At 41.9% G+C, this 288,358-nt stretch overlaps 16 protein-coding genes and 2 long non-coding RNA genes across 21 annotated transcripts in view; 12 read left to right on the top strand and 6 right to left on the bottom strand.

The window, feature by feature from the left end:
- Positions 1–24,930: 24,930 nt before the first annotated feature.
- On the top strand, positions 24,931–64,836 carry arhgef40 (Rho guanine nucleotide exchange factor (GEF) 40). Its single transcript, XM_085760257.1, has 27 exons — positions 24,931–25,190; positions 34,204–34,293; positions 35,123–35,230; positions 37,317–37,602; positions 38,057–39,209; positions 39,491–39,726; positions 39,810–40,001; positions 40,849–40,966; positions 41,477–41,570; positions 41,694–41,780; positions 42,653–42,769; positions 43,562–43,660; positions 43,824–43,975; positions 44,935–45,073; positions 45,223–45,342; positions 46,772–46,963; positions 47,085–47,591; positions 48,949–49,346; positions 49,706–49,955; positions 50,636–50,725; positions 52,384–52,590; positions 54,793–54,972; positions 55,133–55,313; positions 57,173–57,283; positions 59,924–60,033; positions 61,838–61,881; positions 62,113–64,836. The coding sequence occupies exons 1-26, from the start codon at positions 25,188–25,190 to the stop codon at positions 61,862–61,864; spliced, it is 5,247 nt and encodes a 1,748-aa protein (XP_085616383.1). The 5' UTR covers positions 24,931–25,187; the 3' UTR covers positions 61,865–61,881; positions 62,113–64,836.
- A 6,922-nt stretch (positions 64,837–71,758) lies between these two features.
- Positions 71,759–91,146, top strand: znf219 (zinc finger protein 219). Its single transcript, XM_085760515.1, has 5 exons — positions 71,759–71,996; positions 81,826–81,910; positions 82,188–84,540; positions 84,731–84,877; positions 86,735–91,146. Exons 3-5 carry the CDS (start codon positions 82,191–82,193, stop codon positions 87,916–87,918), a joined length of 3,681 nt encoding a protein of 1,226 aa, XP_085616641.1. The 5' UTR covers positions 71,759–71,996; positions 81,826–81,910; positions 82,188–82,190; the 3' UTR covers positions 87,919–91,146.
- Positions 91,147–114,164: 23,018 nt separating this feature from the next.
- On the top strand, positions 114,165–119,563 carry LOC146968979 (uncharacterized). The gene is made up of 2 exons (XR_015034183.1): positions 114,165–115,674; positions 115,750–119,563. It is a non-coding gene; the product is annotated as an uncharacterized LOC146968979 (long non-coding RNA).
- A 10,718-nt stretch (positions 119,564–130,281) lies between these two features.
- Positions 130,282–139,703, top strand: LOC146968978 (E3 ubiquitin-protein ligase TRIM39-like). The gene is made up of 8 exons (XM_085759192.1): positions 130,282–130,358; positions 131,691–132,166; positions 132,947–133,138; positions 133,243–133,338; positions 134,598–134,831; positions 136,647–136,794; positions 137,634–137,660; positions 138,462–139,703. The coding sequence occupies exons 1-8, from the start codon at positions 130,352–130,354 to the stop codon at positions 138,998–139,000; spliced, it is 1,719 nt and encodes a 572-aa protein (XP_085615318.1). The 5' UTR covers positions 130,282–130,351; the 3' UTR covers positions 139,001–139,703.
- Positions 139,704–140,333: 630 nt separating this feature from the next.
- On the top strand, positions 140,334–145,265 carry LOC146968977 (zinc finger protein RFP). Its single transcript, XM_085759191.1, has 7 exons — positions 140,334–140,400; positions 141,396–142,434; positions 142,752–142,847; positions 142,942–143,172; positions 143,570–143,717; positions 143,843–143,869; positions 143,953–145,265. Exons 2-7 carry the CDS (start codon positions 141,442–141,444, stop codon positions 144,504–144,506), a joined length of 2,049 nt encoding a protein of 682 aa, XP_085615317.1. The 5' UTR covers positions 140,334–140,400; positions 141,396–141,441; the 3' UTR covers positions 144,507–145,265.
- Positions 145,266–145,387: 122 nt separating this feature from the next.
- LOC146968976 (E3 ubiquitin-protein ligase TRIM39-like) lies at positions 145,388–148,033 on the top strand. Of its 2 annotated transcripts, none has more exons than XM_085759195.1 (7): positions 145,388–145,505; positions 145,768–146,356; positions 146,462–146,548; positions 146,641–146,874; positions 147,133–147,280; positions 147,359–147,385; positions 147,492–148,033. In XM_085759195.1, exons 2-7 carry the CDS (start codon positions 145,778–145,780, stop codon positions 148,007–148,009), a joined length of 1,593 nt encoding a protein of 530 aa, XP_085615321.1. In that variant the 5' UTR covers positions 145,388–145,505; positions 145,768–145,777; the 3' UTR covers positions 148,010–148,033. The 2 variants fall into 2 exon arrangements, with proteins under 2 accessions (XP_085615321.1, XP_085615320.1); XM_085759194.1 differs by having other exon boundaries at positions 146,462–146,557.
- A 1,123-nt stretch (positions 148,034–149,156) lies between these two features.
- On the top strand, positions 149,157–152,373 carry LOC146968975 (E3 ubiquitin-protein ligase TRIM47-like). Its single transcript, XM_085759196.1, has 3 exons — positions 149,157–149,252; positions 150,434–151,048; positions 151,787–152,373. The coding sequence occupies exons 2-3, from the start codon at positions 150,503–150,505 to the stop codon at positions 152,048–152,050; spliced, it is 810 nt and encodes a 269-aa protein (XP_085615322.1). The 5' UTR covers positions 149,157–149,252; positions 150,434–150,502; the 3' UTR covers positions 152,051–152,373.
- Positions 152,374–153,353: 980 nt separating this feature from the next.
- On the top strand, positions 153,354–157,449 carry LOC146968974 (E3 ubiquitin-protein ligase TRIM39-like). Its single transcript, XM_085759193.1, has 7 exons — positions 153,354–153,471; positions 154,805–155,406; positions 155,531–155,626; positions 155,939–156,172; positions 156,260–156,407; positions 156,494–156,520; positions 156,607–157,449. Exons 2-7 carry the CDS (start codon positions 154,807–154,809, stop codon positions 157,170–157,172), a joined length of 1,671 nt encoding a protein of 556 aa, XP_085615319.1. The 5' UTR covers positions 153,354–153,471; positions 154,805–154,806; the 3' UTR covers positions 157,173–157,449.
- A 4,542-nt stretch (positions 157,450–161,991) lies between these two features.
- Positions 161,992–167,263, top strand: LOC146968973 (uncharacterized). The gene is made up of 13 exons (XM_085759197.1): positions 161,992–162,023; positions 162,359–162,442; positions 162,667–162,739; positions 162,822–162,862; positions 163,309–163,392; positions 163,544–163,642; positions 164,632–164,707; positions 164,792–164,829; positions 164,950–165,033; positions 165,216–165,284; positions 165,443–165,521; positions 166,088–166,131; positions 166,263–167,263. Exons 4-13 carry the CDS (start codon positions 162,857–162,859, stop codon positions 166,332–166,334), a joined length of 651 nt encoding a protein of 216 aa, XP_085615323.1. The 5' UTR covers positions 161,992–162,023; positions 162,359–162,442; positions 162,667–162,739; positions 162,822–162,856; the 3' UTR covers positions 166,335–167,263.
- Positions 167,264–167,536: 273 nt separating this feature from the next.
- On the top strand, positions 167,537–192,051 carry LOC146968972 (uncharacterized). 2 transcript variants are annotated; one of them, XM_085759189.1, is made up of 14 exons: positions 167,537–167,558; positions 169,669–169,888; positions 170,013–170,122; positions 170,302–170,470; positions 170,586–170,671; positions 170,926–170,998; positions 171,096–171,256; positions 171,336–171,665; positions 171,854–171,949; positions 172,034–172,137; positions 172,231–172,339; positions 172,452–172,584; positions 172,679–172,705; positions 173,434–174,706. In XM_085759189.1, the coding sequence occupies exons 2-14, from the start codon at positions 169,687–169,689 to the stop codon at positions 173,985–173,987; spliced, it is 2,154 nt and encodes a 717-aa protein (XP_085615315.1). In that variant the 5' UTR covers positions 167,537–167,558; positions 169,669–169,686; the 3' UTR covers positions 173,988–174,706. The 2 variants fall into 2 exon arrangements, with proteins under 2 accessions (XP_085615315.1, XP_085615316.1); XM_085759190.1 differs by lacking the exons at positions 172,231–172,339; positions 172,452–172,584; positions 172,679–172,705; positions 173,434–174,706 and adding exons at positions 190,424–190,532; positions 190,681–190,804; positions 190,899–190,925; positions 191,465–192,051 and having other exon boundaries at positions 167,541–167,558.
- A 9,718-nt stretch (positions 192,052–201,769) lies between these two features.
- Positions 201,770–202,601, bottom strand: LOC146968971 (cerebellin-1-like). The gene is made up of 3 exons (XM_085759333.1): positions 202,379–202,601; positions 202,154–202,285; positions 201,770–202,050 (listed from the first exon to the last, which is right to left on the bottom strand). The coding sequence occupies exons 1-3, from the start codon at positions 202,599–202,601 to the stop codon at positions 201,770–201,772; spliced, it is 636 nt and encodes a 211-aa protein (XP_085615459.1).
- A 2,265-nt stretch (positions 202,602–204,866) lies between these two features.
- On the top strand, positions 204,867–207,944 carry LOC146968970 (uncharacterized). Its single transcript, XR_015034191.1, has 3 exons — positions 204,867–205,004; positions 205,280–205,462; positions 206,277–207,944. It is a non-coding gene; the product is annotated as an uncharacterized LOC146968970 (long non-coding RNA).
- Positions 207,945–208,658: 714 nt separating this feature from the next.
- On the bottom strand, positions 208,659–210,262 carry LOC146968969 (complement C1q subcomponent subunit B-like). Its single transcript, XM_085759871.1, has 3 exons — positions 209,995–210,262; positions 209,774–209,911; positions 208,659–209,181 (listed from the first exon to the last, which is right to left on the bottom strand). Exons 1-3 carry the CDS (start codon positions 210,218–210,220, stop codon positions 208,898–208,900), a joined length of 648 nt encoding a protein of 215 aa, XP_085615997.1. The 5' UTR covers positions 210,221–210,262; the 3' UTR covers positions 208,659–208,897.
- Positions 210,263–222,115: 11,853 nt separating this feature from the next.
- LOC146968968 (uncharacterized) lies at positions 222,116–223,504 on the bottom strand. Its single transcript, XM_085759332.1, has one exon. It carries the CDS (start codon positions 223,502–223,504, stop codon positions 222,116–222,118), a length of 1,389 nt encoding a protein of 462 aa, XP_085615458.1.
- Positions 223,505–229,702: 6,198 nt separating this feature from the next.
- LOC146968967 (complement C1q subcomponent subunit B-like) lies at positions 229,703–230,919 on the bottom strand. Its single transcript, XM_085759028.1, has 3 exons — positions 230,674–230,919; positions 230,453–230,590; positions 229,703–229,989 (listed from the first exon to the last, which is right to left on the bottom strand). The coding sequence occupies exons 1-3, from the start codon at positions 230,897–230,899 to the stop codon at positions 229,706–229,708; spliced, it is 648 nt and encodes a 215-aa protein (XP_085615154.1). The 5' UTR covers positions 230,900–230,919; the 3' UTR covers positions 229,703–229,705.
- A 379-nt stretch (positions 230,920–231,298) lies between these two features.
- Positions 231,299–232,448, bottom strand: LOC146968966 (complement C1q-like protein 3; the record flags this gene model as incomplete). The annotated part of the gene is made up of 3 exons (XM_085759331.1): positions 231,299–231,823; positions 232,150–232,278; positions 232,382–232,448. Coding segments are annotated over 3 exons (477 nt in total), but the record flags the coding sequence as incomplete, so codon positions are not given.
- Positions 232,449–233,379: 931 nt separating this feature from the next.
- casq1b (calsequestrin 1b) lies at positions 233,380–253,653 on the bottom strand. 2 transcript variants are annotated; one of them, XM_085806207.1, is made up of 12 exons: positions 253,247–253,653; positions 238,833–238,865; positions 236,818–236,911; positions 235,785–235,885; positions 235,586–235,697; positions 235,395–235,468; positions 235,140–235,270; positions 234,950–234,995; positions 234,792–234,846; positions 234,569–234,669; positions 234,369–234,443; positions 233,380–234,180 (listed from the first exon to the last, which is right to left on the bottom strand). In XM_085806207.1, the coding sequence occupies exons 1-12, from the start codon at positions 253,481–253,483 to the stop codon at positions 233,869–233,871; spliced, it is 1,371 nt and encodes a 456-aa protein (XP_085662333.1). In that variant the 5' UTR covers positions 253,484–253,653; the 3' UTR covers positions 233,380–233,868. The 2 variants fall into 2 exon arrangements, with proteins under 2 accessions (XP_085662333.1, XP_085662334.1); XM_085806208.1 differs by lacking the exon at positions 238,833–238,865.
- Positions 253,654–269,013: 15,360 nt separating this feature from the next.
- The window catches only part of pea15 (proliferation and apoptosis adaptor protein 15), a 51,032-nt gene continuing 31,687 nt past the window's right edge, over positions 269,014–288,358 (top strand). Inside the window, exon 1 of the mRNA XM_085759198.1 lies at positions 269,014–269,461. The gene's annotated coding sequence lies outside the window, so the exon portion shown is untranslated. The remainder of the gene's footprint in view (positions 269,462–288,358) is intronic.

The following is a 288,358-nucleotide window of genomic DNA, read 5'->3' as shown; positions in this document are numbered from 1 at the left end:
CGCCGCCGCGGTTCATGAAGCCTGGTTGTCCCGACATGATTCACTCACAACACTGCGGCTGTAACGTTATGTTGTGTGTGTTGTAGCCTACTTTTCGGCTACAACACACACAACATAACGTTACAGCCGCAGTGTTGTGAGTGAATCATGTCGGGACCAGAGCGATTGCTGGTCTGGACAACCAGGCTTCATGAACCCGCTTCACAGACCCCGGTGCCCGGCCGTAGGTGGCTCACACACCCGGGGAAGGACATCCTGGCAGTGAGGGTGTGTGAGCCCGGCCGTCGCCGCTGCTGCTGCTGCTACGGCGGGGGCGGCCGGGCTCACACACCCAGGGAAGGCCATACTGGCAGCATTAAGAGGATAAACATTCTGCGTCTAGTTTAGGAGCAGCGCAGCGGCTCGCGGCTGCAGCTCTGTTCACTTCATACACTGACTCCATTCTCAGTGTATGAAGTGAACAGAGCTGCAGCCGCGAGCCGCTGCGCTGCTCCTAAACTTAACAACAACTTAGAAGCAGAAAGTTTATCCTCTTAACTGCCAGGATGTCCTTCCCCGGGTGTGTGAGCCACCTACGGCCGGGCACCGGGGTCTGTGAAGCGGGTAGAGCCACTAGAGCGGCGGCGGCGGCGGCGGCCAAGCACCGGCTTCCGTAGTTATCGCGAGATTTCGAAGTAGAGAAAAAATTACTCAAAAAAACAGGGAAAAAAATTACTCAGAAAAACAAGGGGAAAAAATTACTCAGAAAAACAGGGGGAAAAAAATTACTCAGAAAAACAGGAAAAAAAAATTACTCAGAAAAACAGAAATAATTACTCAGAAAAACTGATCCAAAAAAAATTACTCAGAAAAACAGGAAAAAAATTACTCAGAAAAACTGATCCAAAAAAAATTACTCAGAAAAACAGGAAAAAAATTACTCAGAAAAACTGATCCAAAAAAATTACTCAGAAAAACAGAAAAAATTACTCAGAAAAACTGATTTTTAAAAAAATTACTCAGAAAAACAGAAAAAATTACTCAGAAAAACAGGATCTGTATTTTTTTTTATTGAATGAATGCAATAAGCTTCCGTAACATTCCATGTCCCTAAAGCCAGAGTCGTTGTCCGGGGATTGGGTCGCCGGGGCCCCCGCCCACGGCTGCCACCCAAAACACATGGCACCGGCCCCTCATGGTCCTTCCTGCGGGTGGTGGGCCTACTGGAAGGCGGGCCCACGTCGCTCCTTCGGGCTGGGCCCGGCCGGGTCCCATGGGCGGAGACCCGGCCACCAGGCACTCGCCTGCAAGCCCCAACCCCAGGCCTGGCTCCAGGGTGGGGCCCCGGTGACGCCGATCCGGGCGACGTGAACGTCCTTGATATTTTGTCACTCATGAGGGGTTTTGGAACCACTCTTAGTCTGACCCGTCACCTAGGACCTGTTTGCCTTGGGAGACCCTACCAGGGGCATTAAGCCCCGGACAACATAGCTCCCAGGATCATTCGGGTGCTCAAACCCCTCCACCACGGTAAGGTGGCGGTTCAAGGAAGGGGGTCATAAAACTAGTAAAACAAATAGCTAGAAGAATTGCTGCTCTTGGGCTAGCATATTTAAGATGTTCTGCTGAAATTTTATCTGACCCACATGTCTTGTTATCAGCTAAGTGCAATAGCTTGTAGTACTTCGTTGACTGTGATTTGCACAGTATCACCACTGGAAATCTTGCCTAAGATGTAGGGGTCACTTTTAACACAATTAAAAAGCTCTGAGTAGTGTTGCCTCCACAGTTCAGCTATGTTGCCACCACCAGAAACCCCCTCTATGGTACAAGGTAATGATGTATTATCCCTAATTAATAGTATCGAATTAATAGTATCAAACAAGATTTTTGGGTTTCTCTTACTGCAAGATATTAACTGAGAGAAATACTGTTTTCTAGCACTCTTCAGTAATTCATTCAGAGAAGCCCTTAGTTCCTTAAGGTGAACTCTATGAACCTCATGTTTAGAGGACTTCCATAGACGCTCCACCTTACGGATATTTCTTTTAAATCTCTGGATCTATTCACTTATCCAGAGACAGGGCTTGGTATGGGAGACAAGGTTGGATTTTTTAGGAGCCACTTTATCTAAAATTTCTAAACATTGACTATTAAAAGCTTGAATAAAAGCATCTGAATCATGATACCCAATCAGTTTGGCTGGGTCAAATAGGGCAGAGAACCTCTCCTGGCATCACAGCTTATGATCTGCCGTTCAACCTTAATTTTGGGGGGTCGAGGGTCGACAGAACAATCCAACTTAAAGAAAACACAGTAGCGATCACTAATATGGACATTCTCCACATGCACATGTTCAACATTCAGGCCAATTGAAAAGACCAGGTCCAGGGTGTGTCCCTTAACATGTGTGGGCTCAGAGACATGCTGAGTGAAGTTAAAAGAGTCTGTGATAGATAAAAGATCAGCAGCCATTTTACAGCTGCCATCATCAATATGGAGGTAAAAATCCCCAATGATAAGAACTTTCTCAAGTTTAATGATGGATGTTAAAAAGTCGGTAAAATCGGGCGATGAATTAACACACAGTAGGACATGTTGGAGGATCCAATCTTAATCATCTGAGATTCAAATGAGGGAAAACTTTCAGAATTTAACAGACTACACAGATAACTCAGCAGCAGTAAGTCATCGTATTAAAAGATAAACATTCTCACCACATTTTTTTCACAGAGAATGTATCAATATTTTGTCAAGGGATAAAAACTCATCAGCCATTTTTCTGTCTTGTGCTTGTTCTTACAGCATCTGGTACTCTGGGAACCCCAGTCGCCCAGTTGAGGACTGGTGTTGTAGATCTGACAGATCCTACCCAAACTGTCACCAATCAACTCCCCACTGCCCCCACTACTGCTCATGGCATCACATTCCAGCAATCAATGACCCAGGGTACGTGTAATAGAAAAGATGTTTTTTGGCTGGACCACCACAGTCGGGGATAGCCCATTGTGGAGGTTTTTTGGTCTAATCTTTATAAATGGATATCTGAAACACCAGTGACTTCTTTGGAAGTTCATACAGTATTAATTGTTTTTCTGTTCTCCTATCTCCCCCTACAGTTCTGCTGATCACTGTGGGTGTGCTGAGCCTGGCCATGCTATGAGAAAAATGAGTCAAGACAAGAAAATCATATATTTTCTATCCACGTGTGTGCTATTCAATACCAGCATCTCACGACACTATACATAGTTTATCCCAGATTATTAAGATCACTCTAATTTTTCAATCAACTCACTGGAGATGAATGCAGAGGATGTTACAGTACCGGGAAGGGGGATCACTCTTCTACTACACTCTGTCTCTCTTCATGTCTGTTAAAAATCTGAAACAAATCATTTTTAAGATTTTAACTGAATGTTTCTTTTATAAGAGTAGGACTGCTGGATTTCTGCCCTATTCGTTATTTAATTGCACGTTAAGTACCATTAAAATTTGACTTGTTAGTTAGTTAGAACTGTATAATTAAACACCCAAATCAAGTTAACAAGAGGCTTTTTAACAACAGGCGTCATGCTTTATACAAATTTGGAGTTCGGGGTCTGGTTACCTGATAGGCACACGTCACTACTGTCAAAAGCAGTAAATGAAAAAAGTTCAAACTTGATAACAGATGAAGCCATATAATTATTTTGTTACTTTTCTTATGACAACCAACCAGCACAAGCAAAACAACATTGTCTCCCATAATGATGCCTGCAAATGGCAGATGTGTACTTATGTTATTATAATTTTTTAATATTTTATCATTGTGTTTTACTCTTTGATGTTTATGTAGTGTTGATTATTCAGAAAAGCTTTTAAAATGAAGCCTTCCCTGGCTGATCTTCTCATACACACAAACCTATTTTGCACATTGCATTATGTAACAGTTTAGTTTTTATTAAAATGTTGTAAAATAAAGATTTTACTTTAACTTATTATCCAGTTGTACTGTTGTTGTTGTTGTTGTTGTTGTTGTTGTTGTTGTTGTTGTTGTTGTTGTTGTTGTTGTTGTTGTTGATGGACAGAAAAACACTGCACAGTTGTTTGACTCTAAGCTCCATATTTTCCATTTTCATACATTCAGTTGGCAATTTCCTAGGAATACCAGCTAAAACTAATGCGCCTGACACACCGGCCCAGCAATAAATCCTGTATTCATTGTTTTAATACAAAATAAAAATGTCTTGAAGATAGCACTGTTGTACAAAACAGAGTCAAGATCTGTTTACAACAAGGAAGTGTCCAAATTCTTATAACAAAACAGTTCCATTTCCACATGATGTCTTCCTCAGTTGTGGCAACTCATCACTCAATGATACACTGGCACCCATTTTCCAGAAAGGAACTCTGAAGCACTTGTTATACAGTATGTGCAACTACATGCACTAAAAGCAACACATACCATATTAAGGTATGTCTTAATTAGATGTTTGTAGATTCCAGAGGCACATTAGCTGTATAGACAGGTGCCAACAAATAATTGTTTTGTTTTCACTTTAGAAAAAAAAAACTCCCCTGACAACTTATGCTTCAGGAGCCCATTTCAGAAATATGTTTTGTCCATTTCACTGAGTGTAAATGAGGCCAACAGGAAAATTGACAAAAATAAATTTCACCTCCTCCTAGTGCTAGTAAGTGGCAATGCCCTGCTCTGTTATGTCACAGCTCTGCATGTCTGTTATGCTTCTAGCCTTTGAGGAGCACAGCGAGCCTGGCTGGGATTGTGCACCGGCCAGGATTGACACTATTTTTTGGAGATGTTGTATGCATGATCAGGTGGTAGCCTACAAGTTCCTATTGATAGCTTTCAGTGACGTCACTTCCCAGGGACCTGGCGGTCAAAAGCAACATTCCAAAGTGGCCCCGCAATGGACTTTCTATGGACAAACAACCGAGTAATGACTTAAATCATCTGCCAGCAGCCGAGAAAGAAAGATATAAAAACAGTTTTGAAGTTTTGGGCACTTGTGACCCATATTCAACACCAGCTGCTGTATACCAGCTGTTTAAAATGACCAGTTCCCTGCCGAAGCTCCAGTTGGGCGATGTTTACATTTACCTGGTGCCTCCACCGCTTGCAATCAATATTTCCGGTGTTATGGCTCAACTGGTGTCTGATTAAAAGCCCCATTTTGTAGTTTTTTGATCTTAAAATAATGTTTCTGAACTCGTTGAAGTGGTAGAAATGTACCTTACGTAAGTTTCCTGTGTGGGAACACCGTCCTGGTACCGCAGCTCCGCTGAGCTCTGAGTTCCAGCTCACTGAGCCCAGGCTCCCTGCTCCTCTCACCCACAAACCAGAGCCCTTAGCTGGGCTGCACGGTGACCAGCTGCCCCCCCTTTACCCCCCGGAGCTTTGCTACGCACCGCTACCGACGGCAACGATGACGGCGGTCCGATAGCAGCGGGACCGGCGGCGGCGGCGGCGATGGTAACCCGGCGGGACCGTCCGCCACCGGACACGGCAACAGCACCGCCCGCGGCGGCAGCGACACGGTAACGGGGGTCGGGACCGACCGCGGCGCGGCGAGGACGATGTTGTTATTGTATTTTCAGAGTGTTTTCCATTAGTTCGTAACTTTAACATGACAGGCTTTGTCATACTGTGCAGTGTTGTGCAGAGTGAGGGTAGTGTGGCGCTGACTGACTGTAGATTGCCTGAACAGGTTCACTCACAGAAGCATATTGGTTGCAGTAACATGTGAACTGCGGCTTGATTTGTGAATTTGTGACAAATCTGCGGACGGAAGTGCAGCACAGCTGTTGTTCGGTGCGGTAACCAGTTAAATCAGACACCAGTTGGGCCATAACACCGGTATTTTTGAAGCAGCAGGGAGCAGTGTGTGTTTTTCTGCCTTGTCCTAAGCCGCAGACAGCGGGGAAGTGGATTGTTTTGACCGCCAGGGGGGCGTTCCACACGGGCCGTGACGTCACATGAAAGCTATCAATAGCACAACATTTTGCATTTCTGTTGTGGTACTACGTTTATCTTCTGATTACTCTCATATACACAGGCTCACAAGTGATTTAAACTTAAAATATACTCAAGACTTAACCACACTTTCTTGGTCTTGATTTTGACTCTTTGCAGTGCAAAAGTATGGACCTGTGGTGCTTTATGTATCCCTCAATATTATATAATGTCTTCATTTGGTAATTTCATATGAAATACATAGGTTCACTGTTTAAAGACTTCATTAGCTTGCTCTGTAATGTGCGAAATGACCCTGAACCTGAAGATGTGAAATGCACAACTGAACAATAATCAGCAGCAATGTTCACTTCATTAAAAGTAATCAGGTTAGCAGAACAGCAAGTGTGATACAGTTACACATTAAGTTTGTAATTGCCTGACTAACCTTGAATCAGTCTCTTATAGGCCCTGTAAGTTAAGGTGTTTAGGTTAACTGAGTACAGCTTATTAAAAATAATAAAACAGAGCAATTAACCATTATGAAAATAAACACACTATTATCACACCAGCTAGGTGTGAAATTAATGAACCCATGGAGTAGTACTTTCAGTGCATCACAGTCCAGGGTATTATTGTAATCACAATACTGTAAACTGAAGTAAGAATGCGTTACAAGTGGACACACCCAGACACAGGGCTGGGTGGAAATGTTGTCAGTCTTTGTTGTCTCCATCTTGCCAGGTAACTTTTCCAGGTGTGTAGCTAAAGGCTTTATTAAATCATGCAATAGTCAAATCCAGTTTCTCAGATATAATATAATAATATAATATAATAAGATATAATATTTGCCTTTTTCCTTTAGAAAAAAAAATCAAGTTCTCTGCTAGTGGAATACCTCAGTTTTCCTCTGTTTTTGTTTTATATCACACAAGAAACACAGGGAGGCACTGTTGTACTGTTGCATGAGATGTGATCTGAACTGACTCCATTTCTTCACTTAGAGCCTTCTGCACACAAACCATAAAGGTTAAATTTAGCAATGCTATAGCAACGCTGCACCATTATGGGGCAATAAAGCTATAAAAGAAAATGTGAGTCATTGCAACAGAAAGCTGAAATGTGAAATGAATCCTATTTATTTTCATGTTTAATCTGAATTCAAAAGAACAAAAATGAAAAAAAAAAAAAATCATTTTATAAGCAGTTGTGTTTCATTTTATATGACCACTTTTGGAAACTGATCAATATGTAGGACAAATAGTCTCAGGGGGTACACTACACAAGACAAAAAAGGTAACCCTAACCCTCACTTCCACATCGTGGTGACAGTGGATGGTCTGCGAATGTCTCACTGATCCCTTCAATACGATGTGATGGTCGTCTAAAAGGTGCTGTAAAATTTGCCCGACCCATTCGGAGCTCAGGTAATTTTGACCCTCAATCAAAGACCTGTAATTGCAGTTTTTCTGGACATCGGAGGCCAGGCGATCAATAAAATATTCTTGAATACCTAAAACAAAACACATACTGATTAAAGGTGTACAGAAATGGCCGTTTGTCCTGTTTGTCGCGCCAAGTTGTCACGAGTTGCTGCACAAGTTTACCTGAGTAAGGAAAACAAATTTGATTGGTCGTTATCGAGCGGGCGGGATATTCAAAGCTTGGGGCGAGCCCGAGCTCCGTGTGTGTGTGTGTTGTCTCAAATGTTTGATTGACGGATGACGGATCCAATATCAGTGGTTGGTGAATCGTGTACAGGCTGACGTATAATCTGTGCGCTTGCCCTGCATTATCCAATGCAGAAAAAGAAATACCCCACTTTCATCCCGGATTTAATCAAAAATAGAATTTTGCACAAAGTTTGGCCTACATCGTCTGATAGATGAGTTATTACACTAATTTTATGACCCAGAGTGGGCTCAAATTCAATTTTCTTTTCTGTATAGCTTTAAATGTCACGCTGCTAGCTTGCTCAAGTCTGCACACGTAACGTAGCCTAACCGTTATGCTATTACACAGTGTTTAATCATAGTCTCTTATCTCCCTATTACTCTAATCTTATATCACTCAAACAAATGATTATTTTTAAATTAATATTGGTAGGCTATTCAAATAAGATACCTTCATCAGCTACCGGAGGCCACTGTCTAACATCATCAACCCAGGTATGATGCTGTCAGTGTCAGACAGCTGACAAAACTTTCATTCGAGGCCATCCATTCCTTAGGTCTGGTACCCAACACTACTCGGAGGACTGGGAGATCCGCAGGGCCGTCCAGACTATCAGCTTAGTTGACTCACCTGTGATGCGAGCAACCGAGGTAACAGATGAAGCTGTAGCGTCAGTACAAGGACTCTTCAAAGGCATGGACCGGTACTTCATCAAAGATTCCCGGGAGCTGAAGAAAAGCTGCAAGAAAGAGATGGTGAGTAAAATCAAGGAGCTGGCAAATAGACTGAATGAAGCAATAGTGGAGCTCAACGCCATCAGAGAGGAGCTACAGGAATCTACAGGAAACGTATGAGCAAAACCCTGCATGATGTCACTTTGAACATAGTTATGTCTCAAAGATCACCAACACCCCCTCCTGGCTAAATAGGGGAACTGTCAATACAGAAGAATTCATATTCCTAACAGAATTTCCTTAAAGCAGAAGTAAGCGATCCGGTCGTTTTCGCTAATGCTGCGTTCCAGGCAGGCTTTTGAAATCATAAATTACAGCTTCAAGTCACAACTTACGACTTTGTAGCGTTCCAGGCAACCCACTTGTGTTTTTCCGACCTGTTTTATAAGTCACTATAACGGCCACTCGTAACTTCCGACCCGTGAAATCGTACCAGTACGTCTTTTTGTACAGTCTATGTACCAGATCGAACTGGTACGACTTCACAGGTCGGGAAAAAAAGAGTTTCCTTGAACGCACCATAACAGTCCTCGTCCCTACGTCGCCACATTCACGGCGTCCCTTGGCTGCACACACAGCCCTGCATGCCGTTCTCTCTCCTCATTGGATAAAAACTGTAGGATACGATAAATGTTTTCTCCTCGACTCAGAGCAGAGCAGAGGGACTGAGAGACCCGTGATTCAGTCCAAACACTCTATGTAAGTGATTGCTGTCGGAAGATATAACTATTTAAGACTTATATTAACACAAATATATCACTTACTTCTGCTTTAACATCAGTGATGACAGCAGAACCTGGTTATGTACAGAATAGAGTATATTCTTATAATTCTAGTCCACTGCAGTAATATGAAGATTGTTGTTGTATTTGTATTATATTTTAATATTTGTGTGCACTATATGAATTAATCTGTAATTCAGAGCATTGTTTAATTTTAATAAGGCATTTTATGACTTAAATGTGTAGCTAATATTGGCATTTTGATTGAGTTCATTTGTTGAATGAAAATTACTGTCAGTTTATTACAGGTTATATATATTACTGTATGAATAGTAGTCTTCTTTAAATGTAATAATTTCATATATTTAAAATAAAATTAATGTTGTAGATAAGATAATTTATTTGTATTAAATCACTGTATGGGATTTCTTGTCAGAGTTAATTATTATTAATGTTTCGTGCAATATTTTGACAAAATAAAAAATGTTTTGTACAGTCCCATTGTCCCGCAGCACCATCTTACTGACTGTGCCAGTGCTAAATTAATTTGCAGTATCAGTCGAGGCTTCCAAAGTAACACAGCTATTTGTTGCCAATCTGCTGGTAACATTTCCGTTCGGTGTAACATGTCACCATCTAAAATAACTGTTCACATCTAGTCTGTACATCTTCATACTTCTCAAATGTCTCCCCAGGATAACCAGCCTCTAAACAATGACCTTTCCTCCAGCACTGGAAGCTTGGCAGACAATAACAACTTACCAGAGAAGCAGGTAGCCTAGGTCTGTGTAATTAAGTACTTGGTCAAGAAGACGATGCAGAACAGAACAGAACATTAAAGGGTTGGGCAACACTTAAAGCAGAAGTAAGTGGTCCGGTCGTTTTCGCTAATGCTGCGTTCCAGGCAGGCTTTTGAAATCGTAAATTACAGCTTCAAGTCACAACTTACGACTTTGTAGCGTTTCAGGCAACCCACTCGTGTTTTTCCGACCTGTTTTACCGGTGAAAGTCACTATAACGGCCACTCGTAACTTCCGACCGGTGAACTCGTACCAGATCGAACTGGTACGACTTCACGGTCGGCTTTGATGCAGGTGAAGCTTTACTTCCTAAAAAGGTGTGGTCATGTTTTGCAATGCTGATTTGGAAGGTCAGAAAGCATCACTTAATGTATTACTGAATCTGTCTTGAATCCCGAACATTGCATTATCTTAGACCGTGGGACCTGCCTGAAGTGCTGCTGCTCAATTTGTCTGGTATTTGTAAAACTGCATAAATCCTCCCTGCTACCACCAGATGGCAGTAGTTTACTTAATAGTAAATAAAGATTTCAGGCATCGACCTTTCTTGATTTTGTGACATGAAGCGCACAGTGATTTTGCTTATTTTTTCCAATTCATAAATGAACCTAGATAAAAGTTTTTGCCCTTGATGACATAAACCAAATATGATCTCTACAGTAGACAGTGCTATACAGTAATTTACAGTGGCTGACCCTTAATTCATTGTGTTTTCACTTTCACTGCTGCACAAAAGGAAGACTGACGGAAAAACATTCTGTCTAACCAAAAGAATGCAAAGCATGTGACAATGTGCGTAACTCACAAACATCTCACAATAACTGGTTGATCATTGTATTCAGAAAATACAACAGTCACAAATGTAATAAATCTCTAAGGCCAGTAATAAGGTACAGCTACACCTATGTTGTCGTCACATAATATGGCATGCTTTGTTTGAGCATTTTAAACTGTGAGCCTGATGTCAAAGTGTGGTGAGAACTAACCCCCCTCCCTTTCCAGTCTGTTTGGTATACTGATGGTGACGTCAGCTCTGAGGTGAAAAATCAACCAGTAGCGCCACCAAAGAAACAAACTATGGTACGTATGTTACACAAGATGAAGTGAAGTCAAAAGCTTTAATCAAAGTAGTTTAAGTTAAGTAAAACTGATACTGAAAATCATCTGCGTAGAGTGTTTTTTTTTCTCTCATTCAAGCACTACCTGCTCATCGACTGACTGAAAGAAGCTCTAAAGGGAATAACATTTGTTTTTTACTTATTCAGACATTCAGAATAAAGAGGATTCTGCCCAGTGCACTGTTTGGATCTGAAACAAAGGTACTTGACTAAATGGCACTGCTGTGACTTGAAAACATTAAATTACATTTTCTGCACTAGATGATTCATTATAAGTCATTATGTGTTTTATCAATATTATCATTTTTTTGTGGATCTACAGGACTCAACAACATCATCATCTGAGGAATTACCTCAGGTTGGTACTGTATACAGTAAAGGGCTGATTGATGCTTTTATGCAGCACCTCTTTGAATACAAGCAATTCTAGTGCTTTACACTGGTATGGGTGCACAGATACACAGCTAAATCTGATGTAGAAAATAGTATAGAAAATGAACCCCAACTTTGTATGCGACCGGGGAACATAGAACCCTTTTTCTAAAAAAGGGTCCTACTGTATGTTCCCCGCTTTTCTCCAAAAGGACCCGGGGAACATGCAATTTTTGTACCCATACCTGGAAGTGGAGTTGTGACTTTGCAGATTTTTGCCTATTTCTGAGTGAGAAGTTGAGTTGTGACTTTGAGTGAGAAGTGGAATTTTCCCATTGGTTGGGTTTAGGCAATGAAGAAAGGAGTTGGTTAAGTTTAGTAAAAAGACCAGGTAGAGGCTAGACAGGCCAGATAAGTAGAGAGAGTCCATTGACCGGCAACAGTGGGGACAACAGAAAAAGGGTCCTATGTTCCCCAGTATGTATTGCGACCGGGGAACATAGGACCCTTTTTGGGGAAAACGGGGAACACAGGACCCTTTTTCAAAAACACATTGAAGAACATACGCTCCCCATAGATTCAGTACAGCTTTCCCCCGCATTGCATGCAGATTTTAAGTGATCTCACATGCAAAATCTGTTTGTAGAGTGGTATTATCGAACTAACCAAACATGATATACAGCTGCTTAAAGCTGACAGACCCCACCTGAGATGAATCCTTAAGTGTCCTTGTTTGCAGTGTTGCATTTACTACCATATTGTTTTGTTTTTAATCTGTTTGATTTATCACTGCTTACTGCGTATGGATACTGATATGACTGTGACTACATTAATGGGTGAAATGTGTGTACACGGAGCAATATGGGGAGGGGCACCTATATGTGCTGTGAGGGTGTATAGGGGGCGGTCGGCTGGAAGAATTGATGGATGGCAATACTGTATTTTATTTTATTTTATTTTATTTTATCTATTTCTGTAACTGACATGATGGCAAATTGTATGTTCTGTGTCTTTGTTGAAAAACAATAAAAAAATGTGTTCAAAAAAAAAAAAAAGAAAAAGCTGACAGACGTGTATAAGAGGTTAGCCTGTGCCCATAAAGCTACTATTTCAGTTATTTCATTGGAGTATATTTAGGGGAGATTAGCACCGTCCAAGGTCCTCAGTGTCGCCCAGGTGATGTCCGTCACCACTGGAGTCATGTCTGGTCTGTTCCTGGCTCTCGATGTCTTTTTTCCGGCGAAAGACTCCATGGAGCTGAGGAAGGGTGCAAAGACAGAGTTTGCTGCTAAAATCCAAGGACCTGCAGGATGGGCTGCTGGAGCTGAACCGCATCAAGGAAGAGCTGCAGAAAACCATGGATGGGATAGAGGTGGAGGTAGAGGAGGAAGAAAATGGAGAACATTGGAAGTCTGACCTGAAGAAACTTGTTGAGCTTGAAGAATGAAGAAACAGTGGTCAATACCCAAACCAAAGCCACACTGACTTAATCCTAACACCACTAAAACCAAGAGACCACATGCTGTGAACAGGCAAATAGTTTGTGCCCACTTAAAATGATATTTTTAGCGGATGAGGTAGTTTTGGTAGTTACAGTAGTAGAAGTCCTGGACTATAACTCCTATGTTGCAAGTGCACTTTCATCTGTTTTGTAGTAATATATTTTACGTATTTATATTATATAAAGTAGTAATTTTAATTAGGCTATGTGTTACATAAAACGGTTGTATTGTCTTTGGGATTGTTACTTTCTTTGCAATAAACGTATTTCTCTCTCATTTTATTTGTCCATGGTCCGTGTACGAAGTATAATTCAATTGCGTTGTTCACTTCGAACCATGAGAAATGTCGTTTTTAGGGGTATTTCCTATTTCATTGACGTAAGACGTACAACGCAATTCAGCGCACCGAAGTGCCCGCTTGTTCCTTTCTCCAACTTGTACTACAATGAAAATTGAAAAAGGAAGTCGAGAGCCGGAACCAGCCTTCAAAATAAAAGCTCCGCGTTTTGAACATGGTTTTGAAGCATGTTGGCTACAGCGCCGGACAATTTAAAATAAAATAAAAACCCGAAACGAATTAAATACAAACTCACAACAAATCGCCTAAACGATTACCATTTCATAAATGATATAAAGCGATATTTCGGCTACTTCCCCCACACAACTGTCAGGATCCCTGGGGATTTTCACAATAAGGGCACCGGATCGCACTGAGATGCTGTCAACGACGTGAGGTGAGTGAGTCAAACTCTGTTGTGGTTGATGACTTCATCACTGCTTCACTCATTAAGTAGGTCACACGTTATGTTGTTTTTAATTTTTTCGACCTAACTTCTCCAGCCAGTGTTTAAATTGTTGACCTGTAGCTAACGGTTAGCTCCAGAAGATAATCAACGCTAGCAATGCTAATTGTTTACAGGTAAACTAGCTAGCGGTTGTAGCTAATAAACAGCTGTTGGATGCTAACGTAACGTTACGTCTTTTATTATTATCAGCTCTTCAGCTCTTCAGCTCATTTGAATATTTTCTTCTCTAAGTCTGTGAGAAATGTCCTCATTTATGGTAGAAGTGAATAAATACGGGTTTTTTATTTATTAAACGCTAGTTGTGTTCACAAATGTGTAATTTATTACCAGCATCATGTTTGTCCACGCAGACTACAGAGCAGTCTAAACTACGTCTAAATGAAATATGAAATGTCATGTGTGTCTCTATTTGGCAGATGTGGGTCCACCGTGAGCTGATGCATGAACTCATCCTATGACAGCACCAGGATCAGCTTGAAACAGCCAGAGCTGGTAAGTTGAGAGTTACCAGTGAGTAGACTCCATCATTTAGACACATTTAGGGCATTTTGATCATCACATTTCCACGGACACGACTCCCTGTCATCATTTCATCGATTTATAATGTTTAAAGTTTGAATTCAGTGGGGAAGCTTTTTGTCTTCTTCTTTGATGTGGTGCATTTGTGTGGCAGCGTTATAGCGCCACGCCAGCTCCACACAGGCCTGGCACAATACTACAGTATTTTGAGTCGTGTATACACAGTCTGAAAGACCTCATCATTCCTTACTGTCCAACCAGAGCACTCCGCTCCCAGAACGCAGGTCTGTTAGTGACTCCCAGTATCTCTAAAACAGACTGGGAGGTAGAGCCTTCAGTTACCGGGCTCCTTTACTGTGGAACCAGCTCTCTCCATGGGTCAAAGAGGCAGACACTCTAACTACATTTAAGTCTAGACTTAAGACCTTCCTTTATGACAGGGCTTTTAGTTAGGGCTGGTTCAGGTAGCTCTGAACCATTTTATAGCTACACAGCTATATAGGCTTAGACTGCTGGGGGACATCATCACGTTACATGAAGCCCTCTCCTCTCCTCTCTTTTTGTGTTGTCATTTGGCCTTGGTCTTACACCCTCTCTGTGTTTTCCACAGATTTCTCTAGAGCTCCACCAGCAGCGCCTGCTTTCCTCTGCCCCTACACCAACCAGCCTGCCCATCAGTACTCCTGCTCTCCTGTGGATGGAGTGTCACTCACCTCAGATGCTTTTGAAGGAGCTTCAACATGTCTGCTTTCTGAGTCCCAAACTGTACCTACTAAGAATGGCTTTCACAGCGAAACACAGCCTGCTTTCTAGTGCAAAGGATAGTACTAAGACACAGACATGCTGGGTGCTAGGTTTTTACAAATGTTGAACAATTAATAAATTAATTTGGAATGTATATTACCTCCAGAACCTCCATTGGCTCACAACTCCTTATCACATTCAGTTCAAAGTCCTTCTCCTCACCTTCAAAGCCCTCCAGAACCAGGCCCCATCCTACCTCACTGACCTTGTTGGACCATCACACCCCTCCCACTGCCTCCGCTCCTCCTCCCAGTACCAAGCACAAAACCTGGGGTTACAAAGCCTTCTCCATCGCTGCCCCCTCCCTTTTGAACTCTCTCCCCCAATACATCCGTGACTGTACAGACTGAAATGCTCTCAAATATTTGCTCAAAACCCACTTTTTCAAACTTGCTTTTAATCCCCAAGTGTAATAAGCTTCTGTGTTTCATTGTTCATGTGTTGATCATCTTTGTTGTACTTATTTCATGTATTCTTTTATCTTGTTTGTTTTACTATGTAAAGGCGACTAAATAAATAGAATGTATTATTATTTTTATTAATCAGTGATTGACACAGTGCTTCAGACAAGAAGGTCATGAGGTCAACATAAACAATCATAGGGTCACACTACCCATCTACTTCAGAGTTGGCACAACAATGCTGTTTGTCAAGTGCAGAAGCATCATTAGAGACTCCTCTGACCTTTTGAACAGCCTCTCCCAACTCCCTCCATCTGATCAGAGATATTGCAGTTGGAGACGCAGTACTGTAAGACTCAAGTCACAGTATGTAAAGTGTCTGATGACAATAAAGAGAACCTTGACTTTAACCATAACACATCCAAACTTAATTCTTCTGTAGCAAAAGAGTTCCAGACACACACCACACAGTTGACAGCATGACAAGATATCTGATACAGTATGTGTGGACAATTGTAAAAAAAAAAAAAAAAGAAGAAGTAAGAAATCCAATGCATTTTGAGTGTACAGCAATATGAACAAAGGCTCCCGCACACTGTCTTCACTGGCATAGGTTTATTAAACAATATTTCGGTCCTGAGACCATCAGGTTCACAAGAACGGTCTCAGGACCGAAATATTGTTTAATAAACCTATACCAGTGAAGACAGTGTGCGGGAGCCTTTGTTCATGTTTCTCGACCACACAGGTCTTCTCCGACGCACCTGTCCCGGTGTGCACGAGTTTCAGCTCAGCTTTGAGTGTACAGCAATAAAGTTAAACTTAAGTTGTAAGTTGTAGTAGGGTGCATTGATTCATTTTCATATGTAAACACTGCATTTTAATTTACTGGATGATGATAAGAGAAGATATGGTTATTCTTTGTCCAGTGCCCAGATGAAACATGCACAGTAGCTCATACGGGTCATAAAAATCAAAGTCATCATAAATCATTGTGGTATTTTTGTTGTTTGTATTCATCAGTGACGGTGTACACAACATGGCCTAATTCTGTCAGTAAAACAATGCAACAGTTCTCGAAGATGAGATCATTTTACTTCCAATCCAATCCAATTTTATTTATATAGCACGATTTAAACAAACACAAGGGTTTCCAAAGTGCTGCACAGCAAGATAAAATATAATAGGTAACACAACAGAAGCACTGGAGACATTAATGCTAAATGTCTCCAATAATTGGAGGGTGCTATAAAATATCCACTAACCTAAAGAAATGGTGTGTTGTAGGATGGGTACATACTGCTATGAATCATGGGTGGTAATTAAATGAAATAAATTGATGTATAAATGTATTACAATAAGTGACAAGATGCTAAGAAATTTGAATAAGTCTGTTATACAGCCTCTCCAGTGCAGGTCAGTGAGGTTAGGACTGAGCAAAGTTTCATTAAAAAAAAAAAAAAAAAAACCCGTCAGTACAGTGCAGTTAACAAACACATCAGAGTCAGGTTCTGAGTTCCATTTAATTCATGAACACAATGCATCAAAACAATAGAAAGTAACTCATTTCCAAAAACAAGAAGAAGAAGAAAAAAAGAAAGATTCAGAAAGTTCCCCTGATGACTTACATCGCTTCTGACAGCCAGGAGGGGTGTGATGGTCCAACAAGGTCAGTGAGGTAGGATGGGGCCTGGTTCTGGAGGGCTTTGAAGGTGAGGAGAAGGACTTTGAACTGAATGTGATAAGGAGTTGTGAGCCAATGGAGGTTCTGGAGGTAATATACATTCCAAATTAATTTATTAATTGTTCAACATTTGTAAAAACCTAGCACCCAGCATGTCTGTGTCTTAGTACTATCCTTTGCACTAGAAAGCAGGCTGTGTTTCGCTGTGAAAGCCATTCTTAGTAGGTACAGTTTGGGACTCAGAAAGCAGACATGTTGAAGCTCCTTCAAAAGCATCTGAGGTGAGTGACACTCCATCCACAGGAGAGCAGGAGTACTGATGGGCAGGCTGGTTGGTGTAGGGGCAGAGGAAAGCAGGCGCTGCTGGTGGAGCTCTAGAGAAATCTGTGGAAAACACAGAGAGGGTGTAAGACCAAGGCCAAATGACAACACAAAAAGAGAGGAGAGGAGAGGGCTTCATGTAACGTGATGATGTCCCCCAGCAGTCTAAGCCTATATAGCTGTGTAGCTATAAAATGGTTCAGAGCTACCTGAACCAGCCCTAACTAAAAGCCCTGTCATAAAGGAAGGTCTTAAGTCTAGACTTAAATGTAGTTAGAGTGTCTGCCTCTTTGACCCATGGAGAGAGCTGGTTCCACAGTAAAGGAGCCCGGTAACTGAAGGCTCTACCTCCCAGTCTGTTTTAGAGATACTGGAAGTCACTAACAGACCTGCGTTCTGGGAGCAGAGTGCTCTGGTTGGACAGTAAGGAATGATGTCTTTCAGACTGTGTATACAAGACTCAAAATACTGTAGTATTGTGCCAGGCCTGTGTGGAGCTGGCGTGGCGCTATAACGCTGCCACACAAATGCACCACATCAAAGAAGAAGACAAAAAGCTTCCCCACTGAATTCAAACTTTAAACATTATAAATCGATGAAATGATGACAGGGAGTCGTGTCCGTGGAAATGTGATGATCAAAATGCCCTAAATGTGTCTAAATGATGGAGTCTACTCACTGGTAACTCTCAACTTACCAGCTCTGGCTGTTTCAAGCTGATCCTGGTGCTGTCATAGGATGAGTTCATGCATCAGCTCACGGTGGACCCACATCTGCCAAATAGAGACACACATGACATTTCATATTTCATTTAGACGTAGTTTAGACTGCTCTGTAGTCTGCGTGGACAAACATGATGCTGGTAATAAATTACACATTTGTGAACACAACTAGCGTTTAATAAATAAAAAACCCGTATTTATTCACTTCTACCATAAATGAGGACATTTCTCACAGACTTAGAGAAGAAAATATTCAAATGAGCTGAAGAGCTGAAGAGCTGATAATAATAAAAGACGTAACGTTACGTTAGCATCCAACAGCTGTTTATTAGCTACAACCGCTAGCTAGTTTACCTGTAAACAATTAGCATTGCTAGCGTTGATTATCTTCTGGAGCTAACCGTTAGCTACAGGTCAACAATTTAAACACTGGCTGGAGAAGTTAGGTCGAAAAAATTAAAAACAACATAACGTGTGACCTACTTAATGAGTGAAGCAGTGATGAAGTCATCAACCACAACAGAGTTTGACTCACTCACCTCACGTCGTTGACAGCATCTCAGTGCGATCCGGTGCCCTTATTGTGAAAATCCCCAGGGATCCTGACAGTTGTGTGGGGGAAGTAGCCGAAATATCGCTTTATATCATTTATGAAATGGTAATCGTTTAGGCGATTTGTTGTGAGTTTGTATTTAATTCGTTTCGGGTTTTTATTTTATTTTAAATTGTCCGGCGCTGTAGCCAACATGCTTCAAAACCATGTTCAAAACGCGGAGCTTTTATTTTGAAGGCTGGTTCCGGCTCTCGACTTCCTTTTTCAATTTTCATTGTACAAGTTGGAGAAAGGAACAAGCGGGCACTTCGGTGCGCTGAATTGCGTTGTACGTCTTACGTCAATGAAATAGGAAATACCCCTAAAAACGACATTTCTCATGGTTCGAAGTGAACAACGCAATTGAATTATACTTCGTACACGGACCGTCCATTCTGTATTACACTCGTTGTGAAACATAAAATAGATGAGGAGGAAGAAAACACTTTATTTTTCAGAGGTTGAAGACATCTGATCATTGACAGGTTGTCTTTCAACACTGTTTCATTTATCACTTCCCGAGTACACAAACTTCTCTGGGTTTCAAATTTCCATTGCATGAATTCCTGTGAACCCAGTCTTTGTCCTCAACCATTTCAGATGAACATTATCGCACATTATTAAAATAGAAGCCGTGACCGCTGTCCAACAATAAACAACCCCCTATTATGAAGTACTATTTTAAAAAACAAAAACAAACCTAACTGACAAAACACAATGACTTTCTGGTGACTAATGCACGTCACACAGATCCCACCTTCACTGGAATCAAGTGAGAGAAACACAGGTGTGGCTTTGCATGATTGAAAATATGACTGCTATTTTTTTTTGATAGATAGAGATAGAGAATACTTTATTCATCCCTAGCAGGGAAATTCAAGTTAGTCCAGTAGCTCACACAACAATGACAAAAAAGATGAACACAAAAAACATTTTAACAAGTGTTCATTTAAAGGGAGTGAAAGCTGCAACCAGTGTTTTCTAACAAAATAGAGATGACATGCAGTGGTTCTTTGATTCATCAAGTCAAATACTGACCACAAACTGAACACATTGAAAGTGCTACTCATGGAATATCGAGGTGCACATTAATTCAACATCACCTTTTGTGTGGTATATTAATCTTACAGTAATATTAACTACCTTCTCATCATGTGTCTTTTCTCAGCAACTGAATGTGAACAATGTGAGGGGTAGGGTCAATGGGACAACAATCCAGTGCACATTTTCTGCTACTGTACAAGCCCCAGAAACTAGAACAACAAATTTTGCACTCGCCATCATCACTGGAACTTTCAGCAGCAGTAAGTCATAGTATAAACATTCACACCGCAGTTTTTTCACAGAGAATGTATCAATATTTTATCAAGGGATAAAAACTCATCAGCCATTTTTCTGTCTTGTGCTTGTTCTTACAGCATCTGGTGCTCTGGGAACCCCAGTCGTCCAGTTGAGGACTGCTGTTGTAGATCTGACAAATTCTACCCAAACTGTCACCAATGAACTTGCCACTGGCACCACCACCGCTGCCCCCACTACTGCTCATGGCATCACATTCCAGCAATCAATGACCCAGGGTACGTGTAATAGAAAAGATGTTTTTTGGCTGGACCACCACAGTGGGGGATAGCCCATTGTGGAGTGCAAATGTCGCTGACTGACTGAAAGATCAAGCTACACCAGTAGCCAGCAACAGAAATAGGACAGATGAAAACGGCTCTAGTGGGAAATGAGCTGAATTAAAATACTGTATGTGAACACAGATGATGGGAGAAAAGCAAATGGATTACAAACTTTGTTGACCTCAGACACTGTCCAGACAGATGTTGGTCTAGTCTTTATTTGGAAGTTCATACAGTATGTATTAATTGTTTTTCTGTTCTCCTATCTCCCCCTACAGTTCTGCTGATCACTGTGGGTGTGCTGAGCCTGGCCATGCTATGAGAGAAATGAGTCAAGACAAGAAAATCACATCTTTTCTATCCACGTGTGTGCTATTCAATACCAGCATCTCACGACACTGGCTATACATAGTTTATCCCAGATTATTAAGATCACTCTAATTTTTGTATCAACTCACTGGAGATGAATGCAGAGGATGTTACAGTACCGGGATGCAGGATCACTCTTCTACTACACTCTTCATGTCTGTTAAAAACTGATGAACAATTTTTAAGATTTTAACTGAATGTTTCTTTTATAAGAGTAGGACTGCTGGGTTTCTGTCCTATTCATTATTTAATTGCATGTTAAGTATCATTAAAATTGAACTTGTTAGTTAGAACTGTATAATTAAACACCCAAATCAAGTTAACAAGTGGCTTTTAACAACAGGCGTCATGCTTTATACAAATTTGGAGTTTGGGGTCTGATTACCTGATAGGCACACATCACTACTGTCAAAAGCAGTAAAAGAAAAATGTTCTGACTTTGTAACTTGATAACAGATGAAGCCATAAAATTATTTTGTTACGTTTCTTACGACAACCAACCAGCACAAGCAAAAGAACAATGTCACTCATTATGAATAATATGTTTATGTTTTGTCCATGAGGCCAACAGGAAATTTGATAAAAATGTTTTCACCTCCTCCCAGTGAGTGGCAATGCCCTGCTCTGTTATGTCACAGCTCTGTTATGTCTGTTATGCTTCTAGCCTTTGAGGAGCACAGCGAACCTGGCTGGGATTGTGCACTGGCCAGGATTGACACTATTTTTTTGGAGATGTTGTATGCATGATCAGGTGGTAGCCTACAAGTCCAGTATATCATTCAAGCACAACTTAACATATAAAATATTGCATTTCTGTTGTGATACTATAGGTTTATCTTCTAATTACTCTCATATACACAGGCTCACAAGTGATTTAAACTTAAAATATACTCAAGACTTAACCACACTAGTTTCTTCGTCTTGATTTTGACTCGTCTTAAAATGTATACATTCTAATTCATATTTTTTTTTATTCCTGCAATGCAAAAGTATGGACCTGTGGTACTTTATGTATCCCTCAATATTATATGTTCTTCATTTGGTAATTTCATATGAAATACATACATAGGTTCACTGTTTAAAGACTTCATTAGCTTGCTCTGTAATGTGCGAAATGGCCCTGAACCTGAAGATGTGAAATGCACAACTGAACAATAATCAGCAGCAATGTTCACTTCATAAAAGTAATCAGGTTAGCAGTTAAACAGCAAGTGTGATACATTTACACATTAAGTTTGTAATTGCCTGACTAACCTTGAATCAGTCTCTTATAGGCCCTGTAAGTTAAGGTGTTTAGGTTAACTGAGTACAGCCTCTTAGAAATAATCAAACAGAGCAATTAATCATTATGAAAATAAACACACTATTATCACACCAGCTAGGTGTGAAAATAATGAACCCATGGAGTAGTACTTTCAGTGCATCACAGTCCAGGGTATTATTGTAATCACAATACTGTAAACTGAAGTAAGAATGCGTTACAAGTGGACACACACAGACACAGGGCTGGTTGGGAATGTTGTCAGTCTTTGTTGTCTCCATCTTGCCAGGTAACTTTTCCAGGTGTGTAGCTAATGGCTTTATCAAATCATGCAATAGTCAAATCCAGTTTCTCAGATATAATATAATAATATAATATAATAAGATATAATATTTGCCTTTTTCCTTTAGAAAAAAAAATCATTTATTATCTAAATTCACTTACAACTTCACGAGGAAGTTATCTGCTAGTGGAATACCTCAGTTTTCCTCTGTTTTTTAATATCACACAATAAACACAGGGAGGCACTGTTGTACTGTTGCATGAGATGTGATCTGAACTGACTCCATTTCTTCACTTAGAGCCTTCTGCACACAAACCATAAAGGTTAAATTTAGCAATGCTATAGCAACCAATGTTGCACCATTATGGGGCAATAAAGCTATAAAAGAAAATGTGAGTCATTGCAACAGAAAACTGAAAAGTGGCTTAAAGTGTCATCAACATTCACTGCAAGTATAGTTAATGCCATTAATGCACGGCATTGCTAGCAGTGTAAATATTTTTTTTAATATATACTGTATTATATTAGATAGACGGATAAGAAATAAATGGATAATATTCCTTAAGAAGTGACTCACATCCCATTCTCCCCCTCCAAAAAAGATTCCATAACTACATCCTATACTTAATTCACATTCTGCATCGTGTAAATGAGTGATTCCCAACTAAGGAACACATTGCAGGGGGGTACATTGATACATTTATTAATTTATTTCCAAGATATTACTGGTCATTTTATAAGCTAGTTACTAAAATGGTACGAGCACGCCCCAGACGACAATAACCTGTGGCACAACTCTGTGAAGACACGTGCCAAGGCCATGCCAAAAAACAAAACAGTAAAACTGTCATGGCCCTGAGCCTGCCGCCATTAGTGGCTCGGTTTTCTGTTGTTTTGGACTCTTGTTTTCTTCAGTTGCTGTTTTATTTTGTAGTTCTGTTCTTGTGCATTTGGTTCAGTGTTACTTCCTGTGTTTTCCCTCCTCACTCTCCTTGCACACCTGTCCTGTGTTTCACCTCGTCAGCCCTGCCCTGCTCCTTGTGCGTCTCCACCAATCAGGTTTCTTTGCCCTCCTGTGTCCTCACCTGTTGCTTGTTACTTTGATTAGTTCTGTTGTATTTAGGCTTGTGTGTCTTTCAGTTCCTTGTCGGATTATTGTTTGTGTCGGGTGTTCTGTTCTGTTCTGTTAGTGATTAAACTTAAAGTCCTGTTATAAGAGTTACCAATGTTATAAAGGTTAAATATAACAACAACATTATTAATTATTTATTTTATTTGGAAGGCAGATGGAATCCTATTTATTTTCATGTTTAATCTGAATTCAGAGGAACAAAAATTTAAAAAACAAAAAACAAATTCATTTTAAAACCAGTTGTGTTTCATATGTGACCACTTTTGGAGACTGATCAATATGTAGGACAAATAGTCTCAGGGGGTACACAAGACAAAAAAGGTTGGGAACCACTGATGTAAATCATACTGTACATTCTCAGACATTTTCTGTCTTAGATAAGAACACTGGCAGTTAACATAAGAGGATTCTTATATGGACCCATCGAGCCTGGAGGACATATTTTCAGGGAGACACTCCACACAACATTCAGGTTATTTGTCATGGAGAGTGGGTAAAACTTAGCAAATGAAACTGAAAACAGAGGCTTAATTTTTCATTTGAATCTTGTTGGGCTTCCTGAGGTCTAACCAAACAACTCTGATGATGTAATCAGAGTAATCCTGGGTTTTGGATGGTACCACATGTGTGTAAAAACTGGGGTGAAAGACACAGATGCACCGGGTTGGATCTATTTACCTCAGAAGGCGGAGGTGGGAATGATGTAACACTGTAAAATAAATTTAGAGGTTGTTATTGTTAGAGATATCAGTTTGTAACAGTGTGTTAGGCTGTGTTACCACAACTTTCACTTCCATTGATGTTAAGGAGCAGGCATCTTGGATTGTAAGGTCAGATTGTGTAAATTCTTGTGATTTACCAAGTTAGAAATCTGATTTTAGGAGGCACTTGAGTGGAATTATTAAACTGGAAACTTGGAAATTTCATCTTTCCAGATCGAAATGAAATGTGCTCAGGTGGCATTGTGGGAAATGTAGGATCCAGAGTTTTTGGAGGTTGACTTTGGAGACTAAAAGTGGGAATATACCACTGCTGCTTCAACACTCACCTTTTTAATAAGCCATTTGCAGATCTTTCAATGTTGAGGAAGTGTAGTTCTAAATCTAAACCATGGGTGGCCATAGGGCAATTAAAGTGATCCAGGATAAAGCACACCTTTGAGGCTGCTAATTTGTGAATGCAGTTTAGCATGCATTTGTATGGTTTGTATGCCATTAAAAGAAATTCTTGAAACATGTATGTTGAAACGCTGAGTATTTTTGCAGATTGTCCTGACCCCTTTCATCTAAATGAGTTAAATTATAAAAGTCTTAATGATCTCCCACTGAGAATAAAGAACATGTAATTTCACCAACAGCCCTACAATAAAACATCAGAGATTTCTTCGCAATTAGGCCAGGGTGGGGCGACGGCGCTTCATTGTCTATTCATTTAAGTTACTCTTGGGGGAAAAATGGAAAGTTTGAGTGCAGAGAGGGACTGTAGTGCTCTTGTTAGGTGAGAGGAGGAGAGGGGAGGAGAGGGGGGTGGGAGTGCGTGGGACCGCCGGATAAGGGAGGGAAAAAAGCTTGGACATTCCCAGGCTGGGAAACATAGCGGAGAGTGAGGAGAAGGGAAAGAGAGGGGGACTGTTTGTACCCGCTGATAGCCCAGAAAAAGAGCTGTCTGAACGGGGGGAAAAGTAGCTAACACAGAGAGGAGGTCATGGAGGCTGCTCGGCTCTGAGAGAGGAGAGAAAGTTTTTTAGCGGAGAATGCCGAGAGGAAGCGAAGTCAGGAAAGGAGCCGAGGACTATGTAGGAATTCCTGACTGAAGTCATGGTAAGTCCCCACTTTATTTGGCACTGGTAAAAACAACAACAACAACGGAATATAGAAAACGCTTAAAGTTACTGAACTTTGCAAATAAGGAAGAGACACTGTAACTGTTCAGACTTCAACCATGTGACATGAAACGTTTCCAAACTTACTTAGCACATCAAAAATGGCTGTGCACTGAAGTTATTCTTTTTCCATGCCATATAATTGGCTGATATCATTTAGCTTGTTCTGTTTTTGACTTTTTTTCTGTCTTAATTTTACTCTATAAGATTTGCACAGGGATCCTGTGACATCTTACTTTCTCAAGAGCTTCAAAAAGTCAAAGCATCATTTTTTAAAATGCATTTTTGCTTTAATCATTCGATTCTCATTAAGGCATGCATTTGATTTGAGCAGATCTTAAGTCAGCAGTTACAACTATGGGTTTATGGCTTACAAAGTTGACAAATCCCATTGGCAGCAAATTATAATGACATGATTTAAGTTGTGTGACGTTAGTGATGTTTGTGGTTGATATGTAGAGAGGAGATCAGCAGCTAAAGAGCTCTCTGTTACATCTCCTGGGAGTTTGTTTACCATCCCCACCCACTTATGGTCTGATCAGTGACACACAGAGGCAGGGAGACTGGCAGATGGCAAACACATGCACACATGTAAGAACTAAGAATATAAATTAAATGAAGAAAGGAACAACAAAGAAAGATTTAGGTTATAGTCCCATTCCTGCGAGTTGGGCAGGGTGGAGCAGTTTGGCAGAGAAAAAGAAGAGAGAAATGGAGAGCTGGAGTGGGAAAGAGCGGAATAAAAGAGGAGGGTAGGGTTACTTTTTATTTTAGGAGACTTGGACGGCAGCAACAGTGGTTTTGGTGATGCCGCATTTTCCACATTGGACCTGGGAGAAAAGGGAAGAAAAAAAGAGAAAGAAAGGCAGGAACAAGGGATGGCATGAACTTCAGGGAAGGAAGAACATGTGCAGTATAGTTTCGTCTTCCTCAGTTCCCAACAGTTGAATGTTTGGGAACTGAAAAGAGTAACAGATGTACAAAAAAGAGCACATGTAGTCACAGCAAAGTCACAAGTGCAAAGAAACAGAGCTTTTTCCATAACACCAGGCTCACAAAAGTGTATGTAACACTTAATAACAGAGCCATGTAAGTTGTACAAGCCAACTAACAACCATCCAAACAACATGTTTGTGTGCATATGCATTTGCTAAGAGACAAATAAAACTGCTAACACATGCACTTAGGTGTTAAAATGCATTAGCAAACAGTTATGCACACACTCAGAGTCCTACAGTCACACACACACAACAGTGCTCCATAGTGGCAGAGTGTATTTCCATCTCCCTCTGCCTGGCATGCTGTGTTTTTGAAACTCTAATGGGATGTAGCTACCAGGCCCTGACAAAAAAAGGGACTGATGAAAGTTGGAGTAGCCTACTGTTTGTTTTTAACTGCTTGGACTACGAAGTGGGTGGAGATAACAGCACTAGAACAATCCAGACATGGAGCAGTGATGCTGTCAATCACAGAATCTATCCTACATGGAGTTTCCTGTGATTGTCAGGACTCCCTGGCATACAGTGCAAGCAGACCAAGGATGGCAGGTTTTTAAAGGAGACATACTGTGCCCCCTTTCCACAAATTAAAATAGTTCCCATGTGTATTAAAGACATATCTGTGACATACTTTGGTCAAAATTCCCCAAGGATCAAACATCACAGCACTGTTTTCATTCTCTCAAAACAGCCCTGTTCAGAACGGCTGGTTTCAGTGCCTGCCCCTTTAAATGCAAACGAACCACTGCTTGCCCCGCCCCTTCTACCGGTCCCAGGTAGGGGTGAGATTATGCAAATTCGAATATTAGTTACATCACTGGAAGACAACTGAGGGAACAGCTCGTAAAACCACGTGAATTTCAACATAGGGAGCCTGCATATTACAGATTTTTTGTCAATTCTCACATTTGGGGGGCCGGAAGGCAAGACAAACACCTAAATATCTGTTAAAGATCCTTCAAAAGTGATATTTCCATAATATGTCCTCTTTAATGTGGTGTTATGTCGCCCACTGCTGTTTCATTGGTACCTTTTCAATGCATCCGAGGAATTGTTTTTGTTTTAGTTTGCTTTTCATCATCATTTTCTTTATCTTGTTTTGACCTCCAGGATTTTGCTATCTGCTGTGGTATGAAAGGTGACACTCGTAGCGACTACTCAATAGTGAGCTCCTTGGTATCCGTCAGAGCATTTTAACTTCTTTCAGTTGATTGTATTGGTAAGTTAGCCAATGTTAGCATCGTAGCTCTTTATCTGCCTAGAAACATTATGAGCATGAAACTTCAATCTATAAAAGAATAGCTTGCATCTGCTAGCCAGATAAACGGCTCCAAATGAATGCTAATGTTGCTTTGTGTCTTCTGGATGTTCACAACACCAGTTTTATAAGGTGATAAGTGTCGTATAATTGTGTGGTTGCAGCTTGGTGTAGCCAAAAACAAAAGACAGAGAGGAAATCAATTTGAACGAATTTAAAGGATAGTAATTGTGGTTTATTGCATCATGGTCTCGGACATTGTTCCCAACGTTTAAGATGGCATGATCATAAAATGTGGACAAATACTTTCACACAGGTTCTAGGCGTGCAAGCTCAACTTGGCTAAAATTGTCAGGGAAACCGAACACTAAAATTATGACGGTGGGAGTTTAAAAACAAGTTCCTAAAACTTTGATCGATTGTTTTTTTTTTCTGTACGCTCATGTGATGAGACACCTATCTAGAAGCTAACATTTGGTCTAGCCGACACAAAGTTGATTATTTTAGGAAATGTCAACCTAGGAAAGCCAAAAACAGCAAAGGTCTTCGCATCAAACATCAAAATCCATAAACCGAGTTCCTAAAATTTTGATCTGTCTTACCTACTTGGGTGTTTACGGCTATTTTGTATTAGGCCTACGCCGCCTACACCGTTTTACTTCCAAACTCAGGATTTTTACTACTCCTCTATGTTGTTGGCAGCCAGTGTTGGGTTGCCCAAAATGTTAAGTTAAGATTCCTTTATTTGTCCCACAGTGGGGAAATTTATGGGCGTACGTATGTACGAAGGCTGATGAGATTGGACGACAAAGCTTGCAAGCTATAGTCCACCGAACATACACAAAGAAAAAGAATACCAAAAAATACCTTATTTGCAAATGGGAACATTATTTGTGCTAATTTGTGTAATTTCCCAGTGTCACAGTTCACATAGAGCCAATAGACAATTTATAGGCTAGCTGCTGCTGTGAAATTTGCCTCAGGGACTGTATGAACTGAACTTGCATTCAGTGACAGACTGTAGCACTTTATAGTCTAAAACAATCGCAGTGAACTGTTTGACCCACTGTAGGTCTAGGTTACATTATACAGGGAGATTTAGAAAAGGAAATCAGTCACAGGCCTCTCCCCTTGCTTCCTCTTCATCCTCCTTTTCTCCCTTTGTCTGTCTGCCTCTTTTTTTCTCTCCCTCTGTCTCTTCTCCTCTCCTTCTGCATCTTTCACATGTTTTCACCCTAATCATGCCATCTCCTATCACTCCCTCCCTTCTCCGCACTCGTTTCTGCTCTATCGCTCTTCCTTTCTTTCTCTGTCCGTCATGTACTGTAGGGGGTTCTACATCTGGTTTCTATCATGGTTACTGCTGCTCTTGTTTCCCATCGATCTCTCCCTCTGGTCAGCCTCCTCCTCCTCCTCCTTTTCTTTTTCCCTCTTTTTGTCTGAACCCCTCTGTCTCTATAGGGTATAGGGTTGTCTGGCTTTCTGTCAGTCTGTCTCCGTCTCAATCTGTTTCCTCAATCACTCAGAACTCAACCAGATGACAGTTTTGATGCTGTATATCTGAGATGACCTTTATTTTACTTTTGCTCTATCCTCCAGCTCTTTCCCACACCTCTCCTTCATACCTTTCTGTTTTTCCTCCCTGTGTCAGGCATCTGTTCGGTGGTCAACCACTGCCTCTCACTGGAGAGAAAGACAGGAAGTATGACACAAGAATGACACCCCCCCTCCGTCTCTGTACTGTGTCCATTTTCTGACACAAACATGAGGATGCCCTCTCATGCTCCACTGTACTGAACTTCCTCACTGACGCACCGTGAACACACACACCCTCTCACACACACATACAAACACAGACTTTTCTGGTGACTCAACAACCTTGGGCTGTAACGTCGGACAGAGTGAGTAAGATGCCACCCATTGGTTGTTTTGAAGACAGGACGTTTGTGTTTGCCGTTGCTCTTGCTGCTCTTGTAATTATACTTAACCAGAAAACCAGAACCATAACGTCGTCTGTGAATTAGTAGGCAGGAGCTAAAAGAGACACAACCGTTTGTTATGGCGTTATGGTGTTTTGTAACATTCTATGGTTTGACAAAAAAATATTCTGTTGATAGTTTTTTCTTGCTAAATCCTTTCTCTTTGGAAGAAGTTTATAAGTTACCATCACACGATTTTTGAATTTTGAATATTTGTTGACAGTTACACAATTGTCCTGTATAAATCATGCATCTGCACATTTTCATTGTCATAGGAAAAAAAAGTCTTGTTTTCAACTTTTGAACAAAGCATCTCTAGCTAATCTAATGGATTTTTAATGGCTCAAGAATTTAATTGTATTATGACATGGTTCAATTTTCTCAGAGTCAAAGAAACATATAATCCCATGCACATTCAGACACATTTAAAATTAAAGAAGTTTGGTATGTTTACTCAGTCACTGTGCTCAAGTACAGTTTTTAGACATATTTGAGTATTTCTTTGTAACTCGTATTTTCTTTCTCCTCCACGACAGCATTACCATTCAAATATTGTACAGATTTAGATCATTAATTCAAGAAAATGGTGTGTTATAATAGTTTAAAATGGATCTTTATTGATTGATTCCCAGTGCAAATAATGACAACATTTAAGCTGCAACACTTTGCAGATATACATGTAAGTGATGCACATCACACATCATTTTTTTTCACAACTAGGATTAAGCAGATTCGATCAACAATGTATTGAAAGACTGAACAGTACTTTCCCACAATGATTGCAGTTTCACAATATTTTTTAAAGAACAAGTCTATTAATGGATTAATTAAATAGAAGTAGCCTAGTCACATGCACCTCTTGGTTGAAGGCTATTCTTAGTCTGTCTAAAATAAACAGTTGTGTTTCCTGTCGAGCTCTTAACTCAGATCTGTTCCTCATCATCTTCCTAATTTGGTTTTATGTAGTGATAATGTGTGTACAGCTACTTCAGCTACGACAATCCAATCGAGATAGTGCCAGTAGCGTTTGCTGGAAGCCTCTAGTCCAGAGGCTTTACATTGCACTTTTTTTGTGTCTGAAGCAACTTGTGGTACCTGCGTGCATTAGCACCAAGTTTCAGAATGAAGAGTAATAGAATTACACCTATAGTTCCTTAAAGAGGAGCCTCCAGGTTTGACATGAGAGGCTCCATTTGTCTCAGAGTCTGTAAAGAAATCCAATTTACAAATTTCATTAGGGCCGTTTTGTTTCATGTGTAGGCTATGCATCAGCCTGTGATCATGAAGGACTAATTGCTTCGATGCACTGGAACCATAAGCTACAGGTTAGAGACAGGAGCAGGAGTATGTGAATCATTTTGACCCTTAACCGGCACATATGGCATCACTGCGTTGCTAAAAACATTCAGTCGGTTTTACTGGAAAATAAATAATGTTCACATTTTTACAGGGGATTTTGTGGTTTGGTGGAAAAGCAGCATCACTCTTCTCTCTCTCTCTCTCTCTCTCTCTAACCATCATTCCCAGTGTGTTCAAGTGATCGCACTTCCAGACTGAAATTCCTTTCTTTGGATGTTAGCAGTGGTGTATCCTGTTGGAGGTTGTGTGTTCACAGGCATGCAAACACAACACAAGAGAGATTCAATGTTGAGTAAAAATGAGGAGGAGGAAGGGGGGAGCTGGTGCCATACAATTGTGCATGACACATCCAAGCTAAATATTGTTGCAGGCTAGCTAGCCTGTCACTGAGTTTAGCTACAGTGAGGTTTAGCTATAGCCGGCTGGTTTGCAGAGTGCGCTCTCCAAACCTGAGAGGCCTGTTTGTACCAACACTTGAGTAATGAAGCTCTATGAGTGGCGCATTGTTCACTGTGCTGTGGCTGCCTCTCTGGCTGCATAATATTTCATCCAAAGGGTTAAGAGTTGTTCCCATTCAGACTGTTGGAGGCGTGGACGCTAACCCAGCACACACTGTGTATTATGTGGTTTCATCAAGGACCCCTAAACTGACACATATTTGACCATGGATCCGCCATTGGGCAGAATTTTCAAACAAACACCAGAAATACACAAATATTTGTTCTGAGACTGAATAACATCACTTTTTTTAGTCAATGTATGTTCAAATTACTGCCAATGGCATTAAATTTCAAGAAATTTTGGAGAAATTTCGGGGGGGAAAATGTGGTCACAATCAAATTCTGAGAAAAAGTTGGGGAGCCCCTTGAACTGCCTCAAGGACCCCTAAGGGTCCCCGGACCCCACTTTGAGAACCACTGTTATATCCAGTATACTGGCATTTACAGTCAATCTAATGACCACATCAGAAAGCGTCCACTGTCAGGTGAGTGGACACTTTCCCATCTCCACTTTAACTTCATGTCGTGTTGAAGTAACTCAAGTCCTGTGGGATGCTTTTTTTTTCTCCGAAAAAAAGGCCTCTACTCCAGGAGGAAGTTCCTGCTGGCTCACATTGCTACCCCCTGAACCCCCACCCGCCCCCTCCACCCTGCTGAGCTTTTACTAGACTCAATATGTTCAGTCAGTGAGCCAGAGGGCTGCTTTACGACCACTACACCTATTACAACATGCTCCCTGACAGACTGCTGTTTACCATCGTCTACGACACCTCCCCTTCTATAAATGATGTATGCGTCGTCCTCCTAACACAGACTTCATTAGAACTTATTTAACTATGTTATAGTTAAAACAGTGAAGAGGATGTGGCACATATGTTAAAGTATTTATTCTGCAAGTTTAATATGGTACGATAGTAGAGGGTTAGCCTGCTGTAACTCTTTGTGTTATTTTCTTGTCGCATGTGCTTTTCAGGAAACCTCTCTCAGTTTATCAGAGCTTAATTTAAATGTAGGAAAATATTATTTAATCTAGTTGTGTCAATCAAGTTTTATTTTTTGCACCATTGCTTTTTTTCTGCCTTGTTTCAACTTAATGAGTTTTAAAGTGCAAAATTACCTGGAAACTTGTATGTGCCAACCATAGAGTTTATGTGCCAACCAAGAGGCCCAGCTTCAGGTCGTTTTAATACAAATGGTGGGCTGGGTGGGTTATTTCCTTTGGGATAGGTGCTTTATGTGTGGATACTCTGTGACTTAGTGGCCATGTTTTGCTGAAAGCCAACGTGACCTTTGAGCTGCATTCAGCAGCATTCGTGGAAGCGTCGTCGTTTGTGTATCAGTCCCGTCCAAAAATCTTCTGTTACTACGGAAAATTAAAGCTGCGTGAATTTGAGCCCGTTGCCACTTTGCTAAAGGGCTGAGGTCACGGTTGAAAAATCCGCTCTGCAGCCAAACGAGCTGGTAGGAAACATAACTGAACATCTCCTGTGCACGACCAGGTCTCCAGATCTGACGCGACTCTTCCGCACTGTACTGCTTTGCCTTCAACCGTCTCCTCATTAGTTTTCTGTCCCCTTGTGATCGGCCTCTTTTTCTCTGTTCCACCCTGCAACCACTAGCTCTCTTGTGCAAATAAATTTCCATTTTTCTCCACCTTATTTTTTTCTTTTTTTTCCCCCGGACATGCACCAAGAAACAAGCCCTGACATTTGTTTGAGCCTGATTTGTTGAATTTTGTTTGGTCAGAGCATTTCACACCAAGTTACGTAAGTTGTTAGTCACAGGAAAACTTCAGTTGGTCTCAGATGCTTTCTTGTTGTTGATACTCATTCTGTCCTCCTCTGTGGCTAACCCCCGACCCCGCTCTATACACAAAAGCAAAACCCAAAAAATAACTTTCAAACACTGCTGGACCTGGGTCATCTTCCATAATAAAAAAACCCTGCAATACCACCACCAGCTCATTCCCTCCTGGCTCCCTCTCTCGCTCGCCGCTCTTCTCTTTTTCCGTACACTCTGTTCTCCCGTTCTGGTTTTTCTCCCATGGCTTTCTATCCATCCCCTCGGTTATTGTAGTTAGTCAGCACAATATGCCGTCTGTTGAAGAGAATCCCGGCGTAATTGTTGTCAGATGACATTCAGAGAGTCGGATGGAGGTGATATAAAGAAGGTTGGCTTAGAAAAAAAAATAGTTGGAGATGAGGGGTAAAACAAAAAAAAAAGAGAGAGAGAGTGGGTGAGTGGGTTTGGTGGGAGGTGGAGGAGGTGGGAGGTGGTGTTGGGGCTGAGGAAAAAGAGGCAGAGGAGCAGATGGGAGGTTGGAGAGGAAATGTAAAAGGGAGGGAGAGCACAAGAGAGAAGTTGGAAAAGAAAGAAAGAGAGAGAGGGGGGGAGAGGGGAGAAAAAAAGTTGCAGGTTGCCACGGAAACTGTCAGGGCAGAAAAATAAACACTGTACGGTTTGTTGCGTGCTCTGCTCTGTCACCCTCCACCTCACGGACCAGCCAAGTGTTATGATGTGTGTTAATGTGCATACAGCTGTGAATGTATGTATAGTGTGTGTTTGTGTGTGTGTGTGTGTGTGGGAGTGAACATGCTGCAGCGGTTTCTCGACCCTTTTGTTCTGGGGGTTCTTACACTTATGGGTCTTGGAGGAAATGTTTGACACTCCCCAGACCATACAACAGGAAGCTGAAAGTGGAGTATGTGTGTGTATATTTGTCTCAGAAAAAAAAGAAAAAAGCGAGACATGCCGGCTGTTAAACACAAACACAGACATTCAAGTTGATTCAGTGTCCGGTTATGGATTAACCCTTTCTGACCCTCTCTGTGTATGTGTATGTGTGTGTGTGTTACAGGGTTCGGAGGCCATGGAGGACTGTGTGCAGGGGGCGCTCTCGTCGCTCTATCCTCCATTCGAGAGCACGGCACCACCCCTCCTCTCCCAGGTAGACCCCAATAACACACGCCTTCCATCCCAGCTCATGTAAATAAACAGGGGTGGGGAGGGGGAAGAAGAAGAGGAGGAGGAGGAAGAAGAGAAGGAGGGGGGGTTATAAATAATGCAGATTCAATTAAATGATAAGTGGATGTAGGGCGACATGGGGAAGGCGATGCTATGTGCGGATAAACCCCCTCCCCCCCAAATATAAACTGTTGCTATTGGCCAACACAAACAGAATGCATCCAGCTGGTCAGTTAAAGTGAAACCCTCTTCCTCTAACCAGCGGCCCGACATGGCGTACTTCACCGAGAGCTACACACCACTTCTGCTTTTCAGTCATAACATTTATTGTTTAAAAAAAACAAAAAAAAACAGCTGCATTGTGGGAACTCTGAGCGCCAAAGTCATATTTGTTTTTTAAAGTGCTTTTAGCTTAATTTCCCTAAAAGCCAGTAGACTCGCTTATGGGGGATTTGGTAATTGCGTAGTTCCAAGTTGCTGTGTAGCTTCCAATCAAATTTAGTTTTTGTTACTATGGAAATAGCTGCTCGATGACAAGACAAGAATTTTAAAAAAAAATGGATAAATGCAGCAGCCCTGTCATGGTGATTTTCTTGTTTTAATTTCTGATTACATGCCGTCTGGGCTGAGGAAATTCTTCCACTCTTGAGCAATTGAAACTCTTTCAGAGCCCATTGGATACACTCAGCCGAGGCTCCCAGCTCTAGTTTAAAGAAGAAGCTGCTCTTAATTCATTAAAGCTGATGTTTCCGCCCAGTCGGATTCACTTAAGTGTTGTATTTTTTAAATTTTTTTTTAAATTTTATGTCCAGGTCTTCTCGGTCCTGGAGTCGACCTATCAACATGACAGTCTTCGCTACCTGCTGGACTACTTTGTTCCCGCCAAGCACCTCCTGCACAAACTGCAGCAGCACGCCTGTGTGAGTTCCACACTGCAAACACACAACACACCTTGGCCGAGAACACACAACATAGCTGTTGAATCAGAAGCAGGTATAATCTGATTGATAAGACGGTAAGTACATCATGAGGAACCTGTCAGCTGTTAGCTTTTTTTTGGAAGGTGTGCTGCTGGACGGTAAAGGAAGACTCCAAGATAAAGAGAAAGTTCAAGGCGTGCAAAAATGTGACACATGCGTGACCCTTTTACCAGCGACTAACCGCACTGTGGAGGGTCGGCTCGGCTCATACGCTGGAGCCAACCAGAGAAAGTGCTGGTGAAATCTGAGATTCTCCTCAGAGGTAAAGAGGGGGTCTCTGAGCAGACATTAAGATGAATGAAGCGCAGTGAAACCAAGAAATGCACAACAGGGGACTTGTGTCCTCTCGTCACTCCCGGGAACTTTCTACCTCACGAGCAACAGAAAAAATGAGAAACGGAGGTTTATCCTTGAAGTTTCCTTTCCAGGACACACACGCTCACCAAAAGATAAACAATGCACACTGTTTAGCACTAAGCTTTGAGGCCAGGAACTTTCTCATATTACCCTCTACAGTTTTCCTAGACTTGCACACACACACACTCACATGCACAGGCATTGTGAGCAAACTGTGTTTTCATTGTCGCTGAGTGGAGCTGCCTGGGACGGGAGTTGAGACTGTGAGTCATGACAATAATTCCTTCCATATGTGAGTGTGCTGCTGCTGCAAGAGAGAGAGAGAGCGAAAGAAAGAAAGACAGAAAGAGCGAGTAGCAGAGAAAGCAGTGGGAGTTGAGGGAGAGAATGAACATGGCTTTCATTCACTGCGCCCGCATGCACGCGCACGTGTCCGAGGAAAAAAAAAAAAAGAAGAAGAAGAGGAAGGGAAGATGTTGGAAGGTTGTGGATTATAGTGGACTGATTGAGGAATTTAGCAGAAATGGGAGGTCGGGGAGGTGGGAGCAAACACTGGGGTGCATTGAAGGAGAAGTGGGCAGAGGGAGGAGGGCCGGGAGGAGGACATAGAGAGTTACAGAATGTGGGCTGACGCTAAACAGACAAAAAACTTTTTAAGGGACGAAAAAAAGTCACACGTGCCCTATCCAGCCTGAGAGATATCAGAAAGTTGGCTTTCTGGAAAGAGAGAGGAGTGGGGGGAAAAAAAAGAAACAGACAGGAAGGAGGTTTAAAGAGAAGAAATTGAATAAAGGGCAGAGAGGTAGAAAAGGGAAGATGGAGGAGAGGTCGAGTGAGGAATATAATTTGATCACGTCTCGTGAGTCTGAAGGGCACGGAGGGAGGGGGGAGGGGAGCAGCCCCGTGTCAGTCGATTAGATGTGACTGGGAACAGCAGAGAGAGGTTCTGGATGGGTTTTATACCTCAGACAGCGAGAGACGGGATATAAATCTGGCACAGCATTGATTAAGGTGGGAATAGTGTTTGGATTAAGGTGGGGGTTTTTTTCCTAATTAGAAGAGTTGATTAATGGTGCGTGGGATCCCACTCGGGGCCTTCTCTCCTTCACCTGAATTCACAGAGTTCCTGAGTAAACGCTTCTATAATTTGTGGAGGGATTTTCTATCTTTAGAGCCCCGTTGTTCACTGTCTTTTTCCTCACCGATGAAACACTGGACTGTTGTTTTGACAGCGGCCTGGCTTGTTGTGAAGAGCCGGTCGTCTGCATGTTCCCGACTTGACTCACGCTGATGCTCTCTGCAGCTATCTAGAGTCTTCTCGCTCTGTCATGCCAGCTAAGCGTTTTTTGCACCGTGTGAGTCACATGTCTGACATTTGTATGTGGCGCTGGCTTTACGCCCGTGGAGCTTCTGAATAGTGTGGACTGGCGTGGTATTAGTTCTAGAAATTCAGCTCATCTGAGTAGCCAAAGCCTAACACAACCGTGCAGGGAGTTTCCAGTTGGTTCCTGTGGGCTGGGCTTTGTGAGTGGGAGAGAAAGATCATGCATGAGCATCTGGCATCTAGTTTTGAGTGAACTCAAAAGGTGAGATTTCTTAAAGGTTGTGAGTGCACTACTTACCAAGACATGTAACAAACTGTCCTCCTCTGTGTCTCCTCTTGTCTCAGTCTCAGTACCTGGGTTGCCTGTTCCTTCACTCCGGCTGGCCTCTGTGCCTTGGCGAGAAGGTGGTCGTCCAGCTCTCCACCCTGGACTGGAGGCTCCTGCGTAGTAATGACTTCTACCTGCAGGTGGTGCCCTTCTCTACACGCTGTCCCAGACTGGCCCTGAAATGTCTGGCCCCTGGGGGGCGCACTGTTCAGGAAATCTTGGTGCCCGAGTCCCAGCACCCCCTTGTGTTCACCACTGAGTGGCTGCACAGTGTCAACAAAGAACGGGGCCACAAGAGAGAAGGTAAGGAGAGGATGTCCTGTATGAGAAAAAGTGGACAACGACTTCTAAAACAGGTTTAAATTTCTGATAATGAATTATTTGGTATTGTGAATTAGGGGTTAGAATGAGGTTTTTCTCGGGTTTAAGTCAGAATTAGGTTGAGTTAAAAGAAAAACCTCCATTCACATTTGGCAGTGAGTAATGACTGTGAAGAAAACTGCAGTCAGAACAGGGAGAAGGGAAACAGATGTGTGGCGAGAAGAGACCAGTCTATGACTAAGGGATGGCACGTGGAGGGACAAAATAGAGGAAAGAGAAATATGGTTGTCAGCGGGCGGTCAGTGGTGAGAAGAACCCAACAACTAAGCTAAAAAAAAGGCCTCAAAATTTAAATGTTTTTCAACAGAATTGATGTTGGCCTCTTAGTACATATATGAGTTTCACGAAAGCTTTGTACCTTCTCATTCCACCACAGTTGGAGGAGGGCTGGACACCTGCCTGGTCAGCACTTGTGATGGTGTGGTGCGACTCCCGTGGAAGGAGGTTGTCTACCCAAAATTCATCCACGACCCTTCCGAGGAGCTGGGCCTGATGTCCAACCACGAGGGCTCCATATCCAACCGCCTGCCCAGCGAGGGGGGCAGCAGCCTCGGAGGCTGGGGCGGTTCATCCTCTGGAGAGCTGGACTCCTGGTCCTGGGATGAGGAGGAAGACGAAGATTTACGGCCGGATGGTCTGGACTCCGGGTCCGGACTGCCACGGCGAAGACGCAGCGAAGACGGGCTTGGGCGGACGGTGAGGCACCCTCAGCTCGACGGGGACTATGTGGAGCTGTTGGAGCCCAGGGGGGGTCCGGACGGAGGGGTGGACCCAAGGCAAAGGTACCTGGAGATGCATGGGATCTGTAAGACCAAGACGTTGCCCCTGTGCCGGAGAGGTAAAGCCATCAAACTCCGCAAGGGAAAAGCTTGGGGATATGGGAGAATGGAGAGGTCCGGAAGCTTTCGGGCCGTTCTTGGTGCCAGAGGAGACGTTGTGGCCGCTAAGGGTGACCAGTTACCACCCCGGCCTGTACCAGAACCGGCCAGGGGGAGGAGGTCTTATTCCTCTTCTGTCCATGACTCTGATGAGGGAGATAAAACAAGCAGAGACTCTGAGGGCCTTGAAGGCCGCCAGCTTTATTTTGACGGCCCATTCAAAGAGAGGAGGCCGGGCGTGGGCAGGGAGAGAGATAGCAATGGCCTCAAGCAGCCATGCAGAGACGAACACAGAGGTAAAGACTCAGAGAGCGGAGACAGTTCAGTCACAAATGAAATCCACACCTTGACGAACCACAAAGTCGGACACGTTGTAGAGGGCCACTCGGATCACGGGTCTCATTCCGACTCGGTTTTTGAGGATACTGATAAACCACTGAGCGGAGACAGTGATGCCACCACCCCAACATCAGAAGCACCAGAGAGACCTTTCGCTGGAGTTTTGGAAAGTGAAGACGTTACTAACAGCAGGTCTAAAATAAAGAGTTCGTCCAGCCCAAAGCCGGCAGAGGAAAAGGATGACGGAAAGACGGAGGACAGAATGTGTCCCAGAGGGAAGGAAGTCAAAACTGCAGGGTTCAGAGCACCAAGGTAGAGGTTCATTCCTTCTGATACACTAATCTCTTTCATCCTATTTGTTTTCTTCTTTCACACCTCCATACTGAAGTACAGATCCGTAACCTTTCGGGAAGCACTTAGGTGCAACTTCTGTGCACAAGGTATTGATTGTCCTAACACTGACACACATAGAGGCGAGGTGGATGATACCAAAAACACCTCCCGAGCACGTTCTGAGGAACATGATGTACAAACAGAGTCATTATTAACTCTCTGTGCTACCTCATTAAGACCTTCCTGTGCTTTGTCTTTAGGAGGAAAAGGAAGGGAAAGGGGGCCAAAGGGAGGGCTAGGTCTGGCGGTCGTGCACACCAGCGGAAGCCCCAAGGTAAAGCTCCTCAACAAAGTCCCACCACCTGCTCCACCTCAACAAAGCCGCCCATCACAGAGGAGAACAAGTCTGAACCGACAGAACAGGCTGACCAACCTGATGGAGCTCCGACCACGACTGCAGCGAGCACCGAGGACGCGTCGAAAGGAAGCAGCACAGGTCCGGAGAAATCGTAAAAGCTTCTAACAGATCTCAAAATATCACCCTTGAATGTTTTCTCTAACCTTTGTAACTCTCAACAGAGACAGAAGCTGAACCTTTACCGGTCTGTAATGGCCAATCGGGTACATCCTTATTTAACCACTCTAATGAGGAGGCGGGGCCAGGAGAGACTTGTCCTGACCAACTGGCCAATGGTGTCACATCTAAAGAACCTCCCCTGCTCAGAGAGTTGGACACAGAACTTCTCCAGTCAGGGAAACTGCAGTTAACAGGCAAGTTTCTTCCAGACCTTTTGTGTTTCTGATCATACCAGTGAGCAGAGTCATGGCCGTCAGAGGAAGTGGCTCCGTGGCGCAATGGACAGCGCGTTGGACTTCTAGGCATATCAAGAAATTCAAAGGTTGCGGGTTTGACCCACCGGAGTCGCAGTCTGAAGTTCAGAGTTGCTTTGGATTTAATTGGACAAATAAAAGACTCTAAATCAGTGGTTCAAAATTTCAAATTTACAAATTTCTGGCGACCTGTCATTCAAGATGTGCCAGCTCAGATATTTTTATATGCTGCATTTTATTTGATTTATATTTGAGAAAGTGAAAGTAAAGAATACAGTTGTTTAAGACTGTGTGTGGTGTCTTTAACCATAATTTAAAAAATAATAATAATAATTTGTTAAAAAAAAATGTTTATCAGTAATTTTTTATCAATTTCAGGCGACCCCATTTGAATTCCAGGCGACCCCACGTGGGGTCCCGACCCAAAGGTTGAAAAACACTGCTCTATATGTTTGGCTTGAAGCGGTTCACTGAAAAGAATATTGCACCATAGAGCAGTAAAATCTGAAAACCTAAATAAAAAGCACCCTAACCCATCTGATTTTGTCTCAAAATCACCACATCGGGAATCTTCCTCCCTTTAAAAAAGGAGTCTTTTACTTTTTGCCTGTATATCCTTGTTTTTATTGCAAACAGGAACTGCTAAGAGCTCTTTTCAGCGGAACTTTATGCTTTTTATTTGCCCAAAAGTGGAAGACAATAACAAGCCAAATCAATGGATCGGCCTCATGTTCGTCATGGCCCTCCGCACTTAATGCTTATTCTGGCGCTTCTGGTTCCCCCACAGGTACCGTGGACCGGCTGGGGCGTGCTCTGGTTGTCATGGTAACGGACGGATCAGAGGAGGAGGGTTTCAGCGAGGAGGAGATGGCCCGGGTGCTGGCCTGCTACCACAGCATCACTCGGTAATGCTGCCTTCCTCTTCATCCCTCCTCTAATCAGAAAAAGTGATTCAGAGATACATTTCGGTGGTTTATTTTAGTCGTCCCTGTAGGATAGGTCTGCATGTATCATCACAGCATCAAGGCTTTTAAATTTAGCAGACCTTACTGCGCACATTACCCACTTTCAAACCATAAAATCCCTCTTGGCTCTGATTCACCCTCTGTTCATCAAAACCTGTATATCTTAAAATTTAAGATTAGCCTCTCTCCCCTGATGTTGAGTCATTTGTTTCTTGTTAAACCACTTATTTGCAAACTTGTTCAAGCAGAAAGTGCTTCACAATCACATTTGACTTGCTTTTTGCTGATTGTGTCACATACCACATAAGGTGGGGTTAGGAGAGAGTCACGATGGGCATCAATCATCTTCGTTAATTAAATTGCAGGTGTCACAAACTCCTGTTTGTTATAATAACTACTGCTCCTGTTTTAATCCCACACCCATCTCCTCTCTCCATCCGCCCTCATCAGGCCTGCAGCCAAAGAAAAAGGTCTCACGGTGTTAATGGACAGCAGACGCTCTCCGCCCTCCACTCTCTGCCTCTCTGCGCTTAAAGCCTTCCAGGTGAGAAAAAAACAAAACAAAAACAAAAACATGTGCTAAATGTTTACCCCTGTGCTTTAATTATCCTGCAGATGTGATCAAGTAGCTCAAACACATGTGCTTGCGTGTGTGTGTGTGTGCCAGGTGCTGGTTCCTGGCGGTCTTGGATCTGTTCTGGTTTTGGTGGAGGAGCAGCAGGAGTCCCTTTCTCATAATCTAGAAGGAGCAGAGGTGACCTCATACAAGTCACATGTTTACAATTGAACAGACCAACACACGCACGGAGTGAAACTTTGAACATTTATTTTTGGTTTAGCTTTTTTTTCTTTTTAAATCTGTTGTCAAGCCTAAATCAATAAAACCCACATTAAACTTTTCAAAGCATATCAAAACCACTCTGATAAAGTGTGAGAGAAAACATTAGCAAAAGTAACTATTCATATATGAAATGCACATGCGCTCAAGAGGAAATTTGATTTGTTTAATGTCGCCTGTTAAAACCTGATGAGTATCAGATGCTCATGCACTTTCACTTTGTGCATGAAATCTAAAATAAGCCTGATTTGGCTCATCAAGAGTTTGCAAATAGCTCCAATTTTATTTTTACCAGCAATTCAGCTCATTGCTTTGCATTTAGCAGTGAAGATGTGTCTCTCTCACACACACTAACACACACATGAGAAAAACCATCCCACCATGTGGTTTGTATTTGAACCTGGCAGCGTTAAAACCTCGCATGTCAAAGGGAAATCCCACCCAAAAGATGTTAACACTGTTAGAAAAAAAAATTCCTCCGCCTATTTTGTTGTTTGGTGGCAACTCTTTTTGCTTCCTCAGCCTTTTCTGTTCAAGAAACTAAAAACAATATGTAAGACTCTCAGTAGAAAGGAGGAAGTGTCTCTCTGTAGCCATGAGTGCAAATATTATCAGCTATATTAAGTCTATTATAAACATAGACACGGGCTCATGTTAAAGCAGATAAGAGTCTATATTCTCAAGGCTACAGCACAATCTCCTCATATCTTGTTTTTTTTTGCCTAATTTTCTATTATCTCTACTTATTTTTTTCCCCCATTGTGTAATTTCCTGTCTGTAATTTCCAGATCCACACGGTGCGAGGGACAGGGGTCCTGCAGCAGTACGTAGACAAGCAGCAGCTGCCCATAGACATGGATGGAGACTTCACCCACTGTCACTCAGACTGGCTGGCCTTCAGACTAGTGAGCGTCTACTGTTTCATCTTCCCCCATTCCCATCGTAAATTTCTACACCCCATATAGTTATTTTTGTTCATTTTCATGGTGGAGATTTACTCACTTCAAGTCTCGGGGAAACTGAGCAGCAGGAAACGATCACCGGAGGCGTTTAAGATCGGCCGATAGCCGCGCTTTTGCTAAATTAACCAGATTTATTTTATTTGCGTGAATCACGTCCAAGCCAATCCCTCATCTCACAGCGTAGTTGTTGCAGCCTGAGACCTGCATGAACACGTAACTTACAAGTGGGGTGTTAAATCTAAAATATCAGAGCTGGAGAATTTAGACCAGTGTGAGGCTGTGTGTGAAAATCTGCCATCTGTTTCATTTCTCTGTTTTAGTTCTTGTTATTTTAGGGAGGGTGGGAGGAAGGAGGAGACCGCACTGTGTTCATGTATATACAGTATATATTTAAAAAAAAAAACCTGATGTTTGACCAGTTTACTTCAAACATTACATTAAAAGTGAACTTAGAGTGTGAGAAAGCAAATTTTTGAGAGGAAGGAGCGCTTGACTGGAGGGGGGTGTCAGCGTCTCGGTGATTTTAGAGATTGATACTGAGGAAGGAAGAAAAAAAAGAAATTTAAAGACTCTTAATGGGTTTTCCCAGACAGTTTATGTTGCTTTATCCAAACAGATTAGACTATTTTCCTGTCCCCTGTACTTTCTGTGACCTCTCTGTGTCTGCTTTGATTGAATACTTAGGACACTAATCTTAAATCATTAATTTCACTTCTACTTTTTTGTCCCTTTCAGAGCCTGGAGAGTCTGACTGAGCGTTGTGAGAGCGCCCTCTCACTGCTGGGAGAAGCACTGCAGTCTATGGACACCGAGCCCATGCCAGACAACATCAAGGTCCTCTACTGTTTTTTTGTGTGTTTTTTTGTTTTTACACTGATGTGATGAGTCAAAATGTGATGTGTCTCGTTTGTGGAAGCAAAGTGCAAACTTCTTTTTGACACTTGTTGCCACACAACGGCCTCTATGGAAACATAATAACTATGTTGGTGTTCTTCAGGCGGTACCTCTGAGCATCGACAAACACAGGCAGCTCATGGCGAGCGTCCTGGCCGACCAACGCTTAACTGAGCTGCAGCAAAGGGGCGGGGCCTGGCTGGCGGGGTTGAACAATAGTGTGTCGGGGCTAGCGCAAAAATCTCCAGACTGCAGGTAACAGAATACATTTTTATACAATACAAAGAATATTATTATTATTACCACTAAAGTAACTTTATTTATACTTATATATATATATATATATATGATATATTATTATACTTTAAGTATGACACTGTAAATTACTACATCCAGTGAATGCATCTCCACGTAATGAACTCATCAATGTAATGAAAAGAAGTGGAAGAAGTTGTGTGATAATTTTCAGAACTCTACAATCATTATTTATAGCAGCTTGGTTAATCATAGGGTTTTTCTTTTTTTGTTCTGATGCTAATGAGACTGCAGACTGCTTGGATGTACATTACACACAGGCCGATTGAAGTCGGACTATTTTAGATATGATGAAGCCATGACGAACAGAACAACAAGTAATTAGGCAAATATGCCGAAAACCGCCGTGCACAAGCAGCGTGGTCTCCAGGGGGCAGGGGAGGGATGTGCAGGTCCTCTCTCTCTCTGCGCACAAAAGCCTTTTGTGTTTGATTGAAGGATTATTTTGTCAAGATGGAGCTATAGGTTAAAAATATTCCTCATCATGAAAACAAAGTTGTTTGTTTTTAGCCAGAAAAAAAAAAGGAAAGCAAAAAAGATGAACATCAAACAGAGGACAGAGCGATGTAGCTTGTTTGTTTGCGCCCGACTGCAGCTTAAAGATGATCTGAAGACTGATGTATTTGTAGCTGTTCCTCTCCAGTAATGAGTTTTGGCTCAGTCTGTACAAGAATGAGGCCAAAGACAAGCACAGGCTCAGTGCTGATTTGATTCCTTTAGCCTGACAGTTGGTCTACAGGAGTTTTTGTTTTTTTCCATAATCACATCTTTCCTAGCAGTGATCTGTCTGACATCTTGAATTTAAAAAATAAATCAAACAAAAAGGAACATTTCTCCCTCGTTCTTCGGTGACAGCCTGGTAAATTCTGGCTTTCTTTTGTTTTGTTTCGTAATGTCAGGGCCGCTCTCGCCGCGACCTCCAAACTCTACGACAGCGTGGATGACGCCCTCCATAAGCTTGTCCGAGAGTCCAACCAGAGAGGTCGCGACCTGGAAGCTCTGGGACGACTGGCGGGGCTGGTGCACAGACTGGAAAAGGTGAGGAGTGAGGAGGGAAAGAGATGATCACATGACCTTATATATTTAAATTTCTATTTCTTGCTTCATATATACTCCCTTAACCTCGTGACTCGGTGTGTCTGCCGTGTACTCACCCTCCTCTCTCCCTCTGTGGCTTTATTTCACAGTGTGATAAGGAGATTGAGCAAGTCCAGTCACAGCTGGATGATTACAAGGACCCTCCTCTGTCCCTCAGCAGACTCTCCCTCAAGCAACAGAAGTTCAAGACCTTCAGGGAAACAGCAAATGTGAGTGGCCTATGTGTCACTCGTTTCTCGCAAGAGTAGGCTATCAGTTAAAAACTCCCAGAATTGACTAGGCTACTGTATCATGACAAAATTAGTAGGCTATAATGTTTATGTTGTGTTTAGTTAAGATCAAGAACAATCAAGACATGGAGACCAGTTGACTCCTTGGTCATGTTAAATCAACTAAAAATAACTTTTAACTGATGCAAAAGTCTCTCATTTCTGTTGATGTCTCTGTGTGACCTACAACAGCAAATGAGGCCATGGGTGGAAAGATAAGCTATTTCTTAATATTGTAACTCGATACCTTCGGGAGGCAGTGGTTGGGTCAGTCCACCGGACAAAACGATTTATGGCACTTCATGGCACTTTATGCAGTATCATGCTGGCAAAACACTACCACTTCTGTCCACAGGGGTCGCCAAAATCAACACAAGATGAAAGTTTTAAAAAGCAAAACCTTTAAAATAGCAAAAAACCTATGCCATCAGAATAAGAATTTTAAAGATTATATAATTTCATGAAACTTGCAAACATAAAGGTTTTAATGACATGGCAAAACAACAAATTCTTTCTCTAATGTTAGCATGCTAACATGTCAGCTATAACTAAATTGTAGGTAGATACAGATATTATTGCGTCACTTTACTGACACGATAAGTCTTCTTAGCTACACTTTTGTGCACGTATCCTTCTTAGTAATAATTACCATTGCGGAAGCAGTCCTGTTGCAACAATTATTACCATTTACGGCTAAAGTGGCTGCTGTGTAGCAATGTTGGCTTAAGAATCATTTTGGTAACAGGACAAAAATGAAATGGCACTGCTAGAGAGCTGTGGTAGCTGCTATAGGCTACTAGCTGCTACTGTATAACAGTTGTGCTAGCCAGTATCCACTATGCTAACAGCTGCAGGCTACAAGCTGCTATGCTAACTATCTGTGAATTAGTGCAGTATGTCATAGAGTTTCTTTAGATTCATTTTCCCTGGTTTCTTTCAAAGTGATTTTTGACTTTCTGACTCTCGAATAAAAAAACCCAACAATAATCATGCTCCAACCTCCCAGCCCTGTTTTTGTCAGCCACAGCTGCTGTCAAGCTGGGCCGGTCTGAGTGACCCACAAAGATCAGGGGAGAAATTCCTTGGTTCCTGTTAAAAACCACTCAAAGACTTTGAATCTACCTATTAGCCTTTGCAGGACCTGTAAGCCACACATGTTATCAGTAAAAGTTAAAAATGTAAACAGATTTTGGAGCTCACTGTGGTGCAGTACTATATTTGTGTCATTCTTCTGGATGCTGGCGAGTTACCATTAATCCAGTCATGAATTCCCCTAGTTTATCTTGTGCAGCCTCCACAATAAACACTTGAGGGTTTTTTTTTTTTGCCGGGGCAAAGACTTGACAGAGGATCTTCCTGAATCCTTTAGGAGCTGCACAGTGAGACTCTGTCAGTGCTCAATGAGCTGGAGGGCTGGTGCGAGCTGGACTGGGCAGGCCTGAGCCAAGTCCAGATCCGACTTCCTCCAGTGAGGGAGAAGCTGAGAGACATGTCCCACTGTCTGTCCGACTGCTGGACCACGCTGGACAACACACAGAGGCTGCTGTCCACGCTGACTGAGGTAGGGCATGCAGCGACAGGAAGACATCTGTTAAACACACAGGAAGCGATGAGCGCATGCACACTGGTGGTTGAAAATCTTCCTAAAGGGCAAGTACGAGTCACCTTTCCTCTCTCTGCAGGCCACCCAGTGGTGTGATGCAGTTTCCTCCACCTCCTCCTCGTCTTCCACTTGCCCTCTTGCCTCCCTCCCTCCCATCCCCCCGTCACGTTTCCAGGACGCCCGGTCCTTAGCGATAGAGCTCGGCGGCGGGGCGCTCCTGGACCTCTGGACGCAGACCGTAGAGCGCTACCAGAGGACCGTGGCGCAGGTCAAACCCCGCTTCCTACAGTCCGACAGGAGCCAGAATCAGGGGCAGGGGAGGCCCAAGATGCCCTCGGCGAGCAGCCTGTGGGACCTGATGGGACCGGAGGGGGAGGGCGACTGGGGGCTGGGAGCTGGAGGAGGCGAGGGCGGGATGCAGTCCTGGGGATCCCTGGCATCGCTGTTCAGGCCGCAAACCTGCTCCACGCTGAAGATAGGAGAGGAGAAAGGGAATAAAAAGGAGGGAGCGGGCGGAGGAGGAGGAGCAGGAGGAGCTGGAGGTGGGAAGTTCCTGCAGAACCTCTTGAACCCTGCAAAGAAGAGCGTGAGTGGACTTTTTTTTTTGAACAATGTTTTTATTAATTTCCAATAAGAACATACAAAGCACATTGACATATGCCTCACAAGTTGCACAATGAGATGCAGGTGAACCTCGCTGCATACACATACATACAGAAAAGATAAACACGCACACAAACATACATACCCACGTAAAATAATAACAATAATAAATAAAATAGAATAAGATAAAATAAAATAAAATTGTCACACACAGAATAGCTCTACAGATAAATATAATCTATTGTGATTTTTGTTATGATTTAACGTTCTTTTCTGTTTCTTCAACCACACACCGATAGGAAGGAGAAAGTGTAGCTTTACAATCAACAACATTGTACCTCAATTGTTATTCACTCTGGTCGTGATCTGAAATTAATTAGTCTAATAATTTGAACGCCTTCAGGTTAGCACAACTGTTTAATTGTTTGTTTGTTTGTTTGTTTGTTTGTCTTCAAATTTAGGATCAAGTTTTTTAAACCGCCATGGGGAAATTTCCCTCAGGAGGGTTGCTGAGTTTTTAAAAACACTGTCTTGGTAACCTGAAAACAAAACACAACAAATAACCTCTTGTGCGTCCGGTCGACATCTCAAACGTCCTTGATTCCACTCACATTACCACACTACAATTAAAAAATTACTGTTTTATATTGTTGATCTGTACAATGTATTGAATTTAAGGGGAATACTTCATAGTCGTATCAGATATTGAATGATATTTTAAACAATGTTAAGATTTACATTCCTGTCTGCTCCTATTTTTGTCCTCAGCAGTTTCTCTATTGACTTTCACAATATACATCTTGCACCACATGTGATATAAAATGACATAACATAAAGAATATTATATCAATATTGACGACGCTCAGAAGAAATTTACTCTGGCCTTCGCAAAGAGACGCATCTGTTTTTCTAACTGAACATGATACGTATCCATGTCCATGAATATTTCAAAGTAGAAATATGGATCTTTTGGTTCGGTATAAAATGATTAAAAGAAAGAAAATTAATTCCAGTTTTGATTTGTTTTTGCGCAACTTCAAAAAGGAATAAAATCGCTTATAAGGAGAGGAGGATTTTTGAAATGATCATACAAGTTGCCGTTATCAGTATTTTTTAATTAATAATGGATCGAGGCTGCTCTTTTTTGGTTCAGGTTTGTTCCCCCAGCGCTTTTGAAAAAAAATATGAATGAGTATGATGTGAAATATTAACCGCCGGGCAGCAGACGGGTGGAGACGGTGGAGGGTCCGATATCTCCCTCAGGACTATGAATGAAGAATGTCTAATATTAGTCAAACCTCATTGTTTCTAATGTCATGTTCACGTCTGCCTCCTTCCAGCCCACCGAGGCCCCGCTGCCTCCCAAGCCTCCCAGGAAGCGCCACCCCAGCTTCGACCTGCAGGCCCTCCTGGCCCCCCGCAGAGGCGCCGCCACCCCGAAGCCCGCCGAGTCCCCGGTGGGCGGGGCGAGCCGCAACTCCCCCATGTCGTGGCTGGGGAGGCGGGCGTTGGCCGACCCCGTTATCACCACCAGCATGGCTGCAGCCATCCCTGGATGGGGCACTGCTGGAGGAGGAGGAGGAGGAGGAGGAGGAGGAGGTGGAGGGGTGTTGATCCGAGGAGTGGAGGTCAGCAGCAAGGAGGTGGTGGACCACACGGGGTCGCCGCGGCAACACGTGCTGCTGGGGAGGACGGAGAGGGAGACGGGCACGGACAGAGGCGGCTCAACGGCTCAGAGGTTTGTTTTTTGTGTCGTTTGTTTACTTCTTTTTCTCCTTCCTTTCTCTTTTTACAGCGTCTGACTCGGCTCAGATCTACAAAACAAGAGCGACATTATCAGTAGGAGGAGGCCAAGCTGAGATGAAAGGGAGACGTGATTCATCCTTTTATGGATAATTTAAGCAACAACTGAAGTCGGTTTTAGAGCGATTTTATCAGCCAGCGTGCAATCTTAAATCATTTTTATCATCGCTTACTGTTTGATCTCTGTCCATCCCTTTCTGATATCTCCACTCCTACGTTTGTGTTCAAACAAACGCACTCATCCTGTTTGTTTTCTGTTTTGTTTTTTTCCCTCCCCTCTTCTTCCCTTCTCAGTAAGCTCTACCTGCTGTGGTGCAGGATGCTGAGCTCGGAGCGGCAGTACGTGGCCGTGCTCAGAGGCGTGGAGGAGACGTACCTGCCTCTGCTGGAGCTCTCCGACACGCCGGCCTCCATCAGGGGGAAGGCCGACGCTCTCTTCCCCAGATGGGCCAGCCTCAGCTCCTTCCACTCGCAGAACCTTCTCCCCTCCATGGAGGGCGCTCTCGTGCAGAGCTTGTTGCAACAGGACTGCTTCAGCAAATACGTGAGTCTGGCTCTACAGGCTGAAAGTAAAGCAAAACACAAGAGTTATTACATACTGATCTTTGAATGATAGGATTTCTTGCTTCTGATTTGATGCGACTTGTTTTTCCATTCTCAGATTATTCCTTATTTTTATTGACCTGAGGATGTTAATCTATCAATATTTGAGAGATAAAAGGAATAATAAAGGAATACACATATATATTTGTACTAACATGTACTTGGTATATCAGGTATATCCTCAGATGCTCCTGTTACAATTCAGCAAAAATAAGACTCATGTAGTTTTACTTTGAAAGGCCATTTCCTGTGACACAATTTTAACTTCATTAGGGAGTTAATTGTGCTTTATTAAGAAGAAGAAAATTCTGAATTGATCTGAATCTGACAAATAATGAATGAAGTTAAAGTTTTTGCATTTACTTATGAGCAAGAAAACAGAATCTAAGAATAAATCTAAATATGTCTTTTCTTCAAAGAAAAAAAAAAGATGCATCTCTTCCTGTGCATGAGAGGATTTTGGCACCAGTCAGATTATTGTGGCTTTGACTTGAACTTTTAACAAGGCACAGCAACAGGAGGGAAATAAGACAGAAATAAAAGACATATGGATTAAAAATATAGATTTTTTTCTATGTAAAAACATCAATGACAAGGGGTTTGTGTTTGTTCTCCACACAGCGGGAGCAGTTTCTGCAGTATTCCCACTACATCAGAGCCAAACCAGAACTGGACTCTCCTCTGGTCACACAGGCCACCGACTTCTTTAAGGTGAGATTCATCATTAATTAAAAGACCTGAAACAACATGGCTGTGTGTTTTCAACCTTAGAGCTGCAGTAAATCAGTGACAGTCTCATAAAAATAAAAAAAACAAGTTCAGAAGGGGATTCATACGCCATGTGGGAAAACTACGTTCAACTAAATATTAATCATAGCAGAGGATTTGTAAGGAATGATTGAAAAATATGTCTGGAGAGGAACTTTAAGCCTCTCAGTCTCCAAAACATCAGCTGCAGTTTAACCAGTTTTTTCCTTAAGTGTCATAAAAAAACAACATCATTTCAATTAGAGAAAAGATCCCATTGTTCCCATTGGTGGTCGCACATTCCTCAATCCATACACGTAATATTAAACCCATGGTGGTAAAAAATTAGATTTGGTTATTGTCTTTTTCAGAGAATCTGTTAAACCACAGTGTGAGATCGTCATTATGAGTAAAAAAGAAAAAACACACACACATCACAAGCACAAACCAATTAAAGTTGCTTTACTCAACAGTGGCAGCAATTAAAAATGAGCTGTGTGCAGTAAAGCTAATTATATGTTTAATATATACTAGAAAAGCCAATTAAAGCCGGATTATAGAGAGAGTAATTTGAGCTTGTAAGCTACAATTAACTAAAACTAATATAATCGACAGCATCGTGAGATTACTGAGAGGACTTTGTGCAAGGAGGTGTCACCCAGCTGAGGAGCAGTTCTGAGGTGCGGCCACCGGGGGGCGGTGTGGGCTCACGGTGCAGCAGCAGAGAGCGGCTTTAAAAACAGCTTGAGCTCACTGTGGGTTACGGCTGCAGGCTGGGTTTATGGTTTATGGTTATCATGATGGTGATGAATGCAAAGCTGGTGCTCCGGCTAAATGACGCCGGTGATCACACTCAGCTGAGGTGGTGGCGATGATCGATCGTCACGGCGACAAGCACAGGAGCAGCAGCACTACACCGCTCCCGCACAATTTTTACACTGTAAAAATGAAGTTTTTGGTTCTTTTTTTCAATTTAAGATTTAATGGAAAAAACAAAAATAGATCTGAAATAGATTAAAACAAACTTTTTTTTTCACAGCCCTCTCTCCCCCTCCCTTCAAGAAGTTTGTGCTTTTTGTCAGGCCATCATTGCAAATAAGAACTTGTTCTTAATGATTTTTGCCTGGTTAAATAAAGGTTAAATTAAAAAAAACAAAAAACAAACATTGTGTCATCATACTTGAACTAAATGAGAGATAATAACATTTGTAAATCATATGAAGTCACAGGTTTGTGGAAGTCTGAGTTTGATTTAAATGTAAAATATCAAACTAATGGTTATTTTTGGGTAAATAATGTAATTTCTAATATATAATAATGATGATTTCTCTTTTTTTTCTACAATACACATTAAGAAAATGAGTAAAAAATGCATAAACACTTCTGGGTTTCTGGTCACTGCACCTTCATTGTGTGTCTGATGTTGAACTTGAGACATTTGAAGTCTTTCCTTTAAATGTTTCCCTATTTGTGCAATACATGATGCTTAATAAATCTTGCCACAACTGCCTTTTATGTTGCAATGTGTGGTACTGTAATTTTAGGGTAATTTTGGAGCCTGAAGTTTGTGATGCTTTTGGACTTTACCAACAGGTGTTTCTATTATTTTTGTCTTCCCACAGTCCAAACTCCCGGCAGCCTCCCCCCTCTCCCCCCTGTCCTTCCCTCACTGCCTCCAGGCCCCCACTCAGCGGCTGGAGCAGTACTGCGAGGCCCTGGAGGAGCTGGGAGGGTTGAACCCCGCCTCCGACTCCGCCCTCTCCACCCTCAGACACGCCCAGCGGCACGGCGAGGACCTCAGGGCCAGTGACCTCATCGCCGGATGTCCGGTGAGAACGCCTGTCCCAGTTTATGACTCTGCAACTGTGAATCAAGTCCCACTTTCTTTTCTTAGAGGGAAGGAAAACTAAGTCATCTTGATGATGAGGTCAGGCCAGAGGAAGACACAAAATCATTATCACCACTGTGGCTTTTTATCTACGGCTCATTATTTACAGGTTTTAACAGTGTGACGGTATTTATTTTACATGGAGAAAAAATGTCGACTTCAGTTTAACCAAGTTTTAAATTCTTTAAAGGGATAGTTCACCCAAAATTCAAATTGCACTCATTATCTACTCACCCTCATGTCGACTAAGGGCTGGGAGAAGTTTCAGAGTTATCCGTGGCTTCTCTGAGTTACAGGGGGTCTCGGCGTAGCAGTGCATGTCAATATAACGGTTGCAAATGGATACCACTTTTCTTCGTAACAAAAAGACACACCAAAAAACATCCAAATACCTCCATGCTGCTCGTATGTAGTCGACATGAGGGTGAGTAGATAATGAGTGCAATTTGAATTTTGGGTGAACTATCCCTTTAAATAAAGATATAAAGCGCATAATCAGAAACTTATTTACATTTCCTCTAAATTTTTCCAAATACATAATCAAAATCAGCTATTTCAAGTCTTAATCCTAACAACAGTTTTCAGTTTGGGACACGACATAAGATCCAGGTGAAAATACCACAACTTAATAAACAGCTGCTTTGCATCTGTCTTTGATTTGAACTAAAAAACAGCGAGAGTTTTCTTTTATCCTGCTCAGATCACAGATGGAGGAGGAGAGTGGCGGATAAAGGACAAAAGAAGTAGGAGGAAAGGTGGCGTTTTCTGAGACAGACCGCGAGGAATAAAACACTTTGGTACCACGAAATTAAAAAAAAAACAAAAAACAGCTATAACCAATATTTTTAAAAAAACGTCAGAGAACATGGTATCTACTTGCCCCATATTGTGCTCCTCTGACACAGCAGTATCATTCAGAGCTGGTCGTGACAGACAAATGTTCAACTCCCACACACACTCACAACAACACACACACACACACACACTATCTTCTCCTCCCCCTTGCGAGTGAGGGGAGAGATTACGGCAGCACAAACACTATTGAGCTACTTCAAATCACGCTGCAACAGCTCTCCAAGTAAAACGCCTGTAAGTGCAGGTGTGTGTGTGTGTGTTATGTGTGTGTGTATGGGTGGGTGTGGATGTGGGTGTTCATAATGTGTGTGAAGCATCACTTATATCATGACCCACACATCTCTAGAGGTTTAAAAATAAAGTCCCGTGTCACCACTCGCTGGTAAATGATCGGCCTTTTTAATTTTATTGTCGGAGGTTGTTGTTTTTTTTTTCCCGTCTTCTTCTCCTCTGGAGCAAACGTTTGTTGACCTGTTTGCTGTTTGGTTTTCACGTCTAGCATTAAGTCCTTCAGGAGCATTACATAACGTTTGACTTTTATCAACCCTTCTCCGCCTCTGTAGGAAGCCGCAACGGCAGCAGCGCCGCAAAGTCTTTTACCCTGTAATTGACATGAACAATAAAGCCACGTTTTTCTTTTTTCTTTTTTTTTTTTTTTTACAAAAGGCATGAGTCAGCCGACCAATTAGAGCGAAGATCCAGCAGAAAGAAGCATCCTTGTGAAGAGGGAATATGTCACCACGCGAGGCACCGTCATAATAATGCTCCTTTGTCCTTTCTTTTATTGAACTGAGAATAAAGCTTTTCAGTCTTTGTGAGTTTAAATGTCTCGCAAATCCAGACTGAACCGAAAACAAAAAAAAAAGTCCAAAAAATAAAAACATTGTAGCTCATGACAGGTGATAAAAAATACCAGCGACCTTGTAAAAGATAATAAAATGTCTGATATTTTACGTACTAACCCTTTAAAATGTTTTTTTTTTTTCTTAGAATATTTTACCTGCTCTTGTTTTGTTTTTCATTATAATCCGCTTCATTTTCAAGGTATCGTTATTTGCTTCGATGTAATTAATGAATCCACAACAACTTATTTGAAACAAGTTAAATTGCTTCAATCTGCTGCCAAAGAAAACAAGGTTTTAACTCGGTTCAAGGCTAAATGGCCTCTTAAGATAGAAATTAAGATAGAAATGCCAATAAAGGCCTCGAGCCTGGGCCTAGGGCCAAGATGAGCGAATCCTAATGTGTCTATGTGTGTGTGTGTGTGTGTGTGTGTGTGTGATGTCAGATCCCGGTGGCGGAGCGCGGCGAGCTGGTGCGGCAGGGCGCACTGACGGTGTGCGGAGGAGCCCGGAGGAAACGTGCAGGCGTGAGGAACGTGTTCCTCTACCAGCACGTCGTCATCTTCACCAAGCAGAAGAGCCCCAGCCCGGGACGCATCGCCTACAGCTACAAACACAGCATCAAGGTGCACGGGCCACACACACTAATACATACAACATCGCACAATCTGCTCTGGTAACTGTCATTCTCTCTCTTTCAATCGTGTTTTATCACCTTGTTTCCTTCCATTCCCTCTCCTCCTGTTGATCGATTGACTCTAACACCTCCGCGTTCCCTTCACACAGACGGGCGAGATGGGTCTGACTCAGAGCGTCGGCGAGGACGGACTCAAGTTTGAACTCTGGGTCCGTCAGGCGCCGCGGACCAAAGACTGCATCACGCTGCAGGCGCACGACAGGGAGGGCAGGCAGGTCTGGACTCATGACATCGCCCATCTGCTGTGGACGCACGCCATCAACAACACAGGTAGGGGTGTGACCCTCGACCCCCCCCGTCCCCGTCCCACCTCCGGGGATCCTCAACTTTAGACTCCCTCTTAGAAGAATCTCGCTCCAGATGAGCGGTGTAGCAGAGATTACAGAGGGAGTGTGGACAGATTAGAAGAGGAGGAAGCTGCTGAGAGTCTGATAAATAAGCGACATGAATGGTAAATGGACTGCACTTATATAGCGCTTTTACTGGCCCTGTCACTCAGAGAGCTTTACACTACACACCACACTAACATATTGGAAAAAAGCACTTTTATACCACACACACACTCACTCACATTCACACAAAACATCAAGGGTAGTTGTGTGCAGTTCAATTTCTTGCCCAAGGACACTCCAGCATGTAGACTGGTGAAGCCGGGAATCGAGCCACTGTCTTTGTGATGAGTGGACGACCTCGACAACTACACACTATCAAGTATAAGTGATAGCAGCCACTAATATACAGTAACACCTAAATTTCCCCAGTGAACTGCTGCCCTTTGGGTTGCATTGTGGATAATATAGGCACAGAGAAGGAGATCTTCTATATTGATTTTAATTATGAACTGAACCTACTCTTTAAAAGCTCCATACAGTTTAAAGGTAGACAATTATATTAAAGCTCCATACAGTATAAAGGTATGTTTGTGTTAAAGCTCCATACGGTATAAAGGTAGATGTTTGTATTAAAGCTCCATACAGTATAAAGGTATGTTTGTGTTAAAGCTCCATACAGTATAAAGGTAGATGTTTGTATTAAAGCTCCATACAGTATAAAGGTAGATGTTTCTATTAAAGCTCCATACGGTATAAAGGTAGATGTCCATGTGTAGTGTGATTATAAAGCAGCTCTAGGTTCTATATTAATACTGTGAAAGTATCAAAGCCTCAGTCCACAGAGAAATGCACACAGCCTGTATTCAGAAAGTGAGCCCTGAAAAACCCAGCCTCAGGACTTCCTGTCACTTTGTGATGTCACAACAAAGCAGTCACCCTAAGCCCCGCCCACCACCTGGACCCATCATTCAACACTTTGCAGGATTTGATTTCTCTGAGTGTTGTAACCTGAAATCTACATTTTTAAATAAATCGCTTGGAAAACAGGCAGCCAATCAGAAGAGAGGATCACAGCCTCCTCTCTTCTGATTGGCTGAAGTCGATCTGTTGTCACTAGAGCTCCAGGGAGAAGCTGGTTTTTGGTTCTTAAAACTGCAAATGTATCTTCAAAGACTCTTCAAAATAAAACACAGGAAAAGCGTGAAATATGGACCTTTAAGGAAGTCATGTGCAGCAAAAGTAATAACAAAGTTGTCACCTAATTTTTTTTGCACCGGTTGTAAAGCAGGAAGTTTATAGTAAAGGACACTTGTTCCAGCTTTCAGCCTGAATCTCACCAATGGAATGCGGCCTAAAAACACAGTGGAGGTTAGTCAGTGGTTTACCTGTCCTATGAGTGCAGGACAGATAAAAGATATCAGCATCAGTCCAGTCTGCTGTTTGATTTTTGTTCATTTATTTATGCCCAGATTTCCTCTGCACAAAGAGCTGCTGGCTATCGCATGTCATAGCCATAAACCGCTGCATCTCAGTGTTGCTTCCTGTAGCTGGCTTAGATTACAGTATCACCCAGGACAAGATGCACCGCGGCTGGCATCAAAAATGAAAACCGTCACATTTTTTTTTGGCAGCAGTTACCTAGAGCTCGAATGGTGCTGTTCTCACCCGCCCAGACAATAAACAAACAGTGTTTTCATCACCCTCTGCCGACCTGTCTTCCTGTATTGCCTCAAAACTCTGAAAACAAACAACCTAAAAAACATTTTTTTTGATGATTTCTCCTGTTTCCTCTCCCAGAGTTGTGTTTGAAGGAGTCACTCTGCATGGGAATTTCCAGTAAGCTGCTGCTGGACGCGACAGGAACTCCCAACTCAGAGCTGGACTCCATCTACAGTCTCAATGACAGAGGTAAGATCGAGACGGCTGCAACACTTCTATTACAGTATGTGTGGGACACCTCAGGTACCAGAGGCACTGAGAAGAGAAGATAAAGCATTTGCATGAAATATTTGAAACGGAAAAGTTTTTTTTTTTCCAAGGGAAAACTGTTCGAAAGTTGAAATTCTTTAAGGATTTAAGCATTTGATCTATTTAGAGATGCATCGTTAGCATAATTGAACTTCTTATCTTATAGTTGCTGTTGTCATGTTTTGGGAGGAGGAAAAAAAAAGAGCTCTCTCCTTACGCGTACAGAAAGTCTGAACCTTTTTTCAGCTGGGAGGAAGTCGGTGGGTTTTATGTGACCAGATTGGATTACTGGATTGTTCAGATGTGCTCTCTGAGCTGAGAGCGATGTGGCCCTGAGATTAGGGACAGGAAACAAAACGGGTCCTGGGTGTATCTCCCCATGTGACAAGGTAATAATGTGGTACATGTTTTTTTTCCCCCTGTTTTTTTTTTGTTTTTTTATCTTGCGCCCCCGAGCTACTCTATGAATGTTTGATATTCGTCTCACACTGAGAAATTCTGAAGAGCTGTGACGTGCCTGCAGAGAATATGGAGCGCAGTCAAGAAGCCTGACTATGGAAACACATTTTACTTGTGCCACCATCAAATCCCATCACAACCTTCACTCCCATGTCTCAGTTTAACTGTGGCTTTATCTGGGCTCTTCTACTGAATCCACAAGTAAAGATCACTGGGACTCTGCTGTGATGTTTAAACAGCCAACGCAGATTTATTTTATTTATCTTAATCCTGTGACGGCTCTCAACTGAACCGAGATGATAAAACTTAATGATATTAATCTGAGCAGCATGCAACTGAGGTGAATTTGTTGTTTGAAGTTTTTTGTTTTTCATGTGATAAGGCTTTATAGCTTTGACTTTTTAGCTTTTACCATATATTAGATATTGGTATTAGAAAATATCCATCACGCTATATCAATTGATTCTCTTGGCCAGTAGTGGCAGGGGCGCTGACTTGAAACGCAACACGCACTTATATACAAACCAAGCAAACACTAATATGTTAATTTTGAGAGGTTTTTTTAATGTCTACGTGAAGACATGAAGTCTAGTTTTCACTTTTCTTTTAGCTCTTGTTTTGGTCTCGATAAATTCATGACTAAAATTTGGGGCTTTTTTGGCGAACCGTTCCAGTATTATCTAGCACTGCACAATTTAATCGCAATATAATTGGAAAAATCCAAAACTGCAAGAGCTGCAAATTTGTTTGTTGAACAGAAAAAGTGTCGCAAACTTTGTCTGTCCGGTGTTTGTTTGGTGTGAAAATGGGATAGTAGTAGGTAAAACCTAAACAATTAACTGAAACAAGCTAAAACGTGATAATTCCTGCAAGTTTGTCATTCATGTAATTAAACGTCAATATTACAAAGTAAATAATATGGTATTATAAATATCTATCTATCTATCTATCTATCTATCTATCTATCTATCTATCTATCTATCTATCTATCTATCTATCTATCTATCTATCTATCTATCTATCTATCTATCTATCTATCTATCTATCTCTCTCATTAAATAAAGTTCAGTTCATCTTTAATGTCGGGGGCAGAGATATGTTGTCGGGCAGCAACATGAAATGAGAGAACTCACTCAATTACATTAAAGTCCATGAGGAACAAGCATCCAAAGAAAAGAGAGCAAGAGACTGTCATTATCTTGCTTTTACTTAATGCTATCAGCAACATTAGCGCTCCCTGTCTCTCTCTCTCTCTCTCCCTCTCTCCACCTACACATATAATCAGCAACAGGTTCAAACAGTTCCCTGTCGAACACTCGGAGCGAAGACATTATCCTGCCGGAAAAAATGCAGAAAATGACTCAACTTGATAAAAAAAAAAAAAAAAAAAAACCCATCAGAGGCAGGTTGGAGAAAAAGTTATGATCTCTGTCACAGAGCAGACTGATAGTATAGGCTATGACCGTATAAATTAGATCAGAGCCTCCGCTTCGAGACGAGGGATCGGACCACGGGGTTAAAATATGAGCGATTGAAATAAAAAGCACTCAATTTAAAACACCACCCAAGTCTCCAAAGGCCCGTGCTTGCCCTCACAGCCACGGTGATTTCCCATGCATAGCTGAGTGTAATGCACATACTGCTCACCAGGTGTCTCATTGAGTGCAGCAGCTCAGGATTTCAATGCATGAATTGTCCTCTGGGACGGAGCACGGTGTTAGAAATTCATTGAACAGGATGAGAAAAATGCCTTCTCACTCTGACTCCTCTCCCTTTGTCTTCCCCCCGATGGCTGCTCGGGCCTCCATTTTTAATTCCAGGAAAACATTACAACTGGATGGTTTTTTTTTTTACATTAGGGAAAGTAAATAGATGCACTGCCTTAGGGTAAATGTGGAAAACAATCCACGGCTCTTTACATCATGCAAAGACGGTGTCATTATTTGGACTTGTCGTTCATCTACCTGACGTTTAAAGAGTATAATAATCTGTTTTATAAGTGTGTTTACAGCCGGCTAGGTAGTGTGTGTTAACGCACAACCATTACTCTCTCTCTCTCACACACACACACACACACACACACACACAAACACTTACTCTCTCTCTCTGTCTCTCTCTTAGTTCACAGTAGCTGCTCAGACTCCTCCTCTGTCGGCAGCCAGAAGGAGGGGGGATCCCCGGCGTCTGGGAGGGACCCCAGGAGAAGCTCTGGATCAACAGGTTACTCACAGGTGGGTTCACTGTGCCTCCACCCAACGTCACACACACACACACACACACACACACACAATCAGACAAATACACCTCCGAGTTTGAATATAGAGAAACAACTCCCCAACCCTTCTCCACGCTTAAATATAGATCTGAAATGTGAGGAATGTGAGATGAGGAGTTGAGGGTTAGCTGGGCTTTTCTTTCTCTCTCCCACTGGAACCACAAACTCTTTCACAAGGTTAAGATATCTTTCTTTCTCTTTCTCTCTCTTTTTTTTTTAAAGAACGTGGGAACTTTACCTGTATTTCACAGAACACCCTAACAGGATGAATGGATTAGTTCTATTAGTGTAATGTTAGATGGCTTTAAACTGAGTTCTGGGGGGAAAATTGATACGGCAGAGTATTGCAATATTTTGTGTGGTAATTTTGCATTGACGCAAAGTGTCACTCTTTTATTATATAAAGTGCAAATACAAACTGAAGTTTTAGGTACTAGAATACTTGGATAAAACAGATGTTTTCCCTTTGGGACAAAAGGAAATAAACCACAACGTATCACGAAATGTGCGCAAAAACCGTAGCACAAAAAGCAATAATATCGTATTGTGTCGTTAAACATGAACAGTTAGATGTTCCTCAGCTCCATCACCATCAAACCCTTTAATCTCTTTTCTGTTTCTATTACCTAAGGGCAAAAGAATGGTCCATTATTATGTTTATTAATAATAATCATAATCATAATAATAAAGCACTTGTTTCTGCACAGTAGTGGACTGCACAGATGAGAAATGAGGGCAAAGGAATCAGAGATGGCATGCAACAAAGGTTTTCAAACTGAAGACATTGTCTCAGACGCCTGAAATTTGTCATTTTCTAATCTGCAGTAATTTGCCAGATTTCCAGCCGCAAATCTTTTTTGGGCAGGATTTGCCCATTTTGGTTTTTATCCTTTGTCTCTCTGCTGATGTATTATACATTATACATAAGAGGCGATATTTTTTTCTTTTTTTTTTGCTCAAGTGTTTTGTTATCCGTGCAAAATAGAAAATTAATCCTAAATGTTCTTCAGCTGCCGTGGATTTGCAAAACAGGATTTCACAAAAGACACTTTTCATCACTGATTCAGCTCCCGAGGCTCCTCGTTTCCCAGGACTTTCCCCCACGTGTCGGCTAAAAATGTACGTTCAGGGCCTAGTGTATGTGAAAACATCAGCTGCCACTGTATGTAACCTCTGTCTGAGATGATTGGAGTCATCAGGCGTCTGGAGCTGAAACTGTTTCACTGAGGTGATTAAAATAAAAAGTGTCCTTCAAACAGCCAAAGCTTTTTTTCCCCCCACCTTTTCCTTTTTCTACATGTTGGTAAAGTGAAGTCAGAGTGTGTGCATCTTCTCAGCCGTAGGTAAACACAAATACCTGACTTGCATCTCCATGGTAGAGTTTAAATGAATTTACTCTGCCCACACACACATACACACACACACACACACACAAACACACTTGCACGCACACATGCACGTACACAAACACATCCTCTCAATCTCCTTATCTAGCAAACAGAATATGACAGATTGGCAAACAGACTGCGCTGGGAACAGATTGACAGACAGACGGACACACGCAGCCAAAACAGATAGGGCAAACACACAGACAGCGATATGCACATATTCAACAACAGAGGGAGGATTGCCGCTCGCCGTGCACGCGCGCACACACAAACGCGCGCGCACGCATGCACGTGAGCATCGGGTACGCACGCACACTTTAGCGCAGAATATGAAATGTGACTGTTTCTGTGTTTTCTTTTCTTCCTCCTCAGAGTCAGTCTCCCTCTACAGCTGTGTAGCTGTCATCACAATAAGAGTAAGTTACTGTTAAGTCCGTGTTTCTTTCATCTCCCCCCCCTTCCTTTCTGTTACTGCTCACTTCACGTCAGCTGCTCATGTCACTGCGTTGCTCACTTTGTGATTTTACACCTTCCTTACTTTTTTTTAAATAATTTCTCCTGAAAGAAGGATTTGTGTAGACTTTGCGGGAAATATTAATATTTCAATGTATATTAATCTCTTCTGCTTCCTCCTTCTCTTTCCTCAGAAACTGGACTTTTTAAGCATCTCTACTCCACCTGTGGGCGAGACGAACTGGAACTTTGGGAGCAAGAAGACAAAAAAAGAGAGAGAGAGAGAGACTCTCGGACTCTATTTGAACTTCTCCCACATGCTTGCTCTCCTTCCCCCTCTTCACCCCCTTAAAACAAATAAAATGCCAGCAGATTAGCTGGAGCAGCTCTGCTCTGCTCTGCTCTGCTTTGCCTTCTCCCGTTTTTAAACCTCCCAGCTCTGATACGAAGCCCCCCGAGAAAGAAAAGCTGCGTCCAAAAAGGATCAAAACTGCCCTGTTTAAAAGCATGACAAGCACCAGCAGGGCTCTCTGCACTCCGCCATTTTGGATCTGCCAGTCTCAGTTGCTGGCAGAGTCATTGACACCAAAGGCACTTCAGCCACACAGTGCGGCCATTGTCTGCCCCGCAGCTCCCCACTAGGCCAAACCACTTGGTCTGAACCACTGACTGCCTGGCTGGCTGACTGTACGCATCACATGCTCCAGCATCTGATAATAAACAGGAAGTAATATGCAGGGCGTAAATCCACCGTAGGATTGCAGATTTGGAATGTATTATGTACTTTGTCATTTTCACAACGCTGAATGGACTACTGTAGACTTTCTCTCTCTCCCTGCCTGTGTAAAAATGCGTGGCATAGGCTAGGTGTGATTGCATCTATGTAAATGAGGCAGGGGTGGTGTGAGCACACACACACACACACACACAAATACAGACACACACAGTGTCCCTCAACACATGCAGTCATTCTTATTGTTATGAGACAGTGGAGCACTGTTCACATTCACATGCTCACACATACTCACTGTGGCCATTTTAGAGCCTGGCACAGTGGCTAAATCAACGACAGGCAAGGTTGCATCTCAACACGTACAGTGAGCATTGCCTTGATGATGATGAATGGAAACATCTAACGGTATCATATCTTACTGCTATACGTCCTGTTAAGCTAATGGTATTGTTTTTATTAACAGATCTGAAGGCGACATTGTATTTAGTCTTCTCTAAAGTGTAACTTATGTTAGCAAACATGGTGCCTTAAACTGTTCCTCAGTGTACCGATGAGAACTGATAATGAATTTAACGTCATACCTTTTAATAGAAGATGCCATACTCTATATTCCAAAGTATAAAATGGGTGTATGTGCAATGTTGCTTTGTGTACAAAGAAGTATCGTCGTTACATGTAGTCTAAGCTTTCCCGATTGGAAGGCACTCTCCATATAATGGAGACATGTGGGTCTCGATGTGCTATATACTCTGGTTTTACTGGTTTTGTGCTTGCAGCCAAAATAGATGAACTACATCTGACTGGAATTGAATCAAATATGCCTTCATATAAAAACCCCAAAAGTAGAGTAGACTGCTTTACTGCTAAAACTTTAAAGACTTTATATAAGCTAATGCAGGGTGAGAGTAAAAGATTAATACCATTCCTTTGACTGTTTGGCTAGAGGAAACAGCAGGTTAGCTAAGCTTAGCTTGGCACAAAGACTGGAAGCAGAGGGAAACCGCAAGCCTGGCTTCACGAGAAGGTCACAAAAAAACCTGCCATCGACTAAATCTCACCAATTAAAACATATCTTGTTTGATCAATCCGTACAAACGATAAGGGTATTGGCTAATGTTTACGCCATCTGCTGTCCGCTTGAAAAAACGTTTAAAAAAATTAATAAATAAAGGCTCTAATATGTCATTTGGATTAATTTGTTTCTGCCTTTGCAACTTTGAAATTTTAGGAAGTACGCTTTAATCCATAGCTATGTAATGCCAAAACTAAAGTCTGTGGTGCAAAAGTACAGCTAAATCGTTATCTTAAATTAGCATAAACACTGTAAGCAATGGTAAAACCACAGTGTTTCATTTTAACACGACACAGTCTAGTGAACAACAGATGTGTTCACCAGTAAACTTTCAAGTTAAACTTTGGTAAGTTCAGACAGTTATATTGCTGTTTCCCCCTGTTTCCCACTTGCAGCGCTAAGCTAAACTAAACTAAGCCAACTGCCTGTTGCCTGTAGTATTCATGTTGTCCTGAGGCGGGAGAATGGTATCAGTCTACTTATCTAACTCTTGACAGGAAAATGAGCAAACACGACGTGGAAGCATTCCTTTTGAATATCGTGTCTCAAAACGAATGGAACAAAAGATAAAAATAACTTCTGTAGAACAGCGACTGAATCACTCTGCCAAACTTACTAATGGGTCCATTAATAGAAAAACATGTGACACTGTTGTTCAGATCCTTCAAAAACTGAAAACTCCCATGTATACACGACAGCGCTGGATACGTACTTAATAATGCACAGTGTTACCTGGAACCTGTTATTTTATATTTCGATGCATACTTCACACAGTGATGTAAATTCATATTTCATTGCCAGCAAGGATGGAGCCGGTAAAACCAATCAACATCCACTCACTTGTTTTGATTGTGCAGTGGGTTTATCAAATGGTATCATGCTTAAGGTACAATATGAAACCATCAGGTAGCGAGTGATGGGGAGGAGTGCGTGTGTGTGTTGGGGAGGGGGTGGGGGTGGGGGTGGGTGGGGGTCACGCCTGTGTCTGCAGACAGCGGTGGCCGTTTTTGTCGCCGTTATCAGATTTAGCACGTTTCATATCTGCATCCAAATTCAGAAATTGCAAATGGCTATTGAGCCGTTTCTGAATCAATATGTAATTTGTTGGCTTGGGAAGAAAAAAAAAAACCCTCCCCGTATACTTCATAGCCTTTAGCTGTTTGGTACATTGCGTTATATTGGAAGCAATGTAATGAACACCATCTTTCATTCTTACTGCGGTATAGATTGTCATATGCAGAATCCCTTCACTTTTTGTACACCGCAGAAAGAAGGCAGTATTAATGTATAGGAACTTTTCCGCCTGCTACTTTTTCTACTACGACACACTCCGCCTGATGTTTACAATTTTTTTTTTTGAAGGACTGTTTGGAAATGCATGTTATGCTTACTTGATAATTTTACATTTTTTTTTGTTTTTTTCTACTGTTCTGTGTTGAATTAAAACTGGATGGAAGCTCCAAATCTCTTGTGTCTTTTAAGATTTACGAAGCCGGTAGGTTAAAGGTTGCGCTCGAAACCATGTAGCAGGTCTAACCTCAAAAAAACGAGGCCTCGCAACCTCGTAACCTCGAAACAGGGTGTAATGAGTGGGGTCTCGTCTCTGAAAGCCAGCTGTGCTGCTGCTGCCGCTGCCTCCGCTGCTGCTGCTGCTGCTGCTGCCTCCACCAGGCCTCACAAAAAAAAAAAGAAAACCCTCAAATGATTAGATAACTACAGTGCAGCGCCATATCAAATAGTTCCAGGGATCAAATTCTCTAAAGAAGGGGAGGGCAGTTTGAGAGCATGAGTGTGTGTGTCCATCTGTGCATGTGAGGGACATGGAGAGAGGAATGAGAGATAAAGGGTGGGCAAGAGAGGGAGGGAGGGAAGGGGGGGGGCAACAGGAAGGGGCAGAACTGAAGGGAGAGAGCGAGGGAGCGACAGAGGAGAAGGACAGGAGACAGTAGGTGGGAATGATGGGAAATGAGCGAGGGCGAAGGGGCAGACAGACAGAGAGGCACAGTCAAGGGGAGAGCAGGAGCACGAGGGGGAGAGGAGGAGGAGGAGGAGGAGAGAAAAAAAAGAAGAAGAATAGAGAGGGGGGCTTATAGAAAGAGGGAGACACAAAGTAGAGTTAGAACTTTTTTTTTTTTCTAATGGAGAGAACTAAGAGAGGGGCCGAGAGAGCTGCAGAATGGATGAAGGAGAGAGAGCGAGCGGGGTAAAAGGGGGGATGTTGACAAAGCAGCGAGACTGTGGCGAACAAAGAGAACGTGAAGAGAATGAGTCGGGGGAAACATCAAAGGGATTTTTCAGGCCCGGTTACCGGGACAACAGACATTTGCATGCGATTAGCTTTTTACATCATATTAAGAAGGGTTAGGGTGAGGGAGGGGAAAGGAGGGGAGAGAGAGAAGGGGAGGGGGGTGATGGAAGGAGGGAGGCAGGGAACTATAGATCATACACACACACACACTGTATGAGATAGTGTGAGGGAAGGAGGGAGGGAGGGAGGGAAGGAGGGGGGGAGGAAAAAAAAGAGAGAGAAAGAAAAAGAGGGACGTTGGTCATCTCACGCGGATAAACTGACTTATAGGCAGCCAGCCAAGCGTTTCTTTTGTAAATGAGAGTGCATGTTGGGGGGAGATACAGTAATATGCCGGCGCAGACATTTTAGCAAACGGAGGTCAGAGCTGCCACAGACTGTGTGTGTTTGTATTTGTGTTTTTTTTTTCTTCTTTTATTCTATTTTCTAAGCTTTTCAAATCCAAGTTTGACACCAAAGATGTAACACGTTTAAAAAAAAACAACACCACCCCCACCACCAAAATGACCTTTATAACAAGTCCGCAAATGCAGATTATCAGCTTTTTTACGCGAGATTTCTGTGAATTTCATTGCAATTGCGTTATATCAGATTCATCAATACGCTTTTTTTTTCCTCCGCCACTTTATTTAACATTTAAAAAAAGCTTTTTTCAGAAGCAAAACCCACATTATATTATATTATTTAAGTAAAATAGAAAAAATAACGACGTAAAATTGATTTAAATCATGATTATTGATGATGTATAGCCTCAAATTCCAGCACAATAATCGTATACAGGTGCACTCATGTGTGACAGTGTGTATACCACACACACACACACACACACACACACACACACACACACACACTGTCTAGACTCAGGTGTGTACAGTATAAATATAAATACATGTGGATCATCATATAGTATTTGATATCCAACATGGATTCACATAAACACCTGGTTGTTTGCACACATGCAGAGCATACATCACTCTGTCGTAAAACACACACACACACACACACACACACACACACACACAGAAACACACACACCTTCCCTGCAATCATAAAAGCCATTAAACATGTTTCTATGGGCACACACCCTCCAGCGTTTTACACATGTAATATTATCCCACCATATCTCCTCCTCCTCCTCCTCTACCTCCCTCCCTCTCTCCTCCCCCTTTCCTTCCTTCCTTCCCTTCCTCCCTCGCTCCTGTCTCTCCATCAATCCACGTCCCCTTCCCCTCCCTCTTTCCTCTCCATCTCCATCTCTCTCTATCCATCCATCTTCCTCCCTCCCTCTTAATCTCCACCTCTCCCTCCTTATATTTCTCCTCCCCCTTTTTTTTTCTTTCATTCCCTCCTTCTCTTTTTTTTCCTTCTTTCTCTCTGGCCTGCTCTGCTCTCTCTCTCTCCGTCTCTCTCTCTGACTATGTGTGTGTGTGTGTGTGTGATGCTTCAGTGCCCTCAGTATTGTGGCTGCATTGTGCCAGTAGGCGTCGCCGCGACAGCCGTTGTCACGGCAGCATTGTGATGGGGGTGTGAGGGGTGGTGGGGGGTGATGGTGTGTGCATGTGTGCGTGTGTGTGTGTGTGTGTGTGTCGGGGGGTGGGAGTGTATTACAGTATCAATACCCTGACACTGCGACAAAAAGGACAGCAGCCGTAGCCACATATCACTCCACCTCTGCACTCCTCCTCCTCCTCCTCCGCCGTCTCCTTCCTCCCTCCATCCCTCTCTCCCTCCCTCCTTCCCTGTGACCCCCACATCTCCACCTCTCCCTCCCCTCCTCCCCGAATCAATTCCTCCTCCCCTCCTCTCAATTGATTTCCCACCATATCTCACTGAATATGTACATATTGATCCCCCTTCTCCTCCTCCTTCTCCCTCCTTCTCTTTCTTCTCCTCCTCTTCACCTCAGCCTCATCCCTCACTCTTTTCTTTCTCTCCTTCTCTTGTTTTTACTCAAACATCTATCAGATTTCAGCCCCTCCATCTACGCCCTCCCCTCCTACCCTCGCCCCTTATCTCACTCCATCTCTCTCTCCCTCTATTCCTCTCTCTCTCGCACACACACACTTTCCCTCATCTTTCATTTCATCTCCCCTATTCTTTCCCCCTCTCTGTGCCATCTCTTCTGCTTCCCCCCCTCACTTCTTCTCCCTCCATCACACCTCCCTCCTCGTCTCCCTCCCTCACGGCTGTTTTTTTGGGTTTTTTTTTTTGTTTAGTGTGTGTGTGTGTGTGTGTGTGTGTGTGTGTGTGTGTGTGTGTGTGTGTGTGTGTCTCTGTCTCACTCACTCTCTGCATATTAATTGGTGCATTTCTGCTGCGGCGGAGAAAACAATCAAAGCGTCGGGGCGGGTGATGATGCCACTGTGGCAGCCGCAAACACGTACACATATGTACCGTGAGCATACACACACAAACACAAACAGACAGAAAAAGGGGGGAGACACACACACACACACACACACACACACACACATAGAGTACAGTGGCAGGGACACACCATCAGACAGCATGCATTCATATATGCACTTGCATTCACATCTATCTATAAGCTGCTGACATGCAAAACGTGCAAACACACACACACTCACACACACATTGATTTACTATGTACACACACCGAGACGAGCATGCACCGCACATATGCCACAGACTTAGTCAGTCACTCTCAGATACACAATAGCAGGCTTACAATGGCTGATCCAGGAGATATGTTCTGCGTCAGCAAAGACATTTGAATTTCCCAGCCAACATTTACCTTCACACAGAACGGCAACACGTCACATTTAAATGTTAAACCCGAGGCCTCCTGGTGAGGAAATGTTCACACTTAGAATCTTTTCTATACGTCGGGACCAAATGCACATGTATGCACAAAACAAGCCTGGAGGTTTGGAGCTAAACTGAGTGAAATCAAAGCATCTAAAAAGTGAGAGAGTGAGATAAACAGAACACAAAGGAGAGCGTTTTTTGCATAAAACTATCAGACTGGATTTTTGTTGTTGTGATTCGTTTTTTTTTTGTATATGACTCTCTATAACTCTCTTTGATCAAGGCTGAGAGGAGGAGGTGGTGGTGGTGGTGGTGGTGGAAGAGGAGCGTGGGTTGGGCTCCTCCACTCCACTCTGCATCCTGGCCCACGTATTGTAGATTTGACTCTCTTGCTTTTTTCCGCTGTTGTCGTTTTTTTGCCCTTGTGCTGCTGTTGCTCTCGCTCTCGCTCATGCGAACCTCTCACATAGCAAAATGAAATGCAGGAACGATTCACAGGGAGAAAAAAAACACAAAACAAAAACAAAGCCTGTGTGTTTTTAAAAAAAAAAAATGCTTGTGGTGGTGGAGCTGATAAGGCCGGTGGCAAAAGGTCTGATCGGGAGCCAACTTGTTGAAATAACTTGTTTTCCGGACCGACGGTAAAAAGCTGTAAACACAGTGTGTTACTGAGGCGATGTTTTGTCCCGGATCGAGAATCAATCAACGAGGTGGATACACGCTGTCAACCAGATCGCCATCGAATCAGATAGGTAAAAGATTAGAGTCATCTGTCAGCAACAGGATCCTGATAGGGAAGAATGAAACGGCCCTCTCTGATTGGTCGGTCAGTGTGCAGCAGCAACTTCCTGTCCCCGTGTCGAATTTAAACATCATGGCAGAGTGAAGAATAAAGTCCAACATGCACAGACACACAGACACACACACAGCAGATGGGCTGCAGCATCAGTCGTTCATCTTTCACCCACTTTTCTCTCATTGTTTTGCTTTCACGGTAGAAAGACATGTTTCACTTCTTGTTACTTCACTCGGGAGTTTGACCTTCGCCGCGCAGAACGCTGACGTACATGCCAGGTTTGACATTCATCTGCTGAACACATCTCTGCACAGATCCTTAGTTTATGGATGTTTTCACACACACACAAACACACACACACACACATCTCTCCGTTTGGACCTGACACACTCACTGTCTCGCTTCGGTCCGGACCAAAATAGCAGGTGTGAAAGGGCAGGTGTGCCTGGTCAAAGTGGTTAAAGTTCAGTCAGAACAAAAGAGGTGGTGACCTCAGTTCAACTTTTCTTTTTTTTTTTTTTTGGTAGGACCAACCACAGGAAGTTAAGGCAAGCTTGCAACTCATTAAATAATACAGGAAGAAAAATAACCACAAGCAAGTGAAGTAAAACTGAGCGGTGGAAGCAAATGGAGAGAAAAGATGAAATATTTAAGTGTAAATTCATCCAATGACTGAAAAAAATAGAAAAAAAGGTTGAAACTTATTGAGTTAAACTCTGAATTCTGCCAAACTGAAATCAGGTCCATGCCTGTTTTAAACAATAGTAGTAGAGGGGGGACGCAGCACAAGCAGGTGGTGACAACAGGAAGTACAGTAGGTGCATCGTGCCAAGAGCTGTGGTTTGCTCACAGTGCTTCATTGTTAGACCCTGGATCAGACTCTCAGGTGTGAGAATGCCCCGAAGACGACGTCATCCAAGTTTAGAAGCTAAAAACACGACTTGAACAGAAACTTCTCTGCATGGCGAACACACACACACACACAGACAGACACACACATGAGGATTCAGTGAACTTTAAAAATGAAGAGTGTTTGCATATTCATAGACTTTTTACAACCAGGGAGGGAAAAAAAAAAGTTGACGACTTGGTAAAAATGTTTAACTTGTCACTTTTTTTCTATCTCTCTCCAGTTGAAGAACCATTTTAGACACTGATAATTATTCGCTGAGGAGTTTTTTTAAATATATTTTTTTATAACATCTTTAACAGGAGCGCTTTCTTGTAGATTTCTCTTCTGTTTGGTCCAGTTTGGCAGACAGATACATAACAGATCAGCTGGTAGAGAAAATCTATGAAGTTGGTGGATAATAAAAAAAGTTTTTAATTCATGAGACATCGCAAAGCAGATGTGTGTGCAGCTTCTTCAGCCAAAATGTCTTAAATTACCTTAAATATGACCTTATTATGACAGGACGTCTCATGGCGGGACAGGTTTTACATCAGGAGGACGTGCACCTGCTTCAACTAAACCAATGAGGACTGAACTTGAGCCAATGTGTGTTTTATAAACTCGCAGGACGACGTGCAACAAGTCATTTAGAACAAATAATTCAAACCCTCGACTGATGAATTTACTTTTAAATCCTTTGGTCTTAATTGTCTCCACAGGTTCTCTCTAGACTTCCTTGTGTGGCTTATTTAAGCGCCCGGGGGGCCCCGCCTCCTAAAGGGACCCCCACTGGTCCCTGGACCTTATGTTGGGAACCCCATGCTCCTCCTAAAAATGTGCACTTAGTAATATCCCTGGTCCTCGTGCGGCCATGTGCTTCCGGGGTGGCTCACCACAACACTACAGCTCCAGCTCCCTCCTGCCCCTGTCATCACTTTAAACACACTTCAATTGGTGTGAAACTTTTTTATTCTCCTCCTCCCTCCCTCTCCTCCTCCTCCTTCTTCTTTTTCCTCTTCTCCTTTCCCCCCCGTCCAAAAAAATGTCTCTCTAAAGTGTCAGCTACCCGCCACCCCAGATGCCATATTTAGGATACAAATGTGAAGAGATGACAGCGTTGTAAAATGGTGCCCGTGCTGAGATTATAATTAACATTTCCAACCTACATCACTCTCCCTCCCACTTCTCCTCTGCTTCTCCTCTATTCACTCACTCCTGTACAATAAATGGGAGAAGAGGAGAAAAAAAAATGCAAGAAGAAAGGAGAGAAAGGGAGAAGGGAAAGAAAGGGAGATGGAGGAGGAGAAGGAGGAGGAGAGAGAGAGGGAGAGAGAGAGAGAGAGAGAGAGAAGAGGGTGACCAAACGGAGTGAGGGAGGAGGGAGGGGGAAACGGCGTATGCTTGTATACAACCCTGATTTCCATTTTTTTCCCAACTCGTAATGTATTTAATTCAAGTGAAACGTAATCATGACGTGTCGTGTCATTAATCTCCTCGCCGCCTCTCCCGTAAGTACACTGAGTCTTTACTTTCAACATATATCCTATATCTTCATTTATCTAGTTTAATTTTTACCCACCACTATGTTTACATGGAGGCGACACTTTTATGCGTGGTGCTGCGAAAACACCGCTGATGAAACATTTTTTTTAGGATTTTTTTTTTTTTTTTTTTTTGAATTTATTGCGACTGTTGTTGCTTCTTTTATTTTTTGGTATTTTTGAATCATTTTAACCCACGGGCAACACACGGGATGTCGGTCAAATGTAGTTGTTGTAGTGTTTTTATTTCCACAGTTTGGATTCGTGCGAGTGTGTATACTGTGTATGTGTAGCCTATGTATGTGTGAGTGTGTGTGTAAGACTGGCATGAGGCATGTATGTTCGTATGTAGCTAGTATGTTATGTATGCATGCATGTGTATGTGTGTGTGTGTGGAAGTAACCGCGCGCTCCGGACCACTTTACTGTGTGTGTGTGTGTGTGTGTGTGTATGTGTGTGAGTGTGTGTGTGAGTGAGAGAGAGAGTGTGTCATGTATGTAAAGCCGGTGTTATGTGCGCGCGTGGCCGACATGCATGTAGCCGTCGTATCGCCGTGACATGACAAAAAAAAAAGAAAGAAGAGAGAGAACAGAGAAATGCCGTTTTCCTGCCTAATAAATCCCATAATACTCGGTGTAACGTTTACAATAAGTCGACGGGGTAAGTCAACTCGAAACCAAATGCGACTTTAAAATGGTTGCAAGTGCACGAAAAGTCACTCGGAGGAGGTTAAAGATGTATTTGTCTTTTTTTAAATCGCTCGTAACTTTAACCAAGTTGTGTTTCGCTCGCGCCCACACACGCGAGCGAAGCAGTTTTATATATAAAAATATATATAAATACACGAGGCAGCAGTTATGACCTCCTCCTCCTCCTCCTCCTCCTCCTCTTCTTCCTCCTTTATCCCCCCGTTTAACCTCTCTGGAAAGACGTTTGGCCATTAACAAAAAAACAAAAAAAAGTAGCTTTCAGCCCCCTCTCTAAAAAAAGAAGAAACGGAGGCACAAGTTCGTGGTGCGTAACGGGAGCATTTCGATAAGCCGTCGACATATTGTCCAGGCGTAAAAGTGGATTGTTGCGTGTTAGCAAGTTGATTTACAAAGCGTAAATTTGTAGGTAGATGCGATTAGCTTGACTAATTCTTTTGTTGGACGCACATTAGGGGCATTGTGTTGTGTGTGTGTAGCTAGTGCATTGTTTTCCAGATAAGCACCGTCACTTTCGTGTTTGTGCGGGATGATGTGCGCAAAAACGCACCCACAGGGCTGTAAATAATGCTCGAGGTTTTTTTTTGTGTGTGTGTGTGTGTGTGTGTTTTTAAAGCCTCTACTTTCCCCCACCTTTTACTACTGTGTTTACTACAGCCCCGTTTACTTGTCCTAACATCACCTCCAGTGTCTACAAGCTCAGAAAGTAGCATAGCAAGTCTGGCATGCAACGCTGCTGTAGCTCTCTCTATCTCTCTCTATGTGTGTGTGAGTGCAAAACGTGTGTTGCCAAATTGTGTTCCGTTATGATAAGTTACCGGTTTTGCAACCCCCGGTTTTTAAAAATGTGCGTTTTTGAAGGGGGGAAGATACGACGTCGGAGAGGAGAGGAGAGGAGGTGAGCTGGTGGTGGATGGGTGAGGGGTGAGGAGGAGGAGAGGGAAGGGGGGGGGGGGAGGACGACTGATGTCGGTTTGGGAGATTGGCAGAGGATTCAAGATGAAATCCATGATGGCACTTTTTCTCCTCCCGTCCTCTCCCTCGCTCGCTCACTCACTCGTCTTTCCCCCTCCCTTAATCTTTTGTATAGAAAATTTAAGAACAAAATGGAGCAGGGGAGAGAAGCAGAGCGATAGATAGGCTGACATGACACTCACATACACACACACACACAAAACGCCACCCCCCGACTTCTCCAAACTATATCCCACTGTTTATCATTTTTAATCGCGTTTCTTTTTTGGGGAACAGAGAGCGAGAGAGAAAAGGGGGGAGGAGGAGGCGTGCGTGCGGACACCGGGCAGGGTTAATCTCATTTTAACGTAGAGGAGGTGGGGGTTGGGGTGGGTGTTTATTAGTGCATTGTTTGTTGATGGTTATTTATTTCATTAATGTGCCTCTAATTGAGATGGCCGCGAGAGAGAAGAGGGGAAAAGAGCGACTGAAAATGGTTGCACGTTATTGACGCACATCACAGGGGCGAGGAGGAAATTCCTCTTGAGATAAGGCGCAGACGTGTCATCTGGGTTGACCAAAGACACTCCCGTCGCCTTTTCTATATCCAGTGGAAGATGTTTAGGGATCCTGAAATGCCCTATTTTTTTTTTCTTTTTCATATCCACCCAAAATGTCACACTTTTTTTTTCAGAGCACAGTGTGCACAGTGGAAGTAGGTTGACATTGCTGGCTTGTCCTATAATCAGGGGGGCTGTCTTCTTAGGGTCCTTAAAGTCACTTTACTTCTTTCTTTCTATCTCTTTTTTTCTTTTTTTTGGTTTTTGGTTTTTATTTACAATCTTTGACGTGTTAACTCTGGATTTTTGAACACATAACCCCGTATATTATCTTTTAAAAGGACGACTGTGTAAGTTAAAAGCAGATGTGAGCTCGTGAAAACCGTGCACAGTTTTGTTGAAATGTATGTTTTTCTTTCGATTATTACCCACCACAGGGGCTTTTTCTGATCAGTTACTACACATCTTAATGAAACAAGCCGGCTACATCTTTTTTTTTCATATTACACTTGAAAAAAGAAGGAGAAAAAAAAGAAACTACAGCGCTCTGCTAGAAAAGTAAACCCCTACAGGTTGATACAAGTTGATTTCACAGTAAAACGGCTGCACTAATGAATATAAAACACTGGCCCCACGTTTAAAAAAAAAGTGTCTAATCGTTTTGCTTCATTCAGACCTTTTCTCTGCTTGTTGTGTTCAAGTAGTATCCTCCTCCTCCTCCTCCTCCTCCTCCTCCTCCTCCATCCACCACCATCAACACCACCACCTCCTCCTCCTCCCCATCTTTGTACATACTGTACTGTACTTGAGGGGGCACACATACCCCATCCAGGTGGCTCTTGGGGTGGGGGGGGTGAGGGGAGGAGAGAGATTGTATATGAGGGAGAAAGAGACAGAGAGACGGAGGGAGAGAGAGAAAGAGAGAGTAAAAAGGAGAGGAGTGTAGCACCAATCAAGGCTTCTGATTGATATAATTGGGTCATTAGTGCGCTGTGGGAGAGGCACCTGCTTGCCCTCAGTTAGGGAGAATCTACTGCATTGTGACATTTTGAGACTGTTGAGAGTTTCTGCTGGCTGCTCGGGATTAGTGTGTATTTAGAGCATTAGGGTCTTACTTAAATAGTACGCCACTTGTGCCGCTCGCATTCGGCTTTTCAGACTGGGTTTTAGAGCAGTTTTGTACAGTAGAGACGAACAGGTAGACGCTCCGCTTTCTCCCTTCTCTCTCTGTTTAGGTGTATCAAGGCTTCATTTTTAGGAAACAAGAGTAGCAGCAGCAGGAGGAAGAGGTGAGCAGAGGAAGCCCCTAAAGGTTAGAGAGAGAGAGGCCGAACATATGAAGACGTCAGGGGAAGGAAGTATCAGTCAGGTGGCCGTCCTCACACCTGCCACATCTGATCTGCATCCAATCATTTCTACAACTTCGGTCCAAAACGTTCACCATGTGCAAAGACTTTCAAACTGATCTGGCGCTGCTCTGGCTCAACTAAACACTGAACCTGTGCTCCATTCTGCACCAATCTGCTCATATTTAATATATTATAACAAACACACACACCTCTCGTCTTTATGACCCAGCTATAAACACTCTTGTGCCCTGCAGTGCACCGTCCGCCGACAACACAACGATACAAACTTGTTCTTTTTTTTTTACCCGAGCACAAACCCACCTTTAGGCTGAGTGTGAGAAAACAAAGTTAACGCGTAGACAAACTGCGAAGATGCCGCTGCTGCCGGCTGCATTACCCCGAATTACACCAGGAGCTGTCGGTTTACGTATCAACGCTCCATATGTATCAGTTATTAGTTAGTTATATTTATAACTGCGGAGCGGCGTGTTACTAAGAAAGAAAGAAGAGCACATGCTCTGCATATTTCCCCCGGGGGGGATAAAGACTCAACCTGTGTGAACAGTTACTATTTTTCTCTGTAGTGAGGCTCAGGTAGGTGCTGATATAACTGATGCACATATTCCACAAGGAGGTCACGGTGTAAGGTCAGAGTCCCCTGGGGGCTTGTGGGTAGTGTAGTATAGTAGCGGGGCTGCCTTGCCCAAGGACGCGTCAGAGGAGAGGACTTCATATCGTGATATTCATCTTTTGATCGACAGTTTTTATCACAAGCGTCGATTTGTGATGAGGAAAGGTGGTGGGTGTTTGTGTGCGTCACCTGTGGGCTGCGTGATGATGGCTGCCCTCCTCCCCTCCCCTCTCAGCCCCTGCAGGTGATCTCCTCTCCACTCTGCACAGATAAGCCTTTTAGGAAGAACACATCCAGCGATTTGCCGCCATCATTTGCATGCTCCCTAACGCCATTCTCCTTTTGAGGCTTCAGTCTTGTAATCCTGAATCAGACGAGTCAGCCGGCGCCTCCTCCTCCTCCTCCTCCTCCTCCTCCTCTCATTGGTTTAGATGCGGCGCGGCCTGTACGACTTGGAGCGTGAGCATCGTCTTCCTTTTTTGATGCTGTGATGTTTCAAGATTCACTCCGCTCAGATCTGGCACCACCGTCAGCAGCAGCCGTCGTCGCCGCCATCATCATCATCGCCGTCGCTCCCGGTTCTGCGCTTCCGCAAACCGTGGGGGAAAAGTGCCGGCTCATGTTCTCCCCCGCTGGAGGAAGAGGAGGAGGAGGAGGAGGGATTCATTCAGAAAGAGCAGGAGCAACAGCTTGAGAGGAGATAGAGAGAGTACACAGAGAGAGAGAGGGAGAAATGAAGTGGTGAGAAAAAAGAAGAAGAAAAAAAAGGCAGAAAGTGTCAGATAAAGAACATGACTGCAGCCGGAAATGTTGTGCTTTTTTTACTTTTACTAAATTCTGCCTGGTGGCCGTCCCGGATCTGGTAAAAAAAAAGAAAAAGAAAAGATGAAGAGCTGAGGACAGATTTTGAGTCGCACAACTGTCAAAAAGGTCAACAACATATCAATCCTCCACCACTGGAGTGACATATTTTTCCCAGCAGCAGCAGCAGCGCCATGAACAAGTCCGGCCTTGAGTCTTATCAGAGCGGCGTTACCTTCTAACCACAATGACACATAGAAACTTAGCATTTCCTGTACAAGGAATTCACCAGTCACATCTTTACAGTAAGTGTTGGGCACACACAGTGGGAGGCTTTTCCCCCTTATCACTGCTGGAGCTGGAGATGAAGGAGAGGAGGAGGAGGAGGAGGAGGAGGAGGTGGTGGTGGTGGGAGAGAGAGCGCGAGCCAGACAAAGTTGAAGTGAAGCAGGGGGGTTCAGGGAAAGGTGAAGTAAAGGAAATGAATACCGTCTGTGGGGAAGTTGCCACGTGACCACGCGATAAAAAAAACCACAGGCCCAAATTATACTGTACCGCACAGAGAGCGGACCCCCCACCTCACCTCCCCTACCCTTCCCCTCGGCTCACCTCCCCTTCCTCTCCTGCTCATCCTCTCTTTCACTCACATTTTTTTTTCCTTTTCTTTTTTTTTGTGGTCAGTCTCTCTCTTACACCCACTTATCCCCAAAGGACACCTCACCTCGCACACTCCATCACATGAGAGTTCAAGTAATACAGCAGGAAGGAAGATACACACACTCACACACACTCTCACACACACACAACCTCCAGACACACACACTTTAGCCTATGGCTCGGGCCTGAGACCTTGGAGACGACTATTTTTAGGCGCGTGGAAGAGGATGCGCACCGCAAACGCACACAAATACAGATACAGACGGGAACAACAGAAGTAGTCATGACCTTGAGTTCAGGCCCCCCTCCACCTCCACCTCCACCTCACTAAAGGGTCACGAGATAAGTTTAGAGGAGTCACAGTGCGATTACGAAAGAGACAAAGAGAAAAAAAAACACACAATGCACTATTTATCTCCTATATTTTCTTCATAGTTTGGCAGAAATACAGCAGACTTTTATTTCCTCGGGTCTATAATCATCATTAAAATGAAACAATCTAAAGATATCACACTGCTAAGAGCTCATTATGCAAACTGTAATGATGGGTTGCGAGTAGACTTTGCTTGGCCGTAAAGGCAACAGACACAAAATAAAGGAAGAAAAAGTTGCAGGCAAAAAAAAAAAAATAAGGCAGAAAGGTTGCACTCCAGTACTACAGGCAATGGATATATACACACTAAAGCCACTTAATATGCGACCCATAACACACATTAACACACGTATTGTTAATGTAAAGCTGAGCAGATACAGAGCTTCCTTCTGCCCACACTGGTTTTTATAATAAAAAAAAAAAACACAAGTGTGTGGAAGATGCTCACACCCGCACATTTACAATTATGATGTGTAGTGTGGCGGCATGTACGAACCTGCGCCGAGCGCCTTCACAATAAAGCTCGTACCACTCAGTGGATACTTACACAACGACTCCGAAACCCCCCCAAAAAATAAACTTGTCTGAACATATTGTGCTCCTACTCCCTTGACAACCATTTATCAGGGATGCAATGTATGACTCAGCAAAGCAAGCCCTACCCCCCCCTGCTACTCCTCCTCCCCACCCCCCCGACAACTTTCTTTACTCACACACCTTGTGACACAAGCACACAGGAGGTTATCAGTGCTTAAATATTATTTTTCTCTTTCTAGAGCCCCCCCAAAAAAAGAAAGCAGCTAGCACACTGACCTCTGTCATGAAAACTAATTTCCAGTTGAGATAATTCAGTGCTTGAAAATCAGGTATCTCTGTGCCCACAAAGTTACACTGCAATTACTGTAATGACAACATCATGGCAATGCTTAACACAACAACAATATGCTTTTAAGCTGTCATTACTGTGCGAATTGCTATGTTGTTACACCGCTGCACGTAGACGGCAAATTTCAGGGTGAAGAGGAGGAAAAACCAGGAAATAGAAACGAAAGTGCAGAAACACACACACGGCTCTCGTCACGTTTCACGTGTCCGGCATCAACATGCATTTCACGTCAAGACTGACAGTGTGATTTAAGTGGATCACATTAAAAATGCATTTCCATGATGCACTTTTCAAAAATCAGATTTCTCCTCCGTCTCTCTCGCTGAACCGCCGCCATTCAACGTCCTTTTAAAATGTGATAGTTAACACCTGGTTGAGTACCTGCGCCATCAATCTGTGTGCAATTTGCGAGAGCGCAATTTGCAGATGAATTGCGTTTGTTGGTGGTTGTTTTGTGGACAAAAGTGTCTCCAACCACATCCTGAGGTGGTGTGTGTGTATTTGTGTGTGTGTGTGGCTTTATCTGTCTGGTTCTTCTCCTTCTTCTACCTTTCTTTCTTTCTTGGTTCATTTACACCTGGGTTTTATGTGCTTCTGCTCCACCTGATTCCAATCTGTTGTCTGTCCCTCAATCACCCCCCCTCCCCTCCAACCCCGCAACCCCCCAACCCCCTTTTATTTTTTCCCTGCATCCTTTGCTGCACCTTATCTCCCTCTTTCCATCTATCCAAATTTTCTTTATTGGCATGACAGGGCTGGTGGTTGGCGACAGCCATCGTCACGGTGGAACAATGCATTGTGATGGTGATATTCATATGATAATGCCATCAGACTTAACACGGCTGCAGATACATTTAGATAGCCAGTCTCCTTTTTTTCCCCCTTCTCTCTCTCTCTCTCTCTCTCTCTCTCTCTCCCTCTCCTCTCGGTCTGTTTGGTTGTATATTTCTGTGTGTTGACTTTTCAAATGGTTTTTAAATCTGTTGTTCTCTGTTCATGTTAAGCCCCAGCCTGCCACTCCACCACTCTGATTCCTCTCCTATTCTCTGTTCCAGCATGTCTGTCTCTTTACCCTCTCTATTTTTCTCCCCTCCGTTCTCCCCCCTTCAACACCATGTTGGCAATCACATTAAATCATTTTCATTCACATGGCTTCTGACAATGTTTTTTTTTTTTTTTTAATGCTGCCCAGTTTGTAACTGCACTGTATGTTTCTCTCTGTCTCTCTCTTTCTTTCTCTCTGTCTGCCGCCTTTCTCATTTTTGCTCTTCGCCATGTTGGCAGGGCCCAATCTACCAGCTGATATCAGCATTCCCTGGCACTCTGCCAACTGGCAACACTGCAGGAGAGAAAGAAAGAGAGAGGGAGAGAATGAAAGAAAATTAGTGAATAATAGACGGAGGGAGGGAGCGAGAGAATGAGAGGGGGATGGGAGGAGTATGAATCAAGGAGAGAAAGACAGAAGGGAAAGGAAGACAGGGAGAGAAAGAACAATAATGGTGGATTAAGAAAGGACTCAGTGTGTGTGTGTGTGAGCGTGTGTGTGTCTGTGGTTGTGTGTGAGTGTGTGTGTTTATGTGATTGATATGGTGTGATATCCCTGTGAGTCATAGCTGAGCTAAAATGTCAACTGGCTACATGAGAATCTCTTTGTCATCCAGGCTCAGTGACACGCACACACACACATACACACACACATAGACATGCACACACATGGATACACAAATCCAACAGATCATATAAACACATATGTGACCATACCGCCGCTTGAACACAAATATGGGCGACACACCTGCGAACACAGATGTTCCATTGTTTTGCCACAATGATTGATGACCTTTTGTTTTGTTGTGGACGCCTCTGCTGCTTCTCAACTCCACCAAATGATGGACAAAAACAGCCTATGTGCATAAATCCAGTCGGAACAGATGCAAACTGCTGTGCACTCAAAATATTTGGATGTGCGAGCGTGCTTGCCAAAATGCTTGTGTGTTGAATATGCTGTATATCAACGCCTTACATTTTAGCTGACTCTGTTATCTAGGGTGACGGTTGCAGTGCAGTAAACACAACACTGGAATAAGCTTACATTTGTATATTACTTAAACAAGTAATGACTAAGCAATGTATGGGTCAAAGCACCACACCCAGACAGTAGATTAAGGAATACTGATGTGTGTGCATACTGTATGTGAGTGTGTGCGTGCATGTGTGTAGTTCTGATTTAAGCAAAAAGCTGCTACTGTATGAGTGTACAGGAAGGGCGTGTGGGGAAGTCAAAACATCGCGCGCCCATCCTGTTTGGGACAGTCCATGTCCTGTGCTGGTGCCCTTAACTCCTAAACACACACATGGACACCCACGCAGATACATGCTGATGCACATTCACACTCTGACTAATCATCCCATATGTGCTAACAGTATGCCTGAGAGCACCACGAGCACACGCAGGACGCAGAACAGGTGTACACCTGTTACACGTCCGACAGCGCGTGCATACACTTTTGCAGACTATAAAGAATAAATGAAGATCAAAAATCAAATTTGCTTTGTAGTTAACATTTACATGCATTAAAACACAATCAGTGCTATAATTAGTTTGTATTTGATTCTGTGCTCTTAGCATTTACGACATTCAAAGAGTTTCAGGACAAATTGCTGTTAATTCTGTTTGACAAAAATCTGCTACCTGCAGTTCACCGCTCAATATTTCACAAGCATTTACGCCTACATTGACACCGATATTGTTAATTTACTCAAGTCTTTCGTTGATAAGAACTGCAATAATGTGATAAAATGTGTGTTTTTAAAACAAAATTGCAAAGTTTAGTTAATCATCTGTCTTCATGGTGCTCTTGGTTTGTTTTTCATCCCACAGAAAATCAAAGGAGGAGGCTGCCACAGAAGTGTGTCCCCCATCAGCCGAGACACTAAAGAATGGCATAATATCACACACACTGCTGGTAAATACTGTTTGCATAGACACTCACAAATGCATACAATAGACCACATGCTCTCATTTCCAGGCATAAGAACCTGCCAGGCTAATGGTAAACAATAAACGCTCTATTTTTTTTGGCTGTTTTCCATAACTGGTCAAGGTCAAATTGCAGTTAAAGATAATTATGCAAAACATGCAAATTTAACCTTTCCTCTAGGTTTTTAAATTGTAACTCCTCTTAAGTCTCCAGTCCCACTCACTATCTGTCTGTCTACTTTCTCTCTGTTTTGTACTGATAGAGGATGGATTCTCCGCCAGAATGTGTGTTGTCTCTTTCTTGTGAGCAGCCCCAGTCTCCCCCAACATTGCCGTCACTGGACCACAGCCCCCAGGCGTCATCGCCTCACACCCAGGTCTCTCTACCCGACAGCCCCGTTGTCCTGCCCATTAACAGCCCCGAACCTTCTCCTCAGAGCCCGGACACCACGCCTTATTTCCCCCTCTCTCCTTTCCCCCTCCAGGAGGACAACAACAACAATCACGACGATGTTGATGACGAAGAAGATGAGGAGGAAGGGCTGGATGGAGTTCCTCCATCCCCGACCCCAGCAGTGGCTCTGTTCCCAGGAGGAGGGGGACAGGAGGCTGGATGCAGCCCTTGTTTGGACACCTCTCCCCCTGCTACGCCATCAGCACCAGTCCTTGGGTTTGGGGCCCTCGAGCTGGCTCTCTCTTCGGGACAGAGTGGAAACTGCAACGACGAGCTAGACCTCCAGCTGTTCCAGAAGGATACCGTTACCAGGGCGATACCTGGAGTGGGAGGAGCCTCATCAGGACCTGCGCTCAGGTTTCCCTGCCATGTATGTGGGAAGAGATTCAGATTCCAAAGTATTTTGTCTCTTCACGCCCGAGCTCACAGTCTGGACCGTGACCGCCGGGCTTCAGCCCTCTACCGGACCGGACTCCCGTCAGCACCTCTAAAGCAGCACCTCAAGGTCCAACAGAACCACAAAGACATAATCCAGAATCACAGAAGTCACACAAACCAGCGTTTACTGCCAGGGACTCTTATCCAGCATCTCACAGAGGAAGAGGATGTTGATGGTGAGGTCAAAGGTCTAGACGAAGGCCTACAGACTGACCACAATCCAAACTTTTTACTGGATGACAGCACACCTTTGACCCCTCCACTTACAGAGGACCCAGTTTCTGTGACCTCTCCCTATTCTTCTACCACTGGAGAGGGCGCATCTACTCCCACGGCGCCCACATTTCGCTGCCATGCTTGCAAAGGAAAATTCCGCACAGCTTCTGAGTTGGCGCGACATGTCCGCATTCTCCACAACCCGTATAAATGCACTCTTTGTCCTTTCTCTGCCAGTCAAGAGGAGAGTCTCGCATCTCACTTGCAGGAGTGCCACCCTTCCCCCGAGGTACCTGCTCTGCCACCGACCTTCAATTCCAGGCCAATTATTGCAACCCCTGACACTCCTGTGCCCACACCAACCCACACCCCAGCCCCAACCCCAAGTACCCCACAGGTGACAGCAGCTGCCACAGGGACTGCGTCCCCCGCACTGCCAGCATTTCGCTGTGATACTTGTGGACAACGGTTTACCCAGTCTTGGTTCCTCAAAGGACACATGCGAAAGCACAAGGACTCCTTGGACCATAAGTGCCAGGTCTGCGGCCGTGGCTTCAAGGAGCCTTGGTTCCTCAAAAACCACATGAAAGTTCATCTCAACAAGCTTGGGCTGAAAGCTGGACTGGGAACTCTTGGGGGACCAGGAGGGGCCGAACAGGCCAAAGGCTCCGCAACTAATCAGTCTCTGAATGCCCTCTACTCCAGCCTCCTTTTGGCCCAGCGAGGAGGAGGCAGAGGTGGACCAGGCCGAGCAGACAGAGACAGTGGAGGCCGAATGGGAATGGGCTCGAGCAAATCAGCCATCCTGGGCTACCTCGGGCTGCCCAGTGATGGCAGCGGGGCCAGCTGCATGGAGAGACTTCAAGCTGTGGCTCAGGTGGCAGAGATGGGAAACGGTGGGATTGGTGGTTCTGGAGCAGGGGACCAAGGAAGAGGAGCAGCAAGAGGTGACGCTGCTGCATCAGTATCTGAAGGAGGGGAACAGGCAACTTGGTGGCAACTGGTGGCCCGCAGCCTGGCAGTTGCTCAGCAGCAGCAGCAGCAGCAACAGCAGCAGCAGCAGCAGCAACAGAGATCCCACCAGCGAGGCCAGCAACAAGGTCAGCGAGGCCCAAATCGGAGCTCTGTGATCACCGAGGCTGACCAAGTCAGAGCCTACCTAGGAGGCCTGGATCCGAGAGAGGAGTCTGGAGGAGCAGGAGGGCCATGGGAATGCCCAGACTGTGGAAAGCTCTTCCGCAGTTTGCAGCAGGTGGTGGTTCATGCTCGCGTTCACACTCAGAGGCCCCAGAAAGGAGGTGGTGGCGGCGAGGAGGAGGGAAGTGGTAGTCGTAGAGGAGTGGGGCTAGGAAGAGGAGGCAGCGGTGAAGTGAGACAGGAATCTCAGCTACACAGCAGTGGATCCCAACAATCGGGAGAAGTGAGACAGGAATCAAAACTGCACAGTGGTGGATCACAACAAGCAGGAGCAGCTACGGGGTTTCACTCAGTCATCTCAAGTTTCAAAGGTACAATCACATCCGCTTTTATCTATTTAGTCTTTCGGGTTGTGTTTGTTTGCTCACAGGTAATGGTTTTATTATCACAAGAGTACATTATTTTCATACTGCTTTCTACTTGTAAATATAAGCTCTCATGGGGCCCTTCACACCACCTATTATCTTTACATTTTTTCCCCACCTTTTCCTCCACTTGCAGGAGAAAACGGCTTGACAGGAGTCTCCTCCTTACCTTCAGTCCCCATCAGGGAGCGCGTGCGCGGTAGAGGGATAAAAGACTGCCCCTACTGCGGTAAAGCCTTCCGCTCTTCACACCATCTCAAAGTGCACCTGAGAGTTCACACAGGTGAGAAACTGCTGAGAGTTTAACAAACCACATTTACTTTTTTTAACCTTTATAAATCCCTGGAAAGGGTTCAGTGAGCAGCGCTACCTTTCTTCTTTTTTACACATCACCTCAGAGAGCTGGCCAGTGCTAATCATAGCCCTCTACTGCAGGCAACTGAGCAGCTCCAGTGGAGCAACTCTTGCATAAAGTGCCTTGCTCGAGGGTATTTTAACAATGGTTTCTGAGGGAGGGGGGAGAAAGAAAGAAATCAAGCAACTCCAGGTAGTAAAACTGGCAAAATCTCTAATCTCAAATTCTTTAACCTTGTCCTTAAGAAATGTAGAAGTGATAAGGTTTTTTTCCTTTGTCTCTGACTTGATTTATCCAAATCCAAATTGTGTTAAGTGGAAATGATTTGGCTTGGTGTTTTGTGGAGAACGTTATTCTTAGATTTGATCATGACGTTAAGGTTATGTTCACAGATTTCTCCACGACAGAATTTTTTGCCTTTAATCTTCCTGGGATTCACATTCTCTGACCTGGTCTTTGAAGCAAGCCAATCTATACTGACAGCAGAGCAGAGACACGGGGGCACTGAGACAGACTGAGACAGACTGAGACAGACGCTTTCTTGCATTTCTAAGATTGAAGACATAGAACCAAAAATTTAAAAACACTGAATTTCTGGTGAGAATTGAATAGGACTTTAATGAAAACTGAGAACTCTCACAGCACTCACTCACACTCCTAATTAATGATCCATATTCATAAGACTTTATCAGCATGAGTCATTGTCGTGTTTTATTATTTGCCTTTGCTGGATGTATTTGATCAAAATCAAGACCATTTTTTGAGAAGCCACAAATCTCCAGCAACTGGTATCTGGAGCTCATCCAAGTCTTTCCAGCAACACAGGGCCCCAAAGTGCATTAAATGAAATCTATTTAGTATTGCCATCATGAGTGCTCATCTACAGCTGACAGGACGCATCACACCACAGCTATTTTATTCATGATAGTGTACAGCTCTTTTTCTCATGCACTATTGCTTCCTTTTGCCATCAAGTGATTACCACATGGTCAGTAATTTGAATGAAGGCATCAAATTATAATAGTCTCTTAATATTACTGTCCTCTTGAGAACATCATTGCCCCTTAAGACTTTTATCCCATCACTATATTTTGCTCCAGTAATAAAACCGAATCATTCATACCTCTGCATGTGATTCTCCATTCATCAATGGCACTGTGTCTTTCTTGTGTGATCAGTTTTTTTGTTCCTGTGAATAATATCATTTACGCTTTTCAAATGTAATACATATCCTGCTGTTGATATGCCTCCAGCATGATGCCCCCTCCACTTTGTGGTTTTCATTTTGTCATTTTTAATCAGTGATGGAATACTGCCATCTCCCTTTACAATGTGAAACTACAATCTCCCACTCGACACTGCCTTACCACGGTGCATGTGTGAATATGCAAAACAAAGCCCCTAAAATAACACTGCTGGCCATTTTGTCATATAATTGAATGTCTTTTTCCCAGGCAGCCATTGTCTTTTCTATTTGAATATAGTAAGAAAACCATTAGGAGACTCTTGATATTTCCCTGTGTAATCCATCACAGTGAACTTCAGATCTCCATTTAATTTTGCAAAATGGCTAGCTCTAATTTTAAGTGTCTATGATTTGTGGGAAATTAGTTAAACAGTCTAATTCAATGGCAAATCAACTTTACCTGGGAGATTGTGGTGGACATTTTTTTCATGTGACATTGCATGTTTCTTTAAGCAGCCTGCTTTTCTTTTATTCTGTCTTTTCCATTCATTTTTATCTGGGTTTTCCCTGTCTCATTTCCCTAATCCTATTTTCTCTAGGTGAGAGACCCTACAAATGTCCCCACTGTGATTATGCGGGTACCCAGTCAGGCTCGCTGAAGTACCACCTCCAGCGGCATCACAGGGAGCAACGCAATGCCTTGTCAGCCTCCTCCAATTCCTCCTCTGCTGGTCTAACCTCCACTATCAACAGTCTGACCTCTGGAACCTCTGGGCAAGGCAAGCAACGCCGATCCCAAACCAACCACTGCCCAGTCAATCGAGGCCCAACAGACACTCCCTCCCCTCGGCCGAGCCAACAGTCCTGGCTTCTTGGACTTCCAGACCAGCGGGAGCATCGAAAGGCCTTGGCGGCACTTAGAGATGTTGATTTGGAGACCCAGTACAGGTATCTGTCTGGAGTGATGGGAGCGCTTTACCAAGGAGGAATGGAAGGAGGATGGATTAGGGAGTCTCCTCCACTGAAGGCCCCTAAAGTGTCCCGACGTAAGCCCCTCACTACGAGCCGAATGGTGCAACCATCAAATGACAAGGAAGGGCCTGCCTCTTCAACTCATGAGGGTGGGTTTGAACCGCTGGATCTGTCCCGTCGTCCATCACCCGGCCTTGGGGGACTGGAAGAAGATGGAGTGATGAGCGTAGGGGAAGGAGGCGGTGTCGATGGAGGTGATAGTTCAGGGGTCAAACTGAGCCAGTGTTTGTTCTGCCCTTTCCGTACGTCCTCAGCAGAGCTGATGGCCATGCATCTCCAGGTCAATCACACCAGTAAGTCCAGGCGCAAAAGGGGCTCTTCAACAGCCTTAGATGATGAGGGAGCTCCAAAGGCCACCAAGCCCCGAGCAGATCACTCCGAACTGGATTCCTTGGGGATATGGAGGCATGTAAGTGAGGCTGAGTCCCAGGCACCCATGTTGGAATGGTCCTCAACCCAAGCCCATACCCTCAATGGGCTCTCTGAGGATAAAACAGAACATCTGGATGATGGTCTGGACCACCCAGACTCCAACATGGCCTCAGTGTCCAAGAATGTAAGAGACGGTCTGGGATTTAAGGAGAAGTTGGAGATGGAGGAAGAAGAGCAAGAAGACGAATTGGAGGAAAATTTGGAAAACAGCAGTCTGGAGGATTCACAGGACCAAGATCTGAGGATGTCCCTTGTGCTCTCACCAACCCCAAGCTCCAACTACATGGTAGGAGAGGAGGATAGAGTCTTAGCAGATTAAAGCTATTTTGGATGACACCATTTAAATTGGAGAGTTGGGTACCATGTTTTCAACTACATTCGCCACAAAAGAAGAAGAATGGGGGTGGGAAGCTTTGCAGAAAGAAAAGGGTTTAATGGGTAAATGAAGAATTATACTTTAATTTCTTGGAGATGTGAGGAGTCTGGAAAACTGATATTTCAGAGGGGTTTGAAAAGAATTGTGAGAAAGATCACAGCTGTTATGTTCCCTCTGAAATTATTTATCTTCTTCATTTCTGACAGTGTGGTCCACCACAAAATACAGTGAACTTCCTGTTAAAGAGAGCATGGATGCATCTTTTCAGGATTTCGTAGGCCACGTTTTCTTTTCTTTTTTTTCAGAGCTTACCTTCAAGATGGATGATTTTTAAGATGATCTCCTATTTGATAAATGAAAGAAACAGATCTCGGGCAGAGCCTGCATCATTCCAGAGTGCATTGCAATGCATTTAATCCACACTTAAAAAATGGACTGTATCTCCCAGACTACTACAGTATACTGACCAAGGTTAAGATGGCGCTGAAGGAACGCTTTCTTGATTGACCATTGAACAGTTTGAAACCTTAAGCTTCGAGTTCCTCCTCAACCCATAGAGACATGGAGGAAAGATTAGTGTAGAAACGTTTCAAGCTGTGAACCTCAGCTAAGCTATTTGGTATTAAATTAAGGCATGAGGTAACTGTTGCAGGCCATGTGCTTTCTCTCAACTGTATATCACTGCCTTGTTTGTCTGAAAAGTGTTTCTAGATGATTGTCCTAAAGAAAAACAGAGAGAAAAGTTTGTAATATTTTTTTTTCTTTTTCAGTTAGTGCCTGTTCATGTACTGTATGTTATCAAGAGAGTCTCTGGTATTCCTGCTCATCGAGGCTCTGATAGGTCATTCATTTTATCTGAATATACAGTTTAAAACAATTTAAGTACAGTATATTTGTTAAAAGTGGTTCTAGGTTGTTGTGAATAGTTAAGTTGTAAAAGAAATGCTACGTTGTAGCGTGATGTCCTTGACACAGACGGCAGCCGTTTGCGGCTCAGCCTGAAAACAAAAAAAAAGTAGGTGATACTCGATGTATAATGCAATGACAGAGGTCAAAGGGTAAACAATGTAAAAAAAAAAAAAGGGGGTGGGTAGGGAGGGTCTTGGTTTAAAATTCAGTGTTTACAGTGGTGCTGGATGTGGGTTGGGGTTGCTAAGGCGACTCAAGGTTGTCGTAGACTTATGGAAGAGAACAAACCACAAAGCGGGGTCCGTTTGAGGGCTGTAGGGACGTCGCTCGAGCCCCCGAACACAATCAAGTGACACATGGTTTTAAAGAGACTGAGACTTAGCAACTGTGTCAAAAAGAAAAAAACAATTACATTTTTTCTCCACAGGAGAGAAGATACAAGGTAGAGAACGAAAAAGAAAGCAGTATCCCTGACAAACAGGACTAAAATCTGAGAAACTGTACTTGTGGGGTACGGTGTCTTTTAGATGAGTAGATTCCCTCTCTTCTTCTTTTTTTTTATAAGAAAAGAAAAGACAATGGTAGGAGTAATTATTAAAACACTAACAAATGCATAGACATCCCAGTAGAATATGTGTAGCTTTTGTAAAAACAAGAAAAAAAAGCAGACTTTTGTTTATTTTCATTTCAAGATGCTTACAGAAAAAGGTTATCAATATAGGTAATATTGATTATAATGTTTGTGAGCTAAGACTAGTCGGAATGTCTATACAGAGCACTGTGCAAGGTTTGAGTTCCCAAAGTAGTTGTTTTTATTTTGACTTTATGGATAGACCAAACATTTTTTCAATGGAAGGTGTCACTTTCTGTTGTCTTTTTAAATGTGTGAAGCTGTGGTTTCATTAGATCTACCCCATCGATTAGCACGATCTGTCGATCAGTTGATCAGTGTGTCAAACATTCAACCCCTGAACTGGTTGTTAAAGAAAGTTCAAAATCATTTCTGTGGAAACATAAACACACCAACTGCTATAGATGGAAAAAAAAAAAAATCAATATATCATTCTTGTGGCTTGAAGGCATATTTATGGAAAAAAAAAAACACTAAGGTAGAAATACCCCCTACGCTGGTTAACAACCATTATTTATCTACGTAGACTACTTTTTGATGGGGTATCCTTTGATTGCAACCACACCTTAATGTGCATTAATGTGTCTAAGTTCTTTTTTAGAGCACCTTATGAGTTTTGTAGTGAAAGTCCCTTAGTGGTGTCTCCTTAACAACTACTGTCAATGCCACCGTGCCTTCTGTTTCAAGCACTTCCTGGTGTATTTTGTAAAACTCACCAAAAGCACTTAGCCTATATCTACACACTCTTTCTTCCTCCCTGTCTCTGTCCCTTCCACCGTCCTCCTTTCCCCCTATTCTTCTCTTCCGCTTCTCCTTCATCACCTCAGCCCATTTTCTTAATCTTTTTCTCGTGTCTTTACCTCCTGACCCCTGTCTCCAGGGGGAAGGTGTTTTCATGCCATGTTTCTCTCCTACGGTTCAGGCCCGTTCGGCCTTAAACAAGGTCACTAGGCCTTAATTACAATCTAGCATGGCTAGACTCTTGAAAGAAAGGACTACCTAACCCTTAGACAAGTTTTAAAAAAATCATTATAGATGTAGGGTAAGTCTACTTTCAGTTTTAATACTAACCCTTGGAAAACCAAAGCCCAAGTCTAAGACTAATATTGTATTTAATCTCATGAGGTGCCAAAACATGTCCGATGTGACACTAAAGCATGTATCTTCTCGAGAAAACACAATAATTCACCTCTTCTCTCTCTCCCCCCTTTTTCATTCATCCCCTACTCTTTCCTTTTCTCACTGTCACGCTTGCTCTTCCTCCGTGTCCCTCTCTCGTCCGTAAACTGTCTATCTCTAGCACCACTTGAAGGTGACGTGTACTATCTGGTATTGAGGCCTTTATTAGATTTTTATTTCAGTTTGTGTGGTGTTTGTTCAATGCCGTTGAGATGGAAAAATGCTCTTCTTATAATGATAATTATTATTGTTTTGGCATTATGGTTACAAAAAAAAACAAGCAAAAAAAAAAGAGAAATGTGTTGTTGAATGTTGTACAGATAGCACTAGAGATGTTGTGTTTTTTTAAAGAGAGCACAAACCCGAGTGATGGTCCCTTCCTCTCCTCCCACCGGCAGATGGGAATAAAAATGGCTGCCAATCATCTTAGATGTCCAACCATAAAAAAATACCCCAATGTGGGGACAGATTTTCAAAATAAAGGGTTTGTCTATATCACATTACTTTTGGAAATTTGAATGTAGACGCAGGACAGCCTTTGACACCAAACTCCACTCCCAAATTTCTTGCACAGAAAAACTGAAGCAGCACTTGAGCCAATTATATATTCTACTGAAGGTGTAATGTAATTTAATTTAATACAAGTCTTTTGTCTTATAATGTCTATTTTAGCTCATCTATGGAATCAGTAGAAGCTCCTCTTGAAAACAGTTGACACACTTAATAACATATCTTCAATATAAATGAAAATGTATTTATAAAGTTACTAATGTCTCTTTAAAATCAGATTACACATCTGCCATGTTGGATTTTCTAGATTAAATGCTTCCTAATTGTCACATAATTATCATCTTGTGCTCTTACGAAAGCTTTTAAGAAAATCTCTCAACAAATGTTTCTCCGTTTGTTTCTTTTGAGAGGAGCTTCCATATGAGACATCTGACACTGACATCCATTAAGTGAGCAAAACAAAAGGTGAACTCACTTCATTCAGTTAATGAAAATACACAAAAGGCATCCTTGATATTAATCTAAGTCTGAGTTGATTTGGAAGAAATGTAAAAAAAGAAAAAAAAAAGAAAAAGAGAGAGCGAGAGAAAGAAATACATCTCCACAAAAAGAACTCTCTCTCTCTTCACATTTGCACATTCTCTCACCTGAATACGACGTGGCACCCTCGTGTGAAAATGTGAAAATTGCACCTTATCTGCTGATTCTGAATCAGAAAATCTCACCAAAAGGATACCATTAGGACTTAATGGTCTCAGAGAAGCCACTCCTAAACACAGTGTTTATTAGGTCATCATTTTGAGGAAGGTTTTTTTCTTTTCTTTTTTTCTTTTTTGGAAAAATGACAAATCTCTGTGAGGTGAGGGGGCCATGCTGGGTTTGAGCTCTTGTGTAGTTGACTGCCATTGCAGTGAGGGAAAACTGATCTAACATAGTAGTGACTAATATGACTTTGTGGACAGATAAAAAAAAAATAAAAATAAAACACATTAGAAATAAATAAACACAAACAAACAAAAGTCTCTCTTTCTTATGTCTTTTGCCTTTTTTCTCTCTCTTTTAAGCTTTAAACACTCTGATATTTTAAGACGGTAAAAAAAAAACATCATGTGACTGCATGAAACACCAGACGTCTTGTTTATGTTGAGGGAAGTTTGGGATGCTGCAGTACATTCCTGAGTCTTGAATCGAGCTGCTTCACACTGCACTGCTTGTTTGAGAGGCCACCACTTTTAGAGAAGGGCTGTGAAGCCCCCTTGTGGCTAAAAGCAGAACTGCAGGTAGAAGGAGGACTTTGAGGGACTCTACTATTCCCCACTGCAGCTTGATCACTCCAAAAACATGTTTCCAGAGCTTCAGGACTCCCTCCCACAACCCTCAGCGCCACCTAGTGAGTCGGTGAGGGGTAGGGTTAGCGTCAATCTATGCAAATGTTTTGAACTGATTTGGTTTGGAAGTGTCAGGAAGGACTAAGCAGCGAGTTCTGCGTCTGGTTGACAGCGTAATGGTGGGTGACTTAATTTTCTAGCAGAGTGAGAACAAAGGGAGTGAGTCAACACACATTACAGTCCGGATTAAACAGAGTTTTTGTTCCGTTTATCCCAGACAATTTAACGTTTCTTTACCTTGACACGTTTGACGGCTGTCATCCGTCTTCGGATGAATACGCATGACGGCCGTCGGAACATGCCAAGGTATTTCAGTATAAGTAAGGATTAAAGTTTAAGTGGAAGGACTGAATGTCATGGTTGTGTGTATTGTTAGGTCTAATCACCATTTAATTTGTATTCTACTGCAAAGGTCTCCAACCCTTATGGCTTAATCATGGCCCTTTACAAGAAGAACAACAGCAACTTGTGACTTGCAATACGTCTACTAGCTGTAGTGCAATCTGAAGACGGGTTTTCCTTGCTAATGTTTTATCTAAGTGAAGTCCTTCAACAAAGAAAGGACAGTAAGTCTGGTAGAAGTATTTCCTCACCACTTTCTTCATGTATTCTGGATCACAAGAATACATGAAGGACCTGGTGGTCTTTGAGAAGGACCCCAGGTAGGGAGACACTACGTTTAGGTACGAAACAGTTTGGGGATTTACTCAAGGGGTTCATGTTTTAAACTATATCACCTGGTCAATTTCAGGAGGATAGTTTTTGGCCTTAGCTGGAGGTGGGAAAACCTGTGATAAGATCCAGATCCAAGTGGTAGAAGGTACCAAGGTACCTCGGTATAGGACATCCCAGATGTTATAGTCCACACAGCGTGGGTTACATTTTGTTCAAGTAATATCAACAACAATATCCAAGACTAAGGTAATGGTAAAGGTCTGACTCAGAGGTCCTCTGACTTCTGGAGGCCCTGGGTTCATGTGGTCATCCATCATCCCTGCAGCATGTACCTCAGCCATTCCTCCTAGGTGCAATACACACATCTTTAACTGCGAAGACTAAAAACATCCTCAGGCATCATCTAATTAATTACTGCATAATTATCTCTGCCTGGAGCAGGTTGAGACTGCACCATTAGATTTAATTAGGTGGTGAAATGGCGCCCTCCAGTGGAAACACTGCTTTAACATAACCAACACCTCCTCTGGATTATTAGAGCTTCAAATGAGGTCATTTTGAAGTGGCTCCAATAAAATAAGATTAGATTAATCAGAGTCACGCCATAGGCTGATATTATATGTTTACGTTATGACTAATGTGATTTTAGTTGCCCTCGAGACACGCAGCTCAACCTGAGTAAAGTCAGACGGCGGCGTGCACGAAACCGGATGTCTTTCATTTTGCCTTCAAAATAAAATCCCATGGTTGTGCCTTTCCAAATTAGAAATTCTACTTTATATCTACACAGTTTGTATGAACATGCCTTGATAAGTTTAAACAACAACATAATATATAATTTTATACTATTCCGACTTTAAAGTAGTGATATTTGTTTTTTTGATGTCACAAATGAACTTTAGTGTGAAAGTCATAAGAGGAAGTGGTACATTAAACGAGTGGCTTTTCACAAAGGTGGATGTTGAAATTAAATCATTGTTGTTCAGAAATGTGAACTCTGTTGGGGTGGGTTTTAGTGAAAGGTGCAAAATTAGACCAATAAGCTCTTAATATGTTACAGGACACACATGTGTCCATGACGACACCAAGCCAAAGGGACAATAAATAAACATGCTAAATATAAAACGTCAATTAATATCAGTGAGTGAAAGGCAGAGTTAAACGCTCCAGGGTTGCCTCTCTTATTATGTTCCTATTAGCCTACATCCCTGTACTAGGGCAATAGTCTGCTCCCTGGTGACTGGTTGAGACTGAGTGGGCGAGACAGACAGAGGAGAGAGAGAGAGAGAGAGAGGGAGAGAGAGAGAGAGAGATCCTGTTCCTGTTGCCCATAAACCGCACCGCTCCGAGCACCGACGCTTCCTTCCATCATCTGGACCGGAGGAGAAAACTGAGCATCACTTCACTTCCGTCAGCCTCGCGCCGCCGCTGCTGCTGCCTGCGTCCCCCCCTCGGTCTCTGTCTCTGTCTCAGTCTCGGAGCATCCACATCCACATCCACATCCACACAGACACCAGGAGCTTCTCCTCCTCCTCCACCACCACCACCACCTCTTCTTCCTCCTCCAACTCACTGCGGTTTGGCTTCGGTTCTGACACTGAGGGCTGAGCTCGGAGACCAGACAAGACTCAAGTCCACTTCTGCTGCAGAACTCCCTCCCGCGCACGTTTACCAAGATGAGCGAGGTGAGTGCGTGTGCATGTGTGTGTGTGTGAATGTGTGTGTGTCAGTCATGTTCGCAGCTGTTTCAGTGTTTTATTTAAAAACACACAGGCTGTCAGGCTACAAGTTCTTGGAGTTAACATGTCATTTCTATGCGCGCTGCGGCGGTTCCCACTCACACTCACATCCATATATATATATATATATATATATAACCCCCTCCTGTCACCACCGTGTGCACCTGTACGGAATTAACCGAGTCATTTCACTCCAGCGTGCACGCGAAGGGCTTTGAACCTGCTGCTCTTTCTTTCTCCCTCCCTCCCTCCTCCCTATAATAAAAAAACTGAAAGAAAAAAAAAAAAAAAAGCCGCATCCAGAGGTGCGGCGGCTGCAGAATGTGGACAAAATGTTTTAGCGCAGCGCTCCCTCCACTCTCTGGCTTTGATCCCAAGTCTGACAGCAGCGCCGCAATGAGAGGAGGCGAAACAGCAGCAGTGACACCAGCTCGCATCGCCAGTGGGCACTGTGAACATCTGGTGGAGCATGAGGGTTTCCCCCCAGAGTGGGGGTCCGGGTACCTCCAAAGAGGGGAGAGAGAGGGGGTATAGAGGGGGTTTATGGAGGCTCCAATGCATCAACAACAACAATCACATTTAAATTCAGTATCAAACATCTGGAGGATGATGATTCACCACTAAGCTGCTGTGCTGTCTTTGGGGGGGAGGGAGAGGGGGGAGAGAAGAAGGAGGGAGGGAGAGGGAGAGGGAGAGGGAGAGGGGGTTCCCCTGCAGAGTGATGGAGCTCCTTTACATTCATCTCACAGTATAGAGTGGTTTATTTACTGCAGAAGCCCAAACTTGCTGCATATGCATCACTTGCATAATAAAGTAGCTGGTTTTTTTCTTTTTTATGATGGAAACATGGTTTAATGCTGCAGGAGACTCTGCTAATGGAGCATGTGTATAGAAGAAGTACAGCAGCTTTTATAAAGCATTGATAATGATTTTTTTTTTAGTTTTTTTCTTTTTTTTTAAACATTGCCCTGCTGCAGGTTTAGAGCGGCTGTGTTGAGATTGTCCCGACGACTCACTGGATTAACTTGTATTTCTTGACCTGCCAGTTTGACCCCGGAAGTGTCTCTGGTTACATCTCGTGGAAAATCTCTCGGTATACGCTGGCGTTCTCGGCAGCACGCTCTTCTCGGCAGCACGCTCTTCCATGAAGGGAACGACTATTATCGGGCTGATAAAAAAAAAGATAGCTGTATTATGTAACCTGTGTTATCAGGAGACGGCCGCTCAGATGATCAATTCCACATCGATAACATCACGGCCGTGGTGGAAGTCCCCGCGGGGCGATTAAATCACTTCCCTGTCAGAAGTAGAGCATTGCTCCGATGGGACCTTTCACACTAATACTGTATGTGTTTCCATTGCTTATGCTCCCTCCCCAGATGTGGGCAGATGGGAGGTGTCAATGTCTTTTGATACCGACCAGATGATGCCACTGTTAGAACACATGAAATGATGATGGATGGAAAGCACAGAAGGACAGACGGAGCTACACAACGCTGCACTTTAGAGGCCCGTCTCCCACACTGTGCATTACAATGAGTCATGAGCTCTTATTTTGAAAATTTCAAGTCTAAAGCTGGTGTCAGGGGAAGTTATGATGCCCTTAAATTCAAACCAGTGTCCAATGGATAATGGATAATAAGAAAAAATATCTAATTTGTGAGAATTTGCTCTTTTTTTACTCTTAAGTGATAATAAACTCATCATTTAGGGGCTTAACAAGACTATTTCTTTCTTAATTTTCACTATTTTCAACCAAACATTCAAAATCAATCCATCAAGATAGAAAGTGTTGATGAATTTACTTTGCTCCCAATGGCAGAAACTAAGTTTGACATCAGTCTTCACACTTGTCTCGTACATTTCCGCTGACTTCCTGTACAGACCGACGTTAAGTTTGAAAACCAAGAGGAACCAAGAGTGCTTCCTCCTTTGCACAGCGTCTGTATCTGCCCTTAAATGTTGAATTTTTCATAGACGTGCAGCTGTGGTTAGCGGCCTGCAGTGCACGCGGCGGTCCCAGGACGTCTCCGTCCGCCTGACTCGCTCCATTTGGACGGACACAAGTTGAACCGGTGACCTCGTCCATTAGACTGAACCGCGGTCCAAAGGGACGGGGCAACTAAACAGAGTGGAAAAATCAAACGTTTCTTCTTTTTCCTTTCAGTTAGAAATGCACACACACACACACACGCACACACAATCATGTATAAACTCACATACCATGGACACACACAGTCACACACGAGGAGTCCAGTTGTTCAACGACCGATAACGACATTAAGGAAGTCATTAATTATTGCAAGAACATCCCTCAATAGGAGATCTTGGTGTGCGTTTCCTCCTGTTTTAATTTGCGGTACAAGATTGTGTGTGTGTGCGCATATGTGTGTTCAGTCTGCCAGCTCCATACACTTCCATTGAAGTAATGGCGATGAGCACTACACTGCACCTTCCCACTGCTTTGACAGACTCCTCAGCTGAAATCTTGTCACCCACTGCCTCATTTCCACCTCTTTCTTTTCAGCAGCTACTCTTCTATTCATCCCCCACCTCATCTCTCTCTCTCTCTCTCTCTCTCTTTCTCTCCTCTTCTCTTTCTCTGTTTGCCTTTACCCCCCCTCCTCTCTAAAGGCTTGACTGTATTCTCCTTAGCAACAGTGAGAGGACTCAGGCAGGGTATTAACACTTGCATGCGCACATCCGGGAGCTAACATCTGCACAGCGTGAGGCGTAGAAAAAGTCAAAAACAAAAAAAGAAGAAGAAAAAAGAAGAAGAGGAAGAGAGAGAACGGGGGAGGAAATGGGGTCAACGCTTTTAATTTGTAGGAATATGAATGGAATATGCGGGGATTGAAATGAGTTTGGGGAGGTTGGAGGATGGGGGGGGTGGGGAGGGGAGGGGAGGGGGTGTTATGTAATTCATCGTTGGCAGTGGCTCCACTTTTGACAGCTGTTTGGTGGATTTTCCTTTTATCCCTGCTAGCGCTCAAAAGCAGGACGGCATTAGGAAGAAAAATAAGAAGTCAGAGCCATTTTTAATACTTTTAAAATAAGGCCAGTAATCCAGAGGTACCTCAATGTACAGCAGAGCCCCCTCTCACACACACACACACACACACACACACAAGGTAGCTTTCTCATTATGCTAGTAATTAACACTTAGCAAGCTCCCCCACTCTCACAAAAAGCCACCCTATTCCTAGCAAGCTGGCAGGGGATAATTACCAAGGTCTGATGTGGCTCCGAGGCCAATCTGAAGCTAGTCAAGTAAAACTGAGAAAGCAGCGGTCCATGTTTCTTCTTTGTCAGTTTGTCTCTCTCCATCTGTCAGTCCCTTCTCTTCTCTCCTACACTTCTTTACTTCCCCCCTCTCCTCCCCTCTCCCTCTTTCTCTCTTCGCGTCTTCCTTCCCGCCCCCGCTTCTTCCCCTCCAACTGAGATTCTACAGCATCTGGCATGTCTGGAAATCACTGGCTTTCCCCCCCTTTACTCCTTCATGGAGGTATAATCCTTTTATTTCTGTCTATAAATACATTTCTGCTGAGCTTTTAGAGGCTTTCTGCTGCCTCTTTTTCCTTCTACCCCCCCCTCCCCACTTCTGACAGCAAGTGCAGCATTAAGCCTATGTGTGTGTGTATGTGTGAGTGTATGGCTTTAGAAATGTCATGTGTGTGTGTGTTTTCAACGAAGACACCGTTGAGAGTTGGACGGAGACAAGCTCAAGCTGAGAGAAGGGGACCAGTGCAGGATGTGTTTTTCTATTAAGGGAAAGCTGAAGAAGTGCTGTCAGTCCCCTGGTTGTTGCACCTGCTTTTTAGCCACTGTGTTGTTTTTTTCCTTCTACTTCTTTCTCCATCTCACCACTCGTCTTGTCCCCTCCTTTAGTCCTCTACCCAATCACTTGCTTCTATTTCCCAAAGGGGCGAAGCTGCGAGTGTTTATCCGATATCAAACGCTGAAATGTGAATACGCATGTTTGATAACGGACGCGTGCTCTGAATATCAATTGCAAATTACGTTTGAATATGTCAAAGCTACCACTGGATTTCCTCCTTATCAGCAGCACTTACACATAATCATGTATGGAAAAAAAAAATGAACATGAATATTTAGTGTCTTTCCGCTCCGTAAAAGTAGGACCTTGGATATGCTCAGCCAGGACTCCATTCTGTATGTGGATTCTGTTTATTTATTCTCAAATAGACTGAACATCATCATAAAAAAAAAGAAAGTCCCAAAGCCAAAAGACATTTACTGTATAATCCTATAAAACAGAAAAGAAGCAAATCCTCACATCTCAGAAACTGTGACCAGAAAATGTTTGATGTTTTCAGCCACGCTCCAGGAGCCGCTCTAAGGATGCCGATGTCTCGTTATCAGTTGGTTTGGTCCAGACTATAATAACGCCTCTGGAGACGTTCATGGTCTCTGGAGAATTAAGCTTCCCGACTTCACTGATTTCTTCACCAGTAGTCTGACACTTTTGGTTTGTACTGAAACACCTCGACACCTATTCGACAGATTCCCATCAAGTTTGTATCGACAGTCATGGTTCCCAATAGGGATGCAGGATAACTGTTGGTACAGATAATTATCGGCCCGATATTGGCTGATTGGCCAATACACAGATAAATCTGATAATTACATTTTCTGCTGATTACTAGAGCCAATAATTCGCCAACATTGCCTTGATTTTGCTCATTTTCAGTCAGTTTGACCCCTGTCAACTGTTTTTGTTGTGATTACAACAGTAGTGATGTCAGCTACATTATTGTCTATTATCTTTACTCACTACATCTTAGCCTTTCCTAACTTCAGGTGTGTATAAACTACTGAGAATGTTTTTGGCAATCGGTATCGGCATCGATTATGAGAAGCAGGAAATTATCGGTTATTGTGCATTCCTAGTTCACAGAGGATGTATCCTGATAACTTTGGTGATTCCCGGGCTTCTACTCCACCAGGTCGTTTAGTTTTTTTTTGTAAGAGTGAAATACCTCAACATTTATTCGATGGATTGCCATCAGAGTTGTACATTTGTATATGCGTGGTTTTCAGAGGATATACCATACTTAACCGAACCTTAACCTAACTTTGGCGATTCCCTGACTTCATTTCCAGCACGTTGGGTTAGGGTTGAGATATAGGGTTTGTAGTGAAATACCTCAACATCTATTAGAGTGCCATCAAATTTCTAAAGACTGTCATGGTTCCCAGAGGATATCTCCTCATTATGTTGGCGATTCCCTGGCTTCTTCTCTGATTCCATCAGCAAGTTTTTGGCTGATAGTGACATGCCTCAACACCAATTGGATGGATTACTATCCAGGTTGTACATTTGAATTATCATGGTTTCCAGAGGAAGTATCCTAATAATTCAAGTGATTCCTGAACTTTTCTTTATCACTCTTACTGGTTATTGTGCCAATGATTACAATATAAAGCTTTGTTAATGCTATACCAATTGAAATGCTACATCGTTAATAACACAACTAAGATTGTCATGAATATACATCTCAAAATTAAGTGATATTTTAAGTTACATAATAATATAATACATGAACAACTTCTGTACTCTGTACTGTCGCCTGTATACCTTCTGGTGCCCTCTCTTTATGCTCGTTCATTGTTACCTATTCTATACCATGTCCTCGCACATAGCACCAGCCATTATCCCCATCTACCCCCCAGGAATCACAACTATTTCTGAATCGCTCTCGCCACACAGACCCACACCCACTGACTTATATAAAGCCATTAACCAACATTGTGCTATTTTTAGTGGGCAGGTACAGTGTGTTTCAGCATGAGAAGATTGTTATGGCTTGAGAACGGAGGCTGAGGCTGAGGCGAGCTGAGCTGTGCTGCACAATTTGACAGATGGCGGAACAGGCTCCAGTTTTAAAAATAAAAAGTGATCACAAAGTCAAAGGCAAACACATGGGCATGGCAAATGCTAAAGCAGCTAAATGCACCAAAACCAAAAGGATTAAATCCGAACATAATTGTTAATGTTTGATCATGTCATCCTCCTACTTGGATGTAAATGTAGACTTTGAGGGAACAGATTAGACATTATGTAAGTGGACCTACAACACAGCTCCACACAGGTTAATCTCTTAAATTCGGGGTCGTCCCGCTGCAGCTAAAAAGAACATTTAATAATAAAATACATCCATGATGAAAGCATAATCTTGTGGACTTTTGTGTCCATTAAAGCTCTGTTATTTACCAGACTGGATCTTATAGACAATCAGTGTCCATTACAGCTCAAAGTCCAGCTCTAATTCTAATAATATTAGAGTTAAAAGATCATTAGAACCTAGAGCTCATCTCAGTCCATTACAATTTGTGATCCTGGTCTAAAAGCAGAGGTTTGGATGAACACAGAGCATCCAGAGCTTAACAGCTTGATCCACTTAATAGTACAGTAAAGAGCAGCTCTGAGCAGATGTTCAGCTCGTACAGTAGCGCACACTCGGCAGCACCGATGCACATCTGGCTGGCCGGGCCAAACACAGACCGCTGGCTGAGTGTCCTCAGAGGACTGATGGAGAGGGGAGGAGGAGGAGGAAGAGGAAGAGGAGGAGGTGGGTGGTGGTGGAGGACAGTGAAAGGGGATGGGGGGGTTGGTGGTGGTGGTACAGCCTAGATGAGATGGAAACAACAACTGGGTGGGTGTAAAATGGAAGGGTAGAGTGCAGAAGAGGACACGAGGAGATGAAAAGAGAGAAGAGCATGAGCCCACCCGGGCTAAAAATGTACGCACTTGTGAAGACTATGTGGTGGATAAGGTGGATGAGAACAGCCCCGCAAATGGCATCCGTTATGTAAGAGGAGAGGAGAAAAGAGGCAGAGAGATGGATGGATGCTGACAAAGAAACCCCAGCTAAAGCCTTCTTCCCCCTTTTCTTTGCTCAGATAAGACAAAAACAGCGGTGCCTCTTCATCAAATGATGAATCCTCCCTCTTAACCAAGCGGTGGCGTCACTGGCACGTCACTTTAAACTCAAAGAAAATCAGTTCAACCCCCCCCCCCCCCCGTCTCATCGTCTTTTGTCCCACTGATGGGACACCATCACTTTCCCTATGGAGACATTCTCCTTCATGGTTAAAAATAGAGCCCAACCGATTAATCAGTCAGGAATCAATGTGAAGACTTTTTTGTGCCTTCAAACTTTGCAAGTGAACTACAAACTGGTTTAATGTAGAAATAAATGATGTCCTTACATCGGTTGATCCACTGGAGAAAAATGATGTTAGTGTTGTGTTCATTGAGTTTTATAGGTTTGCTCAACACAACACTGTAGAACTTAAGAACAAAGTCAAGAGGCTTTCAATCTTTTTTTAGTTAGCTTGTTTTTATTGATTTTATTTACATTTTCCAAGATTTTATAGAGGCCATTATGAATAAGAAAAGTTAAGTGTGTGTTTATATAATCAGTAGAAACTGATAAATCGGTTATCAGAACGTTTTACTCCCTAATATTGGCATTGGGCCCTATATATCCATAATGATTGTCTACAGTAATATTGGATTAAAGATGAATATAAATTTGATTTCTTTTAATTTTTTTTATGTAAGGCAAATTTTTGGTCAGTTTATATCTCTTTTGTCATCTTTTTTTTCTTTAAGACTGTTTTATGTCTCTTTAGGAACTTTTTTGTGTCAATTTGTGTCTAAACTGACTAAAAAGAGGTAAAATAAATAAATAAATAAAATAAAAACAGGTAAAAAAAGAAAGAAAAAAAAAAGCACTGCACGACTGTAATTTAAAAGTTAGCACTTAGGAAAGAAAAGTGAAGCACCATACTTTTATCCATTAGGAACAGATTCTCTCCATTTCCGGTTACATAAAGCTTTTGTTCCCGCTGAGGTTAAATAAGCACGTATGGTTGCCTTGGACGAGGCAAATCAATGTGATGTAATGAGGTAATTAATTTGTGAGACCACAGCTGCTTATTGAGGTATTCCAAATCAGATAAGTAGCTGAATCTCAAATGTCACACGCAGCAGATGAACAGATGAGCAAACTAGGAAATGCACTCAGCCAGAGCAGCAGAGTCTCTGTTGAGGCCAGAACAACATCCACCAGAGGAAAAAAAAAGTAATCCGGATCTGCCCTAAAAATATATATGTCCTTCCATGACCTTTGACCCCTCCCCCCTCTGAGTTCTGTACAAATCATTCCACTAGTTTTTCTGTCAAAAAACAAACAGACAGGAGTTAAAACACAGCTTCTTGCTGGGGGTGAGGATCCTGGGAAAATCAATTAACAAGTAGATTAACAGATTAATTGATTAGTTGATTGACAGCCTATTAATCACCTACAGTATCACTAATCAAATGTATGTCCAGGTTTTAGACTGTTGGTCTGGAAAACTTCATTTCTCACTCCTTTCTCACATTTTATAGATCAAATAATTGTTTGAGCAGCAGCCAAATGTTATTTTTTTTTATTATTGTTGATTGATTTCTTGATCAGACACCTCCCCCATGACTACTAAGTTTGGACTGTGCAAGAGAGGAGCAAGGGGGTGTGGGGGTCTGCTTTTGATTTGAATCATCTTTGACAATTGCAGGCAGCTCTCTAGGTCCTTATATAAGTAATTTAATATTTATTCTGTTTACTCCACAAAGACTGGGCTCTAAGATGAACAGAGAGAGGGAGAGGGGGACAGCTGCGAACAGATAAAGAAATGTGACAGAAGTGTGAGGAAAACAGCTCGGAGAGGTGTATTCCCCAAAGGAAAACCTTGTTGTAAATGAAGCGCATCGCACTGTGAGAGGAGGAGTGAGCTGGGAAAAGAGGGATGGAGGGATGAAGAGGAGGAGGAGGAGGGAAGGCTGCTGCTGCTGCATGTGTTTCTTGGTTGTATGTGTGTGTGTCGCTACAGTACGAGTGTGTGCGCGCGTGCTCGTCCATCTGGACTCCATTTACGCCAGCCGAGTCTTCTCTGAATAGGCTGTGTACGTTCCAATCTCTCTCACTGAGCCAGTCTGCGAGCATTTTGTTTTTCTTTTTTTTTTCACTCCCTCTCTCTCTCTCTCTCCCTCCATCACCCTCTGCTACAGTGAATGTCTCTTTTTTCTCTACCTTGCCTCCCTCTCCCTCCATATGTGTCTTTCTCTCTCTCTATCACCTTCAGCGACTCCCCAGGGCAGCCTGTTAAATGCTGCAATCTGTCTCTGTCTCCCGTCCTCACCCTCCCTCCCTCCCTCCCTCTCTCCCTCCCTCCCTTTCTCTCAGCCTTTCTCCGAGGCTCTCCACTCATGAATCACAGCGCTAACTACTACATGTAAAAGAGGGAAATCCCTGACTAAAAGCAGAAAGTGGAGGGAGGAGGGGGGGTGATAAGGACATATCTCAAGGGGGGGTTAAAGCCGGCTAGTCATTTGTGATTAAGAGGGAGGGAAGAAAGAGTGGGACAAAAGGATGGGCAGATGATAGGAGGATTATTATATGAGGATATCGGGGTCGGAGGTCAGTTTTTAATTTCATTTTTAGCCAATTCAGAAAGTTAATTTGCGACACCATTAGCGGGAAAAATCTCAGCGAGGGAGGGGGGGGGGAGTGGTGAATTATGGGCGAGTGAGAGTGAGATCGCTCCACTTCGCATTAACACAGTGACTTTCTTACAGGAAGCTGCTCCACACAGTAACATTAATCTTCTGTCGATCACACAGCGGCTTCACTGGAGCAAAAGGGGGTTAAGTGCCCTTCAAAAGTAATGGCAGGGGGAGATGAGGGGTGTGGGGTGTGAGGGGGAGAAAAGTGTCTCTCGCACTCTATTTTCAAGCTGAATTTCCCAGCAGGTCCGAGGCGCAGACGGACGACCTTCCCTGCAGAAACATGACGGTTTTCTTTAACCCCGCAGAGAGTTGGTTTGGTGTTTTGTAGAGCGGGAGGGAAGTGAGTGTCGTCCTCTCACTAGAAAAGACCAGACAGAGGGTGTGAGGACGGAGGAGACGGCTCAGAGGGAGCAGAGACAGAGAGGGATAAAAAGATCAGAGACATCTTCAGGTCAGCTGCAAAACCAAGGTTGAATATTTACCGTTAGAGGATGAGGCTTTCACACATTAAGATGGATGTTAGATGTTTCTTTTTGAGTTGTCTACTAGTGATGGACAACAATTTTCGAATATTCAGAAGTCATTCAATTATATTTAGAAAAACCAATAGCTTATGAGACGATGGTCTTGTCTGAAGAAATGTAAATGTCCCCTTAGAGACTTCGTCCCCATTCAGATCTGCTCTCATTTCATGACCAGGACTTAACAGAACGGTACAGTTATAATATTTTCCGGCTTCTCATCAGCCTGTAATTTCATTTTTAGTTTTTCCAGTCAGTCATGACGGAAAGCCCGTCATTTTAAACAACAGGCTGTAATAAGAGGTGGTACCAGTAATTTTTGAATATGGAAAAAAATGTGGAAAAATCTAACTGTGTACACGACTGTGATTCACAAAATGTAATTTCCCACAATTATTTCCTGGCACCCAGTAGGTGAACAGTCTCATATCCCAACGTAGAACACCACAATTGAACTATTGGCCCTTTTGAACTACACAGTAGCAGCTCTACTCAGCTTTACTCAACTTGGTTTAGGTCATCTTCCATTACAACTAATTACTTCATAGCAAGGCTGCTATGGTTGCTCTGTCCAGCTCTCTTTTTTGGATCCTCTCATCAGACAAACACACTCATCTACATATTAGCAGCCATTTAACTTGCGTGAAAGAATATCAACAGTCACAGTCCAGACCAGTGGCCACTGTGTTTTTAAAAATAGCAGGTTTGATGCTAGTGTCAGACGGCTGTCAGTTGACGTGACGTTTCTCAGCTCGCTTAGAACCTCAACTGAGGCGTTACCTAAAAAAAGTACCAGGTACTATAGTGGAAAAGGAAAAAACAAGTCAGGCTGAGTAGCACTAGTGGAAAAGGGTCATAAATCAGTGAAGAGTTAGATTGGCCACAAAACATCCAGCCCAACCCAAACCAAAAAATAATTGATTAGTTGGAAAAGCTTGGTCGCTAAAGTGATTGATGCCATGCGGACGAAGGATTTAAGTCATCTCATACGTTTACATAGTAGACATAGTTTAGTGTGAGTAATGCAGAGACTTTCTAAACTAACCATCCCACAGGATGAAAATCATTTTGTAGCAGGAGAGGATAAAACATTTAACACAATAAAAAACTAACTCAACTGCAGGTGTTAACAAATTTTTGGTAAAATATCTGCAGCACATAATACAATGAAAGCTCCATGTGATGAAGCAAAGTCAGGGTCAAGCCAAGGTCACATCACAGTGAGGATGTTGGACTCCTCCTCTACACTATCACCACTTCTCTTCTTTCCCTTATCTTTCCTACTCTCTCTTCCTCTGTTCAAGTGTCTCTACATTGTCCCTCTTTCTAATCCTCTCCCTATCTCTTATTGGCTCTTCACTCACATGTCATCCAGGCCTATCACACTGCCACCGATATGCTCACTCACCACCTTTTTTCTTCTACGTCTCTTCTGAATGAACACGAAACGCTTTACGGACACTATAAAGAAAAAAGACTGAAGGAGGGAATTAGAGGAGAGAGAGCCGAGACGGAAATGTGCTCTGATAACCGTGATGGCTGAGAAACATCCTCTAAACTGTCAGTCGTCTTTAGGCATTTTTCCTCTCTCTCTGTCCTCTCTTTGGGACCTTTTACTTCAGAGTTATAATTTTTCCTCATCCTCATGTTTGCAGAGGCCAAATTTACGTTTCCGAATTTTCCACGGTTTAGCTTATGGAACCCACTGTGCAGAATGGATCCCCTCGTTTTTAAAGCTTCGGCACTTCTCGCTGTGTGATGTGTGCTAATGCTGAACATACAGCCTCCCTCTTTCTCTCTGCAGTGTTTCTCCCTCTTGCTGCAGACACACTCACTCATCTCTGCAGTCCTTCTCTCCTTCTCCCTCGGCGTGTCTCACCATCTCTCTTTTGTTTTAGCCCCTTTCTTCTTGGTGTCTCTCTCTCGCTCTCTCTCTGTCTCTGTTGCACCTTTGTTATTCATTTTCTCTTTTGTAGTGCGTCGCCTTGATGTTTCACCATGATTGCAGCAGTGCAGAAGAAGAGTGCGCCTCTTTCTCTCGCCATCTTCCTCCAGTAGAGCTGAATCATTTGAGGAAAACTGTTTATTATTCAAACGAATTGAAAGAAGCTATTTTCTATAAGTTGAAAACAAAGGACATAGTTGTGGTTGTGCAGTTTTAAATAAGATGCTATCCTATAATAACAAATCTAATCTTAATAGGCTATATAACAACTTCCTTGGCCGATAACTCCTTATTAATCATGCTAGTCCTAATATAATTCACCATTTAGCCTATTACATGCAGCTTTTCTTTGTTAGATAGTTTTATTATTGATAGCATCATGGTTTTAAAAAAGGTGTAATATTTGTCCTTAATAGTACTATATGTCGCTGTGTGATTGATTAACGCTAATGCTAACATTGCTACACTGTAGCTGCCTTAGCTAAAAATAGAGACTTTTCTCTTATTGCAGCATAGTTGTGGTTGGCTAAAGATGGTTTGAAGAGAAAGAAGCAAAGCATCTATATTCAATTCAATGTCATGTGTACAGCACCAGAGTCATAATACAGAAGATAGGACTCTAGAAGTATCTAGCTAACCATTAGCTACCACTTTGTGTTTCCTCTTCTTTCCAACATCAAAATATAAACCACCAAATGTTCACTATTTGTAGGAGCTGTTGGTTTAATTAATAAACTGAGGTCTTAACCTCACCCTGTAAAGTGCCTGGCTTCAGATATTACCATTTTGGCACTGTACAAATAAAATTGAATCAAATAAAGATGCTAGCTTCTTTCTCTCCAAAACCACCGCCAACCACCGCCAATTGCAACTACTGTATAAGACATTAAAATTAAAGTCTCTATATTGTTGTTTTAGTGACAGTGATGATAACAGTCATCATGGTCCTTTTCCACTGAAAACACTTTGACATGTCACATTCTCGGGACTCTGTTGGTGTTGTTCTTGCTAACTCACTTAAATGCTAACGTTATGTACAACATTTGTACTTCTCTCACTATTACATCTCTTAGTGTCGCCTAGTGAAGCCTTCACAGTCAACAACCTCAAACTTGTTTGTTAAGCGTCGCTGTGAATCAAAACTTGAACCGTGTGAAGTTTTGGTTGTGGTATAAAAGCTTCCATCAACGCTCAGCCTTTGTGCTCTTTGTTTTTTTTTCCGTCCTACTCTGTAACGACGTGTCTCTACCTCCGTCTCCTTGCCTGTCATTTGAATTTCTTCTCTCCTAGCTCTTCGTCTCTCCATCCCCTCGCATCTTCTTTGTCCTCTTCCTCTCTCTTGATATCTCTTACCCCCATTGTTTCTCCCCCTCCCTGTCTTGCGACCAGACACATACTCTATACCCTTGCAGTCTCTGAACCATCGTCTCTTCCCTGTCTGGCTTTGAACCGGGGCCCGGGATTGGCTGTAGACCCGATGGGTCCCTTTTGCACGTGTGCACACACACACATAAATCACACACATCATGCCCACACACTCTATGAGCGGAGAAAACCTCCCACACAAATCAGCACATCAGCATACACATGCACTCACCCATGCTTGCAGACATAGGTACACAAACACACACAGGCACGCACAAACACACAGTGTCACGCACAGTAAAGGCTCTGAGTTATTGGCAGGGCTGGAGTGACAGGCCTCTCTTCACCAACTCATTCATGCTCTGCTGGAGATTGTGTTATGCATGGTCCATTTGCTGCATGGATCATAAAGTGCAATAAGGACAGAGTTAAGCAGGGATACACACACACACACACACTTAAGCTCACACTCACATGAATACGCATGGAAACACACACTTGGACACGCGCCGACTTCTTTTTTTTTCTCCTCCTGAGTCTGACACGATATTGCATAATCGCAGAATCTGTCTAAACCCCCCAACAACCCCTCTTTCCCTCTCTGTCCATGTTCCTCTATGTCAGTTTTCTTCTCTCTCTCTTTTTCTCTCTCCCCCTCTCTTTTCTCTCCTGTATCTCCGACTCACATGTCCACATGAGTAACACTAATTGTGTGGTGGCAGAAGGGAAAGTAAAGCTTGGAGTTGAATAAAAAGAGAAGAGAAGCTGTTAGAAGTTTCACAGCTAATGGCTGTGTGGGTAAAAATAACATTTTAACAAGGGAAACGAGTGAACCGAAGAAGAAGGAGAAGAAGACGCCGAGTTAACAGCAAAACAAACCAAAACCGCAGCGGAGGAGAGCGTGAACTGGGATTCACATTATCTACAGATCAAAAACGCTGATAGAGCTGAGGCTAAAGAGTCGTAGAAGTCTGGACACACTCGGTTGGTTTCTTGTTTGCAAGAAAATAAACAGAAATACCAGACTTTTCTGGATGTTCTCCTGTATTTTGTGGCAGTGGCTCTAAATCTCCCAACTCGAGTTGTTTTCGAGGCAAATGCAGAGACTGCTTGCCGAAAAACTGCCCCCAATGGAAACGCGCATCAGCGGTTTTGCCTGAATTTACCTCTAAAACAAACTATGTCTCGTAATGTTCCATTATTATCTCATAGCGTGGTGAATGTGCAGGTCACAACTTGTCCACGAGAGCGTTTTGGAGTTGTTGGATTGTGTATTTGATGAGTTTAAGTGAGGGAAACCAAGAAATCCCATTAGCCTCCGTAGCGTAGCTCTGAGCAGCTCACTGCTCTGCTCCGCCGTTCTAAAAATAGCTTGCACCGACAATTAAAAGTAACAAACCTATTCCTAAAACTATAGGTATTATGGCAATGGGCCAATTTGGCAAAATATTGAACTATCCCTTTAAGCATTAACGCTTAATATTTCAGGCCACCTGGGGCCAGCAGAACAAGCTGTAGCTACAACATCCACTGATGATGGTAGATCAGAACTAGCTAGTTGCTAACTTTTTCTGTCATCCGTTTGTAAGGGAATTTTACTTATACATTTTCTATTCTTTTTATGAAAACATCTGCCTGTTGCTGCAGGAAGTTACGTTACCAAGACTGAGAAATACGTTGTGGGCTATGAAGACCAAAACAATGAGCTGAAAGACGCTAAAACATATAGCTATGAGGTGAAGCTGGACTCCCTACCATTTGGATGACCATACGGCCTTTGGACAGAATTTCCTTTTCAATGTAAAACCTGACACATGTAGCTAAAGTAAGAATGAGCAAAAACAGCCATTAAATTGAAGATTAGCATAAACTAATATAGCATATTCTGGAGACTACAGCACTTAAGTTAAGGAGGTCTAACTAGCCAAGAGAGTGACAAACAGAGATCCTCAAGGAGAGCGGAGGATGGATGGCTGGAAAGCAAATTGGATTTCAGTGAGGCAGAAAAACAGAAAGAGATGGAGAGATGAAAGATCATAAAATTAGATTACTTGTCATCTGGAGTTGCTGGTGATGTTAGCCATAGTTCATCTCTGCCTTATGCTGTTTTCCTCTCTCTCAATGTGAACCCAAGACAAATTTTGGCATTCGACAAGACGTAGGAGAGCCCAGCTTACGCTCGCACTCATTCAGCTTCCTCTCATTCAGCTCTCTCTTCACAGGCGATGTGTCATTTTTAGTCCCTCACAGTCATTTGAACGGTTCCAAGAAGACACCATACACTCTTCTGCTTCTCGTCCACGCTGCCAGGAAGCGTTAGAGCAAAGCATGAGTCTCTCAGACTGTACTGTTTGGCAGGGTCCTGCATGTAACACAAACAGAATGAGGTACAGATCCATCCACAGTTTGTGGGGGAGCTGCAGTAGTTATTAATAATATCAGGACTCTTGGATAATTCACTTACGACAGAAGATATTGTAATTTGGCAGTCAGGAAATGGCATGACTTTGCAGTTATATCAAGAAAATGCTCAATATAAAAATATATCTATGTTTTTAGATTCTTTGGAACATTATTATCCTGGTGTTTGATACGTTGGTATGTTTATATCTAGATTTCCATCCTCTGGTCCATTAATATCTACATTTTTGACAATTTGCCAGTATTTTAATACATTGGTATGTTATCTTAGTTTTTCATTCTGATCCATTAATAATCTACTTTAAAAAATCATTTGAGACATTATTATCCTGGGTTTTTCATACTCTGATTCACTAATATCTACATTTGGTACATTTCTATCCAGGTTTTTCAACATCGGGTACTTGGATACTCATAGCCTTTCATTTCTATGTTTCTATGTGAGTTCAGGTTTTTGTTACAGTGGCATGTTCATATCATGATATTTAATACTTTTATACAATCTATTTCTATACGTGTGTGTACACTACACAGCCCAGAGACAAATTGTACAGTGTAGTTTCTGAACAGATCCAGCAGCATTGCAGTAATGGAGCGGTGTAATGTTTACAGCTACAGAACGTGTTGCTCAAAGCGTTTCTCTCTCTTCTCTGCAGCTGACATCCACCAACTCTGCCAACAGCAGCCAGACGACTGCAGCTGACAACAAAGGTACGTCTCTCTCTTTATATTCTCCTGTAATGATGTCCAGCTTGCTGTGGTGGCAATCATTGGTCCTGGACTGAAGCACGAGCTAAATTTGAACGCTAATTTCCCCTTGTTTGCATGATGTGATGCAAACTATTCGCTGTAGTAAAGTATCTTTCGGTTGTTTGAAGTGCTGCTAATATTGGCAAGCACTGAGATCACTGTCGCTGCGGCCGACTTAGCAGCTTTGTTGCAATATTTGGCATCTTTTCAGACACAACTCTAACGATTTTATTCTTCAAGAGCAAAGTTCTTTGAGTTCATATTGACATGAGAGGTTCTGGGAGTCTCCAGGGTTTATTTGTTCTTGTCTCTTCTTTTCTCAAACTCACATTGCACCCCCAGCTCCAGCTGAGTCATTGGCATAGACAGAGAATAAAGTTTGTTTTTAGTTTTTTAAATTATGTAAAAAAAAAAGAAAAAAAAAAAAAAGAGCTGAAATGTTGAGTGAGGTGCTGTGTTTCGCTTTTCGTTTTTCACTCTACAAATTGAGGCTGTAAATAGCCACATTTGTTGCCGGTCAGTCCAGAGAGAGAGTCTTGCCGGGGGGGAATCAAACGTTGTAAATCTAGTGCCAAAGTGGCCAAAAGTGTCTGAAAGTCAACCGCTCCACAGCTCCTTTTTTTCTCCGTCTGTTTATGTCTGTCTTTTCGTCTCTGTCTACTCTCCCTCTTTTGAGCGTCCACAATACAAGAAACTTGACATTCTGCTTTATGGAGGTCAGCCCCCCTGATTTTTCCATGAGCTAAGCAACAAAGACAAAGTAGAATTTTTGGCAGGGATCACCAGTGTGTCAGCCAAGAAAAGTTGGCTCCGGGCGGCTTAACTTTAGTGCAACGTTGCTCATCAATAACCAATTCCAGCACTGCAGAATTTCACATTTATCAAAAGCAGCAGCAGCCAACGCTCAATCACTCAACGGCCAGGAACTGTGTGATGTTTTGCGAGTCATGTGCACTTTACACCTCCGCCGTCCACGTCTCTTGATCATCGTTCTTAATATCTTTTGTGTTTTTTCATAATAATGCAATTTCCAACTACATCAAATGTGTCTCGTTCCTCCCTCTCCCTAAAATACATCATACGCCGAGGTTTTTCCATTCTAGCCCCGAGGCAAAGAGCTGTATGTGGTTGGAGACGATGTACAGTAGAGGTGTAGATGGCCCCAGGCTCTTCACCGTGCTCTGATTCATAGGCACACAGATAGAGCAGGCGAAGGTATAGGTATAGATACTATTCCTATGATGTACAGTCACAGTCTCGGTCCAGTTCAAACACACTGACATTTCTTATCAGCCAGTTTTATGAATGTTTTCTGTGTACGTGCTCCACTAACATTTTTTTCTCTCTGTTGGAACATTTCTGCATTAATGGAAACTGTATGGACTTTATTACTGAGTCTTCAAACTGAGAAAATGTAGATGGAAGAACAAAATTAGACTAATGATGTCACTGTGACTCAAAAGTTATTTACTTTTTAAATACATGTCTTGACTTGAGTTGACTGAACCTGTTTTCTCATGTTCTCTGAGCAACACAGTTGATTTTGTGTGACAATTATAATTTACGGCCAAAATGTAAAGTGTTAAATTATTGCTCAAGTTCAGTTAAAAAGGGAAACATGCAGTTTTAACTTAGCTTATGGGGTTTTACAGTGTAGCTGTTGAAAATCTTACACAAAGAATCTATCTGATGTGTAGACAGACTCAATTTTGGCAATTTTTTTTCCGACTTAAAATATGACATTTCTAAGTGGAGGAGCATTTTTCATCCCTAAGAACTATATTGGAGTAGAACCATTTAATTTCACTCAAAACTACCTGGTGCTTCAGTCCCAAAATATAATAGCTACTAACTATTAATGAGCCCAACCACCGGAGAAATTAGTTCCCACTTTCTTTCTTTTTTTTCCTTTTAAATTGAGCACAAGCCAACTGAAACGTCTCACAATATCCACAAATGTTGCTTAGCACAGGATTTGAAGAGGCGTTTCCGCATGACTGTGCTCATCTACATGATGTTTGTGCTGTTTATGCATTCACACAACTCTCTGCAGGAGTTACTACACCAACATGCAAAGTGTTTTTTTTTTTTTTTTTAAAGCTCCACCAAACACAGAGTTGTTTCTGTCACTTACATTTCTGGTTTGTAGCTTTTCTATCGTCTTTGTCTTGGGTTTAATTTCTTTACATTTCTCATCGCAAATCGAAAGTTGGGTGTTTTTTTGTTTTTTTTAAGACTTGATTGGTTCCAAACTGCTGAAGCTGCAATAACAACTGCTTTATTTTGGGGGGTTTTAATCTGAAATCACTCAGGTTTAGTCAAGGAGATAATTGAAGCGCTGCTTTTGCATTGAAATATTGACAGATTGACCGACACACTGACATTTCCTGCTCCGTATTAACATTGAGCCCTTTGCCCCTGTTTCCCCTCCAGAGAAGGCAACGGCAGCGAAGCCTCAAGAACAGGAGGAGGAGGTCGACATCGACCTGGAGGCGCCAGAGACGGAGAAGGCAGCGCTCGCCATCCAGAACCAGTTCAGACGTTTCCAGAAGAAAAAGAAGTAGAGTGACTGACTGATGAGAGTAAATGATATGAGGAAAAACAAAAAAAAACATAAAAAAAGAACAAAAAAAATTTCCGCAGATGTACAGAAATACAGTAAATGATTGAGATGAGTGGTTTTGGGGGAGGGGGGGGGGGGGGGGGGGTGACAGAGTTCAGGTTTTATTGTCATATTATGCAAAGTGTCATGAAACGCCTTTTTGCATGAGAGATCGACTGGTAAAGGATGGAAGGAAGTCAAGGGGCAAGAAAGACGAAAAAGATGACAAAAAATAAAAAACAATGGAGATTTGGAATTTATAATCTAGCATGACAAAATACTGTAACCTCCCGTCACCACATTTACCTTTGCAAATATCCCCACATATCACCCGTGTGTCCCCCCCCCAACCTGACGCTCCACAAACAAACATGCGACCCCTTGACCCCCGACCCCCCCGCCCCGCCCTTGTCCTGCAGATACAACACCACCCGAGCACACAGGGCAGATAGATAGAGGTGGTGCTTCAGGACCAGACAGAGGCCTCCTTCCTCTCTGCTGACTGACAGAACAAGCACACGTCCTTCAACGGCAATGATACAGGAACGCACAAAAAAAAAAAAAAAGAACAGAAGCACACTCTCTAGTTTCCAGGGTTCCTTTCTTTCCGCCTCCGTCCGTCGCGAGCTTTCTTTTATCCTCCGTGTCTTTCTCTGCCGAGGATGAAAAGTACACCCCGGCGACTGTCTCGGGTGTAAAATCACCTCTGTGTCGCCTTCGCCTCCGTGCGGAGTAGACCAGACATTGGATCGCCTCGCCTCTGCCTGGCCTGATCTCGCAGGTGACGGAGGTGGTGGTGGTCATGGAAACTGGCTGCTAACTTGCACAGTCAGAGGCAATTTGCTGCAGGCGAGATCAATATGTGATGGAGGGAGCGGGGCGGCCGACACCTCTGTGGCGCGTTACGACCGATGATCGACACATTAGCGGCCGTCTACTACTACTACTACCACCACTGTGTCCGGATCTTTTCACGCTCGCTTCGCTGATACCTGATGCCGTTAAATGACGACAAAGCCGGCGCTGGATGACCTGATGGAAATTCACTTGAATATTCATCCCCCACTTAAAAACAACAATTCAGTGGCTCTAAATGAACTGCGTCGTGTCATTAGATCTGAATGGGCCTCAGTGGCTGCTGCTGTCCAAGGACAAGACGCGTGATAAATAATTCTCACTGTTGGTTTTAATCTGATTAAACCAACAGTGGCACGGGAGCAGAGGTCTGGCAGCGTAACCTGATGCTTTTCTGTCTTCCTTCTTTCCTCCTGTGCCAGATAAATCTTGTGAGAAAAGGAAATCTGGATTGTCCTGAATCTGGTGTCTCACTGTTGCGCTAAGCCCCGTTCAACCAGTTACTAGTTAAACGCCAGTCAGGCTTCACTCTCTCGCAGGTATTTATGCTGTTTCTATGCCAACTGTGGAAGATTTGCCACTAAGGTGTGTAGAGAGTTTCGACTGAAGCAGGCGTCTGATTTCTCAGTGGTGTTTGTGTGGATGACCTGACGACTGTCAATAAGCTTCACGTGGTCAGGTGGTTCTGATCGACTTTTTGTTTGTAGACAAATTAAGAGCTAATATCTGAGCAAAACTGAGATTCAATCAAATAATAATTATAAAGGTTTAGATTGTATTTCCTCTGTCTAATCTATATTATTTCTGTAGAAAACAATATAGGCTTTAGGTGAGAGGCTCATAACATGACACAAATTTGACACCGTGCTTTGTTGTTGTGCTGGAGCTCAAGGCCTCTGCACCTCTTTACTATCTTTACCCAGCTGGGCAAAGGCCACAAGACACCGATATAGAAAGATGTTTGCTAATCTATACAACAGGCATCACGTTGCTTCTGCAGCGTAAGTCACTTTTACAGCATTTAAACGCCGTCCGTCTGTAGCTGGGAGCTCAGGGCCCCGCTGGGGGTCGGGTTACTCAGAGCCCCAGTAGGTAACTCGAAGCCCCGCATCCTTAAATAAACACTTGATAATGATTCTGAGCAGATGCCAAACATGAACCTGAGCCCTGTCACCTTTAGATCAGACAGAGAGACACACTGCAGCTGCTGGACGGAGACGGAAAGAAAGACACTGACTGAGACGCAACAACAGCAACGCACTTGTTTGTCAGAGAAGCACATTGTGGAAATACATATATATACTGTACACACACACAGACACACACACACACACACCTGCTTCATCCATGTCCCCTCCCCAGCCTCAATGTACGTATGTAGCACACTGAACTGCTTCTAAAAGCCAGACTTACTCTCCACTGCTTTAATAATAATAATCTCACTAATTACTAGAATTATTATTGGAATGTAACCTCTTTTCTATTTCGAGAACAGGAAGTGGTTGCAAAAGAAAAAGGAAAAAAAAAAAAGTGCAACCAGCACAAAGCCGTCATCGCCGCCCGCTCTCCGTTTCCTCCCTCCCTCGCCGCGCACAGCGACATCACCTGAGTTTGATATCAAACGCCCCTTTCTCTCCCCTAACTGGATTTGACATGGTTTTCAAATAATTACCTGACGTACACTTTGGTAATGCGGATTTGGTTGGATTTGATTTGGCAGGCATTTTTCAACAGGCACATCTAAGTAAAAAGCACAGGTTGTGTATCAACTCTTTAAAAGTGTGTTGGGTTATTTGGAGCAGATGCGCTGCGAGTTTTAAGGATAAACACATTAGAAAACAGCAGATGAGCTCTTGTTTGTGTGTCTGCACCTGCCTCCTTTATATAACCAGATGTTCAGCCTCTGAATTTGGCCAAACCAACACTTCTGATTAATTCAAGCACCTAGACCCAGTTCCTCAGGTAGAGTCTTACTATGAGTGATGGGATTTTTAATTAAAGAGCTAAGCTTGAAAACTCTTTGTTATGGTTGGCTAATAAAACCTTGATTTGACCAATTAGAAACACCCTAAAAACTTCAGATAACCTGATTATTCATATTGCAAAGGGTTTTTGCTTCAGATTCTTCAATGTTTAGACTTTTTATGGAAAATATGCGATACATACGTCCAGGTTTTCAGTGGTTTAAAATGCAGAGAAGCTTTTTTTTTTTTACATTACTGTATCCTGGTTTGTCCAAATGTTACGTATTTGAACCATTTATAAAGAATAGAGATAGATGAGAGGATAAAATCAAGATCAAGTCAATCGGTGATGGTTTGACCTGGACTTTACGACCACGTGAAACATCTCTGGTGATTCATGCACTGTACATTAAGACGAGAGATTATGAATTATCAATGTAGATCCAGCTCAGGAGCCGCATCCACCTAATTGAAAACAGAGTCTCTGTCTGGAGGCTGTAAATAGCTACCTGTCAGACTCATCTATAAGAGGCTTAATGTTGCCTGGCAACAGACACGACGCAAGAAAGTAACTCCGAGCTGGTCATTTCAATGTGAAGTGTGACTTGTGATAAGCCTCGTGGATTTGAGGCTGTGAGATCATTCAGGGCCGGTTGGGATAGAGGTGACCTCCATGCTGAAAAGGTCACGGGTTTGATCATCGCAGGAGTCACTGAAGCCGTCCAACAACATGTCTCTGATTCAACTCTAAATGTTGTTTCAGAGTCAAAGGGGAGGAAGGAGTTTTGATATAAATTCAGCAGGAGGTGGAAACTCAATAAAGCCATTGAAGCTGCAGTTCCCTACCACCACTCATGAGTTGCATGTAAACCCTAAAGTCCACTTTAAATTTCCTGTAACTCCATCCATATGACTTTTTTTTATTCACAAAAGCAGGGATATCACTTCTTTCTTTGCCGTATCACGACAGCCAATACCTTTACCGATCCAATATAAGCCATTAGTGTGGAAGCACTTTGCGTACTCAGCTACAGTTTAGCACATGACCGTTACGGACGCTGCCACTTCAGCATGTTGTTCAACGCGTGGCTACAAGCATCAACCAGATATTTCAGGTTAGATCTGTCACAGGCATCTAATTGAATCTTAAGTCATATTTTTTTTAAATATCTGATTGAGAGTTTGGGCTAAATTTAGCCCCCCAACCCCTTCCCTCCTAGTAACACACTGCACACATTATAGAATATAAAGACACTGGTCTTTCTTGTTTTGTCTTTTCTTTCTTTCTTTCTTTCTTTGTCGATGCTGTGTTTTCGCTTTGCTTTGTTAGCCTGACCTCATTTCACTTTCCCCGAAGGCAACCAAATGCGGGTTGTGTTTTTTTTTTCGGCGAGCGCAGCACGCTCGCTGTGAATGAAGGGAGGGGGAACAAAAAAAAGGATGGAAGGTGGCGGAATAGAAAGCTCGTCTCACTGCTGTGATCATGAATGGGGCAAAGCTGTGTATACTTTGGTCCAAGATGGCTTAAGTGAAGTCCCCACGTCCTCCTTTAGAGAACCTTCTTGACGTCACGGCAGACAAGAGCTTGGCGAACAGCATCCAGGGCTTTTTGTACATACCATTTATACACCACAGTGTCTGTACAGCGTCTCCCTAAATCCATGCTTGCGAACTTAATATTCTCCTCTGCTTGTATATGTTTATCTACATCCACTTCTTATTATGCTTGACAAGAATATATTGTACTTCGATAGTGAAAGTAATTGGTGCGGTATGCCAACAGTGGATATTTGGGCCCAGCTTTACAGCCTAGAAACGACATCAAAGCCATACTTTAAAGAACAAAAACATGTATATTTAGATAATCTGTCCTTGTAAATCCCTTCTTTATGTTGTCCGTAGTGCTGTTAGAGCGACAGTCGAAACAACCCAGAAGAAGAAAATCCAATCCGATGCATCCCACTACAAAGACCTACGCTACAGTACAACTGAGAAAAGCATGTTTTCAGTGAGTGGTAGGTAGTTTCGTCCGCGATCATCACAACCAGAAGACATGTGAAGTAGGATTTTTTTAGTTTGTGTTTTTGAGACGATTGTATGTTCACATCGTGGCGTCGAGGCTTACCCTTCACAGCGTGGCCAATCAGTGACCACTGTCCTTTCAGGGAGGCATCTGCCAATCAGGAAGCTCTACAGGGCCCCATCTCACGATCCACCAATCTTTTTAAAATCGCCTCGTCACTTCCTCTACCATTAACGATTGATGCTTTGTTTGTTTACTTGTTTACTGAATTATGTTTCTATACTTTTATGTGGATACCTGCGTTGGTGTGAACTCCTCCGACTTGTTTTTGTTGTGTTTCTGATGTGAAGGCATGTGAAACCCAGATTTGTGTGTTTTAGACTATGAATTCCCTCTGTGTATTTTGACATTTCAAATCTATAATGTGTTGTTGGATTTTAAGAAATGGTGGCTGAGGTGAGAATGCACAAGAACACTACTTGTATTGTGTTTTCTGCACTAAATAAAATTTGCTGCATATCGCTTTCAACTCTATCCGCTTCGCTTTTTGTCCATTTTGTCATTTCCTCGCTTTATTCATTTTATCTGCACTTAAACTGACCAACACATTTTTATTAATAAAAATGATCCATTTCTGGAAGACTAAAGTAATTCCAATAGCTTGAAGGAGAATCTCTCTGACCTGGACCCCTCAGGGGACGTCAGTATTGCCATGAGGCCTCCCAACCCCCACGCCCCCCCTGAGGAGCTAGTTTCAATCTGGTCCCCTCTGGGTGCTGCTCCAGTTCAAACGGGCTTGTGGATGACACTAACAGAATATGGCTGCTTTATTACAGTGCTGGAATTTAGGAATTTGGAGCACTCAATTATACACAGGGTAAATAGGACACTATTATGTCTTTGCATATTCCCTTGACATGAAATGAATGCATGGCTGATAGTGACGGGGGTCATCGAGTTCTGGCATGTTTCATGGCTCTGCTCTGAAATACTTTGATACCATTTTAATTAATTAAACATCTTTTTTTAGACGGACAAGAAAATAAAATGAAGCCATATAAATAAAATATTTTACATAACATGAATACACTTGATTAAAAAAATAAATTAAGAATGGTTGCATAAAAACAAGTCAAGGTTTCGGGCATACAACATAGGCTACAACACAATATTAAGGGTGATGGCTGCTCTTCTTTGGGTTTTCTACAACATTGATGCCCCAGTGATCAGAAAGTTACATTGTGGGTACATTGATATCCACCATTTCCTATGATCCCAAACAGGAGCAGACAAGAAGAAAAAAAGTGGGTATAGAAAGTTTCCTTTCGACTGCATTTAAACTTTGAAATAAATTCATTTTCCTAATAATACTTCATTCGTCATCCACTCTGCATATTTATGTGGCCAACAATGTCAGGATGAGACACTGCTCACGGAAAAGCAGTGGGAGGATGAAATTGAAAAAAAAAAAAAAAACATTATCATTTTTTCTGTCCAGTAAAATAATTATCCACAAACTGGCCAGAAGTTTTTTGGCAAAAAGTTTCTCAATGTAAAATAAAAAGGAAAGAACTTCAGCATGTTAAATGCAGTTTCTTGGACTTGACTCATAATTCAATACTGAGGACCGCTTCATCATGAACATAAATATTGTCTTGGCAAAAAAGTACAAAAAAACATCCTAATTTTCCACCATCTTTATTTCCTGATTTTCCTTGGTTATCCATACAGTTTTACCACAGAATATTTACACATATATATAGTAGATATTTCACAGCATAAAAAAGTATAATACAGGGTATTCTTATTCTGTGGACATGGGAGAAGCATGAAATGATTTCATTCTGATTGTTTAACCCTGTGACCTTCATTTCTCTACATCTTTTGTGATGCTTTTAACATGACATGTTGTCAAGTGCTATTCAGACAAGATATGTTACAATCAGTGCACCATTAACTTCAAATGGGATTGTGATTAGAGATCTTAAATCTTCATCGTTGGATTTATTTTACTGCTCCGGCGGTGTCTCTGTCTCATTAGTTATTTATCGCAGGTCCCCCTCCCATGAGAATCTCTTCTTCCTCTTGCAGATCAATTTTATTTCCTTTTTAAGGATCAATTCTTTTTCTGGAGGATCAATTTCCCCTCTTATCAATTCCTCCGTCGAAAGGTCGATAAAGAAGCCCCCTGCACCGAAAGCTGAGGATGATGCCGGTCTCAAAGCAGAGATCAGGGATTTCTGCAGTGGTTTTGAATTCACATTTCAAGGGCTAATGAGCTGATCCTTTTAAGTGAGTTGGTAACTACACTCAGCTCAACTTGATTGATCACCTACAGTACATCACAAAGCTGAAACACAGAAAGATCCAAGGATTTAGGAGAGGTCCATGTTCCCCATGAGAATATTTTGTCAATATATACATGTGTTATTTTTAAAAAGGTCAGAGGTAATCTTCGTTTGTGGTACTTACGTAAGAAAAAGGGGGGAAAGAGGGTACGTATATAGCTTGGGGAAAGAGAAAAACATCACACTGAATAAACATTCAAAAAACCTTAAAGTCTGTCTTTATTTATGTTTGGATACGATAAGGAGTAATGAAAAGAAAACAGTGTTTCCCGTGGCTGAACCTGAGATGCTCCTTTAAAAATCCTGCAGCTCAAAAGAATCATTGTTTTTTCCATAGACCTATTTCTGGAGTCCATAATTTAAGGATTTACACATGTTTATTGAACCTCATGATCTTTAACCTCAAAACGTCTCATATCATCACATGACAAGACGCGCTGTGTGCCTTAGCTGCCACCGTCTTTATTAAGACATGTGGAGAATATTCCAAGATGGGGTGGTGGTGGTGGTGGTGGGGGGGCAGATGAGATCAGACCACATCACATGAGATCAGATCACATCTGAGGACAGAGCAGATAATGCTGCTGTCAACTGCAGCACTGTGCTCGGTTTAAGCTGTTTAAAGCGGAATATGATTTAAAGAAAATCCCACTTTGGCCTGAGCGGCGCGCACGCTTTCATGTCTCGGTTACACTGGGAAAAAAAATAAAAACACACACTCACACACCAGTCATCAGCCATGTGATGCATGAAAAGATGAGAGGGTATTACCTGATACGGGTGTGATACAGATGTTACAGTGAAAGAATTTAGAGGGGGACATGGAGATTTACTTCCTCTATCCAAGGACGTCGCGCACACACAGATTGAAAAGAGACACAACATGCAACAGGCAGGAGCTGGAAGCAGAGCGGCTCTCTGACTGAATGCTGCATGTGAATGAAGCACTGCAGTGCTGGAGCCGTTCATCAGCTGCATGTGTCTGGGCGGCAGAGCCACAGGAAACACTGGGGAAGAAGGAGGAGATGGAGGAGGAGGAGGAGGAGGAATGGGGGGAAAAATGCTTTTCAATGATTTGCTTGGCTAAAAATAAAATCATTTCCGAAGCGGCGTGTTTTTTTCATTTTCCGCTGGGATGGTTTGGCTTTCTCAGCATTGTTTTGTTTCACGTTCGCACAGCGGCACACAGTCACTCCAGCGCGCGGTGACAGTCTCTATACGAGGCAGAGACTGCTGATGTCAACGGAAGTCATTCTTTCCCAGGAAAATCCTCTGGTGCTGGATTTTAATATTTAAAGTAGCAGTGATGACTTTTTGATTGGAATAGAAATAAAAAAGGTATTCGAAGAGACCAAAATGAAGAAGAAGAGTCCATCAGATGAGGATTGGGTCTTCTTCAAGACCTTCAAGCTGCTGCTTCATGTAGACACTGGTTGGCATAATTCAAGTCTACAACCACGCTAGTGTAATGTAGAACAGTGAGGCTGCATACTGACATTACACAATTAAATAACACTGCTATAGTGCTAAAAGCTATAATATTAACCATGGGGACTATAGTTTACTAAGGTACGACCGAGGCTAATAAAATATCTTCAGTTTTCCAGATGATTGGTCATTAACTGGACAAGGTTTTGACCAAATTAACAGTTTTGATCTATTTCTTAGATCAAAGAATTGATGTAATTTCTTCACACATAAAATATGAAGATGCTGCCTACTGATGATTATCTTAAAACAACCAATTTCTGAGAGCAGAGGTGTAAAAAGGAGCCAGTCAAGGCAACGTACCACTAGAGCATCATATTTGCTCTGACTAACCCTTTTTTCCAACTATCTTTTTATTGAGATTGACATGGTACAGAAAGACAGTTATGTAAAAAGATAATACTTTTTGATTATTCACAGAACACATACAGTATACAAATCCCCTCACCCACCCACCCCATCCCCCCACCCTACAAAATCCTGGCTAGTGCATCCTAATCTAAGGAGATTAAATAAGTAAATAAATAAATAAAAGTTACGATGTTGATAGAGAAAAAGAAGAATATAGCACCTTTCGCAGACAACAGTCACAAGGTGCTGTACAAAGTTAAGTGCACAAGCAGTGAAAAATTTAAGAACCCAATGACGGACACAAAACAACAACCAGGAACAGCAGAACAACAATCAGCAATAAAATAGTTACAATTCAATAAAATGCTGCTTTTTAAATGAAATGACGGAGGAAGCAGCTCTGCAGGGCATCCCAAAGCCTCGGTGCCACGGATTAGTAATAAGTCTAGTGCGGGGGACATGGAGCTGGAGCAGGCCTTTGTTTGAGGATCGCAACGGTCTGGGAATGGTGTAGGGTTTCAAGAGGTAAAGATAGGTAAAGGTAAAGATATCATTCAACAGGTATGAATAATTAAACAAAGAAAAAAAGAAAAGAAAGTGGAGCTAATTTGAAAGCAAAGTTTGAGAATAAATGAGTACTGACTAACTCTTTTTAACCTGTTCTTACAAATGAGTTAGTCGACACAATAATGAATGTCAAGTTTAAAGAGACCCTGAGGAGTTTGCTTTTGGTTATAAAAGAGTCTCATATTAATGTGGATGAATCTACGTTACCCATACTTGTTAATGGGTCCATTTTGGATAAATATATAGTTTTGTCTTTAGAGTTATTTTTGTTGTTTAGAGGTCATGGGAATAACGCCGCCGGATCGCTAGTTGGCATCGTTTACGGTCGTAACTATGACGGTATCTGATCGTCTTCGAACCTCCAACTTTGATTAATGAAAACATTCTTGGCAAATGTTTTCACTTTCGTCCTACTTGCGCCGGTCCAAGAATTTCACCGTGCGCGCAGCGGCTCATGGGAAATGTAGTGTGAAAACACTTCGCTTTCCAAAACTCCACATCGTCCCTTTAACTAAATTCCAATGATGTTTATTAAATTTCATATAGAGACCACATGTACAAGTACTGTACATTAGCAGTGCATTGATTTTCATTCAAGCGAATGAAATGGATGGATCAAGTAATGGTGTTGATGTAATGTAGGTTATGTCACATCAGCTGTTTCTGGAAAAATCATTGAGTCTCCAGTACACCATTACTTTTACATAACCACTAACAATGGTTTCAAATAGCAGGCATAGAGTAGGCACATTCTCTGCCATAGTGCCCTTGAGCAAGAAACCCTGCCGTCACATGCTCTGAACTGCCATTAACAAAAAAGCCAAACTGGGATCAATATAAAAGTCTCTGTGTGTGATTAGGAGCTAATGGTGCAACACGAATGCCTCTTTACCCCCGTAGTGGAAAGCCAGGAGGCGTCATCTCCTGTTGCCGGGGGCACAGCGAGGTTATCAGTAACATAGAGAGCGCGACAGTATCCGCACTGACTATCAATAATGCTCACTAGCGCTATACCGTATCCCCCAAAGGAGGTGAGAGCACTGATACCCTCCTCTGAGAAACCAGAGAGCATCTGGAGGAAGACGACAGAATATGTAAGAGAGGGGGAGGAAGGAGAGGGAGGAAGCAACATGCTGAGATGGGAGAAAACTACATAGATTGGGAGCTTGGAGGTTTTTCTTTCTTGGGTGTTCTTTTTGGGGGAGGGATGAGGAGGAAAGTGAGGAAACTAAAGCTGCAATTTCTCCAGTTTATTTACAGACCGTGTTCTTCAAATTGTAACACACGAAAAAGGAGGGGATGGAGGTGCAACGTGAGGGAGTTAAGAGTGAGAGGTGAGGTGAAAACACAGTGCAGTGAAGCTTCCAGCAGAGTCTCTGCTAAGTGCTGGATTGCAGAGACGGAGAGAAAAAACAGGAGGCAAAGGAGAGAATGAGAGAGGGACAGACAGCACAAGAAGAAGGGTATAGCTTCTATTTATAAACCTGAAAGAGAAGATTTGGATAGGGCTATGGAAAATAAAACAGAGACAGAGAGAGAGAAAGAACAAAGGGGGAGTAAAAAAGAAAAAAGACAAGCAGATGGGTGAAAAAGATGAAGAGATAGATGGATACAAAGAGGAGCTGCCAGTGGACAGAGAGAGGAAGAGAGGAAGAGAGAGAGAGAGGGGGGAGAAAAGGGGGGAGGAGGAGGAGGAGGAATACATTTACCTTGACTGACACTGCGACAGGAAGAGAAAAGCAGAATCCCCCACTCCAAGAAATTGTAGCTCCCTAACATCATGCGACACAAACTCTGCAGTGGGTTCGCTGGAGGGGCTGCACTGAATATATCATAGTATATGCATGCACAGATGTACGTACGCCTGCCCCACGTGCAGGTACAAGCTGTGGCTGCAAGTATAAGACACACATCTGGTTGACAGCAGCACCGGTCTGAATCATACACAGTTCATCCACAAACAAGCAAAAAAACATACATGCTGCTGCAATGGTTTAAATTAAAACAATAAAAAACAGCATCTCTTAGGAAAGTTAAAAGAAAAAAAAAACTTTAAGTAAAAAAGAGAGATGGTGAAATTCAGCAGGGAGTTCTCGGGTATATAAAATGATGGAATAAGATTATAGCAAAAAACAAGCAAAGGCGGTTTACTCGCTAACAGAAACTGAGGAAAATGAAGACATACAGGACGGTCGATACCATGCAACAGATAAATAGAGATGCGGTGACATTTGCAGGACGTGAGAAGGATCAATATCATCTCACTGAAGAGACCTGCTGGACAAGTGGTCATTTTTAGAACCGAACCTCCTCTTTAATGTCTTATCGACACCGGAGTTGTCGATACGCTGCAGCGCAAAGAAATCAATCTTTTGGAGACCTGGGTGGTGTCGGGTTTTTAAGGGGCCGTAATTCAATAGAGGGAAATTTCAGTGTAATTATATTAACCGTCTATGACCAGTCACCAGTATTATGGTGGTTTCATCTTAGAGACGATTTACTTCTCGGTGTTTGTCGTGTGTGTGCTGAGTATTTAAGCCTTTTCTATTGTTGTGCTCACACGTTGCCATGGACGACAGCAGCATCAGGTACTGTGTAGGGGGAAAAAATGCACCTTGAATGTAAAGTGTCTAGTGTGGCAGAAGCTGGTGTTTCCTTCAGTGCTTTGTCAAAGGCTGCCCACTAGTGGTGGAGACCAAGAATTGCAGCTTATAACATGTACAAACTACAACCAGCTGCATTTAAATGAAAACTTGCAGCAAAATCACATTGAAGGGAACATAGAAGAGTTCATATCCAGAAAGCTGAGGAAAGACTTTGCCAAGAATGCAATTAAAACAAAAGAAGGCGTGTGTTCTCCTATATCATGTGACACTGCATCAGTCATAAATGAAATTTAAGATGACAATCTGTCATCTAAAAGAAATGCTGACTTTTCCTTATAGGCGCCAATGTGACATTGACGTGTGATTTTAGCCGATTACTTTGACAAGGACTGGACCGACTGCCATTAAATCAGGTTTAAACCCAGACTCATGAAATTTTAGAACTCCATTTCTGCAGGATTTATTGTTGTTGGAGGTGTATGCAATCGTCCCATTGATCAACAATGGGTGACAGTCAGATGATTAGATGGATTTCTGGCAGGTCGAAAAAATTGGCTTGGTTGTTTGTCATGCAGTTCAAAAATCTAATAAACTATCTTTATCTTCAGTATCACTGGAGGTTTGTTTCGACTTCTTGTGGTTCAAAATCAGCTCCCCTCTGCAACATTCACACCATATTGTCGACATTTTCCCAGCTACTAGAAACCTGGACCCTTCACACATCGATACTCTGATAAAGGCCACAAGCCTTAAAGGGATAGTTCAACATTTTGGCAAATTGGCCCATTGCCATAATCCCTATCGTGTTAGGAATAGGTTTGTTACTTTTAATTGTCGGTGCAAGCTATTTTTAGAACGGCGGAGCAGAGCCGCGAGCTGCTCAGAGCTACGCTACGGAGGCTCATGGAATTTCTTGGTTTCCCTCATCAAACTCATCAAATACACAATCCAACAACTTCAAAACACTCTGGTGGACAAGTTGTGACCTGCACATTCACCACACTATGAGGTAATAACGGAACGATACGAGAGTTGTTTTAGAGGCAAACGCAGAGACTGCTTGCCGAAAAACTGCCCCCGACGGGAAGGCACATCAGTGGTTTTGCATGAATTTACCTTTAAGGAGGAAGGAGAGTCAAACCACTACAGACAAGACAGAACAGTTTGTCTTATCAGGTGTGAACATCTGTGCCAGCACACCTGTTAAGTCATGTGCCTTGATTCATTTCCCACACTCTGAACATGGAAATCTCATTGCCTTTCTGGTCACAAACCTTAAATTCATGATTCATTAGCAGGATAAAATGTCAAAGCATAAATAACACAATGCATATGCAGCTAATGGCAATGCAGCATTTTTCTCAGTGAGTTTTGAATTATAAGTATTCTGGCATAGCCTGCATGACTTGTGATTTAATTTATGCACAGTTCATAAGGCAGACCACTGAAAGCAGGTTTTCTTATTTCACTCAGGAATTCAACTTCAAATTTAACACATTAATGTACACATGGCACTTCAGCTTCACACACCAGGTGGGTGTCACCTGTGCAGCACCACATGAAGGGCAGAATTAGCCGGTTAGCACCGGCTAATTAGCAAAAACATGAACAACTGTACAGAGATAGCATGCTAAAACTGACAACCACTGGATGCAAAACATGTTTATAACGGCCATCACCACAGACTAGTACACAACTGAGTAAAAATAACCTTTAAACACCACCAGAGTTAACAAGAAACAATCAGCGCAAGCTAGCATAGCATAGCCTAGCGTTAGCAACAGCAGGCTAAAAACAGACATGTAGCATGTAGCATAGCTTAGCAGCAAGTTACTCACAGGTTGGAGAGGAGACAACCCTGGTCCGAGTCAAGCTGGAGCCCTTTCGCCGCTCCTGGGGTCTGTGTGAAGCTGGAGCGGTTTTAGATCCACGGTCCGGCCGGGTGGGGAGTGCAGCCTTCAGCCGTGGACCACCAGGACCGGGCCGGTCCGCGCCATCCCAGGTAAGACCAGGTGCTCCCATTAGTCAGGGACTACAGATGAAATTTAGCTAGTAGCTAACTCTGCACTGTCCCTGTTAAATAAACAAGTAAATAAATAGTGAGTTCACATGTGCTTCTTATCTGTTTATATTAGTGGAGGGGGGGCGCATTGGTAGCTAGGTTTGTAGGCTACCTGTCATCCGTCACCTGTGGGCGGAGCTTAATATTTTCATGCAGGTGCTGTCTGATCCCACAAGGTAGCTATAGACCCTTTCAGAGAGTATAAACAAAGACAGGTGTTACCAAGAATACTAATTAAGGCTCCATTCCATTTAGTGTACCAGAGCGTTTTCTAATGAGCCACACCTGTCTTTGTTTATACTCTCTGAAAGGGTCTATAGAGAATGTGACGTCATCACGCCATTAGCTATAGGCCTATATTTAGCTACATGTCTGCTGCTTCATTAATGTTTAAAATCTCAGTTATACAACCAAATGCATTGGTAGCCTGTCAGTCTATTCATAGAAATAACTGGTGTAGGCCTACCTTGTAAATATATGAGAGTCTGATAGGCCTAACTGTGTTGTTTGGTGTTTCCATCCCCCTTTTCTTTTTGCTGAAAATGTAGTTATAAAAGTCCTGGGGGGATTAATGAATTAAGGAAAACATCAGTCAGTATTTCTGACCCTGTGTCACCGACAGTCTGATGGGTGATAAAAATGGGTGAAAGTGCATGAAAAAGGGTGATAAACTACGTTGTCGGCAGAGATGATTTCAACAGTGCAGGTGATTTGATAAATAGAGCTATTTCTAATCATTTAACCACTGTGTCATTCATCACCCAAGACATCGACTGCATCATTTATCTCCTTGGTAATTACGCTCTGTCTGTCCTTGTAGAGCTCAAGAAATTGCAGCAATTTGCAGCTTTGTCATTTCCTACTAAAAAACTTGTAACTACTAAGTTGGAAGTTTCCATGTTCTTTTTCTTTTGATTCAGATTTAAATAAAAATGCAGTCAGTCATTTCCTTTCTGGCTCTGGATGTTATATAAAAAGTGTTTAATTCTCTTCCAGCAGAGGACATCACCATCGACCTCGACACTGCAGGGCCCTGGCTTATCGTCTCTGAAGATGGGAACACAAAATCCATTCCCTTTAATGTTGTCTTCTGCTCCCCAGAGGTTTTGGGGGTATTTGTGGATTAAGAGGAGACCAAGACTCGACGGCTTCACCTTCACAAAATGCTACTCTGCAGACAGGACTTGGACCGTGTTTGATCCATGTTTGGCAACAGAAAAGAGGAGAGGCGGCTCCTCTCAGAGTCGTACCTGTGGAGATCACAATGAATGATGAAATGGAAAAACGATACATATTTATCAACACTAAGCAAAGGCCAATATCACAGGAATCACACCTATATAACCAAAAATAGACATACACATTCAAGTAAAGGGAAAATGAATGCTTTATCCATGAGTGGTAGGACATAGTGTAGCAAAGATAAAGTGAATCATTGATCAATTTGAATAGTTTTTCTGTCCTCACTGCCTCTTATTTTGACTTTGTTAGACCATAAATTAAAAAACTAAAGGGAAACCCACCTCAAAACAACTCAGAGCTACAATATTGGACATACTATTCACATTGAAATTAGATATTTGTCATAGTTTAAGTAGTTTGGGATCTTTTACATGTTCTTCAAAATGTTAACTTAGTTGTTCAAGTGTCTTTTCAGGAAAAGGTTCATTCAAACACAGAAAGCACAACAAAGTCCAGTGGTTCGGGCCTTTGCATGTATACACAGCAGAGTGTGACAACAAACAGTGTGAAAGTTCGGGTGTGTCACACCGAGAGTGGGAGGGGCCACCTGCAGTTCCAGGAAGACGACCTGGGTGAGCACCTGTCGGCGTGTGATCCACGGCAGAGTAGCTGGAGTGAAGGACTGAAGCAGAGACAGAGCTCCACGTCAGAGGAAAACATGCAGAGTAAGTTCTTCCTCTCTTTTCTTCACCTTCAGCTGTGACCACCTCTTCTTTTCACTGTGTTTTATAACACATGTTTTGTAAAGTATAGTCGACCTATATATAAAAGTGGAGGAGTTATAAACAGACAGTGTGGGTAAAGGTTGGACACAGTATATGAAAAGTTACAGCTGAGAGGATTTACATGTTTGTTTTTGGAGTTGTGGCTCCAGTGGCTGTTACATTATAAGACTCTATGATAATAATAATAATAATAATAATAATAATAATCTACATTAGTGTTGATGTATTTCATAACTTTTGATTTAAGGAGCAAAGACACAGCAGCGATTGTTTGTTGTACATTTCTAGTTTGGGTTGTGTTTTCTTTTGAATCTGAGGCAGGTAGACGGTCCTGAGTTTCTACATTCCTCACATGGTTTGTCACCCACCACCGGGCAGGCTGACGTTATGACAGACGCAACCTGCCTGTGTGGAAAAAAAAAACAAACTCAGTGTCCTCCGCTGTTGAATATTTGACAAACCTTTATTGATCTGGGGAAATAAAAACAGGGCACATTAAATCATCTGATCATAAACTTACCAAAAACACATGTGGATATATTCAATTTTTTTTTTATAATAGGTCATCATATAACAATTTTCAGGTCATGTTAGAGGAAAAAAAAAAACTAATTCCACTAATCATTTCGTCTCCGCTCCTCCTCTGTGACTCTTAATGACCTACTTCAAATACCAAAGGAACAATGGCAGATTGAAGCCGTGTGCTCACGCTGACCTCTGACCCTGCTGTCTGACGGACTGGGGGTTAAAACACCACATCTCCTCACCACCATCACCGTCTCTCTGGGAAATGAAGAATCTCACCATTTCTCACCCGCACATGAGTTATTTGAACACGTGTCCCCCAAAGCATTTTTTGGAGGGTGTGTCTAACACTGGGTTGATTATTTTATATTTTAAAAATGTGAGGCACGCCACTGTTGTGGTTAACCTCACAAGGCTTTAATTTAATATCAGCACATTCAAACTTGCTTCAGTGTGTAAACACACGCTCAAACACATTAACAAGTCGGTTTTAGTCAAATATGGAAGATTTAAATAACCTGAAATCCATTCTTGTCAGGTAGTTTCACAGTAATTCACTTTTTTTTTCCATTCCCAATGACTGTGATACAACTGCTTTGTTAACAAAAAAGGTGCTAACGACCCTGGATGAGTCATCACCATGTTGGAGGCCAAACAACTCCAGTAGTTTCCAGTAGATTCAGAGTTTCTAGAAGAAGTAGTAGTTAAGATTGTCCATCTAATCAATCACTTCTCTCCATCTTCCAGACATGAGCCCTCAGAGAGGCCGAGTCCTCTCCGAGGACCAGTTCACCTGCTCCATCTGTCTGGAGGTGTTTGTGGAGCCCGTGTCCACGCCGTGCGGCCACAGCTTCTGCAAGGCCTGCCTGCAGGGCTACTGGAACCACAGCAAGAGGTTCTCCTGCCCCATGTGCAAGAAGAATTACGCCAAAAAACCGGAGATGAGCGTCAACCGGGTCCTGGCTGAGATTTCCTCCCAGTTTCAGGGGCTGATGATGGCCGGGGGGGGCGGCATGGACGGAGGGGCCGCCTCGCCGGGGTCCACCCTGAACCTGAGCTCCGATACGGGCCACGGTGGATCTCAAGGGCCCGATACCGGGGAGTTCGCCCGGGCTGGGGAGGTTCCCTGTGACGCCTGTATTGGGAGGAAGTTGAAGGCGCTCAAATCCTGTCTGAACTGCCCCGGGTCCTTCTGTGAGGCTCATCTGAGACACCATAAGAAGGTCAGTTTTGGGTTTTTGGAAAGTAATAATTATCATTTTCCCTCCTGGGCATGTTTCTCCTTTTTTTTCCACACTTAATTAACCACAATCCGGTTAATGTATTTGATCCTTAATGTTGACAGTGTTCCCATTAAATGTCAGTTTCACAATAACAGATTAAAAATTTGACATACATTTAATAAATTGCCCGGTTATTCTTTTGTTTTGGTATTATAGGGAAACAAAAGGTTCAACTCCAACTAATTAATGTCCCTACTGAAATGCTACTGGATTTATTGCATTTAATTATTTTACTTCAACATACAACATCTGAGCTCATGTGGTCTGAATTCTTCTATAGTCTGAAGTTGTGTGCTGAAGTTGCTCAGATTCAATTGGTTGCTTTGAGTGGATTAATAAAAATTCAACATGAAAAATTCAAACATGAACATCTGGACTACCCGAGCAGCGAAGCCTCAATGGACTCAACCCCAGAAACCTCAAATACATTTAAATAGAGGAATTCAAACAGCATAAATTGCTCCTAATTATGCTTTTCTACACATCATGAGTTTTTGTGATGAACCTGCAAAAATGAATACATCTACACACACAATACACATGCAAACTTTAAAGTTATACAAAGACTTTATATGTTATCGTGGTTACTCACCCACTCATGTGGAGGCAAATCATTGATTGCAGATTTCCCATCATACCTGGAGAAGCAAAACACACCGTCCTGGGTTTGTTATTCTTACATTTGCCCATTCAAATCCATGTCTCTCTCCCTGTATGCAGGTCAAGTCTTTGGTATCCCATCGTCTGATCGAACCCATCCTCCACCTGGAGGAGAAGATCTGCAAGAAGCACGAACGCCTCATGGACGTCTACTGCCGCACCGACCACACCTGCATCTGCGTGGCGTGCGCCGAGGCCACGCACAAATCCCACGACCTCGTCTCCATTGACCACGAGTGGAAGAAGAAGATGGTGAGCTGGAAATAAACAAACAAACGTCATGTGATTTTGATGGTATAACTCTGCTTCAACATTGATTTTATTAATCCACATTAATCCTGGTTTTCCTTTGACAGAGTAATCTGGGGAAGAAGAGGTCGGAGCTGAAACATCTGATCAAGGAGAGAGCAAAGAAACTGGAGGAGATCAAACAATCCATCAAGGTCATCAAGGTAAGAGACAGCTGAACCTGTGAGTTTCACCTGTGTGTTTACCCTGGTAAGTGGAGGAGAGAAAAAAAACACAGCATGTTTGAAAGTGTTGGTGTCAATTTTCAACTCTTTGAAATACAAGTCCAGTGCAGAAACCTTCAGTTTAACAACACCCATTGTTTCCTGTTTGATCCGACTTTGAATTAAACTTCAGATTTAATTTCTTTTTTGCAAATGTCACAATCTTCCTTGTTGTTTAGAGTAAATTTATTATTTTTTTCTTATTCCATTTTAAAATAGTCCAAGCTGCTTGCTGTTATACATGTTAAATATTTGCCCAGTTTACTCTAATGCATTGCACAACGACTTTTTGTCAGAGAATCTAAATCACGTTGCGTGGCAGGACTTTGCCCACATCTCTCTCATACCTCTTGGGCTTTTCGGGGGAGGTTTTTCTCCCCCTTCAGATCCATGTCTGAGGCTGTTCAACCGGTGCGACCAGTGCAGCGTTTACCTGCAACTTCCCACACCCTGTTTGTTCTTACAGCCTCATCACAGTCAGACCTACCTCCGGCACAAGACAAGAGATCAAAACATAAATGATTACGCTTCTTTTGTTCGTGTAATTGAAAGGATTCTAGCTGCAGTTATGCACATGATTGATAGTTTATTACAGCTTTGAATGGTTTTCTATAACAATCCTGTGGCTATTATGAGTGGGATTAGACCTGGAGAAGGTGAAATGTACAGTATGTGTACAATCTGTCAAATAATACATATGAACAAAGTCACATGTTTTCAGATTAGGAAGATTTCCCAGGGTTCACTGCTCTGCTCTTTAGTTTCCTGCCCGGTGACATTTTTATCTACTTTTACAAACACAATGAGAGTTAAGTTACCCGAGGGGTTGAATAACACAATGTCCACATCCATGTGTGAGTGTGTGTACTGTAAACAACTCGTGCATATTTTCCTTTATGCTGCTAGATTAGACAAGAGACTGTCTGAAAGCAGCAGAGGCTTTTAGTCTTTGCTGTGACTAAGCTTTTCAAAATCCAGGATCCTACATTTCCCATTATGCAACTAAAAAGATATTTTTAGACACTTCCTGGCTGGTAATTTCCAACAACTTATCGTAAATTTTAAATCTTCCTCTGCCAAGTTGAGATAACCCTGATAACATCACTGTGACATCATCAGATTTGGAAAAACCCCAAATTTTGTTCCCTGTTTTTCCAATGTAAAAGTTTTTGGTTTCCCGTTCACGTTTAATGTTGCAGGTGAGCGCTCAGAAGGAGCTGGAGGAGAGCTGGCAGGTGTACGCTGAGCTGCAGCGTCTGGTGGAGCAGAGTCAGGCCGAGCTGGTGGAGCTGATCGCCACGAGGCAACGCGAGGCCGAGCGCCACGCGCAGGAGCTGGCGCGAGGTCTGGAGAACGAGCTGAGCCAGCTGAGGAGGAGGAGCAACGAGCTGGAGGCCTACGCCCAGACCCAGGACAAAGTGGTCTTCCTTCAGGTGGATATGACACACACACTACATTTCTGAAGACGTTATCAATAGTAAATTTAAATTATGAAGCTCTTTGTCTTTTCTTTTTGTGACAGGAACCAATGCAGACGATTCTCAAATTTCAAAATAAAATATTCTTTTGTTTACGAGCTGTACTTATATGGAAGTATTAGGACCACTCATTAAAAAAAAATGAGAGGAGGGAGATTTTTATTTCATTATGCACTTAGAGATTTAAGTCGAAATGTTGAGAATAAAGTTAAAATACAATGTCTAAAGTGAAGTCAAAATTTCGATAACCCTTTAATTTACAGTTAGTTACGTGATAATGTCTAGAAATAGCCAAGAAATAACAAGTAATTGCATCATAATGTCTAGAAATAACAGTCAATTTCATAGTAATGTTGAGAAATATAGCCAAGAAATAACGATTGATTGCGTAGAAATAGTCCAGAAATATTGGTCAATGTCAAGGACTTGGTGGAGAAAAATTCTGGCCTTTCCCAAAAAATTCAAAGCATGAAAAGCATAATAATCTTTTGCCTTCATGAAAAACATGACATTACTATGAAATTGACTGTTATTTCTTGGCTATTTCTTAATTCAATAATTTCGTAATTAGTGGCCTGTAAATTAAAGGGTTACCAAAATTTGACTGACAATTGCATGCATCCTTGTGTAAGAGTGTAACAGTAAGAGTAGGTTTCTGAAGTTATGCACCTGCATACTTAATTGATATAATCCACTCCTAATTTGATGAGCCAGAGAGGAATTTTTGACTTTATTCTCAAGTGCATAATGGAAAAAAAACTCCCTCCTCTCTTCCGTAGTACTTGCACCACCCCCTCTCCACCCTGTTTGTTCTCAGTGTAGCTCTTCCATTTCTAAGATGATGAATCCCTTCAATCATATCCCGTACTCAAACAGAATTTTAAAGATGCACGTCGCCGGCATTACCTCATTAGGCATTTTTCCAGTGTGTAGCCTACATACGCAAAAACAAAATTAGTATGCATTTGGGACAGAGCAAGGGGCCTGAATTTGGTTTAGTGGATTTGTATCATAAGCTGCTGTGTTCCACTCACAGTGCTGGAAATCTGCAAGAAATCGACCATATTCATCTATTTTAAGTAACCAAGCTGGGAGAAAATATCACTTTTAAAGATATCTTTCTCAAAAACTATGCAGTGTATTCACTCATCACTGCACAGCCAGTTCTCCAGTGGACCTCGCCAGCTGTAGCTGCTCGGATATTTGCGACACAACATCAAAGTCTCCGTGAACAGAGCCAGCTGTTATGGAAGTCCCACCCCCTGGTGCATTTATCCCGGACTGCTTATGTAAATAAAATGTTGATGCTCTCACACATGAAAGACGTCTTTGAGGTTCAGGTTGCTGATCTAGAGTCTCTCTCCGAGCGATGAGAGTGTTTGGGAGGAACTAAGTTGAGAATATGCTGATGCTGATACATTCACTGCAACTGTCCTGCTGTGGTTTTCGCTTATCTGGACAAAAATCCTGCTCTGACTGTTCTTTGATTTTTTTTACTCTCAGACCGACAATGTGCAGAACGCTCCGAGTGGACATTTGCATTATTAGATTTAAATTGGATTTGATAGATTTAGAAGAATTTAACCCCATAAATCTAGATTCAGTGGAGCTGAGTATCGTGAGACTGTGCTTTTTCCCCCCCTCCACAGCTGCATCGTACCTAATGTGCTCTTTTCTCTGCAAAGGCTTTCTTTTCCCCGAGGGGTCATTAAATTTTCATTTCCATCGTCGTACCTTGCGTAACCTTTTCTCTCCCCTTGCTTCCCGTAGAATCTGGCGACGCTGCCACCCCCGCTCGAGCCCAACGATTGGTCGGCGGTCAGCGTCAACACCGACCTCTACCTGGGAACCATCCGTTCCTCCGTCAGCGGCCTCGTGGACAAGTTCCAAGAGGAGCTTAAGAGGCTGTACGGGAAAGGTAAAGGGCGGTCACACTCTGTTGTGATAAAACACATGGATTTGTAAAGGAAATACCTGAAACAACTGAAACAATCACTGTGTGTTTGATGACAATGTGCAGCTTTCCAAATCCCACTGATAGATAAAATGTCACCTCAGAAAAACAATGGCTTTTGATACATGTATAAAGCACAGGACGAACAGATAAAGTTTACGGTAATGTAGCTGCATCCAATTCAATACCATAATAAACTATGGCTGGGAAAAGGGTTCATGTAGTGGTTTGCATTATAATGTGTTTTCTCCTGTGCAATTACACATTTACAAATAAAAAAATGCACTAATTGAGGGGAACAATATCTTTAAATACTCAGTGATATACAGTATTTTCTATTGTGTGTGGATCATCTATGCATAGTTACAGTAAAATCCCCCCTCCTCCTCCTCCTCCTCCTCCTCCTCTCATCCACAAATCCATCCACACTTCCTGCGCAAAATCCAAATCCGTGCATCTGTGGGTCACTGTACGAGCGCTTTGAAATAGAAAAGTGACTCATCATTGCACCAAGCAGCCCACCACACTCACACTTTCACACACACACGTACACACGCAAGATGGTTGGGCAGATGGAGATAGTGTCGATGCCACAGTTCATCCACTAGGAATCAATGGAGAGGCAGCAGCAGAGAGCTGACTGACTGACAACGCCACATGTCTTGAGCATTTACAGCTCAGGATTAGATCTACATGTTTACCACCCACACGTGCCATCTGCTTTGACTTTGACTCTGTAGCCGAGTGACTTGCTGACACAGTCTCTCTCTCTTTCTCTCTTTCTCTCTCTCTCTCTCTATCAGAACTGAGGAAGGTGCAGAACTATTCAAGTGAGTAAAGTTTTGAATTGTTACCTGTGGTTTTAGTTTGCAGCTACGTTTTTATTGTTTGTTCACGGGCTGGTCTTTAAGGAGAAGACAGACAGAGGTTTCTTGAACCAGTTTACTATGATGTTCAGTTCTCATCATTGCCCACAAGATGGTGCCATTTCCTCAAACCACAGGCCAACAAAAAGTATAAAATTCATTGTACTTAAGTTAATTTTTCTTGACCCTTTTGCTCACATTTTAGTGGATTGAGAGTATTCAAATACCTACTGTAATATATTTAAACTAGAGCCCCTTAAGTATCCCATATTTTGGGGGGGGGAGCAGCCACTGGATTCAAAGTCAGTATTAGTGTTTATATAACAGTAAACTACAGTATTTTAATTAGATTAGATCAGATTAGATTAGATTATACTTTATTTATCCCTGAGGGGAAATTAGTTTGTGACAGCATTAAAAGAAGAAAAAGCAGGACATTGCATACTAAATAAATATATACATAGCTATGCAAGAAATTATATAAAGAATAAAATACCCAATTCATAAAAATACTGTGCTACAAGTGCTTGCTGGTAGACAAAAAAAAAAAACATTACAAACTAAATAGAATTTGTTGTGTTGCAATTTTTTTGAAGGAAAAAGGTCTAAGTTCTTCCACTACTGCAGCTGACATTGAGACCAAAGGCCATAGCGCCCCTTGGTGTATCTTGTTCTGGCCAAACAAATGTATTCATGCAAACGAGTGTCATTATTCTGACGGTAAGATTAAAGATATCATAGTGACGGGGACTCTGTTCTTTCCAGGTGAGGTGATTTTGGACCCGGCCACAGCCCAGAGGAACCTGATCATCTCCGACGACGGTCGCCAGGTGAAGTACGAAGAACGTAAGACCGCCCACACCGAGGGCCCCAAGCGCTTCAGCCCCGCCCTCTTCGTCCTGGGCCGAGAGGGCTACGGCTCCGGGCGTCACTACTGGGAGGTCGACGTCGGGCGCAAGACGGCCTGGACTCTCGGCGTGGTCCGCGGTTCAGCCCGCCGCAAAGGAGAGATCAAGCTGAGCCCCGAAGGAGGATACTGGTGTCTGTGGCTGAAGAGCGGGGAGGTGAAGGCTCTGGCGTTGTCCCGCCTGCCTCTGATGCTGCCTTCACAGCCCAGTAAAGTGGGAGTTTTCCTGGATTATGACGGAGGCCAGATTTCCTTCTATGACGTGAAGGCTCGTCTGCATCTCTACACCTTTGTTGACACCTTCAGCGATAGCCTGTACCCCATCTTCAGCCCCTGTCTCATCCAGGAGGGCAAGAACGCTTCCCCTCTCGTTGTAACCCCTGTTAAACACACCTGAGACAGTCACAGCTACAACCTTTCTTTTGGCCAAGAAAATAGTTTGGTGCAAAGTGCAGATAGCGTTTTGGAGAGAGTTTAACCCACTTTGATCTGAAAATAAAATGTTCCCAAAGAAGCCAGGCAGTTTCACTTGTTTGCAAAGCACTTTACCTCAAACTATTAAAAGAAAAATAAGGTGACTGACCCACAGAACACTCCATAACCCTGATGCTACTTTCTTGTCTGACTCCTTATTACGAAGAAAGAAAATGGAACAAATGTCATATTTTCTACATTGTCAAATTGTATATGAAACAAAAATGAAGGATATGAGAGCTGTGAGGACCTACAGGACTACAATTAATGATTGCAAAGGCCAGATCTAACCTGTGCTTCTTACTCTGTGGTTCAGTGGGACGGGTCAGGGGGATGGTTCAGTTTGAGTGATGCTGCGCTTTACTCTCTGTCCAACTCTTTGTTTACCTTTAGCCTAACTATCACTCAGGCTTTGGAGAGCTTAGAAACAATGATGTTCATAGAGGTTTAGGAGACGTTTTTTTTGTCGTTGTTGTTCTATGGACCATGACATTGTTTGAAAATGCTTTTTGTAAAACTCATTGTGGGCCTTGGATTGTTTCTAAAGACCATGTATTACTGTGTTAAATGTTTGCTTTTGTACCCTCTTTCTGGACTTATACAATAAAGATTATCAATAACAAATATTATTAAATTGATTTTCTTTTTCCAACTAGCTGGATAGGATTTGTCATTTTGCTCATTTTCATCCATCAGTTTAGTTTTTGAACAGGAAGTAACCTACAGTAGCTATAGCCAACTGAAGGGTAACTCTGCATGCTATGTATGAAACACTATGGTGCTAAGGCAATTAAAAATAATAGATGTAGTGCTCGGTGACTGACCACAACCCAGTTTTAGCACTCGTTGTATATGTATCATTGAGCTATGCTAGTAAGCATTATTTCAGATTTGGACAGAACCAGGCTAGCTTTGGACAGTGCTAAATAGCTGCTAATGCTAACAATGCACTTGTTTTTCATCAGTTGATATAATACACAGCAGATTGAAGCCAAAAATTTAAATTTTATATATTATCAATGTTTGAGATTATAGAAAATGGATCTTTGCTTTTAACCAAACTACTATAAAAGTCATTAAAAAAGTAACACTGCCTTGAACCAACACCATTCTCCAAGTCAGAGTGCTGGATATTCTCCAAAGGGTTAAAGTTCTTCCTCTTGGAGCTGTGAGGGCCAGGACCAGGGAGTATAAATTTGTATCTGGGGTACAGGGACAGGAAGGGAGGGGGTGATATTTTGGGTCTGAGGTGTGTGTGTTAGTGAGGTTACAGACTGTCTCATATGTCAGTGAACAGCGGAGACTCGAGGCAGCTGCTCTCTGGTGAGTGTCCCCATATCTCCATGTCTTTCCTGTCTCTCGTACTGTCCTGCACTTTAATTTCTTTACTTTCACATCTGCTTCTCTGAGCACCAGCATACAATATACCTGTTGTTGTGTTGTTGTTGTGCTTGGGATTTTTGAATAGAATTCACCTGATTCAGTGTCATGGCCTCTCAGATTAATATGTGACAAGGCAATTTTTTTTAGGTGCTTACATCCATAAATAACCCAGAGTCTTGTTGAGTCTTGTTTAGAACATGAAAAGTACTGCAAGACAGATCACGGGCTTGCCTATTATTTTTGGAAAGATTTTAATCTGGTTTGCCATGAACACCTAGGCCTCAGGCAGAGAGCGGCTTGCCTTAAAAGTTGAACTCAAGTATTTCCAGCTTTGCAGACATGCATCTAATTAAAAAGCCTCATCCACTGAATCTATTAATATATACATATGTATGTATATATCCATAGTTTCAGATTTAAAAAGGAGAAAATAATGTGGAAAAATGTAAGATCTAAAACAACACATGACCATTTTCAGCTGCTGAAATTATCTGTTGCGGTTACCTCATCACAGATATCAGTATGCGTGATACTGTGTACTGTATGCTGGCTGATACACATCAAAACATTGCAGTACAGGAATGACAATCACAAGTTTGAAGTAATTTATATACTACAATTTGTAGCCACCAGAGAGCGCTAAAAATCTTTCCAACTATTTCCAGATTTTTGCAAATTTTAAAATATGTTGTGACAGAAAAGTCAACAATTTTAAACTCTTAAATTTCAGATCTATGCATGGATCAGTGCAAAATATCAAAGTTTTACAAAAGTTGTAAAACATCTTGAATTGAAAGAAGCAGTATTTTCAAAATTGTCATGTCATGAATTCATGTTTATTGAAGGAATTCCATCATGCCTTGCTGAGTAGATTTGCATGCAATTGACCCCTAAAGTCCATCCATCATCTAACCCCAGCCGCCTTAATATCACAGCAGGTTTGATGCCCCACTCAAAGGCTGCAGGTTGCTTGCGCTAAAAATGACGCTGCCTCTCCGCCGTGTAGGAATGGCAACCACCGGGAACCTTTCCGAAGAGCAGGTGCATTGCTCCATCTGTCTCGACGTCTTCACCAACCCCGTGTCCATCCCCTGTGGACACAACTTCTGCCAGAGTTGCATCCTGGGATACTGGAAAACCAGCCCTCTGTACCAGTGTCCCATGTGTAAGAAGTCCTTCCACAAGAGGCCCGATATCAGCGTCAACACTGTGCTGAGGGAGATCGCCGAGCAGTTCAAGGAGATTAGGGTTAGAGGCGTGGAAGGGAAGGAGAGCAACGAGGAGGGAGAGGGGAAAGGCAAGAAGTGGACAATGGAGAGGAAGAAGAAGGAGGACGAGGAGAGGCTTTTGGAGAAAAATCAGAAGGAGCAGCTTATGGAGGAGCTGAAACAGAAGCAGGAAGAGGAGAGGAAGAAGAAAGAGTCTTCACAGCAAAAACCAGAAGGGAGGAAGACGCCACATGAGGAGTTACCTCCGTTGATCCCTCCTGTGTTCTTGCCCAAAACCTCTTCAGCATCACACCAAGCCACAGCTCAGGATCCACCACCTCCACTGCCCCAGACATCACCTCCACCCTCACCTCAAATTCCTCTTCCTCCATCTCCTGCTACTCCAACTCCTGTTTCTCCATCTCCTCAAACCCTACCTTCCTCCTCACTGTTGCATTCCTCCTGGGAGGAGGAGGCCCTGTGCGACGTCTGCCTCGGAGAAGGAAGGCCCAAAGCGGTCAAATCCTGCCTGGTGTGTCTGACTTCCTTCTGCGAGGAGCATCTGAAGTCTCACTCTGCCAGGTTCACCAAGCACAAGGTGATGGATCCGGTCGCCAACATGGAGGACAGGATGTGTCCGAAGCACGAAAGGCTCCTGGAGCTTTTCTGCAAGAAGGACCAGATTTGCGTGTGCGTGCTCTGCACCGAGACGGATCACAGGTCGCACTACACCGTCCCGGTGGAGCGGGAATGGATGGATAAAAAGGTGAGGCCCATCTGCAAAGGTCTGATAAATGTCTCTAAGAGGTCAGAGCGGCTGTCATGGTAGAAATGTCATTGGTTGAATTAATTTGCAATTGGAATATTTTTCATAAATGCCAACTTGCACATGCGTAAAAGAAACATTCCCTGAAAACCCCAATAATACCTCCTCAATTCTCACTATAAAATGAAAGTAAAGAAACCCAAAAGCCAAACTTCTCTCACAAGAAATGATGGCAAAACCGCAGTAAAGATCATGATGAATAGCTTTTGACATGCTGGGTTTGTATCTGTCATGAGCCATTGAATTATGCTGTGCAGGCATATCTGAAGAGGACAGAAATAGACGTCCAGCAGATGATCCAGGACAGAGTGAAAAAGGTGGAGGACATCAAACACTCTCTAGAGCTCAACAAAGTGAGTGCTGCTGTCACACAGCGAATAACATCAGAGATTTCATTTACTCCTGGTTATTTACCACAGGTTTGTGTGTTTTTGTCTGCGTGTGAAGGCCAGCGCTAAGAGGGAGATTGAGGAGAGCATGCAGGTCTTCTCAGAGCTGGTGCGCTCCATCCAGAAGTCTCAGGCCGAGCTGGTTTTGGCCATCGAGGAGAAGCAGAGGCAGACGGAGAAGTGGGCCGGAGGCCTCATAACCGAGCTGGAGCGGGAAATCTCTGAGCTAAAGAGAAGGAACACAGACCTGGAACGTGTGGCCCGGACCGACCACATTCATTTCTTAAAGGTGAGAGGGTTTTGTTTTATGATGCATTTACTGCCAAATACAAATTTGCTTTCTGTGCTTTTATTTTGAAAGATGTGGCATCCTAAGACCAGACATCCTCTGGTTTTTCAGTGCAAACAGGATTGTTGTGATTCCAGCAGCTTTCCTCCCATCTGCTCTCTCAGCCTTTAGGCTACATGACTTGTGCTGTAACAACAGTGCCCCCTTCCTGTTTTGAATAGTATTGCCATCTAAACGTATCATGTTCAGTAGAAATTCAATGTGGAGGCAGCCAATCACTCTGGAAATCAATAAACTTTGCAAAATAATTAATTACGTTTTTCATTAAAGTTTTGAATATGCTATTTCTCTAACTAACCACTGAATAATTCATTTTCTATGCTGTTTCTTTCTGTAGAGCTTCCCCGCTCTTAGCTCTCCTCCAACTGTCAAAGACTGGTCCGAGACCAGGGTCCCCAATGACATATGTGTGGGGATGATCAGGAGATCTGTGTCGAAACTGGAGGCAACATTAAATGAAATGATTGACAAACTCTCCGATAGTGGTAGGATTTTTCTTCCATTACAGCATCTCTTTGATATGTTCTTGTTCATTTTGATTTTAAACTGACTGTCCAGAAGAAACTTGATGCAGTAGGCCTAAATCTTTGTCTGTTGTTTTTTTTAACAGAGATCAAAAAAGTTCAGAAATATACAGGTAATCTTCTGTATTTTTCACATTTAAACTAATCAATCTAACAAAATACAGTAGATAATTTGTCATGTCTCATGTCTCTGCAGTGGATGTCACTCTGGACCCTGACACAGCCAACCCGTGGTTGCAGCTTTCTCAGGACAGACGTCAGGTGAGGCACCTGGGAGCGTGGCAGGACCTCCCAGACCACCCGGAGCGCTTTGACACGGTGGTCATCGTCCTCGGCCGTGACACCTTCACCTCAGGGAGACATTACTGGGAAGTCCAGGTGGGGGACAAGGACGACTGGTATCTGGGAGTAGCCAGGTCCTCAGTCAACAGGAAGGGCAGGATCTCTGTGAGCACCACTCAAGGCTACTGGGCTCTGGCCATGAAGAAAGGCCAGGGGTACCGGGTGTCAACATCTCCTCCGATACTGCTCACCGTCGACCCTAAGCCCAGGCGAGTTGGTGTATACGTGGACTACGAAGAGGGGCAGCTGTCTTTTTATGATGTGAAAGCTCGGACTCATATTTACACTTTCAAAGATCGATTCATGGGGAAGATTCTCCCATTTTTCTACCTGTACTGCTGCGACAAAGCCTCTGATACCATCGTGATCTGTCCTGTGAATGAGAAAAACCTGATCAAGCAAACCTAAGGACATTATGTTTGACAATTACAACAAAGCCTTTGTGAAAAGTGAAAACAGACTGTATTTTATCATAGGCTAACCTGCTCCTATGAAATCCTGAGTTCTGTCTTTTATGTATATTTATTTCATATAAAACGACTGTCAACAATATGTTAATTGTACATGTGATTGTAAATGTATGCGCCTTCTCATGGTTTGCTTTCTTGTTGGGAAGTTTAATACTGCGTGTTTAGTAAGAGGCTCCTGCTAGCGGCTTATTTGGTTTAGTTGGGAAAGACTGGATGCTCGCAGAAACAGCAAGTATTAGTGTAACACAATCCAAACTGAAATTCAGGAATGCTAATCTAGCTTGAGCTATAAATTGGTTAGCTTCTAGCATTAACAAAATAAAAACATTTATATTTTTACATGTATTAGACAAACATGATGTAACATGTTAATTGGTGGAATGTAGAGGTAGGATAATTTTGTTAGCCATTTCCTGTCCTTATGCTACGCTAAGTTAAACAGCTGCTCATATTAGCTTCATATCTACAGACATAAGAGTGATATTGGTCTTCTCATAAACCCTTTCCTAAGAATGCGTATTTAATGAAATTAACTATCATTTTAAATGCATGCACATCAAAACATAAAAATGAAGGACAGTTTTCAAGTCAAGTTTCATAAGTGCATGTTTGTTTTTAATTATGTGTGACTCCTATTTGCAAGCTGTAGGATAAATGTGTTAACGGTTTACAACAATAAATGTTCTCCCAAATATTCCAACATGTCACTATTTCCATCTTCATGAAATAAGAAGCCTTAAGTTTCATTTCAGCAGAATGATGGCATGTAGCCAACCCACCAACAGGAACTGCCCCAGCTTCTCAGGGCTCGGCTGTATCCTCTGCCATGTAAGACGTGAGCACTGAATTTCATTTTCAGTCCCTTAATTACGGCGTATGGTCCTGATGTTGAAAGACAGCTCAAGTTTCTGGAGTTTACACAATCGCGGAAAGTCAGGTGAGTGTTTCCATCACCTTTGCAGTTTTTCCTTTTACTTTGCTTTTAAAATACAGAACTAAGAATGTAACGCAAGATATAGATGTGCAAGCTAATTCACCTGAATATGACTCATTGGGCGGGTCACTATTCACATTGTAAACAACCTAAAAATAGGCTTGATTCCAAAGACTTATCTAACTTTGCTTTGTTCCATTTCAAGTATATAAAAAGGTAGAAATAAAAAAATAACAAATACAATAATTTATATTTTCGTCCACAGACATCCCACAATGTCATCAGTTAGTATCCTCGCCTCATTGCCAGAGGAACATTTCCAGTGTTCAATCTGTCTGAACGTCTTCAGTGACCCGGTCACTACACCCTGTGGTCACAACTTCTGTAAGACGTGTCTGAGCGAGCGCTGGGACAGCAGCGAGATGTGCCAATGCCCAACATGTAATAAACGATTCTACATGAGGCCTGAAATCTCCACAAATTCAGTCATTGAAGAGATTTCGGTGCAAATAAAGAGAAGGAAAGTTGAGACGATGGAAAGCACCGATGCACCGTGGCAAGTGAAGTGCGATGTGTGCACAGAGCCGAAGCTCAAGGCCCAGAAGTCTTGCCTGGTGTGTCTGACGTCGTACTGTGAAGCCCACCTGGAGCCTCACCACAGAGTTCCCTCCCTGATGAGACACAAGCTGATGGAGCCGGTGGAGAACCTGGAGGAGAGGGTGTGCGAGAAGCATGAGAAGATCCTGGAGCTTTTCTGCCGAGATGAACAGGTGTGCATCTGCCTGCTGTGCAAAGAGACCGACCACAAAGACCATGACACGGTGACTGTGGAAGAAGAAGCAACTCGACAGAAAGTAAGACAGCTCATTTTAAAAGGTCAACTCTGTATTGTTAAATGCCTGTTTAGGTAAACTGAACCAGAATTATTTGGTCTGTTGCCGTGAAATTCTTCATCTTAGGTCAATATTGAGGCCAAAAATGAAAAGATCAAAACGATGATTGCCGAAAGAATGAACAAGATAAAGGAATTCACAGCTGCCTCTGAAGTGAGCAGAGTGAGTCATGCGGCAAATTTTGCACATTTTAAATTTTGCCCTTTTCTATAAATGATTGCTACTGATATAATTCATGATTACAGGAGAGAGCTGAGAAAGTGATTGTTGACAGTGAAGATCTCTTCAGTGTTCTAATGACTCAAGTACAAGACATACATACAAAACTGAAATCGAACATACAAAAAAAGCTCAGGAAGTCACAAGAGAAGGACGAAGCGGTGATTCAAGGGCTGCATGAGGAAATTGCAGATCTGCAGAGAAAACAATCAGAGGTGGAGGAGCTGTCGCAAAATGATGACCACCTTCAGCTTCTGCAGGTTAGACGACCACCCACCCACGAACCACAAACACCTCGTGTGAGTGATGCATTGTTTGCATTGTGTTCTCTTTGCATCTTTTTCTTATTAATTGGTGTGTCTTCCTCAAGGGGAAGGCCTATTGGTTCCTCTGGATTACTGTTAAGGATTGATGTGTCAAGACTATAAGAAAGAGTCAGTTTGGGTGCCAGTGGTTGGGTTTAACTCCTAAATATAACCTCATGCTACTCACAATCATGTGTTTGTGAATCATTTCAGACTCTGAAGGCCATAGACACTGTAGCAGAAGCCAAGGACTGGTCAAAGATCAAGGTTTACCCAGACATGTGTGTGCAGACGGTGAGGAGAGCCATGTCTCATCTTGTGCACACTTTTAAAGCAGAACTCAGGACTGTGACAAACACTGGTAAATATCTGCTGCATTTGTTGCATTCATGAGAATGTGTCTGTAATTATGAATAACTGTGTTCACTTCTTCTTGCAGAACTGACCACGATGAGGAAATACAAAGGTGAGATCATACTGTACAGTACCTATGTACATTTATTTTAAAGTTCTTTAAAATTCCGATATTATACCTCAGAGAAGCTTGTTGTAAACCAACCTTACTTTTTCAGCATCCTTCACCTTTGACCTAACCACTGCTGGCTGCGGTCTGAGGGTGACGACTCAGTATGGATATTTGAGGCACTACAAAAATACAAGTCCATCATCATCTGATGATGAGAGGTTTGACTTTCCCATGATTTTGGGGACAAAGGGCTTCATCTCAGGACGGCACTACTGGGAGGTTCGAGTGGGCCTGAAAAGCAACTGGGATGTTGGTGTTGCCAAGGAAACAATGGACAGAACAGGGAGGGTCGCTCTGAAAAAAGAAAATGGATTTTTTGCCATTAAAAAGAGGGGTCTTGATTATGTAGTTCACGCTACACCCATCAAGACCCTCCACCCGTGTCCCATGCCAAGAAATGTGGGAGTTTTTTTGGACTATGAGGGAGGCAGAGTGTCTTTCTATGATGTTGATGAGAAGCTGCACATTTACTCTTTCACCGGAGAGTCTTTCACAGGGAAACTGTTCCCTTACTTCTATCTGTACAGCTGGGCAAAGAAGTCCGACGCCTTGGTTATACTTTAACTTCTATATTCCCTCGTGCTCCCTTGAGAAGCAAAGGAATAACCCAACAGTACAGAATTGTTGTTCGGACAAAACTCACAATTTCAGTGAGGTCCCCTTGAAATCTACTGAAAGCTAATATTTGATAACATCAAAAATATTGTTAAATGATGCGATCTGTGCAGCATAGATCATTTTGGGATGTAAAGTTTATTATGTAGTGCAGCCTTATTTCAATCATAGTACCATGTTAGCACAGCTCAGCAGCATCTTCGGTTTTGCAACTTAGGTCTACCTTTTTGGCGGCGCTAAAAGGCTAGTCATTAAATGGATAAATAAAGGCTTAAAACAGAAAAATTCACTTTATATGCACACTATTAAACAGTTTCATATTGAATCTGCTCTGTCAGACGAATGTAAGACTACTGAAGAATTCCCCTGCTCTTTGTAACATAAGGCAGTTTACATGTAGGTGTTAGCAGCATAATGTTTTTCCATTACGTTCATATCAAACACCAGCAGTCAAATAGCCAAGACATACAGTATAACACAGTAGAGTGCTAGTGCTCCTTTTGAATTAATACACACAAAGTAATGTTGGAAGTAAAGTTCAGTATAGCCTACTGCAGTTAGCTGTTAGCCAGATGAGCTTACAGATGGAGCCTGTTCCTCAAAACAGGAAAAATACACTTTCAAATCTCTTATAATCATGGTCTTTTGGTTTTGTGAATGATTAAAAACCCAACATGCACACTTGTACACATATGCATGACTTTCTTTGCTGGTTGGTTTGCTCCTGAATATACATTTGTTTACACTGCTGTCATCACGACACCACAAATTGATTTTATCTTAATGTTTCGATTAAGGTTTTCCCCGCCAGTGTTGCCGTATGCGCCCGCTCTTTGTGCAAACTGTTGGGTCTCTGTAAATATTATGAAGAGACGGTCTCTATTTGTAAAGTGTCTTGAGATGACTTCTGTTGGGACTCGGCTATATAAATAAAGCTGACATTACTTGACTTTGCACTGGTCGCGTGATAAACATATTGAGTGCTTTTGTTGCCTTCTTTGGAGATTCCCCTGAACTCTTACCCCATCTCTTGCTTTATCAGTTGTAAGTTTATGAGCAAGCAGGAAATTACACAGTACAGCAGTGCTGCCCTCATTCCCAGCAGAGAGAGGCGTGTCTACTCCTTTTGAAAGTAGAAACGACAGAGAGGAGTGTAACTCAACAGTGTCAGAGCCTCAGGAAACACGGGCAGGTAAGAAAGGTATGTTTGTTTTTCTGTTTTAATTTTAATTGCTCAGCATTTATAAAGTGCTTTCTACTCCATTTGATCTTTGTGGAATAGTTTACTTTGCGCTGCCTTAGATTTATTAGAGTTTGTTGACATCATTAATGTAGCTTACGAAGGAGAAAGAGAGTTTATTTTAGCCAATCAGGATGTTTAAAGACTGACATGCCAAAACAGCTTCCCAACTCGAAACACTGTATAATTTTACGAGATACTTTTGTTGTAAGTGCAACAAAAGTAGTCAGTACAGTAGGCCATCTTGAATTAATCATTAACCATAATCACAAAGAAGAGCTCAACTCTGATTGGCAGGAGGATGATTTTGAAAATGACAACTCATCTGAATGAACACCATGTACCGTGATGCTCATAGATGGAAGTTAGTCATTCCAGGTGTACAGGTCACAGGAGGAAGATGTTATCTTTTTCATATGATAATCCTTTTTGTGAACTGTTGGTACATTGTGTAACATAATGATTGCAAATCTTTGTTCTGAAGAAAGTATGATGCTATCAACACTCAAAAGCAGTCTCGCCACTCACCTGACTCAGTCAGCAATGCAATGTCATTGGCGTAAAACAACATACCATTGCTCTTAACCTTATAATTAACAAGACTCCTATTGCCACATACAGTAGGCTATTATGTAAGTGTTGATGCCATGTACCTGCATTACTTTGTGTACATTTTTTTCCCCATTCAGCCAATACATTATAAATGAACAACAAAGGTCTTGTATGATGACCCATGGTAGATAACAGCTGTGAAAGCAATTTTGCCTTCATCCCTGACTCCATTACTATTAAGGTTAATGAGAGGCTTGGGCTCAATTGTAAAGGACTTATTTGTACCCCCGTAACATTAACTATTAACTAGATGTGATAATCTTGTGTTGATAACCACACAGCTCGTCGTTGATGGTCCCCGTTTACTTGCCTAATGTATTAACCATAATAGGCAGATTTAAGCTGCCCTGGAGTGAAACTGAAAGTTCACTATGTCCTGGTCTACGTTGATGCCAGAGGCCACTGCAAGGACTTGTAACAACAAAACACACGCATCACTCATCCGGTTCCCGTAACACTCGATGAAAATGAACTGTTCCAACTCTTAAAACAGCTGACGTAAGACTTTGTTTTCCCTGCAGATTTACTGGATCCAGCTCGCGTCACAGTATATCAGCCACGTGACGTTTACTGTATGTGCGTGTGTGCACATGCCAAGACAGATGTTTTGTTTTGACCTAATGTCAGAGGCTCCTAAGTGCTGCATCTGTCTGGCTGAGTTCTCCAACCCTGCCTCCCTCCCCTGTGGACACTGCTTCTGCCTGGGCTGCATAGGGGAATACTGGAGGATCCATCGGGCCTGTCAGTGCCCCCTCTGCAAGACCGTCTACCCCACTAGGCCACAGCTCAAAATCGACCAAACCACCCATGCTGAGGACACAACTGGGCCTTTGAGAGCTGGGGAAGTTCCCTGTGACTTCTGTCCCACCAAATGCAGAGCAGTCAAGTCCTGCCTGGTGTGCCTGGCCTCTTATTGTGAGACTCATCTAGAGCCACATTACCAGAGTGAAGAGCTTGGGCGCCATCTTCTGATCAATGTGGTGAAGAACCTGGAGGACTCTGTGTGCAGGGTGCATGGGAAGCAACTAAACAGGTTCTGCAGGAGTGACCAAACATGCATTTGTTCTCTGTGTGCTCAGGCAGAGCACAGAGGCCATCACACTATTCCTATTCACAAAGAAGCTGCAAAGAAGAAGGTAAAGTCCTATATAAAAAGCACCATGTTATATGTTGTGTAGTAACACATGAAAGAGAAAGACTTTCTCAGCCCAAACTTTGGACACTGAGTTAATTACAATAACTTACTTTTAAGAAAAGAAATTACATGGCATGTCTCTTTCAAATTAAAAGATGGATTCGCAAGACTGGCAGCACACTTTTGTAACTCAAGCTTTATGTGTTTTCAGGTCAGTTTGCTTACTTTATTTTGTCCATTTTTTCCACTCAGCTTGTACATGTTAATGGTTCTGAGAGCTCTTGGGAAATTTCTCATCATGGTGTAAACATCTTTAGTATGAGAGTAAGCAACAATGTTTATACAACATCTGGTCTAAATCAATCGTAAAGAAACAAGAGCAAAATCCACTGCCATGACATTATTATTTCAAACATTTCTTTTAACAGTGAAGCACAAAGACTTTTCCCCAAAAACAAAAGTGATCTTTGAAGAGGAAACAGACAATAATTGCATCTAATAAAAAGCTCCCTGTATTGAACGTCTCAAAATGACATAAATTAAGGTCTGTTTTGCATCAGATGTCAAAAAGCCCAAGACTGAACTGATATCAATCACAAGGGTGTAGTCAGGATTACAAATACATCCCAGACCCAGCACTGAGAGAACACAACACTGACATGAGCATTAGTGTCATTTTAGACAAATTACACTGTCTGCAACTTGTCACATGTCACTGATGCTCGGTTTTTTCCCGCAGGTTAGGCTGAGACGCAGAAGCATGAAACTTCAGCAAGCGATTCAAGAGAGGCTGAGTAAGGTGGAGGGAATCCAGCTCTCTGCAGAGCACTGTGGAGAAAATCCAAAGGAGGTACGGGTGCAGAATAAAGAGACGATCAAACGGCTTGAGGAAGAAATCTCAGAGCTGCAGAGGAAGAACTCGGAGATGCAGCAGCTCGTACAGACCGACGACCACCTCCACTTCCTGCAAGTCTGCACCAAGGTCACGAGTCAACATCAGTAAACACATGAATCAGCTGTTTACATTTTTGTGACATTTTAACACTGGTCATCAACCACTGGGCCTCTAATTCAGGCTTTGAGCCGTTTACGCAGACATTTCTGCACACTGCTACCTCTGCATAAACAGTGTTGATTCACTGCTGAGAACACAGGAACAAAGATTATTTGTCTTTTTTTTTACTTTCTATTCTGGGTTGGGTGGTGTGTTTGCTTTAAAGGGTTAGTTTCACATTTTGTAAGCTACACATACAGGGGAGGATTAACTGAGTTAATCAATACCACTTATGATACAGCAGGCAGCCTTTTTGCTTTGCTCACTCACTAACACCTGGAAATTTTACTTATCACATTATTTTTCATTTGATTTCTACAAACTGGAGTGTATGTGGGGATAATGTGTCGGCCCGTTTCTTGGCACGGAGCAGTTCCCAGCAAAACAAACCAAGATTACTTCTCATTGCAAAGACATTGCCCTTAACCATTAATTTAGACAGAGCTATACTAGCTCTCCACTCTTGCTAAACTAAGCTAACTGTAGACTCGTATTGAAACAGATAAATAACCTTGGTGCTGATCTTTAATCTTTGGTAGAGAACAATGAAATGTATGTCTCAAAATGTCAAACTTTTGCTTTAACAGGTTAATTTGAATGTATTTCCTCTTAAATTGCATTTAGAATAGTTTTTTTCTATTTAAAACAGTCTTTATGTGCAAATAAAATATGAATGACGATGTTCGTTTCAGAGAATTGAACTAGAAGAAAAAAAAAAGCCAGTTCACTAAATTCAAAACCTCATCTGGAGCCAGATTATAGCCAAATGCTCACTGAAAATATTTTGTATGAATGTAACTTATGCCTGCATGGGTGGATAATGTAATTTATTTTAAGAACAGTGTGTGTACATGCAGTTCAGAATTTCACTGTTCCAATGTTTTTTTTAATGTCAAACACTGTATTTGTACAATAAAGTGCATTGTTGAAAATAAGTGACGCAAATCAGTGCTTTCATATTGTGTAGGAGTCGTGCTTTTGACTCAGAAACTGACAGTGAAACTCACGGTAAAGGTTTCACTCTTGGTCTAGCATCAGTCAAATTTGGGAAACCGACAGTGTTGTACACATGAAACTGAAAACCTTTCAGGAGGTACATTATTTCATCTGTGCCAACTTGCTCAACATGCAACATGCCCTGCAGGGGACAAACATACACACAAAATCATAGCTTGTTTGCATGCCTCTTTGAATAAAGCAAATGAACGACTGGGCTTTTGAACAGAAATGAAACCTAACAGAGGGAGGAGGTCCCAAAGGAAGGAACCACACACTTGCACAATCATGCACACACCACACGGGAGTAAGGCAAGAGGAACAGTTCAACAGACAGACGCCTGGGAGTTAAGGAGCATCTAAATAGCTTAAAGGTAACAATATACTCTTCATCTACATTTCTTATAATATTATTTCAGCTATGCAGATTTTAAATAGGAATTATGGATGATTATTTTTTACTTCAGGTGACTGTGACTTTACAGTATAGTGTATAAGGCACTTCTCTGTTTACTGTCCTGCATGATCACCTGTTGTGTGTTCAAAGGTCTGTTTACCTCACAGTGTCATTTGTTTCTTGGGTGTCGACAATTTCGTAGGTTGCTGCCATTTTAATTTAACACATACAAACACACAAGGCTGTCGCATTTGGCAGGTGTGTTACCTGTAGTAACTACAATAGTACCAGAGTGTAATTCTATTAGTGTTTCCTTGTTGAAATATGCCTTGTCATTTTGGCTTTAAAAGTGTGTCCAGTAAAAGATGAATTATGTTTGCGTAATGTAACGTGTATATTTTATTAACCTTTATAACCCAACCTTTGTCCTGTTAATTCAGTGTCTGTTGTAAACCGCCAGTTACAGCTAGGGTTGTCTTATGAGGTGCTTGATGCTGACATTGTACTAGAGGTTAAATTGCACATGAATACTGGGATAATGACACAGTTCTGGGTGAAATAGGGGTTCATCATCATCAACTATACTATTTTGTGCTCTTCATGGGGCAGCAGAAAACAGAGAAGCCATTTCTACTTTTAAATTTTACCCTGTGTAGTACCTAACTAATTAGGGGAGGCAGTGGCTCAGGTGGCAGAGCGGGTCGTCCAATGATCAGAGGGTTGGCGTATTGAACCGCGCTCTGTCCCAGTCGCTGTTGTAGTGTCCTTGGGCAAGACACCTTACCCACCTTGCCCCATGTAAATGTGTATGAATGTTTGGTGGTGGTCGGAGGGGCCGTTTGGCGCAAAATGGTAGCCACGCTTCATTTCACCACTGGTGAGAATGTGGTATGAATGAATAATGGTTTCTGTAAAGCGCTTTGGGTGCCATGAAAAGTGCTATAGTATAATATAAAGGCAGATGTAAATGAAACCAAAAGCTGCTTTATAAAGTATAAAAGTGTCAGCCTTGGTCCACAGAGAAATGCACACAGCCTGTATACAGGAAATGAGCCCTTAAATGAGCTGCCAGGAATTCTGTCACGACAAAGCAGTCTAGTCTTTCAGGATTTGGTTCCTTTAGTGTTTATATTGTTTTATACCATAGTTCGGGTGAATTCTCAATTCTGATCATCTCACTTCCATCCGCTGATCAACTGCTGTGGCAAAATTGTCAATGGTGAACTTCTATGAAATGTTGAAAGTGGGAGGACTGAGACCCAACTGCTGTATCATATTTCTAATACTTCACGGTCACTTTCTTGAAACAGATATGGCCTCTGCTGCAGCATCATCATCCAGTGAGACTTGCTCAATGGAGAAGCATCTAACCTGCACCATCTGCATGGAGACATTTAAGGATCCTGTCACTACAGACTGTGGCCATTCCTTCTGCAAGAAATGTCTGAACCTTAACTTCAATTACACTGACAGGGTGTGCCCCCTTTGCAAGAAGCCTCAAAACAGAATCCCACAGGTGAACATCGTCCTGAGGGACATTGTCCAACAGCAAAAGCCCAAAAAGCCTGAAGAGGAAAATGATGAAGAGGAAAATGATAACAAATACAATGGAAAGGACGGTGAAGTTGCCTGTGACATTTGCACAGAGCAGAAGCTGAAGGCCGTGAAGTCCTGCCTCGTATGTCTTGCCTCGTATTGTTCGACCCATCTAGAGAATCATTCTTCAACCAAAAGGCTGAAGGGCCACAAGTTGGTGGCACCTGTGAAGGACTTGGATGAAAGGGCCTGTCTGAAGCATGGACGCCCCTTAGAGCTGTACAACAGGAAGCGGCACATATGCATTTGTGTTCGCTGTATGGAAGAAGGATCAGAGGAGGTCGTCTCTACTGAGGATGAATGGGAGAAGAAGAAGGTAAATAAACATTATGGAAAGCCATCAATTTAACCCAAATCCTAAAGGTAGCGAGTACTTACTTGAAGCTTTTGTTGACACATTTACAATGTTTATGACTTGCTTTATTCTTTGTTTACCACAGGTTAAACTTGACAACGCCAAGATAGGATTGGAAGCAAAAATTCAGAAGAGAGAAGAACAATTGGATGAGGTTAAGACATCTCTAAAACACTGCAAGGTGAGCAGACACTCATTACTGATGCTCCTATCACCTGGAGTGAAGAGCCAGAACAGGTTGTCAAAACTGGTGGAGCAACTCTCTGCTTTTACACACATTATGCCAGTTGAATACAGGAACTGTAAAGTAATTACAGTTATGCCAACATGACAATACATGCAAGTCCCTTGAAGTTACAGAATCACCACTGGGAGAATTGGTACAGCGTGACAAAACTATACCAATGTTATAGGTGGCATCTCTACATGTGTTCAGACAAAACAGGAGGTTCAAATGTCAAATAGATAATGCTTGATTTTCTCCCATTTTCAGGACCAGCTGGAGAGTGAGTGGTGGGACATTGAGGCTGTGTTTACGGCTGTGGTTACGATCGTGGAGAAAGCCCAGGCAAGAGCTCTTCAGCCACTAAAGGACAGGAGGCAGGTTTTGGAGAAAGAGGCAGATGACCTTAAGAAGGATTTGGAAGCAGAGATCAGTCGTTTCAAGACGACTATCTCTGAGCTGGATCGTATATCTGCTCTTGAAGATCACATCCTTTTCCTACAAGTGAGACAAAGTTATATTGGATTGTCTACATAAATTCTGTTAGGTAGTGCTGACTGTTGGTTGATCTATTTGTCTCTCTTTCTTCAGAGTTACCCATCTCTCCAAGACTTAGATGACATCAAAGACTGGGCAGAGATAGAGTTGGACACATCACTGTCTTTTGGGACAATGAGAAAGATCACAACACTAATGTTGGAACAAATTCAACAGGAGCTGGAAAAACTGACATCCATTGGTAAATGTTAAACTATTTGTGGAAAAGTTGAAAACTGAGATGTTGACATTACTGATCTAAAACGACTGTATTTATTCACTTAACAGAACTTAAGAGAGTTCCAAAGTTTACAGGTGAGCAATTTCTTTCTCATAATACCTTGGGGAACATACACTTTGCTGTTGGGATCATATAGTTACTTTGAGTTTGTGCTTCACAGTGGACGTAGGGCTGGATCCAACCACTGCACACCAACGCCTTGTTGTTTCTAAAGATGGGAAGGAGGTAAAGGATGGAGGGGAGAATCAGGAAGTCAAAGACACACCTGAGAGATTTGACACGTTTGGCAGCATCCTAGGTCTCAACAGCTTGACCTCAGGGAGATCATACTGGGAGGTGGACGTCAGCAACAAGACCGGGTGGGACCTTGGAGTGGCCAGAAGTGACGCAAACCGCAAGGGGAAACTGTCCCTGGACCCAGAGAACGGTTACTGGGTGACGGTGCATTTTGAAGGCGACAAGTACGCAGCTCTGTCAGCGAAACCGGTTCTTCTCTGTCTGGACGAGAAGCCTCAGAAGGTGGGAGTGTTCGTGGATTACGAGGAGGGTCTCGTCTCCTTCTACAACCTGACGGCTCAGTCTCACATCTACTCCTTTACTGAGAGTCTCTTTAAGGTTGAGCTGCTCCCATATTTCAGTCCACATGACAAACAAGATGATAAAAATGGTGATCCGTTGATTATTTCTGCTGTGAAACAATCTGAGCAGCTCATGGATGAGTCATGAGTGTGCAATTAAACTGCAAAGGGATGAATGATGAATGAAGTGATAAAATGATGAATGATGAAATGTAATCATTTATGCACTACTTTGTTTGTGTAGACCAAGTTTCTGGTAAATTAATTTGCATTTAAGAAAGTTTTTTTTTTTTTTTAAACTCCTGGTGCTAAGGAAAAACTTTGAGTTAGTCCTGAAAAGGATGAATGTAATCACATTAATATATATTTGTATTTGGTGATTTGGTGAAACCGTTTCCTCTGGGGATACATAACTGGACCATGTGTTGTCATTCCAATGCGTTTTTTGTATGTTTTTTAATCTCAAAATCAAAATAAATAATTTATATTTGCAAATAATATCCATCTCTGCCTCTACTTATCTAATTCACCACTTTGAACAAATTAATATATTATTATTATAGTAGGGAGGTAGCTGTATTAAGATAATTTTGACAGACAATAAAAAAAAGTAGTGTTTTTACAGTGCAACTCCAGGCTTGAATAATTCACCCACCATGCTCACCATGACTGGAGGAGCATTCACCACCTCTTTCAGACAGACGTAGGCGTTTGCCGGGTTTTTTTCTTTCTTTTTTAAATTAATTCTTTTGTATCCCTTTTTTGGCGGAAACGAAACTGAAAGTAAATACGCAGTACAAATGCAGCGCGGGAGAACCGTTAGCGCCAGAGAGGTAACAGCAGAGTGGAGGACCATCAGGTAGGTAACACATCAATACATGTTATTGTCCGTTTAATACAAATGTAGAAACGGAGTAGAACGACCCGCTGATGCCTTATACGTTTTAGTTTAAGTTTTATGTTATGTCTTTTTTTCTTTCCCCATTAATATTTGCTTTTGTTTAAGTCTGATGAAGTGTGTTCAATAGGTATTTTTGGGTGGTGCAGAGTCGCACGAGCAGTTTGGGATGAGCAGTTTTCATCCCAAAAGGTTATTCTCTTGAAAGCCTGTCTTTCTTTTATACTTTATACTGGAAGTACTGAATCAACCAGTCTTCAATATGGAGTATGAAAAAAAAACATTAACATTTTTTGATAAATAGGTGGATCCAGGAATTTCAAATGTCCTTTTGTGACTCTTTTTTAAGAGCTAGCTGCTTAGGGTTGTTTAACCTCGATTTAAGGCATTCAGCTGAAAACACATCTGTCTTTCCCCCAAATATAACTAATTAACAGTAAAATTATTTTTCTCAAATAGGCTACCGAGTATATGCAGCCTGTGTGTTCCATCTGATCTAAGTTATATCCACTTAAAAGGGAAGTGAGAGAAAGAAGAAAGATGGTTTCAGAACCTGAGGTGCTGCAGCTACTGTACTGCACCCTGACATATCACTCAAATAAAAAAGTCAATATAGAAACATTAGTCATCCTATATTCTTGTGTAGCTCAGATTAGACAGTCAGACTTTGCTCCTTGTGTTATTTTTTTAAGCATGCTTTAGCATCCATCCTTTATCCTTATTGTAAGTTATGTACTGAACATTTAGACAAATATTAAAAAGTAAAATTATCCATATTTAATTTTTTTTGAAAGACCAAAGGTGAACAGACTGAGTCATAATTTCTAATTAAAATTTTGGTTGTGCTCTTAAAACAGATATGGCCTCTGCTCCTGCATCATCTGGTGAGACCTGCTCAATGGAGGATCATCTAACCTGCTGCATCTGCATGCATACATTTCAGGATCCTGTCACTACAACTTGTGGCCACACCTTCTGTAAGGAATGTCTCAACCTCAGCTATGAGTTCACTGACGCTTGTCCCATGTGCAAGACGCCTCTGAAAAGAGTCCCACGTGTGAACATCGTCCTGAGAGACATTGTCCAACAGCGAAAGGTGGAAAAGATTGAAGAGGAAGACATTTACACCGATAGAAACGTAGTCATGGCCGATGACTTTTACACAGAACAGAAGAGGAAGGACCACAAGCAGATGCCTCTAGAGGGGGACTTGGATGACTGGGCCTGTCATTGTGTTTGCTTTCTGGAAGATGATGTGGAGGTTGTCCCCTCTAAAGACATACAGGAGAAGAAGGTAAACTGACTTATGAAAGGCTGTGATTTAAGTCTGGACAATAGTGAATATTTACTTTAACCTGTTACATGCTGAACAAATTGATAGTGTTTCAAAAACATAGAACTACACAAATAAAAAGATTGTTGCCACAAACTTCTTGAAATTGCCACAAGTAAAACATAATGAGACTAAGTCAGTTGAAAAAGAGGAATGAGACAGCAATTAGATTTAAAAGAAAACTTAATGCACTCTAAACCGACATTGTGTTATGTTTTCAGAGCCTCCACATTTGCAAGATTTGTGGTTGGTCCAAAGTGACGACTTATCGAGGCTTGAGAATTCACCAGGGGAAGAAGGGATGCACTCCCAAGGGAATGAAGATCCCAAAAACAGAGCAGGGCAACCTAGGAAAACTGCGGGAGATAGAAGCGAAAGTGGAGACCAGACGTCAGTCAACAAGGAAACTGAATTTTGAGGAGGAGGTACAGGTTTTTCGCAAACTAGTTATGCAGTCATTCATGACCAAGCTAAACATGATGTACAGTATTTGTTTAGCATTTCAAAGTAATTGTGCATTTAGCTCAAAGCTGATTTGTTACTTCATTCATCTAGAGGTAAAATGAACTCATGGCATCATTACAACAATATTATCTGATCTCTCACTTTCCCCCTCAATGTGATAGAATTTGCCAAAAGCACCAAGCAGGATGGACAGTCTAAACTCTGCAGTAGCCACAACCAACAACGGATACAATTCAGGTATGAACATGATAATTCATCCAAAATAACATCTTACCTGAAAATAACAACCTGAGAAAAAGTAAAAATGCTAAAGCTGGCACTGACTGAATCCTTTCACTACAGCTTTTGCTGCTTCCCAGCGCTATTCCCTAAGATCCACAAAACCAAAGCCAGCCTATCAGCAGCAGCAGGACTTCTCCACACTTCCACGGGTAGAACAGATTCACAGATAGTTCAAATTCTGCCTTCAAAGTGACACATGATGAAAAGTAACATCCACCTGGGGTTGATATCTTTCAGGTGAGCAGATCGGTCAGGGAGCCTCCGATGGCTCAACCACCGGCGGTCCGCCCTAAAGAGAGAAGAATTTATCCAACATTATCACAGGTACTTAACCGTGTGCTTTAGACTGTATATTATAAATGCCATTTTCAAGTTTTTTAGTTGCATTGGCGTCTTCATTAGATTTCAGACAACGGAGCAATGATGGAAAATCAAAGAGTGACAGAAACCAGAATCAGGAAGGAACCCAAGTCACGTATGTACAGAGGAATTCAGGTTTATTATGACATTACTGAGAATCTGTTCAATTTAAAACCACTATGGTTAAAAATGCCAATATGCTGACCACCTCCTCCTGCCTTAGGAAGAGCCACAATGTCAGGACCACTACCTCCTGTAGGAAGTGTAGGACCACCACCTCCACTGCCTTTAGGAAGTGCTACAATATCAGGACCACCACCTCCGCCTCCTTTAGAAAAAGCCACAGTGTCAGGACCCCCTCTTCCTGTAGGAAGAGCAGGACCACCACCTCCACTGCCTTTAAGAAGGGCCACAATGCCAGGACCGCCACCAGGAATCCGACCTAAGGTGATAAGAATTAAGCCTCAAACATCACAGGTACTTTACCATTTGCTTTGGAGACTATATTCTAAATTTAATTTTGTAAAAAGGTATTTGTCCTGAGATGTGATATCATCATTAGATTGCAGACAGTAAAGCCATCAAAGAAAATTCCCAAGCAACAGCAGCCACAATCAAGGCAGAGCCCAAATCATGTATGTATGACATTGTGATTCAGTCTGAACAAGAATGTGCACTACAAGCTAAGAAATAAAGCTGCTGAGGTTTGAACTGACCCTCCTCCTTTCTCTGCAGCTGTTGCAATTCCATCATGGTTTTACCCAGGAGACACAAACCCACAGTTAGTTTATCAGCTGCCGGATTTCTCCAATGGTGTGCAGGTGAAGCAGATTGAATGGAAATATCTCATCATGAACCTAAACTATTGAGGTCTTTTCAAAACATAGAGTATTGCTACATCAATCTGTTTTTTATTGGATTATCTCTCATGCTGTATCCTCATATCATCAACCTCAGGTGAATGGATTGACCAGGGGGTCGCCACCAACTCCACCTTCAGCAACTGCAATGCAGCCAACGGAGAAAGACGGTAGTGATAAGGTGATAATTACACCCTTAGGTTTAAAATGTATATTTGCTCATCAGGGCTTTGTGTGATGTAGAAGAGAAATTAAATGGGGACAAGGCAGACACATTCAATGCCTTCTGGTTATCAGCACTTCATATTCCACAAGGTGTGTTAACATAACTTCCCCATGTGTTTGTATGTGCTTTCATTCAAGGTGAGACAAGAGAGACTGAAACTTGAATTACAGCAGAAAATTCAAATGAGAAAAGAAAAAATGAGCAGACCAGCAGAGAAACCCTGCAAGGTACAAAACTGTTTTTTTTTCTTTCCTGGGAATTTGGTTTTCTGTTCAAAAAATCAATTGACATTTGGCAACAAGAAAGTTGGATTTGTGAAATTTAAACTGGGATTGTGAAAAGTGGAAAACAGTTCAGATGTTGTCCTTCTTTCTTTCTTTGACAGAACATACCAGATCCAACCAGTATCAGCAGCCAAACTAACTCAGCAGTAGCAGCAGAAGAAAAAGCCACAACACAAAATCGCATTGTTGAGGGAATCACTCGCACCTCAGCCCGTCTGCTTACAAAGGTCAGTGCTCTAGTGAAGGAAACGGAAAGGAAGCTCTTGCACTTCATCTCATCCAATAACAAAGGTCGGTGCTCTCTGAACAGGACAACACACAAACACACAACTGAACCCTGATTGAACCCTGCCCAGTTAGCATGCTAACCAGCTAGCTCTGACCAAACTTCTATCACTTATACATAGAAGAAAAGTAGTGATAGAAGTGGAGTAAACATCTGTGTTTGTGCGTTTAGCATCAAACTTCATTATCATACATGTTTCTTCAAGACTGTTACGTAAACAGCTGCTCATGCTAACATTAGCTAACAGGAAAACATATTTAGTTCCTTTAAAAGAAGGCTTTAAATCCACCCATAAAACAAAGGCAGCATTCTTTATTGGATTAAATGTCTCATGTTTCAGGCGAAGTGGTTTTCAGCCACCACAGTTCAGCAAACAGCCGCCCAACTAAAGAAACAAGACAGGGAGCATCAGAAACCATCACAGGTACACTGCTAATGTATCTGTTGTATAGTGTATCAATGGGCATATCCATCAGGCTGAAATATCTAACCAACCACAGATGTGTGTTGCCATTAAATCTTACATAAACATTCATAGTCCCCAGAGAAGTAATCCTACTGACACTGAATCTCCAGAGCTGTTTGATATGAATGTAAATGGATCTTTTTGAGGTTTAGACCAACAGCGATTTGATCTCTGTCTACCAGACTGGGCCCAACTCAACAAGTACTGACCAAACAAATACAACAAAAGCCACAACAAAAGAAGATCCCAAACCATGTATGTAGTGACACGGGCTATTAAACACAGGAAATTGCTCAATATTGAGGAAAATCAATCACTCACTGTCTTTTCTTTACAGATTGTGAAACTGCTGAGCCAGATTTCTCCACAGGCATGAAGGTACTGTCCACTCTTTGACATACTTAGAAAATGTTGTATTGAAAACTTTTCATCACAAGCATCCGGATCCATGTGGTTTACTTGAAGCCCACTTGTTAACATTAACCACACAGTTTAAAGGCTGGTTTCTTTGTTTATAGTTTAGCAAATGTTTGGGTCTTATCTGTCTGGTACAAGAAACTAAAGACCCAAAATGCAGACGGTAAGAAAACCAACCTTAAACAAAACAAAACCAAACCGGAGACACGGGGGAAAGGACACAAGGGATGTAATCAAACACAGGTGTAAGACACAAGGGTGGGGCAGGCAATCCACAAGGAGGGAAAGAGAACAAATACAGGAAGCAAATCGACCTTGAGCTACACATGGAACTTCAAAATAAAACAGGAAGTATCCAATGATAAAAGAGTCGTCATTTGAATCCTTGTACTTAAAAATGGTTTCAGGTGAAGGATTTGGCCCGGATGTTTTCAGCTACCACAACCCAGGAAACAGCAGGTCGACCACAAGAGAAACACAAAGAATCACAGGTTGTAGACCTTCTATAGATCTTTTCACTTCCCTACGGTGGTGGTTTTGGTTTGTTTTATTCTTTCTGATCTTGTGTGTTTGCATTAATGTACAATATTCTTCTAAAGTTGTCTTTATTTGATGTATACCTAAGTTTTGCGTGTGTTTCAGGCTAAGCCTCTGGCTCTGAGGTTTTCAGCCACGACAGCTCAGCAAACCAAAAAAGTCCAACCAAAGGAGAAAGACAGGCAGGATCAGAAACCATCACAGGTACAATACCAGTGCGTCTATTGTATTGTATCCATGAGAGTGTCCACTGGTGACGATCAACCACTGTCCCCTTCTCTCTGTCTTCTTATTTCCTGTCTCTCCCAAACTGTACTATCCATGTAGGACATAGAAGCCCCCCAAAAAATAAAAAAATCAGCGTGTTTTCCTAGTCCTAGAGATTTCAGTTTGGCTGTCACTGAAAATCTGAATCACTTTTCACACAAATAACTCCCCAGATGGGAAACGAAATCTGATACTTAGATCACATTCCTGTTTTTTTTCTGTCCCGTTCCACTTCCTGTATCTGGCTCATTTACAGCAATGATTTCTTAATGCTAATGCCACATCTGGCCCAGTTGGTGCGCACACAGAAGATTGCCCAAGAGTTTAGTAAAGTATTTTTGTCTTTTCCATTGCAAGCTTTGCTTGTTTTCTGTGTTTTACATCAGTATGAATTGAATCTGTGCTGATTCTACATGGTTGTTTGTACAAAACAAGACATTTTATGTCACAGTGACACTGACATTTCTCTGTTACTGTGTTTATCTTCTTTTTATTTACTCTCTGGTGTTTCCTCACTTTCCTCACTCAAATTGTTGAGTGCAGGATAGCGTTTCGTCAGTATTTTTAATTTCTCTGTGTTTTTAATTGTTGTTACAGTAGTTCTGCATGACTGTGTGTGTGTATGTGAGTATGTGTGGCAGAAGGGGAGATATTTGCTTTGTAGCTGTGGTTTTATGTAAAGCACTTTGGGCGGCTTATCCATGCATGAAAAGTGCCCTATAAATAAAGTTTGATTAATTGATTGACTGCATTGGACCCATTTTGCACAGTTTTCTGACATCACAAGTTGCTACCCTAGGATATATAACACCACAAGCATTAATTTATACCCCACAGGAAAACCATGCACTGAAACTGACATGCATTAATCAGTTTGACAGCAAATGAATCATATATTACTGTAAAACTCTGCCTCTTTTTAACAGACTGTGCCCGAGTCAGTGGGTAGTAACCAGGCAAATGCTGCAGCAGAAGCCACAACAAAAGAAGAACCTGCATCACGTATGTAGCAGTATGGTGTGTTCAAAGACAGGAAATTGCACAATAATTCGAACATGAAACTGCAATTTTCTGTTTTATTTCCAGTGAAAACTACTCATCCTGATGTCACCACTGGCCTGAAGGTAAAGAAACCTCCTTTAGTACTGGAGCGTGCTGTGGGGCAACACAAATTCATCACGACCTCTTCACCTTTTTTATGGTCAGTGTCATTGTAATTTGTTTCTGAATGTTTGACATTTCAGGTGAGGGAGCTGGCCCGGATGTTTTCAGCAACCACAACCCAGGAAACAGCAGGCCCACCACAGGAGAAACAACCACTGTCACAGGTTGAACACCTAGTCACTTCATTGTTATGACAGTTGTGAGAGGCCTACTAAAGCACAGAGATGGTCAATGTTGTATTGTTATATTTTTCTTACCCATCTCTTTGTGACCTGTCTGGGTTATAATATGCCAACTGTCCTACAGCAGCTCCATGATTTATTGTGATGTTCCTCATATGTTTCAGGCCAAGCTTCTAGCTCGAAGGTTTTCAGCCAACACAGCCCAGCGAGCAGCAGTCCAGCCCAAGGAGAAGGTAGCTTATCATTCATCCAAAACAAAGTTAGACAATATTTTATGACAAGCCTTTTGGATCAAAGGCGAAACATCTTCAAGAATCTAAAGAAGTCCAGTTGCCTTCACCCTCAGCACTTACAGTAATAACTACGAGCTTTGTCTTTTCTCTGACTGAAGGTGTCAGATTCATCAGGTGCCCCCACTAACATGAACCCTGCAGCAGCAGAAACCACAACTAAGGAGGATCCCAAACCATGTAGGTTGTTTACTCTAGATAGATAGATAGATAGATAGATAGATAGATAGATAGATAGATAGATAGATAGATAGATAGATAGATAGTATAAAGCCCCATTTGATTGGAATAATCTCCCTCCTTCTTTGCGTTCTATTACCTCTTTACATTGTTTCAGGAGGTCACTATATTTACATCTTAAAACAAACTGCTCTTGTTTTTAGTTAATTACTTAATTGATTCTTCCATTGTTATTCTTTCTTTCTCCATTTTGTTATTTCGTTATTCCTACTATGTTATTTAATATTTCTATTCTGTTAAATTTATGGGGGTAGGGGTGGTATGTGGGAGTGTGTGAGCAAGATGTCTGTATTTGTTGTATTGTATTGTCATGTTATGTATGTCTACAATGTAATGTAGTGTATTGTTGATGTTGTGTGTCCTATGTATATGCTTGTTCAGGGACCCCCTTGAAAATGAGATGCTACATCTCAAGGGGCTATCCTTTAATAAATTCAAATTCAAATAGATAGATAAGAGGAAAATTGTGAGTTAAAGTTGACATTGACCTTTCTTTGTTTGAACAGCTTGTGAGACTGCAGAGCTCTCAGATTTCTCAACTGGTGTGAAGGTACGCCTGATTTATGACTATTTCTAATCATCTTTCAATTATTCCTTATTTCTGAAGCTGTTGCATGCACACTTTGATTTAATGTTAGGTTATATAGGTCCTCTTTATGCTGACTGTTTCATGTCTTCCAGGTGAAAGAAATGGCTCGGATGTTCTCGACTGCTACAACCCAGAAAACAATCCGGCCAAAGGGGAAACACTAAGAGAAAGAAAACTGGCACAAGTGATGGGTCTACTGTAAATCTTATTGTATTGACTCCAGGGTTCAAAACACAAAATACAATCAAGTAGTAAATCTTGTTTTCAGGTCACAATGGTGCCAAAAGTCACCACTGCTCAGTTGTGGAAGTATTTTCTTTTTATCTGTGTTGCCACTCTGTTTTCTTTACATGATATCCTCAATATTAGCTATGCAGCATAGAAACACTGGACTCTTCCATATAACACAAAAGTCCTTTAACTTTATGCTTTTAATGATTTTACATTGTTTACTAGAAGTCTTTGGCTTCATCTGTAATCTGTAGGCTACAGTACATGTTGGACTGGTCAAAATACAACAATACCCATGGGCCTTGGCTGTCGTGAGAAGAAACCAGTTAGATGTTTGAATAAGGGTGGTGGTGGTGGTGAGTTCTTACGCTTTATTGCAGCTCCTAAGTACATAACAGTCTGTCACTCAAAGTTATAACCACATGCTTTTTGCCAGGGCCATTTAAGAAAAAAAAGTTAATTAGCAACAAAACACACCATTGCTTTATACTGGGGTGTTTCACTGCCACATTCAGCTTTATTTGGTCTGATAAGACCAGTAGGTTACAATGGCTAATGTTAGAAACCCTGCTGTTAATACTGCAGCTGTATCTTTGCTTTATTGTATTTTAGCTGAATGCTAAACTGCTGACTGGCTAAATATCAGTAGGTTAGCATTATCTCACAACTGTCATAGGCCAATTTGACTGTTAGACTTGAAGGGTATATTGGAAAACTGATTTGGAGTCAGTTTTACACATAACCCGTTATGTAAAAAACTGAACCAGTTTAGATTTATAAATGTATTTTTGATAGGCATGAACATCGGATTTGCTAATTCGTCTATTTTTCTTAGGGATCTGGGGATGTGTGTTTTTTGTTTTGTTTTGTTTTTGTTTTTTTACAGAGCATATTTACCTGTGTATACCTGTGCTGTAATAGCCTACGTCAAGAATTAAACAATTAAACGATGACTACCTGGTCTTGTTCAACATTAAAAGGGTAGCTATTATTGACCTGGGTGTAGGAAATGAAAAGTAAATGGAAAAACAGGCGCCTCTGTTTAGTTTTGCACGAAACGAAACTGAAAAAGTAGAAGGTGAAGAGAAGAGGAGCGACAGGAAACAAACAACAGCATTCAGTCAGAGGAGCAGAGAGCAGCAGCAGCATAGAGGAAGGTAAGCGACTGGACGTCTGGCATCATGTTATTTTAAATGTAGTTACGCTCTGTGATATCGTCCGACTGCATGTTAATTATATGTCAGGTTATGAAGGAATATAAACAGTAAAAGTTACATGTTGCTGCAGAATAATAGTGGCTTATAATGTCCGGGTGATGAGGGAAACAATCATTTTATAAAACAACAAAACTTTTATAATTTGAACATGAATTTGAGACATGTTTTTTTTTTTTTTTTAAGCTCATTTATTTATATTTGACAAAATGCGAAGGAGCAATATAGATGTAACTCGTGACTGATGGTTACACTATATGGAGTAATTGTAGCAGAACTGGGCAGGTCTATCATGCAAACCTGTAAACCACAGGATTCTGGGTGTGTACAAAATAAAAGGAACAAGGAAGCCTACAGGTATACAGGTACCAAGGTGTCAAGGTGAAATATATCTGTATGTTTCCTACAATGAAAGTTATTTTTAGATGCACATGTGTGAAGTTAATATTAACTGAAGAAGTCCCAAGTCCACCCATGCTTATTGTGTGATAGCAGGTAGAAGAATAGGGAATAGTATTGTTTGTTTTTTAAGTGATATTGTAAATTTCCTGGTCTTGTTGTTTGAGTGTAATGCAAAGTGTTTCTCAAAGGATCAATAAACTTTGATCGGACTTGCTCCCTGATTTGGGATAATGACTTTGGTTGGTTTTATAGCTTTATGTCTGTGTGAATTTGCATCAGGAACTATTCCAGTGTTGTGCAGCAGAGTGTGCTACATACTCAGTGCCACTAGAGGGCGACTAAACACCTTCTAATCTCAGTACACAGGGCCTCATTTATCAAAGAGCGTGTAAAAGTCCTCTTAAATTTTCAGTACGACGGAAAGGCAAAATGTGCGTACGACCAAAAAATATACACTCTTTTCAGATCTATCAAACTCCGCGTACACACGGCTGCACGGTATTTCCCTTGATAGATCACACCGGACCTGAGAAAAGCGTGGATGAGAACACGCCTCATACCCAGCCCCCTAAACGGCCCCACGCAACCATATGTGGTCAATGCAAATCAGTTACGTGCATATTAAGTAGCCATGTGCACTCTGGAAACGTGTGGAATGACGTCAGTGGAAGACGGTGAAGACAACAGACGGACGGAGAGCGGAGGAAGAAGCGGAATTTCTCTGAAAGCGAGATACACGGTAACACGGCAATATCAGTCAGAAACATCATCTTGCATTGAAAGGCAACAATAAAAACAAAAAAACCTCCCAAATCTAAATGAAACAGAACAGAAAGAAGAAGAATCATATTTATTCTGCCCATAATAATTTAAAGCAGGGTTAGTCAGTACTTTGCACCCCACTAACCCCCAACTTCCGTTCACTGGAAGATTTGATTTTCATTTGTGCATAGCTATATATTAAAAAAAACAAAACATTGAAGTCCACCAGTCTGTGACTTTTCCTAAAATGATGTTGGGCAGCACCCATTTTTGTTAAATACAATAAATATTATTCACACAAAAAATATCGATCATGTTTTCTCATTTGCTTTGATTTGCTCCGACATTATTGGGCTTGCTGCTTGCTTGTGTGTGTCCAGTCTGGCTACGTAACACACGCACGTCGCAGTAATTATTTTCCAGACTGGACAGACGGGTTGTGGAAGAGGTGTAGCCTACATGCAAGGGAAAAATATCAATATGATATCAAAAGCAAACGAAATTCGTTTTATAAAGCCAGTATTTAGGAGCAAACTAATGTAAATGCACAGGGGAAAAATCTGAGTCGCTGTGCTTTTCATGTAAAGTGCCGACGTCAACACGTGTGCGGTGGTGGTGGTGGTGTGGGGGGTACGCCATGGTCGGACTGGTCGTAAATTTTTGCACTTACTCCCGACAAGTTTTGGTTTGATAGATCCCAAATTAGGCGGAGAAAAGTGCGTACGCACAAAATGGGGGAAAGAGCGTGTAAAAAAGCGTGTATCCACAATGATAAATGAGGTTGGCAGCACATTAATGATTATAAATTGCAGTAGTAAACAGAGCAGAAGATTTAGAGATTTTCTAGTAGATTTAACAAAGATTTGTTTACTCTGATCCATGTTTACAGACACCTGACACAATCAACATGAGCCTCCAGGTTTGCCACTGTGGCTGGTCCAAAGTTACGTCCTACCACGGCCTGAGAACTCACCAGGGGAAGATGGGATGTACCCAAAAGGGAATGCACATCCCAGAGAACAAAGAGTTGAGTTTCACTCCTCGCTTCACCATCATGTCACCTCAAATTAAAGACCCTGCGCTGGATATATTCACCCCTTGGAACTTGGGTGAGTTTCATACTGTACAATGGATTTTCTGTCTTCATCCTTAGTAACTGTACATGTTCCTTTTATATACCCCAAAGTATGCATAGAAACACTGAAATAAATTATTCCATTATCTCTCGCACAGATCTCACGCTGAAGGGCATAATGAGCATCCCAGAGAAACATCTACGTGACTGGAGAAATCCGGACCAAAAGGACAGCACGCCATTTAGCAGTACTCCAGTCAAGGAGGAGGTATTATCAAGATCAGATGAGAGATTATAGAAGGCCACAAACATGTCGCAAGTTTAAAAAGACATTAAGCTTTGAGATGGATTTCCCAATGTAAAGTAGAATGGACATAGAGACTGTAATCAGAATATATTCTTTATTGAATCACATTTTGACATTGAAAATGTAAAAAATGTTTACAGATACTCAACATGTCCGACCTGAGCCTCCAGGGGATGATGGGATGTACCCAGAGGATCCCTGAGGACAAAGGATGGGGAGCGAACAGTTCCCTTCCTCAGTTAACTTATATGACGCCACAAAAACAAGATGAGCCTTCCGTGGATATATTTTCCACTTCTAGAAAGTCAGGTGAGTTTTAACCCAATGCCCTTTTAAAATGAATCTATTCATAAGCCTATCGGGAAGTAACACACTGAAAAACAAACAGCTTTGTTTTTAACTGAACTTTCCTGTTTCCTTGCAGTGGTTGAAAATCAGCAGCAAACGATACAGATGGGTGGAAGCTCGGACAAAACTCATCAACGACTTGATTTCAACACTGATGCGCAGGTGCAATAGATTTCTGATAAGAACACACAAAAACACACTACTGTATAAAATTCTTATTTTATCTTTGTGTGTCTTTTGCTTCTCATTTACAAATACTTCATAATGAAAAACAGAGTAATTTTACGTAACTTGTTGTCCATTATTCAAGAATGGTATGAAATATGAAAGTTGGCAGATAAGTCAATGGTTTTATGGTTCTGTCACGTGAACATGATCAACTCTTTTCTTTTCTTTGACCACCTCTAAACGTGCAGGTGCCGCAGACCTTCTCCAGCCAGATGTATCCTGCAGCTGCAGATGTAACAGTGAATGAGACGAACCAGCTGTGTATGTATTGCAATTGCTATAATGCACAACAAAACAAGAGCACACACATGGAAACAATTGAAAGCAGCTTTATTTGGGACCTTTTTTTCCTCTGCAGTCTTTGGGACTCCTCAGCGCTCTCATCCAACCACCACCAAGTTGGACAAAGCTCGCAGAGCTCTTGATTTCTCCACTGGCGCCCAGCAGGTGCAGCAGACATGTGATTCGCTGTTTCAACGCCACAATGGGAACCAAATCCAGGTTAACCCAGTTTATCATGTAAGTAAGACTAGTTCAACTTAAACAACAGTACCAATGAGGCCCAATGCTTCAGAATTAATGCTTTTATTCCTTTTAGTTTCATCAAGTGGTCCTAAGGTTTCCACCAAACACAGCTCAGGAAACAACAGCCAGTCCGAACGAGAATGAGTTGGAACGAGAGAGAGAACGGCTGAAAGAGCTGGAGAAGGAACGAGAGAAAGATCGACAGAGAGAGCTGGAGAAGGAACGAGAGAAAGAATGGCAGAGAGAGCTGGAGAAGGAACGAGAGAAAGAACGGCAGAGAGAGCTGGAGAAAGAACGAGAGAAAGAACGGCAGAGAGAGCTGGAGAAAGAACGGCAGAGAGAACTGGAGAAAGAACGAGAGAAAGAACGGCAGAGAGAGCAGGAGATTCAAAAACAACTAAAGGTACCACCCTTGTTTCCTTAAGACTTTGTGAATCTTTGGGATTTTCCTCATGTGCCATCAAGAAATTAACACATTTGGATTTAAGTGAAACATAGTAAACTACAGAACTGCTAGCATGGCATGGTAGAGACATGTTGCATTCACATGCTGTTGTGTGTTCGTTGTGTTGTGTTGTGTTTTCGTTCAAGGCAAGGCAAGACCGTAAGAGGGCCGAGTTACAGCATAAACTCAAAATCAGGAAAAACCAGGTGGCAGAAGTCAGATCATCTGTAAAAGGCTGCAAGGTAAAGTGCGGCCAATTGTGGTTTTTATTCAGATTGATACATAATATGGAACCTCTAATCTCCGCGGTCCGTTGTCCTCTTCAGGTTGGCTTGGATGCCGAGTGGCTGGAGATCAACAGCGCGTTCTCCGAGGTGATCAAAGTTGTGGAGGGCGCTCGGCAGAAAGCCCTTCAGCCTCTGGAGGAGAGGTCAGTCCTTTGTAGCTCAGAGTGTAGCACAATAACACTGATCGATCAGATCAGATCAATCAAACATTATCCTTCTTATTCTACTACTATTAGGAGACAGAAGATAAAGCGAGAGGAACAAGCTCTGGTCCAGAAGCTGGAAGGAGAAATTGATAAATTGAAGAAGAGCATTGAGGAGTTGGATAAAAACCCAGACCTGCAGGTGATCTCCAAACCTGACGACCCACATTGGCAGTTTTAAACAAAACTTTAAAGGCACAAACAGTAAACATTGAAGTGATTTTAAGTCTTTTCCCCTTTACAATCACACACAGATTCCTTTGGACAAACCTGGAGATTGGAAAAACCTGAGTGTCAACACTTCATTCTCCTTCGGTACCTTGAGAACCACAACTTCAGCCATGATGGAAGAAATTCGCCAGAAACTTGAGACGCTCTGTTCTGTTGGTGAGTCTCTCCCTCTGGTTATCAGGGGTTGTATTTCATTAAATCATTATCTGGATTCAGTTTTTTCACCTTGAAATAATTTGTATCTTCACAGAGCTCGTGAGAATTCCCACGTTTGCAGGTACGTTTGAAGCCTTAGTGCTGTACAGTATTTGGAGTTGATATGTCATCCCATGCATCAAAGAGCAGCGTTAACATAATTTTGCCTGAAAATTAATCAAAATTTCCACAAATTATCTAAAATATATTCATAAAATTACATGTTTTCTAAAAGAAATGTGTCAAATGTCAAACTGGCAAACACTAGTTGTGAGGTTTCCTATTGCCGTAGCAATGACAATACTTAACGTGTTTAAAGTTAAAGGATAGGTACTAGGGGGTGTGAGGAGCAGACCTTCATCAGGACATCAAATGAAGAGACACAGCCTGTCCCTAATGATTAGAATAGATTTTGATGGCCAAAGGTCAAAGGTCAAGGTTGCAGTGACTTCATATAACATGGTTTTGGCCTCCTGAATGCAACATCAACAACCTTTATAAAATTTGAATACATTCAAATTGTCACTTTGACTCAAGGATGAGGTGAATAGATTTTGGTGGTCAAAGGTCAAAGGTCAAAGGTGAAGGACCTTTACCCAAGACATCACACAGCAATTATGACAATTTCACACCAGTGTCCCTTCACTCATATTTTGTGCTAGAGGAAAGTGACGAATTAATCAAAAGTGAATTCCTCTCTGAACGCTTTATCTTGCAGAAAAGTTGAGGGCTTAAGTACAACTCTATATTTGTGTTGTATGATATGATGATCACGATTGTCTTTACATGTTTTCATCGTCTGTTCTGCAGTGGATGTGAAGCTGGACTCCACCACAGCTCATCAGTGCCTCGTTCTCTCTGATGACGGGAAGAAAGTAAGAGACGGAGGAATGACCCAGGGAGTTCCTGACACTCCGAAGAGGTTTAACATGCACGGCAGCATCCTGGGGCTCAACAGCTTGACCAGTGGGAGGTCGTACTGGGAGGTGGAGGTCAGCAACAAGACCGGTTGGGATCTGGGTGTGGCCAGACGTGACGCAAACCGGAAAGGGAAACTCTCCCTGAACCCGGACAACGGTTACTGGGTGACGGTGCATTACGAAGACAAGCGGTACGCCGCCCTGTCAGCTCCGCCCGTCAGCCTCTCCCTGAAGTGGAAGCCTCAGAAAGTGGGGGTGTTTGTGGATTACGAGGAGGGTCTTGTGTCCTTCTACGACGTGACGACTCAGTCTCACATCTACTCGTTCACCAAGTGTTCGTTCGGTGGCGAGATATTCCCGTATTTCAGTCCACATCTCAAACAAAATGGGAAAAACTCGGAGCCTCTGATTATCTCTGCTGTGGAAACACAGTGGTGCTTATAGAGAGTCTGTTTCAGCTGTTGTGTTAGAGAGGGAGTGCAGCTATATATATCTATACCTGATGTGAGCTGAAACCTACCGGTTGAATGAAGCTTTATACAATAGTATGTTTGAAAGTATCAGAGCATCTAAACATATACATGTGTGTGGAATATCCCATCCTTTTTGTGACTCATTCATGTTTTACTTCTACAGTACTTCTCTCTGACATTGTCATCATATGAAAAAGTTTTTATGAATATTGTAAAATGTATAGACTACTATATTTTATATTTGGCAGATTTGGATGTTGTATTTTGTAAATTTTGCAAAACAGAAAATACCCTATAGCTTGTTATGTCAAAGTTTAAAAAGAAAAATGACAAGAACTGGTGGGGGGAACTATTTTCATGTATTTTCATTTCATCATTTTTTCATTTTCAAATAATTAAATAAATAAAGTGATGTTTAATTGCAATTGTTATAAGTGACCATCATACATAATTCTCAACTCAACGCTGCATGCATGCACTTGTTTCACTGGCTTGTTCAGTTGCACGTAACATGCAAGTTTGTGCACAAGTCTTCGAGGGTCTGTTTGCACACATGAGCTGCCCACAAAGCTGCACTCCCCTCAAAATAGTTTCAGTGGTACAACATATAAAATGACAGATAGAGAGAGGCTCCAGTACTCAGGAAAACCTCTGTCACACTCGCACAAAACAGCCACATGAAAAGTAGTCATCGGACTAAAAGGCCTAAGAAAAAAACTTGTCACACTGAACTGCCTCAGGATAAAAGTTGTCACACTGAACGGTATCAGGAAAAAAAATTGTCACACTAAACGGCATCAAGTTTTCACTCTGAACAGCATCACCCCAAAAGCCTGTGAATATTCTCATTTGTGATGATGTCACTGGAACAGCATTGTAAATTGGAGAGTTGATGTCTCAGACCTCCTCCTCTGTTGATGGATGGTCATCATCATCGGTCTTGTGAACGCCCCCACAGAGGTTAAATACCTGGATCTCAACACCAGATAGTTGGACCAGTATCAGCCTGGTCAGATGCTACATGAACTGATGAAGCCTTTTGGATGAGAGGTGAAACGTCTTCATAGACAAATAACCCAAGTCCAGTTCCATTCGATTTTAATTTCCATGACCTGGACAAATGAGAATATTCACAGGCTTTTGTGGTGATGCCGTTCAGTGTGAAAACTTTAAGGTGATGCAGTTCAGTGTGAAAACCTTTGTGGTGAACAGCGAAAACCTTTGTGGTGATGCTGTTTAGTGTGACAATTTTTTTTTCCATTCTGTCAACTCAGGTCAAGCCACAGGGGCTGATCTGCATCTTAATTCTCATCACTTCGCACCTCATGTGGTCAAGCTGTGAATTTTCCATCAAGGTTGTGAGGTTTGCATCAACCCATCCATGCTCTTTACCCCGTAAACAAGTTATCATACACATATATGGTGAAATTTCAGTTTGCAGTGTTATGATTGGCTGTTAACTTCTTTGCTTTGGGTTAATATGATTGGTTGCTATTGTAAACAAGACAGGGTATAAAAGGAGGAATGTGTTAGACATTGAGCAGTGACCTGAGCATCAGCTACTGGTATTAATCCTCTTCAGATTAACAACAGAGAAAGGTAAGGAAACATGATGGCTAATTTGATTAATTAAAAATAACAGATGTTTAGTGGGAATGTATTAGAAAACATTAGACTGATAATAGTTCATTTTGTGGTTTGTGTTCATTCTAAACCCCATGTGTTACACTGACATATCTCAGACTTAATAATAATAATTTCTGAACATTTTCAGTTGAAATTATCTTTCACTCTTTCTCTCAGTCCAGACAGAATGAACATCATTCTCCTGACTGCTACCTTCACCGTAGCCCTTGTTTGTGCGGTGCAAAATGACAACAACAGAGACCAGTCAGACTCGATACCCCTTGCCTCAGGTCCATGTCAGTCATCGAGCAATGCCAACAGCTTTAATACCTTTCGCAAAAGACACATCCTCCTTGAAAAATTTGATAGATCTTCAGATGACCAATGGGAACGGTAACTGTTTTTTTTTTGTTTGTTTGTTTGTTTTTCAGTTGACATTAACATCAATATTTTGTGAAATAATTATGAGTGATTGCAAAATATTCAGTATTTAAGTTAGGGTTAATTGAAACAATAGTTATTTTACGGCCACATTGTAATTCCTCATTTACTCATTTACCTCATCAGCAGCAGATAAATGTATTTTGTAAGTCATTAGTATGTAAAAGTATCAATTTTAACAACGTAATACACAATTCATTCACATTAAAAGAAAAACAACCAAATTATTGATTAGAGGTAGACTTGATTTAAACACATCAATATTACATGGTGTTGTACCTCTCTTACCAGAAAGAACATGATCTCACTCCCTTATACATAAGTGAATTTAATGAAATTGTCAAGTCAACCTCATTCTCATTCTGATGTCATTGTACTGTACAGGTATTTAGGAAGAAAAGGCCTCTGTGGGAGGAAGGATGTGCAGTCCTTCATTGACGTGCCTGAGGAAACAGTCCTGGATATTTGCAGCAGTAGAGGCAAATACCTGGATTTCACTGACAAAAACGGCGAAAACAATTACTGCATTAGCCAATCACCCATGAAGATTTACGACGTCAGTTCTAAAATGAAAACAAAAACAGGTGGATGTGAAATTACAAAGTTGTTACCTATTGAAAAGAAAGTGGTTGTGGCATGTAATATGGTTGGCGATCACTGCCGACCTGTCCACTTTCAGAGATACAATAGTAATCATCGTCCCAGCGGTAAACCCTGTGTGAGACATGCTTGAATTGATGATCAATTCTCACCTAATTTCATGCTAGATCTATATCTAAATATTTCCAGCAAACTTAATGTAAAAGCCATTGCACATGAATATATAAAGAAATAACAGGTTTTAATTTTGTTTTTGAACAGCACATTCTTTGTCTTTAATGTAGCCTGCCATAACAACATTTAATAATGACATGAACATGATTTTAAGAAAAGCCTGTGTTGTGTGTGACAGAATTGTTTTTATCATTAAATTCAAGATTCAAAAAAAAAAAAAAAATTCAATTTCTTATGAAGCGTATTTTCTCTACTGTTACAGCAGTTTACATTTTATGTAAATTGTAATCCTTTTTTTTTTTGCTTTATATAGCTTACTGTTAGTCAAATGCCTTCAGTCACATATAATGTGTTACCGTACTGTTTCTTGCATTTTGAATAAAACATTGTTGTGCATCTATGATATTTTCATGTGGGTATTTTCAGCAACAATTGTCTCCCTCCTTTTGTAAAAAAAAAAAGAAAAAAAAGGGTTATATATACACAGTATATATTGTACAAACAAACTGTCAGCAGCACAGTTCAGATTTTTACACTTGTCTTAAAGCAGGAATGAATAAACAAACTTAGGCAGCTTCATGTTTTCAACACATTTTAATCACAGACCTATGCAGATACAATTAATGATAGAAAACCAATAGAATGATATTAAAAGCAAACTGAAAAATAGTTGTTTGACTTAAAAAAAAACACAGATCTATGTCACTAAACACACTGTATTTTTAACTTTGGTTTGCATCTTGAGTTTTTAAGGTGTTGTCAATATTTTATTTTATTTTTTATTTAGCCGTTATCTAATCAGGTAAAAAAGACCCGTTGAGATCGAGATCTCATTTTCAAGGGTGACCTGGCCAAGAGGGCAGCAGCACACGTCGTCAACATTATAAAAATACAAAATACATTACAATACAAATAAAGTCAAACTTAAGTTTGTCTGCTCTTATAAGAAGCTGCATGTTACTGTCATGCTAAAGAGTTGTACTGTGTCTCACATCTGACTGATCAAAAAACCACTGAAGGTTGTGTGGAGGTCAGTTCTTAACTTGTGCTGCTGGTACTTTTTACCACTAGGTGGCACTGCTGTAGCACAATGCTAAAACCATGATACACAGAAGGATTAAAGTTAGTAAAATCCAAGGTGGCTGCTACATGTAGGTACTACACAGCACAAAGTTATTAGAGAAGTCTTGTTATTTTTATGCACTACTTGCCTATGCCCTCTTAAAGGCACTTGTTGAGCCACCTTCATTCTTTAGTCTACAATTAACATCAAGAGTCACTCAGAACTAATCATACTGACATTACGGAGCTGTCAAATTGTGTGTGTGTGTGCGTGCGTGCGTGTGTGCGTGTGTGAGAGAGAAAGAGAGAGAGAGAGACAGAGAGAGTACAAATACAAATATGAACCATCAGCGTTGGTGTCCCCCAGGGATGTGTGCTCTCCCCACTGCTCTTCTCGCTCTACAGCAATGCCTGCACTTAAAGAGGCTCCTCTGTTAAATGTGTTCTAGGAGGTTGATTAAGTGGTCTTCTGGTGTGGTCAGAACAACTTGAACCTGGTTCAAGACTTGGGAGTTAACAGTGGACTTCAGGAGGAGCCCCCAACCCCCAAAACACCACAGATCATAACATATACAATTTGTTCTCCTGGTACCGTCTGGTAACCAGAGAAGAACCAATAATATCAAGTAGTTCTTGCTGGAGGATACAATTTGATAATGAGGAGTGTGGGACACATGGAGAGTAAGATTAGCCAATTGCGTCCTTGACTAGATGTGTGTTCATTGTGCCGGCTTTTTCTCATCCTCGCTGCAGAAAGCCACTGTGCATAACGCTGTGCTAATTGGCACTTCCTATCAAACACGCCAACTCACAATCACAGGAATTTATATCCAGCCTTACACTGCATGTGGAAACTCAATCCATTTGCATTTCCTCCTCCCAGCACACCAGGCCAGAAACGCCCCATGTTGCATCATTGAGCCAATGGTTAAATGGACAGCTCGTGTTTGCACATTTGCTTGTTGGTAATATCAATCTTGCACTCGTTTACTCACGCAAACCTTCAGAAAATCAGGCCCATCAAGAACTACTCCAGTTTAGTGAAGTTGTGTGTACTACATACTCAGTGCCACTAGAGGGAGACTAAACACTCTATAATCTCAGTAGGCCTACACATACAGGTTGGCATCATAGTCATCATGTGAAACTAATTTAGACATTTTTCAGTAGATCTAACGTTTTTTTTCTGATTCACAAAAATGTACAAATGTTTACAGACACAGATTCACCACCAGCCCTATGACCTATAGTGAGTTTCACACAATTGATTATCTCTCTTCATCCCACAATATACATGCTCCTTTTATATCACCCAAAAGATACATGGAAACACTGAAATAAATTCTTCCATTATCTCTCAAACAGATCTCAGGTCGAGGGAAAGAATGAGCTACTCACCGAAACTTCAGGTCAGGAAAAAACCTGACCAAAAGGACAGCACACCAGTTAGCAGTACTCCAGCCAGGGAGGAGGTATTCAAAATACGATTAGAGATTTGAATAGGTCCAACACATGTCACAAATTTCTATCCCAGCAAGTTAAGATTTGTGACAGATATCCCAATGTAAGATGGAACATAAATAGACAAAATAATTAGAATGAATATAATATATAAAATGTTTACAGATACCCAACACCTCCAATGTGAGCCTCCAGGTTTGCGAGTACTGTACTGTGGCTGGTCCAAAGTTACGAGCTACCATGGTCTGAGGAACAAGCTCTGGTCCAGAAGCTGGAAAGAGAAATTGATAAATTGAAGAAGAGCATTGAGGAGTTGGACAGAAACCCAGACCTGCAGGTGATCCCTAAATCTGACGACCCACACTGGCAGTTTCAAACAAAACATAAAAGCATAAACTGGAAACATTTTGGCCAACTGCAGCTTTCTGCCTCCATTTCTTTTTAAAACTGATTTTAAACCTTTCCCCCCTTACAATCACTCTGGATGAACCTGGAGATTGGAGTGTTGAAACTTCGTTCTCCTTTGGTACCTTGAGAACCACAACTTCAGCCATGATGGAAGAAATTCGTCTAAAACTTGAGACGCTCTGTTTTGTTGGTGAGTCTCTCCCTAGGGGTTGTATTTTATTAAATCGTGATCTGGATTTAAATTTTTCACCTTGAAATAATTTGTGTCTCCACAGACCTCATGAGAATTCCCACATTTGTACAGTACAATTATGAATGGGAGCAGGGCAGGTCTTCATCAGGCTGTCAAGTAAAGAGAGGAAGCCTGAGCCTAACCCTTTTTATATGTTCCTCTTAGTGTGTCCTGATTGGCTAATTGGGACAACAGGTGTGAGCTACCGTGAAGAGAGAGAGACCTTGTAGATTTTCATGCTAGCTTTGTCTGAAAGCCTAAAAAGATAAAGCCTTTGTCCCAGTTATTGTTTTAAGATGAACCGTGTCTTTATATGACAGGATCATAAGGTTTCACTTCATTTGATTTTTCTCCGTTGATTGTTTTGTGAACCTTGTGAACTCATTGTCAAACCGGTTACCTCAAGTTACAGTATTAGGATCTGTTCCTTAGGGGAAGTATAAAAGGGTGGGACCAGATGTTGTCTCTTCATTTGAAACCCTGATGAAAACCTGTCACAAACAAGCAATTCGTTATCAAAAATGATAATTCCTCTGCTCCTCTCAGCATCATATTGTGTATGCATGATGATTGTCTCACCATTTTTGCATCATATGTATCTACAGTGGATGTGAAGCTGGACTCCAACACAGCACATGAGTTCCTTGTTATCTCTGATGATGTGAGCTGAAACCTACAGGTTGAATGAAGCTTTATAGTATGTTTGAAAGTATCAGAGCATCTAAACATATATATATGTGTGGAATATCCCATCCTTTTTGTGACTCATTCATGTTTTACTTCTACTTCTCCCTGACATTGTCATCATATGAAAAAGTTTTTATGAATATTGTAAAATGTATAGACTACTATATTTTATATTTGGCAGATTTGGACGTTGTAATTTTGCAAAACAGAAAATACCCTATAGCTTGTTATGTCAAAGTTTAAAATGATAAACGACATGAACTGGTGGGGGGAACTATTCTCATGTATTTTCATTTTTGTGGTGTTGGTAAAAAAATAATTAAATAAATAAAGTGATGTTTAATTGCAGTTGTTATAACTGGTCGTCACACATAATTCTCAACTCAATGCTACATGCATGCACTTGTTTCACTGGCTTGTTGAGTTGTACATAACATGCAAGTTTGTGCACAAGTCTTCAAGGGCCTGTTTACTCAAAGTCACACATGAGCTGCCCACAAAGCTGCACTCCCCTCAGAATAGCTTCAGTGGTACAACAGATAAGCTGACAGATAGAGAGAGGCTACAGGCTGTTGGTGCCAGGCTGTGTCATGGGCGAGGTCAATTGTTGGTGTGTTGACCTGTTGTTCAGTCTGCACTGTGTCCAAACCACAGGGGCTGATCTGCATCTTCATTATTGACTCATCACTTTGCAGCTCATGTGGTCAAACTGTCAATTGTCTCATCTTTAGTTCCCCTAAATTGCACCACCTCATTTAGCACAAGTGGCAGATTTGAATCAACTCGTCCCTGCTCATTACCCTATAAAATAGTTATCATACACATATATGGTGAAATTTCAGTTTGCAGTGTTACGATTGGCTGTTAACCTCTTAGCTTTGGGTCAATATGATTGGTTCCTATTTACTGTAAACAAGACAGGGTTTAAGAAGAAGGACTGTGTTTAGACATCGAGCAGTGACCTGAGCATCAGCTACTGCTATTGATCCTCTTCAGATTAACAACAGAGAAAGGTAAGGAATTATGTTGGCTAATTTGATTGATTAAAAATAACAGATGTTTAGTGGGACTGCATTAGAAAACATTAGACTGATAATAGTTGATTTAACATTTGTGGTTGGTGTTCATTCTGAACATGTGTTACACTGACAAACATACTTTGTGTTTCAAAAAAGAAGCATAATTTCTTAAAAGTTGAAGTTGAAATTCTCTTTCACTCTTTCTCTCCCTCTCCACACAGAATGAACATTATTCTCCTGACTACCATCTTCACTCTAGCCCTTGTTTGTGGGTGGGGGGGGTGGCAAGCCGTCAGACTTGGAACCCTCAGCTCCCTGTCAGACAGAGAGCAACATAGGAAGATTCGATACCTTTTGCCAAAGACACATCCTAGACACATCCAGCAATTTTGACAAATCTTCATTTGAGGGATGGGGAAGGTGACTTTTATTTATTTATTTTATATTTTATATATCAGCATTTTCTGAAAGAGTCACAATTAAGTCACCACATAGTAATCTGATTTGTAATTTTAAAGGCAACATTGTATTCAAGGTTAGGGTTAAAATTAGAAGTAAGTCACTTGATTTAAACACATCAATACTACACAGTGTCGTACCCCTATGACCAGAGAGAACATTATCTAATTCCCTTAGTACAAGGGAGGGGGCATTGTCTAAATATGGCACCATGCACTTGTACTGCACTTAAATAATTGCACAGGCACTTGGGATAAGCATTGACACTTTATTGTATTTGCACAAGAAGGCAGTTTGCACATTGCATTTTTGCACATTTTGTATAGATATAGTCATTGACTTTTTTCTATATTTATGGTCCTTTTTTAAAATCTTAACTGCCCTCGTAGGTGCTATGATGGCTACATGATTCCACCTATAAGAGAGGGACATTTAATGTGATTTAATGTGATTTAATGTGCATTTGTGTTTATTGAAACGCTAAGATAAAGTAATGTGACAAAAAAGGTACTCACCAGTCTCTGTGTCTCCAGGGTGGACAAAAGCCTTCCCCAGGAAACAGGCACCATGTTTATAGTTCCAGGGGCACCCAAGTGGTAATTAGTGGGGGGTATTGGAGGAAGGTGTATTTTACTATTGTAATGTTCTGGGATTTTGGATGAGGTTGTATTTGTCAATATTGGTATGCATATAGGATTGAGATTATGTGGGTAACTATAAAAGAGAAATGTGTCTAAGGAGGATGTGAGCATGTAAATTGATTCTTCCTCATTTACCGTAATTAGCTGGACACGTAAGGTATCATTTTATCATCATTGTTGGTTGTTGCTGGTTGATCTGGACGAAGCTGCCATGTGCTGAAGATGTGACAAAAGACCTCATCTGTGAAACTCAACAATTTTTGCTGTATCATCCATCCGTGATTGTGGCCATTCTTACAAAGGGATATGTAATAATGTATATAATGGAATTGACCAGTAAATGTAATTCTCATTCTAAATTTCATTGTACAGGTATTTAAAAGCCCAAAAGCTCTGTGGAAGGACTCCGGTGCAGTCCTTCATTGCGGACAGTGAGGAAAACGTCTGTCAGATCTGCAGCACAGAAGGTAGAAGTCTGAGGACTGGCAACAAGGAATCCAAAAACCTCTGCATTAGCCAATCACCCATGAAGATCTTCCACGTTGAGTCTGTCAAGGAAAAAAAAAAAAAACATGAATACGAATGTGATATTAAAAAAATAACAATTGTTGCGGAGCCAGTGATTGTGGCGTGTGATAAGGTTGGCAATCGGTGCCAGCCTGTACACTATGAGAAATACAGAAACCAACAGTCAAGCAATATACCCTGTGTGTGAAGCATGCTTGATGATCAGTACTTATTCCAGATGTCAGGTTTATCATTCTGGACATCTAAATATTTCTATCAAGCTTAAAGTGAGTGATTTTTGCTTTTTAAATATATAAAGGAGTTATTATTTTTTTCATATAGTATAATACTGTACATGTATGTATATGATTTCATTTTCTATTAACTGATCGAAATTACATTCTCGTATGAAACGTATTTTCTCTACTGTGCCAGCAGTGTTATGCTAAAGCTTATTTGCCAACCAAAGAGTAATTTTGTATGTAAAATAAAGTGACTAAGAGGAGTTTTGGAAAACTTAGTGTTTTCACACTACATTTCCCATGAGCCTCCACGCACACAGTGAAATTCTTGGACCGGCGCAAGACAGACGAAAGCAAAAACATTTGTCAAGAATGTTTTCATTAATCAAGAATGATAGTCGGAGGTTCGAAGACGATCAGATACTGACTGTTGTAGTTCCGACCATAAACGGCGATTCGGTGGCGTTATTCCCATGACCCACCAGGCCGCCGGCCAGCGTCTGGGAAACCTACAGTAAAGCAGGAAATGCGGGGCGAGCAGACCACTAAATAATAATAACAAAATAACTATAAAGACAAAACGATATATTTATTGAAAATTAACAAATTTTAAAAACGTAGATTCATCCACATTAATACGAGTCTCTTTTATAACCAAAAGCAAACTCCTCGGGGTCTCTTTAAATAAGTTTTATCTATAAATTCACTTGAGCTCTCTGTATAATTTGGTTATCGATAATTCTTTTTGCAAAGTTTTTTGTTTGTCCTACTTTTGTTGCTTTATATTCTGTCAAATCATCACAATGTGTGTTACCTTTTTGTGTCTTAAAAAACATTGTATTTTTATGCATCAGTGATATTTTCATGTATTTTTTTTTAGCAACAACCATCTCCCTACTTCTGTAAGGAGATATTAATCAGGTTTTGGGTCATTGTACAAACAAACTGTCAGCAGTACAGTTCAGATTTTTAGACCCATCTTAATCCAGCAATGAATAAACAAACTGTGGCATCTTCATATTTTCAACACATTTTAATCACAGACCTACAGTTTAAAATGACATACTGTACAGATCCAATTAATGATAGAAAATCAATAGAATGACATTAAAAGCTAATTGAAAAATAGTTGTTTAACTTCACAAACACAGATCTATGTCACTAAACATACAGTATATTTTTTTTTAATTGGTTTGTATCTTTAGGTATTGGAAATAAAGACAAACTGAAGTTTTTCTGCTCTCAAGCTGCATGTTACTGTCATGTTATAGAGGTGTATCGTGTCTCACCAACACGTTCTCACCCCCAGTGCGTCAACAGCCTGACGAACGGTCACTCTCCCTCATCGTGTTGGTCTCACATCTGACTGATCAAAAAACCATTGAAGGTTGTGTGGAGGTCAGATCCCCACACCTGCAAATGTGCAGCTAGCTTGACGTACAGCCCATCTGAGCTGTGATCATGTGCCATGACTATGATCTGGTTGTTCTTGAACAGCGTCAACTTTCCAACAGGGAGAGACTGACAAGATAAATTAGGGCAGTGGATAAAAAAAAAAAAATCTAAACCCTGCAGGTTCAGGGACAACAACACAAAATGCAGTAAACTGATGCCAAACATGGTAGCTACATGCACCTCCCATAGGCACATCCCAGATTCACTTCCCCAGCAACCATGAGCAAGAGAGTTGGTAGCTACCCTGGAGTTGTAATCTTTTACATTCTCATATAAAATATGTTGTGTTCTTAACTTGTGTTGCTGGTACTTTTTACCACTAGGCTGCACTGATGTGGCACAATGCTAAGACCTGCTAAGGATTAAACTTAGTAAGATCCACCAACTGTACACCTCCGGAGTCTAGAAACGGGCAGCAAACATCACTACAGACTCCTCACCACCCTGAACACCATCTGTTGTGTTCAGGGGGATGCTACAGAACATTCCATCACAACCACAAGAACAGCTTCTTCCCACAGGCCATCACTCTGATGAACACTTAAATCTGTCATACAGTGTCAATATCCACCTGACATCAAGTCCCTTTACTACACACTATACTATAAAGAATACCAACTTTTTATCATTTGATATCATTCATGTCATCATACACTGTTGGCGTCATATCCTGCTTGCTATACATATTGTAGAGCTGTAACATTGTTTGTTTGTGCTACAGCGTAAAACTTATTGTACAGTACTGTATGTGAGATTGACCACTTTTATTTAACAATATTTTGTATTAACTTATTGTTCAGTTGTCGTTCTCTGTACATCTTGTTATATGTAAATACAGCAAGTAAGGAGTCAAATTCCTTATATGTGTGCACATACTTCGCCAATAAAGCCTGATTCTCTGAAGGTATGTAGGTGTAGTCGGAAACAGTGAGAAAACACCACAGATCATAACATGTGAAATTTGTTCTCCTGGTACTGTCTGGTAACCAGAGAAGAACCAATAATGTCAAGTAGTTCTTGCTGTGAATAAAATTTGATAATGAGGAGTGTCACTGGGACACATGGAGTGTAAGATTAGCCAATTTCGTCCTTGACTAGATGGATAGATCATCATGCCAGGCATGGCATCACTTGTACTTGCACTTGCGCTACACCTGAGTGTAAGGTATGTCTGGTATGTCACCTAAGCCTACTGTAAGTGAAACTTGGAATAGATCTGCTGGTGGAGCAGGTCTGTCAGCAAGTGATGGAAATGATGCTTGGCATGTTTCAGCGTTAATCTTAAAATAATAAATAAATAATAATCAGCAACTTTTCCTACACTAGTGCCACCCTTAATGCTGCAGCAGTGCACAGTGTGAAACGTCACCTTTTTTGCTGGTGGGACTTTATAGTGAAACATAATAGTAACAATAACATTAAATAATAATGTTTTTATTTTCAAAACAAGGTTACAAATTTTTTTTTTTTTTTTTTACAATAAAAAAAACCTAACCAAACGTGCTCCACCACCTTGAGCAGATCTGTTAAAGTCACATACCAGACACACCTACACTCAGGTACAGATGTCCGCAAGTTATGGACATGACAGCCTGGCATGTCTAATAAAGCTACAGTAAATGAGGGTTGAAAAGAAAAGAAGCCTCAAGTTCGTTTAGCATGAAATGAAACTCAAATAGTGGACAGTGAGATAAAAGAGGAGAGACGAGAAACAACAGCACATTCATCCAGAGAGCAGCAGCAGCAGCAGCAGCAGCAGCAGCAACAACAGCAACAACAGAGGTAGGAAGGTAAGCAACTGGATGTCTGATTGGATTGATTGATTTTATGTTGACTATACAGTAAGTCAAGTTATTATAAAGGAATATAGGCATTGGCAACAAACATTATATATTGCTGCAGAATGTCTGGATGCATTTGTCACTTGAACATTAATTTGTTTTAAAAAGATTATAAATATTAATTTATTAGAGTGTGATGCCAGAAAGACAAATATTATTTCCATAGTTGATGTCTATGTGCCTGATCCTAAATAAAGAGCGCTAAATTGCTAGTTTCTGCCATGAAGAGAGCTGAAAAATCTGTTGGAGTTGAGGAAGGTGATTGAAAGGGGCAAATAAACACACTGTTGAGCTATACAGCAAAGAAGAAATGTGTAAAATAGGCTTGGTAAAATAAGAATAAATTAGGTTCAGAGAAGATGACAGAAGACAGAGAGAACCAAAGGCAAAAAAAAAAGTCTGTTCTCTGCAAATGGAGGAAGAGACATCTCTGACCAGTGTTGAGCAGCAGGTGCAGATTAATTACTTTTTTCCTCTGTCATCCTATCTTCCCCAAAAATCTGTTGCTGACGTTTTATGTGTGTTCTTTCATGGTGCCTACTTTTTTTCATCCTCGCTGCAGAAACAGCAGCCACTGTGCATAATAATCAATCTTGCACTCGTTTACTCCCGCAAACCTTCAGAAAACCAGGCCCATCAAGAACTATTCCAGTTTAGTGCAGTGGTGTGTACTACATACTCAGTGCCACTAGAGGGCGACTAAACACTCTATAATCTCAGTAGGCCTACACATACAGGTTGGCATCATAGTCATCATGTGAAACTAATTGAGACATTTTTCAGTAGATCTAACATTTTTTTTCCGATCCACAAAAATGTACAAACGTTTACAGAAACCTGACACGATCAACATGGAGTTTTGCCACTGTGGGGCCAGCTTTCCAACCTACCATGGGTTACGAATTCACCAGGGGAGGATGGGATGTACACCAAAGGGAATGAGGATCCCTCAGCAACAGAGAGAATTTGATTCATTCACCACCAGCCCTATGACCTATAGTGAGTTTCACACAATTGATTATCTCTCTTCATCCTCCAATAAACAGTACATGCTCCTTTTATATCACCCAAAAGATACATGGAAACACTGAAATAAATTCTTCCATTATCTCTCAAACAGATCTCAGGTCGAAGGAAAGAATGAGCTACTCACCGAAACTGCAGGTCAGGAAAAAACCTGACCAAAAGGACAGCACACCAGTTAGCAGTACTCCAGCCAGGGAGGAGGTATAGTCAAAATAAGATTAGAGATTTTGATAGGTCCAAAACATGTCACAAATTTCCATCCCAGCAAGTTAAAGGGATAGTTCACCCAAAATTAAAATTGCACTCATTATCTACTCACCCTCATGTCTACTAAGGGCTGGGAGAAGTTTCAGAGTTATCCGTGGCTACTCTGAGTTACAGGGGGTCTCGGCATAGCAGTGCATGTCCATATAACGGTTGCAAATGGATACCACTTTTCTTTGTAACAAAAAGACACACCAAAAAACATTCAAATACCTCCATGCTGCTCGTATGTAATGTCCGTCTTGTATTGAAGCCCCTGGTCCAGGAAGAGGAGCTTCCGCTACAAACAAGCTTGAAATATAGACTTATTTAATTTTTTTCTGAACAATTCGCATTTCGGGGCTTCAATACAAGAGGGACATTACATACGAGCAGCATGGAGGTATTTGGATGTTTTTTGGTGTGTCTTTTTGTTATGAAGAAAAGTGGTATCCATTTGCAACCGTTATATGGACATGCACTGCTACGCCGAGACCCCCTGTAACTCAGAGAAGCCACGGAGGACTCTGAAACTTCTCCCAGCCCTTAGTCGACATGAGGGTGAGTACATAATGAATGCAATTTTAATTTTGGGTGAACTATTTCTTTAAGATTTGTGACGGATATCCCAATGTAAGATGGAACATAAATAGACAAAATAATTAGAATGAATATAATATATAAAATGTTTACAGATACCAAACACCTCCAACGTGAGACTGCAGGTTTGCGAGTACTGTAATTGGTCCAAAGTTACGAGCTACCATGGTCTGAGAATTCACCAGGGTAAGATGGGATGTACCCCAAAGGTTACGACACCTCCAAAGAAACAGCAAGAATCAGTGAAGGATACATGTTCCACCCCTAAGAAGTCTGGTGAGTTTTATCCAATGCTTTATAATGAATCTATTCATAAGCCAAGAGTAACACTCAGAAGAAAAGACTGCTGTGTTTTTAACAGTGAACCGTCCTGTTTTCTTGCAGTGGTTGAAAATAAGCAGCAATCCAAACAAATGGGAAGTTCAGGTAAAACTCACCAAGCATTTGATTTTATATGGAAACCATTGAAAGCAGATTTGTTTGTAACAATCTTTCTCTACAGCCTTTCAGACTCCTCAGCACTCTCATCCAACCACCACCAAGTCAGACAAACCTCGTCGTGCGCTTGATTTCTCCACTGGTGCACAGCAGATGCAGCAGACACATGACTTCTTGCTTCAGCGTCACTATGGGAACCAAGTCCAGTTTAATCCCATGAATCCAGTAAGTACTGTAGGACTAGTTGGACTTTTTGAGGCCACATTTCTACAGGATATTTTTTTTAGATCATATCCAGACTTTTATACCTTTTAGTATCAGCAACTGGCTGTGGGCTTTTCACCATTGATGACAACTGTCTATCCAAATGAGAAAGAGTTGGAGAGAGAACGGGAGAGAGAACGGCAGAAAGAGCTGGAGGCTCAAAGACAACTAAAGGTACTACCCCCTTCTAATGATGTAAGTTACAGTATATGGTTTTTAAACTGGCAGCATGGCTCTAAAGGTAATAGTAGTATCAGTTTATTGTTTCATTGATAAAATGGTTGGTCATGCACTTTGATTCAGACAGAAATACATCTGTCCCAGAGGATGATTCCTGAAGACTTTGTGTACTTCTGACCTGTCCTTTTCTGCCATCAAAGAGTTGATATAGGAATTAGTAAAACATGCTCAGAACTGCTAACTTGGCTGTAGAAATATGATGGATTTACATGCAGGAGACAAATGTTCACTAAACTTCTGCATTGTTATTCAAACCAGTGGTTGGGTTAATGTGAATCTCAACTTGAAGAACTTGAAACTTGAAACACATTTTGATATTTAACTTGTAATTTGTGTTTTCATTTAAGGCAAAACAAGACCGTAAGAGGGCTGAGTTACAGCATAAACTTAAAATCAGGGAAAACCAGGTAGTCGAAGCCAGGTCATCTGTAAAAGGCTGCGAGGTAAGGTGAAGCAGATTTGACTGTTTTTAAATTATGGTTTTGATTCATATAGAACCTCTGACCTCTGCTGCTCGCTGCTCTCTTCAGGTTAGCTTGGATACTGAGCTTGTGGAGATCAACAGTGTGTTCTCTGCAGTGATCAAAATTGTGGAGGACGCTCGTCAGAAAGCCCTTCAGCCTTTAGAGGAGAAGTCAGTCCTTTGTAGCTCAGTGTAGCACAATATGGCACTTGATCGATCAGATTTACATCAGATCAGTCAGACATTTTTTGTCTTCTTTGTTTCGTTTCTTCATCTAGGAGAGAGAATGTTAAGAGAGAGGAACAAGCTCTGGTCCAGAAGCTGGAAAGAGAAATTGATAAATTGAAGAAGAGCATTGAGGAGTTGGACCGAAACCCAGACCTGCAGGTGATCCCTAAATCTGACGACCCACACTGGCAGTTTCAAACAAAACATAAAAGCATTAACAGGAAACATTTTGGCCAACTGCAGCTTTCTGCCTCCATTTCTTTTTAAAACTGATTTTAAACCTTTCCCCCCTTACAATCACACACAGATCCCTCTGGACGAACCTGGAGATTGGAGTGTTGACACTTCGTTCTCCTTTGGTACCTTGAGAACCACAACTTCAGCCATGATGGAAGAAATTCGTCTGAAACTTGAGACGCTCTGTTTTGTTGGTGAGTCTCTCCCTCTGGTTATCAGGGGTTGTATTTCATTTAATCGTGATCTGGATTTAAATATCTCACCTTGAAATAATTTGTGTCTCCACAGATCTCATGAGAATTCCCACATTTGCAGGTACAGTACATTTATGAATGGGAGCAGGGCAGGTCTTCATCAGGCTGTCAAATAAGGAGAGGAAGCCTGAGCCTAACACTTTTTATATGTTCCTCTTAGTGTGTCCTGATTGGCTAATTGGGACAACAGGTGTGAGCTACTGTGAAGCGAGAGAGACCTTGTAGATTTTCATGCTAGCTTTGTCTGAAAGCCTAAAAAGATAAAACCTTTGTCCCAGTTATTGTTTTAAGATGAACCGTGTCTTTGTGACAGGATCATAAGGTTTCACTTCATTTGATTTTTCTCTGTTGATTGTTTTGTGAACCTTGTGAACTCATTGTCTATTTCCAGTTACCTCAAGTTACAGTATTAGGATCTGTGCCTTCGGGGAAGTATAAAAGGGTGGGACCAGATGTTGTCTCTTCATTTGAAACCCTGATGAAAACCTGTCACAAACAAGCAATTCGTTATCAAAAATGATAATTCCCCTGCTCCTCTCAGCATCATGTTGTGTATGCATGATGATTGTCTCACCATTTTTGCATCATATGTATCTACAGTGGATGTGAAGCTGGACTCCAACACAGCACATGAGTTCCTTGTTATCTCTGATGATGGAAAGGAAGTGAGAGACGGAGGAATGACCCAGGGAGTTCCTGACACTCCGAAGAGGTTTGACATGCACGGCAGCGTCCTTGGGCTCAACAGCTTGACCAGTGGGAGGTCGTACTGGGAGGTGGAGGTCAACAACAAGACCAGTTGGGATCTGGGTGTGGCGAGAGGTGACGCAAACCGGAGAGGGAAATTCTCCCTGATCCCAGACAACGGTTACTGGGTGACGGTGCATTATGACGAGTTTTACGCTGCCATGTCAGCACCACCTGTCAGCCTCTCCCTGAAACAGAAGCCTCAGAAGGTGGGGGTGTTTGTGGATTACAAGGAGGGCCTTGTGTCTTTCTATAACGTGACGGCTCGATCTCACATCTACTCGTTCACCAAGTGTTTGTTTGGTGGCGAGATCTTCCCCTATTTCAGTCCAGATTTCCAAAATAATGGGAAAAACTCAGAGCCTCTGATTATCTCTGCTGTTGAAACACAGTAGTGCTTATAAAGAGTGTGTTTCCACCGCTGTGTTAGAGGTGGAGTGTAGCTAGTTAAGAAATCTTCAAAAGGCATGAAGTCAAAGATGACACATTACCTTTACATTTTAAACAATATATTATTTTATTTTATTTTTTATCTTTTCATTTTCAAAATGACAGAAAAGGACTTGGGCTTGCAGCAAAGGTTTGGGCACCATGCATACTGTATTTAGTACCTTCTCTCGGATATTGTCATCATATGAAACATTTTCTTTGAATATTATAAGATGTATACTATATTTTATTTTTTAACAACATTTGGCAGATTTTGGATATTGTATTTAGAAATTATACTAAAAATATCAGAACTTGCTATGTCAAAGTTTAAAATGCAAATTATAAATGACATGAATTGGTGGGGGAACTGTTCTTATATTTTATTATATATTATTCTTATATACTTTAGATTTTGCGGTGTAGGTGTAAAAGAAAAAAAATAAACTGATATTTTTCCTCAGTGTACTTGTTTTATTGAATAATTTGCACATATCGTGCGCTATCTCTGCAAAAACCTCTGAGGGCCTCTTTGCATTTGGCCTCAGAACAGGATGAAGTCACACACAAGCTCCTCTCAAAAATGCACTTCCTCAAAAATTGCTTCTCTTCGACAGTAAATGCTGATTAATTTATGCTAAAAAGAAATGAACAGATAAACTGACAGATAGAGAGAGGCCCCAGGCACGGGGACAGAAACCCAGGACCTTCTTCCTGTGAGGCGACGGTGCTAACTACAATAAAGTGATTTCACATGCTGTTCGAAATGCTGTTCGAAAAATAAAGAGTTGTCTATATTGGTTGCCTAGCAACGACTATTGTTATTTTTTGTCAAGTATGTGTGTGTATATGAATGTGAAGCATTACCATAAAGTGTTTTGAGCTGTGTGTCTGGCTGGCTATATAATATATATGGCTATATAAATGCAGTCCATTTACCATTTTTGCATTAGAATGAATGGAGGTCAAAATGACCTCTTGGCGGTTCTAGGTACAGTAAAATCACAATTTCTTTTGTTCTCTTTTATACTAGAATCATGAAAACGCATAGGATGATGTAGAACACACTTTTAGGAAAAGTCATCGACTGGGAGACATACTGTATTTACGCAAATAGAGTTACATGCATTTTAAGAAGCGAGAGAGGTCAAAATGACCTCACGGCGGTTCTAGTGTTAAATGTGCTAGAATGTGGATGACACTTGTTAATGATGTATGACTGAGGGGCTGCTGTAGGTGTAGCCGATTGTTGGTGCCTTGACCTGTGTTCAGTCTGCACTGTGTCAACTCAGGATAAACTCCAGCTGCTGATCTGCATCTTTGTTATTGACTAATCACTTTACAGGTCATGTGTTGTGTATGTGGCCAAATCATCACAGTCATGAAACTTTGGAAAATGGCAAATCAAATTTTCTCACCTATAGTTCACTTCCTCATTTAGCAGAAGTGGCAAATTTGCGTCATCACGTCCCTGCTCATGACCCTATGAGATAGATATTGTAATATCCTCTCTATACTGACTGTGAGAATATCTAGCTTGCTGTAGCATCAATATGCTGAACCACTGGGAGAGACGACCGACCACATTCAGGTGTAGTTTCACACTGGTTGTTTATTTCCTGAAGTGTGCACATAACCATTCAATGAGTATAGCGTCACCTACTGGTGTGGTGGAATAACTGCAGGCTATTATGACCAATACATCACAACTCCTCCCCTCTTATTCAATTACCGCTATTCATAACAACACTAGCCTGATACTAGGTACAGTAGCACCAAACTTAACACTTACATCAGATGAACAACTTTTTTTTTTTTTTTTTTTTTCAATTATTATTATTATTTATGTCTCAAAGAAACAACAGACTAACTTAGGCTAGGGGGTAGACTGCCCCATCGCCTAGAGTGTGTCAAGGGATTATTCTGCCCTTTTCTTCAGACAACACTCAAAACTCTAACTGAACACATTCAAAACATTCACCAGTTTAAAGAGTCAGTCTATCTGGTGGTTTGCGGTCCCGCCTTGGGTACCGGCTCAAAGTCTGTTGGTGTGTCGCTGGAGTGTCAGTGTGAGCGATGTCTGACTGACCTGTGGATGTAGTGACACACTCACTGACAGGGCTGGGTGTCTCTGGCTTTCCACCAATGTCAGGCGGAGCAGGTGGACTGTCCATGCTGGGCGTCGGATGCACATCAGCTGCAGCCTGGACGATGTTAGGGTGACATGCCATCATCTGATCAGCATGACGATTCCACTTGTGTGTTGATCCCACACTGACCTGGTAGGATACTGGACCAGCCTGTGATGTAACGGTTCCAGCCGACCACTTTTCCTCTCCCTTCCGGTAATCCCGGACAAGGACTGGGTCACCGATGCTGAATGACCTGGCCTTAGAGTGCGCTGCCCTGTAGGTACACTGAGCATCTTGTGCCTGATCCACCACCGCTGCCACACTCGGTTTCAGCAGATCAAGGCGAGTGCGAAGCTTGCGGTGCAAAAACAGCATTGATGGTGTCTCCTGAGTAGTTGTATGAGGCGTGTTCCTGTACTGAAGCAGGAAGGCATCCAGTCGCTTTTGAACAGTTGAGGTTCCCTTTGATGATTTCAGAGAATGTTTAAAGGTCTGTACGAAACGTTCAGCAAGACCGTTAGTTGCCGGGTGGAATGGAGCTGAGCGTACGTGTTTCACGCCGTTAGATGTCAAAAAGCTGGCAAACACCTCGGACGTGAACTGCGGTCCATTATCACTAACCAGTACTTCTGGAACTCCATAATGACTGAACAGACCTCTAAGCACCTGAATTGTCTTCTCTGACGTGGTTGAGTCCATTAGAATGACTTCAGGCCACTTAGAGTGGGCATCAACCACAACAAAGAACATGCGTCCCTCAAACGGGCCGGCGAAATCAATGTGGATACGCTGCCATGGGGCTGCGGGCCAGGGCCATGGGTGCAGGGGTGTAAGACTAGGTGTTTTCTGGATGCGTTGACAGGACACACATGTTTTGCATTTCTCTTCGATCTGAGCATCAAGACCTGGCCACCACACGTAACTCCGTGCCATGGCCTTCATCTTGACCACTCCGAGGTGTCCTGTGTGCAGTTCTTCCAGTACCTGTTGACGCAGTTTGGGTGGGACGATCACCCTATTTCCCCACATCACACAGCCTTGGAGCAAAGTCAATTCATTCCTCCGTACCAGATATGGCGAGAGACTACTGTCCGACTCTTTGATGGTGGGAAAACGGCCGGTGGATACCATCTCCACGACCTGAGACAGTGTGATGTCTGATCTGGTTTCTCGTCTCACGTCAGCACAGCGCATGGGCAGACATTCCAGGTGGTTAATAAGGAACGTGTCGATTGTCCCCTGTTTGTCCTTGTGCTGCACGGGAAGTGGCAGCCGGGACAATCCGTCAGCGTTACCATGGTCAGCAGCACGCCGATACTTGATGGTGTAATGGTGCGCTGCTAGTAAGAGAGCCCATCGCTGTAGTCTTGCTGCGGCCATTGAAGGTATCGCCTTACTAGGGCTCAGTATGGTTGTTAGCGGGCGGTGATCCGTTAACAAAGTAAAGTGGCGACCGTAAAGATAGGAGTGAAAACGCCTAACTCCAAAAATGATTCCTAGCGCTTCTCGCTCAATTTGAGCATAGTTTTGCTCTGCTTTGCTCAATGTTCTTGAAGCGAAGGCGATGGGTTTCTCTTCGCCGCTGGGCAGTTTGTGGGAAATGACAGCTCCCACCCCGTAGGGCGAAGCATCGCAGGCAAGTATGACTGGAAGTGCTGGATCATAATGTGTTAGGACACTTTTGCTTGCGAGCTGTTCTTTTGCTTTACAGAATGCATCGTTACACTCTTTTGACCACTCCCACTTCACCTCTTTATGCAGCAACGCATTCAGTGGGTGGAGTAAAGTCGATAGGTTTGAGACAAAACGTGCATAATAGTTGATGAGTCATAAGAAAGAGCGCAGCTGACTTGTGTTGGTTGGCTCAGGAGCGTCTAGTATGGCACGGATTTTGTCAGGTGACTTGTGAAGTCCTTTTGCGTCTATTACGTGTCCAAGATACTCCAGTGAACTCCGGAAAAACTCACACTTCTCCTTTTGAACTCTCAACCCAAATTTTTCCAAACGGTTGAGTACAGCCTTCAAGTTTTCCAGATGATGTGCGTCATCTTTGCCTGTTACAAGGATATCATCGAGGAAGCATTGGACGTTGGGGAGCCCCTGCAACACTTGGTCCATGATCTTCTGGAAAATTGAGGGTGCAGAGGTTATACCAAAAGGTAAGCGATTGTAACAAAACATGCCTTTGTGTGTTGTGATGGTGAGATATTTCCGCGAATCTTCACAGACAGGCACCTGGAGATAAGCTTGTGAAAGATCCAGTTTGCTGAAACGATGGCCTCCGGACAGAGACGCGAACAGATCCTCAATACGGGGTATTGGATAATGCTCAATGCACAAAACTGGATTAACAGTAACTTTGAAATCCCCGCAGATTCTGACACCTCCATTCTTCTTGATGACAGGGACAATTGGAGTTGCCCACTCACTGAACTGAACTGGAGAAATCACTCCTTGTTGAAGTAATCGATCAATTTCAGCTTCCACTTTAGGTTTCAATGCGTATGGGACGACGCGTGCCTTACAAAACTTTGGTTGTTGGCCTGGTTTCAATGTCAAGGAGGTTTCAAACCCCTTCAGTGTTCCTAGAGTTTCACTGAAAACTTGAGCATGACCACACAGAACATCTTCAAGTGTCTCACGGGCCTTGTGTCCTGTTCTCATTGTCTTTATTTCACGCCAGTCAAGTTTTATGCTCCTTAGCCATTCACGGCCAAAAAGTGGGGGTGATTTCCCTTTAACAACGTATAGGGGCAGTCTGACTTTCTGTTTATTCATCTTCACCCATACTTTCACCATGCCCTCTGGTAACAGCATTTCCCCTGTGTAGGTTTTCAATACTACATTAGTCTTTCGTAGACGAACATGGGCAAATTTGGCTTTGTACATCTCCATTGAGATCAAGGATACAGCTGCACCGGTGTCTAGCTCCATCTCAATAAGATGACCTTCAATCTTGGGTCTAATCATCATCAAAGACGACCCTGCATTTTCCTTTTTGACTGCCATAACTGGCTCTGTGTCATTGACCACTGCTGACACCATATGCAATGTCAAATCAGAGTCTGAATCTGATGTAGACTCCTTTTCACTGTCATTAGCATTAGCTCCAACTTTGTGAATTTTTCCTCTTTCAAACTGTTTTCTTAGTTTCATTTTTGTTTCATATTTTTCTTTGGTGTACTTTTGGTCACTCTTTTTATTTCTGCACAAACGAGCAATATGGCCTCTCTTTTTGCAGCTGTGGCACTGCTGCTCTCTGTAATAACAGTCTTTTTCATTATGATTAGTCTTACCACAACGGAAGCATTTTTCTCCCCCTTGTGGTGGAGAGAAGGACACAGCATGCACTCTCAGAGACGTTTTTAAGTGCTGAGATTCTCTAGCTACGGCTTCCATTGACATTGAAATGTCCACAGCACGCTGAAAAGTTAATGCTTCATCTGTTAATAGTTTTCTCTGGATACTTTCATTGTTCAGGCCACACACAAATCTATCGCGCAAAGCGTCCTGCAAGTGAGTGCCAAAATCACAGTGTTCCGACAGCTTCTTCAAAACAGCTACGTACTGTGCAACACTCTCTCCCTCCTCCTGATTTCGTTTGTGGAAGCGGAATCTCTCCGCAATAATAATGGGCTTTGGAGAGAAGTGATCATTCAAAATCTTCACGAGCTCCTCGTACTGTTTACTTCCTGGTTTATCTGGAGCGAGCAAACTGCGTAGCAGTCCATATGTTGTAGCCCCCATTACACTCAAAAATACGGCAACTTTCTTTGCCGCCGGGACATCATTTGCTTCGGCAAAATGTTCAAACCTCTCGACGTACGTCGACCATTGTTCCGCGGACTCGTCAAAGACATCAATATGACCGATGAGCGCCGCCATTCTCGTGGTCTCTCTCCCGTCGTCAACTTCTTCAACGGAGTCGACTTCCGCGACCTCGTCCTCATCTGACGGCATAGGTGGGTTACTTATCTCGTCGCCAATTTGTAATATCCTCTCTATACTGACTGTGAGAATATCTAGCTTGCTGTAGCATCAATATGCTGAACCACTGGGAGAGACGACCGACCACATTCAGGTGTAGTTTCACACTGGTTGTTTATTTCCTGAAGTGTGCACATAACCATTCAATGAGTATAGCGTCACCTACTGGTGTGGTGGAATAACTGCAGGCTATTATGACCAATACATCACAGATATCATAGACATATATGGTGAAATTTATGTTTGCTGTGTTATGATTGGCTGTTAGTCTCTTTTCTTATTGATAACAAGTCAGGGTTTAAAGAGGAGGAACTTATTTAGACACTGAGCAGAGACCAGATTATCAACTATATCAGCATTAAGCCTCTCCAGATTAACACAGCAGAGAAAGGTAAGGAAACATGTTGGCTAATTTGATTTATTAAAAATAACACATTTGGTGGGACTGTATCAGACTGCACCACGATGATGGCTGTGTGTGAGGAAGTGTGATAATAGTTGATTTAACACTTGTGGCTGGTAGGTGTTGACTCCAAACCTCATGTGTTAGGCTGACAGACCTACTTTTTATCTTAGATTTTTTAATTTTAAATTATATACAATTTGAGTTAAAAATCTCTTCACTGTAATTCTTTCCTTCCCTCTCCGCACAGAATGAACATCATTCTCCTGATGGCCACCTTCACTGTGGCCTTTGTTTGTGGCATGGAGGAGTCAGACTCGGTTCTCCGTCCACGCTCAGCTCCCTGTGTGGGCAACAACAGCCGCAAGAACTATGACACGTTTGTCAAACAACACATCCTCCAAGAGCTTTTCAATAGAACTTCTTTAAGGGAATGGGCAAGGTGATTTTACTCTTACATTTCTACGTCTAAGAACGCCTTCATGAATCTAATGTAGAGTTTTCTTAAGAAATTTCTCAAGAACGTCTTAAGAAAGAATTTAAGAAAATACTTAAGATACTGTATTGGTGAATGAAGTCCATTGTATGCAAGTGTACATAATGAAATTGTCGAGTAAATCTCATTCAGATTCTGATTTCATTGTGCAGTTTTTTACAAGGAAGACGACTCTGTGGCAGAGGGAACGTGCAGTCCTTCATCGAGGCCCCCGAGAGCGATGTCGACCGGATCTGCAGCAGGGATGGCGACTGACTTCAAAGAAAGTGGGTGACAGAAACTTCTGCATTAGCACATCACCCATGACGATGTACCACGTCGAGTCCGTCTAGTCAAGTAAAGGTGGATGCTACATCAAAAGCGTGACAGTTAAATCAGAGAGAGTGATTGTGGCATGTGATAAGGTTGACAATGAGTGCCTCCCTGTCCATTATGAGAGATATAACAACCACCAGTCAAGCGATACACCCTGTGTGTAGCATGTCAGATTTATTATTCTTGACATCTGGATATTTCCATTGAGCTTTAAGTGAATGATTTTTGTTTATAAATATATAAAGAAATAATCACATCGGTTGTGGATATCTTGAACTTGGAAATTTCAGTTGCAAGAATACATGGTGCCAAACAGGTGAATGTAGCGGTATTGGAAAAGGGAAGAGAAACGATCAAAACACTTTTGGTTCCACAGTCAAGGTAACATTATCATGGAGAATTGAGGATCTGTAGCCTACATGTACATGATTACCCCTACCTCTACCCTCAAAGTTTTTTCCCTTGCTGCTCTTCGTTTGTTTGTTTTCGTTTTGTTTATTCGTTTGTTAGTTTTTATCTTTATTTTGTGTCCCTGTCGTGTTCTGTATGATTTGTTGTTGGTTGTTGTTTTGTTGTGTGTATGTTTAATAATGATTTGTATGCACTGTTTGGTGGCTTTTGCACCAAAGCAAATGAAGTAACAAATAAATAAATAAAAAGTTGATCACAAAAAAAAAAAAATCAGTTAATCACTTCACAATTTTCCTACACTCTGTATCAGTGAAATCCTTTTGCAGATATCTTTTTTGTAATCCTACTTTTTGTGTTACCATACTGTTTCTTTCATTTTGAATAAAACATTGATGTTTTATGCATCAGTGATAATTTCATGCTGTTTTTTTTAAGCAACAACCGTCAATTATAATGGAAATGATTAAATTTATGAAGTGATGTAAAATTTTTACACTCATCTAAAAGCTGGAATGAATAAACAAACTGAGGCAGCTTCATATTTTCAACATATTTTAATCACAGACCTATAAAATGACATACAAATACATAATGACAGAAAATAAATAGAATGACATTAAAAATTGACTTAAAAAGCTTGATCTGAGCTCAGTGTAATGGTTTTTACCCCATCTGTGTTGTTTAACTTCACAAACACAGATTTATGGCATTGAACACACAATAGCCTACTTCTAACTTAGGGACTGTTCGTTATTTATCATCAGTGCCACCGGAGGGATTCACAGGACTTTTTTTTTTTTTTACATGACCCCCCTGTCGGAGTCAGTAAATTTTAACATGACCCTGCATTAAGCCTTATCAAAAGATACATGACCCCCCCCCCCCCCCCAGCCATCGACACGATCGCATCACGTAGCGCGTGACACTACATTATTTCATTTTGACAACCATGTGTGCAACACCTTCTCATCACAATGCCATTTATCAGCTGTTATTAAAATCCAACTCATCAGTAACAGAATCGCGATTTTGGACCAGCTCACATTACACAACAAGCCATTAACAATTAATCCACACTCAAACCGAAGCAACAATAATGTGAACTGCACTCAACGTATTATTACAAGGTTTACGACAGATATGACAGACAACTGTGTGTGTGTGTGTGTGTGTGTGTGTGTGTGTGTGTGTGTGTGTGTGTGTGTGTAAGAAAGAGAGGGAAAGAGAGACAGAGAAAGTACGTAAAACCAGCTAGCTGTTAGCTACCGTAGCTCAGGCGTCGGTCTCCCGTCAGGTAAAAGCTGCCGTTTATTCCTCAAATGAAGCTCATGAAGTTGTCCTCTCCGGTACAGTTATCCATCACTGCTGTTGAATTAGCCGCTAAACTGCTGGACGCTAAAACCGAGGGGGCGTCTGTTTGTTTACAATTCACGAAAGCAACGTGAACGTATGTGCTGCTCAGACTATGTAGAGTTACGCAATGAGGCAGGCAGGCAGCGTAGCCTCTGTACGGTACTGAAGTTAAACTCACTCACCCATAAAAGACGTGCTAAGCCGCGGGCGAAACCCTTATTGAGTTCTTGGTGAAGCGGTTAGCATCTTCGCCTGCGGTGCGGGAGACTCGGGTTCGAACCCCACTCAGGGCAGATCAGAACAATATAAAATAACGTTGTGATTTAGGGGCCGTTACTCTCATTGTCATCAGTGCTTGCAGCTTTGAAATGTCCCGTTTTTGTTTTGTTTTTGTTTTTTTGCGAGCATTGCAGTGTCCTCCAGACAAAATGTTGAATGACCCCCCCTCGCTGACCTTTTTTTTTTAGTGGACCCACCCCTCAACAAAGAATATTATGACATGACCCCCCCCCATTTTCCTCCGGTGGCCCATTCCATAAATAACGAACGGTCCCTTAGGTTTTCAACTTAAGTTTTAAGAATAACAGATATATGACAAATGTTACTGTCATGTTACAGAGGTGCACCATGTCTCACATCCGACGGATCAAAAAACCATTGAAGGTTGTGTGGAGGTAGGATCCCCACACCTGTGAGTGTGCAGCCAGCTTGACGTACACCGCGTCTCCTCTCTGCAGCTGCAGAGTCACTGCGTTTCCTCCATTATCAGCCGTATCACCGTTTGATCTGTGATCGTGTGTCATGACTATGATCTGGTTGTTCTTGAACAGCAACAGCTTTGCCTCATGTTTGGTTCCAGCATGATAGAAGATGCTGAAGTAATAAACACCTGAGACAGGTGCAGTGAACACACCTGTGGATATAACAGAATGTTTGACACATTATTTTCATTTCCTACATCTATTCAAAAATCATTTATACTGTAAAGGAAGCAGAAACACTTCTAAAAGTCTTACCTGTGAATGGACTGTAGGCGTTACCAATGTTCGTGGTCACCTTTTTGAAGAGCAGAATTATGTCCGTGTTGAAAGGTCCAACATCTGTACTACCTCGTCCCACCACTGCACTGAATGCCACCATGGATGTTCCTGTGTAACATAAATCACACTCATCACATTTCACCTCTTGAACCATATGTAAATTACTGTTTGTCAGCCAGACTCACTTTAATTTCACTTTACCTTGGTGCCTCAGCTCTTGAACCTGGTCCTCGGTGCTGCTCAGCTTGGTTTCCATGGTTTGGATTTTCTGTTTCAGGGCGCCGACCTCTCTCAGGAGATCACACATGTCGGTATCACATGTTTGTATTTCATTAGGGGTTTCTGGTTCAGCAGCCTTGTCTTCATACTGGGCCAAAACCAAGCCACAGAATGGCAAAACGAAACACAAGATGGCAAAATTCATCTTCCAAGGTTGTTCACAGGTTGACTCCAGAGGTCTGGATGATTGTTGATGTTGCACCTCTGGCTGCTTTTATACTGTTCAGCGTCCATCTGTTAATGTGTAATGTCACATCTCACACATGACTTCATTATCTTATCAAAGAATAATATCAGACAAGCAATGAGGAAGCAATGATACACTACCGGTCAAAAGTTTTAGAATACCCCAATTTAGTTGTTATTGAAATTCAAAGGTTAGCTAAGGTTACCCAAAACTGAAAAATAATGTTAAACAAAAAGGAAAAAGAGGCATGAAACACTGCCAATGGACTGTACAGAAGACTGAGAAAAGGTGTTGTGGACTGATGAATCAAAATTTAAATCAGTTGATCACAAAGGATTTTTGTACCCTGTTGAGTAGGCAAACAGATGGCTTCCTGGAACCAAAATGGCTACCACAGCATTCTGTAGCACCATGCATGCAGTCCCCTCTTTTGCACCTGTTTGGTCAGGGGTTCATCCTACAGCAAGATAATGACCCAAAAGATAAGGCCACACTATGCCAGAACTACCTTAGGAAAAAAGAGCAAGATGGTAAGCTTGAAAAATGGAGTGGCCAGCACAGTCCCCATTGAGCTGGTCGAGGATAAACTGGACAGAAGGGTGAAAGCAACGCAACAAGTGCCACATATTTCTGCAGCAGAGTTGGGAAGAATTTTTGATTTCCATTGGAGAAAGAATGCCACAAGTGTTCAGCTGTTATATTTGCCAAAGGTGGCTACTGTACTTTGATTGGTAAAAGTTTAGAATACTTTTTTTTAAAACTTGAATTGTGCATTTGCTCTATATGCTTTCATGTCATTCAGGGTACAATGAGACATTAAACTGGATAAAATGGTTAATTAAGTTCAAAATGTAGCATTGTAAATCTTTAACCTCCTTTTTTTCCCTTTGATTTTACAGCAGGGTATTTTACCTTTAATGGCTTTATTTTTGTTTTTCTGCCTTTGGTGCTTCCTCATTGTAAATGTATGAGATTTATGACAGCGTTCCCTCAGTTAAGGGTGTTCATGTTTGGTTTCTATTATATTTTATAGCCAGATTTTTACAGGAAGATGTTGGTTCTATTGGCGGCTTTGAAACACTTCCTGCATTACTTCCTCCAGAATTGAGAGCTGCTTCCTCAGTCATATCATTAAAAAAGCAGCTAAAAACCCACTTATTTTCTCTTGCCTTTTATTAACTCTTTTACACTGTACTGTAGCCAATGTATTGCGATTGTTCTCTGCACTGTTGTTGTTGTTGTTGTTGTTGTTGTTGTTGTTGTTGTTGATTGTCTCCCTGTCGGTCAAATGTTGACTGATTGTGTTCAGCACCTTGTGACTGCTGTCTGTGAAAGGTGCTATATAAATAAATTTTCCTTCCTTCCTTCCTTCCTACTTACAGGAATGTCATGCAAATTAATAGTTTAATGATTGATTGACTGATTGCTAGTATCAGTCACAAGGTCACAGAGAACTGCCATTCTGCTCAGTAATGTTATTAATGCACAACAGAGAAAATCAAAGACACATTTAAAAGTATCAAGTTAAACACATGAGTTTAAGAGACAAAACAGAGCTCATATTTTTAAATTAAAAAACCTGGTTTTCACCCTCCCTCAAATTTTGCTGAACCAGAAAACCACTGAACGTGGTAAGGACACGGTTTCCCCAAACACTTGTATGTGCAGCCAGCTGCACACATATCCGGTCCCCTTGTTGCAGCGGGATGAAAACTGCATTGCCACCGTTGTCGGCCGTGTCAAATGTTGAACGGTGATCGTGGGTCATCACAACAAGCTCTTCCTCATTCTTTGTGAGCAACAGAGAAGTTGGGAGGCTTCCTCCGGCATGATGATAGAAGGTGAAGTAGTAAACCCCTGCAACAGGTGCAGTGAAGATACCTGCAGAAACAAAATTGTATTAAAATGGGAACATTTGGTGGAAATCCCTAAATCTGCCTTGAAGGATATTTTTTCCATTGTAAACTCAACACTAGTAATTAGTTATTTATTATTATACGATGGGGGACACTGGAGAGCCTATGGCACAGCCATGTCTCTGTCTGTAAGCTGTCTGTGTTGTGTATGCAGTCCAACACCACCCCTCCAGTTTCGGGGGTGTGGTCATGTGACTCGAGTCTAGGAGGTGTGGCCATGTGACTTTCGTTTCACTAGAAACCAATAGGACCACCCACTCTGGGTTTAAATACCTGGGTTTCTGGCATTAGTCTCAGAACTGAAGAAGCCTCTTGGAATCAGGGGTGAAACGTCTTCAAGCAAGAAAAGAAATCCAGTTGCTTTGAAGAAGTGTGTTTGGACATCGAGCAGAGACCGAGCATCTGCTACTGATACTGATCCTCCTCAAATTAACAACAAAGGAAGGTAAGGAAACATGTTGGCTAATTTGATTCATTAAACAGCATAACAGATGTTTAGTGGAACTGTATCAGACAGCACCATAGTGACACACTGAGAGCTGTTTACATTAAAATATTTTAGTGTGATAATAGCTAATTTTACACTTGTGGCTGGTAGGTGGTGATTCAAAACCTTGTGTGTTACACACGTAACACCTAAACTGTATCCCAGATAAAAATTATTTTCATGGTTTATGAATGTTTACAATTCTCTTTAATTCATTACCTCCCTCTAAACAGAATGAACATCATTCTTCTGACTACCATCTTCACTGTCCCCCTTTTTTGTGGGGCACAGCAATGGGACATGAGATATTCAGCTCCCTGTCAGTCACGCAGCGATGAGACCAGCTTTATGGAATTTGTCAGGAAACACATCCTCCAGTCCAGTTTTGACAGAACTTCCGATAATGAATGGCAAAGGTAATTTTTTTTCTAACACAGTGACTGTTCATTAGAACAACAGTTATTTTATATCTGTAAACACTGTCATATTGTATTTACTCATTTGCATCAGCAGCAGATAAATGTAATTTGTAGGTCTTGTAGGTCTAGTAATCAGTAGTATCCCTTTTAATAACATAATATACAATTCATATATATATTTTAAAAAAAAATTAGGGCTGTCAAACGATTAATTTTTCTAATCGAGATTAATCGCATTTTTTCCATAGTTAACTCGCGATTAATCTCTATTAAAAATATTATATGTGGCGCTTTGGACTTTCAACACTCCAAAGTGTTATAATCTCTAGACAAACAACTTTTAGACCAGACCTAGCAGGCCTAGTACCTAATCATAACACATGATGCATGAAACTCACACAGAATTGAAACGAATTGCATCCAGTGGAAATTGCCCTTTACTTTGCTACGCCTCTGCCTGGCCATGTGCATTTGTTGACAACCGACTCCGTCAAAAAATCAATGGATGGAGCTGTGGATATATGTTAGACTGTGTATATTTGTGTAGCAACCATCTTGAAGGTGCCTTACCGCCCCCTACTGGACTGGAGGTCCCACACTCCAGTCCTCCAGTCCAGCAGACAGAGGACAAAATGGGCCGCGATTAACCGCGATTAAAAAATTTAATCGCGTTAATTTTTTTAATTAATCTAATCGCGATTAACGCGTTAACTCTGACAGCCCTAAAAAATATATATATATATATATATATATATATATATATGGATAATGGAACAGACAAGTAAATGTCATTCTCATTCTGATTGTACAGGTATTTAGAACATCACCAGCTCTGTGGGAGGGTTCCAGTGCAGTCCTTCATTGATTCCCGTGAGTCAACAGTCACTGAGATCTGCAGCAGTGGCAAACGCCTGGTTACTAACAACCCAAATGAGAAAAATTGCTGCATCAGCACACGTACCATGACGATTTACCACGTCAACTCTGTCCAAAATAATAATGGATGTCGTGCAAAAGCAACAGCGAGTAGAGAAAAAGTGATTGTAGCATGTAATAATGTTGCCAATCGTTGCCGCCCTGTCCACTTTGTGAGATACAGAAACCATAGGGCAAGCAATAATCGCTGTGTGTAGCATGCTTGATGATCAGTGCACATTTAATTCCAGATGTCAGATTTATTCTGGACATCGAAACATTTCAGTCAAGCTGTCAAGTCAAGTGAATGAATATTGCTAAATGCACATGAACGAATGTTCCTAAACTTTGTATCACTTATTGCAGGCATTCCCAAACTGTGGTGAGCAAGCTGCCACTAGCAGTATGGTGTTATATTTTAATTTTGCTAATACAGTGTTTAACCCCCTAAGGGGGGGGGGGGGTGCTTTCATCAAACCTTTTTGTAAACCTTCTTATTTGGCCAGGGAGTACAGGTGGATTTTAGCAAATGCTGCTACAACCTGGCTCAAGACACAATTTCTTGTCCCACAAGATTTTTGTGTGTGTGCATTGTCCCTGTTTTAAATACTGTAAATAAATGCCTATTCCTATATACTGTCAAATGCTGTCTGTGAAAATGACTAATTTTCACGTACACTGTTGACATATTGTGGCTTTCATTTTAAATAAAACTTTGTATTTTTATGCACCAATGATAATTTTGTGTGGGTTTTTTCAGCAACAACCGTCTCCCTCCCTCTGTAAAGAGTTATTACTGTACGGTTTTGGGTCACTGTACAAACAAACTGTCAGCAGTACACAAAGTTTGGTTTAATGTTTTTGAGCATCAGCATCAGCAGGTACAAATCTATGATGGAAATTAATGAATTCATGAAGTGATGTCATATTTTTACATTCATCCTCAAGCAGGAATTTCAGCAGGTCTATTGAATGACATACAAATCCAATAAATGATAGAAAATCAATAGAATGACTTTAATTAAAGGAAGCTCAGTGTATGTTTTTGCCTCCCTGCTGTATGAGCACAGCTGTCTGCAGGAGTAGCTGAGCTTCAGAAACAGATCTGTCATTGAACTATCAAATACAGATATAGATGCAATGTCTCAACCTTTTTGAGAACAGTTATGACTCATTAAAATTCATTATTTTGATCAATTTGACTTCTCTCTCTCTGACATTGTTACCATATGAAAAAGTTTCATGTTTCATACATAATATCACTGCATGCTACAGTACATGTCGAAGTTTAAAATGACATCAACTGGTGGGGGAACTATTCTTTTCATTTTTGTGCTGTTGGTATAAAGGAATGAAGTGATATTTTTCATTATTATCAGGTTAATACCGCCAGTGTCACACCCACATTAACCAGCCAGACTCGCCATAGGGCCAAAGGGGTCGGTGACTAAAGGCGCCCTGAACCAAAATAGCTACCACAGCATTCTGTAGCACCATGCAGTCCCCTCTTTTGTATCCTACAACAAGATACTGACCCAAAAGATAAGGCCACACTATGCCAGAACTACCTAGTAACCTAACTACCTCCCAGTAAAATCTTCTAATTTTCATGATTTTTAAATTTCCAAACTACTGCTAAAATCCTACCACTGACAAAATCACCAAACAAGGTATGACCAATGTGTTTTCACCTATATGCTTCATCAGGATCAGATATGCCACTTTCTTTAGTTTAACTGTTACCAATGGATCCCCTGTTCCTCTTTCTCATTTGAATTCAAATGGTTGTTTAAAATTTCTGCTTTTTATTCCTAAATTTACTTTGTCGCTTTTCCGCTGTTTTACTAATTCTCCCCCTGGCCATGTGCATTTGTTCTCAATGAAGCCAGCAAGAAAAAATTCATGGAGGGGATGGATAATGTTATACTGTATAAGCGTTTCTGTAGTCTTATCTGTCATAAACAAGAGATTACGGGTTTGTGTTGCAGTTCTGTAGAGACGAGAGCTGAGTCAGAGGTGCTGATCTTGCAAGGTTGGTTTGCAGCCAAGAGAGCCTCCATTCTCCCTGTAACAAGTTACAAATCATTTATTTAACCATCACAATTACTCCAAAGCTGTTTAATTAAGATAATAATGTAGCGTTGTAAATCTTTATCCTCCTTTTTTTTCCTTTGATTTTACAGCAGGGTATTTTAACTTTAATGTTTTATTTTTGTTATTCTGCTTTTGGTGCTTCCTCGTTGTAAATGTATGAGATTTATGACAGCGTTCTCTCAGATACTGGTATTCATGTTTGGTTTTTATTGTATTTTTACAGCCATGTTTTGCTTTTGATTGATTGACTGATTGATAGTATCAGTCACAAGGTCACAGAGAACTGTCATTCTGCTCAATGTTATTAATGCACAACAGAGAAAATCAGAGACACGTTAAAAAGCATCAAGGTAAACAATGAGTTTAAGAGACAAAACAGAGCTCATATTTTTAAAGTTAAATAAAGCACGTTTTCACCCTCTCTCAGATTTTGCTGAGCAGAAAACCACTGAACGTGGTAAGGACACGGTTTCCCCAAACACTTGTATGTGCCTCCAGCCGCACACATATCCGGTCCCCTTGTTGCAGCGGGATGAAAACTGCATTGCCACCGTTGTCGGCCGTGTCAAATGTTGAACGGTGGTCGTGGGTCATCACAACAAGCTCTTCCTCATTCTTTGTGAGCAACAGAGAAGTTGGGAGGCTTCCTCCGGCATGATGATAGAAGGTGAAGTAGTAAACCCCTGCAACAGGTGCAGTGAAGATACCTGCAGAAACAAAACTGTCAAGTCAAGAGTCAAGAGATCTTTATTGTCCCCGGAGGGCAATTTGTAGTGCAGCCAGCAGCATAAGACAAAAGGGAGCTGCTGCTGCTGCGTGTCGCCATTACCAGCGCCAGTTAGTCTGTATTAAAATGGGAACATTTGGTGGAAATCCCTAAATCTGCCTTGAAGGATATTTTTTCCATTGTAAACTCAACATGTTAAAAGTTGAGGCAAAAGGTGACAAATGTAAGTAATTAGTTATTTTTTCAATTTTAATTCCACACAGGTTGTAAAACATTGCTGGTTTAGTATTTTCCTATAAATACAATAGAAAGTTATTTAAATGTACCTCCAACTTGTCGATTCTAATGTTCACCATGTTGGTTGACATGTTAGCATACTGTTTGTTTTGACACACACACACAAAAGTACAGTTGGGAATATCATTAGTTTGTGTGGCCATTATAATCCTCTGGGGACTATGACAAAAAAAATGACTGTAAAAAAGAAAAAAGATATGGTATGCCATCCATCGTAAGGGAAAACAAGATTTAAAAAAAGAGTGTTGTATAGAAAATAGGAGAAATGTACGTACCTGTGTTTTGATTGTAGCCTTTGCCAATATTTGTCAGCACCCGGGTGTAGATTATAGTCGTGTCTGTGTTAAAGGGTCCTATGGCTTTCCCCTCCCTGTCCCCACCTGACACTGCACTGAATACCACCGTGTTCACTTCTAAATAAAGAAAAACATTGTAATCACTTGACTTTGTAAATGTCTTTCCACACCATTAATTCGGTCACGCTTGTTTCTTTTACCCTTTGTCTCCAGTTGATGAATCTTCTCCTCACTCTCCTTCAGCTTGGTTTCCATGGCTGTCAGTCTTGCATTCATTTCACCAACCTCTTTCATAAAAGTTTGTGTGTCAGGAGAGGAGGGAGACTGTGTTTCAGGGCTTCCTTCATTATCAGTAACAATAACAGGATCCTGGGCCAAAGTCAGGCCACAGATCAGTGACACACACATCAGCGTTTTAAAATTCATCTTCGCTGGTGCTCAGTGTCTGATCCCTCTGTCTGCTTTTGTGCTTTTTAGAGATGACCTGTTAATTTTTAACATCTAGTTTGGGGATTTGGCTGGAAGGTATATAGTATATGTTTGTTGTCTTAGTAGGCTACATTGCAAAGTGGAACAAGTTAATGTTTGAAATCCTAAGTAAACAAAAGCAAATTCCAAGTTTTTCACTGGATTTTCAGTAGCTTCAATCCAAACAAAAGAGAAAGTGACTTGTGGAAAATCATTTGAGTTTTATAAATGTTTTATTTTCAGATTCTGTCAATGAGAATAATTTGACACACACACACACACACACACACACACACACACACACACACACACACACACACACACACACAAAGACACAGACACACACCGTCGGAGGTCTGATGGATCAACGCTCAGGAAAGAACCCATTAAACTTTGCAGCAGATCCACAGCATTTAATATAAACATCATGAGTTTGTAATGACTGACATATTTATTAGAAGACCACTACTACCTTTCAAAGGGGTTAGTGTTTTTGATTATCAGTGGTTAGTGTTCTTGATTATCAACAATCCCTTCAATTGCTCAACTCATATTGATACAATACGATACGTTATCCTCTTTAAGTCCTTACCTGTGAATTTACTATAGGCATTTCCAAAATTTGTAATCACAGTTTTGTAGATAAGAGTTGTCTCTGTGTTGAAAGGTCCAATTGCTCCTTTTTCTCCTGCCCAGCACTGAATATCACCATTGTTCCATCTAAAGTTAGAGACACGTTATTTCAATGCTCAAAGTCTCCTTATACTGTAAATCACTCATCAAATTTAAACTTCTTAATACCAACCAAAAAGTTTCAGTCTACCTTTTCTCCTGAGTTCCTCGATCTGTTTCTCAGTGTCATTCAGCCTGGTTTCCAGAGCAGCCAGTTTTTAATTCGTAGTCTCCAGTTCTGTTGATTGGTCACACATGTTTCTGTATAGTTGTAGAGTTTAGATTGTCTGGCACCAAAATCTGACTGCAGAACACAACACTTGATTCTCAATCTTCTTACTATTAGGTTATGTAGTCCTACCGGATGCTTTTATGTTATTTTATAAGAACTTGTTATTTTTTAACATGAATTTGTTGGGACTCAGCCCAGTCAAAATGGTGAACAAGACTGCATGGCTTCTTTGTCTCCCAGACAAAGGAAAACCATTGAACTCAGCCTCCCAGCGTCCTTCACCTTTTCACACCTAGGTGTGGAACCTCCACTACTGACCCCCCATTGGTCAGGTATGACCCCAGGACCTGTGAGGTCACAGGCCATATAAAAAGGAGAAGTTTGCTTCTCCTCTCTCTCTCTCTTCGCCCTCTTCTCTTCCCCGCTCTTCAGCAGGAGCTGACGCTCCTCTCAGCTCCTCACCTGGAGCTACTGCTACAGCTCTCCAATCTCCATGAGGCAGACGCCTCCACTGGTAGCGCCGCGAGTGCCTACCAACGGATTAAAGAAAAGGAACCAGCTAACACGACGCAAGCTCTGCTAGTTGAGCAACGGAGCCACAACGCCAAGCAGAACAACCAATCAACTCTGCAAGGAGAAGGACTCTCCTCAACGGAACTCAAACTACACAGCCAGGACGGCTGTAGTTCACTGGACAAAGACACAATCACTGGACTTGACAAACTGCAACAGGACCGGCAAAACCCTGCAACCGCAGGAATCCCCACCAGCACCGGATCTTCTCACCTTCATGTGACTTGGTAACGTAACTGGGCCTAGTTAGGATTACCTTGCACCTTGACTAAGCATAGAGTACTTCAACCATGCCAATGTATGTATTGATTGAAATCAGTTAAAATACTTGAGTTTTGTTGTTGTTGCTTTGTTGTTGTCAGCTATAGTCTCATATTCAGTTAACCTATGTTTAACATGCAACTTGAGCGTTGAACAAAGGACACACCTTTGTTCACCTCCCCCACATCACATGTGGTTGGCCTTAGAGGCCATCTTGGAGGCCATTTGGTTGTAACCCCCTTTGTCTCAGGACAAGGCAACCATCCTCCATCTTTTCCATTGTCTGAGGTCACACTTCACACCTCACAGACACATGGTCATCCACACTTAGTCACACTCTCACCAACACACACACACACACACACACACACACACACACACACACACACACACACGTGTACATAGTGTATGTAGCTTGTCTTAGTTTCATGTTTTGTTATTCCATTTTCTAGATGTGTCCAATAAACTTCCTTGAAACTTTACTTGTCTGTTAATGTTGTACAATAGTGAGTATGCCAACCTCTACGCAGTAGAACTTCTAAATCCTTCAACTTTGCAGCTATTGATAATGTTAATTTGTTTATAATTATTAATTTAATCATTAAACAAGGTTCTATATTAATAGTTAGCACACCCTTATGAGACTGACTTTGGTACATTGGCTGTCTGGTGCCCCGAGGTGGATTTAATAAAATTAAATCCCATTAATAATTTTTATAGTAATTATTAATATTTTGGTATTGATATTTTACTAATTTGATAGCCAATAACCCTCTTAATAATAACTTTACTTATAGTTGGTATAACCCAACATAAATGGTGCTTCCGTTGTGAGGCATCTAAATAATCTTAATAAATTACCTATAAGTTGTGTTAGAGCACAACATTAAATGGTTTCCCCGTGCGAGACATAATTACACTTTCTCTTTAGTTGTGCTAGAGCACAACATAAATGGTGCCCCGTGTGAGGCATCATAATAAATCTTAAATACATTTTCTTATAGTTGGGATAACCCCAACATAAATGGTGCCCCGTGTGAGGCTGTGTACTGTTGGCATTTATTCACATTTGTACAATATTAATTTTGAGCAAAAATTTGGACATTACTGAAAGTGAAATCCAAAACTGAACTAACCCAAAGGTTGCCTAAAACAGAGCTAGTCTGCTACACGAGTAGACATCTGACTTTACATGCAGAAAGTGAATTGTGCTGAATTTTGATTTATTCCTGAGTTTTGCTAAAACTCTTTTGAGAATTAAGCCCATTGTGCTGCATCAAGAATTTGCGACTGTTGCTAGTCTTTCCAGTTGAGTCTTCTCTGTAGGAACTTTAAGAATTCCTGTCCCGCATTTGAATACCACGTATTCAATGCTACTTTGTTCTGTCAAAATTGGTTGTTTAGCTAAGTGCTCCCCTTACCCTTGACTTAAAGACGCAGCGTGCCGCCGGCCCTGTGTAACCTAGAGAGCTTGTACCGGTTGTTACTGCCATGCATTTCAACCTGATTAAGAATAGAGCTTGAAGATAGAGCCACAGTGTGCTGCCAGCCCTGTGAAGTTTTGTACCTCGCTGTCACTCCCAGCTTGAGTTACTGTAAGAAACCACTAGAGTAGTGCATAGCCAAAGCTACACTACAAGGTGTCTGCCAAGCAACACCACTGCAAACAATTTGCTTTGCTTTATAGGTTTCTCATATTTGCTTAATCTCACCTCTCAGAGTAACAATGGAGAACCCCTCTGTAGAGCAGTTCATGTCTTCCCTGGCACAGAGCCTAAACCCCGGCTACTCTGAACTCATCAACAAGTTGAATCTCAGTGAGTGTAGGAAAGAATTGGACTTGCTACTTAATGACAGGTGTGATGCTCAGACAGCATCCAAGGGCCCATTGTTAAGATGCATGCTTCTGATCCTCCACAGACAGACCGGTCTTTCAGCTCAGACCCAAGCAGCTCTGGAACAAGAGGTAGAGTCCCTCAGAGTGCAAAATGCTAGTCTACTTCAAGAAGTGAAGACAGCAAACCAGAAAGCTTTACGTTACCTAGAAAATTTGCACTCAGCAGAGTTAGATCTCTGCTCACAGAAGGAGGAGTTGTTTAAACTTAGGTCAGAACGCTCTGACTCTCCACAGTCTTTCAGACAAAGTGATTCAGGTTACTCTGATTCACACTCCTCCCTTGGAGGAAGGTTAACTTCTTCCCCATGCAGATGGGGACATTTCCCACCTGACCTTAAGTCCTTGGGAACTAAGTCAGCTCCCCAACCTCCACTAAGGTGCAGAGGTAACAGCCACCTGGCTTCCCATCTTTCTCACGTAGATAGTGAGGAGACATGTAGCGTATCATCTAGTGTATATACTGCACCTCATTCTCAGCCAGTTAACTATGCTTTCACCCGTGCTCAGCCCTCCAAAGGGGGGACTAGAGCATTTCAGGACTGTTCATCCTCTTCCCCGCAACACCAGGAGAGGGATGACAGGGGTTCAGTCCCTGTCTTCCCACCTGTAAGACCCAGAGCACAGGCGGTAGATGTCCAGGATAGCTTAGTCTCGCCTTCATCTGACAGGACCACCCAGTATCCCCGCCTTGAAGTGCTTGAGTTCCTAGCTAAGGACTTACAATTCTTTGATCCTGACAATGGTAATCATAACATTGATGATTACCTCAGTGAACTAGACCACAGCCTAGTTGACTTACCAAGCGCTACCCACAGGGAGAAAGTCAAACTTGTGTGGAAAACCAGCTCAAAAGCTGTTCACAAGTTCATGCAGTCACTTCCTCCCAGAGTCAGAGACAACTACCATGATCTTTGTCAAGCACTGTTAGATGAGTTCTCTTCTCCTGCTGATGAGGTCTCAGGAATAATTGCAGCTTCTCAAATTAAACACTCCCGTGTTGAGCACCCCAGAAACTTTTACAAATGTTTCAGACATGCATATTTTCAGGGAAAGAATGCACCAGGCAAGGAGGAAAGCCCCCTTTTTAAGTCTATGTTTGTGAAAAATCTTCACCCCTCAATATACATGCAGGTTGCACTCATGACAAGGAAGGGTGAGCTCTCAATGCATGAAGTTCGGAAGATGACATATGTGACCTGGGAAACTCTAGTCTCTTTCAAGACACAGGGGAAAACAACTGAGCCCAGCAGCTCAAACATGCAGGTGTCACACAGACCGGCAAGCTCAAGACGTCTCCCTCGCAACACGCCAAAGGGGGGTGACAGTCGGCCACGTCCAGACACTGAGCGCAACCGCCGTGTCCACCAGCTGCATAGAGATAGGCATTCACACGGTAGAAGCTGTAGGAAGCCTTATGCTCAAATTGTGGCCCAAAACTATGAGCAATCAGATGATAGCCCCATCATCTCTGACCACAGTGTAAAACATGGTCAGCACCTTTCAGATAGTGACAGTTCTTCTGAATGCCTCTCTGTCTCCAGCTACCAGGAGCGTTACAGCCCTGAGCCAGGTGTGAGGAAACACCAAAGACACAAAAGCTCCAGAGCTTCCTCCTCACACCACAGACAGTCAAACAAGTACTAGTGCAGGATTCCTTGATTTTCTTACAGTTAGAGCTCAGCATGGTTTTGTTAGCAACAGCAGCAAATTCTGATTTGATTCAGCCATCACTGTGATTTCTGCAAGTAATCTTGGATCGACTCCTCTGCAGTATCTTATTAATGACATTGTATTTACACCTATCATGACATGTCATTCACCTTTCTCACCATAGCATCACTAACACCCACATTCCATCATTTACACTGATGAATAACTAGAAGATGTTATTTGTTGTGTGTTGTGTTTCATTCTGTATGTAAGTGGATTTTGTTCTGTAGTCTGTCTATGCTTAGTCAAGATAGATAGAAACCAAATGCCCAGTTGGTTTGTGAACTGCCCAGACATTTTGAATGGACTATGGTGCTCACAGGATCACACATCACGTGGGATCCTGAGACCAAAGGGGGGATGTTGGGACTCAGCCCAGTCAAAATGGTGAACAAGACTGCATGGCTTCTTTGTCTCCCAGACAAAGGAAAACCATTGAACTCAGCCTCCCAGCGTCCTTCACCTTTTCACACCTAGGTGTGGAACCTCCACTACTGACCCCCCATTGGTCAGGTATGACCCCAGGACCTGTGAGGTCACAGGCCATATAAAAAGGAGAAGTTTGCTTCTCCTCTCTCTCTCTCTTCGCCCTCTTCTCTTCCCCGCTCTTCAGCAGGAGCTGACGCTCCTCTCAGCTCCTCACCTGGAGCTACTGCTACAGCTCTCCAATCTCCATGAGGCAGACGCCTCCACTGGTAGCGCCGCGAGTGCCTACCAACGGATTAAAGAAAAGGAACCAGCTAACACGACGCAAGCTCTGCTAGTTGAGCAACGGAGCCACAACGCCAAGCAGAACAACCAATCAACTCTGCAAGGAGAAGGACTCTCCTCAACGGAACTCAAACTACACAGCCAGGACGGCTGTAGTTCACTGGACAAAGACACAATCACTGGACTTGACAAACTGCAACAGGACCGGCAAAACCCTGCAACCGCAGGAATCCCCACCAGCACCGGATCTTCTCACCTTCATGTGACTTGGTAACGTAACTGGGCCTAGTTAGGATTACCTTGCACCTTGACTAAGCATAGAGTACTTCAACCATGCCAATGTATGTATTGATTGAAATCAGTTAAAATACTTGAGTTTTGTTGTTGTTGCTTTGTTGTTGTCAGCTATAGTCTCATATTCAGTTAACCTATGTTTAACATGCAACTTGAGCGTTGAACAAAGGACACACCTTTGTTCACCTCCCCCACATCACATGTGGTTGGCCTTAGAGGCCATCTTGGAGGCCATTTGGTTGTAACCCCCTTTGTCTCAGGACAAGGCAACCATCCTCCATCTTTTCCATTGTCTGAGGTCACACTTCACACCTCACAGACACATGGTCATCCACACTTAGTCACACTCTCACCAACACACACACACACACACACACACACACACACACACACACACACACACACACACACGTGTACATAGTGTATGTAGCTTGTCTTAGTTTCATGTTTTGTTATTCCATTTTCTAGATGTGTCCAATAAACTTCCTTGAAACTTTACTTGTCTGTTAATGTTGTACAATAGTGAGTATGCCAACCTCTACGCAGTAGAACTTCTAAATCCTTCAACTTTGCAGCTATTGATAATGTTAATTTGTTTATAATTATTAATTTAATCATTAAACAAGGTTCTATATTAATAGTTAGCACACCCTTATGAGACTGACTTTGGTACATTGGCTGTCTGGTGCCCCGAGGTGGATTTAATAAAATTAAATCCCATTAATAATTTTTATAGTAATTATTAATATTTTGGTATTGATATTTTACTAATTTGATAGCCAATAACCCTCTTAATAATAACTTTACTTATAGTTGGTATAACCCAACATAAATGGTGCTTCCGTTGTGAGGCATCTAAATAATCTTAATAAATTACCTATAAGTTGTGTTAGAGCACAACATTAAATGGTTTCCCCGTGCGAGACATAATTACACTTTCTCTTTAGTTGTGCTAGAGCACAACATAAATGGTGCCCCCTTTGTGAGGCATCATAATAAATCTTAAATACATTTTCTTATAGTTGGGATAACCCCAACAAATTCGTATTCCAGTGAAAATGCCATAAATCTTGACATCACCGGGTTATTTGACCCTTCTGGGTGTTTTTGTTATTTTATGACAACCAGTTAATTTTTGACATTATTTTATTACCCAGTGTCCCATTCGAATTTCCTTCTCTGTCTGCAGACAGCAAACTTGAACTCTGACCTTTGCTACTGAGTGCATTGGTTCCGGGTTTATTCAAATAGAACAGTCGTCTTCTTTGTGCAATGAAGTAATTACGCAAAAGGTTCATCTATAGATCTGTCTGTCTGCACTGCAAATGTTGAATGACTGAGTGACAAATGATACGGTACCTTGGTACCAAGCAGTCGACTAAGTTATTAATGAAGGCACTGTGCTCTCTGCTTGATCAAGATTTTAACCATTTCCTTTTTCAAGTCATTATGGGTTTTTTTTTAACCCATTTGTTTGTGTAAACTACTGTGAGAGTATATTATGTCTCCATTGATAGCTGGGTGAGTAGATGATTTCACCTGGATCCTTTTATACAGTACAGTGTTTGCACAGTTATGATGGTATTGTAAAAAAAAAGATCTGTTAATACAAAGTAATTTTTAAACAAGCCTTCTGCAGAAAACAGCCATACACACATGGAGGTACTGACATCCATATACAGTACCGTACTGTATATTTCATACAGCAGTGACAACACCAAACAGCACTGGTTTTAGGATGTTTTTCTCTTTCTTTTTTTAATGTGAGAACAGAAACAAATCAAATTGATTGACAGAAAATACCCTATAGCTTGTTATGTCAAAGTTTAAAATGATAAACGACATGAACTGGTGGGGGGAACTATTCTCATGTATTTTCATTTTTGTGGTGTTGGTAAAAAATAATTAAATAAATAAAGTGATGTTTAATTGCAGTTGTTATAACTGGCCATCATACATCATTCTCAACTCAATGCTACATGCATGCACTTGTTTCACTGGCTTGTTGAGTTGTACATAACATGCAAGTTTGTGCACAAGTCTTCAAGGGCCTGTTTACTCAAAGTCACACATGAGCTGCCCACAAAGCTGCACTCCCCTCAAAATAGCTTCAGTGGTACAACAGATAAGCTGACAGATAGAGAGAGGCTCCAGGCTGTTGGTGCCAGGCTGTGTCATGGGCGAGGTCAATTGTTGGTGTGTTGACCTGTTGTTCAGTCTGCACTGTGTCCAAACCACAGGGGCTGATCTGCATCTTCATTATTGACTCATCACTTTGCAGCTCATGTGGTCAAACTGTCAATTTTCTCATCTTTAGTTCCCCTAAATTGCACCACCTCATTTAGCACAAGTGGCAGATTTGAATCAACTCGTCCCTGCTCATTACCCTATAAAATAGTTAGCATACACATATATGGTGAAATTTCAGTTTGCAGTGTTATGATTGGCTGTTAACCTCTTAGCTTTGGGTCAATATGATTGGTTCCTATTTACTGTAAACAAGACAGGGTTTAAGAAGAAGGACTGTGTTTAGACATCGAGCAGTGACCGGAGCATCTGCTACTGATACTGATCCTCCTCAAATGAACAACAAAGGAAGGTAAGGAAACATGATGGCTAATTTGATTCATTCAAAATAACAGATGTTTAGTGGAGATGTATTAGAAAACATTAGACTGATAATAGTTCATTTTGTGGTTGGTGTTCATTCTAAACCTCATGTGACAAACATATCTCAGACTTAATAATAATAATTTCTGAACATTTTCAGTTGAAATTCTCTTTCGCTCTTTCTCTCAGTCCAAACAGAATGAACATCATTCTCCTGACTGCTACCTTCACCGTAGCCCTTGTTTGTGCGGTGCAAAATGACAACAACAGAGACCAGTCAGACTCGATACCCCTTGCCTCAGGTCCATGTCAGTCATCGAGCAATGCCAACAGCTTTAATACCTTTCGCATCAGACACATCCTCCTTGAAAAATTTGACAGATCTTCACGTAACCAATGGGGAAGGTAACTGTTTTTTTGTGTTTTGTTTGTTTTTTTCAGTTGACATTAACATCAATATTTTGTGAAATAATTATGAGTGATTGCAAAATATTTGGTATTCAAGTTAGGGTTAATTGAAACAATAGTTATTTTAAGGCCACATTGTAATTCTTCATTTACTCATTTACCTCATCAGCAGCAGATGTATTTTCTAAGTCATTAGTATGTAAAAGTATCAACAACATAATACACAATTCATTCACATTAAAAAAAACAACCAAATTATTGATTAGAGGTAGACTTGATTTAAACACATCAATATTACACAGTGTTGTACCTCTCTGACCCGAAAGAACATGATCTCACTCCCTTATACATAAGTGAATTTAATGAAATTGTCAAGTAAATCTCATTCTCATTCTGATTTCATTGTACTGTACAGGTATTTAGAAGAAAATCGCCTCTGTGGGAGGACTGATGTGCAGTCCTTCATTGACGCACCTGTGACAACAGTCCAGGACATCTGCAGCAGTAGAGGCGAATACCTGAATTATTCTGACCAAAACGACAATGACAATTACTGCGTTAGCCAATCACCCATGATGATTTACCACGTCAGTTCTTGCATGTCCACAAATGGTAGATGTATAATTGAAGGGTTGCCATCTTCTACTAAAGAGAGAGTGGTTGTGGCATGTAATATGGTTGGCAATCACTGCCGACCTGTCCACTTTAAGAGATACAATAGTAATCAGTGTCCCAGCGGTGAACCCTGTGTGTGACATGTTGATGATGAACAGGTTTTAATATTTGTTTTTAAACAGCACATTTTTTTCTTTAATATACTGAAGCCTGCCCTAACAACATTTTATGACATGAACATGATTTTAAGAAAAGTGTGTGTTGTGTGTGACAGAATTGTTTTTATCATTAAAAAAAATATGTGATTTCACTAGCTAAGGACCACGCTGACACACGAGGGTTAAATTTCAAAGTTTTATTAACAAAATGATAAATGTAAACATAGGTTGCACTTGAGACGTCGTCGCCCAAGCGGTGGAGACTCTGTGTGGGGGTACCGTCTCCGGCGGTTCGTGCGCCTGGGCCGAGGTTAACCCCCCTGGACCTGGAATGAGAGAGGGATACTGAGTAGACATGGGATGAGAGAGAGATGCTGAGTTGACCTGAAACGAGAGAAGAGGGTTAGAGAAAGGGAGGGAGGGAGGGGTGATGGTTCACTGGCAAACAGAGTGAGAGAGAGGAGGCACGGCTTAAGTAGGCTGGCAGGTGATGTGGGAGTGGTCAGACGTGGTCCTGCTCCTGAACTTAAGTTGACTCCGTTAACTTTCATTTCACTAGCTAAGGACCACGCTGACACACGAGGGTTAAATTTCAAAGTTTTATTAACAAAATGATAAATGTAAACATAGGTTGCACTTGAGACGTCGTCGCCCAAGCGGTGGAGACTCTGTGTGGGGGTACCGTCTCCGGCGGTTCGTGCGCCTGGGCCGAGGTTAACCCCCAAAGAGTCACGAAGAAGTGAGACACAATCGCGAGTGCGCTTGATGCAAATCGCTCAGGTTGCTGCGGATGTAGGTGTGGTAGGCTTGGGAAGACCATCGTCCTAGGATCTGTATGGTGTGGTCGGAGAGTCCTCGGCTGGAAGCCGTGGATGCCGCGCCGATACGAAATGAGTGAGGAGAGTAGTGCTCCGAGGTTATGCCGGAAGTGCGTAGGACTTGTTGGAGGTGTTTTTGGAACCAGAACCGAGTGGCCATCTTCCCGTTTTCGGTGAGGAAGAGGGGATCGTGAGGGGATGCCTGTGACGCGAACCTGGAGCTAATATATTTGGTCAGTGGTTCGTATGGGCTGAGATAAGAATTGAGGCGGAAGATGTAGATGGGATAGGAAACTTGGAGTTGATCGGTTTTACTTCTACGGAGAGTGTAGATTAGGGAGTCGGAGGTGTGGATGACGAGGTCTGCTAGCCGGGGATGTTGGGAAGGACGGAAAACGGACGTGGTAGGGGCGAATTCGGAGCACCGGAGGAAGCCGAAGAAGGCGAGCAGGAACGTGGATTCCAGTGTGGAATCGATGGCGGGAGATAAGTACCCGGAACGGAGGGTGTGGATGCAACGGGTGAGTAAATCGGAGGTGAGAGGCAGGCGCCTCGTGGGACCGACTGGATCTTGCTTCTTTAAACCTTTGAGCAACATGGTTACGTGGGGATGCGTGATTGCGGGGCAGTGGAGACCGGATATGAGTTTGATCAGGAAATTAATTCCTGATAGATAAGTGTGAATGGTGGCGGTCTGGATGTTCCGACTGCTGTGTACGTGCGTGATGAAGTTGCATATGGATACGACGTCCAGGGATGGGAAAGGTAGTTGCAGTGAGGTGTGATAGGCTTTGAAGCAATTCCAGCCGGTCATGTAGGTGGACAGAGTACTCGGTGAGACGCTGTTGATGATTGCTTCGCGGGAGGCTTGTGAGAGAAGCATTAGCTGTGGACTCAGCTGAAGATTGTTGCTGAAAACGGTGGGACTGGCGTTGGGTGAAGATCTGAACCGGGGGCCGCAAGCCTGAATCTCTGAAAGCGGAAACGAGACAAAGCGTCAGCTATATCATTGCTGTAACCGGGGATATGAGCTGCCCTGAGAATGAACTGATGCTGAGCTGAGATCAAAGTGAGTCTGCGCAGGAACGGCATGATTGTTAGAGACTGAGATCGGCCTTTGTTAATGATCTCGACCACTGCTGTGTTGTCGGTGTATATGAGAATAGATCTTCTAGCCCATTCGTGCCCCCAAAGAATGGCCGCGATGACGACGGGATAGAGCTCGTGGAGGGCAGACGAGGGTGACCGCGAGCCGGAGTCAAGAGCGGAGAACTCGGGAGGCCAGGGTGAGGCAAACCACCTCCCCCCGTAGTAGCCGCCGAAACCCACGGAGGGTGCGGCGTCCGTGAAGAGCTGGATGTCTTCCGGGTACGTCAGGAAGTCGTCGTAGAAAAAAGAGATGCCGTTCCAGGATGACAAGAAATGCCGCCACACTTGCATTTCCATCTTGCAGGCGTCGTCCAAGACGACCCTGTCGTGCAAGGAGGGGACGGCCGCGGCCTTCGAGAGGAGATGAGAGAGAAAAGACTTCGCCTGGGGGATGATACGGATGGCGTAGTTGAGATGACCCAGAAGAGCCAACAGCTGGCGTTTGGTGCACCTGACTGCGAGGAGATAGTTAGAGAGGAGTAAGGTGATGCGCTGCACCTTCTCCTGGGGCAGAGACGCCTGGAAGGAGACGGAGTCCAGGGTAATGCCGAGGAACTCGATGGAGGTGGCGGGCCCCGATGTCTTCTCCTCGGAAAGAGGCACGCCGAGCTCTGAGAAGGCGCGGACGAGGGTGGAGAGCCCAAACATGGGCGGAGAAGCCGGAGGACTGACGACGAGAAAGTCATCAAGAAGATGGAGAATGTACGGGAGTTTGAAGTTGTTGGTCAAGATCCAGCAGAGCGCTTCTGAAAGAGAGTCGAAGATCCGAGGGCTGCTTCTGCAGCCGAAAGTGAGGCGAACGGAGAAATAGTAAGCGCCCCTCCAGCGCACGCCGAAGAAGCGCCAGAAGTCAGGATGGATAGGAAGGACCTTAAACGCACTCGTGATATCGGCCTTGGCGAGCCAGGCGCCGCGGCCCGCCAGGCGGATGAGAGACATGGCGTGGCCGATGGTGGCGTACTGCATGGAGAAGTCGGGCTGGGGGATGACGCTGTTGATGCTGGGCACCTGCGAACCGTGCGGAGAGGAGAGGTCGATGATAAGTCGCTTCTTCCCTGAATACTTTCGAGTAGCCACGCCCAAGGGGCTGACCCGGAACACGGGAAAGGGCGGAACGATGAAAGGACCGATCATGAAGCCCTCGCTAACTTCCTTAGCCAGCAAGGAATCCACAGTGGCAGGCTCCGCGAGAGCAGACCGAAGGTTGAGACTGATATGGGAAGCGTCGGGGAGAACGTCGATGCCGGGGTGAAAGCCGTGAGTGAAACCGTCGAGGAGGAAAGTTACGAAGTCCCTGTCAGGGTGAGATTGCAAAGCCTCGGCGAGAGCCTGTACCTTAACGGGCGTGCCGAGGTGCCGTGCTAGTCAGTCGGCGGACGTGGTCGGGTTGTGCGGGCAGGAGGACCTGGCGTGGGCGCCGCCGCAGAAGGAGCAGACGTGGAGAAGGCGGCAGCTGGAGAGAGAGCAACCTAGGTGGTTAAAATTGTTGCAGACCATCCGTCCCGCCTGGTAAAGGATCGGTCTCCCCCTTTTGTCGACCCCTTTGGGCACGGGAACGAGGACGCCGGGGCGCTGGATCAGAGGTCTGGGCATGATTGGAGGCGGAGGCGCGGCGGGAGACAGACGGTCGGGGCCCGCGAGGCTCCGTGACAAAGATGCGCGGGGACGGGGTGGGGCACCGCTCATGGTGCACAAAGAAGCCGGGTGCGAGGGGGCCCCGCACAGTTCACAGGAAAGGGAGGTGCGGGCAGCGAAGATGCGGCAGTACAGTTCGGAGTCGAGAGAACCCCAGTAAGTGCCCTGATTAAACTGTTGGATGCGGCCGGCGGCTTGGTTAGCGAACTGCACGTGGTACGCGTAGAACCCCGTGCCCCCGAACCGGAGGGCGATGTCGAGGATGATGGAGAGGTAATCGTCAAGCTCGGCCCTGCGGGACGGGAACGCCGAACATAGCACGTCACGGTAGAGCGAAAAAGCAAAAGCAAACTCGACCGGCGTCAGATCCCGGGACCGAGAAGGGTGAGCGTGACGGAGCGGCGCGGGACCGGCGCCGGTCTGCACCTCCCTAGGGAGGCTAGCATCGACGGTGGAAGGGTGGAGCAACATGGCCAAATCTATGTAGTTACCGGACAAGATCTGGTTGCGCAACGCAGCAGAGACCGGGGAGGGGCGGGCGACGGAGGAGGCCGGCTGGACGGCCGGCGCCGCTGAAGCTAGGGAGTAGGTACCGGTGGATGGCGGGAACGCTGTAGAGAGAGGGGGGGGGTGCGGAGGGAGGGGGAGGAAGGATGGATGAAGGGACGCTGCCGGAGCCGGAGCCGCCTGGGGGTGGCTAACGGCTGAGGGCAGGTGCACACTCGGGTGAGGGGGAGGGGGAGGGACGGATGGTTGGAGAGACAAGGCCGGAGGACCGGGTGGAGCAACAGCAGAGGATAAAAACACATTTGGGTGATGGGTAAGGGGAGGGGGGGGGGAGGGGTAGGGAAGGGTTGCAGGAGAGACCAGCGGGAAAGATAGGAGGAGGAGGACAGCCCACCTGATTATCCAGCGGGGCGCCCTGGACGGCCGGGGAACGGGCAGCGGCGGACGAAGGAAGCACGGGTGCAGAGCCGCTGAGAGCGGCTGAAGGAAGGGAAGAGGAAAGGATGTCAGGGTGAAGGGATGCAAGTGCAAGGGGGTTTTGTGCAGCCTGCGAACACAGGGATGAGAGGAGAGCCGTAATGGCCTGGGAGAGGACAGACACGGGGGGAGCAGGCACGGGGGGTGATACTACCTGACCGCTGGGCGGTTGCAGCTCCGTGGCGTCGGGCCCGACGTCTGCGGCGGCGGCCGGCTCCGGCGCGGCAGCAGAAAGCGCGGGACCAGCCGGCGATGCCCCGGAGCGGGGGAAGGAGCTGCAGAGGTGAGACAGCCTGGACTTGTTGTCGCTGCGGTGGAAAGGGACGCCCTTCGTCTTCAGGAAGCGGCGCAGCCGAGCCATGGTCCATTCACGGACGGGAGTTGCCGGCCGAGGACGCCGAAGCCGGCGTGGCGGAGGAGACGCGCTGCGTCGAGGGAGAAGCCCGGGAACGGGGCGCCGGGAGCGGCCTGAGTGAGGGGAAAGAGGGCGGCCACGCCGCTGCCGAGCGCGGTCCGCGGGCCCCGGTGCCGGTGAAGACGAGGCAGGAGACCCGACGGGAGTCGGGGGAACCACGGTGGGGGAGGCCACGTGGCGGGGGACGCTGACGACTGAACGCGGGCGCGACCGCTGGGACGGACAGTCCCGGTCCGAGTCGGAGCGGCGTCCCGCGGAAGGGGAAATGCTGGCCTGGAACGGGCCGTCGTAGAGGTCGCTGTCGGAGCCGTGGAGATGGAGTTCGTCGGCGTCCATGGCGGGCGACTAGACGAGGTAACGAGACTTTACGTAGCTACTTAACTATACTCTGCGGAACGCGAGGGAAGCCGAGCGTGGAGCACTGACCACTCGTGATGGTTCACTGGCAAACAGAGTGAGAGAGAGGAGGCACGGCTTAAGTAGGCTGGCAGGTGATGTGGGAGTGGTCAGACGTGGTCCTGCTCCTGAACTTAAGTTGACTCCGTTAACTTTCATTTAATTGAATTGAATTTCTTATGAAGCATATTTTCTTTACTGTTACAGCAGTTTACATTTTATGATAAAGCTAATTTACAAACAAAAGAGAAAATGTTTTTGTATGTAAACTTAAAAAGGTAATCTATAAATTCACTTGAGCACATTAAATGAGTTTTCCTACACACTTTAGTTACGTAATTCATTTTGCAGCTATTGCTTTTTGTAATCCTTCTTTTTTTTTGCTTTATATAGCCTACTGTTAGTCAAATGCCTTCAGTCAAAATGAATCATCACATATGTGTGTTACCATATTATTTCTTGCATTTTGAATAAAACATTGTTGTACATCTATGATATTTTCATGTCTATACAGATCCAATTAATGATAGAAAACCAATAGAATTATATTAAAAGCAAACTGAAAAATAGTTATTTAACTTCACAAACACAGATCTATGTCACTAAACACACTGTATTTTTAACTTTGGTTTGCATCTTGAGTTTTTAAGATGTTTGAAATAAAGTCAATCTGAAGTTTGTCTGCTCTTGTAAGAAGCTGCATGTTACTGTCATGTTAAAGAGGTGTACTGTACCATGTCTCACATCTGACTGATCAAAAAACCATTGAAGGTTGTGTGGAGGTCAGATCTCCACACCTGCAAGTGTACAGCCAGCTTGATGTACACCCCATCTGAGCTGTGATCATGTGCCATGACTATGATCTGGTTGTTCTTGAACAGCGTCAACTTTCCAACAGGGAGAGACTGACAAGATACATTAGGGCAGTGGAGTTACAAAAAAAATCAAAACCCTGCAGGTTCAGGGACAACAACACAAAATGCAGTATTAAACTGATGCCAAACATGGTACTGTAGCTACAGTACATGCACCTCCCATAGGCACATCCCAGATTCACTTCCCCAGCAACCATGAGCAAGAGAGGTGGTAGCTATCCTGGAGTTCTCATATAAAATATGTTGTGTTCTTAACTTGTGCTGCTGGTACTTTTTTACCACTAGGTGGCATTACTGTGGCACAATGCTAAGACCATGATACAGGGAAGGATTAAACTTAGTAAGATCCAAGGTGGCTGCTATGCACTACACAGCACAAAGTTATTAGAGAAGCCATGTTATCTTTATGCACTAGTTGACTATTCCTATCCAGACTTTTATACCTTTTAGTTTCAGCAACTGGCTGTGGGGTTTTCAGCAATGATGACAGCAGTCTATCCAAATGAGAAAGAGTTTGAGAGAGAACGGCAGAAAGAGCTGGAGGCTCAAAGACAACTAAAGGTACTACCCCCTTCTAATGATAATGTAAGTTACAGTATATGGTTTTGAAACTGGCAGCATGGCTCTAAAGGTAATAGTAGTATCAGTTTATTGTTTCATTGATAAAATGGTTGGTCATGCACTTTGGTTCAGACAGAAATAGGCTATATCTGGTCCCTAGAGGATCATTCCTGAAGAATCATTGTGTACTTCTGACCTGTTCTGCCATCAAAGAGTTGATATCTATCTCTGCAAAAATCTTTGGCCTCTTTTTTTTCTTTGCATTCGGCCTCAGAACAGGGTGAAATCACACACAAGCTCCCCACAAAAATGCACTTCCTCAAAAATTGCTTCTCTTCGACAGTAAATGCTGATTAATTTATGCTATAAGAAGAAATGAACAGATAAACTGACAGATAGAGGGAGGCCCCAGGCACAGGGACAGAAACCCAGGACCTTCTTCCTGTGAGGCGACGGTGCTAACTACAATAAAGTGATTTCACATGCTGTCATGATCACGTCGTGGTTAAATGTGCTAGAATGTGGATGACACTTGTTAATGATGTATGACTGAGGGGCTGCTGTAGGTGTAGCCGATTGTTGGTGCCTCTGGTGTTCAGTCTGCACTGTGTCAACTCAGGATAAACTCCAGCTGCTGATCTGCATCTTTGTTATTGACTAATCACTTTACAGGTCATGTGCTGTGTAGTGTATGTGGCCAAATCATCACAGTCATGAAACTTTGGAAAATGGCAAATCAAATTTTCTCACCTATAGTTCACTTCCTCATTTTGCAGAAGTGGCAAATTTGCGTCATCACGTCCCTGCTCATGACCCTATAAGATAGATATCATAGACATATATGGTGAAATTTACGTTTGCTGTGTTATGATTGGCTGTTAGTCTCTTTTATACACCATATAAGCATTAGGGAGACCGGGGTTGGTTGACTACAGGGGTTGGTTGGCACACCCCTGTTTTCTGGCCTCCTGTTGGTCACAGACTCACAAATGTGGCATCAAAATAATCATCTTTTTGAGCTGCACTTATCTAGTTTGTTAAAACATCTGAAAATTACTCACTTTTTTTCTGAGGGCAAAATATCAGTTTTTTAGTACCAAAAGTAAAAAATTGCCTCCCGCACTTTAAGTGTTATAAAATTGCTTTGGATAAAGATATTGGAAATGTGTTACTTCCAGTTTGTAGAGATACGAGTCAGCTTCAATTTGATATGAAACTTGAAAGTCTTTGATGAGTGATGTTACCTGGGCAACATCATATATTCACAAAAGTGGGTTTGTTTTGGTCGGGGTTGGTTGGCACACTCATGTCGGGGTTGGTTGGCACACACAAACCAACTCCAACATGCAGTATACATATATTAAATGTGATTAAACATAATTTTATACAATTAAGTGCACTGAGTGCAAGAAATGGGCATATGACTTATGCAGTGAAAGGGGCCACAAAGCCTAACATATGCCAATACTGTAATTCCAGTGATTCTATATAGGCCTTAATGTAAATAATCTGCATCCACCCCACACAGCAAATCTAAAACACAGTGAGATGGAAAGAAATAAAAATACAAAGAGGTGATATGCTATATTTAAGAATAAATTCTATGTTCATTGAATATTTTCTCTTAAAAAAATAAAAAAAGCTCAAATCATTTACTGTTTGATGTTCTGTGTACGTGTCACCTTGTTCGTCGCCTTAAATGCCCTGTTTTACTGTTATACATGCAAATATATGCATGCATATACATGCTATCTTCTTAAATTTGAATATATTATAATTAAATTTCCAATTTATTATTATATTGGTTGCTTCATCCATTCATTTTTACATTGTGCCAACCAACCCCACGAAGTGTGCCAACCAACCCCGTGTCGGGGCTGGTTGGCACAAGTGCGCAGTATGATTTTATTCATAAATAAATTGATTTTAGAATATAACTGTGGACATTGAAATGTGTTTAGTTAAAGCTGACACCTTAACCTTTCATTTAATGCTGGTTTGAATATTCTCACATAAATGATGCCAGAGTGCTATGGCAAAGAGTGAAAAGTGTGCCAACCAACCCCGGTCTCCCTACCATTTGTATAGTCTTATCTGTCATAAACAAGAGATTATGGGTTATGGGGTGCGTTTGTGTTGCAGTTCTCCCTGTATCAAGTTACAAATTATTTCAAAGCTGTTTAATTAAGATAATAATGTAGCGTTGTAAATCCTCATTTTTTTCCTTTGATTTTACAGCAGGGTATTTTAACTTTAATGCTTTATTTTTGTTTTTCTACTTTTGGTGCTTCCTCGTTGTAAATTTATTTATGACAACATTCTCTCAGGTAGGCTACTGGTATTCATGTTTGGTTTTTATTGTATCATTCTGCCTGTCATTCTGCTCAATGTTATTACAGTAATGCACAACAGAGAAAATCAGAGACACATTAAAAAGCATAAGGTAAACACCAGTTTAAGAGCCCTCTCTCAGATTTTGCTGAGCAGAAAACCACTGAACGTGGTAAGGACACGGTTTCCCCAAACACTTGTATGTGCCTCCAGCCGCACACATATCCGGTCCCCTTGTTGCAGCGGGATGAAAACTGCATTGCCACCGTTGTCGGCCGTGTCAAATGTTGTAGGGTGGTCGTGGGTCATCACAATAAGCTCTTCCTCATTCTTTGTGAGCAACAGAGAAGTTGGGAGGCTTCCTCCGCCATGATGATAGAAGGTGAAGTAGTAAATCCCTGCAACAGGTGCAGTGAAGATACCTGCAGAAACAAAACTGTATTAAAATGGGAACATTTGGTGGAAATCCCTAAATCTGCCTTGAAGGATATTTTTTCCATTGTAAACTCAACATGTTAAAAGTTGAGGCAAAAGGTGACAAATGTAAGTAATTAGTTATTTTTTCAATTTTAATTCCACACAGGTTGTAAAACATTGCTGGTTTAGTATTTTCCTATAAATACAATAGAAAGTTATTTAAATGTAACTCCAACTTGTCGATTATAATGTTCACCATGTTGGTTGGCATGTTAGCATACTGTTTGCTAATTGACACTAAACACAAAGTACAGTTGGGAATATCATTAGTTTGTGTGGCCATTATAATCCTCTGGGGACTATGACAAAAAAAAAGTTAAAAAAAAAGATATGGTATGCCATCCATCGTAAGGGAAAACAAGATTTTAAAAAAGAGTGTTGTATAGAAAAAAGGAGAAATGTACGTACCTGTGTTTTGATTGTAGCCATCGCCAATATTTGTCAGCACCCGGGTGTAGATTATAGTCGTGTCCGTGTTAAAGGGTCCTATGGCTTTCCCCTCCCTGTCCCCACCTGACACTGCACTGAATACCACCGTGTTCACTTCTAAATAAAGAAAAACATTGTAATCACTTGACTTTGTAAATGTCTTTCCACACCATTAATTCGGTCACGCTTGTTTCTTTTACCCTTTGTCTCCAGTTGATGAATCTTCTCCTCACTTTCCTTCAGCTTGGTTTCCATGGCTGTCAGTCTTGCATTCATTTCACCAACCTCTTTCATAAAAGTTTGTGTGTCAGGAGAGGAGGGAGACTGTGTTTCAGGGCTTCCTTCAATATCAGTAACAATAACAGGATCCTGGGCCAAAGTCAGGCCACAGATCAGTGACACACACATCAGCGTTTTAAAATTCATCTTCGCTGGTGCTCAGTGTCTGATCCCTCTGTCTGCTTTTGTGCTTTTTAGAGATGACCTGTTAATTTTTAACATCTAGTTTGGGGATTTGGCTGGAAGGTATATAGTATATGTTTGTTGTCTTAGTAGGCTACATTGCAAAGTGGAACAAGTTAATGTTTGAAATCCTAAGTAAACAAAAGCAAATTCCAAGTTTTTCACTGGATTTTCAGTAGCTTCAATCCAAACAAAAGAGAAAGTGACTTGTGGAAAATCATTTGAGTTTTATAAATGTTTTATTTTCAGATTCTGTCAATGAGAATAATTTGACACACACACACACACACACACACACACACACACACACACACACACATGCACACACACACACACACACACACACACACACACAGACACACACACACACACAAAGACACAGACACACACACACACACACACACACACACGTGCACACACACAAGGCAAGATAAGGCAAGACACTTATACATTTTAAAATGTCAATTGTACAATGTTACAAAGCAGTCTCATTCACAGGTGATTTATTGAAGTGAATTTTCAGTAGGTGCAGTGGTTTCTTTCTCTGTTGATTTTAAATCAGAAATGGACAAGTCATCACTTGAAACTATGGAAATTTGCTGTTTTTTCACATCTGGCTAACCAAAAAACCGCTGAAAGTTGTGTGGTAGTTGGATCCCCAAACATGTGAGTTTGCGCCCATGCGCACATAAACCTGGTCTCCTGGCTGCAGCTGCAGAAATACAGCATTTCCTCCGTTGTGAGCTGTTTCACTCACTGCTTTGTGATCCTGTGTACGGATAATGAGCTGGTTGTTCTTGAAGAGAAACAGCTGTGTCTGACAGTTTCCTCCGGCGTGATGAAACACAGTGAAGTAATAAACACCGGCAACAGGTGCAGTGAACACACCTGTGGAAACAAGAGGTTGGTGGTAACGTTTGATGAACTCCTTCTTTTTATTTCTATAATTTCTTTCCTGATACCTCCACCGTCGGAGGTCTGATGGATCAACGCTCAGGAAAGAACCCATTAAACTTTGCAGCAGATCCACAGCATTCAATATTAAACGTCATGAGTTTGTAATGACTGACATATTTATTAGAAGACCACTACTACCTTTCAAAGGGGTTAGTGTTTTTGATTATCAGTGGTTAGTCTTCTTTATTATCAATGATCCCTTCAATTGCTCAACTCATATTGATACAATACGATACGTTATCTCTTTAAGTCCTTACCTGTGAATTTACTATAGGCATTTCCAATATTTGTAATCACAGTTTTGTAGATAAGAGTTGTCTCTGTGTTGAAAGGTCCAATTGCTCCTTTTTCTCCTGCCCCAGCACTGAATATCACCATTGTTCCATCTAAAGTTAGAGACACGTTATTTCAATGCTCAAAGTCTCCTTATACTGTAAATCACTCATCAAATTTAAACTTCTTAATACCAACCAAAAAGTTTCAGTCTACCTTTTCTCCTGAGTTCCTCGATCTGTTTCTCAGTGTCATTCAGCCTGGTTTCCAGAGCAGCCAGTTTTTAATTCGTAGTCTCCAGTTCTGTTGATTGGTCACACATGTTTCTGTATAGTTGTAGAGTTTAGATTCTCTGGCACCAAAATCTGACTGCAGAACACAACACTTGATTCTCAATCTTCTCACTATTAGGTTATGTAGTCCTACTTAGGGCTACAGGACTGTAGTCCTGCTTTTATGTTATTTTGTAAGAACTTGTTAATTTTTAACATGAATTCGTATTCCAGTGAAAATGCCATAAATCTTGACATCACCGGGTTATTTGACCCTTCTGGGTGTTTTTGTTATTTTATGACAACCAGTTAATTTTTGACATTATTTTATTACCCAGTGTCCCATTCGAATTTCCTTCTCTGTCTGCAGACAGCAAACTTGAACTCTGACCTTTGCTACTGAGTGCATTGGTTCCGGGTTTATTCAAATAGAACAGTCGTCTTCTTTGTGCAATGAAGTAATTACGCAAAAGGTTCATCTATAGATCTGTCTGTGACTGAGTGACAAATGATACGGTACCTTGGTACCAAGCAGTCGACTAAGTTATTAATGAAGGCACTGTGCTCTCTGCTTGATCAAGATTTTAACCATTTCCTTTTTCAAGTCATTATGTTTTTTTTTTTAACCCATTTGTTTGTGTAAACTACTGTGAGAGTATATTATGTCTCCATTGATAGCTGGGTGAGTAGATGATTTCACCTGGATCCTTTTATACAGTACAGTGTTTGCACAGTTATGATGGTATTGTAAAAAAAAAAGATCTATTAATACAAAGTAATTTTTAAACAAGCCTTCTGCAGAAAACAGCCATACACACATGGAGGTACTGTATATTTCATACAGCAGTGACAACACCAAACAGCACTGGTTTTAGGATGTTTTTCTCTTTCTTTTTTTAATGTGAGAACAGAAACAAATCAAATTGATTTTTTCTATATATATATCTGTCATTTTGGTAGCTTTCCATGATTGCACTAATTTTAAGACTGTCCAGTGAGTTTAGGCTTATTCTCTTTAAAAATAGTACAAGAAAGTGTTTGTTTCTTCTCTTCATCAAGTAGAAAACATATCATTGAAACAGGATTACAGTAAATTGGAGAACATGTGAGGAGGGGTAACCCTGGTCTGTGACATCAGGTAGAAAATGTCCGGGAAGTTAGCCTCGGCTAGCGTCTTAGCTCACATTCACTGTGAACCTCAGAGGTGAGAGCTGTTCATCAACAAATCCTCTGTTCCTTTGAAAATCTCCTTCCCTAATTGACAGTAAAAGTTTCCCATAGGGTCATTATGTTTTGTCCCTGACAGAAAACCATGCAGTAAGCAAAGAGACACAGTGTGTTCGCTGCAAAATGTTAGAAAAAACTGCTACCACTTTTGGGTTTCGCCATTATCGGCTAATTCATAGTGAAGTGAAAGATGGAGGTAAACATTTATTCATCGTCGTCATCGTCGTCATCGTCGTCATCGTCATCATCATCGTCATCGTCATCGTCATCGTCATCGTCATCGTCATCATCATCACCATCGTCATCGTCGTCATCGTCATCATCGTCGTCATCATCGTCATCATCGTCATCATCATCATCATCGTCATCATCATCATCGTCATCATCATCATCCTCCTCATCATCATCATCATCTGGGTCAATCTTTCCAGACAGAACGTCCTCAATCCAATTCTCAAGCTCATCAGATGTGGGCATGTCATCCTGGTCATCCATCTCCATCCACACGCTGTCAGCCTGTCAACGAACAAAGCGCACATCAGGGGAAATGACAAGAAGTAAACACAGAAAATGTCATGTTTGTCAAGGCAAAATTCACACTCTTATTGCTCTGTTTTTTTTTTTTTTTCTGCAAGGAAATATCTGTCTCATTAGACAACGGGTTGCTTTTAAGGTTTCTGTAGGGGATAAGAAAGGTTGCTTACATCTTCAACATCAACCACACCAATCTGAGGGGAGGAAAGGTCGATGCGGAAGGTCTTCTCCCAATATGGAACCAGCTGATAGTGACAGACAGAATGAGATTCATGGTTAGGTTGTATTTTGATAAAGTCATGAGCAATAAGTTGAAAGAATTAGGGTTAGGGTGAGGGCAAGGGTTAAGAGGGGGTTGGGGTGGACCTACCAAGGGGAAATCATCTGGGTCAATCCAGATAATGCTGAGGTTGGGGTTGTCAGTGTTCTCGCGTGCCACCTCCTTCAGGATTTCCAGGAATTCAAAACCATCTGTGAAAAGGTTTAAATGTCAGGTGTGGCAATGTTCCAGGTAGCCTAACCTATTAGCTTGTTATTGACAATCCAACTGATTACCATTAAATCAGTGGTGAAACTGTAAAGTAAACATTTACCTGGGTCATCTTCTTCAGCAAAGGCAACAATGTGCTCTCCATCAATGTCATCCTCCTGTAAACACAAGCTTGGGTGTATTTGTAGTCTAGACTGACTGATAAGAAGGACAACTTCTATCAGGGAAAACATGAATGTTGTTGCGTAATAAACCTCTTACCCAGATCTCATACATGCTGTGAGGCTCAAGCTTCCTCAGAGTAGGTCTGAAAAATGTAAACACCCAAAATTGAATAGTCGTAGTCCAATAACCTTTGGAAAGATTTGACTGAAGTTATGCAAAATGTGGTCATGGAATATGAACAACTTTAGGATATGCATCCAGTTGTTTTAGTATCACTCGGGGTCACCTGTCGTGCAGTTCGATGTACTCAACCAGCTCAGACTCGATGTAGGGCTTTCCTGGAATGGTGTCTGGTTCCTCCATGAATGGCTCATAGAAATCAACTTCATTCAACTTCAGCTTCAGCTTCTTGGCAATCTAAAATTAACGGGTGGAATGTACAATGGTCTCTTTGTCTATAAATTTATGTCTATGTTGGTACTTTGCTGTCATTTGATATTTGGCTTTTCTAAACCCCTTAAAGTACGCAAGCAACTCAAACCTTGGGGTCAAATGTGGCAAAGAACTTCACGAATGGGTGAAACTCCTCAGCAGCATCGTCATACTCGATGAAGTCTGGTTAAAAAATATTAAGGAGAAAACATATTATCAAAGAGATAAAAAGTTGATGTTCAGAGTGATTGCATATGGTCCATTTGAAGCCCAGTCTCTATACCATGACCTTCAACCTACGGGCAGATCTTTCGCTCTTGAAATAGCCGACCAGCTTGATGACCTCATCCATGTTGTGGAAACCCTTCAGCTCACGGTCGTTGTCAATGATCTCAACTGGCTCTTCAATCACCTGCAGGAATGTATAAATGTAACTGCATGTACAACAGGTGTGTTCAAATCTGACAGCATTGTCTGTTATTGACCACTAAGCGCTCACATCATAGAGGAACTCGACCAGGGTGTCAGCCGCCAGTTCTCCATCATACTCAATTATCTCATTGTCCGCAAAGATGTAGATGCTTTCCACCTCATCCAGACCTGGTGAGAGAAAAAATGTATCTTAGTGAATTCTTAATGTCAATTCAGGTCAGTATATTGTGATGTAATTGTGTGTCTGTTTATAATAGTCCTTAAACCTTTATTGTCTACATGCTTGGTATACTGTTTTCAATATGTTGTACGAGAGACTATTTCTTCAGTGGATTCACAATTTGTCTCTACTGAGCAATATCTGAAATATAGTGATAGTATTTTAAATGACATATACCTGAAATGGCAACACAATTTTCCATCTGAAATGTTATTATAAGCTAATGAAGGTTTCATATAGCATACATTTATTGCCATTAAAGGTTATGTGTTTGCTTTAATTTTAATTTGCTGTCTACTTTGTACTGTATGGTTTTGTTATATCAGTGTAGAACATTGTGGCCAATCCATTGATTGAATTAGTTTTTTGTTTTTCTTACAGTATATTACAGCACAAGAACTACTTACTACTTAGACTGTGATATCTTCAGTGAACACTTGAGGGCAGAATTGTTTCAGGTATTTACTATACTAGGCCCCTTGCACAGACCTCTGTCTCAGTTTGTCAACCTTGAAGTTGCAGATTTATTTTACAATAACAAATGTGTCATGATAAACAGATTTTTAGTCACTGCATGTTTTCTGTTGTCAATTATGTATTCATTTATTGGTGACCATGCAGTAGAAGTGAGCAGGTTAAAAGTGGGGCCAGTTGTGCTTTATTAAATTGTGTTGACAAATGGAATAAAGTTGTACCTTAGTACTGAGTCTTGTATTTGTGTATTTTAATCAGCAACATTCAGTGAAAACCACAGGAGAGATTTGATAGAAACTGAAGATTTATACTGTGAGCTGCCCACTGAGATTTTTTTTTATCCTGCTTCTATCATTGACAAATAGGCTCTGTTTTCAGCAGCAAGGTCAGCGGTTGGCAGGCTTACCCAACTTCTTGGCAACAGCAGAGTCCTTCTTTTCATCCACCAGGCCGAATCCAATGTCCTCATCGTCAAGATCGTCCAGGACTTGGGCTGCAAGCTGGACAGAAACATGAAGAGAGAGGAGGGGTAGGGGAGGGAGGGAGATAAAGACAAGGTTGTATTTAGTATCACATGCATGCTGATTCTGTCTGACTCACTCATCTGTTCATGACAGACGTTTCCTAATCTCAGAACTCCATTAAAAACATACTTTCAGTTTCATTTACACAAGTAAACCCTTGGCATTTCATCTCAATTTCAAGGCCTTAAAAGCAAAAGCTTTGGATTGCTGCCTTGCACTTTCTAAATCGGAGTGAAACTGAAGCCAACAATTGACAGCCCCCGTAGCCGGCATGAGAGGAGCATGGGCAGCAGGGTATCCAGAAGAACAAGAGGGGCAGAACTTGAGCCAACTATGTCGAGGGGAAGAGACGTTGCAACAGGTGTAGTGGAAAAGAGAGGAGCTCATACTTTGTGAACGTAAAGCCGCTGCATACATGCACAAATATAATCCCATATACTGTAAATAAGCATATATCAGCCTTCTTATCTTTCTTTCTATCTACACACATTAGATTGTATGTCTCATAGCTGTATACAACCATTTTCCATTTTTAACACTAACTTGGTCTCCATTTCATCCCTTTGTCACTCAGTTTCGCACTCGCAGGGTATGAAAGAGTGATTCAAATGAATCAAAAGCGTGCCGTAGCAGCTTGCAAAGCAGCATTGCAAAGTGGACAACATTCATAAGCGGCCAAATGCCCCAAAGCACCAGCACAAATAGCTCGTATAGTGTGTAAAGTATGGTATAGTATGCACTCTTCACAGGCAGTCTTTAATGCCATCCATTCTTTTGGTCTAGGCTATAGAGTTCAGACACATTACTACAGTACCAAGGCCAATTTCTCTGTATTCTGGTTACAAACATTGGCCCATATGCCTCAAAACACTAAAGATTGATTATCACCATTTAACAGCTAATGGATATGTTTCTTTTTAGAGTAACACTCTTTCATTTAAAGGGTTAATTCCCCCAAATCATACAGTACATATGAAATAACTTATACATTTTTGGTCTGTATAGTGACGCAGATAATTTCAGTTTTATCTGCTAACATTGTAGCTATAGGTGAGAGGATCAATGCTATTCTCCTGTTTAAATATGCTGAACATGGCATTATGCAATAGCTGTTTAGCTTAGCTTAGAAGTTTGCAGGGTGTTATTTGATCTTAGTCATGTATGGATTTTAAAAAAAGAAAGAAAAAAAAGTAACAACTGGAACATTTATTTTTCTGTGACGGCGTTGTTCAATAAAAATAAAGTAAAAAAAAAAAAAGACAAGACAAAATTACTTAGTGTTAGTGTTACTAAGTAAGTCTTTTTCTAGTCTGGTTCCAGTCATCATGCTAACTGTAGCTAACTGTTGTTGTTTTACTAAATGTAGCTAGCCTTAGTTGTTTGGTCTAACGAAGTGTAGCCAACTGTTGTTTACTGAAATTAACGGTAGCTTACTAGTTTATTGTAGCTAACTAAGTAGCTACAACAAGTGGACTCAATTCCATTTCAAGTGTTAACAAGAAATCAGAAAAATAGATTTATTACAATTTGGGTGAAAGACCCATTATAAATTATTGATGGTTGCACTAAGAATGGATGAAGAGGTTGGGGGATGGATGGATGGGCATGTTAAAGTTTGATTAATAGATTAGATGGAAGCTGTTTTTCAGACAATTCACCCTTACTTTTCTTTTTCACAAATATGAAGTCAAACTTCAGCCCAAGCTGTTGCTGCTGCTGGACTTTGAATGCAGTTCAGTCTTCACTGGTCCGTGATATCTGGTTGTTGCTTCATGTAATTTCATCTTGTTTTAAACTAAACTGCAGTCCAGGAGTGGAAAAGAACAATCAGCAGCGGTAGATGAATCTGTGGTTCGCAGCCCAGCTTTACAGACACAAAAGGCAGACCTCAACATACCTGAAAGGTATTTGCTGCTTGACTTGTGATCAACTGCAAGAAGAGGTAACGCTTTAGGGCAAAGCACAATAGTCACAGCCTCCAGGTTTACAACAAATTTGGAGGGGCCTTCATAGGAGACAAAATAGGTCCAAACTTAAACACTGAGATTGGATGATTGACGCCCTGCTCATACAGAACTATCATTACCTGAGGACCTCATGTTATTCCAACTGGTTTGTACACTAAAGTACTCCAAAGTTCCCATGTCTATAATCAAATAAGTAAAACCACTACAGCGTACAATCCCTATTTTAGCAAGCATTTCACAATCTTTTTCATCACATCCAATCATAGGATGTGGTCATTACATATGAATTAAACAGACTTTGTTTTTGCTTTTGTACCAGAGGTCGGTCCGTACATCAAATGAGGTCCTGAGGTAATGTTGGAGTGTGAATAGGGCTTAACACAAGTAATCAAACAATTGTTCAATTGTTGAATATTCTCAATTGCAGCATCAGTGCTGGACCAGCGATTGAATCATTAGAAGCAGAAGATCGCTGGAAGTTATGGAGAAACATTAAAAAATCATATTCTTTTAAAAAGGCGACCCATGAACTTTGCTGAGGCACTGCACTTGTTTACAATCGTTCAACCTCTTATTGTGATGCATGGAATTGGACAAAACTAATCTGGACATGACTTTGCACTTGTTTAAATCACAAATATACTGTATGAAGAGACAAGAAGCCAAAGCATGCCAGCAAGACTCAACAAATCAAAGACAGAAATGACTTGCCAGATTTCATTTTGTGTTTAACTCCAAAGCTATTCCCCAAAACTCATACTATACTGCCTTCCCCATTATAGCAGAGGGTATGGCCATATTAGTAACCCTGGTGGTATTTATAAGAGAGGTGAAGCAAAGCAGGGAGTTCTGCAGCTATATAAGGGCGTGAAAGAAAGCATGTTGAGGAGCAGAAAAGAAGGCAGAGATCTGTTACATATAGAAATGGGTGTGGAAAGAGGAGCGGGGAAGACAGACAGGGCTGATGAATGGGAGACACCTGATATGTGAGTTCACGCTTACTGACATCCATCATTTCCTTCAATCGTGCTCATCAGTTTTCAACCTCTCTCATATCTCCTTCTTGGTGTTTTTCTCTTTTCCTCTCATAACTCTCCCTCCCTCCCCCTTTCTCTGCATCCATCTGGATTATTTAGTCATAACTTCAGTCTCCTGACACACCCTGTTCACCCCTCCCCCATCTGTCCCCTTTGATATCACCCGACCCATCCAGAAGTCTTGACAGCACGGAGCCAAGTGAGAGGTCAGCAGTGCAATCGCTTGGCTCCGTCTCGCAATGCCCAGTCACTGTCAGCTTGTCAGGTGACACAAGATGAGGGCAGGGTGCCATGGTGAGTTGTCAAAAACGTGCTCAGGGTCCCCGCTGCACTTGGCTGGGGCACCGAATGATGAGCAAGGAGAGGGTTCGCAGTGCAGCAGCGAGGTCAAATTTCTTGTAATGTAGCCCGCCTGAATGCTCACTCTGCACTGCTCTGTGCAGGTTAGCCAAGTTATTGGTTGCATTGATTTAATTGGGTGTGACCGGCTGGTGTTATTTGGGACATTTGGGAGTGGGACATTCTTGTTGAAGATGTTTGAAGACCACCAGACTCCTGTTCTCACCTTCCTCAGTGATTGGACAGACAATCTATTTCTGGACCATCAGACACTCAACTGTCTTGAATGGTGATTCCTGGTCATTTACAGATGACAGTAACTTTAGTTGGTTTGAATCTTTAACAAAAAATACTTCACATTTGTGTTCATTACCAGATGGTGAAGTCTAAGTGATGAATGGGTTACAATCCGAGGCCCTAGCAAGTCTCAAGGAAATGTCAAAGTACATTTAATTCAACTCAAAGAACTCTATTTTCATGACAACAAACCTTTGCACAACCTTCTGTAACATAATCCTACTCAATGGGTAAAACAACATCTGATCATTTAACCAATGTAGTGGATTGATTATGTTTGGATTTTGCGATCAGGATAAGTAAACATAGTTTTTTTGTTGGCAGATTTCTTTACAGAGGTAAAATGTTCAGTTTTTACTCTGCACTGGAAAGTATAGCAGAAGATGATAGTGTTGGTTGGTGTTTGATGGGTTATTGATCAAAGATTCCTTCACTTGGGGCCATTTCAGTACTTCAGAAGTCACTCACATGCGCACGACCTGTCACGTGGAGACATTTTAGTTCTCATATATAATTGCCTCTTTCTGCTGCACATTTCAGATGTCTAAAAATCCTCTCAAGCAAAGGCACAAATGATAAAGCCACACTGTAATCACAGCCATTTACATGCCGTCCACCCATTACATGCATCACAGCTACCCATACTGCTAAAATCCATTCTCCATATGTCATTATTCTACCTGCTCATTTTGCTTCATTATCAGCCGCAGACGAAGCTTAGAGTGTTTGGAGAGTGGGGCACTCTCCAGACCCTCTCATCATGGCATTGACAGACTATCTCTACACTTCATGACTCCATTGGATTCCCACACTCATTAGTGAGCTCACTGTAAACTCTATACACATACACAGCTAATGAGGGGAAATGACTTCCATCATGCTGTTGGGCAGATGGCTGACAGAGGTCCAGTTATTACTTACCCTTTTAAAACAAAGACCAACCATAGATTTGGAACATGCAGGCTGAGCTGAGTTTGGAAGAGCAAACACAACTTTAAAGACATCCTTTAATACATTCAAGACTCGATGTTCATAGACAACTGTGACTCAAGAGTGATGTGTGGCTTCAATGCTATTTGCTCTATGTAAACCGTATTCAAACGGAGATACATTCCTTGACCTATAAGCCTGATCTTTATTTATCCGTCCAGCCAAGGCTGTCCTTCTCCACTCCCTCAACTTCTCCTAGACACAGTCCAAAGGATCTGAAAGAAGCTGAATACACAGTTACTCTAAAAGAACTTGCCACGATGTTCCTTCCTTTTGTGCGGTTGTTCACACGTAGGCCTCGTGTCTTTCTCAAGTGAAAGGCTGAGCTGCTGATGACTCACGTGTCCACCACCTTATGATGTCATTCACTCAGTCAGAACATGAGGGACACAAACAAACAAACAAACACTCACACTCCTGTAGCTTTCAAACCAGCTTGTTGCATATTTTGTCATTACTCACTTTTCTGTACACAGTGTGCAAACATAGCTAAGGTAACAGAGGATTTTTCTCTTATTATCTTATCTAATGTACGCCATAAATGACAGTAAATAATTTGAACCCAGTAATAGCATATTGTGTAGATTTCTTTTTTTTGGTCGAAAACCGGATTTAAAAAAAAAAGAAGAAAATATATGGTTTTACTAATATTGTTTGACCCTCAAGACACAAATAATTAGACCGTCAGATTTTGATTACCCCAAAGCATCTATACTTTTATACAGTACATTATGTTCTGTCAAGTGATTTCTGAGGCACCCACTCTTTTTTATTCATTTTTATGTTGTATAAATATGTTGCAAAACCTCAAAATCTTCTTGAAAATGACCCTAATGTTTGGTTGTGAAAGATATTGTTGCATTGTAGCAAAGGTACAGTGTCTGTGATTTGTAGTAAATGGTACATGCAATACACAAACTGACACATGCAGCACACAAACTAGTGAGTGATACACGCAATACAAAAATCACACCATCATCTTTCAATTTTTTTCCCCTAAAGTTTGGAAAACTGCTGAATGTGTAAAATGGGGGAACATTAAAAGGATTTCAAAGCAGTAAGATTTCCCATCTTCCTGTGTAAGCGAGCGTCCTGGGATCTCTGCAAAATTAGATGTTCAGCCAGCTTTTCCCCTTCAGCCAGAGAGTAAATTAGTAATGGCTGCTGTAACACATCAGGACGTTCTACACCAGGCTGTTACATAACACTGCGCCGGGGTGGTCATGAAAGATTCATATACAACAGCTTCTAAAACAGACTCTGACTTGCCACCAGCTAGTGTAACTGTACTGTTCTGGAGGAGATGATCCAGGATTTCTCACACACACATGATTTTCAAAGCTTATTCAAATGCCCCCTTTAAGACAATAAAAGGCTGAAAGAGATCCCGTTCTTTGATTTTAATTTGCAATTTTACTATTTTCTTTTTCTCTGCACAACATTGTCTCATGGGAGATATGATGAAATGCATGGAAAGCTTTTAGTAACCTCGCAGGCACACAAGCTGATTCACTACAACAACTTGTGAGGGCAGAAGTGTCTGCGACCATCTGTGAATGAGTCACTGTGACAGCAATAAGCCACATTAGAAACATGCCACATAACACTCTCAGCTAATAAACTCAGAGTCCCTCCTGCATTTGTCAAGCTTGTTTTGATGAGTTTCATTAAAGCCTGCAGGTCCTCAAAGCAACAAACGTGTCAAAGGATGCACAGATGATGTTATGTAAATTTGATGTGAACTTTATGATCATCTGTACTCATACAATAATTACAATTTTCAGTGTGATCCTGTTGGTGCTCATCAGAGTATAAAGTATTATTACCTCTTTCATATTACATTGATTTCCTTTTTTTTAAATTTAGAGATGTGATTACAGTACAAACATTATTACAATGTCACATTGATATCCCAATAAACCTCATCTGGTATAGCAAGCACATTAAAACGTCTGAATTTCACACCAAAAAAACCCAAAAAACACATACAGTAAGACAACACGTGTATAAATAATAAAATCCATCATTACAAAACAATTCTCAGCTGCTTCAAATTCAATGTCCTCATAATGTAGGCGATAGTCTAGCTCATTGTCACACTATTTTTCAAGTGTCCCCATAAGTCATGATTATGAGGACACTTGAAAAAAACAATATGTTATTGGTTATGGTTGGTTATTTTCCAACTATGGCAGATCTGCTGGAGCTATCATTGATTCATTAAGTATACCTGTGTTTATGTTAGAAATGTTAATTCAATACATGTGTGTAAAATGGTCCAAGTCAGTTTTTCCAAGGGCATTTTTATGCATATAAAAAATTCAACTGGCTGTACTGTTTCTTACTCCAGGACTTAAGAGGTTGTATGATTAGACTTGGTCATGACGGGATTAAATACAGTTCACTAACAGCATATCTACATATTTGCAAGTCGAAAACCCATAATTACTACAGCTCCGAGGTGACATGAACGCAGCAATCCTGCAGTGACTTCCATGGCGACTACCATACTTTACTATAAATAACAGGAAGAACATGGAACTAAAAAGGAAGTGAATACAGTATGTTCAGTCACGTCCAGTGATGTAAAGCACTTATGCCCTGTACTCTCAGTCCATGTCTTTGTTCAGATCCATCACTTTGTGGAGCAGGGATGTAAGTCAGGGTTTCAACGTCACAAAATTCAAATTTAAATTTTTCATGAAGTACCTTGATCCTCTCCTTTTCCTTGACATTTTTCCTCCATGAATAAGTGATATAAAAACATTCCCCGATACAGATGACAAGGGAGTGAAAGAGAAATACAAAAGAAATGTACAGAATGTGATGTTTAAGGAGGAAATGGAAAGTAGGGTCATTTATAAATCATTAGAGGCAAGCAAAAAGTATACACAATGAAAACACTGTATACCTCCTGATTTAAACCTGTTGATCTTCTATTTTTCTTTGATTTCTTCCTATTTGAACTGACAGCAACCTTATACATTTTTTACAGTTGCTAAATTTATATCAGAAAGTTGAGATCAGTGTGTTTCAGTGGCACCATCATAGTCACTCAGAAGGGAGGTACACTCATTTAACCATAGTAGGACAACATTAACCTTTACGACTGATATACTGGGGACAAGGTGGATTAATGGGACTGCCCGTAAATGTAGGTTACCAAAACGTACCAACTCCTATTTCTGAAGACAGCCAGTCTTCGTTGGGGTTGGAGATGTGGAGTTCACGGAACGGATGGGGGTTGGGAAGGGGTAAATTTAGCATGACAGAAACAGTAGTGCTTGCTTTCTGCCATGCACCATGGGAACTATTTTAGCCGGTTGTTGGGAGATGCTGAAAGGAAATGTTTAGACTCGCGTTGTAGAAATTTGTATCAAGTTACATATTTCAGTCACTGTTCTACTGCCATGTATTTTCTAATATTACATATCTGCAGAAAATGTCTCCACTAGACATTTTTTTCTATCATTATTCTATGAGTGCATATTATTTATTTACATTGTTAAAAAGGCATGTTAAGTTTAAAATAGTCACCATGGTTATGTCATAGTGATGTCATCAGGGTCATGACTTCTTTTACATCAGAAAATCTGCTTTATGAACTGGACGTGAGGTTTAAAATGCATGAGAATAAGGAGACAAATGCATCTAATGAAGGTCAATGTGTTAAATTATGGGAAATGTATGATCCAGTATCCCGACTGAAATGAAATGTAATACCCAATCAAGGCTTATGTTCTCTTTCTGGAATTACATTATGGCAATAACAGTTCACAGCATTAGGGTAATAGTTCATAACACAGCTGTACAAAGATGACTGCAGAGGTGAATTTCATTTGGAGAAAACAGAGTTAGCTCACATGAGCCACTTCTCTCTCCACACTTCAGATCCAGTGCCGTCAACAGCTGCCAGATGGAGCACTAACAATGATGAAGCCATTAGCTGTTTCTGCCGAACTCAACCATGTGGAAGCTGAATATGAAACTTCACAACACTGTTCATCTGCACAGAGCGACCTGCTACCAATGAGATTATACTCTTAAATATTACTTATTACAACCATAGCAAATATCAGAATTCATGTGTCTGAGATTATTCAGAGTATTGGTACAATAAATCTAGTCTGTACAAACCAGCTCTCCTAAATGGGCAGAAACACACAGCATCCTTTCCTTACCTATTGGACTCTCTATCCTCAGGTCACCACATAGTCTTACCAGCGCTTAATAATGATAAGGTTTTCTTGCATTGAAAGAGAAAATGAGAGAAACACTGCAATGTGGAATCATCAACATCAACAATAAAGCATGCCAGTGATGCCAGTGATCCATATTGTGACAACACATCAGGTAACAAAATGTATGATTTCAACAACAGCTGAGACCCTTGAAATCAATAGGCAAAGGCTTCTATTATTAATCTTCTGCAAAACAACAGGTGGGTTTTTGACAGGGAAATGAAATGGACGAAGTGCTGCGGCAATCTGGACGGCAAACAAACATCTTCACCCATCAACACTGATGAGATGTCATCACAGAATGACGCCGTGGCTCCACTCCGTCCAAACATAACTCCTGTCACATTTAATGACATCACATCTGACAAATGACTTCTTAATTTAGTCCCACTTTCACAGCGGAAGTCGAGGAAGCGAGGTAAGAGGAGATCTAACCAAGCCATGATGTAGCTTCCACACAATTTGACAGTAATGATGCTTAATGGAGAGCAATGTTAAGTATCAACAGATGTGACACCTAATTAAGGAAATTTGAAGCTGATCGCATGAAAAACAATTACTTTTTCTCTTGTTTTTAGGGTAATTTAATTGTGAATTTTCCCTGAACTGCATGTGTAAAAATTGCCCAAAGGTTTACTCAGTTATCTTGCTTACAAAACAGTTTGGATACAAGACCACTGTGCCACAATTAGACTAACTGTCTTACATAATCATGATGAGGAAGAGGAGCACTTGACAACACTGGACTATAGACCCATCGTGAATCTTGAAAGGAAATGAAGTGGCTTGAAGCTGAAGCACCTAATCTGCAGTTCATGGGGTAAAGGGGCCACAGGGAGTTGGCCTGTTGGCCCAGTCTGATCCAGGATAACGTGAGGAAATTAGACCTGATCCTACTTAAACATTCTGGATGTGGGGTGTCAAAGCCTGTTGCTTAAAATCAGAGACAGATATAGTTCTCTCTGCTGCTCGACAGATTCACAAGTGAAATGTAGGGTGGACAAAATGTAAAGGTTAGGGTTAGGGTTAGACAAGCATTGGTTTAGCATTGGTGCAAACAGTCTACAGCCAAAGGGAGACAAATGGAGAACACAACACAATATTTGATATAAAGCCAATCTTAATGGTAGAAGAAAAATATAGAGGTATGATTTCGCAAACTACAGTGTAGAGGAAAATTTAATTATAGCACTTATGTCCAACAGGAATGCATTAAGAAGATGTAAGTCGTTAAGTCTTGTCTAAACCTAAATTTGAAAATGTCTTTCTATGCAGTTCTAGGTGTTGTAATCCCTCCTTTCAAGTTGAATAAAAATCCAGTGTTGGAGTTCTCCTTAGCAGAGGAATGTCAAAATGTGGGCAAAGCTGTGAGAAATTGAGTGGCTCTAGCAGGCTAAGCTATTTCAGGCTATTGCCAGAAATAGCTTGTACAATATTACCTCCCTCTTTATCATCTCTCTCCGTCAATACCATCCACTACCATTAAAAATGTAAGCATGAAAATTTATTGCGCCAACTGAAAGGAGGAGGGCTGACAGTTTGGATAATGGTTACCAAGGCGACAGGCTGACCTTTTCCCAGATCTCTCAGCGGATGGATGGAGATTAGACGAGACAAGACAAAGCTGAAGCCTTCCTCAAAAGCAGGAAGACTTGTAGTCACTGTTACTCAAGTGCCATAAAAATAATTTTTGTTTACAGCCACATTAGCACTTCTGTGAGTCCATGCTAACACATGACCCTGTGTTGAGCTAAATGCAAACATTAGTACAGTATGCTGACCTGTCAGTGCTAACATGTGAATGTTGAACGGCTACAGAATTTCACATTTTTATCAAATCAGTTCAGCCAAAACAATTTTAACCATTTATGATGAAAATGTTGCTCTGGATCACAGCAGTAGCATCAACAAGATATGTCACTTCAAAAGCAAAAAAAAAAAATCAGTATCGTGAAGAACAATTATAACCTAATCTATAAAATTGGATAAAAGCATCAATGCAACCTCAGCGCATAGCCAGTAATTTAATATTTCCTGATGCTGCACTGTTGATAGATGGTTATCTATTGCTTTTAAAACCTTGAATATTGCTGACAATTGCATGTGGTGATTATCCCTCGACCATGTTATGTCATCGCTTAATAGTTTTTATAGCTGTATCTTTCTGCTTTGCTTGCATGCACATAATCTATATTTCTTTAATGTAAATAAAGTCAAATTTGTACCTCTTGCCTCTCTGGGTGTTGCAGATAGAGTAGTGTGATATAAAAGAAGGGGCAAATTAGCGTGTGATTAGCTACTGCTGTCTGTTCATACAGGGACAGGGTGCCATAGCAACAACAATGTGTGTGTGTTTGTAAAGGGGTAGAAGGGCAGTGTGTTGATAAATACTGTGAGTATAAGATCACTGCAATCTGAGCTGTGCAGTGATTGATGAGTGGGCCTTAAAGCATTTACAGTATGCCAAAGGTCAGAGGTCAAACAGGAAGAAGATAGCAAGAGACATGCAGACGAGCAAAAAAACAGCAACAACAAAAAAAACCCTGGTTCAACAACAGTCTCGAATGACCTTGTTCATTCACATTTCAAAAGTATTCATTTAAATGTGTTTATCCATTCATTTAGGTCCAACCTTCAGGGGATGGTTAATTTTGCATCCTGCCTGTTTGTCTTTAATCACTTCTGCTTCACAATGTTTACTCTGAGTCATAATGACAGCAGATATTTTCAGCAACTGCTGCAGGTGAGTTAAAGGTGTTTTAGTTTTTTTTTTTAATCTTATGACTGTCAAATCGATTTCCTCTGTTCCTGCTGGATTTGCTTCCACTTCGTTAAACACTTAACTGTTGTCACGTGGCAGAGACCGAACATTACACACCTGTGATTACACTGCCAGATATTAAATGGAACAGAATAATTGCACGGTGAGAGCGATGCTGAACCCTTGTTGCTAAGCTCCATGAAATGAACCCTTTGTCACCTTCACATCAACAAAACCTTCATTATCTCTTGCCTGATTTTCCACTGCATCTGCAAGTTCAAGCAAACCGGCCTCAGGTGATCCAAGTATCCTCAGCTGTTATTCATTGGTCGTCCACTAGATGTCCTCAGACTTTTCCCCACTGTCCTTACCACTAGACCTTCTCCACCCTCTCACACACCTGTTTCCAGCTTCCCAGAATTACACCTCTTCCAGCCAGACCATAATATGGCACATCGTCTTTTTAAATTATCTAATTGAATTGAAACAAATTTTGTTTGACTGATAGGAAACACTAGGGGGGAAAAGGGTTTGGCGGTTATGATAATGACAACAACCTCATTGACTTTTTCTCATCAGTCAACTGAAGCTTCAGCTCATTTAAACAGATTAGCATCTTTTACATTCATGCTGCACAGTCATTGTCTAATTCAACAGCAGTGACATCCAATCGTATTCCTTCAGGTACAAAGAGCAGCAGTTAAACCATGTATGCAGCCTCCTCAATAACCCTAATCTGCCCCTGTTTGGTTTTGTAGCTTTAACAGAGATTTAATATCCATGTATTTGTTTATCCAGGGAAGATGAGTTCTGTCTGCGTATGATGATACAGACATCTGGTATTGAAGGTAATTTCCTTTCATGTCTGAAACTGATGAGTGTTTGTTCCCACTGTTTATATTACATGCTTTTTGTGTTACATCATTTACACAAACTGTATGTTTTAGCAGAACAGTTTTACACAATAAACCATCTTCTCATTGTGTAGCTTAAACCGACAGCAACAGCACAGATTCAAAGATGAACTTTTTGTATCTTATCAAAGCTTTGAGATTGTTTTTCGCAGACAAAGATGGATCCAGCTGGGGGTCAAAGGTGACATGTTGAAGATATTTTACTAGTGACAGGGGAACTCTTTTTCCACTATGCTGCCTCTTTGAGTGAAATTCGCTACGTTCACTTGTGATGTGTGTCATAGTGTCGCTGATGTGCGTGTTTGTGCCTCTGAACATCAGAAATTTGAGGCCTGTACGACGAAGCAGGTTCAACATACTGTACATTGAGCCTAAACACTGACCATACTGGATGACCTGCATCATGAAGCTGGCTATCAACCAGATCCAGTACACTCATGTGAAAGAAAAGCCGAAATATCAGAACCGTGAATAAAGTCTTCTGTAATGCCTATTTATTTAATTTATATGTTACATGTTTATTGTAAACTCTTTTGTCCCTTTTGTCCTGTAGGAAAGCTGACTCCAACAATTTGACTGGACCACTATCATAACCATGAAAAAATTAATTAATCCCAAATCCTGCTTCATCGCACAGGCATTTTTATGTTAGGACTTACAGTACGTCATTTCTTCATTTCTAACTGTTACTTTTAACCTAAACAAGTTGATTATCATGATCAGGAGATTACAAATCCAAACTAGTTGGCCAAGCAGGGATCACCCACTTCCACCAACCATCAAACAACATGCACCAGACTTCATAGTAAATGATCCAGATCTACTCCCTTACTGTATCTCTTACCCATGAACCATCCCTCCAATAAGTACCAGTCAGTTCAATACCTCTGAGGCTATAGTACAGCATGTTGAAGGTTGTATTATTAGTCAATATGTTACTGATGCTCCGATACTCTTCGAGGTATCAGAGGCAAAAGTCCAACACATTGTGTCTATAGACTTGTGGAACGGTAACCTTCATCATCAATCATTTACATCTTTGTGATTTAAAACACGTGATGATTTCCTGATACCTACAGTGTCCCATTAAATACTTAAGAGTCATGCAAAAAAAAGAAAGAAAGAAAATGAAATATTGATCGATCTTCTTGTGGAAGCGCCTGCAGCATTTTTCTTGTAGACTAATTTGCTAAATTTAGCTCTAACTCTATTTCTATTCCTAAACCAAAGAGAAACTGTGGTTTAAAAAATGACTAAAGATAATTTATTTTCTTATGTGTCTGTCAATAACAAGGGAAGATTGTTATATGAAAGAATAAATATATTGTGGGAAAATCATTTATTTTGCTTACATTAATTACTTACTTAATTAATTAATTACTCTATGTTTCCATTTATGACATAGGTATGACATTTGTTGTCTTAAAGTAGAGGCATGTGATTGACACTTCCTTTCCTACAGTATATGTGTCATCCCCGCTTTAAACAAAGCTAGTTAAGGTTTTATTCCCTGAGCTCTGCACTTAATAATTTATACTTCCTCATAGGTGATAATGACCGGCTATTTTAAGCCCCCGCTCTGAGCACCTTAAGAGTCCTCTCCTGAGCCAATGGCTGAACAGTTAGGACTGGCAGGAAGTCAGTTACAATGTAAGAGTCCAGCAGGGACCTGCTCCAGTCGGCATCTCTATCTCAAGCCAAGAAGCACAGCTTGGCGGCACTGATACTGAAATTGATCAGATCCAATGACTTGTGTGTGTAAATGATGGTTTAGGAGTTCAGCCTGCACCCGGTGGGGGGATGTCCATTGTCCTAATACAAAACAGTGTGTTGCAGTGTGTGTTTCCTGACAGAGCTGACAGAGCTGAGGTAGCTGTAGCTGAGGTGAGATATTGCCCTAAACTCTCTGTCCATCCCAGGAGGGCTTTTAGCCTCTTGCTAAGCATGCAGTGCTGTCCTGGGCTATTTACAGAGGTGACTTATGCAGGCTAGTGTAAAGTACACGCTGCCTCTGTAAGAAGACACTGCTGCTCTGACAGGCAGAGGATTGGTGTGGGGGAATACATTGGCTGACGGTGGGGCCCAGGTGCAGCGACTGTGGGTCTTTAAGACTTTTTTTTTGTTTTATCTGTTAAGAGTTTCTAGAAAATGCAAAGTCTATTTTCTCTGCTGTTGACTGATTTGTAACACCACCAGAGTTGTTTCATAATCTAAGAGTACAGTAAGTCAAAGGCTTCTCAGCAGTAGTCGTCAAAAGAGGTGTGTACTTCACAGACCCTGTGGCCTCTTCACTATTTACTAGGGCCACTGGTTAACAGCCAATTAAAGTCAGCTGTAAATATGATGTATCAAATCTGCAGCACTTGTGCATCATGACAGCACTAATGGACTATTTAAAATCTCGTTAAGTTTATATGTTATCCAATTTACAGTATATTCTATATACAACACTGTTATTTTTGCTCATTCTGATAGCATAATAAGATATCAGGATCAGTATGTGACAATTGTGGGATTCTTTCTACAGTCTGCACTCACTATATGAATGAATGAGGGCCTTTGTGTTTATTTAACCCTTGATTCACTCGGCCTATATCAACAAAGTAAAATCTGGGCAGTTGCATTTAAAGAATTTTAAGAAGTGATATAAATAATGTAAAATAAGCAGGTCATTAATGCATTAATTTTATTTTAGATATGGTACATTAGACACACACATTAGGCATAAAATGTATTATTGATTTGGCCTGGTTTGAACTGGCCATGGGGTGAAGGATACACTAAGTAATGTTTGGTATAGTTATATGAGGAAACGCATTGCTTGCTTTTCCATTGAGTCATTTCTGTGAAAACCACATAGCACATAGTTGGCCAATGGTGGTCATTGCCAATGTGGGAGGCTTTTAACCCTACAGTAGCTACATGAACTGGGCTAACCCAAGTAGCTTGGTGAGGTGAAAGGTCGGGGAATGCTTGAATTATAAACAAGTGTTCTGCTAGCTATTCTGGTTGACTGCACTCAAGAGGAGAGTAAAACGCCTGAAATCATAAAGAAATACAGGAGGTGGTTTCGTACTGACTCTTCTCACAACCTTGCCCCCTAAAAGAAATTTAATTACTGGCTTGGTTATGCTCAGAGACTTGAGCACTACATTTATGTACTGCACCAGAATCACTTAAAGGTGCTCAGGTTGAAAGAAAGACTTTGACACCAAGGTCCTGAGTCACAAATTTCAAGGAGACAGGAACTTGGAACTTTATGGAAGTAGTTGTGTGAAGATGTTGGAGTATCTAGACTATCATCCAAGCTAATAAATAAGCAAAGACTGTTTTTGATTGCGGATTCTGAACAGGTTGTGTTGTTTGGGTTCAAAGGGTCAAGACAAGATGGTCCAATCGCAACTCAATTGACATTCAGACACAAGGTGTGGTACGTATACCTTCCTCCATCTTGTACCCCCGATCCCCTGTTCTCCCACCTGCCTCCTTCAGGTGAAAAGGATGCCGTGTACAAATCCCCTGAACTCGACCTCACTGAACAGATCGCACATGTTCACCCGTTTGCCTTCCTCATCATCTGTCAACAACTGTAATCCTTCTCATTTGAAAGTACTAAGCGCAATAGTCACAACTGTATCTTGGAATCCCCAACTGGAGCCAAATTCTCCATGTGAAACCCTTCTCTTACTTCCCCTGTTCCCACCGTGACCCTTCCCCCACATGGGCAACAGATCCATCCAGTGGCATGCTTTGGCGGAGACCCACCTCCAAAGCCAGCTCCTCTATCTGAAACTGCTTCAAGGCACTGCGGTTTCCGTCCACATTTTTGTGGAAGTAGATCACCATGACATCGTACTTCTTCATGACAGACTTGTAGTTCTTGGCGCTGAGGTCATGGACGCGGTCTTTTCCATCATATTCAGGGATCTCCAAGCCCTTCTCCCCCCAGGACAGGGTCCCCAAAGAGAGGAAGACCGCCAAAAACACCCAGCCCCACTTCATGGCTATTGCACCTGGTGGCCACAAGACTGCCTCTTCTCAGAGCCTAAACTTGTTGACGTGGGGTACAAGTACAAAAAGTAGGTTTAACGTTGTCCCTAACGAAAGTTGATGTCAATTAGGGAGAGTTAGGAACAAAGTCCGCTTCCTGTCCCCACCACCTAGAGAAGAGCAGGTCCGACAGTAACACCCTCCCTTTAAAAAAGACCTACACGTGGTTTCTGCTGACGCCACAGAAAGGGGTGGGGCCCTTTTTGGGGACGCTAATTGGTATGTGAGTAGGCAAGACACTGATCCCACATGTCCAACAGCAATGCAAGAGGGGCAGCCAAAAAAGCAGGACACTCAGGGTGATGGGGCACAGAGGGGAGGGGGCCACCAGAAAAATAGCGAGGGGGTGGTAACATGGGAGGAGTCATGGTTTGGTCATACGGCCATCTGTTTGAAGCTGTGGCTATGAAAAGGGACAGTGGTTGAGCTTGGTTGTTTTGGTGAGCTGCAGATGCCGGCTCAGTGTCTTGGAGGACTGAAGGTATGGATGGATGTACGACGAGACCTTGAGGAAAGAAGAGCTCCAAGATGCCATTCCCATATTAAGTTTTGCACAGGAGCCGGACTCTCGCTAAAAATAAAGTTCTGTGTGAGACAACACTGTGGACAAGATGGCGTCCACAAAGTCCACGCAGAGGGTCAGAGGGCATGGATGGATGAGAAGAAGTAGAAATGCAAAGTACTGTGAACCATGCACTTGTTTGTGCTTTGACTCTAAAGCAAGTTCCGTCATGACAATAAACAAGGAATACTTGTTTGCCTGCTGGTTTTTCCCGTCTACATCATACGTTTTTACAAAATTCAAAAGCAACCTTATTTTTTCTGTTGTTAGGTCATTCCTACAGGAACACATTGCTAAGGGACTTTGCAAGGGCCCATCAGACTTTGATTGTGGCCTAGCTACAATTACGTTGCATTAGCAACCTTATGCTCTATCAGTAGGTCCAAATCAGACATCCAAATAATAAAACCATTGTTGAGCTTTAAGTTTAATTTTTGATTTGGCAAAATAGTAATATGGGGGGGAAAGGACACTTACTTTAACATGCTAGAGGTTTTAGCCACCTCTCATGACCATCATCAGTGGACAAAGTTTACTCAGTTGTTGTTTTTACAGTTAATAGCCAACAGCTCCTCTTACATTTGACCTCTTTGACATTTACTTTACATTTGGCAGATGCTTTTACCCAAATCAACTTACAAATGGAGGACTACACCACTGCCTAAGGCTTTTGTAATACATTCTTATTTATATATTAAGTTATTTATTTCAAATTTACCAATTAAATCCATTAAAAAACATCCCAAATTGTGTTTTTTAAAAAATGTGTTTTGTCCTATAGATTTAGCTTCTATTCTCTATGTTTTTAAGATCACATAACAGAAGCTTAAGTTCTTGTTTATATAGACAGACCTGTCACGTATGTCATATTCCTGCACACCTATCTGTCACACATGCATGCATGTGTATATTTTGGGTGGAGAAAATAGATGGGAACATGTTTTGAGAGGGAGAGAGATGTAAGCAGAGGTGCGGCACAGAGAGACGGTGTGAGATCATGGCAGCTATTAGTTTACAAAGAGAAAGGGGAGAGGATGCCTATTAATAACAGTGTGTAATACGATCGGCCCCATCCCCCTGCTTGCACAGTGGGTCAAACAGTGTGTGTTGCTGCATAGATGCCAGTGAGGGGTGTGTGTGGGCACTGGACACTGGTGAGGGTCCTGTGGTTGTCACGATATTGTGAGCTTTCAGATGAAGACACATTTGCCTCTTGGTATGTGGTGTGTAAAACATTAGACTGACTGTAGGAGGCTGATGAATTGAGCACTGGTGTGTTGGTATTTTTGAACCTCGGTGAGTCGACACACAGCATGATGATATGACTGTACTAGCTCTGCAAAACAATTCAAGTCCTATTAATCGTATCATATTAAATACTGCTCAACTATTAGGTATTTATAAGTGCTTCCATAAGAACCACAAAACTGGCCGATTTAAATAACACAGAACAAAATCATGACAAAGAATTAACATCTGTGCAGCAGATTATCTGTGACTTCTATTACATATCCAATATTTCACCCTTTCCCAGGTTTTAAAACAGATTTTCATTCTTTGTCATCTTCTACCACGAGCAGTACTGGTCTAAGTACTAGTGCTTGAGCCTCGATTTGGCAAAGGATCTTCAGAGTCACAAAAAAACTGTTTTGACTGGCTGAACTAGGCATTAAATGAACGTAATACACCTCTAAATAAAATGATCTGGTCTACATTTTTCATTAATAGCTAATTTTAATGTTATTCTTCATTCATCACTATGTTCCTAATTTCAACCATACAATATTGCTAAAAAAAAAATTAAAAAAAGAGCAACACAAACATTAACACTTAAAAATGAAAACAAAATAGGCATATAGGAAATGGATATTTTTTTAAACGGGTACATAAAGGTTTGGATATCCAAGTAATAACAATCTTCAACCTTTATAAACACTGTTTAGTAAAGATTGATGATCCCAGTCAAACCTCCTGTTGCACCACTGTGGTAAACAGCTCCCCCCTCTGGCAGATGCACTAATGAAGCTCATTTCTTCTGCATTATTAAGTCCATCCTCTCCCTCTCATCCCTTCTTGACCCTCCTCTCACATCGACTGAAGCGAGATGAGTAACAACAAGCATCCACGTCGCTTTTATTTATATATTTATTTATTTTTTGTTTGTGCTGAGTTTGTTGCTACGGAAACTGGATGGTTGCCTCCATCAGCTCGCTTTGTCAGATGAGAGAGAGAGAGAGCACAACACACACGACTGCAAACACGTCTGGTGCTGAGGATGCGATGAGGTGAAACTGGAGCAAATTAAAGTCAATTCATTTTTCCTGTGATGTATTTTTGTTTGGTGAAAAAAGTTTTTGAAATTTATGATGCAGACATGAAAAATGCAATTTTATCTCAAGGTGCACACCTGTTTCTACTCCTTCAGACTAGTCTTTATTTTTACAAAATGCTTTAAACACCTCAGCTCAGATGCTGATTGAATACTTTGTCTCTTTAGACAAAGTAGAGATGAATGCGTCAGCTCTGGTTGGAGATCGGCGACCTGCAGTAGCACATCTCTGCTCTGCAGAGCGATGAAAGGCTTCCACTTTGTTCACCACCTCCTCCACTATGGCAGAGGGTGAGAATGTGACACGTCTGGAGTTAGGCCGCTAATGAGAAAGAGAAAGGCTCTATCACAGGGAGAAGGAGTGGAGGAGGGAGAGAAAGAGAGAGAGGGAGGTCACTTGAGGAAGATGGAGAGAGAAGTTAAATAAAGGAGGTGAAAACAGGAAAATGTGCCTGTGTGACTAATAACCAGGCAGTAATTAATGTGTGTAATAAGTGCGGGGCTAATTACACTCGGCGGAGATGAGGGGGCCACGCTCTGACACCAGAGTAATGTAAAATGAGCACTCGAGCATTGAGACAGAAAAACACACAGAGATGTATGCAAACATTTAAAAACAGAGCGACGTGACTAAGCTGACTTTTGTTTTATTGCTGTAATAAGATTGAGTTGGAGCACATAATATTTCAAGGGAAAAATTATTTGAAAAACCTCATAGAGAGTAAAATGCAACTAATATACCTGTCAGTCAAAAAATAAGATAAAATGAAAACAAACAAAATGAGTCTGTAGAAAAACTATGTGTGGGTGTGACCAAGCAAAAACAAGTGTTGCACTCTCCATGAAAATCCACACAAACTCACAGTGAGCAGCCAAACGCTGTTTAAATTAAAAGTTTTCACCATGTGGTCACTGCTTGGTTCCTACATGTTTGCAAAAAGTGTCCCGCAAGGAAAGTGTGACGCGCGTGTCGACAACCTGTTGCATCGGCAACATACAGCAGCCGAGCAGATTGAAGGTTTGTGTCTGACTAGCACTTTGTCAGATCTGAGTAATGTGCCAAATCAGAACCAAGTCACAACCTTGCGCACGCACACACACACACACACACACACACACAGTGTTACCTCCCACCAGGGGAGCAGCAGTCTGTCCCTGGTGCTCACTCCCTTTCTGTCCCACACCCACGGCCCTTATGCATTTTCTCCTGCACACACACAAGGTTTATGACATGAACACAAATATTCAGATGCACCGATAAAAACAAACTCATTCAAACACACACACATGCATACACACACACACACACACATCCCTCCTGGTAAAGTGGTGGGTTGATACTCCCTTTAAAAAAAACTGGCCGGTCTCTCTGTATCGGTGTCCAAGCAACCACAAAGGGCAGCAAAGAGTGTGTTTTCTAATCTCACACTCACAAGCAGCAGGCAGGTACACAATAGCGTGGCCACCTTCCATGCAAAAAGATAAAGGACAGCTCCCGTAATGAGAGCCAGGCTCCTCGGGGGGGCCACGACCACCACAGGCCCGGCGGCGTGCCATTAAAACAAATCAGTGGTTTGAATGATCACTGTGTCCTTACATAAGAAAGAAGGAATAGAAACAAAAACAGTGACTTATTTGCTGAGTATTGGGTTTGCATCATGTTTACTGTGTGCTTGTATTCTTTTTTTGTTGATGCAGTGATTTAAGTGCAGCGCTGCCAATGTTTCCAACTGCTTCAGGCTGCGCACTTGGTTTTCTACCACTTTTATTTTTTTCACCCACAGTGGCCTGGAGGGGACAACATTTATATTCACCCTGAATATTTGGCAAGTCAGAGAGTAAAACGGGAACACGGCGAGATGAAAAGAAGTGCACACCTAATCAGAGACACTTTACTGCTCATTTGATGACCATTTGAGGGCGTCTGGGCCTGGAGTACAAGTTCATTTCTGACTCTGAGTGTGTATTCTCGCGCCAGCATTGGGAGACCACTTAGTCTCTGTCAAGAAATGTCAATATGAAGAGAGTCTTTGACAGTTGGCTGATGACTGGAGGATGAGATGTTGCTTAGTAACTGAAAACCTGACAGACTGACTGATCAAGCTTCAGCCAGAACAGTTGGTGTGTGTAGGACGGGCATACGTGCTATAGTAAGTGTGTATGTGTGTGTGTGTGTGTGAGTAGTGAACCAAAAGATGTGGGAAGAGGTAGTCATGGAAAGCGTGTGTGTTTGAGGCAGGGTTAAAGGGCTTTACCTGTTTACAATCAGGATGCCTGTAATCAGCTGCCTGAAGCAGATGGTCCTTCAGTTGCAAGGTTGAAATTTTGTCTTTCATTTCCTTTTAGACCTGATGTGTTTGAGTCACTGGTGACATCAGCGCATGAAATGACGCATGTGATCGTATGTGAAAAGCAGAGAAACATGCTGTGGCCATGACCTGATGAAAAAAGCAGAAAATTGGACCCATATGCAAATGTAATTATATATAGCCTACATTTCATTTTCATATATGCATCATATATGTAAAATAAAACATTATACTGCAAATAAAATCTAGTCAGAATTTAAACAGTTATTGATATGGATGTCTACCCATATAATTATGTATATTTATGTATGTATTATCATACAACATACATTGGATTACGGTTCAGGCCGTGACCACTCTACTGGAATGTGAGATTTCTTCTTGACAAGAAATCTACAAAATCAATACTGTATTGGCCCAGACATGTCAACACAATACAACAAATAGTTGTCATACTTTGTGGGTTAGATAACACTCGTGTTTGTTCGTTTTTTGTTTGCTTGTTTGTTTTACATTGACCCACCCGAGCCACCACACCAAACAAAAAGAATCATTATATCACATTTTACTATATTGAATGTACATTAACTACAACTTATACCATTTCATATAAAGTATGTTTTGAACATAAATCTTCCTACCTAAAATGTATTCTAAGGATTAAATTTCTTTGCATATTAGTGTATTTAGTGCCTTTTTTTAATGTTGGTTTTCTGGCAGAATCTGCATTTGGAATTACAATAATATTTTGTCTAAATTGTGTCAAACCAAAAAATCCATGTAATTTTTCCAGATGTGACATTCCATCACTTTTCTAGTTTGAGAAACAGAGCAGCAGCCATTTTGTGTCGCGATTAATGAGCTGTAATCAATACCTCTGCAGGTTTCCGAGCAACACCTAATGTGACAACCCTTTTAGGCCCCGTAATTGGAAATTGTAATTGGGCCCCTGCTAACAGGCCTTGTGGGGATGGTATAATTAAGAAAGTGCTGGTAATGGAGACCAGTTATCATTGAATGGATGTCCAACCAAGTCCTAGTCTAATAGCTGTGTCTGACAGTGCAGGAATAAAAATATGAGAACCAAAAATGGTGGGAAAAAAGCGTCACTATGAGAGATCCCATTATCTGTCTTTTTAGATATTTTGGAATATATTTTTGAGAGCTAGGCTACAACTCAACAATAAACACAAAGACGGGGGATGGGGAAAAAAGGTTTCAGCTAGATGATAATGAAAGAGAAACCCCAGAATGAGCCTTATTTTCATGTTAATAACATGTGTCATGCAGTGAAATGTCACACGTGACGAACCAATTTTGCGATGGCGTACAACAATGAAAATCACATCATTACTCATCACGCCATGGCACCAGACAACGTCACAGTGGCAATTAGGGAACTACACAGAGTCACGACTCTCTTGCAACACACTTGCACACATTTTGAGTAGAGCTGCAGTGTTTCAGGAGAGGGCAAATAAATTTGTGAATGACTCAAGTCGCCCTGAGTAAAATGTGGATGTCGACTCATGACCGTCATTTAAAAGACTTGATTTTTATGTCAAAATATTATAAGGCCAAATCAGAGCGCATGGCATGGAAGAGAAATTGTCCTGCATCTTCTCGCCTGTTGTTTCATGTACAGCCATGGTGCTTAATCTTTTTTCCCACTCACGTCTTCTTGAAAATTTCAAAAATGTTGGCACCTCAACGCCGCAGCAATCCGGAGGTCAAATGATGCGTTCAGTGAACAGACTGAAAGAAGGGAAAGTTTTGTTTTTTCATTTTTGTGTGGCAAGGAGAGATCAGTTCTTTCTGTTGCTAACCACCCGTCCATATTGATACTTTGGTTCAATCTTTATACACAATCAGTCTGAGATAGCAAACAAGTACATGATGGGCTTCAGGAATGGTGAATTAGGGCCAAGGAGAAAGTATAAAGCTCAGACTTGAAGACTTGAAGTTTGAAGATGTAAAAACTCATGATTTCAAGAACAATGTTGAAAATTTACAAGAAAAAAGCTTAATGTGCTTTGTGAAAGAATAAAACATGTTGTTTTTTAAATTTTTTCTTGAAATTTGGTAATTTCTCACATTTTGGGGATTTGTTTTTGTTTTTTGAGGAGTTTCTTTATGTCAGGTAGTATCCAAGTTCTTTTTCATGTAAATTTGCAATTTTTGATTTTTTTCTGAAACTGACTCAGAAATTACACTGTCAAAATGTTCTTGTATTTCTGGTGTGTGGTGTATTTCACTGTGTTCCCAGATTGCAGTGTTTCACTTGATCAGTATATGTTCCTTTTTTCTTTTTTTTTACCAAAGAGTGATGGATAAAAGCTACGACAACAACAGGAAGAAAAAAGTAGCAATAAACACAATTATCCCCCTGCCCCCAACAAATTCACACCTGTTGTCTGGTAAACTGAGCTGCAACTGCACCAATTGAAAGGGCATAATAATGACTATTTTTTTACGGTGTTCATTGTAATAATAGTAGTGCTTTTAGTAGTGTCATTTAATCACATAAGGCAATGCAGCAGAGAGCGTTAAATGGTGTCATGGTTTAACAAGGGAGGGCACGGTTCGTCTGTCTGTTATCCTCTGGCTCCTTTGTGCAGTTTGTCATTACCACTCTGAGCTGACTCTCTCTGTGTTTATAATGGGGTCTGATGCCCTGAGCCGCTGGCCTGCACTTAGTGCTGCTGGTGATTAGAGCTCAGCCTTTAATTTCTGCTGCAGAGCCAGTGTCATTACGTGGAAGGACAAGGAGAGGGGAAGCGAATGAAAACCGGAAAAGCTGCTAAACAGTGTTTACCATGAAAATACAGGTGAGCACCGTCCAACTTGGAGTTGGTAAAGTGTTTAAAAGAGGCAGGTAAGCAAGATGGTGGAAGGATACAGTGTAACAGCTGGGAGCAAATAAAGAATTTCAGTATTGTATGAAAAACCTACAGGGAACAAGATTGGGATAGGTAATGAATCACAGTGAGCCTTTAGATTCATGTCCACGTCAACTGTGCAATATCCCTCCACTGAGGACGATTATGTAAAGTGGCTGAAAGCTCCAGTATGTCAATGGGTTCATTAGAGCTATAGCTTGGATTTCAGAAATACAGAACTTTTAGACCTAATAAGTTCAGCTTTTATAGATAAGAGCTCAGCCTATCTGGCTTTTCCAGTGAAATAACCATTGTTGTTATGTAACCTAAGTGTAATGTCAATGGCTCGTTGACCAGCGAGGAGACCCTCACTGATGGTCCACCCTATCACCACATATTCTTAGTTACATGAGTTTAATTTTAGTTTCCACACTTTACCAGACAACATAAAAACCTTTATAGTTGCCACACAACAGCCAAAATTCAATTGATGAAAAAAGAAAGTTACCTTTAAAAAAAGGCTGCCAAAAAATTGTCCTCAAGTCGTACAGTAACTCGATTTTTTCCTAATAGCAGATACAGCCCTGGTTTCATCATAATTTACTGTCTGAATTAGTGATTTAAGTGGTTCACAGTGACATAACAGTCAGATTGCGATATATAGGCATTCACATCCATATAGGAAGTGCATGTTCCTTCCCTTATATCCCCTAACCCTAACCCTAATTTTGAAATGTTGCACGAAACGAGTGGGAAAGACTGTACTTGATGAAGAGGCTATCGCACCTACAATCTTAGATGGATGGAAAAGGGACCTTGACCATTAAGGCCGTTCTCAATGTGGGGCAAGATAGTAATCCTAACCCGAGCAGGTACCCTAACCCTAAAGATAGGCTAAATATCTCACCCCTGAAAGATAAAGGGAGGGATGTATTCAAATACCTGACGTACTCCTGAACGAAAAAAGTGGACTTACCTTACCTAATTGGACTTACCTATAATCCTAAAAGAAAGGAAATAATGGACTTACCTTGACCTTAATGACTTAACTTGCCTTTGTCTAATCTATTTTGAAAGTTGGGAGATGATTGAACAAATTACGGTGTGCTAAGTGAAGACGGTTGTTGTTGCTGCACTACCCCTAACTCTGACTTTAACCCTAACCCTAATTTTGATAGAGCAAAACAAATGGATAACACAAATTTGGCTATCACACCAAAAGTCTTAGATTGACATAGAAGAGATCTGGCCTACAATGACCTCTTTCAACATGGGGCAAGACAGAAACCCTTACCCTAGCTGGATTCCTAACACTAACCCTAATTTGGAAGTTGGGAAATGATTAATAAAGACATTTGCTGTTGTAGAATAGATTTGGACCATAATGACCCTTCCTAAGGTGGGGCGAAGCTTTAACCCTAACCCTAATTTAGAAATGTAGAACAAAATGACTGGATAAAACTGTAAAAAAAAAAGTCATAGACAGACATCGAAGAGACCTCGACCACAATGGCTACTCTCAGAATGGGGCAATACAGTAACCTTAACCTTAACCTTGGTCAGAATAGAAATAGGAAAATAAAACTTTTATTTTTACACAGATTGAAAGACACTCAGTGAAAATGTGATGATAAAACTTAATTGGGAAACATTCAGCTGCCCAGTGAGTGCAGCAGGACAGGAGATCTGAATGAAAGAGGTGCAGTGACTCTGCATTTTCATTGTTTCTCTTTCCACTGACTCATCCCTCTCAATAAGCACATTCACACAGAGTGAGACAACAGTCCCTCTCTTGCTTTTTCCGTTGATCTCCTCGCTGTCATCCTTTCATCCTTCCACTTTTCTGTTTCACCCTCCGTCTGTCTTCCATTTGTGGTTTCTTCCTTTCATCTTTCTCTCTATTCCGTCCCTCCTTCCTTCCTTCCTTCATTCCTTCCTTCCTCCCTATCTCTCTCTCTTCTTCTTTCTGCAGCTGAATCCTCAGAGTTGTTTTGTTTGGGAGAACTTCCTCTCTTCTTCCCTCCAATGAACGAGCTGGTCTTGTGATGGGAAACAAGAACTTCCCTATTTCAGTCTGCTTAGGGGAAAACACGCACACAAGCAGAGTCAGGCAACACACACACACACACACACACACACACACACACACACAAAGTCAAACAATCATGCACACACTATCCATACAGACACATAAACACACATATTGAGTACATGTGGTCTTGTAATTAAGTGTGTTTAAACCTAACCTCTCATTTACAGATTTAGGTGTGTGCATGTGTGTGTGCGTGTGTGTGTGTGTGTGTGTGTGAGAGAGAGAGAGAGAGAGAGAGAGAGAGAGAGTGTGTTTTGTATTTGATCCGGATCCTGTTTTTCACTTAACACGGTCACTTCCACATCCCCAGGATGTAAACACACTCCCACAGACACACACAAACACACACAAGTGTACAAGAGAGGATATTGCTACATTAGCCAAACAACATTAAAAAAAAACACAACGATGAATCAATGAAGGGAGTTACACAAGAAAAAAATAACCAAAAAACCCAATTACATCTATTTGTAATAGGTGTAAAATTATCTAAATGCAATATTAAAAGAACATGTGAAAATTTCTGATTGGCTGAATGAAAAAACAACTGTATTTGTTTAAAAGGGATGAAGCTTTATTATGTGTGTATATTCATTGATATGTTCAGATATGTTGTTGTTATTAAAGTCATAGATCACAAGCATGAGCTTTTGCTGACTAACCCAGCATCACTGAGGAATCAGATGAAGCGGATGGAGCACAAATGGGCATTAAGAGATTTTTACTTGGTCCCTTGGGAACTGAGCAGGTCCTGAAATTCTGATAGACTGGGTAATGGATTGATGCTCCATGCTGTGGCGGTGCTTTGGTTACCGCAGTGGCCCTTATTCTTTTCACTCTATGGTTCAAAAGCCTTCTGAAAGCTTTTTGTATATCAAACCTGAACAAATGAACCGTTTGCAGTTATATACCTACCTGTACATACATTTCAATAACTCAATACCGCTGCAAGCTTCCGTTGCACAATTGCTAGGCTATTTTCATGCCTTTCAGAAACATAATTGATTTAGACACTGGCTGTGTTCATGTATTGTTCCCATTGACAAGACCAAGTTGGTGAGCTGTCGTCTGTCTGTCATGTTGAGAACATTTCCATAAATCCCAGCATGCTAATCAACATATGGCCTCCCAGGCAACCAAAGATCATCAACTGACTCATGCATCACCCACTGTGAGCTATTTGAATATCTGTCATGTGAAGTATGAGAAAAATAGGTTGTTGTTTACCTCTTAATCTTTCTCTTGGTAGCTCCCAATGATTTTGGTTTTACTTTAGTGCAGTTTTGTTTTAAGCCTTGAAGAGGGAATATGAATGTTTTACTGTTTATATGCAGACAATGTGAACAGTTGCATATCTGTGTCACTGTAAATCCACAGAGCATTTTCTGTTGCTCCAATGCAAATGACTGCGTATTTGCATACATTAGCAACAGTATGACTATTGTTTTAGGGAAACCAGCTGGTGAGAGGGCTCCATTTCATTTAGCTGGTCACACAGGTAGAGCAAATTTAGACTGTATGGAGACATTGTTTTGCAAATCATTGTGTGTCAGCAATAATAACAATGTTGTGAACTGGCTACCATTGTTGAATGTCTAAAATCTACTGAACAACAGAATCTCGACTGAATTAAATAGAGGCTAAACCAGGTTAAACCAAGAACTGTTCGTCATTGTTTAATTTAGAAACAAATTATTTTAATCTATAAATGGCGCTGTTTATGTGCAAAATATGTGTTTAAATTGCGGATAAAGTAAAAGTGAAATGTTAAATTACTTATAAATGTCAAAATATCACAAGAAAGATGTATTTACACTCTGTCCATTAGAATGTGTGGGTAATATTTTGATGGATTTTTTTGGATTGGTTATGATTTATAGATGTATTTAATCTTGGAATCCACTGTTAATAGGCCCTGAACTGATCAAGAAAGACTTTTTTTTTTAAAAGAAGGTGCCTCAAGAATATTGTGTATCGGCCTGTACTCGGGTGTCCTTGCCTGGGTGTTGGTGTTTAACAGAGTGCCCATCTTCGCCTCGGGGTCAAAGACCTTACAACAAAAGTCTAATTCATGTGCAGCGATGTGAAGTAATAAGGAAAGTCACAGCTGTGTTTCAGTTACAAGGACGGAAGGTCATGAGATGCACAAACAAAATTTCTGAAATTTCCGAGACCACAAAACGGAGCTAAGAGTGACTCATTTTTAAAACATGCAGTGCTGCAAAAATGAAAACGGGAAGTTATTAAAAAAGGTCGAACTTCCAGTGAGTCATCCTCTACTTATGTGTTTGGATCTTCTCACCTTAGTGATTGAGTTGTTCAGTTTGCTTGGCAATGAAAGAAAAACACACATACACACGTGTGTGAAACCATGTATGTGAAACCATAAGAAGTCATTAGCGTTCGCTGCCAGCAGAACTGTTTCTTTCACTGAGTAAAACACTTCCTGTGTGGTTGTGGCCCCTTCAGCCCTCGACAGTCGACACCTGTAAACGTCCATGCAGGGTGTAAGTTACACTTCACAAGAGCTACAGCAGCTGTGCACCTCACACCCACATCTGAGCTTTTCTTAAGAATTTAATATGAAGAATGGATGGAGAAGTGTGCCTTTCCAAAAAAAAAAAAGAGGATCTACCCAAAACATCCTGGTTACTGTTTCAGTGATTTGAGATGAAGTCATTTCCTGTATAAGAAATGAAAGATTTTACTGTAATTCAAAAACTATGCATGCAACACTCAGGGAGGTGGAAATCAACCAATGATGGACTAACAGTAGCCTCAGTTAACCAGAATGCAATGCGATCTCACATTGCTATAATTGTCTAAACTTGAAGCCATCAGGCCCCGTTGGCCTCTGATCAATGTTGGAGAAACACAACACACTGAGAAACCTGCTAATTTTCCCCATTATTATTATTTCAAACATGCAAGCAACAATATATGTCATCTACAGCACATTTATAGGAGTTATGCAACAATTTTCAACACTCATAGAAATCCATAACATACTGTATAATGATGGACAGTAGCCCCAGCTAACCAGAAGATGCTTTTTTTTGTTATAATTGTCTAAAGCTAAAAGCAAATTCAGGAATCTTCTCTTGATGTTGTAAGAAAGCATTCTGGGAAATCACTGTAAGGAAATCCTTGATCAAAATATTTTCCCTCGGTCTGCACTCATTCATCACATTTCAGGATGCAGATGGGTGTGTTGCATGTGGGAGAAATTATATTTAAGAGTACATCCCTCTGCCCATCAAAGTAGAGCTTGTAAGGCTTTGATAATTGATAAAGGTGTCCCTTAGCTGATGTTTCTAAACAAAATCTCATGAAGTTAAGTTAAAAAGTGGGTCTTGGACCTTAAAACTGCAAACTGCTCTTGCAGGAACTGCAACATTTTCACATCTCTAAGATACATTTTGGACTGCATCACATAGAAGGTCTCAAACTTTGTTTCTGAATGACTTGTATAAATTCTCCTACAGTGCAACTGTGCAGCTTTGCCTTTCAGGAGGTCAGAGCAGAGAAAGTGATGGATGATTTAACTTCATCTGAGGGATCAACATGGGGCGGCCCAGCTCCTGTTGGCTCACTGTCACTTTTTAAAAGAATGGAGTTGGGGTTGGAGGGTGGGGGTGTTTTGGATCGTGTGTTGTGATGGGGAAAAAGAAACAGGAGGAGGGATTTGCAGACCGGATAGCGCGGTGACATCAGCTTTGAAAAATGTGTATGTGCAAGTGTGTGAGAGTGTGTGTGCTCCAGTGTCTGAGAACCAGCAGACTCAGAGGAAGAGGAGAGACAGAGGTCTCACTCTGCTGGGTTTTTTTTTTTTTTTTCTCCTGACAAACACATTTCAGGCAATGGGCTCTATGCACAGCTCCACTACTTCCTGAATTTAAGGCAGTTCCTTTATTTCCTGTCTTACATTATTGGACAAACTGATTAATCCAGGTGTGTCTGACCATTGTTAAGAGGTCGTAAGGTCAGACACACCTGGATTAATCAGTTTGTCCAATAATGTAAGGCAGGAAATAAAGGAGCTGGCTAAAGTTCAGGAAGTAGTGGAGCTGTGCATAGAGCCCATTGCAACAGACAATGAGTTACATCCCAGCTTCATGATACAGTTTTCAGCAGGTTTAGATTATGCATTGGTAGTCATCTGGGGAAAAAATGGATTGGAATGGTAAAGGACACCCTAATAAAAAACTTAATTTAAAACGTTTGTTTTGTGTTGTAACAGTTGAAAAAAAATGGTGTTCCATGAGTGATGTTTGATTAGCTGTGGCCATAAGTTGCACATGACACCTACTGTATGTCTTAGGCTTTTTGGTCCTTATTAATAATAAAGGCCCTACTTTCAGTTGACCCAGCTGAAAACAGGCTGCACATTTTATTCAGCATGATTGAAAACATACATAGGCTATAAATATGCAGACATCAACAGAGTGGGGTAGGCTATTAAAGGGACAACGAGGAGTTTTGGAAAAGCGAAGCGTTTTCACACTACATTTATGAGCCTCCGCGCGCACCGTACATTTCTTTGACCGGCGCAAGACGGACTCATGTTTTCATTCATCAATAATTAAAGTCAGAGGTTCAAAGAGGTTCACATACCGTCGTAGTTCCGACCATAAACGGCGATTCTGCGGCGTTATTCTCATAACTCGCCACGAAGGAAACGCTGGTTGGCTCGACCAGCATTTCCGCCACCACTAATAATAACAAAATAACGATAGAGACAGATCGATATATTTATCGAAAATGGGCCCATTAACAAGTGTGGGTAGCGGAGATTCATCCACATTAACGTGAGACTTTTTTATAACCGAATAGAAACTCCTCCTTGTCCCTTTAACTGAAATAATAACCACCTTTAAAACTTTATTTTGTTTGTGTCCCATTACCACGAAACTGGGTGACAGGACCTGTTGATGTTTATGATGTTTTTAAATGGTGCTACCTTACAAATTAGTAGGTGTGTGGTTGTAAAGTTGGCTTAGAAAGTGAAATATTTTTGCAAATTTTGCCAATTTATACACAGGCATATTGACTCTTTGTGATAGTAGTCTACATATGGTGTTCTTGGTAAGTAAATAAGGATTTCAATCAAAATGTTGCTTCTCTTGTTCTTTCGGTCAGTGGTTTTACGGAGGGAGTGATGCATTGTTTGCACTAGACGATCTCTGGACGAATCAGACAGCGTGCTTAACCGTGACCGAGAGAGAGAGAGAGAGAGAGAGAGAGAGAGAGAGAGAGAGAGAGAGAGAGAGAGAGAGAGAGAGGAAAAGGCGTTTCCACGTTTCAGCAGCCGGTTACAGAGCAGCAGCAGCAGCAGCAGCGGACACACAAACGCACACACAGAGAGACACACACACACGCTTACGGAGGAATCACGACATTAACTGTTTTATTCTCCACAAACACTGACTGACACCTGAACGCCTCTCTCGCGTGTCCCCTTCACGGCCCATGAAAACAGTCTCTCTCAAGACTTGAAACCGCAAAAGTAAAAAAAAAAAAAAAAAGCCGAACCCGACCGACACCGAGGAGGAGTGGACTTTTTCTTCTTGTTTTTTTTCTACACCAGCAGCTCGTCTGTGTCGAAATATAATTCAAACATAGAGCTGTTGTTGTTCTTTTTTTAAAAAACATTTTTATTTTCTCCCGTGCCCTCCTACTGCGAGAACCAGAGGAGATAATCTTCCCGCAGACTCCCGCATCTCTCTCCTGTCTCTAGCTGACTCATTTTGCTGCCCGGGGTGAGTAGCCTACATCTCCAACTATCTATCTTCCTATCTTCTATCTACACCGCTTCCTTTCAAGGTGGGGTAGGTAGCCTATATGGGTGGTGTTACTTAGTGGTGGTAGGGGGGCATTTCTTTAAGACAACCCCAGCCCGGGGTGTAGCTCGTTACTGGGTCCGTGTGTAGTCCAACAGCAGCCTCCTCCATTCATGGATATGGATCATTTCTGCCCTCACATACCGTCACCGTCACGGCTTTGTCAGGGCTCTCGGCTACTTCACAGCGCGTCCGTAAAATTCAGTTTTCCGGCTCGTTTTTGCCATCAAACGGGTCAATTGCGCCCAGAGAGGTGGAAAAAAAGTTAACGAAATGGGGCGTTCAATGTCCTTGTGGGGACTCAATTTTACACAGGATTTACTTGGTGGGGGTAAAACGTTATTATATGGTTGAAATTGATCCAAATGACTTCCTGTTATGACGAAATGAAAATAACTTAAATGTTTTTTAAATGAATCCAGATTGTGCTGTGAAGTAAGGAGCCTTGTGAAATGTGCAAATCTTTGTTGACTTGACACAGCTCAAGTCGTGAACTTGACACATAAGTGGCAAGTTGGTGAATTTCCCATTCTCAAGAGGGCATTTAACTCACCATTGATTAAACTAATTGGATTGGGTTTAGTGTTGCCCTGGGCATTCATGTATCCTGTCTTCTTCTCATTGCTACCAGGCCAACGATTCCCATAATGCCCCTATAGAGAACCGATTCAGTGGCTTTCTTATATCAACCCCTACTGACCTATAAGACATCGCTATATTGTAGCCTATGAGATTAGTTTTGTTTCCTGGGATTTAGTAGGCTAATGTTTCTATTGGGTCACCTTTGTATGTATAAAGATCACTGCAGTTTTCTTGGACCTGATTATCCAGAACTTTCTGCTCGTAAACCTTCACAAAATTTCATTCAGAGAATTCAGAGGCAGTAATAAAGAACTGGTGACCACCTGCGACCGTCCCGGATGGCTCGTCCGGCCGTCCCGGATGGCCCTGTGTATGTGTGTGTATGTGTGTTCGTGGGTGTGTGTGCATGAACGGATGGGGAAGGGGTGGGTCTTTTATGAATGGATGTGTCTGGCCGGGCCAACACTGTGTCTGTATATGAGGATTGGTGGTGGCTGGAGCTTCTGTGCTGTAGCTGTAACGGTATAAATTCACCCAATATCACAGTTTTATCTAATTTAATTTGATAGTATGTGATCCTATGCTATTATTGTTGTCTACTTTTTGTTTCTGTTTGTTCTCAATGTAGAATTTGTCAATGGTACGGCAAATATTTTTTTTGTATACAGGGCAGTTCATAATGCTAGACACCAAGACAAAGTATTAAAGGAACAATTAGCAAATACAGTCTGTTTTATAAAGTTAAGATTGTCTGTTTAAGGTTGAATTTGGTTTAATGGCTCTTAAAAATAACTGTTAAATCTCAGATATCCATATTCTCACAATGGACAGGTCAGAAATTGTAAATATGATGCAGCAAAAACCATTGAGATAGATGTAATTTTGACTTGCTTTAGGGAACATAACAATGCAGAAGTTGACGTCTCTCTGGTTGTGATTTTCATTTCTAATTGGTCAATAAAATGTCAGGAAACATAAATGCATATTGCTTTTTTACGTTGTACAACAGTACAAGACAAGACTAAGAGAGCATTAAATTTCCGTGACTAAGACAATAAAGAATTTTAATTTCTTCTTAGATACAAATAAACGTTTATCGTAGCAGCTGCTGATGAATTCTCTGTTGAAGGACTCAGAAGTCCCAGTTTAGACTTGAGGCAACCTGTGTGCTCATAATCAGTGTTGTTCTCTTTTGATGCTGACCCTATGTGACATACACATAAACACCACATTTATCTACATGCTGGACACAAACAGTCAACTCGAGCGTGTGCACAACATGACAGCTGTCAGTCTACTTCCTGTGAGGCTGCATTCCAGTCGTGTCTTCTCTCTGCACTGAGCAGCTTTGCTTTTTTTTTTTTTACAAGCTGTTAAAAAAACCAGCATAGCGTAGCAGGGACGAGCCGGATGTAATTTATTGAAACAGTAATGTACGACTTTGAGAGATTCTAGGCGAGTTTTCTTGGACCAGTGAAGCTCCCTCGTAAATCAGGCTCTGACTTTGGACTCTGGACGTTTTTTTGGAAGGTGGAGAAGTTCTGAGGACGTTTCTTAAAATAAATGTTTGACACAAGGATGAGATTGGAATTAGCATTAGATTAAAATCAAGGCATTTAGGATGTAGGTATGCACTCTGAGAGTTGTAGTCCTCACAAGTTAGATATACAGACGTGTGTGTGTGTTTTTGTGTGTGTGTGTTTGCACCTTGACTCAGCTTTTTGGGAGCCGGTCTCCTCTCCTTTGTGATACATATCGATCTCTTTTCTCGGACAGAGAAAAAACAACAACTGGGCTACGCAGCAGAAATGTGCTTCCTCTGTCGGGTTCACTTCCTCCTGTGTGTATTGGTGGTGTCGGTTGTCCCCCCTCCCCCCAGCCCCCCCACCCCCCCTTCTATCTCTCACACACACACATACACATCCTCCGTTGTCACCAGGGGAACGTTTGTGGTCGATTGTTTGCAGTCGCTGAGTCAAACACAGTTTTCAGGAGGATCAGTGTTAAACTGGTGGTACTCGAACTTATCAAAACACATTTCACGACTCCCTCATCAACAAGCTGCTTCCTCACCACACATGCCAAACAATGGAAGATAATGGAGTAGAATTGACTTAATCATCTCACCATAACCATCAAAAGCTAATTGTAGTGCAGTTTTCTGCCTAACAACCAAAATGACATTTTTAGCGCCACTAAGAAAGTCTCGTTACCGCAAACAGAGACCTATAAATTCACCCCAGTTTACCGAAAATGAAAGTCTGGTGTCGAGGATGGCAACTTCTGCACCCACAGGAAATGAGGAATAGAAACATAAGTAGACTCACTCAACATCTGATTCATTTCCCTTTTGGTTTCACTTGGTTTGAAACATCTGAACATACTGTAGCATGTAGCCTTCAGACTTCATCTTGCTAAAGTAATTTGCTACAGTAGTTGCCACCTGCAAGCTCAAATTCACAATGTTAAAGGTTCTTCCCAAAAGAAACCAGACTAAAACATAATGAAAACATATTTTATAGGCCTATATGTAAATACTTTTGAGCAAGAGTACTCAAAATACCTTCACGACTTCCAAAGGTAGCAGCACTATGGATATCTACCAACTTCTGTGGCCTTTTAATTGATTGTTGTCAATTGGAATCAAAAGTCAACCTTCTGGTGATGCTTGAGGAAGAATCTCAGGATTACCAAAGTTAGTAGGTTTCGGACTCTCAATGTTTCTGTGAAGTTTCATGACAATCCAGCCAAGAGTTGTTGAAATATACCAAACGACAATCCTAACCCTACCAATCTGTCCACCGGCTTGTCCCCAGTCAACCTATTGTGCAAGTCCTTGAACTGCTCAATGCTTAATGCTCACCCCTATATCTCCAGGCTGACAGTGAATGTCATTTTCAAATAAAGCCCTCCAGGCTGAGTATTTATGAACTTTTCAGTTGGATACCAATGTTATGTGACAAAAACAAGGTTTTGACAGGGGTTTTTATTATTTTATTCCATTAGCTTGTTGTGAAAATAGTGTATGTGTCAAAAGCACTGTGAATGCCCCACTGCATTTGGCATTGACCTTCTTCTGGGGGCATCAGTGGAATGAAGTGAAAGCTTTTCAGACCTTTTTGTGTGAAGCTAGGCCTTGATTTTGGTTTTGTATGTTTTACTTTTGTTCTTAATTACAGTCCTTTCTAGCAAATACCCAAATGGAGCTCCCTCTGTGCTGTTTTTGTGTTGCAATTGCCAAAATGTAGTCACTGGAGCTCCTAATATTTAGGAATTATGTCAATTACTTTCAATGCTGTCCACATTTGAGATTTAAAACAGCATTGCAATGAAAAGCCTCACCAAAACCTTGTAGCAGTAGCAGACTACACTGACAAGCCAACATCTGATACTTAGTGAAACCCTGATCCAACAACAGAGCGGTACTCTGGGTAATTGTGTTGGTGAAATCCAACAGATAACCTACTTGTGTGGTCTCAAAGTTGGGACTTGTTTGTCATGAACAAAACCAAATTACTTCAGCAGACCATCACTTCCTGTAGTGGTGGATCCTGTGACCTGCCTCGTCCTGGTGCACAGAGGGATCAGATATGTCACTGTCAGACTATCCCTGCCTTTTGTTTCCTCATCTCTTCCACCCCCCTGCGGTGCGTTTGTTTACTTTCACCATGTGTGCGCCGGGCTCTCCGGAAGCGATGAGTTACAGCGGGGTCAGCGTCATTACGCCGTGTTACATCACCGCCTGTGATCTGTTCTTCGGCTGCTCGCTTACACTGTCCGTTCCTGCCCCCCCTACTTTTCTGAGGTCTGTTCTGAGGTATCCATTTACAAATTAAACTACCGGGGCAGATGCCAGTTTCTAACTCAACAAGGAAGTGTTTCTTGGAGTAAATAAATACAAGCTCCAGACATGCTGGGAGCCAAAGGACGTGAGGTCGTGTTGACCCCAGAAAGTCCAAAGAAACCACCATAAAGAGAAATTATGTTTAAAAAAGCAAATATGCTGTTATTGGAAGTCGTTAAAACATCGCCGTTGTATCCAGAAATCCCTCCCCTTTATCTCCGCGGAGCTTTAAAGCATCTTTTGGGCCATTGTTTTGATTTTCTGGCTCGCAGTTTTACTGTTGTAGTCAAATCTCACAACTTTCATCTGTTTCCAGACATGGCAGGGAGCTTCTTTCTTCAGCGTAAAAAAAACCCCTCTAAAAACCCATGAAACCACTACTTTCCCAGCATAAAACGGCAGACAGCCAAAGTAAGGGACGAGCTTCTGATCATAGTGGAGCATTCAGCTGCTCAAGAGCCTGATATTTCCCACAAGAGCTGGTCAGGCCTCAAATGAGAACAAATATTGGACTTTAAATGAACGCTAATGTTGTTAGAAGCATGCTGGATGGAGTAATAAGTTACTAATGGGTTTACCATATTAACTTTTTAAGGGGATAATGTGTGAGTGCTGTGTTTACAGCATTTTTCGTGTCTAAAAATGACTTGCTGCCATTTGAAAGAAGGTAAACAGAGATGTCTCATGGTGTGTAGATGATGTTTGATATTTAATGAAGGGTAAAAGTCAGTGTTTTCTCTTTTGTGACCTTTGGGCTTGTGTGTTTTCATTCCACTGGAGAGAAATCTCAAATGTAGATCAATTATTCAATGTTTGGTGCCCATAATTTGAAATATTGATTTTTTATTTTAGCTGTGTCACTGTGCAGGAGAACAGTATGGACACCTTAACAAGTCGAGTGTTGTGTCAACATACCCAAACTACAGGATGACGCAGTGCAGCAGGCTCGGAAAATGCTAACAACTCTGTATTGGGTGGACCAGCTCAGGAAGCCTTGGTCTAAATCCCAAAGAGGGAAGTGATATAGCAAATAGGACTGAGTAGGACTGGTCCTTTGAGAGAGAAGCCAAGTTTTCCACCTCCTCAGTTTAAAAAAAAAATGTCCATAACAAAACACTAACCACTCTGCTCTTGGGCAAAAAGGAAGTGATGCCTTAAAGGGGAAGTCCGCATTTCCAGTTACATCACTGCTCATAATCAGATTTTCCTCCCTAACCCAGATTTCTTATCTTCTCGATACATCACAGATTATTCTCTTAGGTGGGTTTTGTAATGCATATCCACCCACCAGCCTGCAGTATATGAATATGCACCGTTTCATTTGGAGTTAATGTATTTGCCAATGTGATTACGTTGATCTTAACTTTGAGAATTAGCATTAAAAAACATGTATAAATCAGCTGGAGGAGGAGATTGACAGGTAGTCACAGTTTTAACCCGAAGGGAAGATTTACCTTGATACAGTGTTGGTATATGTACTGTATCATGAGCATGTGCATTGATTTATTCTAAATTCCTCAATGCCACAGAGGTTAAGCCTTTCCCTCTAGGACTGCAGCCATATGGACACACACACACACACACACAAAAGATACCACAAATTTAATCCCTCCGGCAACTGCTTGGTTTTGCGTGGTCGGTCGGTTGCTGTGCTACAAGTGACGCCTACACCAGCAAAAAAGCTACTTTTTAATGCCTGCTTCCACGTTTGATGCTGCTTATCTGTGTCATCTGCACCGCTCTGTGTTGTAATTGCATCCATGCAAATACAGCACGCTGCAGACTTTGCAAATTTCCTCTCTCTGGGGTGGAGCAGTGAACGTATCAGCGAGGTAACGAGGATGCAACATCCTGGAGTGATTTTTGCAGACTTTTATTTTTTATGGATAGTGGGAGAAACATATGGGTGTTGGCTGCCTTAACACAGCTGTGGAAGTGTTTCATAAGCTCAGTCTGTCTGTGTTTCCCAGTGGCCACAACGGTGGATGATATGATTTACGCACACACGCACAAACACGCATGCAAGTACACCTAAGCCTACACAGACGGGCAGAGCCACACCAGCAGCAACGGTGCAGATGGGCTGACGCGCACACATGCACGGACACATGGGCATGCACGCTTCCTCTCCGTTTGTACACGTGCACACGCACACACGCACTTTGATTCAAGCCTTTGTCCGTGTGCATAATCTACTCTGCTGCTCGACTCCAAATGAAACGCCTCAGTTTGTCTGATTGGATTTGATAAGAGTTGATTCGATTGGAGCAGGAGGGAAGGGAGGTGAATACAGTCCTGCAGTGTGTGTGTGTGTGTGTGTGTGTGTGTGAATGTGTGAGTGTGCGTCTTTCAGATGCTACAGGATATTCTGTCAAAGGTCACCTCAAAGTGTTGACTCTTTCTATCGGCCTCCCTCTCTCTCGCTCACTCAAATCAGTTTTAATTAGTAAATTGACTTTGAAAAAAGTCCCAGTGTCCAGCTGTGTCTCACCCCTGTCTGTCACCAATGTGGACAGTAGGGGGAATTCTTTTTGGGGAGGGGGCGGGGTTTGTGACCTCATGTGTCAGATTTCACATTTTTATAAAGGCATACTGTAGTTGGCTCCCAAATCTGTCTGTTGTTATGAAGCTATTGGCAGGAGACAGTTAGCTTAGCATCAAGCCTGGTGGCTGGTGGGAAATAGTCATAGTAGTTCTGAGTTGCTTTTATTATATATCTTACTTACCAGAACTAAGTAGTGATCTGTAGATGTGTCAACATAGATAGTGTGTTTATGATTAATATGAGGCTATAGCAGCCGGTTAGCTTAGTTGAAATAGTCTGACACAACGTGACATCATTACACTTTATTTTAACAATATTTTAACAGTTTAATTAGCTTTAGCAGTGATGTTAGCTGCATTTTATTGGTTTTGGACAAGGGCATGCTAACTTTTTGTGTTAAACTAAGCTGTCCATGTCCAATCTGTACGTAGCTTCCTATTTCCAGAACAGACCGATCAAGGAGAATGTGAAACTAATAAAAACACTATTATTTAAAAAAAAAAAAAAGCTATTATAAAAACTCAATATTGTCCTTGTCCTTCACAGCTTTACAGTGCAGTTACAATAACTTTTGGTGTTTCTGAGACAGCTAAAAATATATATATCCATAAAAGACCCATTGGTTTGTGTGTATATGACATGGCAAAGTTTTTGTTCTTGCCATGTGACAGACGAGCACTCAGACTGTGGCACAGTGGAGAAGCTGGCAGTACCCGTCGGGGGGTCTGTGTGTTTGCACTTCTTGGGTGACGATGGATCTTTGGTTTGTTAGAGATAGAGAGTGTGTGTGTGTGTGATGAAGTAGCTGGTAGCGTGGGTGGAAAGTTCGGGTCTGTAACTGTTGCTCTGATGAGCCAGTGTGCTGTTGAGGTGATTCAAAGCTGTGGCCATTTTTTGTGCCAAATGTTGTAAAAACCAAACGTTTCTTTTTTTTATGTGCCTCATTAAAAATCATTTAACAAGAATCACAAGCTGCTGAAAATCATTTTACAGCTGTAAATTGTCCTATTTTGGTTTGTTTGTTTTAAATCCACCCAGATGTCTCTTAACCATCCATCCATGACATCTGTCTCCGAAAGGAAGTTTCCTTCCTGACCCCATCAGTTAAAGCCCAGGATGTGTCTTTGCCTGCCTTAATGTTATTACTTCCCTTCTTTTCTCCATTGTATGTGTGTGTTGGGCATTGTGTGCATGTGTGGTTGAAAAAGCCTCAGCAATCAGGTTAACCTCCTTGCCACAGAGATAAAAAACACAAAACTACACACATACACACACACACAAACATGTAACACAGCTTCAACTCAAACTGATAAAATGTGATGCAGGCGTCAAACTTGCTCCGTGTATGTTGTTTATGTAACCCTCTGGGGACCTGTGTACCCACCTAGTGCTCGAGGTAATGCAGCTTGCACTAATGCATTGTACCATTACACAGAGGCTCAGCTAGAAGCTTTTATGTAATACCTTTTCAGAGGTTTTGTAGAAACTCAACCTGAGGTGGGCAACGTGCAGCCCATAAGCCAAATCTGCCCTTGATATCAGCCTGGTCCCACATATGTTTCTTTCTTTTCAGCACGTCTACATTTTAGGAAGGATGTTGTGTGTAATCCGTGTTGAGCCATGTCGTCTTAAACCTGCCAATTTTTCATAAATTGGCAGCAAAGCACTAAACCATCTGTAAAACATGCTTTTTTGTTTGGAAACAAAGAAATGGCCAAAAGCTCTGCACACAATAAAGTGGAGGAGTGCAACCTCCAGTATAAGAACGCTATCTATGTTTAAAAAGTCAGACAATAGTACATTGTTTATGTTGCATCAGATTATATTGTGATAGAAATTTGGGAATTGTGCTGTGATAAATAAGCTACGATAAGAAAGATGCTAAATGTGCAAAGATGACCGTTACTGATATATGCAGTATTTTTAAGTATTATTTAAAGCTTAAGCGATAACACCTGTCTGGTAAGATAAGCTGGACAAGTGCCAATAGGTTTGCAACTTTAGATTTCAATCCTTAAGAAAAATTTGTCACGTATAGACTTTGATTTACAAAAAAAGTAAATTTTAAGTTATTTTTGGTTAACTAGCTAATTTAGCGAATGTTAGCTATCTAACCCTGCATATGTGATTGATTTAAATGTCAGAAAGTGGGTGGGTGCCCAGGAAGAAGCAGCAAAAACATTGACATTGCATGTTTACCGTTCACAGTTGTAGTGACCCTACAGTCGACCTCCAGCCTGGCCTCAGGACGGTGTGTTGCTGTGTGTTGTGAAAGACTCCTGCAGTCAACATCATGCAGGTCAATATTCGAGTGGACAGACTGACTCATACACCACTGTATGTGCACTCCATTATTTCAAAAAGCCTCTTAGTCATCATAGCGCGACTGCACTGTCGATCTGCTGGCGGCATTTTTAGGCAGAGTTTGGACAGGCCGGGAACTATCACGGTGAAAAGTCAATTTTACCTAAGCATTAAGATGGAAGACAAAGCACAGGCAGAAAGTTTTTGAATATACACATCAGCAAAAGAAGAAAATGAGACAGAAACGATAAAGAACCTGGCCATGTTCCTTTTTTTAAGACCTCACACAGCAGTGTCACATTAAGGGCACAACAAGGATGTCTAATAGAGCAAATGGGTCTTTAATGGTTGTATTACATAAGCAGTAATTGAATCCAAGCAATTCTAGTGATGAAAGTGACATTTCAACCATACTGGTAATTACCACTAGAAGACAGAACTGTAAGCTTTATTGGTTACTAAGGCAAGTGGTTTGGTAACCAAGGAACTAATTAGCGATCTCTCATGATTATATACTACAACTACTGCTACTTTTTTCATAATCAGTTGGCATGCTGATAATGATAGTTAAAAAACAAAAAGCAGCAGTATCCCTTAGACAGTTCCTAGAGCTTCGTTACTGTTTTGTTTTTTTTTTTCATAATTTTACAAAACAGAAAAGGAAAGAAGTTAAAAAAGAATGTAATATATTATAATTTTACTATTTTGCCTGACAAAAATTAAAGAAATAACAAGAGTTATGTGTGTTTAGGAACATTGGAATATCAAATTATGGATTGCAATTTAATTTGATCAACACAATAATGATTTTTGTTGAATCCACAACTTATCTAGCACCACCAGCAGGTGAGAGTTTCTCTTATGAAGGTGTAATATCCACAGGACTCATTCAATCAAAGTTGTGTCCAGATATTCAAGGTTTCCTGAGGGTAGACTCCAATGACTTTCGTACTCACCCTGACTACAGCTAGCTGGCATCAAATTTAGTGCAGCCACTTATGTAGCACCTCGCTAAATCAAACTGTGAACTTTTCCAGTACAATTTAATGTAATTACACCTGTAAAACATTAGTAAGTTAGCATGCTGCTGTTAGCAATGAGCACACTGCTGTTTCTGCGTAGGCGGGTCTCATAGAGCGGGCTAGCTTAACGGCACCCCTTTTAACATCAACATGAGCAACATGAGGTGAAATCTCTGGCACTGCATTTCCCATCAATCAACAGGTTGCAAGCGCAACACGTCCATAAATATCCTCCAAAGTCCTGCTTGGCCAGCAGGAGCTCTCATTAGACCGTGAGTTATTACCTCAATAATGTGGAGGCAAAGTAGCAGGAGTCGCACATGGCTCGTCCTGCGGTGAATTCATCCGCTGTTGTGTTATTATAGAAATCCATAATGGAGCCATGATGTGAAGAGGCGATGAAGTTCTTGCAGGTAAAGCACGCCAGTTAGATGTCTCTCGTCCCCCTGATGCAGGGTGATGGACTGAGTTTCATTTTCTCCAAATTGCACCTATCTTCCTCCTCGGCACCGACGTGCTTAATCCACTAATGGAACAATATAGAAGGCAGAGTGATAGGGAGAGAGACAGAGACAGAGAGAGGAACGAAGTAATGTGAAATTTTGAGACACGCCTGGAGTCTGAAACAGAGACTGAACAACTTGTTTAATCTCTAATGGACTGTTTGGGGACTTCAACTCATTTATAAGTGTCTGTGTGTGTATGTGTGCGTGTCTATGTATCGTTGTGGGGACACATGTTTGAAACGGGGACATTTTAGCAACATCAAAGGACGTTTGATGGTTAAGGTGGTTTGAAGGTTCAGATTAAGTCAGGGGAAGTGGCTGAAGCTGAGAGTGTCCTTAGAACTATAATTTGACCTGTGTGTGTGTGTGTGTGTGTGTGTGTGTGTGTGTGTGTGTGTGTGTGTGTGTGTGTGTGTGTGTGTGTGTGTGTGTGTGTGTGTGTGTGTGTGTGTGTGTGTGTGTGTGTGTGTGTGTGTGTGTGTGTGTGTGTGTGTGTGTGTGAGATAGAGAGGGGTCAATGGCTCCAATAGATAACCATTCCCCACAGTCTTTCTAAGCATTTTACTCCACGTCCCCGTTAGTGAACGAGAAGGGGAAGCTGCCATTAAAGATTGCTTCCACTTTGTGTGTGTGTATGTGTGTGTCATATCCCCCTTTGGCTCGGATGATGGCTGTAACTGACGATGACTCAGACTTTACCCCTCCCCCTCTCCTCCTCTCCTTCCCCTCATCCTGATTCTCCTTCCTTTTCCTCCCTCCTCTCCTCCCTCCTCCTTCTCTCTTCTCTTTTTTCAAACTTTCCCCTCTCTCTGTCTCTCTGTGTCTGTCTCTCTCTCTCCTCCTCCTCCTCCTCCTCCTCCTCCTCCTTCCTCCCCTCTTTTTTTCCTCCCCGAGACTCAGAGCAGCAGCAGCAGTCCTTGTGTTTTCACTGGCAGCTACAGTAGATTCAGGATCTGGGTAAAGAAAATTACAGTAAATTCCTTTAATTAAAATACATTTTACGTTCTTCAAAACCAGTCGTCAAAAAAAAAAAAGTTCCCAAATGCTCAAGAAAACACTCACAAATTAATTACGAAAAAAAAAACTCTAAAATGTGAATTTCTTAATCAAGGAAGTATACATCTTTATATTTTTTTCATGTTCATCTTCTAAGTTTCAAACTTACCTCTCAACCAAGCAACTAATATAATGACAATTCAACATGAAGAGGATTATCAGTGCCTTAAAAACATTTTCAAGCTCTTTAAAGACAGAATAACTTGTTTCCACATAACCCTCTTACCTTCAAAATATTATTATTCAGTTGAACGAAAGGCCTTGCTCCTCGATCAGAGCCTGTAAAACCTGCACTGAGGGTTTTTTTTATAATTCCCCCCTAGTTTCTGATCTATGCTCTTAATTATGCTGCTGTGCCTTCAGAATAAAACTCATGGTGACAGTGAAAGTCAAAGTATTTTATAATCTCATTGTTTTATGTGCCTTACAATTCTTTTTTATTTTACAAACATCCATTTCAGACGAATAAAAACACATCTCAGATGAATCATTAAACTGGTTTGGTTCATTTCAGATCAGTAGAAGGAGAAGACCAGGAAGGATATAAACAGACTCAAATGATTTAGGTTTTAAGACTAAATTCAAATCAGCACAAATTGTGTATTTGATACTTGCAGTGGTTAAAGCTTGACTCTTATGTTGTGTTGTTGACTGTACAGTAGTGTAATATCCTGTCAGATAAGAAGGTTGTTGCAGGAGATTACAGCAAAGAGAGAAGGCAGGTACAGTAACCTCGGCCTGTGATGCTGGGCTTCTGCAGAAAATGAGACAAACAAAGAAGCACAGATTCATTATTACGAAAACTCAAGGTCTCACATCTGTGCTTGTGCAGCGGCGCCTTTCACTGCTTGTGATCAGTGCATTCAAGAGAAGACACTAAAACCCATCAGAGAAATACAAAACACAAAGAAAGGTAATCACAACAAAAGGATTACACTGGTTTTTGTATTGCTCGGTTTCCATTTCCCAGCAGCCTTTGGGAAAGTTTTTTTTTTACAAAAAGTTGATTTTCATCCTTCAATTTGTGTTTGACTTGGAGACAAATGGGTTTAAAAGGTTATGCAAAAGTCACAGTTGTATTATTACATATTCAGATGCTGCTGTGGATTCTCTGCACTTTGACCTCTTTCTTTTCTCTTGACGTTTATTGGCTTAAATCATCCATCATATGTGTGTGTGCGTATGTTTGTGTGTGTTGCATTTTTTGTCCTATTGCTCTCCTGAGTAGAAACAAACCCAGTAAACTCAACAATGCAGCCAAACTGTAGACAGGAAATAGACGTGACACAGACTTGGACCGGTGCATATTTTTACTACTTTTACATAACTGCCATGTGATCGCAATGAGACCAGTGTTATCATCAAAATCAGATGACTGGATCTTTGTTTTTAAATCCAAACCATTTGTCAGCATCAAGATAAAGTCTAATTGAGGAAATAGCTCCAGCTTTGAGCTGCTGTATGTGTTAATCATCAACCACATTTACTCTTCATACCTTTCAAACTCTGTCAAATCATAGGCCTGTACAAAAGTATCAGTTTAGTCATTGATCCTGGATACTTTTTTGGATAAGTTTTTGCTAAGATGACAACCATTTTGTGTAGCTTCAGTTGGGAGCACTTCAGGTCTACTGTCTTCTCCACTGTTTTGAATATTCACCCAGATGCTGTGCACATGCTGTCCAGGTCACCATGGACAGCAACGGTTTGTTGTCTAACAACAGTGCATCTCACGTGTTGTCTCTTTTACAAGATAAACTGACAAATTTGCAAGAAAAAATAATGCGCTATAACGATCTGGTGACTCTGGGCTAAAATAACAAGTGTTTACTTATTGCTAAATCCAGCTGAATGACACAAAATGTGCAACATCTGTCCAACTTTGCAAAGTGTGGACGTGTTTCCTTTCTTGATAGAAAAAATATCACATTTTTTACTTTGGTTGTTAATTTTTAAATCTACAATGGCCCTTACTGTATACTATGCTGCCACAATAGGCAGAGCTGAGGCTGCAGCTGCATTTTTTTTTTTAAGTTATCAACATTTTTACCTGAATTGAGAAGAAGCCGTTGTTTGAAAATTTAATCTTGCAGAAGTGTATGATGAAGATTCCTCCTGTAAGGAGGTCAGAACTGGGTGGAATAACATTATTACTTTTCAGAGACAAAATCCTCTCGCGCATCTCGGCTCTTTTCCTCCGACTGAAAATACAACAAAAGGCGGCTTCTCCTCCTCCCACTCCTCTTCCGCCTCCAACACCGTCGCCACCTTTACTTTCTCTTTCTGTCAGACAGCGAAGCAGCGGCGTGATTACAGCAGACACTCTTCTTATGAAGTGGTCTTCATGTGTAAAAAAGAAAAGAAAAAAGAAGGTGCCATGTCACTGTGTACCGAGGACCATTTGTTGTTGTTGTGTTTTTGTGGTGAATGTGGCGTCCACTGTGTGTGAATACTGCGGGCACATGTTTGCAAATGGTGTGCATTTCTGAGCATGCTCATGTCTGGCGAATGTAAACGTGTACAGTAGATATGTCATGCGTGTCTGCTTTTCTGGAGATGGAAGCATTCATGTGGGTTGATGCAGGCGTGGGTGCTCTGGCCTGCTTTTCCCAGTGTGTGTGTGTGTGTGTGTCTGCAGCTGTGGCTCTTGTCCACTGTGCGAGGCGAGGTTATGGCATCCTGTTCCTTTTCCTCGCTGCCTCTCCATCTGGAGCGGAGCCAGCCACAGTGAACTGTGCATTACAGTGCGATACAGCCCCATTATCACTGTGGAGAATGCCGGCATCCGGACCAAGGCCTGCTGTGTAACTGTGTGTGTGTGTATCCTCATATTTGTGTCTGACTTTGTAGCCACTTGAAGTGACATTTGAACTGCACTTTACATTTTCCAATGTAAAGACATGCAGTGTAATCAAATTTCATGTGTGCATGTTTATGTACATTGGCGTGAATGTGTGTGTGGATGTGTGTTCTGGTATTTGTATATTTGTGGGGACTGAGTAAAAACCCTACAAAGTGAGGACGTTTGTGAATTTGGTGGCAGAATTTGGTTTAAACGTTACAATATCAACACTCAGGCCTTTATTTTCCATTTTTTATTTTGGTCATTGACAGGAGAGAAGTTGCTCATAGGAGCTAATAAGGAAGTGCACAAGGGTGGAGGTTCCATTTACTTCCTAGAGTAGGCATTGGGCTTCCAGTAACCAGGTGGTTATAAATGTAATCATGATGATAAAGGGTCATTTAGCCTTAAATTAGTAACTTTTTTCATCCAAATGATGAAATTTCCTTAAATCTAACTTTGCAACCATTTCAGAAAGGGCAGAAAAACAACTCTGCCATGTCGATAGTGGTGTCAGATGATGAGAGAGCACCTATTTGTGTAGCTGTAGAGGTCACGGACAGGTGACGTGTCGTACTTTGTTGTTCGATTTTGGAGGACTCGTTCAAAGCCTACTCGATCGTCTTTCTATAAAGTTAGACAATTGCCCTTCAGAGAAGTGTTAAATACATACTTGTTTTGATGAAATGATAAAGAAGTGGTTGAAATCTGTTGTAATGGAGTGCGTTCAAGCGCTTCTCCTCTACACGTTTTACACCCACCTTTTGAATCATACAGGTGTTAAAGTGATTGACAGTTAAACAACAGATTCTGGGGGAGTATCACTTCAAGCCTAAGGTGCTGGGCTCAATGAAAACTCCTTCATAAATAATAGTAAACATGTGCATGTGTGTTTGGGTGTGTACCTTCATTCCCTCTGTGCAGCTTTTCGAATTTTTCCAATCGGAGAGGCGAAACAGCAGCTGCTTGCAAAGACAGTGATAGGCAGGCAGAACAAAACCTGAAGTCACAGGCTAACACTCGTGCATATGCTTCACACTTGTAAAATACCACTGGCCAACAACAGTGTGTTGTCGAAGTCACGATGTTCACACGCTGATAGCAGCCTGAAAAAAGGTGTGAATGTGGGTTTTGTGCAGGTGTCTGTCAAAAAGACACACAAAAACACCTACACAGCTTGACAATATGCAGGGGATGAAGCAACGGTTGGAGGCTGGAAAAAAAGATCTTGTTCGAATGCAGCAGAAAGAAAAAAAAAAACTCTTCAGCAATGCATCAGCTCATTGACACATGTAAACACGTGAGCTACAGTTTCCCCCTCTCTGTCTCTCTCTCTCTCTGTGTGTTGTCTGTCTTTCCAGGCTTGCCCAAATGCTCCAGCAGCATTTTTCCATTTTAGCCAATGGTCCATCTGGGATCAGACAGGAGCCAAACGGGAACTGTTTTTTTTTTTTTGTTTTTTTTTGGTTCAGTCAGCTTGAAGTTTTTATTTATGGTAGGTACTGTGTGCAAAGTGAGTGGAGGGGGGGGCGTCAGTACAGGCCTTTTATCGGCATTGCTTTGCATGTCTGCGTAAGTGTGTCACTTGGCCTCTGTGCTTGCCTTTGTTTGCGTAGTGCTGGGAGACCGGACAAAGATAGAGAGAGAGAGAGAGAGAGAGAGAGAGAGAGAGAGAGGGAGAGACAGAGAGTGTGTACATGCTGTACGTGATGAGGCATCGGTGTTGTTTTCAAGGTAGAAAAGCCAAGTCATGGCCTGGGCTGTTCTCCTCTTCATCTGCTACTATTAAATTATCCACTGCTGATTTTTTAAACCTTTCATTACACATATACATGAATGTCTCTGGCATCAAATCTTTAAACTTACTCTGGTTGGCATTTTCACACCCTTCTCTGCAAGAAAGCAATGCATTTGTACAGGACTACAGATGGAAATTAGCGGCTGCGCTAAATCTGGTGCAGCCATCTTTTTATTGTCTCAATAACTAATGTCACTGCACACTGTCCTTTTTTAAATAAATAAATAAATAAATTTGTAACAGCTGAAAGTTATTAACACCTTTCTACCATTAGAATATGTTTTTCCATTTAAGGCATAAAGACAATAAAAGTAACACAATAACGTACGTATCCACAGGTTTGATTTACAACATTTTGACTCTCAGAGTGCAATGCTGTCAGTCAAAATCCAGAGTATTAAAGAGGGCGGAAGATCAGACAGGAAGGTGTTGAAAGTGTTGGAGGTGTCTCAGAAAGAGTGGGGGGGTAAAAAAGATGTGTGATATTACGTGAGCAGCGTGATGGGAAGGAGAGAAAATGTGATGATTCTGGGGGTGGAGGGGCTTGGGGGGGGGGTGAAAGGAAGAAGTAAATGAATATGATGAGGAGGGGGGAGTTGGTTATTGAAGAAAAGGTGTTGAGGACTGGGAGGATGTGAGAAAAGAAAATGAGAGGTGTGTTTGTGTGATTCTCGCTTGCCTGGACTGACGTCACCTGAAGTGTTGAAGACTGTTATCTGCTTTCACTGACTACGTTTACATGCAGTCAATAACCCTTTCATAACCCGAGTAGTAGCAACAACCCGGCTGCATATGGCCATGTAAACACCAATTACCCCTTTTAAAAACCCGAAAATGACCCCTGGGTTACTCCTTTTCTAACCCGAATATTTGGTCATGTATGCCTATCGGGATATCCCCATCGAAAGGAACATTAACTTGTGTTCTACGCATGTTTTATTCGTTAGGAATGTTGGTCTTTTGAGTACAAGAACTGCATGGCAAAACAATGTTGTTTTTGGATGCAGGAAGAAGAAGCGGAAATGAAGTGTATTGTGTCATGACGTTGTCCGTGCGTCGCTGTTTTGATCGGGATATCCCAATTGATTGCAATTACCATGTATACAGGAATAACCCTGTTTGCTCACGCATGTAAATTGGTTATTCCGAATGTTTCAGAAACCGGAATATTGACCGTAATCCGAATATTGACTGCATGTAAACGTAGTCATTGTATGTACGTCAGAGGTACGAAAACATGTGACAGGGGATTTCGGATCAACAATCGATCCTGCAATCATACATTTGCTTTGCAAACAGATCAATCGGTTGCAATCAGGTGTCGTATAAAAATTTCTATTTCCAGTAGCATTGCCCACTTTGATTAAAGTTAGAGTGAGGTTTTGTTAAAACAAATGAAGCATTGTTGTGACATCGCAAAGTCACAGGAAGTCCTGACAGCTCATTTTAAACTAAATACAGGCTGTGTGCATTTCTCTGAGGACTGAGGCTTTGATACTTTCAGAGAACATAGAGCTGATCTATAATCAAACGACACATGGATACTTTATGCAATATGGGACCATTAATGTATGATGTTTAATCAGAGATCTGGAGATGGAGTGCTGATAAATTTAGGATTTAAAGCGTCTTTAAACCTCATCATTAGTTTTTTGAGGTTGAAAATGAATGTCCCTGTTCTGCTTCCTGTCCACATATTAGCTCTTCCTCACCTCTTGTCCCTTTTTTCAAATGATGAATTCATTCTGTGCACTTTAACTCCCTGAGGAAATGAGGTGCCATTAGAGTCTCCGCTTTGCCATCTGGCCCTCATCTTCTCATCAGGAGACGCGTCTTAAACACAAGTCGGAGCTCTCTGGAAGCTGCGTGAGTTTTTAACATCTCAACACCGCCTCATCCGTCTTTCACCCCGTCCTCTTCCTCCTCTTCCTCCTCTTCCTCCTCCTCCGCCTCGGGCTTTTTTTCTTCCTCTGCTTGTCTTTTTTAATTCTCTGCTCATGTCTGTATATACACACACACAGAAACACATCCACAGCCAGACACGTCATATCAGCAGATCACAAGAAAGCAGTGAGACTCCTTGTCTGATTTTCTTGATTATTGGACAACCGATCAAAACCCCTGACAGTGTGTCCCCGCAGGCTGACTGTGTCTGAACGTTTTCACCTCTTAATTAATTTTCCCGCTTGACTACCTGGCCACCTGTCTGTCTGGCTCTCTCGCTCAGTTTTTGAAGCAGATTTACACATTAAAGGGGGAAAAAATCATATTGTATCTATATATCAAGAAACATTTAGTACTGTAGCTTCAAACCAGT

The sequence above is a fragment of the Trachurus japonicus genome, chromosome 18 (genome assembly GCF_045865225.1).
Source record: "Trachurus japonicus isolate A0001 chromosome 18, Traja_1.0".
Classification (NCBI taxonomy): Eukaryota; Metazoa; Chordata; class Actinopteri; order Carangiformes; family Carangidae; genus Trachurus; species Trachurus japonicus.
The sequence above is the reverse complement of the archived record's forward strand: the minus strand, read 5'-3'. Positions and strand labels throughout refer to the sequence as shown.

Coding starts and splice junctions, on each gene's coding strand:
- arhgef40 (XM_085760257.1), top strand. Junction 35,231..37,316: donor AACTGCAGCAGCACGCCTGT/GTGAGTTCCACA, acceptor CTCTTGTCTCAG/TCTCAGTACCTGGGTTGCCT. Junction 37,603..38,056: donor ACGGGGCCACAAGAGAGAAG/GTAAGGAGAGGA, acceptor ATTCCACCACAG/TTGGAGGAGGGCTGGACACC.
- znf219 (XM_085760515.1), top strand. CDS start 82,191: ATGGATTCTCCGCCAGAATGTGTGTTGTCTCTTTCTTGTGAGCAGCCC. Junction 84,541..84,730: donor AGTCATCTCAAGTTTCAAAG/GTACAATCACAT, acceptor CTCCACTTGCAG/GAGAAAACGGCTTGACAGGA. Junction 84,878..86,734: donor GCACCTGAGAGTTCACACAG/GTGAGAAACTGC, acceptor TATTTTCTCTAG/GTGAGAGACCCTACAAATGT.
- LOC146968978 (XM_085759192.1), top strand. Junction 132,167..132,946: donor ATCTGAGACACCATAAGAAG/GTCAGTTTTGGG, acceptor CCCTGTATGCAG/GTCAAGTCTTTGGTATCCCA. Junction 136,795..137,633: donor TAAGAGGCTGTACGGGAAAG/GTAAAGGGCGGT, acceptor TCTCTCTATCAG/AACTGAGGAAGGTGCAGAAC.
- LOC146968977 (XM_085759191.1), top strand. CDS start 141,442: ATGACGCTGCCTCTCCGCCGTGTAGGAATGGCAACCACCGGGAACCTT. Junction 142,435..142,751: donor GGGAATGGATGGATAAAAAG/GTGAGGCCCATC, acceptor TATGCTGTGCAG/GCATATCTGAAGAGGACAGA. Junction 143,173..143,569: donor ACCACATTCATTTCTTAAAG/GTGAGAGGGTTT, acceptor TTCTTTCTGTAG/AGCTTCCCCGCTCTTAGCTC.
- LOC146968976 (XM_085759194.1), top strand. CDS start 145,778: ATGTCATCAGTTAGTATCCTCGCCTCATTGCCAGAGGAACATTTCCAG. Junction 146,357..146,461: donor AAGAAGCAACTCGACAGAAA/GTAAGACAGCTC, acceptor TCTTCATCTTAG/GTCAATATTGAGGCCAAAAA. Junction 146,558..146,640: donor CTGCCTCTGAAGTGAGCAGA/GTGAGTCATGCG, acceptor TCATGATTACAG/GAGAGAGCTGAGAAAGTGAT.
- LOC146968975 (XM_085759196.1), top strand. CDS start 150,503: ATGCCAAGACAGATGTTTTGTTTTGACCTAATGTCAGAGGCTCCTAAG. Junction 151,049..151,786: donor AAGAAGCTGCAAAGAAGAAG/GTAAAGTCCTAT, acceptor TTTTTCCCGCAG/GTTAGGCTGAGACGCAGAAG.
- LOC146968974 (XM_085759193.1), top strand. CDS start 154,807: ATGGCCTCTGCTGCAGCATCATCATCCAGTGAGACTTGCTCAATGGAG. Junction 155,407..155,530: donor ATGAATGGGAGAAGAAGAAG/GTAAATAAACAT, acceptor TGTTTACCACAG/GTTAAACTTGACAACGCCAA. Junction 156,408..156,493: donor GGAAAAACTGACATCCATTG/GTAAATGTTAAA, acceptor TTCACTTAACAG/AACTTAAGAGAGTTCCAAAG.
- LOC146968973 (XM_085759197.1), top strand. Junction 163,643..164,631: donor AGGATCAGAAACCATCACAG/GTACAATACCAG, acceptor TCTTTTTAACAG/ACTGTGCCCGAGTCAGTGGG. Junction 166,132..166,262: donor ATTTCTCAACTGGTGTGAAG/GTACGCCTGATT, acceptor CATGTCTTCCAG/GTGAAAGAAATGGCTCGGAT.
- LOC146968972 (XM_085759189.1), top strand. CDS start 169,687: ATGAGCCTCCAGGTTTGCCACTGTGGCTGGTCCAAAGTTACGTCCTAC. Junction 170,672..170,925: donor ATTTCAACACTGATGCGCAG/GTGCAATAGATT, acceptor CTAAACGTGCAG/GTGCCGCAGACCTTCTCCAG. Junction 171,666..171,853: donor AGATTCAAAAACAACTAAAG/GTACCACCCTTG, acceptor TTTTCGTTCAAG/GCAAGGCAAGACCGTAAGAG.
- LOC146968971 (XM_085759333.1), bottom strand. CDS start 202,601: ATGAATTTTGCCATCTTGTGTTTCGTTTTGCCATTCTGTGGCTTGGTT. Junction 202,286..202,378: donor TCAAGAGCTGAGGCACCAAG/GTAAAGTGAAAT, acceptor TATGTTACACAG/GAACATCCATGGTGGCATTC. Junction 202,051..202,153: donor CGCCTACAGTCCATTCACAG/GTAAGACTTTTA, acceptor TTATATCCACAG/GTGTGTTCACTGCACCTGTC.
- LOC146968969 (XM_085759871.1), bottom strand. CDS start 210,220: ATGAATTTTAAAACGCTGATGTGTGTGTCACTGATCTGTGGCCTGACT. Junction 209,912..209,994: donor TCATCAACTGGAGACAAAGG/GTAAAAGAAACA, acceptor TTCTTTATTTAG/AAGTGAACACGGTGGTATTC. Junction 209,182..209,773: donor AGGCTACAATCAAAACACAG/GTACGTACATTT, acceptor TTGTTTCTGCAG/GTATCTTCACTGCACCTGTT.
- LOC146968968 (XM_085759332.1), bottom strand. CDS start 223,504: ATGATCGGTCCTTTCATCGTTCCGCCCTTTCCCGTGTTCCGGGTCAGC.
- LOC146968967 (XM_085759028.1), bottom strand. CDS start 230,899: ATGAATTTTAAAACGCTGATGTGTGTGTCACTGATCTGTGGCCTGACT. Junction 230,591..230,673: donor TCATCAACTGGAGACAAAGG/GTAAAAGAAACA, acceptor TTCTTTATTTAG/AAGTGAACACGGTGGTATTC. Junction 229,990..230,452: donor TGGCTACAATCAAAACACAG/GTACGTACATTT, acceptor TTGTTTCTGCAG/GTATCTTCACTGCACCTGTT.
- casq1b (XM_085806207.1), bottom strand. CDS start 253,483: ATGAAGTGGGGCTGGGTGTTTTTGGCGGTCTTCCTCTCTTTGGGGACC. Junction 236,912..238,832: donor AAGCAGCAAATACCTTTCAG/GTATGTTGAGGT, acceptor GTTTCTGTCCAG/CTTGCAGCCCAAGTCCTGGA. Junction 235,271..235,394: donor TTGCCACATTTGACCCCAAG/GTTTGAGTTGCT, acceptor CGTTAATTTTAG/ATTGCCAAGAAGCTGAAGCT.